The 288,358-nt window shown below is 39.3% G+C and overlaps 2 protein-coding genes and 2 pseudogenes across 3 annotated transcripts; all 4 read right to left on the bottom strand.

Annotated features, from left to right (window-relative positions):
- Positions 1–56,625: 56,625 nt before the first annotated feature.
- On the bottom strand, positions 56,626–123,496 carry DPY19L3 (dpy-19 like C-mannosyltransferase 3). Its single transcript, XM_063112454.1, has 19 exons — positions 123,373–123,496; positions 121,416–121,558; positions 118,904–119,037; positions 100,658–100,748; positions 94,119–94,240; positions 93,373–93,518; positions 91,982–92,105; positions 91,316–91,450; positions 82,537–82,668; positions 80,931–81,032; positions 78,885–78,958; positions 78,544–78,702; positions 75,409–75,525; positions 74,533–74,644; positions 73,837–73,893; positions 69,427–69,509; positions 61,379–61,511; positions 58,357–58,515; positions 56,626–57,153 (listed from the first exon to the last, which is right to left on the bottom strand). The coding sequence occupies exons 2-19, from the start codon at positions 121,516–121,518 to the stop codon at positions 56,992–56,994; spliced, it is 2,145 nt and encodes a 714-aa protein (XP_062968524.1). The 5' UTR covers positions 121,519–121,558; positions 123,373–123,496; the 3' UTR covers positions 56,626–56,991.
- Positions 123,497–125,361: 1,865 nt separating this feature from the next.
- On the bottom strand, positions 125,362–127,877 carry LOC134387465 (lethal(2) giant larvae protein homolog 1-like; annotated as a pseudogene).
- A 12,496-nt stretch (positions 127,878–140,373) lies between these two features.
- ZNF507 (zinc finger protein 507) lies at positions 140,374–179,285 on the bottom strand. 2 transcript variants are annotated; one of them, XM_063112768.1, is made up of 7 exons: positions 179,153–179,285; positions 175,476–175,614; positions 169,725–171,859; positions 167,778–167,895; positions 163,618–163,732; positions 142,554–142,688; positions 140,374–142,438 (listed from the first exon to the last, which is right to left on the bottom strand). In XM_063112768.1, exons 3-7 carry the CDS (start codon positions 171,855–171,857, stop codon positions 142,072–142,074), a joined length of 2,868 nt encoding a protein of 955 aa, XP_062968838.1. In that variant the 5' UTR covers positions 171,858–171,859; positions 175,476–175,614; positions 179,153–179,285; the 3' UTR covers positions 140,374–142,071. The 2 variants fall into 2 exon arrangements, with proteins under 2 accessions (XP_062968838.1, XP_062968839.1); XM_063112769.1 differs by lacking the exon at positions 175,476–175,614.
- Positions 179,286–288,024: 108,739 nt separating this feature from the next.
- Positions 288,025–288,358, bottom strand: part of LOC134386865 (ATP synthase F(0) complex subunit B1, mitochondrial-like) — a 767-nt pseudogene continuing 433 nt past the window's right edge.

The raw sequence follows: 288,358 nt of genomic DNA, 5'->3' as shown, positions 1-288,358 counted from the left end.
GTCAATTGTACCCCCACAGTTATCACAGCTCTGTGTACAATAGCCAAGATAAGGAACCAACCTAAATGTCCATCAATGGATGACTAGATAAGGAAACTGTGGTTTATATACATAATGGAATACTATTCAGCCATAAAAAAGAATGAAATTCTGCCATTCATGACAGCATGGATGGGCTTGGAGAAAATTATGTTAAATGAAATAAGCCAGGCACTGAAAGAGAAATACCACATGTCCTTATTCATAAGCGGGAGCTAAAAAATAAACAGAAAGCAAAAAAGCAAAAAAGAAAGAGAAAGAAAGGAAGAAAGAAAGAAACAACCAACAATCACAACAATATGCTGAACTTTCAGAAAGAGAGAACAGAACTGTGGTTACGAGAGGTGGGAAAAGGGGAGCGGGATGGGGTTAGCAAGAAATTGTTTAATGGACATAAAAGAGTTAATTAGAAAAAATAAGTCCTATTGCTTTACAATTGAGCTAGGTAGGTTTAATTAACATTAACTTACTGCATGTTACCAAATGGCTAGAAGAAAGGAGATCGAAAATCCTCAATACAATGAAATGATTGTTTTGTAATGATGAATATGCTAATTATCCTGATTTGATCATTATGCATTGTACACAAGTATTGATATTCAACTCTGTACTCTACAAATATGTACAATCAATTACATTTCAATTAAAAAAAACTAAAAAGAAAGAATACCTCAAACCAGGTAATTTATAAAGAAACAAAATTTATCTCTTACTGTTTGGAGGTGGGAAGTCCAAGGTCCAAGGAACACATCTGGTGAGGATCTTCTGGTGGTGGCTCTCTAAAGCAACGCAGGGCCCCACATAGTGAGAATGGCGAGAACGTGCAAGCTAACCTTCTCACTTGTTCTCCTACAAAGCCCTCAGAGCCATGCCCATGATAACCCATGACTCCATGAATGGATTGATCCATTCACAAGGGCACAGTCTTCACAATCCAATTACATCTCAAAGTCCCCACCTGTCAAACACCATGATAGGATTTCCCACCCTCTCAACACTGTTACAATGGTGGTCAAGTTTCTAATACATGAATTTTTGCAGAACACATTTGACCCATAGCAGTCTCTAAACTTGTCATCATGGGCAGGGAAGATATTGACCCCTCTTCCTTGTCTCCCCTCTTCTTCTATCTACATTTCTCAACTTCTGTGATAGTACCTTTTGCTTTTTCACACATCTGTCTAGAGGCTAATTCAAAAAGTAGAATCCAATATAGTGTTTATGTCATCTATAAAAAAATGTTTTTGATCATGCAAATACCATTCACTGGAGTGCCTCTTTACTGGCTGTGTGCACCTACAAGTAACTTCCTGGGAATGAGTGGTTGGCGGGAAATTTTAAGGTGCTAATGTTTGAGGATCTATTATTTGAGCAATGCCAAGCACTATTCCAAGTGTTCTTATGAGTATAAAATTTAATTCTTAGTCATATGACATTGGTAATAGTATTATCCACACTTTATAGATGAGGAAACCAAAGTATGTAACTTGTCCAGGCAGAATTTAAACTACAGAACCTGCATTCTGCACCTGGCAGCTTTCTTCTATCTAAGGCCCCAGTTCCTTCGAGAAGCCCCTCTTTCACAACCTAGTTCTCAAAGGATTCCAGAAAGGCCCTTCCCTGACCCCTTCAGGTCCCAGGGGTGATAACTGCTTCTCAGTGCCACTGACCCCCAAATGTTTTACCAGCCTCTGCTGGCTCTCATAACCCAGTCCACACCTCTATGAATACAATTAACCTTTGCAAAGCTGCTTCCCTTTTGTGCACCCAGTAGAGACTGTGCCTGATGTAGTCACATGTCTGGGAGGTGCCAGGGCTCAGATTCAGCCTGGCTTTGTCAGGCTTCAGGTGCCTGTTACCCAGAAACAAGTTCAAGACATGAGAAGACGATACTTGAAAAGCCACAGATAATGAGAATGAAGAAAGTTTTTAGGTTCACGTATTTTTTTTTTTTTTTTGGCAACTGGCTGGTATGGGGATCCAAACCCCTGATTTTGGTGTTATAAGGCTGTGCTCTCACCAAATGAGCTAACTAGTCAGCCCAGGTTGGTGTATTTTAATTTAGTATTGAATATCCCCCATTTTTAAAAAAGCAAACTTGTTATAATGTTGTTATAATTAATGCACTATTTATTTTGTGTTTTTATCTGTTACTACTTCATATCTATGTAGTAAAACAGTTGATCTAAGCAACAATTGATTTAAGCTCCTTGTTTTACCGTTTTTGAATATGTTGAAAACCAGGGAAGGTCTCCCTGTGGTTCATACTGGTGCTGCCAGGGTCAGACTCCCTGTTGGATTTTAATTGTCATCACAGAGGAAAAGATTGTTCTCCAGAGTTTAAAGAACTGGTCTGCGGGCAAAGACATTGTCTCTGAAAGCGTTACCATGACAACCTCTCTCTTCAAGGTAAGCATTTGAGATTTATCAAAACAAAGGACTTGGCTCTGTATTAAATTGGTCACCATGGAAGTGTTCACAGCGTGCATGCTGTATTAGCTGCCTTTGCTCCTGGGGTATTTTTCAGAGATCTGGGGATGCTGCTCATGCCCGGCCACCTCCCTGCATCTTGGACTCAGACCAGAAGGCTGGTCTCCTCCGTGAAGCAAGATCCATCTTCCCTAAATAAAGCAAGCTCTTTGTTGGCTGGATAAAGATCCTCACAAGGTAGTTACTGTTTCCTCTCATAATATAGGCTGCAAGATTCGGAAAGCAAATTTTATGTGCTTCTTTCTTTCTCTGCCCAGCATCCCTCTTCTGTACCCCTTTCTCTGGTAATAGTATTTCACTTTTGGTGGACTGATTCACTGATTAGTCAGTAAATGTTGCCAGGACAACTGGCTATCCATTACCTCTCTGCTTTTGTGTCATTTACAAAAGTCTGGATGGATTAAAAATCTAAACACAAAAGAATTGCTAAACTAGCAAGAGAAAATATAGGAGCATATTTTCATAATCTGCGAGAAGGAAAGAAAATAAATCTAGAAGAAATAGAAGAAAAAAAATAGGGGATCCCAAATTGTAAAACTCATATACACACCACACCATCAATAAAGTTAAATAACAAATAATAAAATTGAAAACATATTTGTGATTTAGGGTAAAGTGTTAATAACCAGAATGTGTAAAGGACTTCTAAAAACTGGTGAGACAAATATGTGGTTAAAAAAAAAAAGGTGCTCAGATTTATGAATCAAAGAAATATAAATAAGCTAGCAAAAATATCACTTACTGGACTAGCTTAAATGTAAAAATCTAGAAAAAAAAGCCTGTGTTTGTAAGGGTGTGGGGAAGCATTCTAGCTCTGTTGGTGGGAGTATAAATTATACTTTCTTTGGAGAAGGTAAATGTAGTGGTTTTTGTCAATTTAAAATGCCCATGACTTTCAGCCCCAAATGCCCTTTCTCATGATCCATCCTACAGGAATAGTTCTACAGGTTAAAGATGAGTGTGTTTGAAAATGTGTGTGTGCATGAGTGTAGCACGTGTGAAAGTGTGTGCACATACATGTGAGTGTGTGTGAGAGAGTGATAGTGTGTCTGAGTGTGTGTGTGTGCATGAGTGTGTGCGTGTGAGAGTGTGTGCATGTGTGAGAGAGTGTGTGCATGAGAATATGATTCTAACATTCTTGCTAAATTTGATCATGTTCTCTCTCCAGTAGAAACTCTGTGAGGGCAGAGACCTTTTGGTTCCATTCACCACTTTGTCCTCAGCACCACGCACAACGCCTGGCACATGGCAGATGCTCAAATATTTGAGTGAGTGAATGAATATCAGCCAAATGCAATAAAAAACTGGGGTTATGTTATTAATGTGTAATATGGATTTGGGTCAAAATATTAACGGTACAGAAGGTATGATTCATAATGAAGATGTTCGTATCACTAACACAGATGTAGCAAATTACTGAAGTTGAAGTATATAAAGCAAAACTGGAAGAAATTCAAGGATAGATTGTCATAAGGAAAATCATAGTGAGACACTTTAACACATTATTCTCAATCTTTAACAGGGCAAACAGGAAAAACAAAATTATTAGAGGCTTTGTATTAAGGTGGACTTATAGATCCACGGAACTTAGTGGCCTGTTCATAATCCTCTTAATCGCAGAACCTACGAAACAGTCACAAGAAGAAAATCTCCAGGTCCACACAGGAGGGTGTGCCACAGGGCATGTTTTCTGACAACACTGTAATAAAACTAGAAATCAATTATAAAAGGTTAATTTTAAAAATTAAAATCCTGTTAGTTAAACAAGGCCTTTTAGTAACATCTGTCAAGGAGAATACCCAAAAAACAATTATGGGCTCCTTAGAAGTTAAGAACGTGAAGAACACGGAGACCCAAAGCTTACAAGAGGTGCAGCCAAAGCTTTGCTCACAGTAGGGAGCAAGAGAGGATGGAAATAAACGAACTTAGTATTCAGTAAAAAGCTAGAAAACCAACAAAATAAAGCTAAAAAAATAAAAATGGAACTAATGGAGACAAAATCAGAGGACAACAAATTAGAGGAAAGAACTAGAGTAGAATTTGTAATGCAAGGAATGGTTCTCTTGAAAAAATTTAAAGTGACAAAGTTTGGCAGTGCTAATCAAGAAAAAGAAAGAGAAAGCATGGCGAATGGTGAAGGGCATGTCACCACAGAGATACGAGGGGGAAATTAGCACCATCACAACACAGCTGTCGTCCTTCCTATCCTCCCATTTCCTCCACAGGCTCAGTTCCCTTCCAGGCATCAAGAAGTAGTGAGCTCTCAAGGCAGCCCCCTTGGGTCCCTGGGGGGCTACCATGATGTTTTCAGTCACACAAATGCAGAAACTTCACAGCCTTGTCTTTATCTTCCAGTGGCAAGGGTCAGATGCTGCAATCAAACTGGAGTGGTCTCAGTCTCTCTCCCAGAAATGGATTTAAGATTCCGTGACTCTGGTCAATCTGGGAAGTTCCTCTAAATCAAGAATATGCAAACTTGAGAGCTATGGGGTGGCCATATTCCCCAAAGGTGTGGAACGAGAGCCAGTTTGCCCAGAGAAGAGGGCAGAAGGAGTAGGCATGGAAAGAGAGAGAGAGAGAGAGAGAGTGAGAGAGAGAGAGAGAGAGAGAGAGAGAGAACACGAACCTATGTCACAAAGAGCGACCCCAAGGCTGCTTTGGAGGCTGAGTAGTTACTCCAGTTCTTGGGTTCTCTGAGACCCTTTTTAGGCCTTATGTAAGGTATAATTTACAAAAGGTTAAATAACTTGACTCAACAATAAAAACAATTAATGTCACAGATTTTCTTTGACTCATTAATTAATGTGGGGACCAGGAAAATGTTAAAACTGGCTCAAGTGCACTTGAGAGACTGGGTACTTTAGGCAACTTAATAAAGAAATGTTAGGGTAGAGTTGCTGGCTTAGATAATAAACTGGTTAATCTCCTACAGGGCCATAAACATATCATCTGGGGTGATCTTTTCCACTGGCTGGAGGTTTTTGCATATCTACTAATAAAATCTCTAAGTTTGCCTCTGCCCCTACAGAGCTATGAAATAGTCCAGTCAATAGAAGGTCAATCAAAGGCACAAAGGCAGTATTGCCCTGAAGGAACACCCAACAAATCTCTTTTATCTATTTTTCAAGTTTTGGATAACTTTTCTGACACTTAAATCCCCCCTTTAACCCAATCAGAGAGGGGTTTTGGTAGTCAGAGCCTCTAGAGACGTGAGCAAGTCTGGTGGGAAGGAAGGGGATGAAGCAGTCTGGAGCAGCCAGGAATGCATGGAAGACTTCACGAAGGGAGGGGAGTCCTCATCGGGTTGTGGGGCCAGACCCAGAACACACAGACTCCTGTACAAGCTTCGCTCCCTGAACTCCTAAACCCAGCTCTGTAAAAGAACAACATTCAGACAAATATCAGTGGATTTTAGTTCACTATAAATTAACCAAATAAACTATCAACCAACTTGTGTACTTGAGAGTGATTACAACTGGTTGGGAGTATGCATATGTGGAAGCACTTTAAGACCACTCTGTGAGACTGCCCTGGTGTAAGGCACAGACTGAAGTCAGTTCTGCATGTATCACCATACATATGTCATTTTTTCCTAGAGATCTTTTTATAATCTGACATGTTATTGTAACTAATGGAGAGAATAGGAATAGTGCATTTGAACTAGCAGCAATAATTACTAGTGAAAAAGTGAAAAGAAAAAAGACATATCTGTGTTTTCAGGGATTGTTCTCTATAGTCAAACCCCTTGTTGTGGTTTCTAGTGCCATAGAGACTCTCTCCTGGGAAACTGGGGATTTGGAGAGGGTGTCAGTTACCTAGGGCTGCTTAACAAACCACCCCAAAACTCGGTGCCTAAAACCAGCAATGATTTATTATTTCTTACAATTCATGGGTTGGCTGGGCTCAGCTGGGGGATTCTTCTGTTGGGCTCATCTGGCATTACTCACATGTCTGTAGCCATCTGGCAGCTTGAGGGTCCAAGCTGGCCTCCTCATGTGTCTGGAGTTTTGGGGCTGGCTGCCAGCTGGGCCACTCCCTCTACTTGGTGTCTCGTCACAAGGCTTCTCAAGGCCTAGCTTCATATCTGCTGCATTCCGCTGGCCAAAGCACATAATAAGGCCAGCCTAGATTCAGGTGGTGGGGAAAGAGACCCCACCACTTGGTGGGAGGGGCTGCAAGGTCACATTGAAAAGTGACATGGACCCAGAGAGGTGTGATTCATTGGGGATCTTGTCTCAATCTACCACAGAACCATAAGGCAGTTGCTGTTTACAAGTTTCAGCATGAAACAGGCATTTAGCAGTTATGCTACCTGCTTGTTTCAGACGGGGCCACACATATGGGAAGATTTTAATAAACAATTACTGTATTAAACTTGACAACATGAACATAAACCCAAAGTGAATGTTTCCTCTCCTTGTTTTGTAACCTTCATAACCTTATCTTGCACAGAGTCAATGGACCAAAAGCCCTGAAAAAGGTTGTTAAAGGACTGAGTAAAACATTCTTCAGAATTTTTCATTCTACTTAATTTTAACAAATAGTCTATGTATCAGCTAATGAATATTTCAGTCTTTCATGTATGAACCAAAAATGTAATTATGGATTTGATTTTACCAACGTTTGCTGCCTGCAGTAGTCAGTGATCACAAATCGCATTAACTGAAAGGTGAACCCCATTACAGTATCTGGAAAATGGAGCTTAATAAGTTTTGTAATTATGGGGCAAATCTATGCAAATTGCAATTTTTATTAGGTAATTTTCCATCTTCATCTAGGCTCTAATAGTCTATTAGACTTGTGGCAGTTCAGTGCTTTTATTAAGGAAGTTCCTTAACTTCTTTTCTGTTTTGTTCCTTGTAATGAAGAAATTGTATTTTTGGGTAAAATGGTCACAGGCCTGATTTACTTATCTTTTTCAATCTTATTACAAATAGGAAGTTGAATTCTATGTTAATTCTTCAGTTAAAACTCTATAGATCCAACTAACGTCCATCTTACATAAGATTGAGCATTTTATATATATAAAAAATGTGAAAACAAAGGTCTTTTCCATTTGATGTATCTTGTTGGAATGTTGGCCAGAAGGAAAGAATTTAATTTTAAAATCTTACCACATCAGTTTTTTATCCTAAAAGTGTTGTTTCACCTGTTTGGTGATTAATGAAACTATAAATCATTTTATAAATTGGGAAATCAAAACTGACACATAAAATTAACCATCACACTACCTTTTCCTATGCTGTTTTATGGTTGTGGTAAGGTTTTATGATATATCAGATCCAATAATACTGTGTAGCAAATTATTAGGTTTTATCTTAAAATTTTTATCACGTTTTTAAATCATGATTCGATAGGGAGAAAATGGCCATGTGTCACTATTAGGAAAGAGTCTTGTGAAAGGTTTTTTCAAGTTGCAGAACATCACTGGCCTTTGCTCCATGCACAGTAAGAGATTTATAGCATGAACTGGCCTAGAAAACACAGAGGGCATGACAAATAGTGCTCACCATGAATGACTCTCACGCAATGGAACCCACCTCACTGGGCACAGGGATGTGGATACCTTAGGCTTAATATTCAAAAGAAAGTCTTGTGCCGGGTACTGATGTCTCCATCACACTTTGGGTTTTCAGTGGTGTGAAAAGCACACCTGTCTCTTCAGCATACTGCTTTACCTCTTCTACATCTTACCCTTGCAGATGGTGCAAACAACCTCTTACTGGGAGCAGGGGAGTATCCTCAGTAAATGACGATGATCTCGGTTTCCATGGGATCGATGATTCAGCTGAATTGAGTTAATGCCACAGAATGATTACGTTCTATTACAATTTAGAGCTCCCTTGTAGCCATGTTGCTCCCTCCCACAAACTAACACAGTTTAGCAGCTTTTCCTTCCTCCCATCTCCCTGTTAGGTCATTGGGAAAATAATCTGTTGATTGAGACTTAACTACATATGTGTTAGTGTCTTTCTTCACTTGTGTGGCATATTTGCTGACTCCTCAAAGTCTGTGTTTGTCACCTGGCCCTTACTTTTGAAAGATAATCAGGCTGGGAATAGTATTCTAGGTGCAAGATAGTTTTGCCTCAAAACTTCAAAGAAGTTGCTCTGTTGTCTTCTGTTCAGGGTTGTCAATGAGAAGTTTACTGATTCTTGTTCCTTATAGAAAATTTCCTTCTGGAGGTTTCCTTGGAATCTGCTAAGAGTTCCTTCTCTCTCCCTCTCTTTCTCCTTCCTCTCTGTCTCTCTCTTTGATGTTCTAAATTTGTGTCTCTGGCAGGTCTGTTTTTCATTCTTCCTGTTAGATGCTCTGTGGGCTCTTTGACCTGTGGACTCAGGTCTTGCCTCAGCTCTGGTGACTTTTCCTTCACTTTTTTTTCATCCCTCCCCTATGCCTTCTCCTCTTGTATCTTGAGCTGAAGATGCTATTGAACCTCCTGGATCTCTCAGGCTGTCCAGCCTTTGGGCTTCCTGTTCCCAGACTCTGCTTGCATCCATTCTGTCTCTTGGTCCATCCATTCATTTCTAAGACTTTTATGTGTTCATTTGCATACAGCTCATTCTTGCATCATGGATTCCCAGGAATGCACACTCTTTGCTCCCGCCCACTGCTTAGCATGGCCTGGAGAGCCAAGTGCGTGGACCTGCCTGGGGGTTACTGCTGCAGTGCTGACCAGAACCCGGATGGACACCCCAGGGCCACCCCCTGAAGCATGGAGCCTCCTCCTGCCCCAGTGTCTCAGCTGCTCCCACATTCCACAGAAGTCCACTCCTGGGCATGTTTTAGGCTAGCATGTCCTCCAATTCATTCCTGTCCGCCTTCCGAATTTCAGGGATTCCCTCATAACTGCTGGTTCATTGAAGGCACCCCTTTCTCTTCCAGTGCCGTTCATAGATGTAAAAATACAGACACATATGTGTGAGGATGTGTGCTAGCCATTTTTAGGCATTTGTAGTCAGAGGAGGCTGGATACACCATCTTTACGTAGTCTGTGCGATTCTGAAATGTTTGTGTGTGTTGCAAATATTTTCTCCTGTTTGTGGCTTGTCTCTTCACTTTACAGTTTGTATTAAAATTTTTATTTTGAGATCATTTGAGACATGGAAAAGTTGCAACATAATACAGAAAGTTCCTGTATTCCCTTCTTTTACAATTGGTGCTTTCTGTATCCCTTTTAAGAAATCCATCTCTACTCAAAGTCCTATGTTATCCTGTGTTTTCTTCTAGGTATTTTTAAAGTTTTACCTTGCTGATTTAAACCTTTAAAACTCACGAGGGATTTTACCCATCAGGTAAAAGGTAGGGATCCAATGTCATCTTTTTAAATATAAATTATCTCAACACTGTTATTGAATGTTCTGTCTTGTAATGCCACCTCTGTTCACGTAGGATTTCCATATTTGCTAATGTGAAAGGTGAGAAGGCATATCTTGGTGTAGGTTTAATGTATATTTCTCTTACACATTTGGGAATATGTTTTAAATAATATTTTCAAAAGACGGGGTGAGAGATGGTAGGTGGGGGAAGAAATTAGCAATTGCTGAGAACCTGTGATGAGCTTAGCCTTTGTGACGTCCACATGCGTCGCTCCATTTAATTCTCACAATGGCTTCCTGAGAGTAGGTATCATTCCCTTCTCCATTCACAGTTGAGGACACTGAGCTCATGGAGCAAGCAAGCTGCTGAGGAATGGCTTTGACCAAGCCTGTCTGGCTCCAAAGCTCTGTCTCCTGCAACACATTTAGAAACCATGGTTCAGAGTCAGAGGTGGGGTGGTGGCCTTTGTGTCTCATGTTGCTGAGATGCCATCAGTGAAAGGCTAGTTAGCCACATGGGAAATCAGTCTCTGTTGAACGTCTGCTTCCTCTTTGGCTGACTCCTTTTATATCTGCTCCCCATCAGAAAAATCCAGCTTTATTAACAGAAATAATCTTGCTTTAAACATACAAAAGTTTATGATCTTTCTTAAGATGTACTCTATTAATCACTGACTATAGGAAGAAGTTGAACAGAAAATCTCTTGAGCTAAGCCAAAGACTTTTTTCAATTGATAGTTATTTGTCCAGAGTAAAACTTGAACTTTTGTGACTTTTGGATTAAAAACTGATTCTAAACTGTCCAATGACAAATTTGGCAACAATTATTTACACGTTATATCTGTTTAAACAAATTGAATGTGACACCCTTTTGATACCTAGTGTTTTTGAGAATGTGCTTTTGGTATACAAATGGTCTAGAGCCCTAAGGTTTTATTTCTGTAGAGCCTTCAGATTTGTCTTCATTTAATGTGCGGGGAGACAGTATAAGGAATTGCTGCTGATAGAAGAGGCTTAAAGGGTGCTTTAATCTCTTGTTTCTTGCGTCTCTGGATAATACCCATATGCACATTTTTATCAATGATGTGAATGATAAAAACAAAGTCTTAGGACTTTCAGTTTCAGCTCCAACATCTAAGGAGCTTAGAAAAATAGGTGAATCTACTATTGGAGACTTCAACGCCCTTCTATCAGTAATTGATAGATCAAGCAGACAGAAAGTCAGTGAGGATATATATATAGACCTGAAGGGCACTATCCATGAACTTGATCTAATTGACATTTATAGATTGCTCCACACAACAACAGCAGAGCATTCACCAAGGTTGACCACATTCTGGGCCATAAAACACACCTTAACAAATTTAAAAGACTAGAAATCATACAAAGTGTGCTCTCACAAGATGGAATAAAACTAGAAATCAGTAAAGGAAAGAAAGCTGAACATTTCTCAAATACTTGAAAATGAAACAATAGACTTTGAAGTAAGCCATGGGTTAAGAAAAACTCTCAAGAGAAATATTTAAAAAAATATTTTTAAATAAATGAAAATAAACATACAACTTATTAAGATTTGTGGAATGTAGTGAAAACAGTGCTCAGAGGGAAATTTATAACATTAAATGCATATTAGAAATTTATCTAAAATCAATAACCTAAGCTTTTATTTTAGAAAGCTAAACAGAAGAGTAATTTAAGCCTAAAGCAAGCAGAGAAAAAAAAAAAAAATCAAAATCGAAGCAGAAATGAAGGAAAGTGAAAATGAGAAAGTAATAGAGAAAATCAATGAAACCCAAAGCTGATTCTTTGAAAAGATCAATAAAATTGATAAACCTCTAGCCAAGCTAAACTGGAAAAAAAGACAGGTGACACAAATTATCAATATAAAAAGTGAAAGAGAGATCAACATTACTGATCCCATAGACAATTAAAGGATAGTGAAGGAATATTATAAACAACTCTATGCCCACAAATTAGATAACTTAGATGAAACGCACCACTTCTTTGAAAGACACAATATACCCAAACTCATACAAGGACAAATAGATAACCTGAGTAGCCCTGTATCTTTTAAAGAAATTGAATCAACTATTATAACCTTCAAAAAAAGAAAAGAGGGGAAAGAAAAAAGAAAGGACTACACCTAGATAAAATTTCACTTATGAATTCTACCAAACATTTAAAGAAAAAATAATAGTAATATAATACCAATTCTCTATGATATGTTCCAGAAAATAGAAGCAGAGGAAACACTTCATAATTCATTCTATGAATATTCATGCACAAAAATGTACCTAGATATAGACCTTCCACCTTTCAAAAAATTAACTCAAATGGATCATAGACCTAGATGTAAAATGTAAAACTATAAAATTTCTAGAACATATAGAAAAATATCTCCTTGATCTAGAATTTGATGATGAGTTTTTTGTTGCAACACCAAAGGCACAATCCATGAAGGGAATAATTTATAAGTTGGACTGCATTAAAATTTAAAAAGATAAAATAAAATATTAAATTAAAAAACTTCTTTTCTATGCAAGACACTGAAAAAAGAATGAAAGATGAGCCATAGCATTAGAGAAAACTTTATTGAAACACATATCTGATAAAGGACTTATATCCAAAGTATATGAATAACTCTTAAAACTCAATAATAAGAAAGCAAATAAACCAATTTAAAAATGGGTGAAAGGTCCGAAAAGACACTTTACCAAAGAGTACCTAGAAATGAAAAAATACCCAACATCATTTGTCACTAGAGAAATGGAAATTAAAACAACAATAAAATACCATTATTAGAATGGCTGAAATCCAAAAACTTGACAATATCAATTGTTGGCAAGGACACAGAGCAACAGAAGCTCTTACTTATTGCTGGTGGGAGTGCAAAATGGTACAACCACTTTGGAAGATTGTTTGATGATTTCTTATGAAGCTAACCATAGTCCTATAATATGATCCAGTAATCATGCACCTAGGTATTTACCCAATTGATTGAAAAGCTTATGTTCATACAAAAGCCTGCACACAAATATTTATAATAGTTGTATTCATATTCACCAAAAACTGGGAGCAACCAAGATGTCCTTTGATAGGTGAATAGATAAACAATATGTGGTGCACCCATGCAATGAAATACTTTCTATTCATCAAGAAAAAGGAATGTAATATTAAGCCAAACAATGATATGGATGAAAAATGTATATTGCTAAGTGAAAGAAGCCCGTCTGAAAAGGCTATGTACTGTATGATTCCAATTAGATGATGTTCTAGAAAGGGAAAAACTATAGAAATTGTAAACAGATCAATAATTGCCAGGGGTTTGAGTAGAGGTTTGAATAGGTGAAGCACAGGGGATTTTGTGGGGTTGGGGCAGTAAAATTATCCTGTATGCTACTGTAATGGTAATGGTGGATATACATCTCTATGCATTTATCAAAAACTACCAGGTGGTTTTTGTGCACTTTAAATTTTGAGAGGCACAGGTCTACTATGACCCCTACACTCAGAATGCCCCACCCTTTTTTTTGCAGCCCTAAAAGAGAGGGAGAGTGGTTCTGTCCCAGCAGTCAACTGTTGCATCCTTCCAAGCTCTGCCACACAGATTTGGTTCACAGGCACACCAACACAGGAGCTCTGCTGTCACTCTGCCTAAAGGTTGGCCTAAACTTTTTAGAACTCTTGCACAGGGGGTAGTTGCTTATCATGTAAGAAGTCCAACTACAGAAGTCTATACTATGTATAGAGACCACCATATTATGAGAAAGCCCAAACTAGCCATGTGGAGAGACCACTGGAGAGAAAGATGTTCTACCAGCCCTTAGCTGTTCTAGCCATCCTGGTCCAAGTGCCAGATATATGGGTGAAGAAGCTCTCAGATGGCTCCAGCCCCAGATGCCATCTGAATGCAACAGCATGAGATATTGAGTGAGAACCACCCAGGTAAGCCCAATCAACCTACAGAGCTATAAGAGATAATAATAAATTGTTGTTCTAAGCTGTTAAGTATTGGGTGGTTTGTAAGACCATAATAGATCACCAGTCCAGAGCTGTAAGGCATTGACCTGGGGACTCCTGCCATGTTGTCTTGCTCACCCCAAAGAAAGAAATGCCTGAAATATCAGGAGAGCACAGTGGAACAGATTTGCAGACAACATTTCCAAGTCAAGGCAGCTAGTCGTTCCATCTCACTTCTCCGTCTCTCCCAATTCCCCAGCAGCTGAAGGAGTGAACAGATAATTACATTATAAATAGTTAATATCTAATTCTTCATCTCTCTTTCTAAGGGAAGAACTAAAGCAGCGCTCAGGTTATCAGGAAAGAGAGGGTGATAGCATTATGCAATTCTCAGGCAGGTTTGGATAGAGCCACTCACATTCACTGAGGACCAAAAGGAACCAAGGTAGGGCTTAGGCATAGATATTACCAATGGTTGGGGTAGGAAGTGCAGGTTAAGAATATATAATTGATTGAGAATTGTATCATACAATTGAAGAAACGTTTAGATATAACTTCTCCAAACCATCAAAAGAAATTAAAGAAGCCATGTCTAGGAAGCAAAGGTTCAAACAAAAGACACAAGAGGTAAAGGATAAGAACATTAAAGAACAGAAAGAGAAAAAATGGATCTTGGAGAATGAGTTGAGGAGAAAAGATTTACAAAATGAAAACCACTTTAGAAGTGCCTCAGAATCAAATCTGTACTGCTGCCATGGAGATGAGATCTGGGGGAAAACACATCCAGTGCAAGGGGCAAAGGTGGAGGTCAAATGTGATTAGATGATGGATATGGGAACTGACAGTAACAATACACAGTGGGCTTTCCTGAGAACAGAACAAATGTAACAAAACCAAATTTATAGATAAAACAGAAGGATGACCGGAAATTGTACACTAAAAGTGTTCTCTTACTATAACAAGACAAGTCTGTATAAATCCTTCAGGACCAATACAAATATTATAAGCATCAGAGCAGGGTAAGGTCAGCTTATCCCAGGAAATTTCAGGTTGGATTCCAACTTTCCTCCAAAACTCAAGATGCCAAAAGATAATGGAACAATTATTTGTAGATTATGGTGGGGGGAAACCTTCAAGTTAGTAACTCACAAATGCTTCTTAAAATGTATGCTTCAGTTGATGCAATACATATTAGTAGAATCAAAATAAAGAACTTATGAGTATAAGGAATGAAGTTAGTGAGAGCCTTGAATCTAAATAAACACAATTATTAGGTCTAAATGGCTGGAAATTATGGCCATAAAACCTGAATTCCATTATTGTAATATTATTATTTTTACATTACGCAGCTTATTCAAGAAATGGAATGGATCACAAAAATCCCAGCTAGTGCCAATGGGAGTAATGGAAGGGGAGAAGAATGGTCAAATATATATAAAGTAAAAGGGAATCAACAGATAATGTTTTATTTTTAAAGTTAATAAATATACTTTACCTCTTCATACCAACTCCTATATTTAGATAATCACAGACTTTAAGAAAATTCTTTTATGTATATATAAGTGATATAACTAAATCATTTATGTACTTGGTGTTTAAGACTATTTTCTGCTGCTTATAACAGAACACTTGAAACTGGGTAATTTATAAAGAAATAACATTTATTTCTCACAGTTTTGGAGGCTGGGATATCCAAGGTCCAGGGAACATACCTGGTGGGGGCCTTCTTCTTGGTGGAAACTCTACAGGGCCCTGCAGTGACCAGAGTGTCACATGGCAAGAATGGGCTGAGCAAGAGAGAGTTAACCTTCTTACTTATGCCCTCCTTATAAAGCCATCAGAACCACACCCATTACTCCATGAATGGATTGATCATTCACAAGGGCACAGTCCTCACAACCTAAACACCTTTTAAAGGCCCACCTTTCAAATATCATAATTGGATTTCCCACCCTCTTAGCACTGTTACAATGGGGGTCAAGCTTCAATGAGTTTTGGGGGGACATTCAATCTACAGCACCTGGCTTGAGTGGTTTTGAGAAGAGTATGTTGTCTCCCTCTCCTGCTGTACTCATGCCTGTCTCCCCATGAATTCTCTACAGTTTTTGTTTATACATTTCAAAGCTATGTTATTTGGTGCATAAAGCCCCAATAATTTTTTGAAAGTATAAAGGATTTCTGCTTTTAGGATCATCCTCTATTGACATACTCAATTAGGCTCAAAGAACAAGGAAGTTTTTCATGCATTATTTACACTAGCAGAAATTAGAAAAATTCAAAAGCATCAGTAGGAGATTGGTTAAATAAATCATGGAATATCTACCACTTTGATGGCAAGGGTCAGAATTCCAAAACTGAACAAGCTTTTTTTTTTTTTTAAAAAAAATAAGAATACTATATACACATTTTTAATATCTGAGATAATTCACATACCATAAAATTCACCATTTTAAAGTGTATAATTAAGTAGTTTTTAGTACATTCACAAGGCTGTGTGACCATCACCACTATCTAATTTGAGAGCATTTTCATAGCCCCCCAAAGAAACCTTGTATCTATTAGCAGTCATCCCCTATTCCCTGCTTTCTCCAGCCTTCAGCAATCACCAATCTATTTTGTCTCCATGGATTTGCCTATTTTGGACATTTTATATAAATGGATTCATAAAATATGTGGCTTTCAGTGCTTGGCTTCGTTCACTTAGTATAATGTTTTCAAGGTTCATCCATGTTGTAGCACGTATAAGAACTTAGTTTCCTTTTATGGCTGAATATGATTCCATTGTATGGATATACCACATTTTGTTTCAAAACTGAACAAGCTTTAGAAGGAAAGGGTCTACCACCCTGTGGGCATCCTTAGGGAGGATCAAAACTGGGACTTACAAGCCACTAGGATTCTTTCACAACACCTCTGCCTCGCTCTGCCTCTATCTGTGAGCTGGCTCTCTCTTCTCCTGGAGCAACAGGGCTTCCTTCTCCTGGAAGAGAACATGGGCCAGGCACCCCTGGGCTCATGCCTTCACAGCCAGCGCCCAGGGGCTACCTAGGAGGCAAACTTAAACATATATCCTGCTTTGGATCCAGAAGCCTATTTCCATTTCCACTCACACCAGTGTGCAAATATTCACAGGTATTTTCCTTTGCTGAAATAGAGCCTTTCTGAGTAATAAGCAGGAAGTGTTCCATCTTCTAGCAGGACCTCACCTATGAGAGGTGGGAGCGTCTGACCAACTCATCCTGGGTGAAAATGACAACAGCACCAGGAAATCTAAACATGCACATGGAGAAGTGAGAACTGGTAACTCCAGTGACGAACCTGTTGCCTTCAAGACTAGAATGTACTTCTCATAGTAACATTATTCCACTTTTAAGTTGCAGGTATCATTTAGAATTTTACTTGTAAATGAATCCTTAAAGACGAAGACAGTCTGCAAAGGCGGTGTAGTGTAAAGATTAGGAGCAGACTCCGGAGCTAGGTACCAGCTGGGGGCCTTCCACAAGTGAATCCTTTGAGTTTTCTCATCTGCAAATGGGGTATTTTATAATAGTAAAAGTACCTTTCTCATAGGGTTGTAGAGTAAGGATTGAATCAATTAATATACGTACAAGGTTTAGGAGGATTCCTGGCAGATAACTGACACTATGTAAATTTTAAATGCAGTGAATAGAGTGGAGAAGGGGACACAGGGCTAGTGTCTGAGTGCTTCCTATCTTTGCGCTTTCTGAAGGGTGTGTTGGTGGTTAGCTTACAACTACTGTCTTTGTATTTTGGGAGTGGGGCACTAACTTGGGAGGTGGAGCAGATAACATGGCTTCTAGTTCCTAGGTCTCTGGGTGGAGAAAGTGCCTCCTTTTGGCTTGCCATAGAGACTCCTGTGCACCATCCAGAGGTCCTGGACTTTAAGTCCAATGCCCTAATTGGATGGAACTTTTGGATTATTTCCCTTGGAAGGGTAGTGAGTGTATTTTGCTTGCTGGGAAGAAGGGTGGTCCAAATATTTACTGACCTTAGAGCAGACTGTGATAATCTTTAGTGCTGTTTGCCAATATTTCTACTGCTCCTTCTGTCCAGGCACACTGTAGGGTATACTTTCTGGGCCCCTTGTGATTGAGTGGGGCCATAGGACTATTCTGGCCAATGAGTTGTGAGCAGAAGAGACATATATCATTTCTGGGCCAGAGCATTTGATTACTGCAAGACCCTTAAAAGCCATCTCTCTCTCTCCCATAGTGACCAGGCACTTTCCTGACAGTGGCTGCTTCATTAGCTGGTCTAGGAGGGAGGATAGCATGGGGAGTCCTAGCCAACCTGCCGGATGTATAGCAAGAGTGGAACATAATCTTTCATTGTTTTAAACCACCAAGATTTTAGGGCTGTTTGTTATGGGCACAGAATTGAGCCTATCCTGCAATTATGAAGGGAACATTTTACCAGTACTGTATAAAATCACCTTGCATTCCATCTCATTGTTTTGGGGCCAAAACCCTTGCTAAAGGCCAGAGTGGAATTAGCACAGTGCTGAATAAATACATCATGGGTTCTCAGAAGGAGGTTTATGATTGATGGGCGAATGTTATATTTTTATGCTAGAGATTTGCTTCCCTTGGACCTATAAGGTCTCCACTTAGCCATTATTAGAATATAAATTGGAGTGGGCTGCTTTGTAGTGACAGGAATATAAAAGTTGGTAACTTGGAGGCACTTCATTTTGGAACCATTTGGGCAGCTCACATTCAGGTATTACAGCAGAAGAGTTGTAAGATGAGATGAGGATGGGGAAAGCAGGCATGACAAGTTTAAAACGCTGCTGGCAGAAATGCTCTGAGGGATCCCAGCCACCTCAGCATTCACTGCATGATGAGTGTTAAAGAGAGACAGATGCTTTTTAGTATCAGTTCCCAGAGAGTTTGTTTTCTAACAGACCAGAGAAAGGGTTTAGGAAGGTTACCGTATTAAATTGTTGGGCGTAGAGCAGGACAAGTTCAAAGTCATCAATTTTTGTACCTTTCGTAGTTATTTCACCAAATGTCCTTCACCTGCTATGTACCACCATCTTAAAGGCTTCACAATTTCAAGTTCATCCTCTTATTTCATTTTGATTTTTAATGTAGACTATGTGATGGTTATTAGTCCATTTCCCAAAAGCAGTGAACAGGTGGGGATAAGGAAGGTAGTGCAGTAGGATCAAGTTTGCGTTTGAAAGAACTCTACAGTGTGGAGAATGGAGGGCAAGACACAGAAGTAACTGTGGATAGACAGAAGGCTGCTTGCTATAGAACTCGAGGTGACAGGTGATGATAGCTTGGATTAAGTTGTGGTAAAGAGGGAGAAGTGGACAGATACCAGAGATGCTGAGAAAGTGAAACAACTCATGATGCTTTGGATACTGGGAACAAGTGAAAAGAGAGCACAGAGTTAAGAGGTTTCTGGCTTGGACAACAGAATGAATGAAGGTGCCATTCACTGAGCTAGACATAGTGGGTTGAATGCTGGCTTCCCAAAGGACAGGTCCACCCTGAACCTGTGAGTGTGACCTTGTTTGGAAAAAGCATCTTTGCAGATGTAATTAAGTTAAGGATCCTGGATTTTTCTGGGTCTCTCCAAGAGAAAGGCAGAGGGAGACTTTAGACACATGAGGAAAGGAGAAGGCCACTTGAAGGTGAAGGAGGAGGTTAAGCTGCCACAAGCCAAGAACCAGTGGAGCCACCAGAAGCTGGAAGAGCCAAGCAAGGGTACTCCTTAGATCGAGCCTTCAGAGAGAGGCTTGATTTCCGACCTTTGGTCTCTAGAACTGTGAGAGGATAGATTTCTATTGTTTTAAGCCACCAAGTTTGTGGCAATCTGTTACAGTGGCCCCAGGAAATGAACACACTAGAGAACATAGAAAAAAAGAATAAGACTCGTGGTGGAAATAATTTCAGTTTTGGACATGTTGAGCTTGATGTGTCTTTGAGACATCAAGAAGAGGTGTTGAAGGGGTCAGTGTGTTGACAAATGTGCGCTGGAGAAATCAGTTTGTGAGTCATATGCGTTGAGGTGGTACTTGAAGCTGAGACATGGATAAAGCCACCAAGGGAGAGAGTTCAGAGTGAGGGAAATCCTAGGACCAAGCCCCGAGGAGCCCCAACGTTACGGAGACGAGTAGCAGAAGATGACCCCACACGAGCACTAGAGAAGGGGTGGCTAGGGAAACAGGAATTGCACCAGGAGAGCATGATCTTAGAAAGTAGGGGAAGAGGGGGTTTCAGAAAGGATAGAGTGGTCAGCAGGGCTTAAAATTAAGAGAGAACAAAGACTAAAAATGTTCGCTGGATTTCATGAAGCAAGAGCTCTGTCAGTCAAGTAATCCTGCCAAAAGCTATCTTGGAGTGGATTGACGAGTGACTATAAACAGTTTTTTACTTTTATTTTTGAGGGGGAGGGTATTTGGGCTATTACATCAAGAAGAGAAATAAAGTAATATATGTTGGAAAGAGAAGATACATGAGAATTAAGATTTGTTTGGTTTGTGTTTTTGTTTGCTTCTGTGAGAAGCGTCTTGAGTACACTGAAAAGCTGATGGGAAAGATCCAGTTGAGTCGAGAGGTTGATTGTGTGACAAAGAAGGAAGATTTAATTATGTAAGCATCCTGAGAAAAAGGATCAAACTGGGATCCAATGCACAGGTGGAAGGAAGCTTCTGTACTGCTACAGGAGGAAAGGATGACAGGATGATGCAGATGGATGAGTAGAATATAGGAAAGATCTCACACCAGGGCTTCTATTTATGTAAAATCAGAAGTAGAGTGTGGTAGGTAGCCTCCAAGATGGCCCCCAAGGATCCCTGTCTCCTGGTGTTCATGCCCCTGTGTAATCCTCTCTCTTGAGTGTGGTCTGGACCTAGTGGCTCACTTCTAACAAATACAATATGGCAGAGTAATGGGATGCCACTTCTTTTATTAGATAACCTAAAAGACAGTGGCTTCTGATGTGGACTCTTGTATGCATGTGCACTTTGAGAAAAGCCATCTGCCATGTTGTAAGCTGCCCTATGGAGAGGCTAACAGGTGATGAACTAAGAGAAGCCTCTAGCCAAACAGCCTACAAGGAACCAAATACTCCCAACAACCATATGAGTGAGCTTGAAAGAGGGTCCTACCCCAGTTGAGCCTTCAGATGAAACCGCAGACCCCATAGATAGCCTGACTGAAACCTATCGAGAGACTTTGAGCCAGAGGCATCCAGCTAACCCAGACCTGGATTCCTGAACAACGGAAACCATGAGATAATAAATGCTTTTTGTGTTTAAAGTTTTGGAGTGATTTGTTACATGGCAATAGATAACTAATACATGGGTGTATTTACTAAGAGTGTAGGAAGGGGAGCAACCAGACATTAAGAGGGGGAAATATTTGGAATAGTTGCAGAAAGTGAGAAAAATGACCAGCAACACAATAGGATTTCTGGGCTATTTTTTTGTTGGAGATCTATATGAGCTTAGATATCATGGCTTTTATAGTAGAACCTGCTTGCCTTATATAAGATCTATTGTGGTTATTAAGTTTTTTCTATTATGTTTTTATTGTAGAAATGCTTTTATTATGTTTTGATTGCCCATGGGGAATATAACCTTCCTTTATTCTTTCCATGACAGCTTCAGGGAAATTTATTCATTCAGCACATTTGCTGAGGGCCTTATTATATGCCAGATACTCTTTATTTATTAACAAATATTTACCAATTGTCTAATTGGTGCCAAGTATTCTAGGCACCGAGGACATGAGGCTTGTGTTCTAGTGGGATACATAGAAAATAAATAAGTAAACAAGATAGTAATGCATACTCTAAAGAAAGTAAAACAGAATAGGGGACAAAGGGAAGGGGTGCTTTTTATATAGGGAGGCCAGGGAAGCCTAATTACAGTAGGTCCGGAAGCAGAGGATAGAGCACTGAACAAGACAAAGTCCTTGTCCTGTGGAAACTTATATTCTACTGAAGAAAATAGAACAAGCAAAAATATAATTATAGGTGCTGATAGACAGTATGAAGTAGAATTAAGGTGACTGGGGCAGGTCTCTCTTGGAAGGTAAAATTAGAGCAGAAAGTTGAATGGATGGAAGGAGGGAGGAAAGAGAATCACAGGCTGAGGGGATGGCATTTGCAAATTCTGTCCGCTAGGACACTGCTTGGAATGTTTAAGTAGTGGCCAATGCTCTGTGAAGTTAGATTTGCTTTTTCGCTGATAGCATGAAGTGTTTCAAAATAGGCATACAGCAGAAAACAGGGGTGGAGGAGATATCTATCGATATATGGTTTAGTCATACCAGGGGTAAACATTTTATACCAGTGGGTAAAAAGAATAATTACACAAGCCAAACCCCCTTTTAAGAAGTGTCAAAATTGTGTTGACAATGCCAATCAATATTTTTTGAAGTACCCTCGTATCTTCAAGTTTGTTGATTCTTTCTTGTGCCAATTCAAATCCACTGCTGAGCCCCCATGGTTAATTTTTTATTTTAGTTTTCGTACTTTTTGGCTCCAGTTAAAAACAGTTGGTTCTTTTAAGTAATTTCTATCTCTCCATTGGTATTTTAATTTATCATCATACTTCTTTAAGCATGGTTTTCTTTACTTCTCTGAACATATTTAAAATGGCTGTTTTGGAATCTCTGTGTATTAAATTTGACATCTCGGCTATCTCACAGACAGTTTCTGCTGCCTGTGTTTTTTCCTGCCAATAGGCCACATTTTACTGTTTCTTTTCATGTCTTGTAAACTTTTCTGTTGAAAACTGGACATTTTAGATAACACAGACACTGACCCTTCCTTCCCCAGGACTTGTAATGTGCTTGTTTGTTTAGTGACCAGCTGGACTGTTTTAGTGGAATTATTACCCCTCAAAAGGTGCAGCCTTGTGCATGTGCACAGTCACCCTATCATGACAGGGGTTCTGTCAGGGCTTTCTTTGATGGTCTCTTTCCCTGGTCACATCCATCTTTAAGATCCACTAACTGCTGGCTGATTGTTCTATTGTTTTCAACAATGCCCTGGGACAGAAATTGCTCCATAGTCTGATCCTATTAAATTATGGCCTCTTTTCAGGGGCAATTATGAGACCACATTTGAGGTTAGTTTTGACCCCAGGAAGGCTCTTTTTAATTATCTCTTTCCCTGGTTCTCTCTGGGTAAACTAGCTGGCCTATAGTTTAGCTTGTGGTTCTCATGAGGCTACCGACCTTCTTAATTGCTTACCACCAAACCTCCATTGTTTTGGAGAGCACCTTCAGGCTTGTACTTTCCTACACTCTGTTTAAAACAACATCAGTTTCTTTGGGGAGAGCTCCAGAGATTTCTGTTCTTAGGGTCTGCCTCTTACCCTTGGCAAAATCTCTGAGCCTTTACTCCAGACTTAGGGTCAGAGACAGTGGCCCATTTCTGAGTGACACCTCTACTTTAGGAGGACACTGGGTGAAGATGGTAGCCTCTGGTCTCCCCAGCTTTCCTCTCCTAGCATTGAACCTCTGCCCTGTGAACAGACTGGGTGAGAGTAATCAGGGTCTAGTATGCTCAGTGTGCCATGTCTGAGGTAGAGCCTCCACCCTATATGGGGGCCTGGTGGGAGAATGGAGCCCCAAACCTCTTGGCCACACGTGCCTGGAATTTAGCTTCTGCACCATGTAGATGGAATTGGGGGGTGAGAAATGCTGGTGTAGGGGATTGTAGAAAAATATAAACTTTAGAATTGTAGGGGGTTGTAGAAAAATATAAACTTCAGTATACACAGTTTTGTGACAAATGCTTGCTAATGACATTCTAAGTAAAGCAGCTTCTAAGGGGCTATTAAGCAGCTTCTAAAGAGGCCATACAAAGGGCAGGCGGGCCCAGGTACACTAAACATTCCAAGAAGGGAATGGCCCCCACCCGGTTCCAGGAACCGACTAGTTCCTTATCTAAGAGCCTCCTGGCCAGGCCCCAGGGAAGATATACGATTGAGAGAAGCACCATTCCTTATCGGGGGTACCAGCCTGCTAAAGCCTACCTGTAAATCTAAAGGCGCCACAGATCTAGATCTATCGGGGTGCCAGCCTGCTAAAGTCTGCCCATAAATCCAAGGGCACCACAGATAACCAACAACTCATCCTGTCATAAAGATCTGTTCAGGAAAAACTGTATAAAGGTGTTTGTATTTTAAACTGGGGGGCCGCTTTTGTCCTGAAGACAAAGCGACCCCAGCATGCTGGAATAATAAAACCTCATGTTTATTGCAATGGTCTCTATCTTGTGGTCTTTGTGAGGTGAGCCATCCCGACGTGTGGGATTTTTGCATGGTGCATGGGTCTTACATTTTTGGGGGCTCGTCCGGGATCTGGCTCACTCTCTCCGGAACCAGAGACTAGAGAATGGAGGATTGCTCGAGCAAGGTACCGCGGTTGTCTCTGTCTGTCTGCTGTGTCTGTCTTAGAGTCTTCTTTGTTGTTTACTATAATCTGGTTTCTGAAGCTCCGAGGCAGAGCCATCAGCCTGTAGTGGTCATAGCAGCAGGTAGACGTACCAATACATCACGACCACAGGAATTCTGGAGGACGCTCCAGATTCCTCTGTGGGAGTCGAACAAGTTCAGCTCCACGGGAGATCTGTAGGAAAGAGACCCGTCCCGAGTTCTCTGATAATCTGGTTGTGGCGCCCGTGGCAGGGGCGCATCAGTGTTTTATTTTTTGTTTGTCTGGTTGCGTGTGTGTGGGGACTGACGATTTTCTGGGGCGACACGGGGCAGACTGTCTCAACCCCTTTAAGTCTGACTCTAAAATACTGGACTGATGTAAAGGACAGAGCTAATAATTTGTCTGTGCAGGTTAGAAGGAATAAATGGACCGCACTGTGTTCTTCGGAGTGGCCGACTTTCCAACTCGGCTGCCCGCTGAAGGTTCCTTCTCTCTGCCATTGATTACAGCAGTAAAAAAAAAAAATTTTCAGTTCTGAAAGCCACCCAGACCAGATACCTTATATCGTGGTCTGGGAAGATCTAGTCATGGATCCTCCTCCGTGGGTCCATCCCTCTGTTCCCTTAACAGGTCCATCGGCTGTATTTGCCCTCCGAGAAATAAAAAAGAAACCGGAGGTCCTGCCATCCACCGACCCGGACTGGCTTCTCTCTGATCCTCCTCCCCCTCCCTATCCTCCTTCTCTCCAATCACAGGCAGCCAGCCTGTCAGCGCCACCAGAGGACCATCAAGAACCCGAGAGAGGGCCTGCTCAAGGGACACATGGCAAACGAGTGGCCTCTCCAGAGGCAATCCATATCTTCCCCCTGCGGGCTTATGGCCCTCCTGATGAAGAGGGAAACCAGCCCTTACAGTACTGGCCTTTCTCCTCTTCCAATCTTTACAACTGGAAATCTCAAAATCCTCCTTTCTCTGAAAACCCCCAGGGTCTCACTGACCTTGTCGAATCCCTTCTCTTTACTCATCAGCCCACCTGGGATGACTGCCAGCAGCTCCTCCAGGTCCTGTTCACCACCGAGGAGAAACAACGGATCCTCCTGGAGGCTCAAAAGAACATTCCAGGAGATGATGGCTGACCTACCCTCCTCCCTGATGTTATAGATGCAGGATTCCTGTTGATTAGACCTAACTGGGATTTCAACTCGGCAGAAGGTAGGGAGCACCTGAAGGTCTATCGCCAGGCTCTAATGGCAGGTCTCTGGGGGGCAGCAAAACGCCCTACCAATTTGACTAGGGTAAGAGAGGTGAACCAGGGGCCCAATGAGTCTCCATCAGCATTTCTGGAAAGACTCATGGAGGCATTCCGTCAGTTTACCCCATATGATTCTAGTAGTGAAGAGCACAAAGCTACTGTGACAGTTGCTTTTATTGACCAGTCTAGTAGAGACATCAGAAAGAAACTGCAGAAGCTTGAAGGGTTACAAGATAAGTCATTGAGGGAATTAGTGCAGGAGGCTGAGAAGGTTTATCATAATAGAGAGTCAGAAGAAGAAAAAGAAATAAAGAGAGAAAAGCACCGAGAAAGAAATTTCCATAAAATTCTGGCCACTGTAGTCAGGGAAACTAGGGAGCCTAATGAGACAGTACTGGGCAACAAGAAGGGACCCCCTGGCAAAAGATCAATGTGCATATTGTAAAGAGAAGGGACACTGGGTTCAAATCTGCCCCAGGAAAAAGAAAAAGCCTCAAGCCCCCAAAGTCTTAGCCCTACAAGAAGTCAGTGATTAGAGAGGATGGGTTTCGGATCCCCTCCCTGAACCCAGGGTAACTCTAAAAGTGGAGGGGACGCCTACTCAGTTTGTGATAGATACTGGAGCCGAAAATTCAGTATTGCCACGAGCAAAAGGACCTTTTCTCAAGGGGAAATCGTGGGTGCAAGGGGCTACAGGGTACAGACAGTACCCACGGACTACCTGAAGGACGGTGGACCTAGGCGTGGGCTGGGTATCCCACTCGTTCATTGTCATCCCTGAGTGCCCCTACCCACTACTAGGAAGAGACCTCCTCACCAAAATGGGTGCTCTAATCCATTTTGAACCCGAGGGACCTCAGGTGCTAAATCGACAAGGAAAGCCTCTCCAGATACTAACTCTCAGGTTAGAAGATGAATACCAATTATTTGAAAAACAAGGGTGGGAGTCTGGACAGATGGACTGGTGGTTAGAGAACTACCCCCAAGCGTGGGCAGAAACTGCAGGGATAGGGAAGGCTAAAAACCGGCCCCCCGTCCATGTAGAACTAAAGGCTCAAGCCAGTCCTATAGCTGTCCGACAACACCCAATGTCCCGAGAAGCACGCGAAGGCATCTGACCACACATTGCCCATTTGCTTCAACTGGGGTTCCTAAGGAAGTGCCAATCAGCCTGGAACACACCCTTGCTGCCAGTCCAAAAACCTGGGACTAATGACTACCGACCGGTCCAAGATCTCCGAGAGGTAAACAAACATGTGGCTGACATCTATGCCACCGTCCCTAATCCCTATAATCTTCTAAGTTCTTTACCTCCAGACAGGACCTGGTATTCGGTACTGGATCTCAAAGATGCATTCTTCTGTTTGCCACTGACTGTAAAGAGTCAAGACTACTTTGCCTTTGAGTGGAAAGATTCAGAGACTGGCCTAACAGGGCAACTCACATGGACCCGCCTGCCTTAAGGATTTAAGAACTCGCCCAAAATCTTTGATGAGGCCCTCCACCAGGACTTGGCCATGTTCCGGGCCTCTAACCCCCAGGTAACTCTGTTGCAGTATGCAGATGACCTCCTCCTGGTGGCAGCCGATGAGGAACTGTGTCTGGAAGGAACAAAGCATCTCCTTACAGAATTGGGAGAACTGGGCTATCGAGCCTCCACCAAAAAGGCCCAGATCTGCAAGCGACAGGTCAGTTACCTGGGGTACCTTCTTAAAGACGGGAAAAGATGGTTGTCTGAGGCCAGAAAGGAGACAGTGTTTCACATTCCGCCATCCTCTAACCCAAGACAAGTCAGAGAATTTTTAGGTACTGCCAGGTTCTGCCACCTGTGGATACCTGGTTTTGCTGAGATGGCAGCCCCATTATATCCCCTCACTAGGAACAGTCAGCCCTTCAAATGGGGAAGAGAAGAACAACAGGCTTTTGACAACATTAAGACGGCCTTAATGTCCACGCTGGCTCTGGGGCTCCCCGACGTAACTAAACCCTTCCACCTGTATCTGGCAGAGAATAAAGGGGTTACAAAGGGGGTCCTAACTCAAAGATTGGGGCCCTGGAAAAGGCCAGTAGCATATCTGTCTAAAAAACTAGACCCAGTAGCCTTGGGGTGGCCAGCTTGTCTAAGGATTGTAGCGGCAGTAGCAGTTCTGGTAAAAGATGCTGACACGTTGACTATGGGACAGAGTTCAGTAATCTCGGCACCTCATGCCTTAGAGAGTATTGTCCGCCAGCCCCCCGACCACTGGCTCACAAATGCTCGCATGACTCATTATCACACTCTGTTACTGAATTCAGACTGGGTTACTTTTGCTCTGCCGGTGAGCTTAAATCCAGCCCCGTTGCTCCCAGACCCGGACCTTGACCCTCCTATCCATGACTGCCAACAAGTGCTTGCTGAGGCACATGGGCGGCCAAAAGACTTGTCAGATCAGCCTCTGATGGATGCCGAAGCCACCTGGTTTACTGATGGCAGCAGATCCTGGAGGAAGGAGTACGAAAAGCAGGAGCTGCTATAGTAGATGGCCAGAACCTGATATGGGCACAGACTTTACCTGCCGGAATGTCCACCCAGAAAGCAGAACTCATCGCCCTCACAAAAGCCCTTGAACTAGGAGAGGGCAAAAGAATGAACATCTATACGGACAGCAGGTATGCCTTTGCCACTGCCCATGTGCACGGTGCTATATATCAACAGCGGGGTCTGCTAACTTCTGAAGGAAAAGAAATAAAAAACAAGGCAGAGATCATAGCCCTGCTAGAGGCCCTTCACAGACCACTAAAAGTGAGAATTACACACTGCCCGGGCCACCAAAAAGGGGATTCCCCCATCTCCAGGGGAAACAATTTGGCCAATTCAGAGGCAAGGGCGGCAGCCCACGGGTCCTCGTCTATTTTGTTGGTTAACGTCCCTGAGCCAGAAAAGCCCGAATTTAAATATTCAGATGAGGATGTAGCAGTGATCTCAAGGGACTCTAATAACCATTTTGATCAGGAAAAAGGGCGTTGGCGTGCAGAATCAGGTAAGCCTATCTTGCCACAAGAACAAGCCCACGCCATGATCAAATAAATGCACCAGTGGACTCATCTGGGAGTAGACAAAATGACCCAGACTGCCCTGAAGACAGAACATTATATCATAGGGCTAAGACAATTAGCAGAGCAGATAGTTAAAAGCTGTGTACCTTGTCAAAAAGTAAATGTCTGCAAAAATACAGCGGGACCTGGCAAGAGATTCAGGGGAGACAGACCAGGGGTGAATTGGGAAGTAGATTTTACAGAGGTCAAGCCAGGCAGATACGGTTACAAGTATCTCCTAGTTTTTATAGACACCTTCTCCGGATGGGTGGAAGCATTCCCAACAAAACAAGAAACAGCCACCGTTGTGGTCAAGAAAATCCTGGAAGAAATCTTCCCGTGCTTCCGGGTGCCCAAGGTAATTGGGTCCAACAAGGGACCCGCCTTCATTGCCAAGGTAAGCCAGTGACTGGCCAGATACCTAGGGGTCAATTGGAAATTACATTGTATCTATAGACCCCAGAGTTCAGGACAGGTAGAAAGGATGAACAGGACTCTAAAAGAGACCCTGACTAAATTAACCATGGAGACTGGCGTGGACTGGGTGATGCTCCTTCCCTCGGCCCTGTTTAGAGCTAGGAACACTCCCTCCTGGTTCAACCTGACTCCCTTTGAAATTCTCTGTGGTACCCCTGACCCCTGGACTTTACTGGGGGATGCTTTTGAACCCACTTGCCACAATAACAGTGACTTATATGCCAGGTTGAAAGGACTGCAAGCGGTGCAGAAGGAAGTCTGGACGCAGCTGGCGGCCGCCTATTAACCTGGGACCCCCGAAGTTTCTCACCATTTCCAGGTTGGAGACACAGTCTATGTGAGACGACATCGTTCCCAGACCCTGGAGCCTCGCTGGAAAGGACCTTACCTAGTGCTTTTAACAACCCCAACAGCTGTAAAAGTAGATGGAATCTCCACTTGGAGCCACACCTCGCACATAAAACCTGCACCACCAGAGGACCAAGGACTGAGAGACGCCGCCTGGAGAGTGCAGAGCTCCAAGGAGCACGCCTTAAGACTGAAAATTGTTCGGACACCCTAAATATTATAAGATGAAAACTCTCTCGCTCCTCTTATGCCTAACAATTCTCTTCCAAGGTGCAAAAACTGGCAGCCCACACATCCCCAGAAATTTCACTTGGTATGTTGTAAATGGGGTGGGAGATACAATCTGAAGTCAATCCAAGGTGACTACAGGAGGGTGGTGGCCTGACTTATTTCCAGATGTGTGTAAGCTAGCTTTAGGAGCCCCAGGCAACTGGGATTTAGAAGGATACTTTGATGCTCACAAACCCCCTTCTACCCTCTCCCCACAGGGGCGCCTCGGGCTCGATCCATGAGGGGGCTGCTCTACTAGAGATGGGAGAAGTGTGCTGAGCGCCCTCACCTTCTATGTGTGCCCTGGGTTCCACCGTGACAGGGCACTTAACCACAGATGTGGAGGGAAAGGAAATTATTTCTGTAAGAACTGGGGCTGCGAGACCTCGGGGGACACGTATTGGGGGTCCCTCATCATCCTGGGACTATATAAAGGTGACTGCTAATTATACCCACCAAAAGACAGGGAGCCAAGGAAATCCAAATTGGAAAAATGTCCCTGCCTGCAGTGGGTGGTGCCACCCCCTCAGAGTGTCCTTCACAGAAGCAGGGAAAAAGGCTAGCGGATGGGACAAAGGATATATGTGGGGATTAAGGTTTTTTAAAGAGAGGTATGATGATGGGCTGTTGTTTGCCATCAAACTAAAAATAGAAACCCAGTATACTGCCATAGGCCCAAATAAATACCTAGTTTCAGGGATCAAACCAAAGACTACCTCAGCACCCCCAGGTACCCAACCAGAGTCCTCAGTCCCCACTGCAGGGACAGAGGTGGCAGCACCAAAGAAAATAACTCAGCCTCCTGAACCCAGGCCTCAAGAACAACCTGGGTTATTCCGCTTAATTTCTGAAGCCTTCAAGGTCTTAAATAGTACCAACCCCAATGCTACCCGCTCCTGCTGGCTTTGTTATAATGTTGCTCCCCCATGTTATGAAGGAATAGCCTTCAGAAATGAAATTAATACTACAACTGATGTCTCCAACTGTCGTTGGCAGCAACGACAAGTCAAACTCACTCTGTCAGCTGTCGCAGGGCAAGGAACATGTGTGGGAAAGATCCCCTCCTCACACAGCCAGCTGTGCAACCAGACTCTTAACGTGACCCAGTGGTCTAGTGGCACATATCTGTGGCCCGCTCCAGAAGGATGGTGGGCCTGCGCTACTGGGGTCACGCCCTGTGTTAGCTTACAGGTCCTAAGAGGGACCCAGGATTTCTGTGTCTTGGTTCGGTTGTTGCCTCAGCTCATTTATCATCCCTATGAAGAACTATTATCATATTGGGATGAAAATAACGGGAACTACCGAACCAAAAGGGAGCCCCTAAGTATCACGCTCTCTGTCCTCTTAGGCTTAGGATTGGGAGCAGCTGGGGCAGCTACAGGAGCTTCAGCTCTGGTTATGCAACATCAGAATTACCAAAGTTTGCAGGCAGCCATAGATGCTGATATTAAAGAAATAGAAAATTCAATTACTAAGTTACAAGAGTCCCTCACCTCTCTTTCTGAGGTGGTCCTGCAAAATAGAAGGGGATTAGACCTCTTGTTTCTTCAGCGGGGGGGGCGGGGGCTCTGCGCTGCACTAAAAGAAGAATGTTGATTTTACATTGATCATTCAGGAGTAGTTAAAGACTCCATGGCTAAAATCAGGGAAGGCTTGGCAAAAAGAAAAGGAGAAAGAGATCAAAACCAGGGATGGTTTGAATCATGGTTCAACTCCTCCCCATGGCTCACGACCCTCGTATCTACTCTGTTAGGACCATTAATAATTTTAATGTTACTTCTGACCTTCGGTCCCTGCATTTTAAATCGCTTAGTAGCTTTTGTTAGGGAACGTGTTAGTACTGTCCAGATTATGATGTTAAGACAACAATATCAGGAAGTAAACCAACAAGAAACAAGTATTTCATAATTAAAATATGCACAAGAAAAAAGGGGAGGGAATTGTAGGGGATTGTAGAAAAATATAAACTTTAGAATTGTAGGGGGGTTGTAGAAAAATATAAACTTTAGTATACACAGTTTTGTGACAAATGCTTGCTAATGACATTCTAAGTAAAGCAGCTTCTAAGGGGCTATTAAGCAGCTTCTAAGGGGCTATTAAGCAGCTTCTAAAGAGGCCATACAAGGGGCAGGTGGGCCCAAGTACACTAAACATTCCAAGAAGGGAATGGCCCCCACCCGGTTCCAGGAACTGACTAGTTCCTTATCTAAGAGCCTCCTGGCCAGGCCCCAGGGAAGATATACGATTGAGAGAAGCACTGTTCCTTATCGGGGGTACCAGCCTGCTAAAGCCTACCTGTAAATCTAAAGGTGCCACAGATCTAGATCTATCGGGGTGCCAGCCTGCTGAAGTCTGCCCATAAATCCAAGGGCGCCACAGATAACCAACAACTCATCCTGTCATAAAGATCTGTTCAGGAAAAACTGTATAAAAGGTGCTTGTATTGTAAACTGGGGGGCCGCTTTTGTCCTGAAGATGAAGCTACCCCAGCATGCTGGAATAATAAAACCTCATGTTTATTGCAACGGTCTCTATCTTGTGGTCTTTGTGAGGTGAGCCATCCCGACGTGTGGGATTTGTGCATGGTGCACGGATCTTACACTGGTGGCCTACTTTCCCTGGAAAGATACCACAGCTATCAACTGTTAGCTGAAGGAGAGGGAGCCTTGTATTCTTGCCTGCACATGCCTGGAGTTGAATTTCTGCCATGCTGAGCTGGGAGGGGCAAGAGCGGAAAGAGGCTGTGGTTCGCATGCTACAGAGTCATTGTTTTTAACCATGTCATAATTGATTTGCTTGGTTAAATGTTTCTTCATTTGCTGTATGCCCTTAAGACAATTTCCAAGACTTTAAATGATTGGTTCTTAGACATAATTTTTCCATTTATGCTCATTTCCCTGGAGAGCAGGTCCACATAATTTGCATGCTGCTGTTGTAGAAGTGTAACTGTCTCTCTGGAAAAACTTTTAATAACAAATTTAATTTTACTAGGACAATATTTCTCAAAAACAAATAACTTGACCAAAAAATGGGCAAAAGGCATGAATAAACTTTTCATAGAAGAAGACACACAAATGGCCAACAGTTATATAAAAAGGTGTTTGACATCACTGATCATTAGGAAAATGCAAATCAAAACCAAAATGAAATATCACCTTACACCTGTTCAGAGGTATGGTTATCACAAAGTCAAAAAATAACAAGTGTTGGAGAGGATGTGGAGAAAAGGGGACCCTTGTACACTGTTAATGGGAATGTGACTTGGTACAGCTATTGTAGAAAACAGTATAGAGATTCCTCAAAAAATTAAAAATAGAATGACCATATGCTCTGGCGATCCCACTTCTCAGTGTATATGCAAAGGAAATGAAATCGGTCATATCAGAGATATGTGAACTCCCATGTTCACTGTAGCATTAGTGACAATAGCCAAGATATGGAATCAATCTAAGTGTTCATCAACAGATAAAGAAATTGTGGTATGTATATACAATGGAATATTATTCGGCCTTAAAAAAAAAGAGAGAAATCCTGTCATTATGCTAAGTAAAATAAGACAGGCACAGAAATACAAATACCGAATGATCTCATTTATATGTACAATCTAAATATTTGAAGTCATAGAAGCATAGAGTAGAATGGTGATTGCCAGGGATGTTGGCCAAAGGATAAAAAGTTTTAGTTATGCAGGATGAAGAAGTTCTGGAGATCTAATGTCAGATCAGCATGGCAACTAAAGTTAATAATACTGTACTGTATACTTGAAATTTGCTACGATTAAAAGAGCAGATCTTAAGCGTTCTCACCACAAATACACAGATACACACACACACACACACACACACACAGTGTAACTGTGAGGTGATAGATATGGTAATTAGCTTGATTGTGGTAATCATTTTGCAGTGTACATATATATCAAAACATCACATTGTACACCTTAAATATATACAATTTTTATCTGTCATCTATACCTCAATAAAGCTGGGAAAAAAGAACAGAGAAAAAATAAAAACAAACAAACAAAAAAAAACACTGGATGAGTGGGAAAAAAAGTGATTCTCAAAATGTGGTAAACAGGAGTTTCAAGATGGCGGCGGCTGCGGCGGCTGCGGCGGCTGGCGCGGAGTAGCTGAGGTGGAAAAGGTGGCCACTGGGCCTCAGGCAGCCGGGAAACTTGTGGACCTTCCTCTGGCCATCTCTTAAGGGAGGACTGCTGCTGCTGGCCGGTCGTGGGGGCTCAACGCCACTTTGCCCCCGGCAGGAGAGGCTGCCTCATTTACAGGCAACAGCTTTGAAGTGTGGAGCAGGAAAAGAACTGATTCTTAGCTGCAAAAGTGAGTCTTGAAACAGGGAACACGGCGCCAGGGCTGCTGTGGATGCAGCCAGGATCCCGGAGGCCGGGGCCGCGCTGAAGGCGGCCAGCTGCCCTATTCAGGATTCGAGGTTTCAGGCCGGCATTAAAGAAGACTCCTGGGAGCGCCCGAGCGGCGCCGCGACTGAACAGCCCGAGGCGGCAGCGCCGAGAACACGGAAGGCAACAAACCAGAGACAGAGCGAGCGCCCGACCTGGCACAGCACTGTGAGTGATCCCTGGCACAGCTCTGTTCGGGGGGTGGATGCCCACGAGGCTCCCCGCCTGCACCACCAGGCCACTCACTGCCCCGGTGCTGCCTCCATTTTCCCAGGTGCGGGCAGCTCCGCCCTGCTCGGCCATCACTGAGCCCATTTGCTTGGCCTGGCGCGGGGCTTTCCGGACCCTGCGGGCCGACCTCTTCTCCCACTCCCTCCACGGTTCTCTGGCAGGGCTGGGGGTGTGGGGCGTCCCGACCAGTTTTGGGAGGGCTAGGAAGTACGGGCGGGCCGACTGTCACTCCACCACACCCTGGACTCCGGCCCCGGTAAACTTCCTGTTACTGGGAGGCAGATACCATCTCTGCGACCACCAGTTTGGAAAAAAGCCTAACGAATTTCTGGTTGGGAATAGTGTGGTAGGAGAGTTCCCAGGTCCGCTTGAACCTGCCGGAGAGCAGGCTGCAGGCGGGCACTAGACTCGGTTTATACCGGGGGGATACAAAGGTGAACAAGACCCGAGAAAGATCTACACAGTGCTACAAAGGCACCCAGAGAGACCGGTCGTCTGTGCCTAGCAGAAACCTGGTAGACTTCCTGGGCGAGGCGGTGCTGAGCAGGGTCTTGAAGGCCCAGCTGATAGACAAGGGGTGCAGAAGACACGCCCCAGCCCAGCACAGTGTGCACAGAGGGGGGAGACGTGCGGCCAGGGAGGCGGAGACTCGACAGAAACCACACACCCGGTGGGGTCGCCACTGCACGATCTAACAGCCTGGGCCAGAGCACACGGAACGGGGAGAAGTCCTGTACAGAAAGTGAAAGCTCAACAGAGATCACACACCCTGTGGTACGTGATCCACCAGCCCAGCAGAGTACAAGCTGACCAGAAAGGTGGATCCCCGGAGAAGCCCAAGACCCGAGGCAACCACACACACAAGACACTAGAGGCCAACTGAGCAGTCACGGCGGGAGCCATACCAAATTGGCAACCACAGCAACATCCTAGTTAGTCATTAGTCTTAAACCGGTGGACTGTGAAACCCCCTGCCACAATGAATAAACACCAAAAAAAAGACACCAGAAATACAAAAAATCAAGAAAGTACACCACCAAAAGTTAATAAATCTCATACTCTAGATCCTATAGAACAAGAAGCCCTTGAAATAACTGACAAGGAATTTCGAGTGATAATTCTAAGAAAACTGAATGAGATACAAGAAAACTCAGCTAGACATCATGATGAAATGAGGAAAAGTATACAGGATCTGAAAGAGGAAATATACAAGGAAATCAATGTCCTGAAAAAAAATGTAGCAGAACTTGCTGAACTGAAGAAGTTATTCAGCGAAATAAAAAACACAACGGAGAGTTTAACCAACAGGCTTGTCGAAGTTGAAGAGAGAACCTCTGAACTTGAAGATGGGCTGTTTGAAATAACACAAGCAGACAAAAAGAAAGAAAAAAGAATCAAGGACATGGAAGAAAATCTGAGAGAGATATCAGACAACCTCAAGCGCTCAAATATCCGAGTCATGGGTATTCCAGAAGGGGAGGAAAATGGAGATTCCATTGAAAACATATTCAACAAAATAGTGGCAGAAAACTTCCCAGGTATAGGAAAAATCACAGATCTTCAGATCCAGGAAGCTCAACGATCTCCAAACGTATTCAACCCAAAAAGGCCTTCTCCAAGACATGTCATAGTCAAATTGGCAAAACTCAGAGACAAAGAGAGAATCTTAAAAGCTGCAAGAGAGAAGCGTCAAATCACCTATAAGGGAGCCCCAATCAGGTTAACATCAGACTTTTCATCACAAACCCTAAAAGCTAGAAAGGAATGGGATGATATTTTCAAAATACTAAAAGACAAAGATTGCCAGCCAAGAATACTCTACCCTGCAAGGCTATCCTTCCGAAATGAGGGGCAAATAGTATATTTCTCAGACAAACAAAAACTGCGGGAGTTCACTACCACAAGACCACCCTTACAAGAAATCCTCAAGGGAGTACTGGGTTTGGTTCCTGAAAAATAACTACCACTGCCATAAAAACCTAAGAAAAATCTAAACCCGCTAGTACAATAAAAATGGCATTCATGAAGAGAAAACAAGCTAACAAAAACACTATCTACAACCTAAGGAACCAACAAACAAAGAAACCAAACAGTAAATCAGAAAGCAAGGAACAAAAGACACCTAAGACAACCAAACAACCAATAAAATGCTAGGAATAAATCAACACCTTTCAATAACAACTCTTAATGTTAAAGGCTTAAACTCCCCAATTAAAAGACACAGACTGGCTGACTGGATCAAAAAGCAGGACCCAACTATATGCTGCCTACAAGAGACCCACCTCACCCATAAAGATTCACACAGACTAAGAGTGAAAGGATGGAAAAAGATTTACCATGCAAACAGAAAAGAAAAACGAGCTGGAGTGGCTATTCTTATATCTGACAAAATAGACTTTAAACTAAAAACCATAAAAAGAGACAATGAGGGACACTACTTAATGATAAAAGGACTGATCCATCAAGAAGACATAACAATCATAAATATGTACGCACCCAATGTTGGAGCAGCCAGATTTATAAAACAAACTCTATTAGACCTAAAGAAGGAAATAGACACTAATACCATAATAGCAGGGGACCTGAACACTCCACTGTCAATATTAGACAGATCATCTAGGCAAAGAATCAGTAGAGAAACACAAGATCTAAACAAGACTCTAGACCAATTGGAATTGGCAGATATCTACAGAACATTCCACCCAACAACCTCAGAATATTCATTCTTCTCATCAGCACATGGATCATTCTCCAAGATAGATCACATATTAGGTCACAAATCAAGTCTCAATAAATTCAAAAAAATTGGAATTATCCCATGTATCTTCTCAGACCACAATGGATTAAAACTAGAAATTAATAACAAACAAAACTCTGGAAACTATACAAACACATGGAAATTAAACAGCATTCTACTTAATGACATATGGGTCCAAGAAGAAATCAAGCAGGAAATCAAAAAATTTATTGAAACTAATGAAAACAATGATACATCATACCAAAACTTGTGGGATACTGCAAAAGCAGTATTGAGGGGAAAATTTATTGCATTAAACGCTCACTTCAGAAGAATGGAAAGATGGCAAGTGAACAACCTAACACTTCACCTTAAAGAACTAGAAAAACAAGAACAATCCAATCCTAAAGTTAGCAGACGGAAAGAAATCATTAAGATCAGAGCAGAACTGAATGAAATTGAAAACCAAAAAACAATTCAAAAGATCAACGAATCAAAAAGTTGGTTTTTTGAAAAGATAAATAAAATTGACAAACCATTAGCATGGCTAACAAAAAAAAGAAGAGAGAAGACTCAAATAACAAAAATTAGAAATGAAAAAGGCGATATTACAACTGATTCATCTGAAATACAAGGAATCATTCGAGACTACTATAAACAACTATACGCCAACAAATTTGAAAATCTGGAGGAAATGGATAAATTTCTGGACACACACAAGCTCCCAAAACTGAACCGTGAAGACGTAGAAAATTTGAACAGACCAATAACAATAAAGGAGATTGAAGCTGTTATCAGAAGGCTCCCAACAAAGAAAAGCCCAGGACCAGATGGATTCACAGCAGAATTTTACCAAACATTCAAAGAGGAATTGACACCGATTCTTTACAAACTATTCCAAAAGATTGAAACGGACGCAAATCTCCCAAACTCATTCTATGAAGCAAACATCATCCTGATACCAAAACCAGGTAAAGATATAACCAAAAAAGAAAACTACAGGCCGATATCCTTGATGAATATAGATGCAAAAATCCTCACTAAAATACTAGCAAACAGAATACAGCAACACATACGAAAAATTATTCATCACGATCAAGTGGGATTCATCCCAGGGATGCAAGGTTGGTTCAACATACGCAAATCAATAAATGTGATACACCATATTAATAAACTCAAACACAAGGACCATATGATCATCTCTATAGACGCTGAAAAAGCATTTGATAAAGTTCAGCACTCATTCATGACAAAGACCCTCTATAAGTTAGGTATAGAGGGAAAGTATCTCAACATAATTAAAGCCATATATGCCAAACCCACTGCCAATATCATCCTGAATGGGGAAAAGCTGAAAGCTTTTCCTTTAAGAACAGGCACTAGACAAGGATGCCCACTCTCACCACTCCTATTCAACATAGTGTTGGAAGTACTAGCCAGAGCAATCAGAGAAGAGAAGGAAATAAAGGGCATCCAGATTGGAAAAGATGAAGTCAAACTGTCCCTGTTTGCAGATGACATGATCCTATACATCGAACAGCCTAAAACCTCTACAAAAAAACTGTTGGAATTGATAAATGATTTCAGCACAGTAGCAGGATACAAAATCAACACACAAAAATCAGTAGCATTTCTTTTCTCCAATAGTGAACATGCAGAAGGAGAAATCAAGAAAGCCTGCCCATTTACAATAGCCACCAAAAAAATAAAATACTTAGGAATTGAGTTAACCAAGGAGGTGAAAAATCTCTATAATGAGAACTACAAACCACTGCTGAGAGAAATTAGAGAGGATACAAGAAGATGGAAAGATATTCCATGCTCTTGGATTGGAAGAATCAACATAGTGAAAATGTCCATACTACCCAAAGTGATATACAAATTCAATGCAATCCCCATCAAAATTCCAAAGACATTTTTCTCAGAAATGGAAAAAACTATTCAGACATTTATATGGAACAATAAAAGACCACGAATAGCCAAAGCAATGCTCAGCAAAAAAAATAAAGCTGGAGGCATAACACTACCTGACTTTAAGCTATACTACAAAGCTATAGTAACCAAAACAGTATGGTACTGGCATAAAAACAGACACACTGACCAATGGAATAGAATAGAGAATCCAGTAATCAACCCTCACACTTACTGCCATCTGATCTTTGACAAAGGCACCAAGCCTATTCACTGGGGAAGGGACTGCCTCTTCAGCAAGTGGTGCTGGGATAACTGGATATCGATATGCAGGAGAATGAAACTAGATCCATACCTCTCACCGTATACTAAAATCAACTCAAAATGGATTAAGGATTTAAATATACATCCTGAGACAATAAAACTTCTTAAAGAAAATATAGGGGAAACACTTCAGGAAATAGGACTGGGCACAGACTTCATGAATACGACCCCAAAAGCACGGGCAACCAAAGGAAAAATAAACAAATGGGATTATATCAAACTAAAAAGCTTCTGCACAGCAAAAGAAACAATTAAAAGAGTTAAAAGACATCCAACAGAGTGGGAGAAAATATTTGCAAAATATACATCTGACAAAGGATTAATATCCAGAATATATAAGGAACTCAAACAACTTTACAAGAAGAAAACAAGCAACCCAATTAAAAAATGGGCAAAAGAGCTAAGTAGGCATTTCTCTAAGGAAGATATCCAAATGGCCAACAGACATATGAAAAAATGCTCAACATCACTCAGCATCCGGGAAATGCAAATCAAAACCACATTGAGATACCATCTAACCCCAGTTAGGATGGCTAAAATCCAAAAGACTATGAACGATAAATGCTGGCGAGGCTGCGGAGAAAAAGGAACTCTCATACATTGTTGGTGGGACTGCAAAATGGTGCAGCCTCTATGGAAAATGGTATGGAGGTTCCTTAAACAATTGCAAATAGATCTACCATACGACCCAGCCATCCCACTGTTGGGAATATACCCAGAGGAATGGAAATCATCAAGTCGAAGGTATACCTGTTCCCCAATGTTCATCGCAGCACTCTTTACAATAGCCAAGAGTTGGAACCAGCCCAAATGCCCATCATCAGATGAGTGGATACGGAAAATGTGGTACATCTACACAATGGAATACTACTCAGCTATAAAAACGAATGAAATACTGCCATTTGCAACAACATGGATGGACCTCGAGAGAATTATATTAAGTGAAACAAGTCAGGCACAGAAAGAGAAATACCACATGTTCTCACTTATTGGTGGGAGCTAAAAATTAATATATAAATTCACACACACACATACACACATACACACACAAACCAGGGGGGGGGGGGGGAGAAGATATAACAACCACAATTATTTGAAGTTGATACAACAAACAAACAGAATGGACATGGTTCGGGGGGAGGGGGGGAGGGAGAAGGGAGGGAGGTTTTGGTGATGGGGAGCATTAATCAGCTACAATGTATATCGACAAAATAAAATTTAAAAAAAAAAAAAAAAAAAAAAAAAAAAAAAAGAGTGCTTAAGAGAGACCCTTCAAAAAAAAAAAAAAAAAAAAAAAATGTGGTAAACAGGTCACACTTTGTGGTTCACACTGCACAGTATTTGTATTTCTGTGCCTTTCTTATGAACCTGTGTCCTCCAGGGTCATCCATGTTTTCACAAGTGACAGAATTTCTCTCTCTTTTTAAGGCTGAATAATAATCCATTGTATAGACGTACCACATTATCAAAATCAAATTAATCTGGGAACTTATTAAAAACCTTTATGTCCTACCCTAGACTAACGGAAACAAACTCTGGAGATATGATGCAGCAATTTATGTTTTAACAAGCTCCAAACAGTTCTGATGTCTATTAAGGTGTGAAAACTATTGCTTAAAGACACATAAGTCTACTTAGATTTTATATTTTTTTCCGTAAGTCAGTTTTAGTAATTTGTATTTTTCAAAGGATTTTTCTATTTTATCTATGCTGTGACATCATTTGGACATATAGTTGTTCATAATATTCTCACATTTTCATTTTAGTGTCTATAGAATTAGTAACGATGTCCTTCTTTTATACCTGATATTAATAATTTGTCTTCTCTTTTTTATTAGTCTAATTAGAATTTTGCCAATATTGTTGATTTTTCTCATAATACCGGTTTTGATTTTATTGATTTTTCTCCATGGCTTGTCTGTTTTCTATTTTATTGATTTCTTCTCTAATCTTTATTATTACCTGATGTTACTTTAGCTAAATTTGCTCTTTTTATCTAGTTCCTTAGGGTGAAAGCTTAGGTTATTGATTTCTAACTTTTCTTCTTTTCTACACTTTATTTTAGTCAAAAGCCTGAGAAATGATAACTTTTCCTCTTTTCTAAATAAACATTTAAAACTATAAATTTTCCCCTATGCAATGCTTTAGCTACATCTCGCATATCTTAATATGTACTGTGTTCTTTTTTATTCAGTTCAAAATATTTTCTAATTTTCCTTGTACTTTCTTTGTTCTCTTGCTCGTGGATTATTTGAAAATTTGTTGTTTGATTCCAAATATTGGTGGGTTTTCCAGATATCACTGTTATTGACTTCCAGTGTAATTCCATTGTTGCCATAGTACGTACCTCACATTCCTTCAGTCTCTGTAAATCTATTGAGATTTGTTTAATGAACCAGTCTATGGCGTATGTTGTTAAACGTTTTCTGTGCATTTAAAAAGGTCGTGTATTCTTCTCTCATTGGGTAGAATGGTCTCTAATGTCAGTTAGATCCAGTGGTTTGTACTCAAGTATTCTTTGTACTTGTTCAATCAATTAATGAGAGGGCTGTTGAAATCTTTAACTACATTTGTGGATTAATCTACTTATCCTTCCAATTATGTTTTTGCTTCATTTATGTTGCAGCTTTGTTACTGGGTTCAAACACATTTAGGATTGTTATGTATTTTAGATAGACTGACTGAATTATTATTGTGAAATGTCCCTCTTTATCTCTGGTAATAATTATTATTCCTAAGTCCACTTTGCTGATATTTATGCAGCCACTGCACCTTTTTGAGGTTAGTGTTAGTGGGGAAGATTGTCAGTGTTGGATAGGTGACTGAGGAATATCTTTTTCCACCCATTTAAATTTTTCTCCAATTTTAAAAATCGTATTCTTCAGATATATCAATTTCATGAAAGACAAGGAAAGTTTGAGAAACTGTTCCAGATTAAAGGAGACTAAAAAGACTTGACAACTAAATGCAATGTGTGATTCTGAACTGGATTCTCTACTAAAAAAATAATTGCTATTAAGAACATTTTGGGTACAACGAAGTTCATTGGAATTTGGACTGTAGAGTAGATGTATATCATTAGGTTATGTAATTAGATCTATAGATTATTGATACCAGTGTTAAATTTCCTGAGTTTAGTAACAGAATTGTGGTTATATAAAAGAATAGCCTTATCTTAGGAAATAATCACTAAAAAATTAAGGGGTATAGTGGTATGATGTATACAGTCTACTCTTGAATAACTCAGAAGAATAACATGTGTTTTTATATAACTATCAATCTGCTGAGAGAAGATAAAACAAATGTGGCCAAATGTTAAAAATTGGTGAATCTGGGTAAAGAGACTATAGGAGTTCTTCAAATAATTCTTGTAACTTTCCTATGGCTTCAAAATAAAATTAAAAGAAAAAATAGTAAGGAATATATAAGCTTATAGAGGGTAAATAGAATATAAAAGAGATGATCAAATAGAAAACAAATAGTGAGATGGACATAAACCTCAATGTATCTATCAGTAATTACATCAAATTCTTAACACTCTAAGGATGTCTTTTAAAGAGAAAAAAAAATGCAGAATGGAGACCCCCCACCCAACTATATGCTTGTAAGAACACATCATAAATACAGGAATACAGAAAGGTTCAAAGGAGAAAAGTGTAAATGGATATACCATGCTAAGAGAACTGGTGTGACTCTACTAATATTGGACAAAGTAAACTAAGACACTAGGCACTTCCAGGTGGACTGATTTCATAATGTTAATGAGATCAGCCCACCTGGAGTTTTAGCAATTCTAAATCTTGATGCACCCAATAGCATAGTTTTAAAACATGTAAAGCATATTAACAGGATTACACTGAGAAACAGGCAAATCCACAGTCACAGTGGGAGATTCTAATAACTCTGTCAACAACTGACAGAAGAAACAAAGAAATACTTAATCATATATGTATCTTTTTTTAAGTGGACATATATTCATTATATTCTGTCACCAACACGTTTTTTTTTTTTTGGCGGTTGACTCGAATGCCTGGATGTTATTAGTAAAGTTTTCATATGCATACACTCCTTGTGGAATGCACAGGTAAGTCAGTCTCTTTGACAGGCAGGAGAAAGAAAAAGTTAGTTTGCCAGGTTCGCGTTCTGTTTCTCTCCTTGGTAAGAACCTACTGTTTGTTGCTCAGTGAATATCATTGAGCTGTCTAAACCCGCGGGGTCTACTGCAACAAACCCTTACTACACACTCACTCCGAGCATCCACTGGGGATTTGAAGATGAAAAAGAAATAATCTCTGCTCTCAGGAATTTCAAAGCACAGCGAGAAGGGAAGAAACGTATATAATTAACCAGAATTCAAGGTGACAAGTACCATGTTAACTGCTGGAAATGGTGTTATGAGAATAAAAAACGTTACTCAAAAAATGACTGCCTCAAGAAAACCAGACTTTTGAGAACTCTCTGCCTTCACTAGTGTCTTCATTAGGGATCATTTGGTGACAAGGAACAGGCATTTACTCCCACTACTTCAAGTTAAAGAAGTAATTTATCGGAAAGGTAACAGGGGTGCTTCATGGCACACAAGAACAATGTGCAAGGCCGAGCCTCAGGAGGGACTACAAGTGGGTGCTTGGGCCGTGTGGCCTCTTATCACGACGATGTCCTGTTTGCCTCGGGGAAAACTGCAGGCTGGCTTTGCCTGCTTTGGTGTGCACACAGCTCCTCTAGACCCATGATTTCATAATTTAATTTGACAGTGGAGAACTATTAAGGTCACATTTCCAAGTATCCAGAGAAAAATCTGATGGCCCACTTTGGGTAAGACAGCTGTGGGCAGCCAGACGTGGCCAAGGATCATGAATGTGGTCTCCTGCCCATTCAGCAGAGGGTGAGGGAGAAAACTCTTTAAAAAGGGGATGTGGACAATGTAGGTAACACAGCCACAGCAAATGGGCTGACTGTAGGGGTTTCAGCCATCTCTCTACATGGCTAATTATCGTAGTCGTGGCACTGACAAAAAATGTTACTCACTGTTTTCATAGCCCCTGTGGGAAAAAGGTTTGCCTCAATAAATCCAAGAGTGGATAAAGGTTACATGCAAGACACAGTTGTCAATTCTAGCTGAAATTATCAGTGTTCATAATGGGTTCCACAAGGACGGAAATACCAATAAAAGGATACAGGCAAAGTACCAAAGACAGTGGCAGAACTACAATAGCAACTTGAAAATGTGTTTTCTCTTGCGGTGGACATTCGTTCCCAGCATCTATTCCTGCCTTCTCCCTTCCCAACAGTACTCTGGTTTTCTTAGCTATGTGATTCACAGGGGATTGGTCACCCATTTAACTCCAGAGATAAAAACTGACTGGCCTAAGTCTTCAACATAACCTATTACCCTAGTCACGGTGATTGGTTCTAAGACGGGCACATGAACCAAACCATGTCTAAAAGTCCCCATTTAGGGGACTTTGAGCTCTCTGGGAAGTACACTCTCTCCCTCTGAACTTGGACCAGGGAGCATACAGATCTTGAGAACAGCTGGCAGCTATTCTAGAAACACAAACAGATCTGTGAGAATGGACTTAATATGTTAAAACTAATTGAAGTAGAGCAGTAACGTGGGCAGAGAGGCACAGGTGATGAGCACATCATTGATTAAACATCTTGAATTTAACATGGCCAATTCATAGCCCTTTTCCCCTGTTCTTGCAAAAGGTCTGCTCCTCCCCCAGTATGTCAGGCCAGGATAGGCAAGATTGTGGTGCAGTGACATCCCCCAAATCTCAGTGACTTAAAACAACACAGGTTTATTTCTCATAGCGCATGCTGAATGGCAGTTGGCAGAAATCTCTGTTGCACACCATCCTTATTCTAGGACCCAGGTTGATGGAGCAGCAACAACCACCCAGGAGAGAGTTCTAGATTTTGCACCGATGGTTAAATGCTCTGACCCAGAAGTGACACATCTCATTGTCCAGAACAAAAGCCCCACCTACCCAAAACGGAGCCAGGAAGAAGGGAAAACCAGAAATATTTATTGAACATCAATGACTACCATGCCGATCTTCTCCATCTCCAGAAAAGGCACCATCATCATACAACCAATTACTCAAGGAAGAAAAACAAAACAACAACAACAAAAAAACTCAAACAACCCAAAAAACAAAAAAGTAGATGTTACCCTTGATCCCTTTTTCCTTTATTCTTAATGTCAAATACACCAGCAAGTCCTATCAAGCCTACTTCTCCTCCTTCTCTACCACTCTCATTCTGTTCCCACACACCATAACCTTACGTGAACTCCTCCTGAACTGAATCTGTAACTGGTCTCCCTGCTTCTAATCTTATTCCCCGTCCACCAGAGTCTAATTTCCACACATCATCTGTGGAAGGCTGATTAATGCTCCCCTTCCCCAAAGATATCCACTTCCTAATCTCTACAACCTCTAAATGTCATATTACTTGGCCAAAATGTCATGTCACGTTTGCAGAGGTGATGGCTATGAACCTTAAGATGGGGGAGATAACCCCCTTTATCCAGTGGATCCAATCTAATCTCAGGAGTCCTTTAAAGTGGAGACCCTTTCCCAGCTGAAGTCAGAAAGATGCAGCAGAGCAGAGACAAGAAATACGGCAGTATGAAGACATGACACCCTGTTGCTGGCCCTGAGATGTAGGGGGCTATGACCAAGAACCAGTGAGAGGTTGAGGAGCTAAAAATGGTCCCCAGATGAAAGCCAGTGAAGAAATGAGAAACTTAGTTCTTCTACCTGAAGAAGTCTGGAGATGGACTCGTCCCTAGAGCCTTCAGAAAGGAGCCTAGTTCATCCTTGTGAGACTCTAAGCAGAGGAAGCAGCCAAGCCACACTGCACCTGGACTGACTACAAAACTGTGAAGCAATGTGTTTGTGGTATTTTAATCCTCCAGGTTTTCGATAACTTGATGTGGCAGCAATAGAAAACTAACACAGCATTCATAGACATCCTTTTTGAAACATAAATTAGATAATGTTACTACCCTGCTCAAAATCCTCCAGTATTTTTCTATACCATTTGGAAAAAAATTCACCCTCTTTATGGTGGCATGTGTGACCTGACTTCTGCATAGTTCTGTTCTCTCCCTTCCCATGTACCTATCTCTTGACAGTTCCATCAAGCTCCTTCCTACCTCAGGAGTTTTGAAATAACTGGCCCATCTGCCTGGAACCTTCTTCCCACCAATCTTAGCATGGTGAGTTTCTTCTTGTAATGTGAACATTAGCCTAAATGTCATCTCCTCAGAGAAGGCTTTCTGAGCACTTATAACCAAGTACCTACACAATCACAGCACCTTATTCCCATTATCTTCAAACATTTGTCATTCTTTGTATTTTTGTTGTTGTATCTTCTACTAAAATGTAGACTCTACAAGGATATGGGTCTTCTCTGTTTTGTACACTAATGTGTTCCTAGTGCCTATAGGTCTCAATAAATATCACTGGGACATTAGATAAAGTCTTTGCTAAAGGCCTAGAAAAACCCAGCTAACAGTGCTAAAAAATGCCCTTCATAAAGGGCGTAAGCTAACTTGGGTTAGGTTTTCTCTAACACACAATATAAAACTTACTAACTGGTACCTCGCCCTCTGTTTTCCTTTAGAGGTTATCATAACCATTTTTATTTAGTGCAATTACAGAATTTTAAAAATTCATGTGTGTATCATAAGCCTACCCTCATACCTTATCCTTAGCTTTCCCCTGGCATAGAGTAGGAACTTAGTAAGTTCTCATTGAAAGAATCATTGAGCTCCATGATGGCATAGGGAAGGCTGTGTTCATAATTTTCATAATCCACCAGGCTCTTTCAGATACTCAAAGATTCTGAAAGATTTTCTTCTAATAAATAGTCTGTCCAGAAAGACAGCAAATTACAGTAAAGTCCCCTAACAATGGTTTTGTCTATTTGTACTACACTATTATCAATAATACCCAAAGTACTTTTCTAGCCACAGAGTGAATCTAGCGTGAGATCAGGTGTTAGAAAAAAATCATTAACAGCAGTGAGTGCTAAATGAGCACAACTTATGTAAATAATCTTAATAGCAATAAGAGAGATAATTGTTCACAGGTGTCATTTCCTAGGGAAAAACATCCACCTTTTCTTACTAGAGAAATGCTAATAGTTTCATTAAATTTATGAGCCTTAATTAGCACACTGCTGTTCTAATTATTGTGCTAGTCTTGAAATCAGGTCCTTCACTCCTTTTCCTCTCTTAAGCAGATTCAAACACAATCAATCACTCTACCTCTTTCTGAATATGTGCATCTTGGCAAGGATTTGACATTTACCTTCAACAATGACGAGGTCTCTTCTAAAAACATTTACTCAGTCAGTGTCTCTTAGCCTTTGTCCATGGCGTTCTCTCTCTTCCACTCATACACACATACACACAGACACAAACATACCTTTCCTTGTGTTGCAAATACATATCTCAGGAATTACTAAATTAATTTCTTTATAAACTGTTAGCCTCCTCAGTCCCTAAAGTTTTTTTTTTTTTAAAGTTTTTTTTTTTACAGCAAGAATTGTTAACATAAAATTACTAAGGGATCTTTAGTGTCTAACTAAAGTGTAACTTTGTTCTTTATATGTTTCTCTTTCATATTCTAATTTTGACAATGATAATAATATTTTGCAGCTTTCCATCTATTGTACTCATCATGTGCTTGGTATTTGGCCTAGTGCTTTAAATGCTGTCTCATTTAACCCACCCAAGAATCCTATAGGTAAATTATTATTACACCTCCATTTACAAAAGAAAAAACTGAAGCTAAGAGTATAAGAGGCATTCCCAAAGTAATTTAGGCCCATTCTCTTTCCCTGTGGGACTTCAGTTACACTTCTAGGATAAACTGAAATGTTCTAAAATACTTTTCATGCTCTTTCCTTTGCTTTTCATCTTTTCCCCTGTGATTTATTCTGAATATTTCCTTCTAACCTACTGTCCAGTTGGTTAATTCTCTGTTTAGCTGTATCTAATTTGCTATTTAACCCAACACTGAGTACTTAATTTACTGCATTTTTTAGTTCCAGTATTTCCATTTTGTTTTTTTAATGGTTTTCAGTTCTTCATCTAAATTCTCTGTCATTTAATTTCTTGAATAAGCATAGTTAAAGTCTATGCTTTAGATTCCAATATCTGCCCATGACTGTTTCTATTTCAATTGTTTTAGTCTTGTTTTTTAGTAATTATTCCCAGTGACTTGTGATTAATTGCTAGACAGTGTGTATAAAAATTGTAGAGATAATTTGAGGCCATGGATAAGGTTATCATCCTTCACAGCAGATTTACATTTGCTTCTGGCAGGCAATTTTGATAGTAGCCTCTTCTCCCAGGATAAAGTATAGCCTCTTTAGAGACTCAACTGATTGGCTGGGAGATTCACTATGGTCACTCAGCCCTAATCCCAATATCCCCTCAGAATTGTATAACCCCTGAAATCTCTGTTCAGCTCTCTGCCACCTACCAGATGTTCTCTGCTAAGCCATAAGTATTAGTCTGTTTTGGTTGCTTATAACAAAATACCTGAAATGGAAATGTATAAAGAAATAAAATTTATTTACTACAGTTTCAGAGGCTGGGAAGTCCAAAGTCCCAGAAACACATCTGGTGTGGGCCTTGTTCTTGATGGTGGCTCTACAGCAACACAGGGTATCACATGGCAAGAATAGCTGAGCCAAGAGAGAATGAGCTAACCTTCTCACGCTTTCCTTATAAAGATATCAGAACCATGCCATGACAACCCATTAAACCATCAACCCATTACTCAATGAATGGATCAATCTATTCACGGGTAGGGTCATTGCACTCTAATCACCTCTTAAAGGCCCCACCTTTCAATTACCATAATAGGATCCCACCCCGAACACTGCTATAGTGGGGACTAATATATGAACCTTTGAGGGACATAATTCAATCCATAGCACCACATCTGGTTAGGAATTGGCCAAGGATCCAATGGGAAATTCTCAGGTTTTCTTTGTTGCAAGTTCTTTCTCCCTTGTGCTCTGTCCCTCCAACCACCGCCAAATCCCAGCCACCTTAGCAGCCATAAACTCCAATCTGTTCCATCCAGTAATCCTGCAATACTGTGTTTGGGCTCCATTTTCCTGTGCCACAGTTTGGAAAAGACTCTAAGAATAAAAGCAGGGTGAAAATAGGATTCACTTTATGCTTCTCTTCTATCGAAGTTTATAGCCCTGTGTTAGCTGCTGTCAAAAACTCAATTATATCCAGACTCTGTTCTTTTAAACTATCTATGATAGGAAGAATTTGAAGAAGCCTCCCAAGATTCCCATTCCCTGATGAACATGCCCTATATAATTTCTTTGCCTTGAGTGTGGGTGAGACCTGTGAATGTGTAGATTTCACTCCTGAAATTAGGTTATGCTATACGGCAAAGGTGAAAAAATTCTGCTGATGTAATTCAGGTCACAAATAAGTTGATTTTGAGTTAATAAAAATGGGGGTCATATTTGGTGGGTCTGACCTAATCAGGTGAAATGTCTTAAAAGAGGAACTGGACTTTTCCTGAAGAGAGAGATGCTTCCTGCTGAACTTGAAGAGGCAAACTTCCATCTTGTGAGTTGCCTATGAAGGGGTGGCCTTTAGGAGCAAATGGTCTCGGTTCTACAAGCATAAGTAATTGAATTCTGCTACCAACTTGTATGAACTTGGAAAAAGTCTACAAGCTCCAGATGAGAAAGCAGCCTAGCTGACATCTTAACTGCAGCCTTGTGAGACACAAAAGAGGAGCTTTTTAAAAAGTTGCCTGTGTACGCTTCTTATTCAAATGTCCTTTGCAACCTTTGAACTTCTTTCTAGATCTCCTATGGTTCTTGTCTATTCAAGCTTTCAACTTCTTTTGGGGGTCATTTTGATAATTTCTATTTTGTTAGGAAATCACCCATTTCCTGTACATTTTCAATTTGTTTTTGCCACAAAATTGCATACATTATTCTCATACAATTTTTTTTTTTTTTTTTTTTTACCATTCCTGATTCTGGGATTACATCTTCTTTCATATTCCTAATAGTGTACATTTTTGCTCTTTTTTTCTTAATCAGGTTTAACAGGTATTCATTAGTATTTTAAAAAGAACTGGAATTTGGGTTTATTTATCCTATTATTTCTATAAATGATTAATTTCATCTTTTATCTTCTAAATTTTACCTTCCTAGTTTCCTGGTTTATGTTTTGGTTCAAATTTCTCTCTTTTCATTATGGAAAATTCCAAACTAGTTTAAACTATATCATTCTGGCCAATCTTATTTCATCTAGATTACCCACAAAATTAGTTTGACATAAATTGTAGACATATAATTTTGTCTGTAAATAGATGAGCATATATTTTTTAAAAAAGGACTTTCAAAAAACCAAAATGTCCAAATCACACTTAAAAAAAACATACATATATATATATATATATATATATGTATGTAGTTCTTTAACATTACCAGCGTTCTGGTGGTTATACTACAGTAGAATTGGGGGACAAGGACAGAGGAAAATTTAAACTGCCATCCTCCCAGAATCTCCCGTTGCAAGGGCATTGTTTTCAAACTCTGACCATAATTCACAGTAAGAAATACATGTACAAATGGACTTCAAAAAGTTCATAAAAAATAAAATTATAACAATAAAAAACAAACTTTATTTCTGAACATAAACTTCATCAAGTTCAAGACACTTTTGTAAACAATGATACCATGTAATCCATCCCTAAAGAGCTGAGGTTCCTGGGAATTTAACCAGTGCAATGCAGTCCTTTTTACATTATTAAATGAAGAACAACGAGTGCTGTTTAATATTTTTTTAAGAAAACAAAAATAAGTCAGAAGTAGCCAAGTCAGGACTGGAAGGTAGATGCCTAATGATTTCCTATTGAAACTCTCACAAAATTGACCTTGTTTGATGAGAGGAATGAGCAGGAGCATTGTCATGGTGAAGGACTCTCTGGTGAAACTTTCTTTGGTGCTTTTCTGCCAAAGCTTTGGCTAATTTTCTCCAAACACTCTAATAATAAACAGATGTTATTGTTCTTTGGCCTTCCAAAAAGTCAAAAAGCAAAATGACTTGAGCATTCCAAAAAACAGCTGCCAAGACCTTTGTTCTTGACCAGTCCACTTTTGCTTTGACTGGACACTTCCACCTCTTGGTGGAAGTGATATGGACACTGATATGGATACTCATGATATTGACACGGACACTCATGGCTTTGACTGTGCCCTGTCTTCAGAATCATAGTGGTAAAGCCATGTGTCATCTCCTGTTATAATTTTTCAAAGAAATGCTTCAGGATCTTGATCCCACTTGTTTAAAATTTCCATTGAAAGCTCTGTTCTTGTCTGCAGTTGATCTGGGAAAAAAAGTTTTGGTATCCATCAAGCAGAAAGTTTGCTCAACTGTAATCTTTCAGAATTGTGTAAGCTGAACCAATTAAGATGTCTACGGTGTTGGCTATTGTTTCTTCTGATAATCGTTGGTCCTTTTAAATTAGGGCACGAACAAGATGAATTTTTTCTTTGCCAACTGATGTGTATGGTCTGCTGCTGCAGGCTTCATCTTCAACACCATCTCATCCCTTCTTAAAATGAGTTATTTACTTGTAAACTGCTGAATTCTCTGGAGGCCTTGTCCCCATAAACATTTTGTAAAGCATCACTGATTTCACCATTCTTCCATCCAAGCTTCACTGTCAATTTGATGTTTACTTCAATTTTAGCAGAATTTATCAGTTGCTCTGATAGGAGCTCTTTTCAAACTGTTGTCTTATCCTTCTTAGTGCCTCAAACTAGATCCTGTTCAGACATGTTATAACAAGTTAGTACGAGTTTACTTTAGTGCAAAAAAAAATTTGAAATCCATGCAGTTTTTTCATAGCAAAAAAAATTTTGAAATCCATGCATAGTTTTCCCATAAAAAGCATTTTCCACAACTTTCTGAAGAACCCTCACATAACTAAAACAAATATTCCACAAAAAATACTCACACTTACCATATGGATTATCTTGCTTCCTTCCATACTTATATTCACTGTACATGCTGCCCTTCCTCTGTTCCTTTCTTCCCTCCCTCCCTTCTTTTCAAGTGTTTGTTGCAACTCACTAGATTGACTATGTAAGTATTACTATTACACTATAGTTCTATTATTTGCATTCTGAAAAACAATCCTATAAAGCAAGCTTCTAAATATTGAATTAACTGAAAAGGTTTATTAAATGAGTTTCAGATACCTTTTCTGAAAGGAGGAGCAGAGAAAAAGCATTTCATCTGCCCACTGCCTGGTGTTTCATGTCAAACCATTACATCTTCAGTTCATTGACATCCTGAATCTCTCACTTATTTATATTGTTTGTAACTAAGGTCTTATTTTGCTAGAGACCACTTGTCAGTACAGAATATTTGCAATCCCTACTGCCAGTTTCTTCTCTTTGTCTTTCTGACTGTTTCTACTTGGAATTTCAATTTCTGCTTTGACATAATAGTCAAGCACATTTGTTATTTATACGATTTACCAAAACTGTGGATTACCATAATCCTAAATTACTAAAGATTGAGAATTTAAATCAAGATGTATAAACTGTTAAGGTAAAAATAAATAGCATTTATCTATTTGAGGATAAATTCTGCTGATAGCAGCTTTCTCTTTGTAATCTAAAATATAACCTTGAAATTCAAGTGAAACAAATAAGCAGCTATCAAATCAAAATCCATGTGAAAAAATAAACTTCTTCAATATTTACAAGTACAATTAAAAACTTTCCACACACATCTTTTAGTGATTTACTCTATTTAGCAAATATTTAATGCATTTCAATAAGCAGTTTCCTTGGATTTTGACCTTCAAAGAAATGAAAGGCACTCATCTTGTGTAATTTAAAAGAGCTTTATTTAGTATATAATCTCCATACAATTCAGTATGACAAATTATAAAAGCTCTTTGTAAGATTTTTACCCATAGGATGTTAAAAACAGAAAATCAGTTGCCACAAGAAAGTAAGCCACTCTCTCATCGTAAAAACTTTTTTCCATGAATAGACAAACACTCTCTCTTAGGCCAAAATGTTGTCATGTATAAAGCATTTGGGAGTATATTAACCAAGATATATGATCTGAGAACATTTAAAAATCTTCCTATTAATTCAAAGCTTTGAATTAAATTTTAAAAATCAAATATTTCTATGTTAATCCATATAGATTTTGGCCAAAGATGAGTTAAAATTTTTACATCTTAGACAAAGTTAATGTGCAATCAGAATGAACATCTTTATTTTTAGTTAACTGTGAAATAGAGATGCAGACCAGATGAAATATGTACATATGCCCTTGCCACCTGGTAGCACCCACCCGACACACACATGTGCACACACACATATCGAGTTGGTCTCACAAAGGTCAGGAAAATCATCTTTAAGAGGACAACGGATGGCCTAGATAACACCTAATTATGCTCCTGGCTAATATACCTGAAATATATCCCTGTTCTTTGAAAGCCTGTAATAAAAGTGATTGGAACTTTTCAACTATAGTAGAATCTCTGTTAGCCATTGTGATCAGTATCAGTAGTTGGTCATTTAATCAAGTAAGTAGGTTAAAGTAGGGAATCATAAGTTAAAATGTGTAACTGTACATTTATTTGCTAAACTTCAGATGTAAAGCCAAGGTCTTTCCTTTGCAAAAGGGTCCAATGACTGTAGTTCTATTTCTTACATAAATCATACCAATAACATGGTTTGGGTACATTTTCATACCTTTCTATTGGTTTAGATTTTTTAAAGGTGGAATGAATACTTAGATACATCTATGAAGCAATCTAAACTCAGAAATTTTCTTGATATTTGTTTTCCCCACTATTTTATAATTTTCTAACCACATCTATTTTATTTTATTTATTTATTTTAAAAGATGACCAGCAAGGGGATCTTAACCCTTGATTGATGTTGTCAGCAGCACGCTCTCCAAAGTGAGCTAACCGGCCATCCCTATATAGGGATCCAAACGTGTGGCCTTAGTGTTATCAGCACCCCACTCTCCCAAGTGAGCCACAGGCCAGCCCTCACGTCTGTTTTAAAAGCAACTTTTATTAGCGATTGAACTTTTATCTTAACAAAGCACTCCACTTAATTTTTGCAGAAATAACTCTTCCTTTTTATACCCATATTTCTTAGGTTTATGTAAATAGTTAATTGAGTTGTGTACTTAAAACAAGTAGAACTAGCATGGAGAAGTCTCATATGGGCATACAACTCAAGGGATGAAACAAGTGTTGAGAACACCAGAGAGTAGCCTCCCAGCTGTGCTGGCTGGGGCAGGCAGCTTACAGGAGAGATGCAGACTTTGGGTGTCTGGGGAGTCATATAAGTACAGTCAGTTAAGAGCACTTCTATTGTACTTAGAGGTTCTTCTGACTGCTAACTCAGAAGCTAAATCAAGTAGTTTTTCTACTGATAAAAAACAGCCATAACTGGAGGCAATTATCAAATATTAACACAGCCACACAAGTCTGTGTGGTGGGGCACTTAAGCCACAGGTCTCTTGCTTCTGCTTAGCAGAGAGCTGGAAACCAGAGCCAGAAGTCAGATGCTTTCCTTCCTTTTCTCCTGTGTACTCCAATGAGAAGACCATACAAGAGAATACATGAGTGCCAAAAATATTTAACATGATTTGTTGAGAGATTTGGTCATCAGGAAATAAAAACTTCCTACTGTACATGGTCACAGTGTCTTGGAAAGAGTGTATGTATATATTCTGTCTTGCAAGATTTTTTTTGGCACTTCATATTTTTCACTAAACACTGAACACTAAGTGTTTCAGCAACAATGGCACCCAAACTATGAAAAACAAAATCACTGCATGCCATTGATGCAGTAATGATAAGCATAAAAATTTAAGTACATGTTTCCTGTATACTGAAACTCCAAATACCCAAAGACTCAGATTAATACATACAGAAATACTGAAAATAAATTTAAACACATCCAAAAAGGTAACAAAGGATTTAAAAAACAAAACCACATAGTCTAACATTGTACCTTACATGTGCTTGGTTTCAATTAGAGTAAGGCACTCGCTGAAGGATGTACTGACCTGACCCATGCTGTCAGCTACAACAGGCATGCATCATTACTGGTTTAATTAAAGTTTTAGTACTGATTAAAATGTTTATTATTATATTATCCTAAACTGCAGTGGTCTCCAATCTTATTAAGGGATACAGGAAAGATATAATTCAAGTTTCAGTTTTATAATTTAGTAACCCAGCTACTGTCAATTTTTTATTTAAATAAGATGTGATAATACCTCAGAGTCCCTGTGTCCAATGTAACAGTGTAAAAATTTTTTTGAATGCTATGTGATAAATAGTAACTGAATATAAATTCATTTGAACATGTGATGTGTCCATCTTGATGCCTATGGTAATTTACTTCAATACAACTCCAAGGAGAAACATTTAAATCATTTCCAACTGGCAACAACAGGGGAGAAAGTTAATTTCATTAGCCATCTTGATTTAATTAAAATGCACAATATGCTTTTATCAGCAACTGTTACATGTCCCTATTACTAGAAATTAATTATAAAAGCAATTATCAAAAAATTTTGAGCAGGTACATATAATCCTCTTTGTTGTTTACAAATAATCATGATTTAGAGGCACTTGGTTACCTTTTAGTAAGGAAAAGAATAACACTACCAGAGCCCCTACAGTAAGATTGGAGACCACAAGTCAAACTTGGTATGAAAATGCTGTCTGCCAAAAATATTGTATTAATGAACTAGTTAAGATACAACATTTAAAAAATATTCAGACTTTGCAAGGTTCTAGGCTGTAAAAAATACAAAGGATAAAAACACAAAAAGTTTACAAAATTTTGCAAACACAGTAAATTGAAATGAGTAATAAAGCAGAACTATTTTACTTGCAGCAGAGGATAAACAGTGTCAGTAGGTTTTAAAATAACAACACTGAACAGTAACAAATTCTACTTGGCTACATACATTTCTGCTACTTTAAGGATTTACAATATGGAACTTGTAACACTTTTCTGTGCCCAACAATAAAACACACACACACTTTTTCTCTCAATATATGATGCATACTACTGAAGTGCTACACATTATATTTCAGACAGAATGCAACAAAATGTTGAATATATATACAAGAACCTGACATGATTTTTTGGTTAATGTTAAAAGCATGACAATTGGAAAACATAAGTTTAAGGTGAAACAGGACATAAAAAGCTTTTTAAAAAGCCATCAATTGGTCTTCATTATTGAAATAATATTAAATAATCTAATTATGCATCCTCTCAATTCGATTCAACCATAGCTGTCTTAAGCCTGAAAATTAACAGGTTCTTATTTTCTGACATGATATGTGCTGTCCAAGCTATCAATAGAACACACATTGTTCTTTCCAATAACAAAACTAGGTCACTCTTAGGAAGCTATGAACGTTTAGGCTAAAGAACATTAGTGGAGAAGATAGAGACAAGACAAAAAGACAAACTTGTAGAAGATACTTTCAAAGATGGTAACACTTGTGTAAACATCTGTAGAGCTTACTCTTATCACAGCTTTAAGGTACCGGCTACCTACTTACATAAGAAATGTGATCTATCGTTTTGTTAGGAAACACTTTCACTGTATCAAAAATAGAGATTGGACGGAAATTTTGTTACTTGTTTCTGGTTAGCTTGTAAACATGGAATGTTTTGTTCTGAAATACTCTAGTGAAGTGTGCCATAAAGCCAGGCAGGTTTCTTTTTATCTCTTCACAGAAGCGAGGGTGGTTGGCAGGTTTCAAATCAGGATCATTCTCTCCTGGGCCATCCATCATCTAAAACCAAAACAAATCCAAATACAATTCTGGTGGGAAAAATATTTAGAAAGGACAACAGAAACAGGGATAGGTATTAGGTTTAAGAATGGTATGTTAGTAAAATAATATTGTATTATTTCAATGTCAGTGGCTACTTTGAGATCATCTGGTCCATCCCTCTCCACCTTCAGATGTATTAAGTGAGGCTGAAAAGTATAGTGACACACCAGGATCACCATTAACAGCAAAGCCAGAAATAGAACTCGATCTCCTTGTTCTTAGGAACATACTATTCTGTCTCTCTCACAAAAACAAAATACAGAAAACTACTATGACCAGAGAAAGTTCTTGAACTCATCAGATGGACTAGTTAAAAAAATTACACACAAAGCAAAATTTAAATGCTTGTCTTTGGTCTGTTCCACCTCTGAATTCAAGATAGTTTGTGACTACTATTTTCCCTGGGCAAAAATCTTAACCTCAAATTCTGTACAGTCAAGTTTTTTTTCTAGATTTAGGCTAGGTTTGTCATTCTGTTCCACTCATTTACAAATATTTTTCAGCTTTGATACCAATAATTACAGCACATACCACACCATTAAAGGATGAAAATCTTTGTTTGCTCTATTTGAGACCTGGCATAGCTTCAAGAACATTTTCTCAAAAGGAGAAAGGAGAAATAGTTTGTCGTTTTTCTGCTTTGGAGTGTAATGTTAGCCATAGGTCATTTTTGTGGACATATGCCAGTGGACAAAAGGACACCCAGGGAGAGAGAGCAGATAGAGCAGTGAGAATCTACCACCATGGCTAGGAGAGGGGGATGGGACCGCTCTCACAGCCACTCATGAACAAGCCAATATGATGCTCTAGAGCAGTGGTTTTAAAGACCGAGGTTTTGTTTTTAGCAGCAAAATCCTTAAAAAATAAATTTTATGAAGAACCCCATCCTACAAACCAACCAGAGGCAGAGTTGCTCTGGTTGATGTGAAATTGGGGACCTACAGCTCCCCTTTTATCCCTCCCTTTACCCAGCTGCTATGGCAGTCACTGAAGTGCCAAGGTAGGGCGTTCTGCAGAATGCAAAAGAAAAATGAACACTTGATTCATAATATAACTCAATTAGATATAAAGTATAAAAAGATTTATGTTACTCAAGATTCAAATTGGAATCCCACCCCCTCCAGGAGATTCCCCGTACGTGGCGAGACAGGACATGCTCACGTGTCCATTGGCGATGTCCAGCAGGTCCCGAAGCCGGCAGCCCCGGTGGTGCCTTCGCTCATAGCAGATGCTGTCTTCCACGATTACATAGTCGGTGCCAAAGGACCTTAGGAGGGCATGCACTTCCTCTGGAGACCTCTTTGCATATATCTGATAAACCTTCAAAATGAGATTAAAATGGAATCTAGAAAAATACCACTCAACCACCAGTGAGTTAATCAAGGAATATGATGTAACCTCCCATAATGGCTGAATCTAAGACCTAAACACCCAGGTCTTCCCCGCCTGGCCCAGGCCACTGCTGTACTTACTCATCTGTAGTCTTGGGATGTGTGTGGGAGATTTCCAAAAGAATATTGTAATTACTTACGCTTGGGAAGAGGGAATGTGAGCCATGCTGAAAACATTTGGATTTAGAATGTATTAAATTATGAATATATTCATCAGTAGATGCCAGTTCTAAGAATGCTTCACCAAGGTACATACACAGCTGAGTAGATAAGACACAGTCTCTATAAAAAGGGATGCTGTAGACTGGATGCCCTCCACCCTGAACCACACCGAGACTGAATCCCCACTGTAACAGTTGAGGGTGGGAAATTCTATTATGATAATTGAAAGGTGGGGGCCTTGAAGAGGTGATTAGATTGTAGGACCATGCCATACGAATGGCTTAATAATGGTGGTCAGGGGCATGGTTCTGAGGGTTTTCAAAATGAGAATGCATGAGAAACTATCCTCTCTCTGCTCTGCCATTTTCTGCTATGTGAGACCCCTGAATTGCTATAAAGCCACGACTAAGAACAACTCTCACTGATGTATACACCCTGGACTTTGGATTTCTCAGCCTCTGAAACTGTAAGCAATCAATTTTGTTTTCTTTATAAATCGCCCAGTTCCTTGTATTTTGTTATAAGCAACAGAAATGGACTAATACAAGGGGACCTTCAGATTAAAATGGTTGTGATGTACCATCAGGGGTGATAGTACAGTTGGGGTGTACATGTACCAGTAAGGAGGAGATCCAGCTTCTGTTAATGGCAGGTGGGGAAAGACCGTACTCTGATCCTAGGCTGGTGTGGCACTTGTTGCTTTCCTGCCGCTACACTGCATCTCACTTGATCAGGAGACCTTGACACTTATCTCTCCCTCTCATGCTTTCCTGGAACAAGAGCAACTTGCAGCACCCAGTGGCAGTTCAACAGAAAGCGCCCCCTTCACATTCATCACCAGCATCATACACCTTAAGTGAATATACACAGACTGTGAGTGTCCTATATTCTGGCACTTGGCAATGGGGGGGGGGGGGGAGAGAGAGAGAGAGAGAGAGAGAGAGAGAGAGAGAGGTAGTGGAGGGGGTCATGAAGAGAGTTACTGCCTTCTCTGCTTCTAATGATAGGTTCTTTACTTAAGGGACTGGAAGTGAGGATGTAACTCAGTGTGTCCATACAGACAAATGAAATGACAGGGAGGTGAGCTGCTTCTACCACGAAAACTGTGAGGTCATCCTACAGTCCAGCACAAGCTCTCAGACTGAAGGCATTCCAAGGATTTGAAGATCATCACTGAAGAAGAGTACTAGGACTTTGATTAGGACATAATACTTGGTACCTAGACAGGGGCTGGATCTTGGAGAGGGCAGGGCACAGAAGGACTCCCTGTGTAGCTGCGCAGTTGACATGTCTTTCCTGCTGCTCTCTAGTCTAAGCAGTATAGGCCACCTCCTGACCACACCTTGTGTCTGGTGAGTCAGGGACAACCCCCCCCCATCCTTTTAGATAATTTAGAACTATCTGGAACACTTGGACTAACTGAAAAATTCCCATTTGAGCAGGAATCTACCTTCAGATCATTCTCATTAAAAAACAGGGGACTCAGTAACATTCATTTGCTTTTTAGGATGGTTAAATCTCACCTTAAAACAAGACTCTTTTAACAACTTTTCAACTATCAACACTAAGGAATGACCAATATGAAACATTAAAAAGTTTGAAACCTTTTTGGTAAAGATTAAGGGAAACAGGTACTTGACTGCATTGCTGACTGGAATGTAAACTGATATAACCTGTACAGAGGATGACTTGACAGTATCTATCTGTCTAAATTATAAATGCCCTTTGACATACCCTTTGACCCAGCAATTCCACATACATAAAATCTGATGTGCCAATATACATTGTACCTGTAAAGAGTGATGCATATATAAGGTTATTATTTACAGCACTGTTTATATAATTGTAACAGACAGGGAAACAGCTTAAGCAGTTAAATAAAATATGCTAAATCCACATAAAATATTATACAGCTTTAAAAATAACAAGCTGTTAATACACTAATATAGAATGATCTCCCAAATACATTAAGTGCCAAACAAAGCAAGATGTAGTACACTACTTCTTTTGTAAAAAAGGGGGAAAAGAATTTAATATATCTGTATATACTATACATATTTGTATCTGCATAAAATACCTGTGGAAGGATACACAAGAAACTGGTAACATTATTTGCCTCCTGGGAGGAGAACCAGTAGCTGGAATACAGGGGTGGGAGGGAGACTATTCACTATATTCCCTTTTGAATGTTTTAAACATTGAACTATGTGGCTGTGTTATCTATTAAAGACAAACAAGCCCAGCATCAAAAACACCATCCATTAGAAATGGTCCATAAAACGGTCCACAAAAACATGACCAGTACGTTTTTACTCCTTCTCCTTCCCTTCTCAACTCAAAAACTCTGAGGGGTTTGCTCCCAAATGCTCTCTTCTGTATATCTCCAGGCGTTTACCTTCTCAGTTACTCCTCTGAGAGGAATGCGTGGACTGAAGAGCATGGCTAAACGGATGGAGTCAGGCTGAAGCACAGAACCAGAGATGCAAACCTTGTGCACTTAAGTTCTGACTTCCCCTCATAACCTACAAGCTGGAGGTGTGTGGCAATAAGCCTCACCTGTACCAAATATAGGGAAGCCCTGCCCACGGCTGTTCTACAAGAAGCGAGAAAAGGTACAGGTGGGTCCTCACCGCTTTGGTTCGCTCTCTTAGGCTGCTGTCTTCATAGTGCGGGTGGTTGGTTAAGGTCCTTCCTGTGCATAGCTTGACTCCGGCCAGCAATTGCATGCTTCCAGCAAACACAGCCTTTATCGGAGTGTTAGAGCTAAAAGAGTTTAGAGTGTGAATTAACCCCACTGCTTAGATTTCCTCAAAGACAACAAAGAACACAAAATCACACTCTCTCAGAATTATCCAGCTATGTCAGAAAGTAAGAGTCTGGAAAAAAACAGGACGTTGCTTGGGTTTTGACTACACTCAAACTATTTTATGTCAACTGTTCGCATCTGTTTTTGGCTGTTCACTAGAACAGCTGGGAAACTTTTAACTTACTGTTTTGATGAGTTTACTTATAATGAATTGTCTTAGGAGACAGGTAGCTCCTCGGTCTAAGGCCTGTAGGTTAAAACTCATAATCCTCTCTTGCTACTGTTCCAGAGGGGCAGATTCTAACAAAAAGAACTCAAAAGATTGCAACTGTTTTTTGTATTAAATTTAACGAAAGGGCTGCTTAGAGTAAAACATAACAATTATAAAACTAGAAACTACAAGTGATCATGGGTAAATTCCAAGGGCTTTAGTTTAAAACAAGCAAAGAAGATCACAGATATTACTATAAATTAACTAATAAAAACAAAAAACATGGAAAGAAGACGCTGAAATAGCAAATATCTTATTACTCAATATGGGGATGTAAAAATTTTCTGATGTGAAAATACAAGTATTTTATACATTCCTTTTCTTTAGTTCTCATTATGAAAAACTATATGCAGATTAAAGAATACAGGGTACCTTAATGTTAAATCACGATCTCACTTTCCTATTACTACAAAGCTATAATTCTCTGCCTCCTAGTGGGATGTAAGGGACAATGACGGATAACCAAGAAGACTCCCAGAATACAATGAAAGCATTCTCTACCCCCAGAAAAAAGAATCTTAGTAGCTGATTTAATTCCCTTCCATTTTTCTGAAAACTGGGAGTCACTTGCAAACCAATGAGGTATTATTCTATTGTGAACCTAGCAGTTCTTCCAGGGATTCTCCCCAACACAGAATTTCCTGTAGATGCCCACTAGGAATACTGCAATATGCACTGATCCTTTTCTGTTAAGAAAGAGGAGTCTATGCCTGCTGAACTGAGCTAAAATGATGGAGACAGTTTTGAGGAATCTATTTGAAATCATTAAAACTCAACATCCTCTGCAGAAAAAGTTATAGTAGGCTGTTCTCAATGTTTTTGGAAAGCAGGGCATGAAACTTGCTCTGGGGCTGAGGTTTCTAAGAGAAGCCTCATCACATCATATTCATATATCCCATCAGAATGTTCTATTTATTCCAACTGAATGCTAAGACTACAGCATGAATGCCATCCAACAAAGGCCTCTGGATGTCTATGAGCAAGACGTCCTACAAGTCAAGTTGTGACATTTACGAATAATTTACTTTTGAAGATTCAAGATTTTCTTTCTAACAATGACACTCGTATTCACTTGCATTCCAATAAGCTTTCATAAGTGAGGAAAAAAAGTAGATGAAATTACAATGAGAATACAAGGAACTGACATATAATCTGCATTCTCCCTTACCCATGCCAGGGTCTAGAATGAATTCCAACAGAAAAAAAGTTTTATGTGAGCTTGGCTATGCTTGATAGTCATCATTCTGACAACCAGACCCAGGAACACAGAAACAAACAGATGTTTGCTTTGTCCCCTTATACTAACAATTTATAGGGAATCTTTGACATATGCCCACATGGTCAGAGGAATAGGAGGGTTTAAATGAAAACATGTAAAGGTGCAGAGTTCCCCAGTAAAAGTTTTTACAGAAATTCAGTTTAATTCAATTAACACTTACTAAGCACTTATTCTGGGCCTTGTATACTGTGCTACCCTCATTTACGAGTATAGTGTACCAATAACTGCTAGAGAGACTATGAACAAATATTAAAGAGCCATCATTCTTCAGAACCAGTCTTCTTTCCTTTTATACCCTCTCAACCAGTTTAAGTCATTTCACTGCATTAAATGATGCAATAACATCACATATGAATGCCCCAAAGCGGCTATCTTTGGGTCCTCTGAACTAGATAGATTTAGAATGCAGAAAGAAGATGAATCTGGCTTCCTCATCTGGCAGAGCATGAGGTAGAGGCGAGAGTTAATGGAGGCATACAATCTTGGTTTGTAGTCTTGCTGCCTAAAGAATGCCAAGCTGGTCTTTCTACACAAAAGATAAATCCAGCAGCTGAGCTTACAACATCCTTTCAAATCACAAGGCTGTCTAAGCATCACTCTTTTGAATTGAATAGGAATCAGCAGCAAAAAGATGCACAGAGCTGTTTATAGTGTGCATTTTATAATTACAGCAGAGATAAGACAGACCTTGTTATCTACTCACAGCTAATGATCAAGGTTTCAGCCTGCTTTCTGGACTATAATCATAATGCCTTGATGAATTACAGAGTTCATAAAGGCTTAAATGTCAAAAGTCCTGAACTGCTTGCTGGGGAGTTATAAAGTTATTTATTTATTCAGAAAATATTACTGAGGGCTTACTATGTGCTGGGCTGGCAAACATGATATGATAACTAGTAAGCTTCTTGAAGACAGGTTAACAGAGTCAGACTCAGCTCCCATTACAGGTAAACATTTAAGAATAAACCAGTAATTAGTTTATCACATATTTACAAATGCTTAGTGTGGGCCTGTAGCTATGCTGGAACTAAACACACCAGACTTTAAAGATAATCTTTCCTCAGAAAGCTCTAAGAGCCCTGAGTGACTCTTGCCCCCTAACCCCCAGCAGGCACAGCCCCAAGGCAGCAGCAGAGCCATCACCAAGCAGAGTAAGGTGATATGTCATATGACTGCTTAGAGGAACTGGGGAAAAACTAGAATAAAGCCCGTTAAATTGTTAACATGTCTTAATGTCTGACCTTATTAGCAAAAAGTCAGAAAGTTTAAAAGAAATGTAATCTGTTTATACTGTTAGTGCAGCAATCCTCTGGATTGTTGAATACTATTTTACTGAGGCCTCTGGTTTATTTTAAAATAGTAAACTACAAATACTCTAATACCTATAAAATGAATCAGAAATAATATTGCTTTGAAAACTATTGACTTCCGAGGATAGCAGAGATGATGTTTATTCACTTTATTCTGTTTTGACCTGGTTTTGTATGCTAGCCCCATGGTAAATCTGGGGTATCTCACTGCTACTTTAAATATTTAACTTTACTGGTAAAGTAAATGCAGAAGTAAAAGCAACAAGCAAAGTGGAACAAAATGAAAAAAATCACATTTTCTAAACTTCAAAAAACTGTATTTTATATTCACTGTATTTTATATTTTCTGTGATAAACTTAGCAGGCAAAGGGAGAAGGGATTCTTCATCCTTAACTTAAAATATGCACAATGACAGATATAATGCTGGGCATTCTTCCTTCACGGACACTTTTGCCTGATAGTCTGTGGTCTGTATCTAAAATAGCTAATGTGTTTTTAACCACTGACTGACACTTCTCTATTATAGAAAAACAAAGCAAGTTTTACAAATGTTTGAACAAATGATGTATAAAATGAAAGGATAATTTGTTTTTATAGCTCTCTGCCAAGCTCCATAGCAGGCTGCCCAACCTGCCAACAATTTATTCTGTAAGAAATGTCACTAAATAATGACAAGGACTCACAGGTCAAACGGATTTACATTATATAATTTAAATGTCATTCCAGGGAGACCTGATGGCATTTTGAACAAATAATCTCATTTATTTTTGAAGCTCTAAGCTTCAACAAGTTAATTACTGTTGAACTAATGGGTAAACTGAGCATTATAAGATAATGTGTGAACATTTGCTTTATCTACACTTGAAAAATTTATAGAATTATGCAAATACTACAAAATGATTCATTAAATATAAAAGAGGTTTATAGGCATTTAAAGTCTGAACTTAGCCTACATCATATTTAAAACATACAGTAATTCTTACTGCTTTGATTAAATGTGAAAGAAATCTGGTACACTTTTTCAGACCCATTGAGAAAATACTGCACATGCAGTTTTCATTACTGGAGACTATTTCCAGTGAACATCTCCTAAAGCCAAGGAGCTCAAATGTCATACTTCAAAATATTCAAATCTACGGGTCTGTCCATCTTAATTACACAATGTCAAAGAAAAATTTCAGGAACCAAAAATCAAACACTCAATGACACAAAGGAATGAGGTATGACCACAGACTGCTACTGCATTCGGCCTTGCTGAAGAAAATGTGCTTCCTAATCACACAAAATCTGTAATAGTACCACCTGGTTTTTGCTGTAAGAGATACCAAAAGGCAAAAGAAAAAAAAAAAAAAAAAAAAAAGAAAACCAAAAAGGTTTTTAACCTTTGTGTCTAGGAAACATTATCAGAGAAACGGGGTAAACATGAACATATGCATTTAAATTTGCTTGAAAACAAGGTATGTGGCAGCCCACATATAACGTGGAAAGCAGGCAGCCAGGTGAACACACATAGGCCAGGAGTGTGAAAGGCACAGGGTAAGCTGACTGCTTAGTTCTCATAAGGAAGGCAGCTGAAGCTACCATATCCTGGGGGCCTGACTTCAACAAAATGCCCTTGTAGATTAAAATGTCTTTAATTAAAATGTCAAAATGTCCTGATAAAAAAGAGAAATTTAATCCCTAAATGTTCTTTGTTTTACACTTAAACCTCCATTCCTTTAAGAAACTAAAGACAGAAATGTATAAAACAATTTCCTATTACTAAAAATTTTCCAAGTAATTTTCTATTACAAAAAATTAGAACTCTAAAACAAATTTTTCCACTAAACCTATTAAGCCTCCGAAAATCTTAAAATGGAGTTAAAAGTAAGAATATAGGAGAAAAAGAATCAAGAGAATCGTGCTGGGCTGGCCCCGTGGCACACTCGGGAGAGTGCAGCACTTGGGAGCGCAGTGGCGCTCCCGCGGTGGGTTCGGATCCTATATAGGGATGGCTGGTGCGCTCACTGGTTGAGCGCGCGGGCACACCAAGCCAAGGGTTGTGATCCCCTTACCAGTCACAAAAAGGACAAAAAAAAAGAATCGTGCTGAGTTTCAACGTTTACTCTAAGAGGCAGTTGTAATGGATTGCTACCCAATGTTTACATGTTTAACAGTGTCCTACACATACATAGTTGGTGCTCAATAAATAACTGTTGAATTGCTTTAATAAGTACACAGTTTCAGATGTGAAATAACTTCATATATTCAGGAGTTAAATGTTTTCACCGAAATCCAATCCCTTTGGTATGACCTCTCTCATATTAATAAGTGTTACCCTAAAGCAATATCCTTCATTCTTTCTTGAGGATATGTCTTTAGCCTATAAAAGGTCATAGCCAGTCCCCTCAAAAAGAAAGGAAAGTAACTAACTCCTGCTGAGGTGATGGCACCTTTCAATTTACTTTCAAAGCAGAGAACCCCGCAATGAATATTTGGGAAGTCCGAACTCCAAAAGGAAGCTCAGATTCCATAGAGCACAACAGAGATACCTAATGCAGGTGTGTGGTTTACCCCAGTATCAAGTACATGAAGCAGAGACTGAGAGATGGTGGATACGCTTCTTCTCAACACTTCACAGAAGAGTTGCCCTGTGCCAAAATTGAGTGTCACTTGAGATGTACCCTAGGGTTTCCACATGTCATTATTTCTCTAGTTCTGACTCATCCCGAGGGCAGTCATCCTGGAATTGAGGCTGTGCCCCATGTCCCAGTAGATGCTGTTGTGACTGCAATGATAAAGGACAGACATCTAAGTGTGTCCACTTTATCTGAGGCCAGCAGACAGGATAGAGAGAACTGAGGCATCCCTCACTGACAGTGATGAGTCCCTTTCAGAGGTCTGGTGCTTGCTTTCAGATGAATTCCATATATCCTCAGGCTACAAACTTTTCTCCAGCACAGCTCATACTTAATAATATCATGGACACTGTGGGACTAACACAAGTAGTAACATGGAAGGTGAGGTCATATTTTATGTTTTGAGACCAGAAGAAATCAGGACAGGTAAAAAGAATATTAAAGCACATTCACTTGTGTTTGGAATTGAAGCCTACACACCAGAGCTCATGTAAATGCTGATTTAAACAAACATACTTTTATGTCTAAATAGATCCTATTTTGGCGTACATTCATCATTACTTAAAGCTTATTTTACAAACATGCCTAGCAGCTATTTTTACAAAAATGATATTTTAGATTTGAATTTTAGGGGATAACAGACAAGATTAGATCACAGTAGAACCAATTTTTTGGAACAATACAAATCCTTCAGTTGCTGAGAATTATAAAAAAAAAAGTCAATAGCATGTCTACAAAGGGAGAGGAGCTGTTAGTAAAAGGAGAATCTAAGGAACAAAGACTATTTTGCCCAAATGAGAGGAATAATAGACTAACATACTGTTTTCTTTACACCTGGAATAATCTCTCACCCATGATTTTTTTTTTCCAGAGCCAGAAATGTTACTTTAAATAATTTTCTGTGAAGGCATGAAAATAAAGACACTATAAATAAGTATATCCAGTCTGAGACAGCCAGGGCTCTGCTAGAATAAATTTTTAATGACTCTATAATTAATTCCTGAAAGACTGGGGAGTGGAAGTGGGGATGTTTACAATGCTACTCCAGGCAGATCTGAAAGTTCTACCATTTTCAGGATGTTACCAGAAAGTGAGTGTCCTACAGCATTAATTTCAATAGTATAATCTTAAAAATGGAAAGTATCAGCCTCACCTTCAGATGCACATGTCATACATTTTCAGTTGACTATATTAATGCAAAAATAATTAGCTTTCCTTTATATGAATAACCCTCCTTTCTTATATACAATAAATACTGAAAGATTATTCTGTAATTGTCTGCCTTGATTTTAAAATTAAATAAAGACAAAGTACTGCTTAGCACTCTCAGCACTAGAAATATGTGAAAAATTATACTCATTGCATTTAGTCAAACCCAGTCTGACATTGGGACCAAAGCCACATGTATATTTTAGACATAAATCTCTATAAAATCCATGTATTGTACTCAAGAGACCTAAGCTATCAAACATTTACTATCTCTTTTTACACAAGCAGTGCTAAACTGTACTGGTTAGTAAACATTAGTCATGATCAAGTGCCAATATGGCTACTAAAATTCTAAGTGATGGAGACAATACAGCCAATGCTTTCAGAATACGCCACACAAGATTTGCAACATCTATTCACCTGTGAATAATCACCCAGCTGCTTTTTGGTTACAAAGTAGGGAAATACACTATTAAAGGGCATGGGAATGCTGCTCTGGGTAGAAAAGTTTATTTCTGCTGATGGAAGGTGTTACATTAACAAAGCTTTGAAACACACGAATTTCATTCTGATTCTGAAAGCTGAGGCAAAACAACAAAGTGCAGGCAAAATAAGAACCAATACAGTGCTAAAGCATCACGATGTTCAAAAAAAAAATCTCCAGTGTTTGTATTTTAAATTTTCTCTAGACCTAGACTTGGGCAATATGATTAGTTAAAATGAAATCTGAACCAAGGTATTATGACTCAAATTAACTGTAGTTTACACTGTATTTAAAAATAATTAACAAGAAATGAATATTTTCAAATGTCAGCATTAATAGAAAATTTGAATGGTATTCAAATGAAAATAAAGATAAAATTGGCAGAGAGTATAAAACTGTAAGTTTTAACACAGACGATAAATAAAATTTTATTTCCATTTCTGTCAGTGGTTTGAAGTTTATAGCCCGATTCTGTTTCCCTCTCCAAAAAGTTATTTTACTTTCTTCATGGGATATAGTTGGAGAGAATATTTCTTGAATGGAAAGAAGTTTTCCAAATAGAGTTTTTAAGAAAAATTTAATAAGAATGAATGTTTTTTCAGAATTAGATTCAGAAAAAAACAAATTAAAAAAACCTCAAAAAACAGAGGAGGTCTATAAGTGACTCTTAAAATGTTAAAGGTTAAAAAAATCCTCTTACTTAATCCAGTTCATCAGCTCCACTGTATCTGGATCATAGAATTCTCTCAACTCGGAGAGTTCATCCATCATTCCTGGCCAGAACTGAAATTAAAAACAAAACAAAACAAAAACAAAATCCGCCCCCATACTCTCAACTATCACTAAGATTAAATGAAAAAAAGGAGAAACTGCCTATAACTTGTAAACTAAATAAACATGGCAACTGGAATATAGAACCACTTCACCTCTGCAGTCAACCCTCCTCGCACAAGGGAACTTAAATCTGAGAAAAGTTTCCAAACCTATCTTGAGCTGAAGCTAATTAGGACTAGAGGTGTTGTCAAGTTTTAAAAACGAGCTTTTATCTTACTCTAATAAAAATGCTATTTTAGGTGGTGTTAATATCTAGTAAAACATTATTTTGATATGACCAGAATACCAACCACAAGAAAGCTCACTGAATATTCGAAAAATGTAATTAACTAACATTATGCAATCCCCTTAAAAAGTAGACTGTACCCTGTAGGAGACAGTGCCATTTTACATCTGCAAAAATGTTTTCGAATATAGAATCTCATTTCATCCTCATGATAACCATGAGAAAGGTGATGCAGCAGGCAGTGTCACCACTGAGATTTATTTTTCATTTTACAAGTATGGAAACTGTGGCTCAGGAGGTACCTGACTTGACCAGGTCACAAGTGTCAGAGCTATGACTCGGAACCTGGCTCCAAATCCAGCCCCCTTTTCATTGAATAATATTGAGATTCTATTCTTTGTATCAGAAATCTGGCCAAATGGTTAGACATATATTAATATATAATTACTGGTACAATGGGAGAAAAGAATATGTGAAAGTAGGACTCTGCACGAAAATCTGGTCCATTTGATTTTTGTATTTATACCACAGGTATACATTTCTGTATTTATACTCTTGATTAACTTGAGTTACTAAAGGTTATGTAGATATAATGTAAAAATTACACTCTGAATCCACCTCTTATCTAATATAACTTAAGTCTGTTTAATTCGATGATTAATTAAATCTTGTTTTATCAAATAATGATTGACTATAAAGACTTGATCATCTACAGACATCCTAAGGTTAACTGCAGGATTCATTTTATATATTGGCATAGAAGACCAATGATAATGTATCTATGCTTCGTTGATGTTGAGAATAATAACAATTTCATTTAAGAACCACTAAGTAGAACCAAAGTAGCACCTGATTGGTCTATTGCTATGTTTTAGCCCTGCCACTTTCTTATCCTGTCATCTCATCTTTGGCCATTTTTATAGCTCATTCACATCTTGTTTCCTGGGTGGGTATATCAGGAAAATTGCTGGTGATGGAAAATCAGTTGTCAGCACTTCTGGTTCTAGTTTTTGGAAGAGATGTAGTAAAAATTATAGATTAAATGATACCTTTATAATATTTCAACGATCCATTTTCTCTATTAATTTGATAGTCAATATAATATCAATTTTTTAATGAAATGCTCTAATTTTTTTAGTACAAAACATATTTGAAGTATGTGAACTCAATGGATCTGAGATATTTTTCTAGTTTGAAAGGTGCTGTTATTAATTCTGAAAATGGTAAAATCTAGTAACAGTCTTCTGGCAAACTCCTTAATGTGAAAGTAAGTGCTGAACTAACTTAATGCTGTTTTTATCAATCAGCAGATTATACGGAATTTTAGCAACCCAAACAAGTTAATCAAGACCAGAGTAATAATTTTATTTAAATTCTTGAATTCAGAGTGGAGACTAGTACATGCCTCTTCTTTTTAGAAGGATTATCTTAAAGATATAGCAAGATTGGTATTATGAACGAGAAATTTTGACGCACTCATTACAATTGCTATGTAAAATTCAAATCAGGCTTTGAAATATATAAATTCACATTATTTACAGATAAATCTGTAACAGCTGGAGTAGTTCGAAAACAGATTCAGTTTCAGGCAACCCCTAATATACATAGCATGTTTATTTTATCTGTGATTTTATATTTTACAAGTTTTGAGAAGATAAAATATCTATTTTATACAATGACAAATGGATGCATTAGAATTTCTCCTGAAGTCTTATAACAAGACAGACTAGCCCAATAATCTTTCAAAGAATTATTTAGAATAATTCTCTTACATAAGGAAAATCTACAAGGATATTCTGGAAATGATGGCTTTTTCAGTGCTATCACTGGCTCTTCTATAGCAGTGGTTCTCAAGAGGAGTGAGGGGAAGAATTTTACCTCTCCCACTCCATGGGATGTTTGGCAATGTCTGGAGATACTTTTGGTTGTCACAACTAGCGGTGAGGTGCCATTGATATCTAGTGGGTAGGGATGCTGCTAAACATACTACAATGTACAGAACAGTCCTCTATGACAAAGAATTATCTGGCCAAAACATCATAGTACCACTGTTGAGAAACCCTGTTAATACTACAGCAGGGATTTATTAAAGTCGATGATACGTTGGCATCACCTGGAGGGATGGTTAAATTAAAACAAATTTCTGGACACTATTCACAGACTTTCTGATTCAGTAGGTCTGGAATGGGACCCAAACATCTGTATTTCTAACAAGTTCCCAGGTGATGCTGACACTGCTTGTATGAGGACCATCCTTTAGGAGTTAGTGCTCTACAGTACAGTTTATTTCTTATAGAATGTCCTGCTTCGATTTTTTCAAGAACAAGAGACCTAAGTCCTCAAATAGCTTTTTAAAAGAATGAATAAAATTTCAATAAATAGCTGAGACATAAAAGAACTCAGCCTACACACACGGACAGTGGAAAACATTGTTTACAGTTTGCATCTTTAGTAGTGGTACAAGAACGATGAGCTATATCTTCTCTGTGAGGAGGGTGTGTTAACCCCCAAAACCAACAAGTAAAGGTAAAGTTACCTGATTCCTCATTAAACATATACAATGTTTAATCCTTAATTGTTGCTTTCCAGGTGTTTTTAGGAAGTTTCACTTATTTAGATTTTATTTAGGGCAATAAAATTCCCAGAGGCAGGGACATAGAAGTCTATTTGTGTTTTCTAACATCTAGGAATTAGCACAGAGCTCTGCCCATAATAGTAAATGTTTTGATGGACTGGAACATGATATAACATAAGTTTTTGAAATATTTACAATATAGTGATTATCAAACTCTTTCTTTAGCCTAAAACCTGTGGATCACAAAATCTTACATGAAAATGTAATAAGATTAAAACCAAAAGCTGAGCTGCTATAGCTGATCCTCTGAGTGGGTGAAGCTCCCCATCCCCACCTTTAACCACCCTCCCAAATCAGGGGCTCTGCCCAGTAGTTTAAAATCCAATGTTCTAATGTAAAACAAAATTTGAAGAAAAAAAAATCTAAACTTAAAAAATATGTAAAGTTTTTTTTTTTTTTTTGTCTTTTTCGTGACCGGCACTCAGCCAGTGAGTGCACCGGCCATTCCTATATAGGATCCGAACCCGCAGCGGGAGCGTCGCTGCGCTCCCAGCGCCGCACTCTCCCGAGTGCGCCACGGGCTCGGCCCTATGTAAGGTTTTTTAAAAACAGAGGGCAAGAGCTCAGTTGGATAAGACAATCTGTGCTACCTGACCAGGCGATAATTCAAGCCTCTAAATCTCAAAGATGTGACAAAAGAGTCACTAAGTAGTCAACCTGATCAGTGATCACTGTCTCTGGTAGGGGATTCTCAGAATTGAAGCACATTTAATGCTATTTAAAAAATTACTCAACTGGGCCGGCCCCCTGGCTCACTTGGGAGAGCGTGGTGCTGATAACACCAAGGCCACGGGTTCAGATCTCTATGTAGGGATGGCCATTAGCTCACTTGGAGAGCATGGTGCTGACAACACCAAGTCAAGGGTTAAGATCCCGTTACTGGTCATGTTAAAATTACTCAACTGGAAATATGAAAAAGTTCATTATTTCCTATTGAAATTAAATAACAGGTAAAAAAAAAAAGCCTAATCTTAGACTGTATTTATTTATGCATGTCCAATTCCTTTACAATAACTAAGCATCTAATAAAACATGCATATTACAGTAAAATACATTTTTAAATCTCATATAAATCAGGTAACAGAGAAAAATAATTTTTCTACTTTATTCATTTCAAAATAGGTCTGAAAACATCTTATTTTCAGAATTTGCACCAGCTGAATAGTAAGAGTCAAAACCAAAATGAATCAGAATGACTAAATGCTAGTAGTTTTTGCTATAATGTTTTTATTTGTTAAAACCTATTTGGGAAACTGATTAGTGTTCCTATCTATGGCAATTGGAATAAGGAGCTAAGAAGATATTTACAACATCCACAAATCACTGTATTTGCTAAATAATACACAAAACACATTGAGTCAAAGTAATTATTCTGTAAATAGATTAATGACAAGAATGAGGAAAATCAGTCTTACCTTATAGCATAGATACAGCAGTATTAATATCGGTACTGAATATCGCATTATACATATCTATATAAGAAAGACACTATTTAGATTACAAGTATTTTGAACACTTTTTACCTTATGGTTTTGCTTTGTAAATAAATGACATTTCTTTTTTTTTAAATAACAGAAACATAATGGAGCATGAGTCTCCAATATGTAAAACAACTGAGTTAATGTAAGGGTTCTAATCATTCATAAGGTATTTGGAGCTTCTATCATAATGCCACCTAGTGAATTTATAGGGTAGGACAATTCAAAACTGCATTTACAGGTTATTAAACATTATCATACACTTATTAGTAATTATTTTTAGGAAAATGCGTTATGATAATAACATAATTCTGGATAAGAGGATTATTGGTGATTTTTAATTTCCCTTTTTTGTGCTTTTTTAAAAATCTCCAAATTCTGTACAGTAAATATATCTAACTTATAGTCTGGGGAAAAATAAAGATTTTTAAAAATAAAATAAAATTAAAAATAAAATTATTTAAAAATAATTCCTTAAAAATCTTAATGTATCAATAATCTATTTTTAGCTTTAAATTTTAGTATTCATTCTGTCTGACTGATGTATGAGCAACCACTGAAAAAGAAAAAGAACTGGTATAAAGGAAAAACTATAAGTCATAAAAATTAAATGGGAAAAGGGACAGCACTGACCCTCTTTGGGTTATAAAGATGGACCAACTTCAGAAGTAACTCCCATATTTCTGGGCTACATAAGCCAAATGATGCAAACACACACATGTGTGATGTCCAGAGGTATTTCATTCTATAAGAACAGAAATAGACAAAAGTCAACAAGTACTAGTGTATAAAACTGGAGTGTGAGATAGGTGTAAAGGCAGCTTCACAGTCTGTGACAGTAAAATCTTACTTAAAACTATGCAGAAACCATCTGCCAAAGGGTTAGTTATTACAGTTTGAGCATCCCTAATCTGAAACGCTGCAAAATCTGAAACTTTTTTTTTTTTTTTTTTTTTGTCTTTTTCGTGACCGGCACTCAGCCAGTGAGTGCACCGGCCATTCCTATATAGGATCCAAACCCACGGCGGGAGCGTCGCTGCGCTCCCAGCGCCGCACTCTCCTGAGTGCGCCACGGGCGTGGCCCCAAAATCTGAAACTTTTTGAGTGCCAGTATGACACTCAAAGTAAATACCCATTTGAGCATTCTGGATTTCAGATTTTTGGATTAGAGATGCTCAACTGGTTAAAATATCTGCGATTATTTCAAAATCTGAAAAAATCCAAAATCTGAAACACTTCTGGTCCCAAGCATTTCAGATAAGGGATACTCAACATGTAATTCTATCACCTTTTGAGAACCATCACATAAGTAAGACATAGAGGAATGTTCATAATTCAGAAAAAAACTGATTATAAATGATATTTTGTACTGAGAGAAGACAGTACATAAGGACGATTTTCTGGGAACCACAATTACTAATGAAGATGACTATCAATTTCCAAATTATATTGCTAAATAACAAGTAAAGAGCGGTCAAATTAAAAAATAAACAGACAAGACAAAAATACCTCATTGTACTCAATGCCAAGAATCCAAACAGAATGGTATGTATTAAGTTGTAGGCAGTTTCTGGTTTCAGGTCAACTGTGCACTTTCCCATTTTACTCCTGGGATTTGTAGAATCACTAAATAAAATAGCAAATATACAAAAGTAAAGTGGGATACAAAATTTTAATTTAGTTAAATCTTTTTTAAAGAAGATATAAGAAATTTACGCCTTTATATATTTAGAAATGTATTATTTTCCTGAGATGAAATAAATTAGCAATGATCAACTTTGAATTTGTTTATGAAGCTAAAAGTAATGCAATATAAATGCATTAGTAATTAGAATAACTAAAATTTCACAGATTTTAATTTAAGTAAAAATTTAAAGTGCTTCAATTGTTTAAATTAAAATAGTAATCAATCAATAAAATAGCAAAAAAAATCCTTTTGGAATTAATGAAACTGGCCTTTTAGAAGAGATCTTTAAAGATGTTTTATGGGTTAGTAATGGTATTTTTCAAATTTTTACAAACAAAAAAAGTAAAGATGTATCTATAAACTTGGAATTCAGTTCCTTTATGAAACAGTGATCTCATTTTAAACCTCATTATATATGTCCAACAGATGACTTCTATCAAATACAGCTACATTAAAATTATTAAACCCAACAAAATTAACATTAATTCCTTAACATCATCTAACACCCAGGTCATATTCCTTTCCCTCTTTGAAGAAATTGTTTTTTCCAGGTGGTTTCTTTGAATCAGAATCCAAAACTTGCATACTGCATTTCATTGATATATCTTTTAAAATATCTTTTGATCTATAAAAGTATCCCTTTTTCTTCCAACCTTTTGGGTTTAGCTTATTATCTCCTTGTGGTAGTGTTTAACACATTTCTCCATTCCCATGTTTCCTGTAAATTTGTAATTAGATCTAGAGAAGTCAAGTTCATTTTTATTGGCAAGAACACTTCATGGGGATATGATGTACTATATATTGCATTACAGTGGGAAGCACATACTGTTAGGCTGTCCCCACTTCAGTGATATTAAGATTGATGAGTGAGTTCAGATGTTGCACCATTTGTTGTGGAGGGGAAAAGAAAACAACAAGGGCTGCCAGATTAAGATAAAAATAATACTTTCACAAAGGCCCTACTGATCCTTCGTACAAATCCAACAGAACTGGATATATATACAATGCTTCTCTATGTATCTAGATAACTTTTATTTCTTTTCACCACCGTAGATTCATAGGAAAATTAAAATGATACTCTAAGGCAGTTTTCACCACTGGTAGTAATCTTGACTTAAATGTTAAATATTACAACCCAAACACTGGCTCCTATATTGATACTAAAAGATTACTCCAGACAAGTAGAACATATGCTCTTATCTTCCCTTGATACCTGGCAGAATTCTGCAATACCTCCCCTTACCCCAGCCAAGCTGGAAGGCTCTTATTAATCCCATGAATAAAGAATACAGTGCCCTTTTCAGTTGTATCCTTCATACTAATGCAGATGTGTTATATAAATGTAACAGTATCATACTTCCTAGTACTAAAAAGGTAGAAATACTTTAAATACTTGGCATTGATAAAACACCCTTCAAATTACTTATAAGTTAATTCATATTAAGATACTATAATTCCTTAATTACTTTAATATAGTACTTTTCCTCTAAAAAGGCCCTAATATCCCTACCTGGTAGATGAGGATGCTCTAAAATCGTTATCTATAATCATATACCAAATCAGCTTTCAGAGATGACTCACAGATTCACACTGAGCATGGAAGACATTTTCACAAAGATACTACAGGCCAATGGAACTTCCTGCTTTGTATGCAGTCTGCAGCCCTGCCGACACTTGGTGTGTCTAGAATAATATTTAATTACACAGTCTAGAATAATTTCCATCTATTTTCACAGGGCTAAATTTTATCTTGGGTTAGGTATAAAAAAGAACACTTCTGAAAGATACTAAAATAGTTTATAGTCAGTGAAATATTTTCATGGTTCAATGTTGCCTCATTCTTAATAATCATAAAACACCTCAACTGATCTGTACTCATTTTAATGACAGCTCTCTTGTGGCTGTGAATCACAGTTCACCAGCACCTTAATTGGCAAGGTAACTATATAGAAAAAGGGCTTCCTTGTGAGCTTCATTAAGTTTTCACAAATGACAGTAGCTTCAACTTCTTATACTTAATTTTCTTTCAATTTGACATGGATAGTAACTGCAAAACTCCCCATCAGCTTGATGGGTAGGTATTATACAAGTTTTTTAAAAGCCTTTGTACTCCTTGATTTTTCCTTTCAGCAGACTGGTAGACATGCTAAGTTTTTTAAAACTGACAATTATTACTTAAGACTTTCAGTAGGTACTAATAATTATGGTCCACTCCAACTTTATGAGCCCTCAAACAAGATGCAAGAAACAAGTGAACAATAATTAACTCTTGATATTTTGTGAGAAATAAAAAAATTGTAGCTAGAGGAAGAAGGTAGAAAAATACAGGAAACTAATAAGGGAAACAAAATACAGACTTATGAGTCAGCAAAAGTAATACAAGCTAATAACAGCAAACATCTACAAACCATTCTAGGCATGAGAAACTATTTTAAGTACTTTACGTTGTTTTAACTTAGTTATTCCTCACAAACCCCTATAGAGTAATATACTCAGTATTCCCATTGTGCAGAGAAGGAAATGGAAATACAGTAAGATTATATAACTGGTTCAAAGATCTTATCATTCCCAAGTGTGCAAGACAAAACTTAGACCCAGACCAGTTCGTACTGTGACCACTACTCTTTGCTGTCTTTTTTTTTTTTTTTTTGTCTTTTTCGTGCCCGGTACTCAGCCAGTGAGCGCACCGGCCATTCCTATATAGGATCCCAACCCGCGGCGGGAGCGTCGCTGCGCTCCCAGTGCCGCACTCTCCCGAGTACGCCACGGGGTCGGCCCTTTGCTGTCTTTTAACTACTGAGAATGGAGTGCACTGTAAACTAGGTATGCTCCCCCTTTAAGACAAACAATACTACTCTGTTCTGTGTCTGATATTTTGATTTTCAACTTAGCAATTTTTCTGCAACATAGAACAAGTCTGTTAAACTAGACTGTTAGATTTCTGAAATACACCATACCTGAGATTATGAAAGGCAACAACTAATGCCGCAATCACTGTGATGGACAGAACAAATATGTAAGCATAAAAAAGCAGAGTATCTGAAAGCCTTTCAAATGTATTAAAAGGCAGGAGGCCAAAAGCTTCTTCACACAGATACAGATTTGCATCAAAATCCCTAGGGAATTGGAAAGAAAAAAATGGAAAGCAGTATTAAATTCAATACAAGTCAAAGAAACTACATATTTTCCTCAAAACAAGTCTGCAGTTAATAGTTGAAGGCACAATGGTGACTTAAGTTTTAAAGTCCCTGATGATTTAATATAAAATAGCAAACACAGATTTTCGGTTCAGTCATACCTTGTTGCTCCAAACCCAAACTTTGCCTTCAGAAATTTAAATATGTGTTCATCTGACTTCAGGTTAAGAATTTTCTATCAGAAAGAGGGAGAAAACAAAAATCGCTATTAATGCCTTAGGCACATTTTCCTGAAAATTTCCCACTGAATATGTATATTCAGTGTCCACCTTCATAGGAGGGTGTGTGTGTGTATAAAATTAGTAAATGTTCACAATAGTTCTTAGAAATGAGGAATTCTAAAGCAGGGGATTTCAAACTCCTTCCTTTTTCTTTCTCCCCCACCCCCTCCCTTTTTTTGAGCGCAATACTTTATTCAAACAACATCTTACGCATAAGTTCAATATACGAAATAGATAAAGATGAGCTTTTTTTGGTTTCAGAGAGAGGGAGAAGGCTGAAGCACAGTGAGAACAAATTTTCAGACCAGAAAACCAACAATACCATGATCTGAACCCACAAATAGGTATATAGTCTACAGGCCTGTTTGGCTTTGATACAACTGACGTAAGACTCACTCACTCAAAGACAATTCAAGACAGGAATAATTCTCAAGGAGTGAAAAGACAAATGTCAGTGTTCCTCATTAGTGATCACAATTCTTAAATTTTATCAAATCCATGTAATATAAATGGTGAAGAAGTTATACCAGAAGAAAAATGTAGGGGGAAAAAAAAAAGATGGAGCCAGAATTGAGGTTAGTACACAAAATATATTCATTAGAGATGAGCCACAAATCTGGTGTTACATATTCTAGCAGCGAATGCAAAGAGGGAGATACAAAGCAGTTATGTTACTTATAGGGTCACAAGATTAAAACAAACCAGTTGTTCAGAAGAGATTCTAAAGTCCTAGAACTGAGACTTGAGAGAAATTTTTCCCATGGGTACACTAAAAATAGCAGTGAGTTTTTTGGACTATTTTTTCTAATTCCTCTCATTGTAGGTAGCTGGCAAAACATCAAGTGCAATTCAATAGATGTTATTCTTTGTGGAGTCAAAAACCAGTGGTCCAGGCATATAGCTCTCCACTGGTTTAATCTAAGAACAGATCACTGAATATGTAGAGTGGGCCAGTGAATGAACTGCATATCTTTAGCCAATCTCCCAGAAATGCTCGATTGTTCCATTCAAATAAGCTCTCGATAAGTACTGAGCTATATGGAGTTTAAGAACACGGTGACAAGGACCTGAAGTGAGGTGTTTAATGTGGCTGGCTGAGAGAAGAGTCATTTTCTTTGACATTCGACAGACAGGAAAGGACTGCCATTATTTTATGGAGAAGGAGGATCCTGTTTCACAGATATTTCCTATCCCAAGATTGGCCTTGTAGTAGGGGCAAAATCATCTGAAGAAATCATTGTAGTTTTGCTCTAGCATAAAAAAAGGAACATCAAGGTCCAAGAACAATACTCTTAAGTAAAGCCTGCCCTTAAAAAGAAAAAAAAAGCCAGTGAAAATTTTAAAAAGCTTGTTCAACTAAGCAGCGCCCGAGGGCACTTAAATCTTAGCAAAGCATCTACTGGACATATAACAAATGGATGCCTGTGTTACTAAATGAGTTATTCTGCTGTATACGGTTGTTAATTTTAAGTCAGTTAAATGTTGGGGAATATCTATCAAAAACGAGTTCAACCCTTCTCTCTAGCAGAAATTAGATAGTAAGTCCAGTTTATCCATTAACTGAACACAATAAAAATTATGTCATTTTTTTTTTTTTAGTAACCACAGTGTAGAAGACTATCTCTAAAGAGTAGAATTTTTTTAATTTAGAAAAATATTTGTTTAATGTTTTTAAAGTTGAGCTTTTAAAAAATGTAATAAAAGGTGAATTCAAGTTAGAACATGTAAAAGAATGAAAAAAAATCAATGACTAAAATCACCAAAATAAGCCTTATTAAAAATTAAAACTAAGCCAGTTTAAAGTAAAACTGGTTATTCTTCAGTAATAAAACAAGAATTTAATTATTTGAAATTGAAAGTTTTAATTATCTCCAGTGCCATAAGTAAATTCAAAAATATATTGCATATGTCATTTTATTAACTTACCTTAATAATGTTGTTGAAAAAAAGTGTCAAACATAAAACCATAAATAAATGTAACAAAAGTTTCCCAAGTCTATTAAGGAAGCTTCCAGTTTTCAGATTTTTCTAGAAATTAAAAAAGCTGTGTTTTAATTCTTAAATTTTAATAAAACTTTGTAATCACTTTAGATGAGATTATCCAAAGATTTAAAATATTAGATCACACAACACATAGGGAAAAATCTATGTGGAAAACATAAACTATTAATCTTCATAAGGTTACACTGTCCTAATATTTGTAATTTTCCAATAGTAAATAAATTCCTTAAATAATAAGCTCCATTAAGATGAAGAAACATGCCCTGGTCTTTTTCTTCCTTCTTCTTCTTCTTCTTCTTTTTTTTGGCAGCTGGCCGGTACAGGGATCAAACCCTGGACCTTGGTGTTATCAGCACCACGCTCTAACCAATTGTGAACCGGCCATTCCTCTTCTTCTCTTAGACCTTAGCAACCAGCTTCTTTTTTTAAGAAACTGTTTGGATCAGACTGTTAGGATCTGCTACTTGGAATCTACTCAGGATATGATGAGTGAACAAATCATTACATCATTTATCCATCAATTCATAAATCACTGAATAGCTATAACCCAGTTAGATAAAAAAACCTATCAGTATAAAAAAAAGTAAACTGTGCTCTTTGATGTATAATAGCGTTCTTATAATCTTCAGATAACTTTATACATTGTCAAATATAATATCTAAACAGTTCAAATATGAATAATATTTATTTATAATTAAGGTTAAGAGGATAAATGAGATCTACTCTTTTTGATAGTCAAGTAAAAGTCTGTTTAAAAAAAAATCTTTTTATAGAACTGGGGTTGCCAGAGGTGGGAAAGGGAAAGGTGGGGAAAGGGAGGAATTGGTAGAGGGCCATGAAAAATGATTACATTCAGGCTTCATTACAATTTTAAGGAAAAACAAATGACTCTTAAATCTCATGTAAATTTAAGAAAGTTAATTATATAATAAAGCCCAAAGATCAGGTCAGTGTTTTCAAACATGATTTTACAATACCGTAGGAAATGTCCCATTATTTCTAAAGGTATTTATTTGGAATCTCAAAATTCTCAAAAGAGAGTTTAATTCACTGAAAAATCAATAATATGGTACAGAAGAATGGGGAAAAGAGTTGAGTTACTACATCAAACGACAACAAGGTCAACTTGAAAGGCTTTGATGAACACATTCTCAACAAGCAAGAAGTTCTTCTCATTCTTGAGTTCACATACATAAAGAAGTTAAAAATTCTTCTCTTTTATTTCAACTTTAAGTCAATGTCATTCAACTAAGAACCTCTGGCTAATTCCTGAATTGAATGAAAGTTCCAATTATCTAAGAAATAATAATTATCAAAAACAAAACAAAACAAAACAGGGATGGCATAATACTTCAGAAAGCTTGAAACAGAAATGTTACCACATGCACTTAAAAAGCAAATAATTCCACTTGTGCTTTATAGAGGGAATCAGATCATCAATTTTCCTTCGTATGCTGTATAAAAATAAGGTCCAACAAACCACACGATTTAAAAAAAAGTTTACTTTGATTAGGGACAAAAAAAGACCTACCTGAAGTTTTCTTGCAATTAACACTGAAAGGTTAAAACTGATAAGCAATGATCCAAGAATCATGGAATTAAAAAACTGAAGAATACAGACCAGGAGTAAACCTGTTATCTGTATACCATATAGCCATGTCACCTGCAACAACCAAAGATTAGATGGTTAAACAGATTTTATCAAGAAACCATCAGATGCTAACATCTTGGCCACTAGTTGGATGCATCTCAGGTTACAAACTATGCAGAAAACATACCTAGCTTCAAGAAATACAATCTAAAAAAGGAAACTAAATAATATACACACCAACTGTTTATTTACCTTTTACTAACAAAACTTTTAAAATTTTATAGCATTAACTAATGGGGAAATGAACAGGGATAATATAAAGTGGAGGAAGCCACAGTGTAAATGTATTCTGGGAACTGGCAAGTACCATTAGTAATCTTCATTTTTCTTCTAAGTTCTTTTATAGTTACTGTCTACAGCCAATAGTCAGTACTTTACTGCATTCCATTATTTCCTAATTTTCCATACTATACAGTTTAGGATTGTATCATATATTGCTACATTTTGTCTGTCTGTGTGTGTGCCTAAATCTCCTGATTACACTGAAAACTCCTCCTGCATCAAGGCTTGAACCCTTTCACCTCCTACGTTCATAGCAGGCAACAGAGTACAGTGGTCAAGAACATGAGCCCTGACATCAACACCACCTGTACTGTAGTCCTAACTCTGGTCTAAACCAGCTGTGTGACCTTAAAATGCCAGAGATGGTTCATCTTTACAAGAGAGATGATTATACTTTCTTCACAGAGTTGGTGTAAGGGTCTGATAGAAGGACTGTATGTGGTAATATATTAATGCCTGGCACGTAATAAGCACTCACTAAGGATAACTCGATGTAATAAAAAATGTTGACAGGTTGATACCAAAAGAAGCAAAATGCAACCAACTTGAACACAAAAAACATGCCACAAAGAAAAAAGACAGCCCCTAAGAAAGAGCTAATATTTTTTGTTAATTTTCCTCTTCTCTTTAAAATCAGACAATTCAAAATTCATATTGGCATATGAGAAGCACCAGTTTTATTCAGCAGCAAATCTGATTTTCCCTATGGTTTTGTTCTCACTTCAAAGGAAACAAACCTACAACAAGCAATGAAAAGTGAGAGCAAGGCCTGCAACAGTTCAGAGCTTTTGCTTGGTGTTAATAGAAATCCAGGAAAATGGATGCAAACAGTTTTTAGGATTATAAAAATAATGTACCTTACTATAGGAGATTTGGAAAATTCAGAAAAACAACAAAAAAATAGCAACTGATAGGTGGGCTCTAGAGTCAAAAGTCAACACTACTACCTATAGAAATGACATTGATTCCACAGCAATGTACAGATAGCATTTTGTATACTTCACATTATATGGTATAATTTTCTCAAATCAATGACTATTCTGTGAAAATTTAAATTTTAAATGGCTACATAACATTCCACCATATGCCATAATTTGTCTGCTACTTGGATCATTTGGGTGTTTTCAGCTTTTTATTATTATTAAATTAATGTTATGAACATCTCTTTTAAAAAAATCTTCAGATCATTATATCTGATTAGTTATTTATTTTGTTCATTGCTGTATCCCAGCACCTAAAAGAATGCCCAGTAGAACCATGTCACTCAATAAATATCACAGGAATGAATGAAAGCATTTCCTTAGGACAGATTCCTAAAAGTAGAATTACTGGTTCAGAGAATTTTAACAGCTTTATTAAGATATAATTCATACACCTTCAAATTCACCTATTTAAAGTATACAATTCATAGCCTGACAGCCAGCCCTGCAACTGCAGGCAGCAGCACTCCCTACCACTGCCATGGACACCTGTGCTGAACAAGTGGTCTGCGACAGCTCCCCTTCACAGCAACTGCCAATGCCAGGGTGGCTCGCTGCCACACCAGCAGCCACCGCTGCCTCATAGGCAGTCTGATGACCATTTGTCAGCATAGACAGAAGAGTTGCCAGTGGAAATCAGGGAAAGAGGTGAATACATGCAGACCTGTGACCTAGTGGTCCAACTCACAGGAAGATTTATGCTGTCATAAGTGGCAGCACATATGGGGGCGAGAAGTACATGCACAGTCCACGGGACTGCCTTCATCTGGGGAGAGAAACACGCAGAACTCCCCAAAGGAAAAGAAAGCTAGGATACCCAAATAGAATAAGGAAGAAAATTCCCAATCACCAACAACATCCCCCAACTGGGGGAAGCATGGTCCCAGAAGGAACTTCTGGCCTGTAGGAAAGATGAAATAGAAAAACTTCCCAGGGTCATTCATTCAAACTGAGGAGCACCAGTATACCTGAGTGTACCCACCAGGGTCAGGGGGAGTTAGCTGGGGTGCCAACAGGCCTGCCCAAGGTCACCCACCATAGCCAAAGAGTGACAGGGAACCAAGGCACTTCCCCCAAGAATTCAAGAGCTCACCCACTTCCTGGCACACCAACATAGTATCACCAGTCTCAGCAAGGAATTACTAAGTGCCCCAGGGACTAGGCCACGGAGACACTCCCATGTAGTTCTAACACTGAATTTGGCTGAAGTACCCATGCAGAGACTACACTACTGTGTCTACCTGGAACCAATACTAAAACACCCCACACAATGGTCATTATAAAACACATTTACAAGAGGAACTCCTTCTCTTCAAAGCCAACTCCAGAGAATTAGAACAAGCTACTGCTCTACCAGGTGACTAGACACCAACATAGAGATATTAGAAATATGAAAAAAAAAAAAAAGGAAATATGACACCACCAAAGGAATATGATAATTCTCAAGTACCAAACCCTATAGAGCAGGAAGTCCTCAAAATGACTGAAAAGTAATACTGAGCAACAATCTTAGGGTAACTCAATGATATGTAAGAAGGCTCACTTAGATGACACAACGAAATGTGAAAAAGTATCCAGGATCTGAAGGAGGAAATGTACAAAAAGATTAATGCATTAAAAAAGAACATAGCAGAGTTCCTGGAGCTGAAGGATTCATTCAATGAGATAAAAACCACAACTGAGAGCTTAGGTAGCAGACTAGAGCAAGCAGAAGACAGAATTTCTGATCTTGAAGGTAGTCTATGAAATAACCCAGGTGGACAAAAAAAAAAAAAGAATAAAAAGAAATTAAGAAAATCTAAGAGAGCTAGCAGATAACCTGAAGCACACAAATATCTGAATCATGGATGATCCAGAAGGGGAGGAGAAAGGAAAAGGCACTGAAAACATATTCAATGAAATAACAGCAGAAAACTTCCCAGGTAGACAGGGAGAAATACAGACCTTCAGATTCAGGAGGCTCAAAGATCCCCAAACACATACAATCCAAAAAGGTCCTCTCTGAGACGTACTATAGTCAAATTAGCAAAGCTCAAAGATGAAGAGAGAATCCTAAAAGCAGCAAGAGAAAAGCATCAAGTCACCTATAAGGGAGCCCCCATCAGACTAACAGCAGACTTCTCATCAGAAACCCTAAAGGCCAGAAGATAATGGGATGATATATTCAAAATACTAAAAGAAAAAAATTGCCAGCCAAGAATACTATACCCAGCAAGGCTATCCTTTAGAAATGAGAGAGAAATAGTATATTTCCCAGACAGACAAAAACTATAGGAGTTCACCACCTCACGACCAGCCCTACAAGAAATCCTCAAGGGAGTACTGAATCTGGAATCCAAAAAACAATAATCATTAGCATGAATACACAAGAAAGAAAAAAACTAGTAGAACAAAAATGCAAACAATAAAGAAAGAAACTTTATCTAACCACCTAAAAAAACCAACAAACATGGAACACAAAAAATAAAACGGGAAGAAAGGAACAAAAGATACTTAAAAAGATACTTAAAACATCCAAATGAAAATTGACAAAATGCTAGGAGTAAGTCAACACCTTTCAATAATAATCCTTAATATAAATGGATTAAATCCCCCATTCAAAAGACACAGACTGACTGACTGGATTAAAAAGCTAGACCCAAGTATATGCTGTCTTCAAGAGATTCACCTCACCTGTAAAGACACATACAGACTGAGTGAAAGGATAGAAAAAGATATACCATGCAAATGGAAACCAAAAATGAGCAGGAGTAGCTATTCTTACATCATATAAAATAGACTTTAAACCAAAAACCACAGAAAGACCCAAAGGAGGCCACTATATAATGATAAAGGGATCTATCCAGCAAGAAGACATAACAATCATAAATATATATGCACCCAACATTGGAGAACCCTTATATATAAAGCAAACATTATTAGACCTTTAGAAAGAGATAAATCCAAATACGATGATAGTTGTGGACCTAACACCCTATCATCGAGGCAAAAAAACAACACAGAAACACAGGATTTAAACCACAATAGACTGATTGGACTTGGCAAGCATCTACAGAACATTTCATCCAACAACCACAGAATATACATTTTTCTCATCAGCACATGAAACATTCTCCAGGACAGATCACATGTTAGGTCACAAATAAAGCCTCAATAAATTTTTAAAAACTGAAATTATTTCAAGTATCTTTTCAGATCACTACAGATTAAAACTAGAAATCAGTACAAGTGAATCACTGGAAACTATACAAACACATGGAAATTAACATGTTCCTGAATGACATATAGGTTCAAGAAGAAATTAAACAGGAAATTAAAAAGTTTCTTGAAACTAATGAAAATAAAGACACATACCAAAACCTGTGGGATACTGCAAAAACAGTACTAAGAGGGTTTATTGCAATAAACACATCAAAAGAAGAGAAAGATTGCAAATAAACAACCTAATGCTACACCTCAAAGAACTAGAAAGAAAGAACAATCCAATCCCAAAGTTAGTAGACAGAAAGAAATAATTAAGATCAGATCAGAAGTAAATGAAATAGAAACCCCCCCAAAATACAAAAGATCAATGAAACAAAAAGTTTTTTCAAGATAAACAAAAAAGACCACCATTAGCTAGGCTAACCAAAAAAAGAGAAGACTCAAATAACAAAAATTAGAAATGAAAAAGGAGACATTACAACTGATACCACAAGAATACAAAGAATCATTAGAGACTATTAAAAAAAAAAAAGGTATAATGCATGATATTCACAGAGTTGTACACCTATCACCACAGTCTAATTTTAAGATATTCTCATCACTTCAGAAGAAACCCCATACCTATTAGCCGTCACTCTCTATTATCTCACCCCCTCCTCCCCCAGCCCCTGGCAACCACTAATGTACTGTCTCTAGGGGTTTGCATATTCTGGACATTTCATATAAATGGAATAATACAATATGTAGTTTTTTGTGACTGGCTTCTTTTATTCAACACTACATTATCGAGTTTCATCCATGTTATAGCATTTATCAGTACTTCATTCTTTTTTATTGTTGAATACTATTTGTTATATGGACTACATTTTGTATTTGTTATTCATCAGTTAATGGGCATTTGAGTGTTTTCCTCTTCCTGGCTATGAATCACACTGTTATGAACATTCACATACAAATTTTTGTGTTGGCTATATGGTTTCATTTCTCTTGGGTATATATGTGGGAGTGAAATTGTGGATCATATGATAACCCTATGTTTAAAATCTGAGGAAATGTTAACTGTTTTCCAAAGTGACTACACCATTTTATAATCCCAGCAGCAATGTATGAGAGTTCCAATTTCTACAACTCCTTGTCAACATCTGTCATTATCTTTTTTTTTTTTTATTTTAGATATCCAAGTGGGTAATAAAGTGGTATCTCACTGTGGTTTTAATTTCATTTCTTTGATAGCTAATGATGTTGAGCATATTTTCATGTGTTGGAATATTTATATATCATATTTAGAAAAACATCTATCCAAATCCTTTGCCCATATTTCATTGTTGAAAGAGTTGTAAGAGTTCTTTATATATTCTCGAATTCCCTTATCAAATATATGATTTGCAAATATTCTCTCCCATTCTATGTGCTGTTTTTTTCACTTTCTTGATGGTATACTTTGAGGAACAAAGTTTTAAATTTTGATGAAGTCCAATTAATCTATTTTTTTTTTAGTCACTTGTGCTTTTGGTATTGTACCTAAGACGACAAGTACTACTCCAAGGTCATGAAAGTTATTCCTATGTTTTCTTAAAAAGTTCTGTAGTTTTAGTTTTTACGCTAAATGGGTCTGAAATACTTTGAGTTAATTAATGTATACAGTGAGAGGAAGGTAGTCCAACTTAATTCTTTTTTGCATGTGGATATTCAGTTATTCCGGCACCATTTCTTGAAAAAACTATTCTTTCTTCATTTAATTATTTTGGCACCCTCCTTGAAAATCAATTGACTTTCTGGTGAGGGTTTATTTCTGGTCTTTCAATTTTATTCCGTTAACTTATGTCTATTTTTCTGCCAGTATCATGCTGCCTTAATTGCTGTAGCTTTTTGGTAAATTTTTAAATCAGAAAATGTGTCTTCCAACTTTGTTCTTTTTCAAGATTGTTTTGACTATCGTGGGTCCCTTGAGTTTCCACAGGAATTTCAGGATCAGCTTGTCAATTTCTGCAAAAAATCCATCTGGTATTCTGAAAGCAACTGTGTTGAATCTGTAGATCAATTTGGGGAGTAGTGCCATCTTAACAATAGTAAGTCTTCCAATTCATTAACATGGGATTTCTTCCCAATTTATTTAGGTCTTTAAAACTTTCAACAATGTTTTGTAGTTTTCAGAGTACAAGTTTGCACTTTGTTAAACTTATAACTAAGTATTTTATTCTTTTTGATGCTATTTCAAGAAGTGTTTGTGTCCTTTGTTCCCTCTTTTCATTAATTTGCAGATGTTTTTCTCACTGATTTGTAGAAACTCTTTAAGGACATAATTAGAGATAAGTGATTCTAATTTATAAAGAATCTAAGGCTCAGAGAAGTTAAATGACTTGCCAAAGTTTAAAGAGCTACTTTCAGAGCAGATAGTAGCAACTTGGTTTTATAACTCAGGGTCCTTCCATTACAATAATGTTTCTCCTTAAAATCTGATACTTTACTTCTAACATCAACATAGTTACAAATACAAAAGTTTTACAAAGTTTAGAACTATATATAAAATATACTTGCTGTATTATTTTAAAATTTTGTGTGTATATGCCAAAATGATACCTTTTATTCTGTTTTCTAATTTTAAAAGAAGAAATCCATGTTCATTACAGGAAAAATTCAAAAGATCTAAAGAACAAAAAGAATATACAGAACAATCACACAGCTGACTACTAATATTTTAATGTATATTTTTCCCAAACCTTTTCTCATTTTCTCTCTATATATTTCACTTTATAAAAAAGGGGGCAGGGAGAACTCATGGTTATAAAATACTCTGTTACAAAGACACACCATAATTTATTTAATTGTACCCTATTACTATTGACTTAAGTCTAATTCCAGCTTTTCCTTACAACTTAAAATGAATATAGTTGATTATTTACTTAGAATAAATGTACAGAGGTAGAAGTATTGGTGAAAGGGCAAACACATTTTTACACTTTTGATACCTACTGTGAAACTACACTATAGAAAGACTATAAGGAATTTATATTTTACTGGCAGTGTGTGAGTAACCACTGCTTCACACCTGCAGAAACACTAAATATTACATTTATACTTATATACATAATACACAAACTTTATCTACTTGCTTTCCTTACTGTATTTTACCTTCCTATTCTGCCCCTTCACACTCCACCTAAATACTACCTACTCAATACTACCTACTCACTTCATTATTTGTGGCCCAGCTCTAGCCTCTCACTTCTGTGAAACCTTTTATGTCTAAAAAACCCTTTTCTTCTTCTAATCTTTTAGCACTTATTATTACTACAAATCGACATCTATCATTTCTCTAGTTGTTCTAGTTGTCTACATCTTTATTTCCCAAGCTGGATAGTGAATTCCCTGTGGACAAGCTAATGTCTTATGCATGTTGGTATTTTCTGTAGTGCCCACCTTATTATAGTGGCTCAACAGATAGGAAATGTATATTTGTTGGTTGACTTTAATGTTTCTTTATTCAGACTCAGTCAGTTTCCAAAGCTTACTGCATCTCTTTTGATATGGAATAAATGAGTGCAGCTCTTCCATACTGGGATACATTGCTGCCTTAGGTCTGAAGATAATATTTCATTATACTTGGAAAATAATTAAGTTACTGATACTTTAGAATAGTAACTGTGAGCAATTTAAAAAATGTACATAATACATATTTCTGCCCATGAAAGAAAACACACGATTAAATGACAGAAGCACACACTGGGAGACAGATATGAGGTTTCTTATAATTATCTTACGTGACCTTTGGCCAGTCAACAGCGATTCTCATCCCATATTGGCTAAATGCTACTATAAAAATTTTATAAAGTGCTACAGAAAAGTTGTTACTTACGCACTGAGTGCCTTGAAAAAAAGGCAACACATAGCAAGAAATTTTGAAAGAACTATCTTATATTTAAAATTTTAAGTCATCTCTATAAATGATAATTCACCCAGGCATTTATGCCCCAAATAAATCCATTTTTTTAACTTAAGATAAGCAGTATAAAAGTTAAGATGTTGAAACTGGGTGCATAAATTACTCAGCTTCAATTGACCACAGCATATTTACATTCAATCTAAGAAGGAGCTTCAGCTTTATCATTAAGTACTTGCATATTATCACCTTACTGTATGGTATAAAACATTAAACAAGAAAATCTCAAATGAGAAAAGAAAGCAAAGCTTACCTTCACTGCCGGCAGCATGTCCAAGGAGTCCAGTATGAACAGCACTAATGCTTGCATCAGCATCATAAATTGATTAAATTGCCATGTCAGACTAAAGAGAAAAGTTGATATGAAAATGGCAAGAAGTGTCAGCCTCTGTAAAAAAGAAAACTTTTGTATAATTTAGATGTTTCTAGTAATAATAAACCTAGCAGACAAGTTTTCTCAAGAGCAGCCAGGATTTCTATAAACAAACAGAAAAACCACAAACTGCTGCTCTAAAAACCCTTGCATTTGTTATTTAGGCTCTAAATATCATAAAGTTACACTTTGAGTATAAATATTCACATATAGTATGAGTATCCCACATTATATGGACGTGCTAATGTACTCCATATCAAGAGCAATGGCTTAAAATTCTGACAGTTTCACAAAAATTGTGAGTGGGTTTGCTGCTACAACTATCTAAGGGTAGATTATGTAGAGCACATTTTTAACATCAAAAATGAAAACATTTTCTTTACAAAGTAGAAAGAAGCCCAGAAAAAGAAAACTTAATTTAACTCGAGTTAAAAAATTGCTCATGGAATAACAACTATTCACATACATTAAGCACATCACATTTCTTGAAGCATCTTATATAAAACTGGGGAATTAAGAAATATATGAAGTTTTATAAAAACTTACTTCACAAAGAGGCTGTAAGTTTGGTCTCAGAAAATATGTAATTGCTGCTATCTGAATTGCAAAGAATGGCAGCGCCCAGTTCTCCCTCAGTGGGATGGTAAACTCAACTCTTGTGGTATCTATTCTGTATAGAAGAAAACATAAATGGTTATAGTGATAATGTTTATAATAATTTCTTCAAAGACTTCCTAAAGTGATAGATATATTAAGCACAAGTATACTTAGCTTCTGGTCACTGGTTCTCAATAATAATAACTGTCCTTATCATCATCATCCCCATAACATAAAATTGGCATTGAGAAAATTTAAGTGATCTGTCCACGGGTATGCATTTAGCTAAGTGGTACAACTATGGTGAAGCCCATGTTAGCCTGACTCTTAAACCCATGAATGTACCATGCAAACTCCTCTCACTTTTACTCTGTTTCTTTAGTACTTTATACTTAAGTCTAGCTTCTTGCCTCTGTAGAATGTGGACCCCTGGAGGGCAAGTACAGCTAAGTTTTCATCACTCAATAAATGATATATACATATATGTGTGTGTGTGTACACACATATGTATGAGGGTATTTCAAAAAGTTCATGGAAAAATGAAATTAAAAAGATAATACTAACATTTCCATCAACTTTTTGAAGACCCCTTGTATACATACATAAAACTTAACCTTTTAAGCCTCAATTTCTTCATCTCTAAAATGGGGATAACAATAGTACCTTCCCTATAGGATTGTTAAATAAATACATATAAAGCATTTTGCAAAGTGCTTGGCATACGGTAAGCACCCAACAGATTTATAAGAAAAAGTAATTCACTTAGGATTACAAAATAATATCTGTTTTAGAACTCATGTTCAAGTTTCAAGATTCCTACTGAATATTGGTGTTGCTACTGTAGATCAGGCAATAATTCAGTAAGTCTTGTTATTTAAAAATGTTAGTTTACAGGGCTCCAGTGTTTATAAATTAATAGATATTAATTAAATGATGTAAGAACTTCTTGCATTTGTACAATGCTTTATGCATTGCTAATTGAGAGCTACACACAACCCCATGAAGACTGCTAGTGAGGATATTACTAAAACTCTTTAAGAGATGAGATATGTGGCTGAAGAAATACTGATCACACAGCAAATGGGTAACAGAACTGGGATTATTATGAATGATTTTCTTGATCTGCAATTCAATGTTTTGTTCCTCAGCCAAAAATATATGTAACTAGGACTTTCTAACTCACTAAATAAGAAACATTTAGAAAACCACTAGGCAAATCAAAGAGAAAATCTCCCACCCAAACAAATGTGGCAGAAGAAATTTCTCTGAACTGGAAATGAAGTAACTTCATTTTTACTTACATTTTGGAAAGGGAGAGAGGCATACTAATTCCAACTCACCTATTTGTGACATACCAGAAAGCTGCTAATAGTCCTGATAGCCATGTACCACTAAGGAGCCAGCTGGTTATATAAAGAGCTGTGACATAGACTGCTTGAAGCCCAAATAAGGTGTAAATATAAAAATAAACTGGCTCTAAATATTTCTGCAAAAGGAAATAATAAAAAATATTTGTCAGAAAAGCCCTAACCCTCCTCGTTGCTATTTAAAAAATATGACAATAGAAATATAATATTCAGAAGATTGCTGCTAATTCCCACAGTAAGCCTTTCTTCTCTCTACTAAGAGGAGAAGAGGGAAGTCCCTGAAGGTTCTGGTTTCATTCTTTAATCTAGATAAGTTTTACACCTAACTTTGTCCAATTTTACCTCATTCAAATGAGGGTGATTTGCTAATTATATAAATTTTTTATCTCAAAAATAAATGAGTAATTACATGTTTCCAAATGAAAATATTTATCAGCATCTAGACTGTACACGTACACTAAAATATAAGCCAGGAAGCATCTCTATATAAAAATCTTACATCTTATAAAATTTAAATTAAAAAAGCAATATCTTATAAAGTATAAATAAAAATCAAAGTTCACAATATACATGGAGAAAATTAAGATATCACTGATTTTCTACCAAATCAGTTGAAGATCAGAAACCTTCAACCTTCAGTATGTGAAACCTTCAACCCAAATGGCAGATTTTGACTTTCATCTGATATTAACAATTCACGATCACAGAACACAACGTACCTGTATAGGTAGAACTCTATATAAAATACTGAGAAAGACCTCTTGGTAAATATTCATTCGTTGAAGGAGGTTAATTGTCCGCATAGACTCAGTTTTATTATCATATATTAAGCCATGAAAACCTAAGATTAATATTTGAAAAACCAGGAAAAAAATAATTACACTTAAAATCATTCATTCATTCAAAACTATTCATAAAGTCTTTGGTATGTGTCAGGGACTGTGGTAGCCATTGGAGATATAATGATAAGCAAAAAAAACAGTCCTACCCTCAAAGAGCTTACCATATATTAGATGGACATTATTTAAACATTTACACAACTTTTGTAAATGGAACAACAAAAACCCCACAAGGTTCTTCCATAGAAATTTGGGCAAGAGGATTTTACATTTTACTCCCAACCTGTTCTCCTTCCACTTGACCTGCGGTACATCTCCTTCGGGAGAGTATACATGAGTATACATGGCCTTTCCTACTCCGTGGGATTGGTTTGGCCATTTGACTTGCTCTGACCAGTGGCATGTGACTGAATGTGACATGCCAAATCTGAGCAGAGTCTCTAAGAGACAATGCATGTTTCCACCAGCTCTTGCTCTTTCCCTCTGTCATGACACTGATGTGTTCCAAATAGGGGCTGGAATGAGAGGACATGTGGGGCAGAGCTGCTGCTGCTTTACAGCAGACATGTAATGACATTGAGAAATAAATCTGTTGTTATAGAAATCCATTGCTATATTGAGGCCACTTGCTACTGTAGCCAAGCTAATTAACACAAGGTATGAATGGATAGTTAAAAGAAGAAAACATGCACACAGTCCTTATACATATGAAAAGATGCTCCACCTTGCTCCTACTAAAAGAAGTACAAATAAAAACCAGCCTGAGATATTATTTCTCACCTATCAGCTTGATAAAAATCAAGAAGTTTGACAATATGCTCTGTTTGCAAGGTTATTAGGAAGTAGATTCTCATACACTGCAGCTGGAAATGCAAAAATGGTACCATGTCTGGAGAAGAATTTTGTAATACCCAGCAAAATTACATATGCATTTACCCTTTGACCTGGAAAGCTCATATCTAGGAATTGATCCCAAAGGCAGACTGGCAAAATACAAAATGATATAGGCATAAAGTCATTCCTGAAGCACCATTTTTAATAGTAGAAGATCAGTTACAACCCAAATGTCCATCAATACGAGGTGTTGTGGACGAAACTGTATCCTCTTCAAATTCGTATTTTGAAGCCCTAAACCCCAGTGGGACTGTATTTTGGAGACAGGGCCTATAAAGAGGTAATAAAGGTTAACTGAGGTCATAAGACTGGGGTCTTAATTTGATAGGACTGGTATCCTTATTAGAGGAATGGACAAGAGCCTGTGCTCCTGCTCTCTCTTTCTGTCTTTGCAACTACACAGAGGAAAGGCCATGTGAGAACACAGCAAGAAAGGTAACATCTACAAGCCAGAAAGAGAGGCCTCACTAGAAACCAACTCTAATGAGGTCAATCTTGGACTCTTCTAGCCTCCAGAACAGAGAGAAAATAGGTTGTTTAAGCCATTCAGTTTGGGTATTTTGTTAGGGCAGACCTAGGAGACTAATACAGGAGTGTTATGGACTCAATGTTTACATCCCCTAAAATTCACATGTTGAATGGTGGGGCCCTCCTGATGGAATTGGTGCCCTTTTAAAAAGAGACACTGTAGAGCTTGCTCTTTTGTCTCTTTCTTCCATGTGAGAACCAGCAAGAAGGTGGCTGTCTGCAAGCCAAGAAGAGAGCCTTGCCTAGAACCTGACCATGCTGGTACCCTAATCTCACACTTCCAGCCTCCAGAACACTGAAAAAATAATTTCTGTTGTTTAAGCCACCTAGTGTATGGTATTTCATTATGGCAGCCTGAGCAGACTAATAAAGGAGATTATTTGTATAAACTGTGGTTATCTATACAAAGAAGCACTATGCAGTTGCAAAAAGGAATAAGAAATATTTTTATATTCTGCTATAGAGTAATCCCCAAGGTTTTTGTTAAGTGAAAAAAGCAAAACAGAGAATAGTGTATACAGTAAGCAATTTTTCTGTAACAAACAGGTAAAAACAAACACATTAAAGTATTTGCTTATATTAAAAAATTAACAGTGGAAGAATAAACCAAAAACTAATAAAAATTGTTACCTAAAGAGTAAAGGAGAAAACGGGGTGAAGGGAACAGGGATGGAAGTAGACTTCTCTGAATACTCCCTGACTTATAGTTTTTTAAAAAAATACTATTTATTGTAAGCATATTATTATTACAAATCATGATTTTTCTTTGTGCCCTTTTCCCACCCTATCCCTCTGCAAACCACCCCCACCGCCTCATCACCATTTCTAGTATTCTGAAAGTTCAAGGAATTGTTAACTTTTTTCTTTTTTTTAGCGCCCAGTCATAAGTGAGAACATGCGGTATTTCTCTTTCCTTGTCTGGCTTATTTCACTTAACATAATTTTCTCCAGACTAAACCAAGCTGCTGCAAATGGCAGAATTTCATTCTTTTTTATAGCTGAGTAGTATTCCATTGTATATATATACCACATTTTCCTTATCCAGTCATCCGTCCATGGACATTTAGGTTGGTTCCATATTTTGGCTCTTGTAAATAGAGCTGCAATGAACATGTGAATGTAGGTATGATGATTTCCATTCCTTTGGATATATGCCCAGTAGTGGGATTGCTGTATCATATGGCAGTTCTATCTGTACTTGTTTGAGGAACCTCCATACTGATTTTCCGTAATGGCTGTACTAATTTATAGTCCCACCAACAGTGTAGAAGAGTTCCCCTGATTTATAGTTTTGACTCTGGCACCATGTAAACTTTATCATTATAAGTGTTAAAAAAAAAAAAACCAAATATTTTACAACACAATCTCTGAAAACCAAAAGCAAAATAAAACAAATAAACCTATGGTGTTGGTGGCTTGGTCACAAAGAGAGAACTCTTTCAAGTGACTTAAGACAGAGGAATGTGACTATATATCCCAAGTGGGTTATATACTAAGGAGACAAAAGAACTGTAAAGACAGCTTGAACTGTTTTCAGGTAATCATATTGTTAGTAACAATATTATTATTGTTACACTGAAAGTAATATATATGTGCATAAAACAAATAAGTGATAATGTTAATGTCATAAGGAACCAAAGGTTTCATCTTAAGAAAAAAAAGAGATACAAATATAAAATCAAAAAAGTAAAAACTCTGTCATCCTAACTTGGAACTGGAAATAATTATATGACTTGCATTCATATTCTCTCTTAAGAAAAAAATTCACATTTCCTAGGTCTGCTCATTAAAAAGGAAAGAAAATAATAACCAATCTAGTAACAATAAGCATCCCTAGTACACAAATTGTGGTCTGTAAATAGCCATTAAAATGAATTAGAGCTCCTTGAAGAAATGGATGATTCTAGCTCAGGGACAGGAAATACAGGAAATGGGCCTGAAACATCGTGCCATGCCAAAAGGCAAGGGAGTTTACAAAGACCACTAAGGTCAGGTCAAAAAGACAGCAGCCAAGCTGATGGACATCCCACTAGACAAAGATCAGACAATTTGAATGTAAGCAGAATAATGAAAAAGATTGAACACATCAAACATGCTAAACACAAATTTATGATGGTAGTAAAAAAGCAAAATCTTAAGGGGATGCTAGAAAGGAACTAATTCCAAAAACAATAAAGAGAAAGGACAGTATTTATCCTGCCTTTCCTTTGTGAGCCACACTGGGTTACCAAATAGGTGATGAGAAAATGTTTTCCTTTAGAGATGAATTCTATCTAATAATGAAGGAAGGAATGAATGATAAAATTAGAATATCACCATTTCATCATCCTTGTGAAATTAACGGATTTACATAATGGTCACCAATGGTGCTAAATCATTAGGTGAAGGGCTAATTGGAAACTTAATAATGGATGGATCAGCCTTAGCCCAAAGAGAGATAGCCAGACATTATGTACCCTCTGATGTGGAATTACAGAATAGCATCCAGGAAGTATTCTTACCAAAGAAACAGAACTTAAATCTGAGCAAGCCTCTAGATCTAACTACCAATTAACAGGAAATTCAGGAAACAGAGGAACATTAAATGATACCATGGGGCTCTAGCAAAATTCAGAAAGTGAAAAACTCTATCTGACAAATAAATCAGTGTTTTCAACAAAAAACTACAAAAAAAAAAAGATGGAAAGATAACAATAAATTTAAAGAAACAGTTAAAGAAACATATCAAAAGACTGCAATGTATAAGCTTTATTTGGATCTCGAAAACTATATTAAAAATCTGTAAGACAAATGGAAGTGAAAATGCTAACTATTGAAACAAAGTGATTATTTACAGATGAATCAATATGATGTCTTGGATTTACTCCAAAATAATCCAAGTTGAGGGCAGGGGTATAGAGGAAACAAGATTGTTCATGAGTTGCTAACTGTTTTAGCTGGATGATGAGTACATGGAAACTCATTAAAGGATGCTCTCTACCTTTTTATATGTTTTAAATTTTCTAAAGGATAATCCTAATTAACAAATGAATTGAAACAAATCAACCAGTGAGTTCATAGTGATACTAAAAAAAAAACCAAAACACTCATCATGCACCTTTAGAGCAGAGTTTCTCAACTTAAGCACTACTGATATTTTGAGCTGTATAATTCTGTGTTGTAGGGACTGTCCTGTGCATTATAAGATGTTTACCAGCATCCCTGGCCTTTACCCACTAGATTCCAGTAGCACCCCAGCCCCCTAGATGTGACAACCAAACATGTCTCTAGACACTCCAGATGTCCTGCAGGGGTACAATTGTTCTCCAACCCCCCAATAAAAACCACTGCTTTAGAGGATGCTAGAGAAGGAATTCACAATTTTGAGAACTGGTAAACACAGTTAATTCTCATACTTCACAGTAGTTATGTTCTATGAAGTTTCAGTAAAAACTGAATTAGTGAATATTAAACTAGTTAGGAAATAAAGGGTTAGGTTCCTATAAGCCTATGGTTACTAGTATATATTTTCATTAACTGATCAACACATAACCTTGCTTTATGTGTGTTTTTATTAAAAGACACTTTCTTTAATGTATATGTTAATTCATTAACATTTAGCTCACCACCAAGAACACTATAAGTCATGCCTGCATGAAGCTTATCTAACACCTGTGTTTTCTCTGTAAGGCACATCACAGTCTTCTTGCCCTTAGAAACACTAGACAGAACTTTAGCACTATGTTTGGGGCCATTTAAAATGGCAAAATCAATAACAGCATAAAAATGCAAAAAACATGGCACTACACAGACTGCGAAAAGGATGCTGTATTATGAGTGCTGAAACAAGAAGGCAGAGCATCACCTTGTTCAGTCTCTGCTGGGAACATGCATGTCACCAACTAAAATTTTTCACTACTCTGGACATGTCCATGAATGACTGTGGAAGGACCACAAATATTGATTTTGGGGTTATAGATTTTAGCAAGTAGATGATTTTGCAAATATAGAATCCATGAATAATGAGGATCAACCACATGGAGGAAAAATCAATACTTAGCCTGCCTTTCTTGTATAAACTGTACCTCAGGGTAACCAAACAATTGATGAGAAAAAGGTTTTCTATATAACAAAGTTCCAACTAAAAATATAGGAGGAATAACAGAATTAGAATGTCACTATTTTGTAGCCCCACTAAAATAATAAACATAGGCAATAATCATCAACGGCTACTAAACCCATTAAGTGAATGGGCGACAAGGTAATTAGCCTTTTTATGGATAAGTTTGGCTACCAACACAGTAACCAACTGATTAATTTTTATGGCACAAAAGATAACCAAAATTTCATGTCTCCTAGTATGATAAAATCAGAAGTTCAAAACATCACCTATGAAGAATTTGCACCAAAAATATCACAGCTAAATCCAAGTAAAGTTCTCTTTCATAAGAACCCAAGTTAAGCTTATCAAAGATATAGTAAGTAGAAGAAAGCCTTTTTGGGGTTTCCATCAGGAGTAAAATTAAAGAGTGTGGGCTCTAAACCTCTAAGGAAAAGTGAAAATGCAGGAAAATGGCAATTGGAAAATAAAGTAATAAATAAGATCAGTGAGGACAAATGAAGGAATAAATGAGGGCATCGAGGACAACTATGTTTCATCTGTATTACCAAAGGGCCTCCTGTTTTTAGACAATACTCTTTTTACCTGCAAAGACCATTTCCAAAAACGATCATGAGAAAAATCAGCAACAAAACCAAGAAATCACAAAGAGATTACTTTTGTGATAGAGAAGAGCTGGAAGGCAAGGAGAAGAAAGTTATATAAATTATTATAGAACTTTTTCCAGAGCAAAACATTTTCATAAAATGATTAGATATTAACAAGAAAAAACTACACAAGTTCAAAGAAAAACTACCCATTTTATAAAGAACTTAAAATCCTTTCGTGCAAAGTATTTTTGTCTAAAATATTGAAAAGAATGCAGTAGATCTCACATGAAACTATTAGTTGTAATTACCTTGCATGAGGGTTGGAGCCTGCAGCATTTGCTTGTAGTAGGAGTAATACAGTCCACATTCTGTTCTAAATGAGATTTCTCGCTCCACTTCCTGAAACAAAGTTAGATCTACTGGGTTTACATGACCTAGTTTTATTTAAATATGTAATGTCACTGCAGAAACAGGATACGGAACTACAACTTAAAAGAAAAAAATCTCTGAAAACATAGTCTCAAGAAATCTTGGCAAACAAAAATAACAGAAGGCTGATAATTGTTGAAGCTGAGTGACAGATATCTGTGTTTGTCCATACCATTCTACTTTTGTCAATGTTTAAATTTTTAAAAATTAAAAAAAACCCAAAACACACCAACATTCCCATGTGATATTACTGAGACACAAAACAGGGAAAGTATTAAAAAATCTCCCCAATGAAAAGAACTATAATTGCATTAGACAACTGCCTAAAAGCTAACAATAATATATATAATCAATAATTTTCTTTTTATTCTAAGACTAAAAGGTACTCTTAGTCCAATGGGGCAGACCTTCTACATATAAATTTTACTTTGATAAGTGTAACCTTGGTGGAAAGCTGTTCACGTATGTAAATGGACATGTGAAATTTATAAACTGCTTTTAGATAAGTATTCAATCTTAGATGAATTGAAAATCTAAAATAACAGCTAGTAGTCAATTTGGTCATAAGATGCTTTTATTACATTTAAAATTTAAATCATTAACATAACATATGGAGGCAATGGGCAATGAAGATAGGGAAGGCTTTCTGAAATAATCCTATTAATACTCTTAGATCATACAGTTCATATATATGTAAAAGTATAAATGAACAAAAAGTTATAATCTATGTCATTATACCTTCTTTTATCCCAGTATTCAAAAACACCAGATCCCTGAATCTGCAACACACTGTCTAAAACGTAATTCCTTCTACGCTTTTTCATACTGCAGCAGATCCATATTCCACAAACCCAACTTTAATGGGGGAAAATAATAAACATTGAACATCTCACTTTCTAGCTGATGACCTTTTCTTTTTTTTTTTTTAGCACATCTTTGTTTTTTCCTACCTCCCACTATTTTTCAAATGGTAATAAACATTTCACTAAAAGAACCACTCATGCTATTTATCTTCAGACTTGGAAACTATTTAATGTATTTCTCTTGCCCTTTAAATATTTCTTTAACTATTTCTCCTATCCTTTAAAAAATGCATTATAAACCAATTCATAAATAAAGTATTGAAGAAACACTCTCTTAATTAACTAAGAATGTAAATATACAATTACTGACTCCAAAAAACAAACTATTATGTTTCATTATAGTTAAATAACTCCTTTAGAAAAACAGGAGGTGGGGTAACAAACCATCTTATGAACTTCCTTTCACAGAAAATAAATTTACCCTGAGGAAATCAAGCATTAAAAAAAGGCCCATAAGGTTGTGAAATTTAATTTCATTTGTACACTTGCTTTATAAAAAGGACAATACTGAATGATATAGCTTTTAAAACTTTCACAATTGCTGCTGATTTGTGTTGCTCCTTTCAGAGCAACACTTCTTAGTAGCTATGTTAACACATTCATCTTTAGTCTTTGAGAAAAACTGCTCTATTGCTTTTGATGACATAAAGCCAAACTGGTATCACCCATTTCTAGCATGTTCAAACTCCTACTTGGTAAAATAACCACAGAGGCTATGAATTGATATTAACTGAGCAAATACTAGCTTTTGTCCATGCAAGTATTTAAAAAAAAAAGTTTAATTACATTCCTTTTCTTTTCTATAGCTGCCTTAAAGTGTTCAAAGTACTAACTGTTGCCTTCAATGGAATATCCTAACATCAAACCTACATCCCCAGATCAGGCTGGAGAGCCAGGTCGATTATCCACATGTACGGGCTTCATTTCTATATGGTTCTATGAATAAAAGACCGGGATTATAAAAATTGGGAAAAAGAAAAAAACATTGCTCAAAGAACTAAAAGTAGAAAGCGTTTGTGCCTCACCCCTCTTTAATATACCCAGAATATATAAAGAACAGAGGGGGACTAATTAGTAAAAATGCATTCAAATATGATTAATTGGTAATCTTGGCACCAGCTGTATAGAACCAAATGCTATACTTTATTAGACAGACACTTGCAAGTTTTACATCTGCTTCATGCTAAGAGAACATCTGCTTTACTCATTCAAACACTTTTCCAGTTTTACAGCAATTTATACTTTGTCTGGTGTATCTTGCCAATGAAAATGTACACGAATAAAGTTACCCTCTAAAGAATGGAAAACGAACAAATACTTCATATTTTAATTTGCATAGGTTCCTCAGGGAAAGCAATGTTTGCTGAGAGAATAAAAACATTGTCTCTGAAGATAATGACAAAAAGAACTGGAAAGCCAAAAGATTGTATTTTTAAAGAACTGTATAGTTAAAACCATTTAAGTAGTAGTTTATATAGTAATTTAACACAAGTACTAAAAGGAAAAAGCATTAGGAAAAAAAGACTGTTCATAATTAATGATTTGCATCCTCCCCTCTTGGAATTAAGGCAAATGCTAACAATGCACAAAAGGCTAACAAGCCCTTTTAGACAAATGACACCAAATTTGGAAAGGAAACATATCAAATTAGTTTTTAAAAATTTCATGTAAGTAATTTTTGTTTATACAAATTGTCTCCCAAATTGTCCGTTGGTAGTGGAGAAACCACTGAAAGATTAACTTTCTGAATGTAATGTTTCAGAATTAGGTTAACAAATCATCTCACCAAGAAACAGTAGCTCATGATAAGACAGCTGTTCTTAAAGTTCTGTACTGGGAATCATGCCCTCAGCAAACATATTTATGGCACATACATGGTTTATTGTCTGGTTAAATTCATGTCCATCTGTTAGAATGGAATGATTCTTGCCCTAGAGTTATTAAAGCTGTGACACGTGAGAGCTGCCAAGCAGTGTTTGTGAGTAGGCTAGACTACTGCTAAAGTGACAGTACTTCCAATGGGCCTGCAATGAACTGATCAGCAGCAGTCTAAGAATTACTGTAATTACTACTGTGTGAATTAATAATATTCATTCTAAAGACTCTTTGCTTTGCAGGAGTATTCAATGAAAGGACATGCAAATTCTGTGGTATCAAATAAATATGAGAGTAACAAGTGTAAAATGTTAGCACAGAAAGACTAAAAATGAGTGAACTGAGTGATTTTAGCCAAATGAGAATTATCCCTCCTTATCATTGAACATGTATTTGCTCGGGAAACAAAAAGGTGTAAGAATTTAGTTCTTGACCCCAAGTAGTTTATGATTCAATGAAAAAGAACAATGCTTTGTAAACAAAAGATGACTATTCAAGGAAACAGAAGTATCTAATAGAAGGAACAAATATAGCCTTTTGCCTAAACTATTAAATTAGCTTCTCCACTAGATTCTGTGCTTCTACGTGGTATCTTCTTCCTCCAATTTATCTTCCTCATTCATTCATTCAACAGATAACTAACAAGTGACAAGCATTCCTCTGCTGGGAAATTCAGCAGGGAACAAAACAGGCAAAAATCTCTGCCTTCATGAAATTTACCATCTAGAGTAGAGGGAGAAGAGAACAAACAAGCAAAACACGTACAATGTTAAGATAGTTGAAAGTGCTATGGAAAGTCAAGCAGAGAAGGGGGCAGAGAGGGTAGAGTGTGTTGGGGGGGGGTGTTGTGATTTTAAAGGTGGGCAGGGAAGGCTTCATTCAAGTGGCTACTGAACAAAAAATTGATCCCATGAGCTATGTGGTTACCTGAGGGAAGAGCCTGCCAGACAGAGCAACCCACATGCACACTGAACGGTGAGGAAAGCAGTGTAGCCTGAGTGGTGGAAAAAAGGGCAGTTAATAAGGTCTGAGAGTGGCAGAAGAGTCAGAGAGGTAACATGGGGTCAGATCTAGTCTTGTACTCTAGAACTAGAAGCTGTGTTTGTGTGTGTGTATAGAGGAAGTTGGGAGTTTGGTTTTGCCATGCTAAATTTGAATTTCTGTTTTGAACAGAAATATAAGCTGATCTACATTTTAAAAGATCATACTGGCTGCTGTGTTCAGAACACAGCAAGGGCAAAGCAGGGAAACCAGTAAGGGGGCTACTTGCAGTAAGCCAGGTGGAGATAAAGGTGGAGGTTGTGAGAGATGATCAGATTCTAGATACTGTAAAAATAAAGCTGATAGGATTTGCGGAGGGATTCAATGCGGGGTTTGAGAGAACTATGATTCTTCAACGTTTGTGATCTGAGCCACTGAAGGAAAAAGTTGCAATTTACAAAGACAGTGAAGATTTAAGAAGCACCTGTGGGCTGGGAAGGTCAAGCATTTGATTTTGGACTTAAGTCTGAAATGCCTATAGGACATCCAAATGAAGATGGCCAAGTAGGTGTTGGATATAAAAATCTGGAGTTCACGGGAGAGGTCTGAGCAGGGTATATACATTTGGGAGTCATCAGCATATAGATGGTATTTAAAGCTACAGAAAAGATTGTTCCTAGAAATAAGGGTGGACAGAAAAATACAAGGTCTGAGTTCTGGGGTTCTCTGTCAGTAAGAGTTTGTGAGGCTGAGAAGCACCCTGTAAAGGAGCCAAAGGATCAGCTGGAGAGGCAGGGGTAAATCCAGGAGAATGTATACTCCAAGCCAAAAAGAAAAAAAAATGCTAATAGACCAAGTAAAATGCGGACCGAGAAATGACCACTAAATTTAGCATCTTGGAGATCGTCTGTGACTTTAACAAGAACATTTGTAGAGCAGTGTCATGGGTAAAGGCCTGATTGGAGTGGGTCTGAGAGAGAGAAAAATCGTAAGGGAGGAATAAGGACTACAAGGTTGACCAATTTTGGGGGGAGTTTTGGTATTAAGCTGAGAGAAAAAACGAACCAGCAAATGAGAAAGTGGGGTCACAATAGGCTTTGCCCCCTAGGATGGGAGAAAGAGCAAAATACAGAATCAACTGCTAGAGCAATGTGCTTCAGTGGAAGACAGGGGATAGGATATCATACACAAGGGAGAAAAAGAAAAGTCAGTGTATATGGGCATAGATCCAGGCAGATACAAGGTAAAAGCAGGCAGAAGGTCTCTTCAGTTGCTTCTACTTTCTCAGTGAAACAGGAAGCAACATCATCAGCTGAGGGTGAGGACTGGGGAAGTCCTGGTGAAGATTTGAGGGAAGAAAAGGTTACAATAATAGTTCAGGAAAGCTGTGGAGTACATGGATAAAGGAAGTGTAATAGAACTACCAGGCAGCACTGAGAGGGGACATTTGAGTTCTTCCTCCTCTATTAATTTCAACTTGACAAATTTTAAAATAAAAATTTCAGTTTCTGTATATTTAATTTTGTATCCTGCTACTATCTGAATTTTCTTATTGCTTGTAATATTTTTTCAGATTATCCCCTTGGAGTTTCCAGGTGGAGAATCACGTCATCTGAAAATAATAATTTTACCTCCTCCTTTCCAGATTTTTATACTTTTTACTTATTTTTATTATTGTATTGCTGGTGCCTCCAAAGCAATGCTAAATAGATAATACTAGTATTAATGAAAAGTTCTGGCTTAGGGATATGCTTCTAGTGTTGTGCTGTCTAATTCATTAACCTCTAGCTACATGTGCCTATATAAATCCACTTAAAATAAAAAATTCAGTTCCTCAGTTCCTGAGCACATTTGGCTAGTGACTATAGTTCTAGACAGCACAGCACAGACAAAGAACTTTTTGTCATCACAGAAAGTTCCACTGAATAGCTGTGATTCCCTACTGGGTAAGATGCATGCGGTCTGAGATGCAAGCTATATTTAAAAATAAATGCATCTATTATTTTTTTTTTTTTTAACAGTTTGAGACAGAATTTGCATTCCATACAATTCACCCATTTAAAGTGTAGCATTCAATGGCTTTTACTATATTCACAGTCATGCATGTATCAATACAATCAATTTTTGAACATTTTTATTACCCCCCCCCCAAAAAAAACCATGCACCACTGAACCGTCACTCTGCAAATCCTCATTCCCTCCAGCCCTAGGCAGCCACTAATCTATTGTATGTCTCTTCAGATTGGCCTATTCTGGACATTTAATGTAAATGGAATCATACAATACGTAGTCCTTTGTGCCTGGCTTTTTTTCTTTAGCATAAAGTTTTTGAAGTTAATTTATGTTGTAGCAAATATTGGTAAATAATTTCAAAAATGCAGAATCATATATCATTGCACAGCTATATCACATTCTATTCATTTATCAACTGATAGACATTTGGGTTGTTTCTACTTTTTGGCTATTATGAAAAATGCTATGAACATTTGTGTACAAGCTTTTCTGTGGACATTTTCATTTTTCTCCAGTATATGAGGGTACTTCAAAAATGTCATGGAAAAATAGAATTAAAAAATAATATGAATCTTTCATGAACTTTTCTGGAGTACCCTCATATATTGAGTAGGAAAACAGCTAAGATTATATGGTAACTCTATGTTTAACTGCTAAAAACTGTTATGCTGTTTTCCAAAACAGTTGCATCATTTTAAATTCTTACAAGTAGTGTACAAGGGTTCCAATTTCTCCATATCGTTGTCAACACCTGTTATTATCTGACTTTTTAAAATTATAGCTCTACTAGAGGGTGTGAAGTAGTTATCTCATGTAATTTTGATTTGCATTTCCCTGATAGCTAATGATGGTGAGCATCTTTTCCTGTGCTTTTGGCCATTTGTGTAATGTCTCTGGAGAAATGTCTATTCAAGTCCTTTGCCCAATTAAAAAATTAAGTTGCCTTTTTATTATTGAGTTGTACTATTAGTTATTTATATATTCTAGGTACAAGTCCCTTATCAGATAGATGAGTTGTAAAATATTTTTCCCATTCTAAGTGTTGTCTTTTCACTTTCTTGATGGTGTACTTTTAAAGCATAAAATTTCTAATTTTGAGAAGACCAATTTATCTAATTTTTTCTTTAGTCACTTGTCCTTTTTGTGTTGTACCTAAGAAGTCTCGGACTACTCCTAGGCCATGAAGATTTATTCATGTTTGTTTCCAAAAGTTTTACAGTTTTAGACATTTAGGTCTACGATCCATTCTGAGTTAATTTTTGTGTATACTGTGAGGAAGAGGTCCAACTTCATTCTTTTGCATGTGAATATCTAGTTGTTCCCAGGCCATTTGTTGAAAAGACTATGCTTTCTCCATTTAATTGTCTTGGCACACTGTTGAAAATCAATTGACTATAAATGTAAGGGTTTATTTCCAGACTCTCAATTCTATTTCCATTGATTTACATGTTTATCCTCATGCCAATACCGCTCTGTCTTAAGTACTGTAGCTTTGTGATAAGTTTTGAAATCAGGAAGTTCGTGTCTTGCAAATTCGTTCTTCTTTTTCAAAGTTGTTTTAGCTATTCTGGGTCCCCCAAGTTTCCATATAAATTTTATGATTGGCTCCTCAATTTCTGTGAAAATCCACCTGAGATTCTGAGAGGAACCACATTGGATCTGCAGATCAACTTGAGGAGTAATGCAATCTTAACAATATTGTCTTACATTTCATGAACATGGTGTAAGTTTACATTTCTTTTGTTAAATTTATTCCTAAGTAATTTATCTTTTTGTTGCTATTGTTAATGGAATTGTTCTCTTAATTTCATTTTGTTTGCTCGTTACTAAACAGAAATAAAACTGTCTACTAATCTTGTATCCTGCAATCTTGATGAATTAATCTATTAGTTCTGATTTTTTGTTAGTGGATTATCTGCACAAGATCACATCATCTACAAATAAAGACAGTTTTACTTCCTTTCCAATTCGGATGACTTTTCTTTTCTTGCCTAAGTTCCCTGACTAGAATCTCTAGCAAAATGTTGAATACAGGCAGACTTTTTTGTCTTGTTCCTGATCTTAGGGAGAAAGCTTTGTCTTTCACCATTAAGTAGGATGTTAGCAGTGAGTTTTGGCAGATGCCCTTTATGAGGTTGAAATTCCTTTCTATTCCTAAGTGGCTAAGTGTTTTTATGTTTTTACACATCCACATGAAAGGATGTTGAATTTTGTCAAATGCTTTTTCTGTGTCATTTGAGATGACCATATATTTTTTGTGTGTGCCTTATTTTATTTATGTTGTAGACTCATCTGGTCTATTCATATTTTGAGTTATATATGTTATACAAAAAATGATATTGAATTTTTTCAAATATGTTTTTTGCATCTTTTGCAGTACCAATATGGTGGAGAACCATATTAATAGATTTCCCAACAATTTCCTTTATATTCCTAGTATAAAAATGACTTGTTCATGGTGTGCCATACTTTTAATATGCTACTGTATTCTTTCCTAGTATTAGGATTTTTGCTTCAATATACATAAGTACGATTAGTTTCTGAGTTTCACTGTTTAATACTATCTGGATCACATACAGTGCATCATCATTATTCATGGATTCCTTATCTGTAATTTCACCTACTCACTAAAATTTATTTGTAATTACAAAATCAGTACTTGTAGTGCTTTTGCAGTCATTTGCAAGATATGAGTGGAGAAAATTCAAGTTGTGCAATGTGTGGTTCCCTCTTGTCTCAGCTCTCACACAGAGATGACCAGAGGATGAAGACAGTAGCAGTCAGTGCAGCACAGAGCAAGCAGTTCCAGCTCTGGGGCCAGCAGGATTAGGTTTGAATTCCAATTCTGACAGACTAATGGGGCAGCCTTAAGCAAGTCACTTAACACTTCAGAACCTCATTTTCTCTTTTGTAAAATAAAGAAAATGGAATCTATCAGAATGAGTTTTTAGGATTTAAGATTATAATCTATGTGTGATCTATGTGTATATATGTACATGTACGTATTTCCCCTAGGAGCAATGGTTCAATATTCACTGTTTTCAACCACGGTATAGAAGATAATCACTGTAAATAAGGAGAATCAACTGTAGGTTGGGTACCAGTACTATGCTTGCTTTATTAAAATATTTTGGAAATTTTCTTCCTCTCCTAAGTTCTAGAATGACCCAAATAATACTGCAGTATTTTGATTCTTAAAGGGTTTGATAAAATTCCTCCATAAAACCAATAGGGTCTAGTATTTTTGAGGGCAGGAGACAGGTGGCTCTTGATCAAGTTTTCCTTATCACATCTACAGAAATTATGTTTCCTGGGGCCAGTTTTGGTAACTTATATTCTAGAAAATCATCCATTTCATCTAAGATCTCTAATTTGCACAGAGTCAAACAAAAGCCTCTTGTGGCTCTTTCCTATTTCATGGTCTTTGCAGTTATTCATTTATTTATATTATATTCAGTTATTACATTATACTTGCTACCATTATATCACGATCTCTGTATTTCTTATTTTAGGTATTTGAACTTCCTACCCCTCCACCTTTGTCTTTCTGTGTATGAGGTTAACTAGTGGTTTACTTTAGTTTTCACCCCCCAAATAACCATTTATTTATAAACTTTCCTACTTTCTAGTTTATTAGTTTTTCCTTTTACCTTTATCCTCCCTGTGTTACTAGATTTTGTTTACTTTCCAATTTCAAAAGTGGAATGTTTATTTTTATTCTTATAATTTGTATTCATTTGCATTTATTCTTACTTCATAGTATTTAAAGCCACATATATTTTCTTCTGAGCACTGCTTTAGCTGTATCACATAATTCTGAAATATGGTTTCCATCACTTTGTAGATTTCACTTATAATTTCTACAAATTCAGTGTTAATTTCCTCTGTGACCCAAGAGTTATTTTAAAAATACTTTTAACTTTCTAGGTATTGAGGGTTTTTGTTTTCAGTTATTTCCAATTTTTATTTAAATAAATGAGTAAATTAACACAAGATACTGTAAGTATATGACTGTTATCCTAAGTCAAAAACAAGCCAAGACCGTCTACTATCACACTGTGACCAGGGAATACTGTCCATGTAATTCCTGTACTTTTGGATCTGAGATTTTCTTTATGGCTTAACGTATCAATGTTTTTATGAATTGTTCTATGGATATCTGAGAAGAGGGTAAGATCTGTCTTTAGATATTTATACATTAGATCTATTGTATTCATTATTTTCCCTAGGTTTCCATCTCCTTATTTATTTTTGCCCACTTTTTCATGAACCGAGAAAGGAAAATTAAATGTTTCTATATTTCTTCTTATATTTCCTGTAGTTTTTGCTTTATGGATATTGATGCTAAGTTATCCGATGCAAGAATAGTTATATGTGTAGTCTTTATCATTTAAAAACTGACCTTCTTTGTCTCAGGTAACACTTTCTGACACTTCCTTTTCCATTTTGGCATTTGCTCAGTAAGTCCATACCCACCCCTTTGCTCTCAATCCTTCTGAGTCATTTTGTTCTGAGAAGATCTTGTGCACAGCATGCGGTTTGGGTTTTGCTTTTGCTTTGTGATTCAGAGTTTTTACTTTATTAAGTAAAGCCCATTTATATTTATTTCTATAAAAATGTTTGGGTATATTTGCATTCAAACATTTTGTGTCACACTTTTTACTGCTTTTTAGAATAAACCCTTCACTATCTGATGTCTTTTTGTGTGTGTATGTGCATGTGTTCCTTCCAATTTGGGAGGTGTACATTTTTTGTTCATTGAGTTACCTTTATAACTTCATTGATAACTTAACTCTTTATTCCTATGCACAGTATCTATTGACTTCATATGAGTAATGACTATCTTAAAAAGTTTATACTTCTCCCCTGTCCAATTTTACTTGGTATTATTTTTCTTGGAGTTTTAAAAATGTACTTGTTTCTCGACTTAGTTTTATTTTTTTATTGAATCAAAATGGATTATACATATTTTGGGGGTTCAACATTGAGATGTGTTGATCAAATCAATATTACTAGCATATATATTGTTACAAATCATAATTATTCTTTATGCCCCTTTTCTCCCCTCCCCCCTCTAACTACCCTAGATTTCTCCTCTCCTTCTGAAAGAATAATGGTTACTCTGTTGATTTGTTGCCTAGATGATCTGTCCAATGGTGAGAGGTGTGATCAGGTCCCCCAATATTATCACAGAGCAGATGCTTCTTCTGTCACTCTGCAATGGGCTTTGTGGAGAGAGATATCCTCTTCTTTATCTCTGCTGGTGACTCTCCTTGTGTCAGTGCACTCCAGTGGTTGGCAGATCATCTACGTGATGGTTGTGGCATCTAGCCGCTTTCACAGCAGCCATGGTTATGGTGGTGGCTGTGGTGGGCCACCCACATGGAGGTGATGTTTTTGGCATGCTCCTTGGTGCTGGCAGTGTGCCTGGTTGTGGGGTGTGTCTGGTCCCCTTCTTCATGCCTCTGGTCCCTGGGCGGGCCCTAAGGTGCTGGCACGGTGTGCCTGATTGTGGGATGGGGGGGGGGTCTGGACCCCTTCTCCATGTCTCTGGTCCCCGGGCGGGCCCTGAGGCACAGGTGCAGTGTGCCTGGTTGTGTGTGTGGGGGTCTGGACCCCAGCTCCATATCCTGGTCCATGGAGCCACTGGCGGTGTGCCTGGATGTGGGAGTGGGGTCTGGTCACCCTCTCAATGCCTCGGGTCTCTGGGTGGGCCCCGAGGTGCTGGTGCAGTGTGCCTGGTTGTGGGGGGGCCGGTTTGGTCCCCTTCTCCATACCTCAGGTCCCCAGGCGGGTCTGGAGGCACTGGTGCAGTGTGCCTGGTTGTGGGAGGGGGGGGTCTGGTCCCTGGCTCCAAGCCTCTGGTTCCCAAGCAGGCCCCAAGGTGCTGGTGGTCTCAGGCAGAACTAATCTTCTGTCCTTTGCTCACTTCTAAAACAGGGGAACTTCCTGTGGGAACCAGTACTTGGGCTGTGTTGTTCAGGTAAATTGCTGCTTTACTGCTGTTTCCATGGGGAAAGCTTTTTGTGCAGCTCAGGGTTTAATGGTTGACCTTATAGGTACTTCCGGCTCTCTGGAGACCTGGTGGATCTGTGTTGTGTAGAAACTCTGATCTGGGCCTGAGTTTTTTCATAAAACTGCACCCCATGCAATTCTGCATTCCCAACCAGTCTCCTCTGAGTGGACCTGTGCTGATTGGGGGGTGGATTGACTGTCCTTGCTGTGTCCCAGTGTTCTCCTTGTGGGCCCATCTCCCCCACCTCCCGTGCTCCAAATACCTCCCATGGGACGGGCCTTGGGCCAATCCTTGCGATGACTCACCGGCCTCTGAATGGCTCCCTTTTTTCAGTTGTTCTGGCGCCTCGCTCCTGCATAGGTCCACGGGAACCCTATTAGTGGTCTTGTTGTCCTGGGGGCTGCCAAGACCCTCTTCTCCCCTGCTGCCTCCAAGCAACTCCATCCAAACGGCACAGCTGTGGCTTCTACAGGCTCCTGCTCCATGCACTCAGCAGTTATAGCCTGGAAGTGGCGGTGGCATGAAACACTCAGAGCAGTTTTCTCTTTCTCATTGTGGTTTCTCCCACCTTCATAAACTCCATAGGTCTCTCCTCCTCTTCCCCTGAGCTCCAGTGGCTCCAGCTTGGCTGATGCTACATTTTTATAGTTGTAAATTGGTTGATTTGTGGGAGAGAGTGATGCTAGGAACCGTCTATTCTGCCATCTTGACCAGAACCTCTTGACTTAGTTTTAAATGAAACTTTCTGACTTCTAGCTATAAAACAAATCAGGACAATTTCACCATCTTTTACTATTTCCTTTCTTCTTCTAACTTGTGTTATCATTGCATTGTTGTTATTACATGTGTTAACATTATTATATGTTATTATTACATTGTTTATATCATATACATTTTGTTCTGTAACTAGTCTTATTCCTACAGTAAATAAATTTGAGCCCCACTGACAGTCTTTCTGCCATTTTTTTTCCATTTCTTGGCTGAATGAAGTTTCCCTCTCCTAATTACTTCAGGTGTTCTTAAAAATATATATTTCCCAGAACCAAAAGAGTTTGGATGGTGCCTTTATACATTATGGAATGACTGGGTTAAAATGTGTAAATCACTTTCTTTTACTTGAGTATTTTGTAGCATCATTGTCTTTGAACATTAAATTTTACTATGGAATAGTTGAAAGTCAGATTGACCCTTGGTCTCCCCTTATAGCTAATTTAATTTTTTTGTCTGTAATATCCAAAAGTTTCTTAATATATTTAAGTCCAGCAATTTCATAGAGCTATATCCTGCTAATGATTTTTCTAGACCGATTTTCGTTTGGACCCACTGTGCCCTTTTAACTTGTAGACTCAAATTTTCTTTTATTTTTGGAAAGTTTCCTTGAATTACAGCTTTAAACATATATGTTTTTTTCTGTTTCACTGTTTTGATTCTCTTTCTTTGGGACACAAATTATACGTTTGCTGTTCTTTGTCTTCCTTGGCTGTCACTTTCTAATACTTTAACTTTACTAACTTCGTTTCATATTGTTTACTTTTATCAGTCCTGTCCAACATTTCACTTTCTGTGCTTTCTGCATGCAGATTCTGGTCTCCTGTGTTTTGCATATAATGTTTGTTAATTTCTATTATGTCTTTTAATTCTATTTCGTGTCTCAGTTCTGCAAGCTCATGTTTTATTTCCTTTTGTTATCTTTCTATACCTCCTTGAAGAATGTATATACCTTCTTACATCTCTGATTTGAATTCATCTTCCACAGGGGCAAATTCTTTATATGTTTATTTATTTAATGTGACATGTTTGGTCACAATCTTCATGGCTCTGTTGTAAAATTTTTCTGGTGACTATTCCTTACTCACCATTTGTTCTTGTTTTTCTCTACCCTTTTTTCTATTGTACAGATCTTGTGCTAGTTCCTTCTTGATTATTAGTCATTTCTGAACTGCAAGTTCTTACTATACCAGCTACTTTCAAGAAGTTCACATGGGGAGAGGCCAGGGACATAATTCAGGCTGGCAAGAATTTTCCTTAGAGGGCTGGCTGGTTAGCTCACTTGGTTAAGAGGATGGTGTTGTAACACCAAGGTCAAAGGTTCAGATCTCCATACAGGCCAGCCGCCAAAAAAACAAAAAAAGAATTTTCCTTATGACACAGGGTGGTTTACAAGAATGAGCTCTTTAGTTTTTCCCTCATTTTAGTTAACAGAGATTGACAGCTTCAGGGTTGCTCAAAATGCAAGTTGTCTCTCTTTATTGCTGTCCTCTTAAATTTTACTTTCTACAAATATGGCTCGTTTGTCTGATTACTCCTTTTAGCCTGCCTAGCTTGCTTTTCCTTCATACCAGAATGTAGTATCTGGGAAAGCTTCTGCTTCTACTCCTCATACCCATTCCCTAATCAAAGGATTGTTGGTTTTGTCCCTCAGAATATGGTAGCAACTTAGGAGAACTATGCCTTTCCAGTGTTATCTGAAATCTGCAGCTCTGAGAGTCCTCTCTCATCGTCTTTCTGTACTCCCTTGAGTCTCACTGGATTTGGCAGCTCTTCAGATTACAGACATCTCTTAGTTTCTTCAAAGATGTAATTTGAGTATTTTTCATCCTCCTTAACTGCTCTGAGGTAATTCCAAGAAAAGAAAGAACTGACATCTTTATACTGCCACTTTAAAGTGAGAATTTAAGTAAGCAAACTTAAACTACACAATTAGAAACAATCTAACTATCCAAAATTGGGGAGCATGAAAATAGTGAAATAACTAAGAGTATAAAAACTTCAAAAATATTAAAGCATATAACCATAATTATTTACATAATAGTTATGAAAGTTTTTTGAAAATATATAACTATATGATGGAAAAAGCATACGATGTAACATCAGATAAAGCAGACTGTTAAAACTATACTGGCATCATAAATAAACTGTACATGTATTAGGATGAAGAATGGAAGGGAAAAATGTTTTTTGTTAAAGGTAAGGAGTATTGAGTAATGTTTTTCATTTAAAAATTTTGTTACTGTGACAGTATAGTTTGTGCAATAACAAAAACAGAATATTGTTCAAAAAATAAAAACAATCCAGACCATATAGATTTTCACTACAGCATCTACTAAATGCAAATCATTAAAAATGCACTGACTGTCTCTCCTACTTGCCAGTACTAACTATATCCCATCCATGAAGGCAAGCTCCAGAAGTTGCATTCTTCTGTTCTAGTTCCAATGCAGATCTTTCACAGCAGCCAGCCACCTCTCCTTCTCCTCTGCTTACTCCATTTCACTCAACTCCAGAGGGAGACTCTACTCCAAAGAGACCATTATTTACTTAGCACTGATGAGTCAGGCACCATCAGGGCAGCAAGTAGGCTTTCTTCTTTTGGTTTGTCTTGTTTATAATAAAGGGCCAACAAATTTAAAGGACAATTTAAAATGTTTGGGCTCTGGAGACAGCCAGATAAATAAAATATGTATAAAATAAACTTAAAACCGTGCCAAGCAAACAGCAGACATTCAATAAAGTGTATTTTTAAAAAATCTCGAATACTTTCAATTTCCTAGCAAGGGAAATATAACACAATGGTTCAGACAGTAGGAGAATAACTTTTTACTTTTAAAAAAATGCTGGGAAAGGATAGTACATACAGATTTTCTATGACTATTTAAAACTAGTATCTTTTCCTTCAACTTTCAAGTTGCTGTTTCAGGGTTCCCAACTTTTCAAATACTAACATATCAATGAAGATTGAAAAAATCATTTTGAATGCCTAAACTCAATATATGACTTGTCTATTTTGTAAGCAATGTTTTTACTATCTGAATAATTACAATTCAAAGTACACAAAATAGAAATCAAAGTATTTTCATTAAAAACTAGCCTAACATTTTGATGGGAATAAGTTAAAACCCACAAATAAAATACGAAAATGGATTTACTTTTCTCAAATATTCCTTAATCCCCCAATATAAAAATGGTGTAAGGCTGGCTGGTTATCTCAGTCGGTAAGAGTGCAACTTTATAACACTAAGGTCATGGGTTCAAGTCCCCGTTGCAGCCAGTCACAAGGAAAAACAAAACAAAACAAAAATGGTGTAAATCACAGGAATAAATTTATAAAAGCATATATACTCTGAAAATAGTTTTTTCCATTGGCTAAGTAAAGTCTTTGATCACTAATGGTTATAATTTTCAACTGTTTGATAGAAAATGTATACACATTTTAAAATTAAAGTTCAAACTGATTAAAACTAGATAAAAAGAAAAATTTGGTTCCTGAGTTGCACTAGCTACATTTCAAGTATTGAATAGCTACATGTGGCTAGTGGCTACTGAACTCGACAGTGCAGATATAGAACATTTCCTTCATTCCAGAGAGTTCTACTGAACAGTGCTGATCTAGATAATCTAAGCAGAAAAATAAACCAAATGCCTGTGCAGAGGTGTCATTAGGTTTGAGAAATGGTTACAACATCAGAGGATTCCTCTTCTGATACAGAAAAAAAAAAGTCCATGGTATGAGATACTGCTTGAATAAAGAGGAAAAAATGCAGTAGATTCTAACATCAGTCGTAAGTTTCAGGAGATAGAGGTGGTAGGTGGGGAGAAACCTGTTAGAGGTTGTGCCAGTTTTATAGCTTCCCAGATAGTAGCTGAGGTACAGACAGAAACCGGCCTAGGTTCTCTCTCTTTTCTCATTCTACACCTCTCCTGTAACAATCTAGCCCACACACCTACGAGACAGTAATGTGAAAATGCTCATTTCTAACACAGATGGAACTCCTGCCTTCAGATCCATAAATCCAGCTTCCTTTACTCCACATCTCTACTTGAACTGCTTTGAAAATGCCTTATGACACAGCCAAGCCTAACTCACCATTTCCTCCTGTATAGTAAAGAATTTGGCTGGCCTCTGTCCCTGGTTCCTAGGAAGTAATCTCTATGCCTTAGGGTTAACGAATTTGGCTTTGCTTTGTCCGCAGTTCTTGGCAGGTAGTTTCTAAATCTCTTGGAATTTCTAAGTGGTAACAGTGCTTTTTGTTATCTATGGTGGGTTCCTCAGGCCACATCTTACAGTTAGTGCTAACAGTTGACTCAGTGAGGGCCCTAGTTTCTCCTAATGAGCTGACTCGGGATTGGGGCTGGTCATGCCACAAAGCCCAATCATGTGACTAGAGGGTTGGAGCTCTGAGCCATGTGGTATAAGCCCAACCTCTGGGGAGTGAAGGAGGGCTGCAGATTAAGTTCAACTTTGTGACCAATGATTTAATCAGTCATGCCTATATCACAAAACCCCAGTAAAAATTCTGAACACCTCTGGTGCTTCCTCGGTTGGCAATACTCCTCATATTGTCACACATTGATGTGCCAGGAAGGTAACGTGGCCTGACTCCATGGGAAAAAGAAAACAATGAAAGCTTCGCATCTGGGACCTTCCCAGACTTTGGCTGATGCATCTCTCCCTCAGGCTGGTTCTGATTTGTATCCTTTTGCGATTATAAAACTGAAACCATAAGTATAGCATTTTCCTGAGTTCTGAGTTGTTCTAGTGAATTATTAAACCAAAGCAGGTAGTGGGGAACCTCAGAATTTGTAGCCAGCTGGTCAAAAGTGAGGGTCACCTGGGGACCCCCAACTTTGTAACTGGTATCTGAAGTTAGCACAGTTTTATGGAGGACCGTGCCCTCAAGGTGTAAAATTTGGCCTAACTCTGGGTAGTTGGTGTCAGAAGTCACTGAACCCTCCATTATCTACTCCTCCCACAGTACTTATTGTCATAGTGAAAGGCAGGATTGTCCATTTATCCAGATGCCTGTGGGACAAAGCAGATCGTTACTGATGATTCCTTCCTCTCAACTGCCTTCCAAAAACAATAAATCAAGACATTTTCCCAAGTCTACTTCCTAAAAAGCTCTGACTGCTCACTTCTCTTCAAATCCTGTCCAGTCTACAAAGCCCAACATGATCTGACCTTTTCTTCTCTTGTACCATTCTTCTCATTGCCTTCTCTCTGACACTCAACTTGCCAAGTTTATTCCTACCTGAGAGCCATTTCACTTGCTGTTGCCTCTGCTCAGCACGTACTTACAGACCTCAGCCTGCTGCATGACCTACTGCACCAATTTCCCAATCCACAGTTTGAAAAATAGTATTTTAGAGTAACTGCTGCATAATTCAAGTTAATGAAACAGAGAAAACTCACTTGATTATGAAAATTCTGATATGTTACTTTAAAACAATAAATACAAAGTCTTTTTACTCCATAGACAAACCTTTCAAGAGACTGGACTATTTATGGCTAAACTGGATTGTCTTGGTCATTCATCTACATGGCTAACCAGTAGAAACAACGATGAATAAATCATACAATGGTCATAGAAACCTCATACCTTAATATTAGAAAACCATAAATCATTTTCATGTAAAGTGGCGAAGTAGACAGATGTAAGAAGTCCAATGCAAAGGGCAATAGCTCCACCAATAGTGAAAGACAGAATCTTCCATAATCTTCTACTGGTATAACCTTTTAGAAAAATGAAACAGATAAATATCTAAATCAGTAAAGAATTTAGATTTTAATAGTTCTACTTCAGACTATCAAGTTAGCTAAGTTCCAGCTGCCTGTCATCAGTGAAGTTTCACCTGTCCCCGGCAGACAGTTAGGGGCTCCTTTCTGTGATTCCACAGACCTATTTTCATTCTTTTACTATAGTTTTTACCCTACTGTAACTAACTGTTCATTTGTCCATTTTGCCAACCAGATTGTGAGTTTCTGAAGGACAGGTACATTATCTTACTTATTTTTAATACATACGGCCCATGTCTAGCATAGTTTAACAACTATAACTAAACTATGAACTTTTTTAAAAAAGGGGAGTAAATAGGTTATATATCTAGGATGTAAAAATCTTTTAAATGATCTACTTAGAATTTGTAGTTTATTCATTGAAAGCTACCAAAAAACCTGAACACCAAGGAACAGGGAGTACAGGTCAGTCACCAAAAAAAAAAAAAAAAATCTTTGGGCTGGTTAGGTCAGTTGGTTAGAATGCCGCCTTGTAACACCAATGTAAAGGGTCTGGATTCCTGTACTGACCAGCCGCCAAAATATAAAAAAATAAATAAATAAAATTTAAAAATTTTAAAAACTACAGGAAAAACAATCCATCATAACTCAAGTTAAAGGACATATAAACTAGGAAAAGTATTTGTAACACATATAACATAAATATCCTTAATATAAGATATATACTCTCAGGATAATAAAAAGAAAAAGATAAATATTCCAGTAGGAAACAGATTGGGGACATGAATGGGCAATGCATAAAAGAAAAAATGGCCAAACACATGACAGAACAAAAAATGTTCAAATTCATTATGTTAAAGAAATGCAAATCTAAACAATGAGCTATACTTTAAAAAATCTTGGCCAATTTGATAGCTTAAAAATGCTAATACTCTGTTTTGGTAAGGGTATAAAAATAGCCATCTTCAAACACTATTGTTAGAAGAAAAACTGATACCTCTCTAGAATGCAACACTGCAATAGGCAGTAAAAGCTACCAAAATGAACATAACATTTGACAAGTAATTCCAAACCTAAGCAAGGAAATAACTGAAGTTTTAAACAAACATTTGGCCACAGGGACATTTATCACAGTTGTTTGTATCAGTAAAAGGTTAGAAAACTATCTTCATATTCAACAAGGAATTAGCTAAATTACACTACAGATGCACAATGGAATCTATAAACTGAAAATATTTTCAAAATATATTGACTGACGTGATATGTTTACAACATAATAAGAGAAAAATGGCAAGTTACAAAACAGCATGTAGATCCCAATTTTGTAATACCACATATGAATGCTTGAGGGTATATACTGTGCAGATCTAGGCAGCAGGACAAGGTGTCATCTGTGATAGTCTCAGGATAGTGGGTTTGTGGGAGTATTTCTTCCTTTTTTACTTTTCTTCAGTTTTCAGGGTTTTTTTCTAACATGAATAAATACTGCTTTGGTAAAATGAACAATCCCAAAGATTATTTATTTTTTTTCTAAAGTTACGTTTTAACTTAAACAAACAAACTTAAATTTGCATTGTATCGGGTCTTCAGAAACTGCTCCGTTTCTAATAGCTAATAGCTGAGCTGGGTGGCATGATCTCTCAATACAGACTATTTTTATTTTATTAAACTATTTCCCTGAATTACTTTACTACCTCTGGCTAGTAAGAATTACCATGCCTGCAAATAATGTAAATTCTGTCAGGTAACCAACATGTCTGATAGGCAAGAAATTTTTCATGCTTACTTTTAAAATCCTGACCATGTTTAGTAATGAAAGCAACTCAGGAGGCAAGAAGTTGGTAACGAAGGACACCTGATGTATTGCTTAGCAAGTCTTCAGCATTATATAAACAATTTACCAAGTTCTGATCACTTCTTTCCTACCCCTCCGAAAAGCAAAAGAGAACATTTTGGGAATTTGATTGAAAATAAAGAATAAAAAAATTTTGATTCATCTTTCAATACTTTAGCAACATTAGAAACATATCTAAGGTAAGGTTACCTAGTGTGAATAAAATACATAAACTAGAAAAACTAGAAATAGACAAAAGCTGAACAGCATTACTTTGGAGAGCCGAAAGGATCAGATTGGCATAACCATAAGCTAATCAACAGGCAACTGACACACAAGGCGTTCTGACCAAAGCTCTTTCATCTTTTATCTAATTTTAACTGTAAAACCAATAAAATCAAGTTGTAATCAGAGTATCAGGGTAGAAGACAAGTTTCCTCAACTGTTAGCTCTTTCCAAATTTTTACCCCACTGGATAGTAATATTTTAATATGCAGAACTAAAAGCAATCCAAAATGCTGCTTTAGTTTAAATCACCTACCAGATGGCAATTTATCTCCCAACTTCACATTTTCTCCTTGTGCTGGAAAATCCTCAGAAACTTCTGTGGTTTTTATTTCTTTTCTTTGCCGGATGGACATCATGATGTCAAAGACTTACATTCATTGTTCTTCCAAACCACTCCTACAAACACAGAAATAAACAGCCTACTTATTTGCCAGCACCCTCTCTCCTCAACACACCCTGTGTTCATCTGTGCCTAAGTGACTTGTGTCATTTTCACTTGTTTTGCATGCCCCTGCCCTCCATTTTCCCCTCCAAATCGTAATGGGCCTTCAAAGTTACACTCAAGACACAACACAAATATTTATTTAACTCAATCATATCTATGAAGCACCTGTTCTCTAGCAGCACTGCCAGGAGTTGGGAATACAGGTGAGCAACAGACCAGCCCCTGCTCTTCTAACAGAGGAAGTCTTCTTTCCTTAGATGCTCTAGTCTCCGCTGATCTTGTCCCTCCCAGAGCCATAGAAGTTACCATGCAATTTGTGATGTAACCATACAGTTTTATATTACTTTCTACAGTTCCAAAGGCAGTAGTAGGTCTTCTGAACCTCCCACAGAACTGACCACGTGGGCGGTAGTCAACAGTACATTTGTGGGCAGCCAGATTTTGAAGAACTGAAATACTGTTTTGTCTCAGGTATCTGAATTTTAATACCGGTATTCTTCAAAACAACTCCTACTGTAAGCTTTAGGAATATGCCTCAGTGGTGATGACAACGGGGGAGTGCCAATCAGAGCAGCTGCTATCCCAGGGAGCGACAGTGGGAGTAACCGCAAGGAGCAGGAGCCTGGTTTGGAAGCAGCAAGTGGGAGGCGGAGGAGTGGCGGCAGTGAGTAAGCTGGATCCAGTTCCCTAGAACATCTTGCTTCTCTCCACTGGATAATGAACAGCATTTCACTAATTATTTATTAAATATGACCAAGTAGCCTGACATGATTGTTTCGACAGTTTATTAATTTCTAAAGGTAAACAACTTGCTCTATAGAACAGAACAAATCAACCAATATTATACAACTCATTTATTCATTCGCACAAAAAAATATGAGAAGGAAAACAGACTTTTAAGTGCTGAGCCTTCAAACGCTGGAAACGGAGAAAAAGCTGGAGCAGTGATGGAGAAAAGGAGTGTCAGCAAAGCCGTACAGACAGAAGCGGGCCTATCTCCCAAAGGACCTAACATTAGAGTTATGCCCTCTCTAAGGGGCAGAGAAGTTTTTAAAAGCCCACAATTCATACATTCTAACGTGTGAAGACAAAGTCAATCCGTATTTAAGTGCCAATTAGGTATCCGGCACTGCCATAGTCCCACGAACCACGAAACAAAAGTTTCTTCATCAAATGAAAAGGAACGCTACCTTCAATGATTAAAAAGTCCCCAAAGCAATTCTGTACCACTAAGAACGAGTGTAGCACTGCGCATCCCCGGGGCGCGGCAGGGCACCGGGTTCGCTGACCAGTGCACCACACCCCACACAGCACCTGGCGTCGCCGTCGCACAGTTACCCGAGGAGACGGCTGCAGCCGCACAAGTTCAGGTTCTTGCGCCAGCTTACCCGGGGCAGCGAGCGGCCGCGGAGAACCGAGCCAAGCCCTCCCTCCGCCCGCTCAACCAACTGCGGGGAAATCGCTCCGCAAACTTCCTCCTTCCTGAGCTCCAGCCCCTGACCCCGCATTTTCGGCGGACATTCGCGCACTCCGACCCCTCCGGGACACCTCGAGTACTGCGGTCGCGTCTCCCAGACGGCGCCACGCGGCGCGGCGAGACGGGCGTCCCGAGGAGCTTCCGACCGCAGTGGCGGATTCCGCGAGACGCCCCTGAGCACGGAGTAGCAGGCGCCTACCCGCCCCTTGAGACCCTCGGGGCTCGCTGCTCAAGCGTGGCGCCCGCGTGTCCCCTGCGCCGCCCGCGGCCCGACGCGGAGCCACAGACCTGCGGCCTCAGCCGTCCTCACGCGCGGTTCCGGGAGGGGAAGAAAGCCGGCCCGGCGAGGCGGCACGGAGGACCGCGGGGGGTGGGGCCGCACGACAGTCCACAGCGCGCCGCGGGCAAGGGGAGGGCCACGCAACGGCGGAACTTTGTGCGACACCCTGGAAATGAGGGGCTAGGGATTGTCCGCGGCCCTGGCGAAGGGGCGCGCCGGGAGGCCGGGACGCCGCGACGCCGCGGCAGCACTCATAGGTCCCAGGAGCCGTCCGTCAACCCTGGTCCCGCCCCGTCTCGTGCGGCGCCGGCCGGAAGGAAGCAGTACGCTTCCGCTCGCGGGGCCGGTCCAGCCTCTCAGCTGCTCCCGGGACCCCGGACAGAATTACTGAACGGCTACAGAATTGGGCGAGGTGCGGAGCCTGCTTAGCCTACGCACGGGTCACCCCGGGACAGAGCGAGAGGTGCGGCTCGGGGCAGGAGGGGCCCGGTTGCCCCGAAGAAGGGTCGCCCCAGGTCATGTCGGACGGTCGGGAGGAGCGGCCCTAGGGCGGCCCTGGGGCCATGGAGTGGGCTGTTCTTTTGAAAACTCTTCCTTCCTGCGGGTCCTTTCTATGCCCCTGTGCTGTGCTGGTGGATGCGAAGGGTTCGGTAAGGGAGGATATACGCACAGAAGCAGTCAGGACACTCGGACGTGTCCCAGCTTCCCGCGTTTCACGGCCTGGCACGCCCCTTTCCCGGGTTTTGGCACCCGCCTCCATCCCCCAATTGCCACTGATCTATGCTTGGAAGTCATCTACTGACTGCCAGTGAGAGTACCCACAGAGATACCTTCGCGTCCCCAAAGACTCCCCTTTGGTGTTGGTGCCCCGGGAGCTGTTAGTTTTTTCTTCGAGAATCTGCTCCTCTGTGTTCTCACTCTCATATGTTATTCCGTCTCAAAACTAGATTGTAAGCCTTTTTTGAGGGCAGGTACTGTGCTGTACACCCGGATGTCTGTCTTAATTACACTGCGAAGAACAGCAGATAAAATCTTTGAGTTGTCAGCATATATTCAAACTGCATGTTAATTGATTTTTTTTTTTTTTTTTTGGGCAAGGAATGACCCTCTGTGCTTGTGAAAAGGCGGCTCATCGTTCTAATTCCAACACGAAATTACTTCATCCAGGAAACCTTTTCTAATCACCCCCTACTGGATGTTTTTCTTCTCCTTTGTGTGTCTGTTGCTATTAATAACAAGCACACATTCTGTGCAGTGGATTGAGGTATCTGGTAGGTGGCTTTAATAAAAATTTTAGCTGTTTTTTCAAATGGTATTTGTCATGTTTTATTGTGGCTATGGTGTCTTCTTTCATGTGGACTTGAGGGCAGGGACTGTATATAATCTTTCTCTTTCGCGTTAAGATGCCTTACATAAGATGCATTTGCATGCTTAATGAATATATATGTAAATTGATTCCTCCTTAAGTATAATTTCCCAATTATCGAGTAGCGTTTTTTCTTTAAATTGTCTCACTCGGGGCAAAAATGTGACCTTTGTGCAGCTGCTTGTTTTAATATTATGAAGTGGCTTTACTAAGCAAGGTGAAGCTTTGAGATTTTTTTAAAAAGAGATATTAAATGCTTTTATTTTCAATATTAAAAATATTGTTTCTTAATATCTTTAATGTTAAAACAGTGCTAATTTTAACAGAATGACAGAAAAAGAAACCAAGGTACAATCTACAGGGAAACCCATCCTGACCCTTCCCCCAACACCTGACTGGGCTCCAGTTGTGGGTGCCCAGCAGAGCTCCCAGTCACACACACTCACACGTATGTGCGGGGAAAGGGGTTAGCTGGCTCAGGAGCAAGTACCAAAATAGATTTAGAAGTAACTGTCCAGCCCAGGTATTAGAAAAGTACTTTTTGCAAAGGAAAGGGGAAGGACAAAGGGAGTGGAAGGTGGTACGGGCCAACCAGCCCCACCTGTCATCTTCAGACTCCTTGGTCCAAATGCTATGCCCACACCCCTGGGGCCGGCATTACTCCAGGGCCCAGGGTTGGCTTGGACAGGATGGCAGGTCCTACTGCAGCCCACAGGTTAGCTAGCAGATGTGGGTCTATGTTAAGGTGCCAGACAGGAGCCAGGGATCTAGGACCCCAGCTGTGAGCAGGACAAGCAGTGGTTCTGGCCTTCCTCATATGATCAGGATAGCAGGCCTCATCTGCCAGGTTCCTCAGATTCTCAGATTCATTGGAAGAGCCCAGAAAATCCTTCACATCCTCCACCATGATTCCTGGTGTCCAGAGTGGCATCAGCATTGGTGGCCAAGTCGATAGACATGGGCAAGAGTGTGGCCTCAGGCAGCTCTGGGGTGTCAGTTCCCTTGCTGTGGGCAGGATCCGGGCTTCTGTAGTGGCTCTATGGGGCCAGAATGATGCTTTGGTCCCATTAGCCTGGCTCGGCTTGGGCGACTCTCAGACCCTGTAGCTGGCCCAGTGGCATCACAGGGCCAGCTGATGTCCAGAGAAAAGAGCGGCTCTGTGGTGTTCTGGGCACTTAGGAGGAGTGTTCAAATTTTGACAGGGAACTGAGATACAATCCCTGGATGTGGTGTGTGATGTCATGAGGTGATGCTGTTGATGTCCTCGTGGATACAGGAGTAGTCACCTGGGATGACTGCAGGCTAGGCACTGAGAAGATGCGGACCTTGCCCAGGTTAGTGAGGTGGGTCAGGCAGGTCTCAGTATAGTCCTCACAGGCCACACTGCCAAACGTGGCCAGTGCCACCTTGCACACGCGACAGCCCTTGTGGGTTAGCTCGAACTTGGTCTTGGCACTCACCTTGGGCAGCATGAACACCTTGAACTGCTCAGATGCAATAAGCACAGCATGACTGCCCTGCATGTCAGGTGCCTGTGCCAGATCCCATGAGGCCTCCTAGGGCTCAGGCAGTGGCTGGCTGTGCCTGTCCGGCATGGCAATGGTCACCACAGGCACCTGGTACATCAGCTGCACCTCTTCTCCCAGCACAGCCTCTACCTGCCGCTGGGGCTGCTTCTCGCTACCTGCTGCTGCTATTTGCACCTCCAGCGCATAGGCATAAACAGAGACCTAGTTGGTGCCTATGCACATTGTGGGCCTGTGGTGGGCCGCATCTCAAAGGAACATGTCAGGGAAGTAGAGGCAGCACACGATGCCTGAATCGTTGGCAGAGCAGGGCTCGATGCAGTGCTGCATGGGCATCATCTCCATGTTATGGGGATGGGTCTGCTCCGCTAGCTGTGCATTGGCCTACTGTAACATGCTGTTGGCCTTAGCAGCCCGCATCTTGCCAGAGATGTGGCTCTTGTGGATGCTCCGGAAAGACTGGTACAGTAACTTTTTGAGTGACTTCAATTGGGAGAGTGGCCCCACCATGGTCAGGGAGTCATTGGGGTGAAGGGTGCACCTGACCAGCACAGGTCTCTTGAGCTGGTAGTCAAAGAGGCCAAAGCCATGACTGGTGCCAAAGGCCACAGGGCTCCACTTGGTGTGGAGTGTGAAGGCAGTGATGGTGGCTGGCGGCAGGCACTGCACCATCACACAGGTCTGGAAGCCAGCAGGCCAAGGCAGTGGCCCCATGCCTGGGATCAGCCGCTCGTGGCCCTTCTACATTAAGCCTTCATGGTCCTGGAGGAAGTCCATGCCGGTCATGCTGATCACCTGCTCTGCTGATACGTCACTAAGCTCCAGCACCAGACTAGGCCTGCAGTGCTGTGTATTTGCAGAGGGCAACCTTCTGCATGCTGAGCCAGGGATCTTCGCTGTAGGGGTCGAAGCAGCCCACCTTGTGGAAGGGTGGTCAGTCATCCTTGGCAGCCTGGGCTAGGCTGTCGGTGTGCTCACAGTCCGTCTGGAAGAGGCCAGCCATGCTTAGCGTATAGAGTGGCCGCAGTGCACACGCGAGGCATTCCAGAACTACATGGTGCTGTCCTCATGGCCCAAGCAGCAGCAGCCCTTGCTGTGATGGCTCCTGTGCCAGGTTCTGGCCTCTGGTGATGGGCCAGCTTGAGGTTCTGGAGACAGGCTGGGATTCTGCTGCTCACTGGCACTCACAATGTGGGCCCACAGTTTGGCAGGGAGGTTGGCAACGTGGACCGAGCAGGTGATAGCAGATGAGTGTGGCAGGGCCAGGTATGCACCTGGCCAGCCAGAAGTCTGCAGGTCAAGCACCACCAGCTCCTCTTCTAGCAGCATAGCCAGGGCCTGAGGGTCATTAAAGTCATCCATGGGCTGCATGCTGTGCACTGTGAAGAAGATGACGCGGGAGGTGAAGACCAGCAGCATCACCAGTGTCTTGGCCCACAGTATACACACAGTGGCAGTCGCCATAGCTGGTTTGGGGCATGCCACAGCCGAAGATGATAAAGTGGTCCCTGGATTCACAGTTCCGCCACAGAATCTTGGTGATGGCCTTGCAGTTTGTGAAGAAGGCCATGTAGGCAGCAACTGGCCTCTGGCCAACAACCAGCACCACCTTGCCAGCCATGGGAATGAGCCAGCTTGGAAGTAGATCTACCAGCTGCAGGTCAGTCTTCAGGTGATGTCCTAAGATATACTTCCAGAATTGCCTGTCTATGCCACTCCCTTATATCTGACACACAGACACTATGAGGATAATAAATATTTATTGTTTTAAGCCACTAAATTTTGGAGTCATTTTGTTGTCCAGTGATAGATAACCAATACAAAATAATAATTCCCTATGTAGATGGCATTATTTAATCCCATCTAATTGGATGTTTAGGCTGTTTCGGATTTTATGCTATTACAAGCAATGCTATGTGAATGTACTTATATTTATGTAATTCTTTAGGATATATTTCTAGAAATAGAATTGCTAGAACTCATATTCTAAATTGCAATAAATGTTAGCATATGACATCCCAAAAAGGTTAAAAATTCTATTATTTTACACTTCCAACAATGTATATTATAGTGCTTATTTCTCCAGGCCCTTGCCGACAATGGATATTTTTAATTTTTGCCAATCTTATGTGACAAATAATATATCATTATTTTATATGTATTTATTAGTGAGATGGAGACAAATATATCAGGGGTTTATTGGCCGTTTGTATTTCTTTTTCTATGATTTGTCCTTCTGTGTTGTTTGGCCAGTTTATCTATTTAATCTTAATATGAAGGGATTATTTATAGATTATGAGTATTAATTAACATTTTGTCATATATGTTGCAGACACTCTCATGGTGATCCGGTATGGTGTCTTTTGTTATACAGAGATTTTCCATTTTTATATTGTCAAATCTATGTTTCCTTTATGGCATCTGGGTTTTTTAAATTATGCTTAGAAAAACCTTCCTGGTCTCAAGATTGTAAATTTTTTTATACTTTCTTCTAGTATTTTAAAATGTTCTATCTTTTTAATATGGGGTGAGAGAGATCTGACAGTTTTTTTTTTTTTCAAATTAGAGAGTCAATTATTTCACTATCATCCTTTCCATACTAATTTGCATTACATGCACCACATACTCAGTTCCTATATGTATATGGCCTATTTATAAACTAACTTATTATATTTAAATGATTAAAAAAAGAAATGGTCTTGCAACAGTTCTACATGTTTAAAATTACTGTTTCTTTATAGAATGCTTTGCTACTTGGGAGAGCAATTGGTCCTTCATTATACTTCTGTTAAACACATATCTTAGCAATTTTTGAATATTTATTTGCTCAGATAAACTTTATAATCATTTACCAAGTTCCAAAAAAAGGATCCATGGAGATTTTTAATAGAATTGTATAAGATATATAGAAATGTTTGGGAGAAATGAGATCTTTACCATACTGAGTATTCCCTTACAGGAACGTGTATTCAGTTAAAGACAGTTTGGCCCACTACATATATTTTTCCAACAGTACTTTCATCCAATTTATATTTCTCCATGTTGTCCACAAGGGTTGACTTTTCAAGTGTCTTGATAAAAGTCAGAACAGTAGTCTCCAAACTTTTATCAGACAAAAGCTTTTGTCTTTTCTCTCTCTCTCGGTGTATGTATAAACATATATGTAACTAAAGTAACTACAAATGGAAATCTTAATTATTTTATGCCTGCACCCCATTGGATTGTTTTATACACTCCATGTGTATGACTCCTGTCTGACCACAGAGACAGGGTGTGTCTATGGCACTCTTCTGAGACTGGCAGGGCTCACTTGGTTCTTAGGTGACCTACACTGAGTCCTAGGGATCAGCTTTCTCAGTGCTCATGGATCATTCTAGAGTTGCATAAGAATTGACATTACACTGGATACCTCCTTACCTCCTTTAAAATATTTGTCAATAAATGGCTCCTTCCCTGTGATGGTCTTCAAAAAGGCATTATGAAATATTCTTAGTACTTTTTCTCTTCCTTTGATCAACTTTGTATTAACTAGATTTGTAGTGGTTTAAAATAGTGAAATTTATAGGCACACAATTATCCAAGGATTCTATTAAATAAAGTTAAAGTTAGCAAAGTAAACATGATTTATTTTGTTTCATTTTCTTCCTTAACACCTGCTACTCCTTCAATTCCATGGTTACCACCTACACCTTTTTCATTTTCATGGTTAGAATAACTTTTGCAGTTGATTATTTTTGAATGAGAACATGAACAGTCAAGCTATTCTATTAAAGCAGATGATGTTTTATCACATGAGCTTTTTGCCAAATGTGATGATTCCTAGATGTTAGCTGTTCTAGTCCAAGAATCAGTAGCCTTGGCTGGTCCTTCCAATTTGTTTCCTTGGACTGCTCCAGTGTCATTCCCTGCAAATCAGGCACATATGCAGGTGTCTAAAAACCCCAGAAGCAGATTTTCCCTATTAACAGATGCCAAGGTGCATTATCAGGCTTGTATTTTTTGGTTTTTCTGTAGAAGTAGAGCTTTCAGTGAGAAATGGATGTTTCTAACACTCTCTAATTCAGACATTTTATCATGCCTTGAATTATGGCTAATCTAGCGCTGGGCTGGATTTTCAATAACACTTATCAAATGTTCTCCCCTCAAACCTTCCTGAATTCACCCATGGATAGTGATGAGCTACTGGTTTGTGTTAAGGACTCCTTACGCATAAGAACAATTCACAGGTTTGACTGCAACTGTAGGCCTGAATGCTGCTAGGACACAGACTGTCCCCACAGCTGTGTGGGAGCTGTACTGGGTGGCTTCTGAATTTTAAATAAGGGCTCACCACATGATGGAGGTAACAAATTCACCTCCTCTTAAGGTTTTTAATCACAACCTCTTGATGACCTTTTTGAATTTTCAGTCAAGATAGCAGGAAATGAAGTTTGAAGTATCTTTCTCTTCTCACAACTATTCGTCAACCAGTTCATTTATTTGAGAGCATGTATTCTCAATGGTGATATCCCCTGCTTGTGGGAAGAAAATTGTTCTTGGAGATTGAAAAAAAATTACTCTTTTTATGTATAAAGCACAGATTTACATGCTGTGCCTAAACAGACATACAGTACATCAATCTATGGTATTATGATTTCATGGGGGGGGGATGTTGATTAGGAAAAAATGTCTAAAAAGGATCCTTAGGGGGTGATAATGAAAAAAAGGTTGAAACACTGATATAGACTAGGTTTTAGTGGTTGGGCCCTGGCAGAATCCTGGCAGTGTACTTTTCCCTTTAATGGATTTCTCCATACACAGATGTGGGGAGGGAGGGGCAAGCAAAATGATAGCCGAGGATTCAGTATAGAGTAAGATACAGATTGGGCTGCTGAAACAGTACCTCAGAAAACAGTGGCTTAAACAAGACATTTCTTTTTTTTTTTTTTTTCCTTTTTTTCTTTTTTTAGTGGCTGGCTGGTACAGGGATTGAACACTGGACTTTGGTGTTATCAGTACCATGCTGTAACCAACTGGGTTAACCAGCCAGCCAAGACATTTATTCCTTTGTCATGTAAACAGTCCAGTTCTATGGGACCCATGGTCCTTCTAACCAGGATGTCACACTTTAAAGAAAAAAAAGTTTTTTTTGTGGTAAAATACACACATATTTTATCATCTTAATTGTTTTTAAGTGTATAATTCAGTGGTACTAAATATATTCATAATGTTGCACGACCATCACTACTATCCATCTCCATAACACTTTTCATCTTGTAAGAACTGAAACTCTGTACCCAGTAAACAATAACTCCCCACTCCCTTCAGCCCCTGGCAACCAATATTCTACTTTCTGTCTCTCTGAATTTTACTGAAGTACCTCATATAAATGGAATCATGTCTTTTTGTGATTGGTTTATTTTACTTGGCATAATGTCCTCAAGGTTCATCCATGTTGTAGCATACTGCAGAATTTCTTAACTTTTTAAGGCTGAATGATATCCCATTATATGTACATACCGCATTTTGCTTATCCATTCATCTGTTGATAGACACATGGGTTGCTTCCCCATTTTAGCTATTGTGAATAATGCTTCTATGAACACGGGTGTACAAATATTTCTTTGAGACCCTGCTGTATTAATCCATTTCTATTGCTCATAATAAAATACCTGGAATAGGTAATTTATAAGAAAACAAAATTTATTGCTTACAGTTTTGGAGGCTGGGAAGTCCAAAGTCCAGGTAAAACTTATGGTAAGGGCCTTCTTTGGTGGTGACTTTGGCAAAGCAGGGTCTCACATGGTGAGAATGGTGGAGCAGAGACAGAGACTAACCTCTTCATTCACTCTCTTTAAAGCCACCAGAAACACTCCCATTATTCCAAGAATGGATCAATCCATTCATGAGGGTACAGTCCTCACAATCCAATCACCTCTCCAAGGCCCCACCTTTCAACTACCACAATAGGATCTCCCACCCTCTTAACACTGTCACAGTGGCGACCAAGCCTCCAACATTATTAATACATTACACGTTGGGGAGATGCAATTCAATGTATAATACCTGCTTTCACTTCTTTTGGGTATATACCTAGAAGTGGAATTGCTGGATTACATGGTAATTTTATTTTTTACTTTTTAAGGAGCTGCCATACTGTTCTCTATAGTGGCTGTACAATTTTATATTCCCACAGTGTACAAGTGTTCCAGTTTCTCCACATCCTTGCCAACATTTATTTTTATTTATTAATTTTTTTGATAGTAGCCATCCTCATGGGTGTGAGGTGGTATCAGACTGTAGCTCTAGATTCCCCTAATGATTGGTGATTTTAGCCTCTTTTAATGGGCTTACTGGCCACTTGTATATCTTCTTTGGAGAAACGTCTATTCAAACCATTTGCCCATTTTTGAATTCTTTTGTTGTTGAGTTTTAGGAGTTCTGTATCACACTTGTTCTTGCAGTCAGTGTCAGCTTATCACCACATTCACCTAAGAGCCAGCAGAAAAGATAAAGAAGGGAAGGGAATGGAGTTGCCCTTAATTTTAGGAGCACAGCCCAGAAATTCATATATCACTATTCATATCCCATTAGCCATAATTTTGTCACGTGGCCTCACATAGCTACAAGAAAGGCTGGGAAATACAGTCTAGCTGGGCATCTATGTGCCCAGCTAAAAATTCTACCCCCATGGAAAGGAAGAATGGATGTTGGGGAACAGCTGGCAGTGTCTGCCACAACTCATCTGAAGAGTACCTTGTTTTGAAGGTTAAGGTTGAATGTATATTTTTCATGCACACTATTAGTCTTGTTTCTTTGATGATCATAAACTCTGTAAGCACAAGCAGCATAAGAATTATTTTATAAATAAGCTAATGTGTGGGAATGGCTTAGGACCAAGAAGCAGAACCAGAATAAGTTAGTTATTAGTATCAGTAAAGGATACAAAATCGAGCTGAAAGGTATCTGATTATCTCATTGGCTAGTAAATGCATATTCCCTAATTGCAGACGCCCCCTATTTCATGGGAAAACCTAGATTTCTTTTTTTTAACTAGAAGTCGAATTTTATTGGATAAATTTTACCCGAAGAGCTCTCTCAGGGACATTTAGAAACTCAATTACAAGATGTTTAAGTGTTTGAGTAAATCAACTGAAAGGTGTTATGTAAATACAAATTACTGTGTAGGCAAGATTTGGTGTATTCTTGAATTTCAAAAACCCTTAGGGTATTTAATACAAAGTATAGGCATAGCTAGAATTCAATTCTGGCACTTCTGTTCACACAGAGATGAGTGTTAGTTTAGGGTTTTGTTTTGTTTTACTTAGATATCATGCCCTTTGTTTCTCACTTCTGTGAAAATCCTTTGTGTTTTATAATTCTAGCATAACTGGAAATATGGCTACCAAGCTCTTGTTCCATTTAATCTTTTGAGAGTAAGTTATTTCAGTGGATTATGGTTAAACACAAGTGCTGACTTGATTTTTGCCACTTTTGCTATTTTCCTATCTGATCACAAGTCCACTTGGTGGAACTGGGAAAGCTACTTCCTGTGCCTGCAGGACAGAACTCTACATGAAGAGGCTGGCATCTGGACTGGCCTGCAGGTACACTTCAGAATTAGAACTGCTTTGCACCAGAGTCCTGCAGATGAAATGTCCTTGTGAGACAGGTAGAAGACTGACTCGTGTGAGAACCTGCACAGTCTGGGACAGGTCATTTTGCACATTGTCCAAGAACTTCTGCTTTTCCCAGTCTGATGCATAGTACTCACTCCCATATAGTAAGCAGCTGATATTGAGTGCAGACAGTCCTAAGTACGATTCTCTCTCCTAGGGCCTAAGTTTTGCCAATGCAGCCAGCTCTTAAGTTTATTTAAGGTAAGGGCCATTTTTACATTTTTCTTGTATCCAACACAGTGGGTGAAAATAAGCCATTAATGTCAGTTTATGGGATTGAAAAAATTATACAGCAATGATTATAAGAATTTAATATGATGGTAACAGGGTAATGTTCTAACACTTTCTCCTGGATTGTTTTCTTTTTAGATGTAATGTGAAAATTACATGTAGTATTCTAGGCATTGATAAACCAGGTTTGTCTTTTCTGATATTACATTTTGAGTGTCCTTCTTTGTAACACAAACCATGGTTCTAAGATTCTTTTCCAAGGTTGTGACTAATAGCTTTGATACCATGACTGGTAAGGGCAGTTTAATTTTTTTTCCTCATCCTCAGTTAACGCTCAAACTATGATAGCAACCACTGTTTGAGGTCCTATATAGCAAGGCCCATTATATATAGAGGCACTTTATATATATGTTGCTAATCTTTACAACCCTACAAGGTTAAGTATTACCATCTGTTTTACTGATGGAGAAACTGAGGTTCAAAAAAGGTTGAATGCCTTACTGAAGGTCATATGGCTTGCTGAGCTAGGACTGAAACCAAGAACTGTTGGGCCGGCCCGTGGCTCACTCGGTAGAGTGCGGTGCTGATAACACCAAGGCCCCGGGTTCGGATCCCATATACGGATGGCCGGTTCGCTCACTGGCTGAGTGTGGTGCTGACAACACCAAGTCAAGGGTTAAGATCCCCTTACCGGTCATCTTTTAAAAAAAAAAACAAAACAAAAAACAGTAGAGTGCGGTGCTGATGAAACCAAGAACTGTTCAGAACTGTGTCAGAACTTGACTAGGTATTTTATAGACTATCTTGTTTAACCCACATAACCGTACGAGGTAGGTATAATATGTCAATTTTACTTTTAAGAAAATGGAGGAAATAACTGAACTCCTAGGAGGTTAAAAAAAGAAAAAGCCAAACTATATTCCAAACCAGCTGAGGCAACTGTACACACACTGTGTGCAGCCGTTGGTGGGCTGGACACCAGGCATGTCCTCCCCTTTGCTTCAAATGGGATGTGATGACTGCTTTCTGATTAGGAATAGCTGCAGTCCCCCCCACCCCCGGCCCCATTACAAAGTAAGTTTTTAAAACTGTCAGACAGTACACTGGAGCCTAGATATCAGCTTTTCAGACTGAGCACAGGGTTGCTCCAGGTGGGCACAGAAGCTGAAGAACCTCATTTTAAGTTTTTAAACTTTAATGTGGTGGTACTCTGTATGGACTCCAAGATCATTATAGGGAGGCTGTTTGTGACCAACTGTGTTCTCATGCTTCAGACAGAGAAGGGCTTGGAAAATGAAGACAGCTTTGAAACTACTGGTTTCCTACAATTATTTAATTATTTCAACATAACTATTTTTTTTGCAGAATGACAGCCACAGAGGAGGAGAAATAAATACAGCTTAAGATGTGAACCACATCCTGCTATACTTTTTCTCATAAGCTCGAAATAGAATTTTCTAACACCTTTTGTGGTTGGAAATACTGAATTTAAATAGAACTGCAGATATAAACAAAAAGAGCAAGATGTAGATTGATGTGTCTATTTCAGTAAAATGCAGCCACGGTATTTCTGAAATATGGATACTAAAATTAATAAGTAGAAAAAAATTTGGACACGTGCACTGTCATGACAATAAGCCCTTAAATAACACTAGTAGGTGCTAAAAAAAAAAAGACTTGAATAATGAATAGCATGTTTTATTTTGTTGAGGGTCTCTTTAGGTCACAGTTTTCCATTGTGTGTACATTTAAGATAACATACTTTATTATTAATTTTTAAAACCATATTTGATTATCACTGATACCAGTGGCAATAACATGGATAATTATACTCTTTTTATTTTTCCTTTTAACAAAGGATAAGGCTGAGAAATTAGAAAGATCAAATAGTTGGGTCTGAGCTCATGGCCAAGGATTCATTATTTTCTGGTTTCTGTAAATAACACTCCATTTATCTAATATGTAGAGTCCTTTTAAAACAAAGGCCCCATGTACCTCAGTATTATCATAGAAGTACCTGTCTTTTTGTGTGTTGTGTGTGTGTGTGTTTGGTGGGTACAGGGATTGAACCCTGGACCTTGTTGTTATCAGCACCACACGCTAACCAAATAGAAGTACCTGTCTTATATTCAATTTTGCAAACTGTTACAGAACAGCACCTTTACTGTCTGGATTAAATAACATAACTGTAGTAAATCTGGTTAGTTTAGGAAACAAAAAGACACCAACGTTAAACGATTTTGACATGTGGCAGTAAGAATTTATATTATTAGATGCCTAAAATTAAACTTTTTAATTCAAAGGAAGATCTACTGTAATCTACTTTTGTAAAGCAAATGATTTGAGCAATGATTACCCATAATTGAGGGAAAAAAGTCAGCAGAGGAAAAAAAACCAAAGCTGTCATAATCATACAAACACTTCATTGTTCAAATGATAAACTAGATACTGTATATTTATTAATGTACCACCAGAAAAATAAGGTCTACAGTACCCTAACACAGTATGCAAACTGGGTTTTGCTGCACATGTAGGACTCTGGAAATGGTTTAAGCATCTTACACTCACTTGGATTCTGAGATATACACCAAAACACACTACCTAAGTAAGCCTATCATATGGTGCCAATTAAAAACAGAAACTTCTCTAAGAATTTAGAGCCCAAAATGTTCTCATTTTACATCTTTTCTGATTGATTTGGAAGTAATCTATGTAGGAGAGTACTGTGACTTTCTTAGCTGTGCCAGTTTAATCAACAGCTTTACGCCAATGCCAACTACACAACCTCCTCCCTGGCCCATGGATTTGGCTTTAGTCACACATACTATTCATTATGAAGAGGTCATAAGACTCTTCTCAGTATATCCTGGATTATTCAAGTCAATTGTCACCCCAGTTGAGTGGATTACTGTGGTTACCTTGCACCATGGTTACATATGCAGGTGGTGTGACATCATCAGTTGTACTGCCCACAGCAGTGAAAGGGTGAAGCAGTGAGGGCTAACATCGACACTGTAAAGTTGTCAGAAGGAAAATGATACTTTTTATAGCAGCATTATGTATTATTTATGTGTTATTTTAAACAAATTGTGTTTGACTTTAATAACAGATCATGAAGTAGTGAATTGGGTTAAAGTCATAACATAAGGATAAGAGCTGTAGAAGAGCAGGTAGACTGCAAAAATCACTAAGAAACAATATAACTTAGTTATAAAACACTGCTATAAAAAGTTTTCTTTATAAAAAGCTTTTTCTTTCTGGTAGATTTTTAAGTACAGGTTAAACCACTGTTCTAGTACAGAGGTCAGCAAACTTTTTCTACCAGACAGTAAATAATTTGGGCTTTGTGGGCCCTACAGTCTCTGTCACAATTATTCAGTGCTGCTGCTGTACCTTGAAAATAGCCATATATGATATGTAAACAAATGGGTGTGGCTGTGTTCCAATAAAACATTATTTACAAAAACAGGTGGCAGGCTGGATTTGAAGTGAGGGTCATGGTTTGCCAATCTCTTTTCTATACCAGGGCTGTCCAAAAGAAATATAATGTGAGCAACATATACAATTTAAAATTTTTTAGTAGCTATGTTAAAAAAAAAAAAAGAGGTTAACTAATTTTAATAATATATTTTATTTAACTTAATATATCCAAAATATCATTTCAACATGTAAACAATATAAAAACTATTAATGAGATACTTTACATTCTTTTCTGTACTAAGCCTTTGCAACTGTTGTGTATTTTACACATAGAGCATATTAGCCATATTTCAAGTGCTCAATAGCCACATGTGTCTAGTGATTACCAAAATGGACCATGTGTTCCACACATTCCTTGTGAGGACTTCTACAGTGAATTTGGAGTTTAGTGACACAGTGTTGGGATTTGGTTCTTGAAAGCTAGGGGATATGATGTTGCCTCTGGGGAAGATAGGACAAAGGATTACAGATATTGGGAAGAAATATTTGGCCTCAGTCACTTTAAGCTGAGTGGGCCCAGGACTTTAGGGCACAAATTGATAACCAGACAAATGATACAATCAGATGATGTAGTGTCACTTGCCAATGAAACAAATCTGATATCAAAAGATATTTGATATAGACTCAAGGTGTGAACAAATTATTATAATGTTTGGCCTTCAATAAAGAATGCTAATAATTGTCATTAGCAGAACTAGTCTTTAGCACTTTGACTACAACAGAATTGAAAGCGTATCACATAAACATGATTTGGAAGATAAAATGAACTGTATAGCATAAAGGAAAAAAAAACTTCAAAATGAGATAGAATTTAAAAAATGATTTAAAAAGGTAAATGCTTTTTCAATTATCTTTGTGTAACAGAGTTTAATGCTAGTTAGCAATAATTTAATAAGTTACCAAAGTTTAATCATATGCCTTAGTTTAACCCTTGGGAAGCTTTTAAGTACTTAAATACAACTTTCTAAGTAATCAAATCAACATTTCCAAGATAAGAAGGTTCATATCCTACTGTTAATAAAACTTAGAGGCAAGTGTTTTTAACAAAAAATTTATTACCAAAATACAATATTAAAGTCAATACATGACAAACTCCTGTAAAGCAAAATAAATTATTCTAACATTGTACAGATTTTCCCAAAGGTAGTTAAAGAAGCGATATAGATCTTGCTCCACTGTTCTGAACAGATAAACTGTTCTACCATGAACACAATCCTAGAGTTTTGCTTTAAGGCATGCAGCTCAATGTGCAGGATAATTTTACAAAACGCAAATCATCCTATTTATATTATAAGATACAGTGTCAGAATTAACTGTAGTCTTTACATGTCAGTGTTCCAGAAATTTTTATACTTTGGCTATAGAAGCAATGCCATAGTGTTACACAATACTTATTTCTTAAAAAAATACATGTATTCATGTCCATGAATATCAAACTCAAATTTCTATTAAATATATTTTATAGAATATTACTTAGAGCACCTTGCTGTACAATAAAAAAAAGATTAAATAAGTGTCTATGAAAACTAAAAATATAATGTCTCAATAGAGAAGACTGCTTATCTTTGTCAAGCCAAGTACACTGTGGGAAGATACATGTAAACATGGATGCCCACCATTTGTTTTGTGAGAAAAAACAGAGAAAATAATTATGAAACCACCAACAGCTACCTTGAATAGAATGAAAGACCTGGAACAGAGGCTTCAGACTGTGTACATTGCACTGTCTAGTTGCAGAACTTAGTCTACAGATCAAATGGAATATAAGCATGGTATTGTTGGAACACTGGGGACATCAACCATATTCTAGATTATTAGAGAAAGGAAGAAAATGATAGAGCTCTGAAAAGTATTTATAATGATCAGAATGCATCTTCTTCCTCCCCATCTTTGCTGTATCCAGTAAGTTTCTTTTAAAAACTATTTTCACTATCATATCTTAGATTGTAAGTGTTCAGAGAGAAAACAAATACTATGAGCTACGTATGACAAAAAATCTAGTACAAATAAAAGTTTCTCCTATAAAGGGAATTCCTACTGATTATTTTAATAGCTATCTCTTTAACAATTACAATTGCATATTTAATCTTCATTATTACTCTTAGAAAACTCAACATTGTTCTTGGTAGAGACACTTAACTTAAGGCTTGCCACAATACAATAATGGGAAGGTACAGAACATCCTTGGTATACAGTTCCTCCTACAGGCTAGGAGAAAGATTTTAAGGACATTCTAAGGCCAGAATCAGATGAAAGATTAAATGCTTTGAACTTCTGGGTTAGTTTTTCCCCATGAACAAGGGGAATTTTTAAGCCCATAATTCCAAAAGGAAAATTTAAGTAACAACCAACAGAAGTGGTTTAAAGAAATGAAGAAAAGTAATTTGAAAATTCACACTATTGAACTTTTTTGGTTATTAATATTTTCCAAATGATTACATACAATTAAAGCTAAGGAAAATTGATAAAAGAAAATTCTTCTAAGGTTGCTAATTTTCAGAATAACAGATTTTTATAAAGAAATACCAAGTCAGAGTAACCAGCAATGAAAAAATTGACCTACAATATAAATGGCAACAATATGAGTGATAATAATGGAGCCATTTAAAATATTTGATTTGATTTTGAAATTAAATATAAATGTATAATTTAGTATATATAAATTCACTTTATCTTTCTAAAAACCACATATCAGAAATGGATTAACTTTCATAAATAAATTAAAGCTATCTAAATCAAAGAGCTGCAGTTACAATAAATTCTGTTTATTTAAATATCATTATAAATGAGATTAAAAAAACAACAACAAATCATACAATGTTTCAAGATGCCTGGCCCCACTAAGTAGTTCCTAATACTATCTTAAAAATATTAATTCTTCAATTCATACCTGGACTTTGGGAACAGAATTCTTTCCTAAAGCCTGTCTACACAGTATCCCATTCAAGGTTCTAAGTTTATCAGAGTCACAGATGTTAGAAATCAATTCTAGATGTTAGAAATCAATATTCAGAATATTCAGATATTCAGAAATAGCACCGTGAAGATGGTGCACTGAACTGTGCACCAGCATTTTGACTTGTAGACAGAATTTAACAAAACAATATAAAGCAAAACCCCTGTTTTCTTCACTCTTAGAAATAATTATGACACAAAATGTGTAATTAACAAGGAGAAGATGATATCTCTTTGATGGCGTTTTAATGCAAAAGCATTTCTTAGTTGATTTTCCATATGTCCTATCACACTCTTAAGGAAATAGAATTTCCTAGATAGGAGAAATCCTATAGACTAGCCAAATGCTGTGAGTTATTAAAATTTTTACAATAACCTAAATTTTTACTATATCTTAGTCACATTTGGTTATTCCTCTTCTGCTAAATATAACTAAATTAATAAACCCTGAGAATGAAGATCTCAGTAGCAGTACTCATTTTAAGGGACTGATGAATTTCACTCCTCATCTCCCAACTGATTTTTATCTCAAGGCTCAAATTATTTCCAAGGCCTGATGATCAAATGCAAATTATCACTTTGTTGCTTTAAGAGACTCTTTTAGATAGCAGGTGTGATCTCATTTAGCAGAGAGGATTAGAAAGTGTAAGTAACTAGGGAGAAAGTGTGCCGTGTTCTGTGAAACACTCGGAAGAGAACCTTTGAGAAGTGCACTGGGCTCAACGAGTTACCATTTCTATGAACTTGATATTTGGTTTCAGTCTAGTGGGAATTCACCTATTTCCTCCTTTGCCCACAAGAAACCCACTGTAAGTTTAAGACAATAATTTACTTCTTAAATGCCTATTTATAATCCAGATTTGGATTTAGAGGTCTCTTCTTTTTTAACGAGTAAAGGGACATATCTTAGATTGAGTATATGATTAATTCCTATCACTTTAGGGAAAGATTTTAAAGACCTCCAATTAACTGTTTCCTTGTTGACTGTTGGTGACACCAAAAAGAACCCTCTGAGAGCTGCCTCCCATTTCTCACAAGAGGCATGTTATTCTACAGTTGGCATGTTGAAAGTGAGAATGAAGAAAACTAACCTCTGAAGAATGTGACACTTTTATAACAGTAAGTTTCAGAATAGTTCCTGAAAAGTCATTTCTTAGCTCTTTTCCTTGCATTTCTACACTATAATAAGCTTTTAATAATAAATACACTCAACACTAAGAAGGGATGACAGAAGGTTAATACAGGATTATATCTCTGCTTCCTCCTTAAGCAATTTCTCTTCACTCAAAATATTTAAATATCATTACTACTTATCCATGTGGAATTCCTTTTATTGCATTAAAAGTCTGGCTCCAAAGTCACATCTGTCATTTCCTCAAAAATCACCCCAACTATTTCTTCTGTGTCTGGTAAGTTATTTGACAGCTCAAAGGTAAGACTGGTTTAAAGGAATCCTCTTCTACCATTTTCCTCTTCAAGTAATTATTCCATCTAATTTGTGTTTACAGTTGCACTGTGGTCCTTATTTAGGATAATGTTTACAATTTCACCCTCATGCTCTTTCATATGATCCAAGAGATTTTCTTTGCTGGTTGATTCAAAACCACAAATACAACAACAGAATAGTAAAACACAATATTCCATACCAGGAGGGGCAAGACTGGAGTTTTTTTCTAAATTATATGAGGTATTATTTGTAGGGCTCATTTTCTCATTTTCGTTGGGACCTATAACTTCATTGGAAGTCTGGGAAATCAGCTCTGAAGATGACACCAAATTCTCTGAACTTCCAGTGATAGGATCAGTTCTGTCTTCACTGCTGTTTAATAGAGTCTTTCCAGAGGATTTCCCCAGAACTCTTAAAAACAAAACAAGACGCATCAAACCTTGAGTTGTCTATAATGTAGGACTAGTAGATTTAATCCTAGCTTTAATTTACGTATAGCAATAAAGGGAGGGGGTAGGATCAATACCTGCCACTTTGTGAAATTGCATCATTAATAGCCTTGTTTACTTGTTCATAGTTATAATTTTGGTCACTTGCGTGCTTCCACATATGCGACTTCAAAGAGGGAGGATGGCTGCATACATACCCACACAAAGAGCATCTGAAAGACAGGTATGAGAAGAATCAGAAAGATCCCATAACATCATTTAAAATATTGTAATGATTCTGTAACAATTATTAAATTCGTTCTTCTGAAGCCTTATTCCACATATCACATTTCACTGAATCTATGATGTCACTGGTTCTAAGAGGCAGATCAGTTTCAGAGAGGCCCTAGAATTAATGTCCTAGAATCAAGCAATGAAAGAAGGTATTTTATATTATAAAGAATTTATAAGCATCAAGAAGAACATCCCAGATTACTTTAGCTATTCCAATATTTGGAAAGATTTCCAATACAGTAATATACAAAGTCTTTGCTCTAAATTATTTAACCACACACACAAAGAAAAACATACAAAATAAATACTCTATACCACTGAATTCCTTAAGAAAGCAATAAGGAATTAAATGATTTTCAACATGAACTTTGCACTTATTTACAGATCTACAGGAAATGGAAGTAGTAGTCCTGAAAAAGCTTCAACAATTTAGATTTCATAAATAAAAGATAATTAATAATCTTAAAAAAGTTTCTATTTAAAAAATTATTGTTCCACATACTGTATTTGGGTATACTTGGTAAAAATCTGAATTTAAGAATGAAGTGCTTTTTAAAAAAAATTAATAGACTTTACTTTTTAGAGGACTTTTAGGTTTATAGAACGAACTAGTGAGATAGTAGAGAGTTCCCATATACTCCCTCTCCCCTGCACCCAGGTCCTTCTATTATTAACATCTTGCATGCTCTTGTGATACAGTTGTTACAACTGATGAACCAGTATTGATATACCATGTTAGTAGTAACTAAAGTCTACAGCATACATTAGGGTTCACTGTGTTGTACAATTCTATGTGTTTTGACAAATGTATAATGGCATGAACCTACTATTCCAGTGTCATACTGAATAGTTTTACTGCCCTAAAAATCCCGTCCTCCACCTATTTATCCTTCCCTCCCAAATCCCTGGCAACCACTGATCTTTTTACTGTCTCCATAGTTTTGCCTGTTCCAGAACATCATATAATTGGAATCACAGCAATATGCATTTAAGGGTTCCTCCATGTCTTTTCATGTCTTGACAGCTCTTTTCTTATCAATGAATAGTATTCCACTGTATGGACATATCACAGTTTATTCATTTACCTACTGAAAGACATCTTGGTTGCTTCCAGTTTTTTGTAATTATGAATGTGGCTGCTATAAAACTTTATGGGCAGGTTTTTGTGTAGAAAATTTTTGTCATCTGGGTAAACATCTAGGAGCACAATTGCTGGATTGTATTGTAAAACTATGTTTATCACAGAGAAAATCAAATGGCTTAAAAGTAAATAAAACAAATATTAAATACAGACAAGGACTAAACTCTTTCTAACCTACATCCAATTTAACTTTATGACAGCATGCAGCAGTATTCTTTTGTTATATATCCTGAGGAATCAGGTCTAAGACCAAGGGTCTTTGACCTCAAGAAACACCAGCTCACTTAAAGGTAACAAACAGGCAATTCTTGATAAAACTTCCAAGAAACTCAAACATAAGAAAAGATGTTCAATCTCACTAATTATCAGGGAAATGTATTATACCCATAAAATTGGCAAAGATGAACAAGTCTGATAAGATGTGGGGTCTGATAAGATTCTTCAGAGATGTGGAGAAATGGAAATGCACAAACTGCATGTATGTATGTATAAGCAATACCTATTACGACAGAAGAGGCACACACATGTAACCCCACAAATTCAGTTCTAAAGACATTCTTGTATGTCATAAGGACACATAAAAGAATGATCACTGTGAACACAAATAGCAAAAAGAAGCATACAACCCACAACCACTTGTTCTTCCACAAGGACATGGAAACAAATTGTTTTTTTTTTATATAAAGGAACATTATAAGGTGGTTAAAATGAAAGAACTAGATCCACATTTATCACCACAAATGTCAGTAATGATCAACAAGAAGAAAAAGTTACATATATGTGAGGAAAGCGGAGTCAGTATAGACAGGCGCCCTCGCTTCATATCCTGCTGGGTATGATTCAGCACATCCTTTGTAAACAAGTTATGCAGCAGTAGAGTTAGTGTGCATGTGCTCCTCCCTGTGTACCCCTTGGCTCGGGGCTGCTATTTTGTGTACTTTCAGTGTTGAAGGCAGTGGCTTTGAACCGCTGCTGGGAGGAGCTCGCGTCTAAGTGTCTAAAAATAAAGCATGTTTACTTTGCCGGTGGTTGCTCCGTATATCTTTCGATTACCTGGCTCAGGACCTGCACAGGACTGGGAAGAAGAATCTGAGATTTCAGCCCGACAAGATATTTGTTTGGTATACAATTTTAACAAACTATTATAACATCAAAAATAACAATATATATTGTTTAATACATATGTATATACACAAATACATGTTACAATATATATTTATATACACTTGTATATGATGCATGTATACATATACACACACATATACATTATATATACAGTGAAGTTATTTAAAAATTCCTGGAAATAACAGACATCTATATCAGAACAACAGGTTACTTCTGTGAAGGAAGGCGTAGAGAAGTTAAGAAAGTGAGGTTTTAGTTGTACCTACAACATTTTCTTTCTTTAACATGTGGTATGTATGAAATATTTCATTATTTAAATATTTAAAAAATTGTTAGCCTATTCTTTTTAAGACTTTATAGCTAACATAATAAAACAAAATTGTCACGTTATTGACCACACACAAAAAATTAACCTTGATTCATTTTATTTTAACTATTTACACCTGAAATGCATTAATTTTTTGACAAACCTCAATAAGTGTTTTCAGTAACATCTTTAGAAAAGGGCCAGTAGTTGGCAATCACTCCTACCCCTAATCCATTCGACTCAATGTCTGTATCTATTACTGTGCTGGTCACGTACATTGTGGTGTGTTGTATGGTGTGGTTACAGTCCCCTGATCAAGTGTCTTTGGATCAGTCACCTGAAAGGAGCAATTGCTCTGGGCCACTGTGGCTGGGCACCCAGCTCGACAGTGGGTGAGAGATACTCACTTGTTTCCATCTACTACTTCCACCAAGTACAAAGTACCTTTATACATGTCGAACACTTACATGGTAATTTATAATATAAATACCTTTGTATTTATGTTAAAGGGAAACATACATGAAATTTGGTTCTTCAGATTACTTGTCTCCTCATCTATATTCAGACTGTTGCCTTGAAGCCTCACCAGAAAATTCTTTCTCCATAATGAGCCGCAGAATGCTGCAGACAGCAAGGGGTCTCCCAAATGAAAAGTCAGTATTATGCAACAAGAACTTCATATTTTGAGAAAACTGGGTCAGAAAATGAACACCAGAAATTGCAAATTTATCCTACAGAACGTCTTCAATGTTATTCAAACCTTTTAAAAAGACTGATGAAATATTCAGTTAGATAACTGCTTTCCTTTTTTAAAAAATAAACTTCTAGGTTTAGAATAGTTAGTTGAGTTTCCCCTCTTGGTAATATGTTACAATGTTGTGGTACATCTGTCATAAATAAGGAGCCAATGTTGATACATTATTATTAACTAAAGTCCATACTTTATTCAGATTTCCTTGGTTTTCATCTAATGTCCTTTTTCTGTTCTAGTATCCCATCCAGGCACCACATTACATTTAGTCGTCAGTCTGCTTAGAATCTTCTATACTGTAATAGTTTTTTCAACTTGCCTTGTTTTTAATGACCTTGACAGACTTGAGGAATACTGGTCAGGTATTTTGTAGAACATCCCTCAGTGTGGGGTTGTCTGATGTATTCCTCATACTTAGACTGGGTTTATGGGTTTTGGGGAGAAAGACCACAGAGGTAAAGTATCATTTTCATCATATCATACTATCAGGATGACTTATCTCTGTTGATGCTGACCTTGATCACTTGGCTGAGGTCAGGTTTCTCCACAGTAAAGCTACTCTTTCTTATCCCCTTCCCATTGTACACTTTCAAGGGAAGTCTCTACGTGCAGTCCACACGTAAGGAGTGGGAATTATAATCCACCTCTTTGTGGGCAGAGCATCTACATAAATTATTTGGAATACTTCTGCACAGGAGATTTGTCTATTCTCACCCACTTAACTATTTATTCAATCATTTATTTATATCAGCATAAGCACATGAATAATTATTTTCTACTTTAGGATATAGTTCAATACTACATTATTTATTTTTTTTGCTCAAATCATTCCAGCTTTGACTACTGGGGACTCTTTCAGTTGGCTGCTATGTCCCGTTGACATAACACTATAGGTTTGTTTTTTTGAGCACTTACTTGCCGGTACTACAAGATGCTTCAGGATCATCTTGTATATTCCCTACCCTAGTCCTAGATTAGATCAATCATTTCTGTAGTTTCTATTATTGAAGAGTGGTATCGGAAACCAAGATTTGGATGCTGGGAGAATTGTTTTAATTTTGTAAATAACTTTTTCCTGATTTCAAAAACCCATGTAAAAACTTAGACATACACAGGAAAAAACAAAGAAAATAAAAATCACTGATAACATTACTGGTAGATACAACCAATATTATCAATTTTGTGCATATTCCGCAGTCTTAAAAAAAATTATTTTTATAAAATTAGGATTATGCATGTCTACTGTTTTGTTAATATTCCCAAATATAACTTAAATTCCCTACAATAAAATATTTAATGGCTGTCTAGTATTCCATTACTCAATGAAATTGGTGGAATTCCCTCCACAAATTCCCTATTGTTTCACACAAAAAATATAATTCTAAAAACTGAAAATAATCTTTGAATAAGAATTTTACGCACTTAAGACTTTTGATAAGGTGTAAATTGTACACCAGCATATGCTCATTCTTTTAGAGGAGGCTTATTCTAGGAATATGGACAGTTCAATATTAGGAAATTTATTACTATGATTCACCATTTGAAAGGATCAGAAAAGTGATATTTTCATCGTTGCTGAAACTTAATCTAAAAATAATTCAATAACCATTAAAAAACCTTTTATTATGGAAATTTTTAAACAAAGACAAAATTATAAAGAAAAGTACAATGAATCACCATCACACGGCTTCAATAATTAATTACTGGCATTTTGCTAATCTTGTTTAATGTATACTCCCAACTTAAATTTCCTTGATTTTTGTATAAATATTTTATTCAAATTAGGATCAAAACAAGGTCTGTGTATTGCATTGGGTTGTTACATATCTTAAGGCTCTTTTTATCTATAATTGTTCTTTCTTTCCTCCGCCCCGTCATGCAATTCATATGTTGAAGAAACCAGTCGTCTGCCTTATAGAATTTCTCATATTATGAACTGCACTGATGACTTTCTGATGATGTAGTTTATCATGTTCCTAATCTCTCTTACATTTATTGTAAACTGGTAGTGAGATCTAGAAAAGGATCTCAACCTCAGCACTCTTGACATTATGGGCTAGATAATTCTTTATTGTGGGGGCTGTTATGGGTATTGTAAGTTGTCTAGCAGCATTCTTGGCTTCTACTTACTAGATGTTAGTAGCAGTTACCCAGTTATGGCAAACAATAATGTCTCCAGGCATTGCTAAATGTCCTCTGGGAGGCACTGCTAAATCATCCCTGGTTAAGAGCCACTGATCTAGAGGTTTCATTAGATTCAATGTCAGATTTTTAAAAAATTTCTATTTTTTTGCAAATATACCTCATGGGTACACCTGTCTTCCCTAACACCTCACATCAGGAGGCACTTAGATCAGACACACAACACTTAAACCCAATACACACTCTTAATAAAACTCCTCTACAAAATAGTATGGACAATTCCTCAACATGATAAACTATACCTATCTCAACCCCAAAACTAGTATAAAGCTTAACGAGGAAACACTAGAAGCATTTCCATTCAGCCCATGAACAAAACAAGGATGTTTAATATCTCCAGTATTTTTTAGTGTTGTGGAGGTTGTAGCCAGTTCAATCAGATAAGAAAAAGAAATTAGAGGTATAAAGGGTGAGAAAATTATTTGCAGATATTATAATTATATAGCTGGACAAACGAACAGAAAATTAAAAACTGTTACAAATAGTAAGATACTTAGTAACGACATAAAGCAAACATTCTGTACAGATGAACAACTTTCCTATACAAGAACAACAATATTAAGATGCTAGGAGGAGGAAAAGACACAATTTATAGTAGCAACAGAAAAAAAACCAAAAAAAAGAATAAGCCTATCAATAATTATGTGTGTGGGGGGGCAGTCCTTGCTTTGCACAGTTGATATGCATGTATTTCAGTTACCATGGCTTAAACATCATCAGTCCCCCAACAGCATGATACAAATTTCAGTTACTTACTGGTATAGGGATAGTATCTGTGAGTAATTGTAGAGTACAAACTTCACTAGCAGCTCTTCAGTCTACTATGTAAACAGAGGTGCATCATGATCAGAGACCAATCATGTCACTCCTTTCAAAGTCTGTCAGTGATTGGTCACTGTGCATCTATTCAGTTCACTCACAGATGCAAAGCATGTAGTTGTATTGCCTCCTTGCCTCCCAGTGATAAGGCCATATGACATTTTACAAAATGCATAATCGAAAGTGGGGAATTGGCCAACAAAATGGAAGTGCAGCAAAAAACCAAAAAGTGATAACACTGGAAGCGAAATTAGACATAAACATACATGGCGTTATAGAACAAATAGCTGACTAGAGGAATGTCGACACTGCCAGCATCAAAGAAACTGGATCTGTAGCCAGTGAATCTTAGTGAAGGTGAACTTAATGACATACATGAGGTATGTGGTTTCCAGAGGGAGTTAAGCTGGCAAAAAATTTCAAATTAAAGGAACTCTTAGAGATATTTCATAATAAAGAGCTAAAAATAAAACATTGATAACTGATCCACACTTAAAAAGGACAAGTGACAATTTGTTAAGGCATAGAAAAGATGTTCACTCCATATTGTAAGGGATACAATGAGAAGGCAAACACTGTTCAAACTACTCTTGATTAGTTTCTTAGAAAGCGATAAAACACTTTAATTCTCAAAGTTTCTAAGTTTTAAATTACAGTGTGCTATATCGTCTGGAATGTTTGTGGCCTCATGGAATTCTTATGTTGAAACCTAACGTCCAAGGTGACAGTATTAAGAGATGGGGTTTTTAGGAGGTGACTAGTTCATGAAGGCAGAGCCCTTGTGAATGGGATTAGTGCCTTAATAAAGGAGGCCTGAGGGAGCTTTTTGCCCCTTACACAATGTGAAGACATGGTAAGAAGGTGCCATATTTGAAGCAGAGACTGAGCTCTCCCCAGACACCAAATCTGCTGGTGCCTTTATTTTGCCTTTCCAGCCTTCAGAACTATGAGCAACAAATTTTTGTTTTTTATAAATTACCCAGTCTAAGGCATTTTGTTACAGTGGCCTAAACAGACTAAGACACAGTGTACTAAATAAATATTAGTTTTACTATTTTTTATTTCCCTATACATTTATAAATGATAGTAAGGATGCTTTTAATGTTTCAGAATAAAATTTAAATGTCATGAAATGGTTGTAATTTTCCTCATTAATTATTAAACTTGCTTTGCATGGTTTCAACTTGCACAGTTATTTTTATGGTCTTGCACTATTGAACAAACCAAGGATTACCTGTGTACATATAAACATACATATATATCTGTATGTATATACACACATACAAAATAAGATATGTACACAATAATATACTGAAAACAACTTTAAAATACTACTGAGGTACAGAACAGATGACTTCAAGAAATAGGAAACCCCATACTTGTATAAAGTTGTTAATTCTTTCCAAATTAATCTAGAAGTTTAACATGATCCCAATACAAATAAAAACAATTATTTAAAGAGGAAATTAGACAAGCTGATTCTTAAGTTCATATGTGTGCTTGCCTGTGTCACCCATTCAAAACAACAAATAAGAAGTTGAAATCTACAAAATCTACATACTTAACTCCATTTCCTTACCACCATTTCTCACACAGAATTTGGTTTAATTTGGATATATAATTTAAAAATGTTATACTGGGAAACTCATCATATGAGAGTGGTTTAAAGTGTATATGTAATTAAAAAAATAACAAAGACTGTATACACAGCATCTACTAAAGAAGAACATAACCACTACCTTAAGAGCTCTTGCTGTGTTCCTCAAAGAGGCATCACTTTTCTGAATTTTGTATTGTATGATTTGCTTGCTTTTTCTTAGTTTTACCTCTATGCATCCCTAAACAATTGTTTATTTGCATGTTTTCAAGTATATAAATAGAACCCTACTTTATGTATTCTTCTGTGACTTGCTTCTTTATCTTCAGTTCAATGTTTCTGAGATTCATCCATACTAACAGTTACAGCTCATTTACTTTACAGGGTACCTGCTTTTACTTCGATTTTTACCTCTGCAATTTCCTGATTTCCCTGCCAAAATCTGCAGAGGTAAAGTGAGCTAACAGGCCATCCTATGTAGGGATCTGAAGCTGTGGCCTTGGTGTTATCAGCACCACACTTTCCCAAGTGAGCCACGGAAAGCCCTAGAGGAAAAAACATTTAAAAATTGTTTTTAAGGACTGGCCCATGGCTCACTTGGTAGAGCATGGTGCTGACAACACCAAGTCAAGGGTTAAGATCCCCTAACTGGTCATCTTTAAAAAAAAAAAAAAATTGTTTTTAATACTTATACAGCATTTTAATTATCAAGCAACAGAGAGTCTTTCAGGTTATCTAGTCTGCATTGTCTAAAATGGGAGCCCTGCTTACAGATGTTTAGTTTATTTTGCTGAGCTAATTTTTGTCCTACTCAGCTGGTCAGCAAATGCTGTCTTTACTTAAAGCTTTTTCTGATTATATACTTATATTCCTTGTACAAAAATGGAATATACAGGCAAGTACAAAGACAAAATCTAAAAATTTACTTGCATAAATTCCCAGTCTTTTTTAATGTACCTATGTAGATCTGAAGCAAAAGTGGAATCATAGTATAGATTTTTAATCCTATTTTTGATAATACTCCATGCTTATTTTTTCAACTTAAAAATTATGCTTTTTCAATGGGGTATAGTACTCCATCCCATGAAAGTATAACGTAACAATTCTACTAGTATTATAGAGCTAGAATATTTTTGATCTTTTTGACATTATAAACAAGGCTGTAACAGACATTTTATCAGTCTAAATGCATGCTGATTATTTTTTACCCCAAGAATCTTTAAGAATAACGAAGAAAAAAATGAACTAATAGGATATAGAACATTACTAGTATTCCTTTGAAACATCCTGTGTGCCCCACTTTGATTCTTCCTTTTCCTTTCCCAGAGGGAAGAACATTCCTGGGCTGTGAGACACAGCCAGTTTTAAGGCTTTGATGTATCAGCATTTACTATGTCAGGGAGAAACCAGATATGATAAAATAAGCATATTTAAATTAATAATGGCTATTTATATAAGTAGTGAATCGCATATTCCAGAAATAATTACTGAAATTACTTTTAGAATAGTTTGTGAAGGAGACATATACACCTTAAACAGTGACAACAGCTAAAATTTACAGTGAAATATTCACTATCGGACATGTTCTTTTGTTAATAATTCAAACTGAGTAATTTACAAGCTAACTTAGAATCTTTCATTTTCAATAGCTTTCCTACATAAAAAATGCATACAGATGAAGCCTTTTACTTTCTTGCTCTGATCTTTTCAAATTTTTCTCTCCCATTCTATTAGGCAAACACTTATTTCTGTAAATTTTGCTGATTTGGTTAATCAATATCCTTTAATATGAAGAAGTCCTAAAAATCTTTTTTAAAGAGAGGAAGGGAGAGATAAAACAAGAGCAGTCTCTTAACAACTAAGCCCTAATTCCATGAGTACTTTCCTTGGACTGGTGCAAAGTCTGTTCCTTAAGGACCCTTACAATGGTGAATATTCATGGAAAGATCTAAGTATGAAAAAAAGGTGAAGAGTCTAAAGATGGTGGCCTTAACAGTGAAGGGTGCCATGGCACTGTGTATGAGTATTAGTCGGCCTGTTGCTTTTGTCAGAAAAATTTCTTGGACTGTGGCGGCCAGTGATCTGACAGCACACTTTGCACAGTTTGGCCATATATGAAAGTGCATTGTACCATAAGTGCATTGGCCATATATGAAAGTACATTTGACAGAGACTGACTTTCACAGAGGTATGGGTTGGATTTACATTTCTTAAGAAGAAGTTCAGAATGTATTATAACAGGAAACTCATATTATTGATGGAGTAAAACTCCATGTTCAAGCTCAAAGACCAAAAATTTTGCAAGGGGATCAAACATCTGATGAAGAGAAAGATTTTTGAGACTATTACTGCCTATTAAATAAAGTAAACATAACCGAGAACAAAAAGGAAGAAAAAAAGGATGGAATAAATCAATAAGGTTAAGCACCTACTAAAACGATTTCAACTGATTAGATAGGAAAGTATATGATGGGAGAACCGCAACTTCAAAGTTATGCAAAGGTGGCCTAAATTCATTTTTACTCTCTTTTTTGGAATATGTTTCCTATACCTATAGTATTCATTTTCCATTCCTTCTCCACTTCCCCTATAAAATTCCATTGAGCAAACCAAATTCTCTTAGTTTAAAAAAAAAGAGTGAATCACTATTATACCGTCATTCTTTCTTATTTACTTCACTGCCCTTATTTTCTGAAATTATCTTTACTTATTTATCATCTATCTTTTATGAAGATGTAAATCCCATGACCAAGTGTTCTGCTGAGTTAGAAAATGAACAGCTGACCCTATTCCAATCTGACCAAAATACATGTAGAATCCAGAGAAAGGAAAAATGATAGAAAATATGTTTTGACAGCACGGTACTGACATAAAAACAGAAACACAGACCAATGGAACAGAACAGAGAGCCCAGAAATAAATCCAAACACATACAGTCAACTAAATTTTCAACAAAGGCATGAACAGGACACAACAGGGAAAAGACAGTCTCTCAATTAATGGTGCTAGGAAAACTGGATTTCCACATGAAAAAGAATGAAATTGGATCCTTACCTTACACCATACACAAAAATCAACTAAAAATAGACTAAAAACCCAAAACCATAAAATTCATAAAAGAGAATATAGGGGACAAGCTCCTTAACACTGGCCTTGGCAATAATTTTTTAAATATGACACCAAAGAGTCAGGCTACTAAAGCAAAAATAAATAAATGGGATGACATCAAACTTAAAATCTTCTGCACTGCAAACAACCAAAAAAATGAAAAGGTAACTTATGAACAGGGAAAAAATATTTCCAAACCACATATCTGATAAGGAGTTAATACTCGAAATTTATAAAGAACTCTTACAATTAATAGCAGAAAAACATCTCAATTAAAAAATGAGCAAAGGACCTGAACAAACATTTCTCCAAGGAAGACATAAAAATAGCCAACAGGTATGCGTTGAAAAAGATGTTCTACATAACTAATCATTGGGGAAATGCAAATTAAAACCATTATGAGACATACCTGTTAGAATGGCTATTATCGAAATGACAAAGGAAAACAAATGTTGGTGAGGGTGTGGAGAAAAGGGAACCCTCATACACTGTTGATGGGACTGTGAGTGGTATAGCCATTATTGAAAACAGTATGGAGGTTCTGAAAGAAACTAAAAATAGAACTGCCATGTTACCCAGCAATCTCTTCTGGGTATTTACCCAAAGGAGATGAAATCACCACCTTGTAAAGATATCTGTACTCCGGTGTTCACTGTAGCATTATTCACAATAGCCAAGATATGGAAACCTAAGTGTCCATCAAGAGAAAATGGTATGTGTGTGTACACACACACACACACACACACACACAATATATAGTGTATATATCTACAATGGAATATTACTCAGCCTTAAAAAAGGAGATCCTGCCACTTGCCACAACACAGATGGAGGACATTATGCTAACTGAAATAAGCCAGACATAGAAAGACACAATATTATATAATCTCACTTATCTGTGTAATCTAAAACTAAAATTTTAAAAGGTCAATATAAAGAGAGAATAAAACAGTGATTATCAGGGGTGGTGGCAAGGGGAAGAAATCGGGAAATGTAGGTCATATGATACAAAGTAGCAGATATATATGATGAAGTCCAGAGAACTAATGTACAACATGAGGTCTATAGTTAATAAAGCTGTATTCCGTTAGGGATTTTTGTTAAATAAGTAGATTTTAGCTGCTCTTGCCACAAAAAAGTAACTATGTGAGATGACAGATATGTTAACTTGCTTCATTAGAGTAACCATTTGGATCCTATCATGTTGTAAACTTCAAGTATACACGATAAAAATTATTTAAAAACAAACAGAAAAATATTTTGAAACAGAGACTATGTCCAACAGACCAGCAACATCCATATTTCTATTTAGGATACTTTGTTTCTTCCTACCCCCACCCTGTCCACTAGGCGAAAAAAATCCAAACAAAAACAAAACTGTACTGACAAAATAATAGCAGCGGCATAGGCACATTTACTATGACATAACCTGTCACAATTTGGTTTTGCTCCTTTAGTGGAACTGCCTGATGCTCCTAACATTAGAGCCATTTGGTGCTTCAATTATTCAGGTCTATCAAGGCAAAGTCACACACGTGACATGAGGAAACAAGTGCATGCCCTAACAAGCTCAATTGCTGGTAGGTCCTGGTGGAGTCTGTAAGTACAACCATCCTGGACCAAGCTCTGGAATGCCCAATGAACACAATTTCTTTGTCAATTAATAAAACCCCACCAGGGTTTTATTGCATCAGGAATGAAAAATGATTTCTTCCTGATGCAAAAATGCTATTTTGGCAACCAAAAAAAAAAGCCAATGTAGAAACCGAAGTTACTCACAACTTGGCTAAAAGCCTTGGGACTGAATTTTTCTACAGGCTTTCTCCATGGCTAATAAGTCAGTTACTTTGGTCCCAGAAACCTAGGAAGATAACGATTCTGGTTAAAAACACCCCTCTTTCCTTGGTGTTGGATCTTATTTAGTTAGTCTCCAGGTCTGATTCAATTAGAAATAATTGTTAATCAATTAGGAATAACCCCTTGAGGGGTTAGATGGAAGAAAGCAGAAGCTGGGTGTCCTACAAGATTTGGGATGACTTGAGTATGATTTGAACATTCATACAAAGATTTCAATAGAAATTTTGCATTAGGGTTTGTCTTACCACGTTCAATTTATTTTCTATGCTTTTGAAAGAATAAATAATTAAAGCCCAGAAAAACAGCCACTTCAAATTTGGTGATGAACTTGAAAAGTGCTTATGCTACTGTGAAAAATAAACCCCTTCAGTTCACCCCTGCAAAACATTTTTTCCCCTCCAAATTAAACAGTTACACTGTTTTCTTTACAACAAATTCAGACTTTTCAAAGACCTGAGTTCCCCCCTCCCCCGCAAACACCACTGACTAAAGATTAAACATGCCTGCAGATTAAAACTGACTTAAGTTTGTAACTGTGCAAGTGATGGTATGTGACTTCCAAGAGCCGGTCATAAAAGAGAATAAAGCTTTTGCCTACTTCTTATCTAAGAAGTCTGCTTTTGGAACTAGCACTCCTAGCAAATCCTTGAGAACACATGTGTATGTGTGTTAGCTAAGGCCCAGTTAACAGTTAATATCAGCCACCAACTAGATTGGTGAGGATGCCTTCACATGACTGCAACCCCCAGCTATCTGAGTCACTTGCAGCCTTCAAGTCTTCCTTGCTGAGGCCCCGGACTGTATGGGACAGAGACACGCCATCCCTACTGTGCCCTTTCCAAATTCATGACTCACAGAATCTCCAAGTGTAATGAAATAGCTGTTGTTCCACACCACTGAGCTGTGGTGGTCGGGCATGCAGCGGCAGTACACTTCATGAAGAGATCTCTCTGGCACAGCACAGACAGACTGGATGGCATGGTAATCGGGAATAAGGGTTCAAGCCCTGGCTCCGCCACTGCTGAGACCTGGGGAAAGTTATTTAATCTATACCAGCCTGTTTCCATGTCTACAAAATTGGAATAATAATATTCCTATGTTCTGGGCTGCTGTGAGGATTAAGTGAGCTAACACATACTGAGTTCTTAGTACAGTGCCTGGCCCATAAAAAGTGTTCTCAAAAATGTTAGCTATTATTATCATTTCTAACATATTTACATTTACATAAAGATCATACAATGACTGTCCAGCCTGAGAGGCAACACTGTCATTCCAAAATGTTACTGCCATTGCTTAAGACTTTTCTGGAATTTTTGAAATTTTTCTTTTAATTTTTGTGCTGTGTTAGAAAATCAGGTTCATGAATACCTAAGCATACGGTGTCTTTGACCTAGTTGAGTGCCATCCTTGAAAACTAGCACATATTTTTACTTCTGTATCATCATCTACCTTACTTAACAGACTATTTAAAAACATCAAAACAGTTTCAGAGTATAAAGACCTAAAAGCCCTAAACATAAAGAAAAAAAAAAAGTTTAATACACATGACTACATTAAAACTAGGAATTTCTGTTCATCAAAAGACATCATTGAGAGAGTGGAAGGGCAAGCCACAGTTTAGGAGAAGATATCTGCAATATATATAACAGACAAAGAACTTATATTCCAACTACATAAAAAACTTCTGCAAATCAGTTATAAAAAGGCAAATGATCTAATAAAGAAATGGGCAATAGCCCATAAACAAATGAAAAGATGCTCAACCTCAGAAATCATCAGGGAAATTCAATTTAAAAACCACAATTAGATACTACTACACATCCACCAAATGATCAAAATTAACGACGGACAATACAAAATGTTGATGAGGAAATGAACTGGTATAACCATTTTAGAAAACTGTTGACAATATTTACCAAAGCTGCATGTCTAATTACCCAGAAATCCCACTAAGTATAAACCCAATGGAAATGGACTCATTTCATATATGCACTAAAAAACATGTAAAAGAATGTTCAAAATGGCATTACTCATGAGGAGGAAAACCTGGCAATAACCCAAATAAATTGTTGTACAGTCTTATAGTGGAATACTACATAGCAATGCAATGCCGCAGTGCTATGCTGAATCAATCTCTCTCTCACACATGCAGGCAGACACACAGACACACACAGACACAGACACACACAGACACAGACACAGACACAGACACAGACACACACAGACACAGACACACACAGACACAGACACAGACACAGACACACACAGACACACAGACACACAGACACACACAGACACACACAGACAGACACACACACACACACACACACACACACACACACACACACACACACACACAGAGTAATGTTGAGTAAGTAAAGCCAGACATAAAAAAGAATATTGTGTGAGTCCATTTCTATTAAGTTCAAAACCAGGCAAAACTAACTTATGATGTTGTAAGTCTAGATACTTATCAGAAAGGGGTGAGGAGTAGTTAATGACTGTAATGCCTAAGAAGGGTGTGCTGCTGAGGAACTGGTAATGGTTTATGTTACAAACATAAGTTTAATTGATGATCATTCATCAAGCTGTACCTTTATGATTTATGCAATTTTCAGGATGTATGCTAAATTCAATTACAAAGTCTTCTTTAAAAACTTAGAGAGCGAGAGAGAGAGACTTAAGAGACTTATCAATCAAATGCAGTGTTTGGATCTTGTTTGGTTCCTGATTTGAAGAAACTAACTCTAAAAGTACATTTTGAAACATTTAGGGAAAAACTGGGTGTTTTTGGACTGGGTATTAAAATTGGACTAATATTAAAAAAATTCACCATACATATTTGGGCACCTCTTCTATTTAAGGAAGAAAAGGCATAGTAATACCACTACACATTTATTTTCAATAATAAATTAAACTTATACAATAAACATATAGAATCAGAGTCATGTTATAAATGAGAAAAACTGAGGTATACAGATAACTATAAGTCAATATTTACTAAGCACCTACTAGTGCTGGGCAGTGTGCCAAGTACTTTAGTCCAAAGCCCATGTACTTCCCTCTACATCATGGTGTCCCCCTGCCGCAGTGAAGTTTTAGAACCTAAGTACCAACACAATTGTGTTTCTAAGGGAAAATGGGCTCAATGGCATAGGGTTAGAAGGAAACTTGGTGATCTCAGGAAAACATTTTGTTCTCCCATCTTGTTCTTCCATCTTTGTTCTCCATAAAAGTAATATTGGGGGATGTAAATCAGGGGAATTTTAGTACTGCAATATTAAACTAAACTGAGGACAATCTAATACTTGAAAATTTTGAATGGAATCTTCCAGTAAAACTTTGGGGTCAGTGTTATAAATATCAGGTGTAACTGTAATTGGTGTACGGTTTACATAGAATAACATTTTTGTTCTACGCACTTGGTAGGGATTGGGATGAGATGATGCCATTTTAATCTCTCCCTGTCTTTACAGAGGAATGGAAATCAGCTCTCTTCCTTCTGTGGTAAGGATAGTTTATGAGATGACCTTATGACTTCATGAGCAGAAGGGAATTACACCAGGTAACATACTGGGTGCTTCATAAATATAATCTCATTCAATCCCCTCACAAAGCCTTATGAGCTAAATAGTATTTGCCCCAGTTTCACATGGAAATGGAGGCTTATCTTGGAATACATGCCCAAGGTCACCAGTTGGACACAGGAGGTGATATGGGTTAAATGTGTCTCCTCAAAATTCATGTATTGGAAACTTGATCCCCACTGTAACAGTGTTAAGAGGGTGGGAAATTCAATCATGGTACTTGAAAGGTAGAGCCTTTCAGAGGTGATTGGACTGTAAGGACTATGCTCTCATGAATAGATTAGCCCATTCATAAGGTAATGAGTTATCATGGGTATAGACTGGTGGCTTTATAAGGAGAGCACATGAGAATTCTGGCCATCTTCCCCTTGTGATACCTTGTAGTGCCACAGGACCCTGTAGAAAGTTCCCACCCAGAGGCCCTCACCAGATGCACTCCCTGGACTGTGGACTTCCTAGCCTCTGAAACTCTAAGAAATAAATTTTGTTTTCTTATAAATTACCCAGTTTCAGGTATTCTGTCATAAGCAACAGAAAAAAGAGGTGTGTAGTTCAGGCCTGGGACTCTAAAGCATGGGTGTTCCCCAAGACTGTCTCCAAAGAAGCCAGCTATGGCATGGGGACCTCAGCAGTGATGATTTTCTACCTGGGCACAGCACCTCTCTTATAAAATAACCTATGCCTGCCTACCGAAGAACAGAATTATTCTTTTTTGTTTCCCAATGATGAGAGGTTAACAGCCTTTTCTTTTTTGTTTAGACAAGGAATCATCAAGAGGGGATGAGGATAAAAGCTGGGCCCAATAACTGTTAGACAGCTATCGTTTACTGGTTGCTTATTTGTACTTCATATATGGTTTCATTTAATCCTTACAAACTTAATTATCCTCATTTTATAAACGAAAAAACCAAGCATAGAGAGGTGAAACAGTTTGCCAAATGTCACAAGTCCCATAAATCAGAGAGCTCAGATTCAATCCCAGGACTATCTGCCCCAAGAGCCAGAGCTCTTATACATGAAGCTGTACTGTCCAGCACAAATGGGTTCAGTGAAGGACTGGAATGACAGGATATAAAGTAAAGGCACGAAAAAGGAACAGCTATCACCACTGCAGAAAATCTATTACATAACAGGCACATTAAACCTTTGAACCTTTTGTGCCCTTGTGCAAAGACTAGAAGTTGTGCAACGAGACATTCTTGCTCTATAAGAAAGTCTATTAGTGAGCACATTTCTTAACAAAATATAGGAAATCAGAAATGCGTAGGGTATGGATTCTTCAGAAAACAAGCCCAAACTCTGACCATAAATGTACAAGGCAATAAAACTGAATGAGCCAGATATGAAATAAGCCAGAAAAACTACTGCGATCCTTAGATTAAATCAGACTCAGGAAGGCAATGCTCACTAGCTCAGCTAAAGGCAAACAGTAAATAACAATGGAGAGAAAGTCCTAGAAACACACCAGAATAGAACATATTAATCCATAATGCTCTGCAGACTGCAAACCCCATGAAGACAAAGGAGGATGTGTACTTAAAGTATTTAAAGAAGGTTAAAAGGAAAGTCTTAAGATTAGAAAATCAGACTTACGAGAAATAATTTGTAATAATTACATGGAGGGAGGTATGACAACATTTTTTTTAAGACATAAGCACTCAGGCCAAATCCAGTGACAAAGGGGAGTGTGAATAAATCTGGAAAATAACTGAGACTTCTCAGATGTTACATAAAAAAGATTCTCACAGAATGTTCACCGTTGGTAGGAACACCCTAGGACAATTGCAACCAATCCTATGAGTCTCTGTGGATATTTTAAGAACATAAGAAAACATCCTTAGGACATCAAAAGCTATTAAAATGAATCTTTAAACTGCAAGCCTAATCTACTCAGGTAGCTGTAAAACCCTCCTCCCTATAAACCAGAATTAATCATTAACCTCTTCTATAAATTTATCATAATTATGTATTTGAAAGTTCACTTCCTTACTATTTGTCTATTTTGGGGCTCAGAGGCTGTTACCTCAAAATATGATGCTTTGACATACTGGAATAAAGAAGCAACCTTAAGGTCTCTCTGGTTCCCCCTGCCATCTGTCCCTCAATTCTCTGTCACTCTCCAAAGCATAGGATGAAGCTGTTCTCTTTTCTGCCTAAAGTCTGGACCCACCAAGGAAGAAGACAATTACCTCTGGCTCTTTCCCTAAGTTTTCATTAATTTAACTCATATCACAGGAAGAAAAACTGAAGTCTGTCCACACACCTGAAGTTTGTCACCAGTGTCTTCTATTTTGGTTCCATTCAGTATTTAGAAGAAATTCATTTACCAGTCATTGCTCTGCAGGCCAAACAGACCTTGTCCCAGGCCACTCAGTGTTCTCCAGGCTCACTGAGTCCGCCTAAAAATCATTTACTCCTACAACACCCATCTCTCTTTTCCCTGTAAGAGAGGTATGTAAACTTTGTACCCCATGGGAAACTGGGAAAGTATTCTCTTGCAATTCCCCTATGCATTGCCCCCTCCCAGCATGTTGAAACAGTAAAATTTGTTACGCCTTTTCTTTATATTAATCTGCTTATCAGTTGATTTTTCAGAGAACCTTTAGGGAGTTGAAGAGGAAGTCTTCCCTTAGCTCCTATATCTACAAGCTCCACGATAGCAAAGATGATGCTTTTTTTGTTATAACTACAGTCCAAGAACCTAGAACAGTTACTAGAATGTAATATTTGCTCAATAAATATTTCTCAAGGAATGAATGAACAGTCTAATTCTAGACCCAGATAATGTTACTTTATTCTTGCCCAAATCATATGAATTTGCCATGGTATGTCATTAAGTTCAGGAACAAAGATACCCAAAATATACAGATAAAGGTTTCTCCTCATATCAGATAACCAGTATTCCCTGTTTCCATTATGTTCTCCTAAGCATTTCTCAGTGTAAATCATGAATGTTCAATTCCATCAATCCTTATCCAGAATATATGGCACTGAGTTACGTTAATAATGGCCTTCATTATGCTTTGGGGAAACAATCTTTTTTTAGGGGTCCCAGTTTTGAAAATATTTGAAATAAAAATAGAAACACTGAGGCAAGGTCACACACCTTCCACAGAGCTACAAGACTTTGCAAGCAGATGCACTGTCTGAAGAATGATTAAAAATAAGTGTACTGGTTAGCAAATTAGGCACATATTAAATATTTAAAATCATATATATAAAGAGTGCCACACTATAGAATCAAATAATGAGCTTTTATGGCATAGTCCATCACATTTTCATCTAGATTAATAGTGTTACTTTTCCACACTCACTTGTCTTCTCTGTAAAATCAAAGAAGAGAGTTAAAATGTGAAGACAAGGAGTAAAGAGTTCATGCTCATGGCCTAGCACGATCAGTCATGGTGAATGGCTTAGTTCTGATGTGAGAACCCGACGTTCCATCATGGCTTCAAGTAGAACAATCTGCCCTGTGACAGCTGGTCAATCTCTTTGCAAAATGAGAAGCTTGAACTGTGTCCCCCAACTTTTATGTATTAGAAACTTGGCTCCCCACTGTGACTGTTAAGAGGGTGGGAAATCCTATTATGGTCATTGAAAGGCAGAGCCTTGAAGAGATGATTGGATTGTAGGACAGTGCAGTAGTGAATGGACTAAAAATCGTGGTCAGGGGCATGGTTCTGAGGGTTTTAAAAGAAAGAGAGAGTCTGTCTTTCTCTCTCTGCTCTGCTTCCATCATCTTGCAATGCGAGACCCCTGGGTCACTGTCACTACCACCAGATGGACTTTGGACTTCCCAGCCTCAGAAAATGCAAGCAATAAATTTCGTTTTCTTTATAAATTATCTGGTTCCAAGTATTTTGTTATAAAGCGACGGAAACAGACTAATACACCCTCGTACATATTAAAATTAGCTTTTGTGAAAAATCAAGTAACAAAATCAAATTAAATGACCTTATTGTATACACGACAGCTTAATTTTCAAAAACAGAATCTTTCATAGGGAATTTTATTGCCTTTAAGTTTTCAGGATCTTTTGCTGGAATACTGAGTACCTAATTGCCAAATTACTGAAATGTACTTTAAGGCACAAGAAATTGATATGATAATTTATACCCAAATGAAATAAAAACATAAAACTGACAGATACAGACATCTTCCTCTATTTCAGTGAGACAAAGTACCTATTATCCTAGGACTCAAGCTTAAAGTTCACATTCCTTAACAAACTAAGCAAGACTTATGAAACTAGTACATGAAAATTTCTCAGCTTTTAACTTGTTTCAACAAGTGCTATGAATTTTTAATTATTTCTTTCCTGTAAAATAAAATATTTTAATACAAGCATTAAAATTCTATGATCATCACACTTACCTGTATGGCTTATCAGAGTTATGGATTCGTCTGTGGTTTCTGACACCAACATATGTTGTACTTGTATAATCACACACATCACATCTATACTGCTTCTGGACTGAAGACTTATTCCCTAGACAAGGTATTTCAGAGTTTTAGTGGCAAGCTTTGATAAGACTCAAATGACAGCATTTACATTCCATTATAAATGAATATTTATACCACACAGTATTAACATTTTGGTCATGGCTTTCTCACTTTTTAAATTTAATAAGTTTGAAGTGGCTTTACAGGTTCTCCTGCATCTAGACTATCAGTGGTTATAAACTGAACATTACCTGACTGGTAAACATAGATAAGGGGGTTGGCTTCTGTACAACCTTGTACAAAATTCTAAAGTATGAGCTTGCTTCCAGCTGCCCTGCTGACTATGTAGCAGCTAAATTAACCAGAGATATATTGTTGAAAGCTATTTAAAAGGTGTTAGACTAATCAATATTGGATATATTGTCTTAAGGAAACATTGATTTGTCAACAAGCTGTAATCTAATACTATAACCTGATTTTATAAAGTGTGGCTATGAAGCATATAAAACAAACTTAATATAAAAAGCCTAATGTTTTCACCCTGTGGGTTTCCATTCTTTACAACTAAATGTGAGCTATCAATGCAACATGGAAGGAAAAGCAACTGCAAATTAGTTAAGTGCTATATAATGTAGTATAATTATATCCAGTAAACTGACAGGTTATAGGGACAAAGGTTATGATTAACAAGAATATGAAGCTCTCTGAAATGCAGGAAACATGGATCCAATGGAAATAGGCCATATTACTAAACTCTGCAACAACAGGGCTGGGTAATTCAAGTTGGAGTAAGCTCGCGGCAATACAAGTTGGACAACTTGATCACATGAAACAGTTTCCTGAAGATATTCAGGAAAGATATATGCTTTATTTACTCTTCTGTGAGCATGAAGTCCACAAGGTACTCACACCCTGACTGCTTTCAGAAACAAAGCTAACATGGAGGCTAAAGAAAAGCAGAGCAGAAAGAGCTGTGTGTCCCTTGGCAGGAAGAAAGCTTAGATAGAACACTAGTACACGGTGCATACAAGTAAAATTAGTGGTACAAAAGAAAACTCACACTGAAATTTCAGCAAAGAAATCCATAAATTAAATTTAAGCTTTCTAAAATTGAATTTTTTTTTGCTAATAACTACTGCCAGGCAGAACAAAATGTCCTAATTTCCTGGTATAAATCTATAACATTAATACACATACTAATCATAATTATAATCTAAGTATTGCTCTTAATTGGTAGGTTACAAACTTGGACTTGAGTATAAATGGCACTGTTCCAAATATGGTTAAAAAAAACCCTGAAAAAATGAAGTGTGAAATATTGGATAATGGTTTTATGTGAGAAATATTACAGATCAATGACAACTAATAAAACTGACAGATGGAAAGACTTAATATAGCACAAAATGAGAGCCTGTGCTACTTCAAGCAACTGTTTCCAATGGAAGGAATACCGGATTTAAAGTTCAAAAACTTGGGCTTAGTCCTTGCTCTGCCACTTACTAACACTATGATCACGGATAAATTATATTACCTCTTGAGGTCTCACTTTTCTCATCTACAAAACAGAAATACTAGAACCTCATTGTATGGTTTAGTAAGTCCTGTATTTTTCCTTCACCAAATCTGTGCATATTACCTGCATGTCTGGATAAAGTATCTGCCATATCAATAAGCTGTTGATTCCCTGAGGGTAAGAATCTGCCTGTTTGGTTTACACTTATTCCCTAGGACTTGGCAAATTGTAGGTTTCCGATAAGGAACAATTTAATTAAATTTCACAAAGAAACACCATATGCAAGTGCTTTGCCCATGGCTCTGTTAGAGCACTTGTGGCATTTGTTGACATACACATCAGTCCAGTTCTGTCTTCTTCACTGGAGTGGGTTCCTCAAGTGCAGCAATGTCCTTCATTGTACTCCTAGCACCTAGCACCGTATCTAGCTCAAGACAGGCATGCCATGTCTTTTGACCTAACGAATATCAAGTACAATACACCAGACCTCTGAGTTGAAAACATGCCCTAATGTATCTATGCCCTCATAATGGACATAATTGGGGACCACAGACGCACACCTCTCCCCTCTTGTTTAATAAGTTTACTAAATGGTTAAAGAAGTTTTAACAAAACAAATTATTTTTACCTTCTTTGTGAGCTAAAAATTTGTTCTTTGGCTTGATATCAAGATTTCAAAATATCTAGTATTGAATTAATAAATTACCCATCCAGGTATAAGTATGCAGTAGGATACCAGCCATGTGAATTGCTATATAGGTACTATTACGAAAGAGGAAAGCAAATGGAGCCAAGTGGGGGAAAAAAGAAATGGCAAGCAATTAAAAATGAAAACATTTAGGGTTGGCCCATGGCTCTCTTGGGAGAGTGCGGTGCTGATAACACCAAGGCCACGGGTTCAGATCCCTACATAGGGATGGCCGGTTAGCTCACGTGGAAGAGCATGGTGCTGACAACACCAAGTCAAGGGTCTTGATCCCTTTACCAGTCATCTTTTTAAAATAAATAAATAAATAAATGAAATGCAAACATTTAACCCTAGAAAAAGAGTATGATCCACAGAGAAGAGATGCTACAAAAGGGAATATAGTGGACAGAAGCTAATACTGTAAAGTTTGAAAAGGTTATTTTAATTTTGAGCTGACATTTACGTCTTTTCATTAAAATTGTGAGTTTTAAGCTGTTAATCCATTTGTGCAGCTTTAAATTTTTGCTTTTTAAACAAACAGCCTTTAAAAAAAAAATTGTGTTTTTTATTTTTTTAAGTTTTTTATTATTTTTGGTGGCTGGCTGATACAGGGAACCGAATCCCTGACCTTGGTATTACAAGGTCACACTCTAAGCAGCTGAATTAACAGGCCAGCCCCCTAAATTTTTGCTTTTTAAGATGGTACTAGGAAAGACATATTCCAACACTGGTATTAACTGCAGGTGGCGCTACTGAGTGGTACTTTATTCCTTCATTAAGGATTTATGGTCCAATCATATCAAATGTTTAAAGTCTCCTTTAAAGAGGATATGGAAACATAATGAATTAAAATAAAAGGAGGCATTTCGGGCTAATTTGTAAAAAGGAAACAAAACTGTTTTAGCTTAGCCATCTATCGCAGAAACAGATGCTATGTCATAAACTCCTTTTGTTTTGGATAGTTTTATAGGGATGACATCTGTTTGACAAGGGAATTTTGGTGCTATGGTGGTGTCAAAATCAGTTCTTTCAGAAACATTCTAGAATCAGTTATGTTTTCTGGGGTATAATTTAATGAAACATTATGGTAAAACATCTTACTCTGCTGTCGTTTCTAACTTTAATTCTTAGGAAATTCAAAAAGGAAAGTCACCCCAATATGTTTTATTTCCCATAAACACCATGTACCACACTTGAGACATTTAAAGTATATCAATTTAAGTGAGCCGATGCAAGGAAGCACAGCTTATTACACTTTATCCCTAATTCTCCGGATGTGGCATCCGCCTTTTCATGGAACTCTAATTAAATCTTTTGATTCTAATATTCCTATTACCAGAAACTCGGCTGACTCGTACCTAACTAGTACATAAAAAGATCTTCTGTGGTTTTTTTAAAAAAAATAATGCAGATGAAATCTGGCAGTCATACTTGAATAAGAATAAGATCACAGCAGGAAGCCTCAGTTAAATTTTGAGGTGCGGGCCTACCATCTGCAAAAGCTATGTTCTCAGTAGGTCAACTGGTACTGAGACAAGGGGAGGAGGCTTTCTTACTATGCTGCATATTCTCTGGCTTGCTAGTATGTCACCTTCTAAGGGTCTTTGCTATAGTCTGGCTCCTACAATATAGCATAAATTTCAACTGTAGTATCTACCTACACAGATGAAGCTGAGTCCTTACTAATCTAGTATTTCTTACCTAGAACCTACTAATAATTTACTTCATTTAGTACTCAGAATTTCCTCAGGAACAGAGTTAAGATTCACTCACACCATTGCATAAAAATAGAGCATATATGCGTTAGTCCTGAAATAACCCACATGACAAGGGTATTTTTTACTTCGAATGCTAGTCACTGTAGCCTGTATAAAAAAAATAAACAGCTACCTTCCTGAACACATTTTCCATCAGCTGTATCACTGGAAATTCTTGGCTCATTAGAAGTTGCTATTGACAAGGTATCTGGAAGACTGTGTTGCTCTCTCTCATGATTCCTCAGTTGACTCTAAAAAATTGAGAGAAATTAACAAGCAATTTTCAATAAATATACATGTCCAGTTACTAGGAGATTGTGGAAGAAGGGGTTAATTGTTTTCATGGCCTAATACTTATAATATATTACCAATATAGTTATTCCTCAGCATCCATGGGGGATTGGTTCCAGCACCCAAATTCAAGGATATTCAAGCCCCTGATATAATATTGTGTAACATTTGCATATAACTTGCACACTTCTGCGTATATACTTTAAATCAGTTCTATATTGCTTATAATACCTAATACAATGTAAATGCTATGTAAATAGTTGTTATACTGTATTGTTTAAGGAATAATGACAAGAAAAAAAGTCTGTACATGTTCAGTACAGATGCAATTTTTTTCCCCCAAATATTTTCCACCCACAGTTGGTTGAATCCGTGTATGTGGAACCTACAAATACGAAGAGCTGACTGTATTTTAAAATCAAATCTGCTAAAAGATTATTTAACACATCTGACAGTTTATAAAAAGAAATACACTAGGGAAATCATAATCTCATCGAAGGCAGCTCCTGTTTTCATATTCTCCAAAGGAAGTCACTGCTATCTTAGGAGGTGTTTATGCATGGCGTGAGCATGCTTACTGAATCACTGCCAATCCTAAAGGAGGAAAGAGCGGAGTGTTCAGAATAACGGAACACTTTCACAAAAATAAATCCAATCAGTAACCACTGGACTCCTGCTAACTTTTACCTTTAAATAGTGTATCAACTAAACTGGAAGACAGACCTAATAGAAACTGCTCCTCCAAGGATATCCTCCCCCTCCCCTTCCATTCCAATGAATCAAGAGTATAGCAGCAAAAGAAACTCCCAGGAACTTCTGGAATTTGCCTCTGCAGCCTGTTTGGATGTGTTACTTGGAATTTCACGAGGGTAATCCAAGCAGCAGTGAATCTCAGACTCAGAGGCTTTTTATTCCTGATTTTATTTTACCACCAGCTAGACCCCAACTGTGGATAATCTGAGAGAAAAAGTCTACCTCCCAGTTAGCCCTATAGAATACATTTTTAAAAATTTAAAAAGTTTAAAAAATTTCTTGCCTTTGTCCAGTATCTCGATCTAAAAGGTTTATATCCCCATAGTGCACTTGGCACATTGAAGAAAAGTTCTAAACCAATGATTCGATGAATGTAAATTTCCTTTACAAAAGATAGCATTTCATACTGGCTGTTGACTTTAAGGTCAGCACATAAGATGAAAATCAGAAAGTAAAAATAACCCTTGAAAGTCTGTTAAAGTGCCTGTACAACATAGCATACATAGCTCTATTTCCACTGTACTGCCTTTCAGTAAGGCCAATATAGCCCATTTTACCTTATGCAATGATACAAATCAGTGTTTGTTGGTTATGTAACAGCTGAAGTGAGTAACTTACATTCTGGGGCCATGTAAGATAAAAAAATACATACTTTTTGCCTTGGTGATGTTCAATTAAATATGTGTAAAGCAAATGTGTGTATGATGTCAATCTACTGTACAGTCTCTTGTAAATTCCCTTGAGATTGAAAATCAACACTTTTTTGAAAATCAAGACATACACACTAAAACACTAATAAACACAGAGGTTGGTAACAGGAGACAGGGGACAGAATCCTATAGCAGAATTTCTGAAGACCTAGATTTCAGTCTCAACTTTAACACTAATTAGTTGGGATCCCCTGGCAAATTATCAAACTTTTCTGAGACTCAGTTTCCTTACCTATAAAATGAGGTGGTTGGATTACATCTACAAAGTTCCCTCCTCGCTCTAAAATTCTAAGGTCTTCTGAAAGATTTCATGAACCAATGCTTACCTTATAATGAAAAGATTCTTCACATTGCTTGCATTGGTATATTCTTGCTTTACAGTGGTTGATCATGTGGGTCTCCAAGTCCTTGCTGTTGTCAGCTATGTGCTCACAGATGGGACACTGATATGGCTGTCTCTGTCGATGGACTCGCAAGTGCTGCTTGATATAGCCCTTGTTACCACTTGCATAGTGACACAAGCGGCAACGGTAGGGTCGTTCAGCATTGGGGATGTATTCCACCACATTGTTTCCTGACAAACTTGTATCACTGTTGGGCTGGCACTGGGCATTGTCCTGCAACTCTTTCAAAATGTCATCATCTGAAGCATTTTGGTCTGTCCTTTCTCTCAATTTTTCAATTACGGTGAGTAAGGACATGCTGATGCCTGTCTTAACTTGCCCATCTGACAATTCTTGCTTATCCTCAGGGAGTGCTACAAAGGTAGAGTTGCTTTGGTTAAAACTAGTTAATCCATCTGAAGAGTTTTTAAGTGGTGACATCATTTTTGTATATGCTACCAATGTACTATCTACTTGCCTTTGTCCAGTATCTGGACCTAAAAGATTTATATCCCCATAGTGCCCAAGGTTGGCCCTTGTTAGTTCTGCAGCTCTTATAGGCATTGTGACAAGGGCTTCTGCAGCTAATGAATGTAGTCGAAGAGACTCAGAATTTGTCCTTCTTCGGCCTGGTGGGGCATTCTCATCAGTAGCCAGGCCTTTACTTATTAACTCATTGTCTTTCTTCTCTGAATTGCTCCAACCTATGATCAAGCCCCCAATATCAACAGTACATTTCTCAGCGTGATAAACATCATCTGTTCTTTTGCACCCAATCTGGGCTTCTGTCGGGCTCGGGTTTTTCCCCTCTTCAGTTTCAGCATTCATGAAGAATTGTTTCTGTGATAGAGTTTCCTCAACACTCGGCAAACGCTCCACTATCACGTTAACATGACCTTTTTTATTTGGGCTACTGCTAATGATTTTCTGTGCTGATGAAAGTAGGCTATCAGCAATCAGATTCTCCTCTGTATCAGAAATCACCTCTAACATTTCTTCCTCCTCTTTAGGGTTGAGGGTAACTGGCTGACTTAGGTGTGCCCCTGCTTCTGCACTCTGTTTAAAAGGAGATGAACATGATAACGGTTCTGAGCTACAAATCTGCACTTGTATGGATGGCCCATTGTGGATACTCAATTCACTGTCTCCAATAGCAATGACTACTGCATCGACCCCACCAGGTGCAGCAGCCACGGAAGAATCCAGCAAGCCTAGAGGCTCATTTTCATTTTCAAAGATTGGATAGGTGCAATCAACCTCCCCAGCATGCTTCCAAGCATGTGTTTTCAACATTCTCTGCTGGCCACAAGTATAACTACAAAACAAGCATCGATACATGCCATATTGTTCATATGCATACCATTTCCTCCTACCCATTTCTGCTGTGGATGCAGTTTGGACAGTATGAGTTTGTGGATGGTCCACATTTACTGGGATGTCAGGAAAGTTTTCATTATTTCTTTCTATGGTTCTCTGACATAAGGAGTTGGAGGGGCTCATGCACTGTTGGGCTTTGGATTGGGTGTAACTGTTGGTGTTGTTTTCGTGGTCACTTACTACATGAGCTTCAAGTTCCTCTTGGCTTTTAGATGTAATATGGCACTCTGAGCACATTAATATCACTTCATTCTGCTGACCATGCTGTTTGATATGCTCTTTCAACACAGAAAATGATGATGACAGAAATTTACAAAGGCTGCACTGGTAAGACATAGCTTTCCCATCATTCTGGGCAAGAGAGTCAGGGGTAAAATTTGTTTGTGACAGCTCAACCCTTCTAATGTCAGCAGCAGGTGACTGGGTTACTTTAGCTGGAATCTCACAAAGTTCTTGGGTTTCAAGAGAGCGTGTTGTAGCACTGGAACGTGAGCGTTTTTTCCCAATTAAAAGACATTTTTGTGACTTCTCGTGTTCCACTATCTTGCTTAACTTCTGGATAACATGGATTAATGGGTCTGTTTTAGCTTTTCTTTGTTCATCAACTTCCAATGAAGGACTGACACTTTCAGTAGTTAATACAGCTTCTTGTTTCCCAATATCTGGCACCAACATGGTAACACTGCTGTTTTCTTCCATATCTAAAAAGGATAATATACAACAGACAGGAATATCAGGTTACAGGATAATTACATGTATGTAATTCAGGAAGAATATGCCAATTTTAGTGTCTAAACTAGTCCAAATATTCCCTAGGCTGGGAGCTCCTTATCAATGTACCTAGCTATCGCCAAAATAGACTTAAATTGTACAGAATTTCTTTTTGGAATGCAATCTCCTATCAAGACTGATGGAGATCTCTCCATCCTTCACTTATTTCTTTGGAAATGACTTTTAACAATTTTTATCTCCTTTTTTCTTCACTTCCTTTGCCCTTGACATTTAGTTGGACACAATCAGTATTCCCTCCCTTTTGCACAATGCCAAGGGAAAAAAAACCCTCCTAGTCCTTGATTAAAGGAGCACAGTCATTCTCAAGGCATGTAGAACCACCTCATGTTACTGTGAAACATCATTCTGCAAAGCCAAGATGATTGATACAATTCTTGAGAAACTTTTTTTTTTTTTTTTTTTGCACACTGGCAGGTACAGGGATCCGAGAGAAACTATTTCTTATACCAAATATAACTGTATTTTTATTACCAAAACACAAATTTCTATTTTATTCTCCCCAAATCTTTGGAATTGTGAAAATATAGTCATGGGCTGGCCCGTGGCTCACTTGGGAGAGTGTGGTGCTGATAACACCAAGGCCACGGGTTCAGATCCCTATATAGGGATGGCCAGTTAGCTCACTTAGGAGAGTGTGGTGCTGACAACACCAAATCAAGGGTTAAGAACCCCTTACCAGTCATCTTTAAAAAAAAAAAAAAAAAAAAAGTCACGTAACTATTGTAAAGGGCATAGTGAATTTTGAGAAGTACTATGCAAATGAAACTAAGTAAAAGCAATAATCCAGTTCCTTCTTTTACTTCCTTTGATTTATCTTCCCGAAGATAAACCACAAATTATGCTGTGGTTTTTTCCTAGAGGTTATATTAGTGGTCAGCTATTACTCATGCCCACATATATGTGGGTTTTTTTTTTTTTTTTCCTGAAAGGGAAAGGGACACCAGAGGAGGAAAAAGTTGATATCCCAGTTGTTTCAGGTCCAGATATGAACAGAATCCACAGAAGGGGCTATCTGGAGGTTCTAATAATGCATTATGGCCAAGGAAGTCACTAAACATAAAATACTTATAAATCTTTCCACCGAAGTCTTGAATACTCTTTATGTTTCCTGGCAATACTTTCATTTCAAACATTTCCTTTGGCTTAAAGGGAGATTAATTTGTTGACTTGGATCACATTTTTAAGTTTAGGCTTTTTTCCAGCAACAAGTTTTGTTTTTCCACATTTTAGGTGCATTCTGGAATCTTATTTACAACATTCAATAAGCGCCAGCAAAATTTTTAGTGGCACTAGCTATAGACCAAAGACCATATTATTCTTAAACTTCAGTCACAGGCCCTGAATTCTCATTTCGGTGCTGAATCATGGCTCCTCTGCCCCACATGGCTGAAACAATACATAAGGGTCCGTCTGTCCCTGCCAGGATCATACCTAAACGGTCCTGCCAGACCCCACCAGTGCTCTGACCAACTTTAGTGCCAGTTCGCCCATATCAACACTTGGCAGCAGTTATGGCATTTCCTCTCTCATTTTCTATTCCTCTGACACACCAGCTTTCTATATCTACATCCACATCAGGCAAAAATGTAAACGTTTTACTCCTGGCTTCTTTAGTACTACTTCTTTCCTCCTTCCTAATACTCTGCCCAATGGAATCAGCTTTTTTCTCTTTTCCACAGACTTCTTCTAATTGCCCTCATGGCAGGGAATGCATTCCACAGCCATTACAACCATGAGAGCTGTCCCACCTTCCAAAGGCCAGTGGTCCTTCAGCTACTCTCTCCCCTAAACAACCTCTCTCAAAAAACTAGTTCCTTTTCACCTTTCTCAGGTAGAAAGAACAAAAATCTTTTTAGATCTCTATATTCAACCTTAAGTCACTAAAGAGGACACCAATGGGGGAACAATTTGTTTCTTTAGAAAAACACTTTTGTTAACTTCCTATGTCATTTTATTGCCTTGGAATTCCACATGTTTAGGCCAAGGGAAGCTGTGGCTCTTCTTGTGACTACTGATAACCCTTTAAGGGTCATTAATCTAAGGCTTTATTTCTTTCAGTTCAATTGTTAAATGCAAATTAGTTAAATAACAAATTTAGTAATAGGAATCCCTGAACAGTCAATTTCTTGGACAAGACATGGCTCTCTACTGTAGGTCTAAGGTCTCCTTCCTTTCTCATGAATCTGGAGGTTAATAAGTGAATGTTTGTGCAACAGATTTTGCACACACAGGGTTACAAAGGTAACTCATGTTATTGCCCTTCCACTTAATGATATAATAGGAAGGAGACAGAGTAGTGCACATTGCTCCTTGTGGATATTTCAGAGTGTACCTTAAAAAGAAAGTGAAATGAAGAGGAGGAGAAGGAGGAGTTCATCTTATCTCAAGAGAAAGTCTAATACAAAAGAATCTGACAAAAAACTCAGATTTTTAAAGCTGTGTCTGCTCAGGCATCAAGAGCTAATGGAAATTTGCAGCAGATGCTCCAATTTTCCCTGAACATTTATGTAAGTATCTCATTTTAGAGGCTGCATACATTTGGGGATAAGTACAATAATGGCAGCTATAAAACAGATATGATAACATAAAATACATCAAGAAACACCTGAAAGACCAGTTTAGGTCCATGTGCAAGATCAATGCACAAGTTAAATCTCATTAAAACAAAAATCTCTGTTAAAACAAAAGTTAAATAGCTCATAGTAAAGTATGCACAGAGCGGGAAGCTACCTTAAGGCTAACTCTTCAAATTTGCTCAAAAATTTTACATAGACCACTAATGCATATGTATGTATATGTATGAGTGCATGTATAAATAAATATATATATATATACACACACACACATAAATCAACGTAAACACAACTTTAAACAATTACCATGGGGGTGGAGAGGGTGGGGAGAAAGTAAGAATGACAAATTCTGCGATGGGAGTTGAGTGATGAGTAACTAGAATTCCTTATACTATTCTTTCTACTTGTGCAAATGTTTAAAATTTTTTATAATAAAATGTTACAAAAAATTGTTACATGCAAGGCACAAAGCAAAGTATCAAGAAGAATGGAAAAAAAATCTTAATTCATAGTACTCATAGTTTAAAATCGAGTTGAGTGGATAAGACAAACATATTTACAAGTTAAAAAGAAAAGAAAAAAAAAAGAATTATGTAACAGCTTTTAAAAATGCAATATTACAGAAGGTAGAACAGTCAGAAGGCAGCAGTCAATGACCAAGTCCTAACAGAGACTGAAGAGCTCTTTTGGGCTAGGAAGGTTAAGCAAAGGCTTCTTGAAAAAGTAGGATGTACACTGGATCCGGGAGGATGGGCAGCATGCCACACATCATCCATTTGCCCTCTGGGCTCACTGTATCCTCCTCTCCATCCTGTTCTCTGTCCCAGGAGGGATTACCTCATTAGGCTCCCCTGCCCTCTGGTTTCTGGTTGAGTTCTGCCAATGCAGAGCCATAAAAGATCAGAGGGAGGCAGGAGGGTGAGATCAGGATGTTCACTGTTTGGTTCCCTACCTCTAGGTCACGTTGGACTGGCTGTGCTCCTCAACAGAAGGCACTTCTCTTCAGGCAGGCTGCTCTACAAGACCCTCCTTCTGGTTCTGGTATCTCTCCCTTCTTCTGATGTTGATAACTCCAGAAAAATGCATCATCCCTGTCAGCCCAATACCGTTATTATTAGTATCTTTGTCAATATACCCTCCTTGAATTATCCTAATTTGAGAATGTCATTTGTTTCCTTGGAATACTGTTGATATAAATTGAGGGTACCTTATTAAATTTTTAGAAGTGAGAATAAGAATGCTACCTAGGGATTAGTGAAAAGATCAATATGGCTGAATAGGAAATTCACTAGGAAGAGAAAAAACAAGAAAAACAGGAGATTTCTCATTTGCAATCTTTAGACATAACATTAGACCAAATACCATCATACCCCACATAACATTTGGGTCAGTGATAGACTGCATATACTATGGTGGCTATCCCATACTGCCTAGGTGTGTAGTACGCTGTACCATCTAGGTTTGTGTAAGTACACTTTGTGATGTTTGCACAATGATGAAATAGCCTAACAATGCATTTCTCAGAACGTATCCCCATTGTTAAGTGACACATGACTATATATCAAATTGTTACCAATAAATAAAATTCTATCCCAAACCAGAAAAGTTCTACAACCTTTTCCACTGAGTCTCCCAAAACTTTCCTTTTGATGACAGTATTCCACAGGCAAACACTTATAATTAGTGTCTTCCCCAAGAAAAGTTAAGAGCCAAATTATTTCAGTTGTCTTTATTTCTTTATAATTTGCTATTTGGTTTATTTGTGTATGCAATTACTTCCTTTTAGTTTAGCAGTATGGTTATAAGTAAAATCAAGGTGAACAATTCGTGTGGGCCTAGAGAAAAAGGTTGCAATTTTCTGTGTATACATGAAGGCAGTACAATATGATGCAAAGAACTTTCTCTTTTGGATTAAGAATTTGTTCTTTTCCAACTAGAAAAAAAAGTGCTATAAAAGAGAAAGCCAATCAATTCCCATTCTTCCAGATTATCATCATTTTAAAATAGAAACATTTATTTTGACCCAGCCAAAAGAAGGCAGGGGACATAAGCTCATAGGTCATTCCTCAAAATTGCCCTGTTAGTTGTGTGACCTTAGGCAAGTCACTATCTCTGTAGGTTTTAGATTAGATTCCTGAGATGTAAAATGAGAGGGTGGAGCTGAATGAACTTTCAGGTCCCTGAATTATAAATTGTCTATAAAAATTACCTGGAAACTGCTTACACATTATACATTTATCCTACTAATGTTACTAATTACTTTCAACTTATTTGATTTAAAATCTCTTTAGCTCAATGTAATTATTAATTGCCAGTAAGATAAAAACAGAGTATAAGTATCACAAGTTTAGAATTTCTTAGCTGGCACTTAGCCTGGGAGAATATTCTAATTTGGCAGCTGCAATTAAGACATAAGGTCTAACATTAACCAATATTCAGATTTACTCTATCATTTATCGAGCACTTACAACGTGCCAGGCAGGCACAGTGCTGGAGACTACAAAAATGAGTAAGAGGGAATCCTTGCCCTTGAGATGCGAGTCCATGGAGTAGTGCCTATGTACATTTTGTACAATACTCACGTAATTCTTGGTAATGCCAGCCTCTTTTTTGCAGATGAGGAGCCTGAGGCTCACAGATGTAAAGTCGTAACTGGTTTAAGAACTGGTGTCAAAGGCCTATCTGATTCTAAATCATGTTTTCTCTAATATACCAATTTTCCTCTTAATCCTCAGTGAGAACAAAAATATATAATGTATCCACACTGGACAGAACAACAGCCCCTTAGAGCTAGGCTGTATCAAAAATATTTGATCCCGATCCTTGTAAACTATTTGGGGCAGGGTAGGTTTATGTTACACAATCTTACAAATAAGGAAACACTCAGTGTGGTTTAAGTGACTTACCCAAGGTCACACGGCTGTTAAGGGGCAGAGACAGTGTCTTTCGAATCAATTCCTGAAATTAATATAGTCCCTTGGATCAATCTTCAAAATCCAGCTGTGGCCAAGAATGGAAGTATATAGTATCAAATATTTCTCTTTCCTGGTGAAACAGTGATTTTTTTTGGTAGTGAAAAATTTCCCAATATTCCACGTCAAAAAAAAATTCAGAGGAATGTTCATGCGGCCCAATTATGTGATGCAGATTTACAAAATTTAACAAATAGACTTGAGGATGTGACAGAAGCTAAAAAAAAATTAGCTCTGGCGACATCTTCCAATAGTTGTATGTTTTGTTTTACTTCAGAATTTAGGGAATTGACTCAAAACACGATTGGTTTTACTGACATCACTTTCTAATCAGTATGGAGCAATAAAATGCATACTGCTATCTTAATTTTAACCAAAAATACAATCTAAAGTGTGATTCTGCAATTTTTACAAGCACAGTGGGCAGAATGGTACCTTGAAAAAATATGACACAGTCGTGTGACCTAATATGAGGATACTTCAAAAAAGTTCACGGAAATGCAGGGTTGGCCAATTAGCTCCATTGGTTAGAGCCCAGTGCTGGTAACACCAAGGTCAAGGGTTCTGATCCCAGCACTGGCCAGCTGCTCCCCCTCCCTCCAAAAAAAGCCCAATGAAACAAAAGGTAATGCAGATCTTTCCATGAACTTTTTGAAGACCTCGCGTATCTTCTAAAGCAGTTTACTGCCCGGGTTCTACATTTCATTGCTACTGTCTCTTATACTAGCTGTAATGAACCTAAAGGTCAAAGAATTAGTTTCACCTAGAATGCAACTGCCTTATCTATTACGCTTAAGTAAAACAGTTCACTGCCAGGGCAGAAAGCAAATCTTCGGGCCTACACTGGTTAATTTTCAACGAGTTAGTGAGGTAAAAGAACGAAGGGCCAGGCTTTCTCTCCTTATCAGTAGCGCAACCCCATCCACTGAATCTGAGGCAGTGCTGGAGAAAGGGCAAACTCAAGGAGGTGATAAATGCAGTAATTGCCTGATCAGAGCTATGCAAACTGATAGCAAATTACAGCCCACCGCAGGAACTAAAAAAAGACAGCCTTCGGGTAGGGAGGGTGGCCTCCGCCTAATTAATCATCCAGGCCTTCCACACAAACCATTCCCCTCCGGGTGTCCCCAGGTCTTAAAAGGTGGGAGTTTTTCCCAACGGTCTCAGTGATCTCTGGGGAAATTATTCCATCCTGAAAAGGATGGTATAAGTGCAGAAAGCCAGGATTGCTTTTCTGTACTAGCTTTTTCTACAACACGCAGTGGCTAAAACACTGGGGCCATGGGGTGTTGAGAAAAGTAAGAAAGAAACGCGGCGAGAACACTGTTGTTCGCTCAGTCCCGGAGGGCCTTAGCGATTTCACGTCCTCGGAGAGGAAGGAAGCAACGCCTCGGGCAGGCCTGCCTGGGGTGACAGTATGCGGGGAGCGGCGGGTTCCCCACCCCCGGCCGCAGAGCAAGCTCGGGGTCTCCGCCAGCCGTGATGTGGACGGAACAGAGGACAGAAAGGGAACACAGAACTTGGGGCGTGTGGCGAGCACCAGGCGGTGTCGGCCGGCAGAGGAGGAAGCGGGCGCCGGTGGAGGCCTGAGGGGAGGATGCACATGGCCGGCGGCGGCGCTAACAGCCGGCGGAGGGGCGGCCCCGGGGCGCAGTACCTGCGGTCGGGCGGCGGCTGCTGCTTCCGCGAGCCTCCTTTGGCCGTCCAGGACCCGGCCGTGCCCTCGCCCTCGTCCTGGTCCTCGCCTACTTCTCTCCCGGATCTTTTCCCTCTTTTCCCTCGCTTTCCCCTCTCCTCAACAGGAGCTCCAAAATGGCGGCGCTGGGGACGGATCACGTGAGCTCGGGGCAGGTCAGGTGACCCGAGTGGCGGGCGGCAGGGGCGGGGCGTTGTCCAGGCCCGGCCCACCGGCGTCCCCGGCTGCTGGGGCTCGGCTGGCGGGAGGCAGGTACCGGTCGGCTCAGTGCAGTCCGTCGCACCCGGGCGGGGTGGAGGCCCGGGTTGTCCGTCTGTCACGGCCCCTGCTTTGCCTTGTCAGGGGTCGGCTAGGTCTGGAAGTGGATACACACGCATCCACTTTGGTGTGTTCCCATGTCGCCTAAACGTGCTGCGGGCCAGCTTTATCACCCCCCACACCCCGTAATTGGCTTTCAACAGCGGACATGGACATCCTTTTCAGCCCTATGCTTCTGAATTTGTGTTATTTCTTTCGGCTGGGCTTTACTTTTTGAGGTGTTCTTGGCTAAAGTGTAAAGGTCATGGCTAGGTTCATGGCTTTACTTCAGGTGCCTGGTGAGGGGCACAGCGGGCCCTGGGAAATCCGTTTGCTTGAGAGATTGCGGAGTTTTCAGGGTTGTAGGGCCGTACTTGGTAGCTTGATCCCGTACACTTCAGTCGCCTGAGAGCACCATGGCGTTTGTCATTTGGATGTGTTTCACGAAGTACACAGCACGGTGTAAGCAGCCCTGTTTTGGTTCCCCTGCTAACGGAGTGAAATACAGAGTGAGTGATGCATTCCACCCAACTTCACCAAAAATACTAGACAATTTTGGTATATTAGGAGCTACACATCGGGGTAGCAAGGTAGGCGGACTCAGCAGGTGGGCCGCGGACAGGAGGGAGGGAGTAACACTGAAGATTCTGATTATAATAATGGACTGGACTCATTTGGTGAGGTTCCTCTTGGGGGCTTCCAGATATACAAGTATTTAGACACCTTTACAGCAGGCTAGGTTGTCAATGATCAACTGGGAGGAAGATCCAACAAAATTTATCATCTCTGTTCAGACAGGTTGGTAATTCTTCGTACTTATATCAAGATACAAATTCACCTGAATTTGGGGGGTGGGAAACTAGCAATTTTGAATTTCTGCTATTCCACAGAATCCTTTGCCAATTGGACCAAATAGCTAAGAAGAAGTAAAAACAAAGGGTTGAGTAATTTTTTATCCATTAAAAGGGAAGAGATTGAGCAGGGGACTAGCAAAGGAAGGTGGAAGGAAAAAGAAGGAAAACCAGAAATACATGAAAGGATGGAAGTAAGAATAAACTAATGTGGACTTCTTTCCTTGAGCTACTGGCACAAACAATCTTAGTTTATAACTATGTGGAAAGAGGCTTTTCTTTAGTGATGTTTTAACCGTGATGTCCATGAATCAGTGCAGAAATCAGATAATTATTTCATCAGGGGAGAGTGCAAAAATAAAATAGAAAAAAAAAATAGGGAAAATAAGGGACTTCTAAAATAAGTGAAAGAAGGTAAGTATCTTTGTCTGGAGTTCCTGCAGTAGTCATTATTGGTTTAGTCATTACCAACTACTTCCCATTGTACCTCTTCCAGCACAAGGTTAGATAGAACTGCCTGGCCCTCTTGTGGCTCAGGGGAACGGCCTGTGCCTGGTGTTGGCTAATGAATCATGTGTGAAAGTGAGGGGCATCACCTCCATACTGGATCATTTATTTGCCAGTGCAGTTCCCTCCAGAATACTATTTTCCCTCTGGCATGATGACTGGCAATGTTTGAAATGGTGGCCACGCTGTCAGCCTACATCTTTGAGCAACAGTAATGAGCTGAGCCCCCAGCTGACCCACAGTGATATGTATAAGCTGAGCAAGGAACTGCGGTCTTGGAGCTGTTTATTACTGCAGCATGACATAGCCACTGCTGACATTCCTACCTACACTGAAGTAGCTGGAAGACACAGAGCCAAAAGGAAGAAACCATTACAGGCAGAAAGGAATATTAATGAAAGAATTAGAACCTTCCTTCCTGAAGACTGAGAAGGTATAAGATGCAAAATCTGATAGAAAAACCTAGACAACTTCAAAAAGTCAGTGGCACAAAACCTTAGTACTTCTCTTCCCTATAAAAGAGCTCCCTAGAAAACTGCAGTAAACATTTTTAAGTCAGAGGAATATAAAGACATTTAGATGTAGTTCCACTGAACTTGTGGACATCTCATCTAAACTCTTCTCAGCACTTTCCACCTGCCACAGAATGTTATTTATCATGATTTAATTAACCAGCCATAGTAAGATTTAGTGTTATAGATAGGAAACTTGCTTACTCAGTTATCTAGCACCTGTTCAGTGGAATCTGATTCTGCTGCAGATGAGAGATGACCCAAATAACTGAACCCCTATCTCTACACACCTTATTATTCTACTTTGGGGTCATTAATTAGTTGATGAGGTTAAAGGTTTCACTTCTTCTACAAGTATCATGCGTCTGTATCTCCTAAAGTGACCAGAGAGTCTGATAATACATAGTGCTTTACAACTTAAACCAGAGCACTGTTTAAATTTTGGAAACCATAAGGACAGTGCAGTGAGTTAGTTGCCAAGGTGATGCTGACTGGTTGCACACCGAATGAGGCACCAAACCAGTTGAAACTTGAGAAAGACCTACTTGTTTCTAGCTGTGGTGCTTATGAAGGACACCTTGTCTTTGGTGTAATAAGATTAGATCAGATTTCTTTTGAAGGGATTAATCATGTAAGTCTTTGGTACAGCACAGAAAATTGGATAAGACATGTGGCCTGTATTTCCTTTAGCTGTAAGTTTAATCATGACCTTTAAAAAATATACCTCCTCAAAAAAAGAAAGATTGTGGAAGGGTGAGAGGATGCAGGAGGGCTAAAAGGGAAAAAGATGTGGTGGTGTGAGCTGAGAAGATAAACTCGAAAATTGTTTCTGACTTTGCTGTTCGGTTCCTATGGGACTGTGAGCAGGTGGGCTCCATCTTTCTGACATTTTCACCTTGCATGTAAAACAAGAATTTATCCCTTTTTTGAGCTTCAGATGTCTGGTGTATGGAAATATGGAGTTTAATTATAGGAGTCCTCTGGGTTCAAAATGGGACTTCATCATTAAGAATAATGGCAAGGCTTGATTTTATTAATGAATGAAAAGATTGCTTGATGTAACTCAGAAGGAATGTAAGATTAAAAGACGTGATATATTATTATATATACAGCTGTCAGTAATAAATTAACATTAGCTCTGGGTTCCTTACACTTTGCATCCTGAATGTACACCTAGAAATACTTTATAATTATAGTTCAAGTCTCAAGAATCATCATAAATTATCCGTCTGTCATTCATTCTCTGCTAAAAGCCACAGACCTACATTATTTCAGCAGCACATCGACATCTAAAATCCCTAGTGCTACAAGGCACACATATTGATTTATTTCTTATTGAAGTTTCAAATAAACCAGAAGCAACCAACTAGGAATAGAAAGAAGAGGAGAAAGAACAGGGAACCTGATTGTGAGAGTCGGAGCTTGCATTAACTTTCTAAGCTTAACTTTCAGCTTAGCTGTTTTGGATCTGAGGTGCTAATTGGTTTAGAAAAGGCCTCCCAAGGAGCTCAGACATTTATAGCTCATATAGCAGCCTTGCAGTCAAGGTGATGATGGAAGTCTGTCTAGATTTCTAGCCCCAGGACTCTAATACTCAGGACCTGGGTATAAGGACAAGAATCAATGGTGGTGACATCTAGTGGCCTACCTGGAATGTGCAGTCAAGCCACAAAGCACTCCAGTGGGAAGTGGGACATTTGCCTTGTCCAGCTAACCCAGGCCTGACCCCAAACCCCTGAATCAGTTTAAGAGTTTGGTTTCTGGCAGAGATTCCCTGAATTCATGTTGATTTATGGTTGGGATCCAGGAAACGCAGCAGCTGGCTGAGAGTGGAGGTGGAGAGGGGCTGCTTTTGAGGACGACAGGAGGCTCCTTCCAGTCTAGTCTGCATATGCCACAGACTTGTGCTGCGGCAAAGCATGGCTCGGTGGAGCTACGCGATGGAGCAGGGAGCTTGCCTCCGCCAGACTGTCTCTCTGCTTCAACGCAGACTGGTTATTGGAACGCTCAAGCAATTTTCAGTCGTCTTTGTCAATAAAGTCAGTCTCTTCTCTGCAAGGGGAATTAAAATGAGATTTTGAGACCTCCAAAGGGCTCTCTCCTTTTGCCACTTTATCTACCCAGGAGCCAGATAGTTGCTCAGCTGAGTTGGGTGGTAGCTATTTGCTATGCCCCAAACCCTGTTGACAGGTAATACCACCTGCTTCTGAACGAGACAATGTGATTGTAATAGGATGCTGTTAAATTCTTCCCAGAGAAGCAGTTTCCTTAAAGCATTGACCTTTATTGATGAGAGGGACAGAGGAAGAAAATGAAAAGAAAAAGATGAAGAAAGACACTAAGAGGAAAAGTAACTGCTAATCAGACCAAGAAAGCCCAGCTAAGGGGTAATCCTGTGACCTAAAAATATGTCTTTTGTTATTTTGACAGCTCCTCTTGAGGTGATAGACTAGGAGGAGCCGCTAGCATCATCATCTGGCTGGGAGTTCTACTTCTTGCTTCTTTAAGACATTGGTAAATGGATAATCATAGATAGCAAGTAGTCTACCTTCTGCGGTTCTCCAGCTGTGAGCTCCTCATGTGCTGGGGAAGACCAAGCATAGGGAACATGGTATAGTGTTCGACCTTCTGGGATGTTTCTTTCATTGAGAAAGATAAGAGAGAGAAGGAGAAGAGAAAATGCATACAATTCCCAGAGAAAGTCCACACCACAATTTTTATGCCCTTTCTGACCTCATCATAAGCTCTGTTAAACCATAAGGTGGAAGGCCCAGCTGAAATCTGTTGTGAACTGGAAGTGGCATATCCAGAGTAAGGCGTGAGCAGGGCTGCAGGGACAGGTAAGCTTCATGAGGAGGTGGCCAGGCTCCCACATTACCCACCTCTCTTGCACCAGCACTGCTTCAGCTCACACCTCTGGACCCTATGCGGGGAGATCCCTCCACCAGCTAATGGGAGGGAAATGCCTGAACTGAGCTCAAGAATGGGTCAGCTTGGTATGTGGGAAAAAATGGGACAACATGAATAGAGGTATGAGCTGAGAGTGGACACGGTGCATCTGTCTGGATGGTGGAGACCCCTCTGCCTGGCGTGGGAAGCAGGGAGAGCTATGTCCAGAAAGGCACATTGGTGCTGGGGCTAGATCAGGCAGAGTCAGGCCCAAGCATCTGTTGAGGACCTTCCTGATGGAGAACCTTGTGTTAGGGGCTCTACTGTGCTGTTTCACACATCTTTGTGTATTTAGCTCTATTGTCATTAATTACATGTGTAATCACTGTCTCAACATCTGTCTACCCTGGTGGAGAATGAGCTCCAGGAACCCAGGGAACTTGTCAGTCTTGTTCATTGATATTCCTCCCTGGCCTAGAACAGGGCTTCATTCTGTAAATACTCAGCGATCGAATGAAAAAGTGATTTCATTTAGCAGACATCCTCCCAGGCATGGACTTCATTGAAGGAGCTACTCAAAAGCAGTCTTTTGGGAATATAGGGCATCTGGTGGAGGGCTGGAACCTTAGGAGAGAGAATAAAGATGGCATCCAGCTAGGGACGTGGGAGTTGGCCTTGAGAGGCCCTAAGAATCCAGGCTGTGGATTGGGTTTTACACAGAGCCTCAAAACCTATTAGCACTCACTAGCTGTGTGACCAGGGGAAGTTATTATATGTCTCTGTGCCTCCGTTACTTCTGTAAAATGGGGATAGTGATACCTATCTTATAGGGCTGTTGAAAAGTTTAAAGGACATAATGTATATGAAGCACTGATGTGCCTGACTTCTAGTAAATGATTGATAAATAGTAAATATTATTTCAAAGATTCAGACTCGAATTACATGAAATGGTAGGAAGATATGGAGATGAGGGACATTGTGAGCAAAGACTATGTAGCACTTACAGCTAATTATAAACAGGGTGTGAAGTTGAGGGCTGGAGAGCCCCTCTGCTCCTTCAGTGTGCCCTGGATTGGAAGCTGCTGTTCGCAAGGCACAGACAGCTCTGGGCTCCAGACACTGATGACATAGGAAAGCATGGAAGTCAGACAACACACAGAAAAGGAGAAAAGGGGCAGAATCATCCAGCTCCTCTATAATCAGCTTATGAGTCGTAGAATTTGATGAGAGCGTGTTAGTAATGTCACATATGACTACGTGGGTTTTCAGCCTGTTTTTCCTCAATGTGGATTTTGTTGGCATCTGAATGCGTGCTAACACCCTAAGATCTAGTTACAGTTTGGTTAAGAGGTCCAGAAGACTTTGGACTTGGCTTTGAAAAATTGAAAGTGAATTGAATTTGCATAATTTAAGTGGCTTATTCAGATTAACACTGCTATCTCTTCAGATTTAAAAATTCAGACACAAGATTTGGTATTTCAGCAGCAACAATGACATCTAGGGGTTGGTTTCCACAGGTTTAATCTTGGATATATATCCTCTACATTTTGAAAATAAGAGTGCTAACACGTTGACACAATCCAAAATGTCTGCTTGGACCATGTGAACTTGGTTGGTGGCCAGGGCAACGCTGATGGATCAAAGGAAGAAAAAAGCTGAAAGTGGCTTCTGCTGTCATCTCAGAAAATTACTTTGCTTCTAAAATTGCGACACCTCTCAGTTTGCATAATATACTCATTTTCCCTGACCTTTTAACTAGCGATGTGGTGTGCTTCTCAGCTTTCCTGTTTGATACTAGTCCACTCTTTCCATGGGTGGCAGAGCCTCATTTCCTGCATGGGGAGGGACTGGGCTCTAGCTCCTTCTGTTGTTTTCCATTCTTTGAGGAGCCAGTGGAGCAAGTCTGTGGCAGTTCACCTCATTTCCACCCTATTTTTAAAATCAGATTCTTTTAAATGGAGACTAGATAAATCTCTTGATTTTGTGGTTTTGACTCTCAGACTCAGAAGCAGCCTTTGGTCTGTTCTCAGTAAGTCAGTCAATTAACAGTGTTGATTGAGCACCTTCTGGGTACAGTCGTGTGTGTGTGTGTGTGTGTGTGTGTCTGTCCCACTGGGGTTTAGGTGGGAATGAGGGGACCCAAAAGGCAATACACATGGGTTCAGCCCATGAAAAACATACAGTTTATTTAGAGGACACTGAACATATGAGAGTACTTCAAAAGTTCATGGGGAAATAGAATTAAAAGATAATGCGAATCTTTCCATGAACTTTTTGAAGTACCCTCGTACATGTTAACAGGAAATAAACTGTACATGAACACACCTATGAACATACTGTAAAAGTGCACGAATATTCACTTGATGTTTAAGGTTCCTCTCAGCATGAAACCTCTGTAATTTTTGTGCAGATTAAAATTAGTTCTTTGCTATACTGATGCATAATAATGTTGGTGTCAGCACAAGAAAAATGGCTACATTATAGATTTTTTTTTATGTTTTAGTGAGAGCAGTGCAAAATAGAACCCATCTCCATGGGGTAATATGAGTTGACCCTCAGTGTTATCAAGCTACAAGGTTCATTTCTGGGCTGTTTGCAGAACTGTACAGAGTTAGCTGAGGGTAGTGAAACTGGCCTAAATGTACCACTCAGGGGATACATGCCCTGATTATTTAATTTTCTAATTATCTTAAGCTGGGCCGGGGTGTCCTTTGTTTGTCCTTGCTGTTGCCCTTTCTTTTTCTCTTTTTAGTGTGTTTGTCCAGTTTCCTGCCTTAGCAAGTAGAGCATACAGAACTGACACATTACCAGACCGTCAAATTTACCTTCCAAATAGTCCTTGAACGTTTCCCTTTCTGAAGGGGCCTAAACATCTCCAGTGACTTCTAATAGAGATCCAAACCTTTATCAGTCTTCAAGGTCCAGCCTGATGTCCCTGGCTGCTGCCCCAGCCTCAGCCCCATCCCACCCATCCTCACCCATCTGCATTTTGGTTTCCCAGCTGCACCGAGGTCCATGTCCTCTCTACCTCTTTCCCCTTCCCTTCACGTGGCTGTCTCTTACCCTTTCTTCAGGTCTCAACAAAAGAGCCATTTTCTTAGGGAAGCCTTTCCTGACCTCTGTGGCCAGGTTAAACCCCTTTACCCTCTCTTAACGACTGTGCCCTTTGTCCAGAGCTCTTACCACAGCTTCAGTTCATCTATTTAGTTACTGGATCAGTGTCAACCCCCTCCATAAACTGTGGATTCTGTGAGGTCATCCACTATGTTGTGTCAGGCAGTAGTAGACGCTATTGAATAAACAATAATGAATGAATGAATGGATGAATGAATAAATGATGAATATAATGGAGTTTGTCTTAGGGGACTGAGATTCTTGTAGTGTTTCAGGTTATTCAACCCAATATCAAATCATTCTGTTTAAATGTGTAAAATAGAGAACAGGATGGTAGGCTACATGGGTTAGATTTATGTGGGTTGAAAGTCCCATCGAGTTCATTTTGATTTAAATGAATACTTAATTAACATCAATGGGCATCAGTGTTGAGTACAGAAAATTCCAGTTACTTGAGTAGTCTCATTAATCCAAAGTCCTCCTGCATATTAACAGTGAAATGATGTAGAATAAAGGGGCACCTGGTATGGGCAATTTTGCATTGATGGAGAAGTTCATCTGTGTTAGCTCAGATTCTCATAATCCTATCTTTTGGCAGAGGGTCCAAGAAGTGGGGGTTGTAGTATCACAGCTTTGGGGAAGAACTGTATTCAACTCTCTTGGAAAGACTTTTCTAAAAATCATTTGCCTTACTCTCCTCAGGTTAAGGATAGTCTTGATATTTTATCTGTAAGGGAGAGATTATGAAGTGATGTCTTAATATGGAGCAGAGATTTTTAACTTGTAATCTCCTTTGGGGGAAAAAAAATCAAGGGAACATAGTGTTAGTGCCCAAAGTCCCCTCTCTTGTGGGTGTTTTCCTAATTGTTTCTATGTTTATCCTAGTTTTCAAAGTCAGGAGAAATAGCATAGCATAGAAGTTAGGGGCACAGATTCTGGGTCTGGACTGCCTGGGTCTGTTTCCTGGCTCCATCACTGCTACTAACTAGCTGTGTAACCCCAATTCTTCTCTCTATCATGCAGAGAATAATATTCCCCACCTCACATGTTAATTACATAAATGAATACACTGGAGAGTGTGCTAAAAACAGTTTTAACAGTTTTTCTACAGTTACAGCCCCTGTAGAAATCACTATGCAAGTGTTAGCTATTTTTATTCCTTGAAAAGCAGTGGCATGATTGCTTTTACCTGTTCTGATGCACAAGTAGGGTTTGCAGTCCACAACCTCTCTCATTCACTTAAGTTTTAAAGCACCTAAAGTGTGCTCAGTGCTGAAAAAGATGCTATGACTATGGGCAGAATCTCTGCTTTCAGCAAAGTTATGATCTAGTTGGATAGAGGAAGTTCCCTCTAAGCACAACTGCAGAATGTACCAAATTCATGCATTCATTCAATAAATATTTCTTTTTTTGTTTTCTGGTCTTACTGTTTTCCTTTGTGATTAAGTGCTTTTCTCTAGTAGTATATTTTGATTTCTCACTATTTATTTTTAGTATGTCTATTATAGGTTTTTGTGTTTTGGTTACTACGAAGCTTATAAAACACATGTTATAGTTATAACAGATTATTTTAAACTAATACCAACTTAACTTGAACACATCTTTCTTGAGTGCTGACTACATGCCAGGTGCTATACTAGACACTAAGAATATAGTGGTGGAAAGGACAGACCAAATCTCTCCTTTTGTGGACCTTAGACTCTAGTGAGTGAGACAGAAATTAACAGATAAATAGGCAGGCCAATGCATAGCATAAATTTCCATGCTGTGAAGAAACTAGAGCAAAGTGAGGGGAAAGAAGGTATAGGGGTGGGGCTGGCCAGTTAGCTCACTTGGTTAGAGTGTGGTGTTGATAACACCAAGATCAAGGGTTTGGATCCCCACACCAGCCAGCTTCCAAAAAATACCAACAGACAACCACAAGAAAAGAAGGCACAGGGGAGAAGTGGGAGTCCCTGTTTTAGAGAAATGGGGTGTTCAGGGAAAGCAGCCCCGAGGAATACCAGAAGGATGAAATCCAGGGATTGATTGTTCCAGCCATGGGGGACCACAGAGTGAATAGATCTTGGGCTGAGCAACATCATGAACAGGAAGCCTAAGTGGGGACCCAGAGAGTCTTGAAGAAAATGACTGGCATGGATTGGCAGAGTGAAGATGGAAGGCATTTGTTTCACTGCTCTGTTGGTGGGACCCAGAGATGGGGCATCAGGAGGACCGATGCTCACGACTCCCTCACCTTTGTGCAGAGACTTGTGGGGGCTGTGGGAGGGTCCTACAGCTAGTCCCCAGTGCCCACACTTGACTTTTCTCCAGCTGGTGCCATGTCAAGTTAAGCCTTTCTCCTCTCCCTTTTGGGTTGGGAAACTGAAGCAGGTGCAGTGACGCCAGCAGAGAGCCCAAGAGCAAATGGGATTTTAAAGTTGTTAGGGCATTTTGGCATTCAGTTCCCTGAGATGAACAAAGTGTCTTGTCTGGTAATTGCAATTAATGGCTCTGCTATTCAAGCATATCCGTCAATAAATCTCCTCTAATAACCGATTGGGCACAGTTGTTGCCATAGTTATGTCTCTAAATTGAGCCCAGGGTAGTTGGCCACGACACTGACCTTACTGGGGTCAGGGCTGCTTCCTGACTGTATGACTCCATATCCCAGGAATTAAAGCTACCCTCCGAAGGATTGGCTTTGAGCCAGCTGAAAGACAAGCTCAAACCCTCAGCTTAACTGCCTGCAGATTTCCTGTAAATCTCTTAAATGCGGAATAAAAAACTTCGAAACCCCATAACATCAATGGTTGCAGTAATTCTGTCCAATCCACTTTTGTGCAATGCTGGTATATAGTCAACAGGGAGACCCCATGTCAGAATGGTGATCACCGAGGTTATTCACGCAGGCCTCATGTCAGATTCCTTGGCTGATGAGGTCAGTGCCTCACCATGGAGTTGTTTTCTTCAATTCTTCCCTTCTAGAGAATTCCTTCCCCCACCCCCAAGTACTGTCTTTAGGAGCCCATCTCTTTCTTAATGCCACCCTTCTGCTCTCCAATGGGCCATTATTCTGCAGCCACTATGCCTGCTTGTTGGATTCAGGAGTCAGTTTCCTGAAGCTCCAGCCGTTACTTAGAGACCAGATTTCCCGCTTTACCTCCTCCTCTTATGATACACCTTGTTTCCTCAGGAGATTGTGGGATTCTAGAATGCCATCTCAAAACCAAGTTTGGAACACCCAGTGAGGTGGGGGTATTTTTATTTATTTATTTATTTATTTTAAAAAGATGACCGGTAAGGGGATCTTAACCCTTGACTTGGTGTTGTCAGCACCACGCTCAGCCAGTGAGCAAACCGGCCATCCCTATATGGGATCCGAACCCGGGGCCTTGGTGTTATCAGCACCACACTCTCCCGAGTGAGCCACGGGCCGGCCCAAGGTGGGGGTATTTTTAAGTGTGTCTATTTATACATTTGAGATGATCGTAGGTAATTACATAGAGTGGAGAAGAAAGGACCTGAGGGAACAATACTCAGTGAAATAGTCGCTCTGAATTCATATCTGTGTACCCCCCCCCCCAAAAAAAAGACAATGGCAGCTTATTTCTTGTCTGTGACTGGATTTAAACTTTACAAACTTTTCATTGCTCTTGTTTTGCTTTCCTGTTCTCTCACTGTTTTTTGTTTTTTTAAAAAAGATCACCGGTAAGGGGATCTTAACCCTTGACTTGGTGTTGTCAGCACCACGCTCAGCCAGTGAGCAAACTGGCCATCCCTATATGGGATCCGAACCCATGGCCTTGGTGTTATCAGCACCGCACTCTCCAGAGTGAGCCATGGGCCAGCCCGTCTCACTGTTTATCTCAGAATTAGTGTTGGGTTTTAGGGCTGGAAGATTCTCAGGGATGGGCCGAGCAGTGGGGTGTGAGTGTGGCAGGGAGCCCACAGAGCAGAGCCTGGATGCTGCAATTCTGCCGCAAGCCCAGGGTCTGCATCCCCTTCCTTTCTGGGGAATCTCTCCAACAGGGTGTGGCAGAGCTTAGCATGTTTGCTTTCTCTTGGAGGGTTCTCTGTGAGAAAATGGGGAAAGGTTTCCATATACCAGAAATCTGCCGAGGCATCCCTTTAAGATGAAATAAACTGTTTATTGGTTTGCTTCTAATTTTTTCAATAACCTCCAAATATGATAAAAATGACATGTCTGTTTTCAAAGTAGGTAAAGTTTGAAAAACTCTGGGTCAGTGCAAGAATGCTCCTAATCTTTTGAGCTGTAGCGTTTCAAATTAATACCAAAAGGAAACCAACCAGTCCATGTGTGGGTTCAGATAGGAGAAATTCACATGCTTTTAAAATGCTATATTTTGGTGGCTTTTAAAAGTACTTTGATGGGTGTTTGATGGAATTTGAATTATTAAGCGATGTCAAATAGAATTTTGGCTTCACTGTTAAAGATGTTTTATGGAAAGGAGTTATAAAAACGGCAAGAGATTTGTTTCAATAAAAGAGGAACAAGGGAAAGACAAATTAAATCCACTGAACACATGAAGCTGAAGAGTTGGAGGTACCACTTCCTCTCTTCAACACCCTTTTCTCCTCTGTGCTTGGTGCTCCTTACCACCTCTACTGAGGTCTTCAACACAGACATCCAATTACTACCCTGGTGACCCTGGGTCCATATCTGAGAGACTGTGGGGGTGATTCCCCACTCTACTGCCTTCTTCCAAACTCATGGAATATGTCCAGATTTCTAGACCCCATTCCAAATGCATTTCTTCTGCATGCTGGCCAGTGCTGTTCAATGGGTGGATGTATTGTTCACCACTGTAGTATCTGGGCTTGGAGAAAAAACTAAACACAGACAACTCTCTGCCGAATACTTCGAGTTCCAGTAGGGGGCAGATGGCAGATGAGACTATTAACTGCAATGCCTCTTCTTAACGCTATACAGGGCATTCACAGCACCTACCTGGCAAGCCTAGCTACATGCTGGCATCAGAACAGGAGGGCTGGTTCTGTTCTTCCTCTTGGAGGGGACTATAGAGGATCCTCAGAGACAGACAGAACACAAGGAATCAGAGAAATCAAAATGAGAATTGATGACTAGAAAGAGAATGAATGCAAAGTCAGAGGTGAATGAGGAGACCAGGGAAGAAATGCAGGTTCATTCTGCATTAGAGCAGAGGAAATATCAAGGGCTAGGATGTGGGAAGGGTCTACAGGGAAGCAAGTCCTGGCCCCCCGTGGTAGACTCCCCTTTACTCTCCTCTCCTCCACCCTGGGCCTCCTTTGTCTTTTCTTCATAATTATTGACTTTCTCTTTTAATTACAATCTAAAGCAATTTTTAAAATGTTTTACTTATGCATATCAAGTAGTTAATGCATATATAAGTATAAAATTCAAGACAAAAGTAGGTGAATAGTGAAAATTAAGTCTTTCCACCCCTGTTACCAGTTCCCCAGTTCCTCTACAAAGGAACCATTGTTAATGGTTTATTGTATTTTTTTCTGGAGAGATACTATGCAAATACATACACACTGTTTGGCAGTTGGTTTTTTTTTTCGCTTAACCATATGATATTGGAAATTGTGCCATATTGGTATGTATAGAGCTGCCTTGTTGATTTCTAAGGCTGCACAGTACTCCGTTTTACAGATTCATCATAATTTACTTTACAAGTCTTCTGTTGATGGACATTTAGTTTATTTTCCATCTTTTGCTGTAATGATTTCCTTGTACATACATCTTTGTGCACATGTATATATATCTCTGAAGAATAAATTTTTAGAAATGGGATAGCTGGTCAGAGGATCTATGCATTTTAAAACTTGAAAAATATCATCACATTTCCCTCTTTTCTAATTTACAGTACCACCTTGCCAAACCAGTGTTATCAAAAGTTGATCTTTGACAATCTGTTAGGCAAAACATGTATCTTCTTGAGTGAGTCGGCTCCTTGGCATTTCCTTTTCTGTGAACTGTTTGTTCATGTTAAGGGTAGTTTTGATAAATCCAGACGGAAGAGTGTCAGGTTCATAGAGGTCACCAACTGGGGAAGATTGAAGAGGGATGGGAAAAGAGCCAAGTCAGCTTTATGAAAGAAAAATAAACTCAAGCACTATTTCATTTTTAAAGAAACCACTGTATCTGGATTATGCCATGTCAATATGCCAGTTATGCACAGATGGTTCTTCAGTTTGATGAATTGACATTTCTTCTCCTGGACTGTGATATTAGAGCCTTTCTTCTTGCAGACCTGGTACTCACAATGCTGTGCTAGCATTACTGGAGTATGTTTTCATTGAAAATTGCATATAAAACTCATTGTTTCATTGCAAATAAAAGTTTAGATTTACTGCAACGTGACCTCAAAGTGGTATTTACGTCCATAAAGCCCTCAGTTACTTACTTGCTTTAGTGCATTAGACTGAAGTGAGCCATCTCATTTTCAGTGAGTGACCTTGAGGTGGCAGCATCATTACATTCAATTCTGTGATGCACCAAGTCCATTACAAAGTGAAAGTAAAAATTGCAATAAATCAGAATAATACTGATTGTTATAATTTTATTGTCAGAGCATTAAGTCAATAAAACTTATCTGAAATGTCATTTGAATTGTATACAATTTTTACTAGTTATCCAGTATGTCTTAAAAGCATGTTTAAAACAACAAAATGGATAAATCAGTGCAAAAGCTGGGACTTGTCTCATCCTGTAGTAAAACTAAATTCTCTTTTGGTTCTTTGCATTGTAAAATATTCTTTTTTGCAGACTTAACTATACCATAAAGCCTTATGTCTGCTTAACTGTATTTAGTGCCCCATATTCTGATTACTTATTTTCTTACTGGTTGTCTGGCCCTTTTCATTTATGATTTTATATAGGGAGGTCATATAATATATGACATCCTTTCAGGAAAGGAGAATGTGGTTGGTTTTTTTTAATAATGAAGAATAATGAAACTTATTTATGAAGGAAGTCAGAAAAATTTATTGAAGAATTGCTATAAGAGAAACATGCAAATTAAAAAAATCTGCTTGATAGCATATTCATTACCAGGGAGCTTCCAAGTAATGAAATAGTTGTGTAGAAGGCAGGATATTAGGTGATATAATATTGCTTATATCAGGTACAATACATGATTACTATGCATTTTTATCTTGTCAATTGCTATTAGATTATCATAGTATTACTGTGTAATTACTTAAGATGTAAGACACTAAAAATGTTTAGGCCCATATTTGTGAAACTTTTTTTTGCATTTTATGTGATGGATTGCTGACATATGAGTTATGAGAAGTTGGAAAAATAGATTCTGAATGTGTCCTAGTTTGATAATATTAATGATGTTCTGGTTATCTTGATCTTTGATAAAATCTTTTTTTGAGAAAATGCAAAATTGGGGCACTCTGCTGTGGTGTGCTGACTTGGACTGGAATTCCAGCTCTGCCACCATCCAGTTCCATGGCCTCAATTAGAGGTTTGGCCTCTCTGAAGTTCCATTATCTTGATTGTACAGTGAGCTGGGGTTGGAGTATGTGCATAAACGCAGTCACTCACTCAATCAGCATACATTCACGAATGCCAACTTTGGGTTGGAAACTATCGGGAGCAAGAGATTCTGGGGTGAATGAGGCAAAATCCAGGCCTGGGAGCTACTCACAGTACTGGAGAAGAAAGGTGTATAAACAGAGCCTCATGGTAGGCATCATGCAGGGTGTGGTGGTGGTGGGAGGCTTCCAACAGGAGATCATGGCTCATATAACTGACAACCGTGTACTTAATCTGTACCAGGTTCTTGGTGAGTGCTTTATATGTTTTGTTTCTTATGGTCCTCTCCTTAACCCCATGCTGCAGAAGAATTATGATCATCTCCGTAATATAGATGAAGAAACTGAGGTACACAGAATTTACCCTTCCCCTGGAACACATGAGTTAGGATTTTTCCACAGGTACTCTTTGTCCACATGCCATACCACAGCCACACGTTTTTCTCCTTCCCTTTTATTCTTACTCAGAAACTATCCTTTGTCTGAAGAATGTTAACAGACAGCTGCTCCGTCTCTTGTATAGCACTCCTAGAGCAGGGGCAAACATCTTAAGCAGAAGGAAACCAAAGAGGAGAACAGTAAACAGAAGTGACTTTGACCTTATTCAGGGACTGGGTCATCTGTTGGGTCCATTTTAGCACTAATGTCCATTGTCCTCTGATTATTTGCTGACTCAGAGTGGGAAGAAATCATATGGACATCTCCCCTTGGAATTAGTCATGCCATTGAGAAGTATAGCTTTGCAGTGGTTAAACACCTGAATCAAATTCCTCAACTCCAATTCATCATCCATAAAATAGGCATACCAATGCATGGCCTACTCATAGATTTGCCTGAAGATTAAAGTATACAAACCCAGTGATGGCCTGAGTCCAGAATGTGGCATGTTAAAAGTGCTTGATAAGTGTTTTCCATAACTATCATTATTACTGATGGCCTTTCCCTCCTGGGCAACTGGCATAAATAGATATGTCATAGGAAATTCAAAACAAAATCAAATTAGAAGCTCACATTTTATCCAAATGCAGTTGAGACAAAAATCAAAGTAATGTATAGTTAAATGTAAATAATTGGGAAGTGCCTTTTGGTAATAGCAACCAGCATTGCAAATCTCAAATAAGTTGGTTATTAGATAAGGTACTTATTCCTCTCTCACAGGAAGTATTGATTTAATTTTGGTGACAGTGTCAATTTGAGGGGGCTGATTCAATATGTTGGGAAATATTTGCGTAAAATGGTCTAACAAGACAAGTTCTTTGAATTGCACTAACAACAGCATGTATTTATGTATTTCAGAATTGACCTGCCTTCTGGCTGCTCCTTTGTGTGCTGACATGTGTCACACTCTTGGAGCTGGGAGTCTGGCCATAACCCAGTCCTCTGACTACATTGGACTCTATGGCAGCTCTTAATTTTTAATTTTCACAAAGCCACATATTGTCTTGATAAAGCTTATTTTACATTTTATGGATCTATCTCACAAACACATCACCAAATAAAGGATAAGTCCCATGGCTTGTTAATATTGGGTTCTTTGAGAAAGGCATAGGGGAAATGTCCTCCTTTGGAAAGTAATTGTATTTGCCTAAAATCTTAAGATATTAGATCATAAAATCTGTAACAACAATTTCTGGCGCTCTAGGGTACAACTTCTCAATCAGCACATGTTGGTGTAAAACCAATGAACTGTGTAACTTTTGGGCTTGGCCTAAGGTGCCACAGTGCCTGGAGGACTGTCTTGATTATGCTGGGAGCAGAAACTCCACTGTGATCAATTGCCAGTGTGAGTTGAGTCAAGCACTTTGGGCTTCCTGGTGTGCACTTTCTGAGCTTCCTGACAATATTCATCTGCTCATGGTCATCTTTTTGTTTTTGGTAGTTGAAGAGGACCATGCAGCTTGTCAGAAAATCAATGGACAGTTTGGCTTCTGTTACTTTGAAAGTGACACACACACACACACACACACACACACACACACACACACACACACACACACACACACACAATCTCTCATGTATACTTATGCACATGACATCTTACAAACACATGCATATGTGCACTCCCACACATTCTTTCCTGACTTCTCTAAGCTAAGAAGCCCTTCCTTTTTCATTGTAAGTGAAAAACATTTGTTATCATTGCCACTCAAACCTCCTATTATTGTCATTTAAGTTTCACATGCTGATGGAGCATAGATTTCATCATCTCATTTTAGCAGCACAGTGGTTCTGATTAGCTCTGTGCCATTCTCACTGAAGTGGAAGTTGCAGCTGAAACTCAGAAAACCAAGGTTTGCCTTCCGCAGAGACTCATCCCCATAGCTGCCTTGTCCTGACCTTGTGGGGAGAAGGTTAGAAAGTGAGCTGTTTTACCCAGCAAGAGTCCCATTGTGGAGAGACCAGTGACACACATTATTGAATGCTTCCTGGTGTCAAAGCTAACATGCCCTTTTCCCTTCTGTTCTAGAAAGAGGTAGGTGGAATGTGTGTGATGGGGGTGATCACAGTTTTTTCAAGGTAAATGGTGGGCTCTCATAGAGCTTCAGTGAGCATGTTGAGGGATCAGTTCAAAGTGTTAAGTCCATTTGGACCAACAAGAGAGAGACTATATATACACTGCTTCTGTTGGGGGTAGTTCTTTTTCTGTCCTGTAAAGAAGAAAAATCCTACTTTCCTGGTAGTGTCATAAGCAAGAGGACTTTTACTCTTGCAATTGAGATTAATGAAGTATGATGCCTTTGTTCCTACATTCTTACTTCCCACCACTGGCCTTCTGTCCTTCCCCCCACTCCCTGCTCAGTCTTCCCCAGACCAAACTCTCGAAGTATCTTGCTCCCTCCAGGACTCTAAATTATCCTGAGTCTGGAAGGAAAGACATGGAGAGGCATTGTCATTCGAAGAAGAGCAGAAGGCAGAGAAAGGCTGAATAATGGATTGAGCTTTTCCCTGGAATGATCCAGAAAAGATTTTAAAAGGCCCATTATGTGGATCATTTTAGCTCAATGAGTTCAAGTTTTCAAGATGGTAACCTGATTGAACTCATTTTCTTTATCATTATCACCACCATCATCATCACTGCCACCATCTTTTTATTTTAAGAAAATAGTGAAGTGCCATGAAGGATTTTGGCTGCCCACTTAGAATAGCTATTCGCCAGGTTAACAGGCTGCAGTGTTTAATGTAAAACAAATCACTCAGCTGGCACTGAGCAATGTGAAATCCAATTGGCTAGAAACTGTGTCTCATTAGAGGCTGTCCACACAGCAAGCAAACGCACTTGGACAGAGTCATGTGACTCCTTCACGGGAACCACAGAAATGATGTTTGCTGCTAGGCAGCCAATTGATTCCCATGAATATGTTTGCAGTTTCTTTTTCTTGATATTCTGCCTCTTTTAAAATCTTATTCATCCCCTGCACTCTCAGTTTGCTTTTACCTACTTGCCTCCACCAAACACACTAGAATCCGCAACAAAGTCACTCCATTCTCCATTAAGTTGACTTCAAGACCCACTGGGTTAAGTTTGAAGTCTGGATCCCCAACCAAACAGGTCGGTTAAGCCATCTTCTCCCCTCTCCAAATACAAAACACATTTCTGGCAGAGAGAGGGCTTGCCTTTGGTTGTCTCTACAAGATCTACATTTACATTTATGCCAACATTGTTTCTAACCTCTGCTTGGCATTTGTTTTTCTGAAGAAGTAGGTTAAAAAATCATCATATGCAGACAAAGTCTAAAATATTTCTCGTGTTGCAGAGTTGAATGTTATCACCACGTATATTTCTTATGAGTTGACTCCTAAATTCCTTATAAACAAAATGAAACAAAACAATACCTTGTATCCCTCCCAAGAATGTTAGAAAGGGTTTATCATTATTCCTAACACACTGATAATTCATTTCCATCAAAGAGTTGTTCAAGCCAGAAAACTCCAGTAGTTACTCTGAGTAATTTTTCTTTGTTGTTGCTGTTTTTTCTTCACACCCCATTTAAATGTTACCTACTCAGAGAAGCTTTCCGTGATCACCCAGGCTATAGTAGTGACCTCCCTTACCCTGCCAATGTCTCTCAATCACTCCATCTTGTTTTGTTTTCTTTATAACATTTACAACTTTCTAAAATCATCTTGTCTGTGATATGTTTACACCTTAATTGTTGGTTTCGCCTTACTAGTATGTAAGTGTCAGAGGAGCAGGAACCTTGTTGGCTGTTCTCAGCTGTGTGGGATTCAGCACCTAGGACAGCACCCAGGCCTTTGTACTAGTGAGTGAATGATGAATGAGTTCATTCCAAGTCCCCAAGGCCAACACATTATGCCATTGAGTTTCCTGTCTTTGTGGTCTTTTTCTCTATGATAGTCTCTTCACTTATTTCCTGTTTTCCTGAAAGTTTTGGGTTCAGCAGCCCTTCCAATTTTACTTTTTATCCTGCTTTGTTTTTAATAGCCTTGGAGTTGTACCTCTTGTTGCTCTGTCATAAAAGTCATTCTATGCAAAGCCATCTGTGACTGTTCTCCAGTATCAGTGGCAGAGCAGTGTCCAATTTTAATATCTTGGTGTTTGTATGCTGACCTAATCTGCTCTGGGATGACAATGAATCAGAGGAGTGGTACTGCAAAAGTCACTGGAGGTATCTCAGCCACCTGTATAGCCCTTGCAAAGTCAGGAGGAAAATTGCCTTGCTTTCCCTTTTAGGAAATGGGTGCTGCTTAGAAAATGTACAGCCCAGTCAGTGCAAAGAAACATGGTGAAAAGGGCAAAATGAGTGGAAAGTGAGCACTGGAAGAGCCCCCATGAAGAAAGAGTACTCAGTGCTCCTCAGTGGACAGCCATAGTAGGGACATAAAGCATTTGTGCATTAGCAAGATTTTTATTTTTTTTATTTTTATTTTTTTAACAGAAGTTACTTTCTTTATTGTATCAGAAGAGTGTGTATGCATGCATGACTGATGATTCACATTGCCACTGAAGGATACTACTGCTCTAGCCAGAGAACTCCTAGCCAGCTCCAGGAAGTCAGAAACCATCATCCCTTTGGAAGGATAAACATTCTATCAAAACCAGCCTAGTTTTCTGCTTCCCAAGTTCTGAGGTTTTATGAACTGATTACTAGAAAGAGCAGGCAGAGATTGTTCTGTTGGGTAAAATCAAATCGGGGGATGGTTGCAGGGAACTCAGGGATGGAGAAAACTAAAATAATGAAAATCAATAGTGCATCTGAAGTGATCTCATAGTTCAATCTGAACAGTTCTTTGCACATGTAATTTGTGAGAAAATTCATTATATCGTGGTGCAGCAAACATATTCCATATAAACGCACAAACGCTCTGCTAATAATCACCACCACCCCACAAAGCATTGTGGAAAGTGCTGAACTAAAATTAGAGTCCTAGAATGTTTGGGTTGAAAGGGCATAAGCCCATTTTAGGGTTGAGTAAATAAGACCAGAGAGGGGAAGGAGCTTTTCCAGAGTCTCAAAAATCATTATCCATGGAGCTGGGTCTTCCCCCGAGACTCTGACTCCTATCCTGTTCTTTTTCCAGCACAAGTGTCAGCTCTGCCTTCATCCCCTGGTTTCTGCGTCTAAGCATGCCATATGTGTTTTGCTCACATGTCAACCCAGACATTGCTCTCACACCCTCCAAAAGTTTTTACCCACAAAAGCATTAAATGATCACTGGAATGGGAGAGAAGGTCTGTGGTATAATAAGAAATATATTTGGTCTTTGTCCCCACTTCCTGGCACAAACCTCCTAAAACCCTTGGAATTTCCTGAGTGATAGGAGTGTCTTATGTTATTCCTAATCAGCCCCTTTGATCCCACCTTAGTTTATGCTAATGAGGTGACTTAGAGTGGGTCCCCTAGATAGCCTTAGGCTGGGGCCGGTCATCAGAAAGTCCAAGTGATTAGAGGGTTGGAACTTTCAGTCCCATATACTGACTCTGGGAAGGGGACTGGAGATTAAGCTCTAAAAACTCTTGAACAATGAGATTCAATGAGCTTCTGGGTTCGTGAACACATCCATGTGCCTGGAAGGTGGTGCACCACAGCTCCACAGGAACAGAAGCTCCTGCAGATCTGCCACTTCTGGACCTCGCCTATGTACTTCTTCATCTGGCTGTTCATTTGTGCCCTTTATCATTAACTGATAATAGTAAGTTAAAGTAAAGCATTTCCCTGAGTTCTATGAGCTGTTGTAGTAAGTTATCACAACTGAATAGTGGGTTGTGGGAACCCCTGATTTGTAGCCAAACTCACCTTGAGATGGGTGTCTAAAGTGGGGGAGGGGGCAATCTTTGGCATCTGACATTATCTCTGGTTAGTAGTTAGTGTCAGAATTGAATTGAGTCATTGGGCACCCAGTTGGTGTCTGCAGATTACCGGAAAATTGTTTGGTGTGGAAAACCCAAACATTTGGTGTCAGAATTGTTGTAAGTAGAGAAAAAGTTTTCCTTTAAGGGTCACAGAACAAAGACCTCATAGTATCCTCATAGAAATTTCTGGTTACCAATGATCACTGTTTGTCATTCCCAACTGTCTTCTAGGCAGTGCCCAGCCATCTGGCCCTTCATCATGTCAGGATACACATATCTTCTCCTTTCTATGCTGAACTTTTTGGCTCTTCACTCAGCCTTACCCTCAAACTCACAAACCCAAACCCAATGAAACAAAACACTCTCCAATTAACAGCACACTCTTTAGAAGGCAGTTTGCTCACCATCTCTACTACTTGAACATGCTCCTGGAGTATTATGTCCATATCACAGGCAGCTTATCAAAGTATTTTCTCTAAACAGATATAGTTTTTTTCTTTTCCAGAAGGAAGTTTGAGATGAAATTTTTTCCTCTTGTCCCTTTCCTATCACATCATGTAGAACTCTAAATTGGCTTCCCAGGGGCCTCTTTCAGTCTCTGCTTTTCTGCTCTGTGAACCTGCCTGGCAACTTCCTCATTGTGTATTCAAGTCTGGCCTTCTGGACCAGAACAATGAGAACACAGGCAATGTTCTCAACTACCTACATGGCTGATTGTGCACATCCCACCTAGGGGTGCCAGAGTCCTCTCTGTTCATCCCATGCAGGGGTAGAGCTCCTCCCTGTGACTCTACTAGGTCTCCAGGAGTCCCCACTGGTTTTACAGTAGTTTTAGAAGATACTGCAGGGAGTTGTTCTGTAGGGGGAGCTGACTGCTGACCTACATGGATGGGGCCAGTCCTCACTCTCCTAGTGACTGGGTGTTTGTATGGGGTCTGCTGATTAAGGTCCACAAAGTGGACATGAAAATCAGGGGGGTAGAGACCTGCTGGTGAGGACACTGTCCTGTGAGGCTCCTAGGTGCCTGAATAATGTCCCTCGAAGTGGCCACCCATTTATTCCTCTCTTCTAGCTGGGAGTGTGCGAGGGGCACACTTAGCACAGATTTTCCTCTTGTTCCTCTCAACCCAGGCCTCCTCTGCTTCCTGCCCACGTACCCCCATATCCCCTACTCTCACTCCACATGCCTCTGACTCCCTCTCCTTTTCCATGGTTGATTTCAGAGCTATTATGATCCTTCACAGAAGCACATTGATCTGACTTCTGCTTCCCGGACGGTCCTGAGGAAGGTTGCCCTGTAGGAGAAAAGACCACAAAGAGACTGAGTTTTCTTGCTCAGTGGGTTGACTGTTGCCGCTCACCCCCACCCCCCTCACTGTCCCTGTGCCACACTCCTACTGGGGGCTAAGTATTTTATACACATTATCTTTAATTCACCAACAAACTCAGGGGAATGGATGCTATCATCACCATTTTGAAGATTAAGAAATCAAAGGTCTAAGAGGTTCTGAAACCTGTTCAAGGTCACCCAGCTATTTCTGGCAGAGCCTGAGGTTAAAGCCAAGCATACCTGTGGCTAAAGTTGTGTTCTTTCCACAGTGCTTTTGATTAGAACCCCCAGGAAAGACAGCTCTGCCTTTCCTTTTTAAAACAGACAGACAGAGGCAATTTGGAACTGAGTTGTTCCAGACAGAACCACCATCTGTGAAGAGGTAGTATCATGGCACCTGATGGAAGATGCGTTGGGGGTAATCTGTTTTGGCATCCATGCCCCATGGTGCTGCCCCTCTGAACACCACTTTGCACTTTCAGATACATGGTCTATTGTTCAGACCCTGGAGGCATGTTCCCTCACAGGAAGTCCAGGCTTGAAGAAGGCACAAATTTTCCTGCACGGTTGCAAGGTCCCCAGATCAAAGTCCCCAAAGCCTTGGTGGACCTTGATTAGGCTTTGGTCCCTTGAGAACCAGTGGGTGTCAATCCTTAGCCAGGCCTGAGTTTGCCACTCCTTTGAGCTGTATTGCACCATTTAAGAGTGTTGAGTTGACTATGATGATCAACATGTGATGAATGTGTGTGTTGGCATGTGTATCCGGTCTTATATATACATTATGTGTGGCTTAACGTGTGCCGACAATGTTGGAAAGAGGGAAATTCTGAAGCAACAGCTATTGATCTTTCTGGGTGTTTGCATTGCTGCGGGTGGAGGAGGAAGTGGCTACTGCAGGGCTGCCAGCCAGCTCTGCTGTCCCCGGTTCACACTCCCCGACAGCCTGTGAAGGCAGCACTTATGGTTGGGATCACGCGTCTCTGTGCTTGGGCTCAGACTGCGAGGAATCGGAGGCCTCGACGAGCCGCTGGAGTCCTCCTGGCAGTCTCTGAGGCATGGTCTGCTGCCAGATCACCGCCTCCCAGACGAATGTGTGAGTGAGTGCTCTAACTCAACCCAAAAGAGCTTTTGAGAAATCAAAGGCAAATCTTTAGAAAGTGAGGGGAAAATGCTTTTGTGAATTACTTTTTTCAGCTTCTGGAAGTTACTTGAAACTTCCAGTTGGGATTCCAGTATTGAACCTGCTAGGGTTTCCTGCTCCTCCTACTGCACCTTGCTGAGCTCCTGGCACTCTTGGGACTGAGCTGTTGCCTGCAACAGCGAAGTGGAAGGTTCTGGATGTATCTGGGTGCCCGGTTGTGTATTGTGCAGAGAAGACCCTTGGGATAGTATTGCTTTATTCTCCCCCAAATCCACCAAGAACACAGTTATGACCAGATTAATATCCAGAAAGGCCTATTCTAATATTTAAAGCTAAGAATAAATAGCACAAAAGTCTCAGCATCTTGTGATCTGTAAATGAAACTAAGGCAGATGATTTACGACTCTTAAATGAATATATGAAGACACTTACGGAACACAACATGGAGCTCTATGAGGCTATTGTATGGGGTTTCCTAGAAATCTCTACTATCCATGGGAAGTTTATTAAGCGCAGGAACCACATAACATTTCTCCTCACTGTGGTTATTTGATTATGAGGTTTTAACTTTCCTGCATTTTACCCAACATAGTATTTTCTTACAGAGTTACAACATGCTGAGATTCCGAGGTAATCCCACAGGGAGAGATACAATTAGGAATCAGATGGTGTAACACATTCTTTGTCCTTATGATTGGCATATGTGTGGACATCCACAGTGGGAAAATAGTGCTGATGTAGGTTCTCTGAGTTTGGTTTTTTACTTTTGCAGAATCATATTTGCAGATTTTAGTTATCCCATCATAAGCCACAATATTTTATGCCTCAGCATTATGGTAACATTAAGGCATTGGCTTCTAGGATAATGACTATTGCTTCTGTAGCAATCTGCTCTTGACACCCTGATAATATTTCATACTTATCAGGTTTTTGACCTCTGAGGCTATATCTACATAATTCCAAAACATATTATCATTTCAGTATAAAACTTAAAAAAAAGAGAAAAAGCGATTAATGAGTTGCCTAGTGCTATATAGATAAAAATATCTAGATAATCAACCTAACATTTGATTTGGCTTGATTGATTAATTAATTAAACATTTATTGAGCCAGCCTGCACTAGATGCTGCCATGCTGAGTCTGATAGTCAGGGGCCTGGAAGGTAATTTGCAAATGTTGATCCTGCCTGCAAGTGGGACTGGGAGAACACAGGATACACCAGCCACCCTTGTCAGCCTCTCCCTCACCTCACCCAGCACCAAAATGTGTGCCCCTGGGAAGTCAGAAGTTTCAACACTCAGTCCTGGAAATGCTGTGGCAACTGGTCTCTGTGTGTGCCTGTGTGTGTGGCACATTGAGTATGAATGTATGTACACACATGTATATTTGTGTGCACATGCACACAGGTGGGCTGTGCAGATCAAGGGAGGCAGAAGTCCCAGTCTTAGTGAGAGTGTTAATTAGTACATACTCCATGGAGTACAATACAGTCATATCTATCAAATTATAAGATGCACATACCTTTTGACACAGCCATTCAACTTCTAGGAATTTATCCTGAAGATATTCTGATACATATGCCAATGATGATACTCAGAGATATTCATTGTACATTCATTCATCAAATATTTAATGAGTTTCTGCTGCATTTCAGGTACTGTTCAGGACACTGGAGTGAACAAAACAGACTAGTTTTGACCCCCAGGAGCTTATATTCCCACTGGGGGAGGCAGATGATAAACAAATCCTGGTTGCCTGGGATAGCCACATTTATGTCCTAGTATAACTGTTAATTCCCTCTTCTGCTCTCAGAAGCATCCCAGTCTTTAGGATAAATGATGCGGTCACCCTGAGATGGTGTTGATAAGTGCTAGGAAAAAAACCAAACCAAACCAAAACAGTAAGAACAAGGGAAAGAGTGACTGAAGCATCTGCTATTTTATGTATTATTCATTGCAGTGTTTGTAGTAGCAAAAAAATTGGAAACAACCTGAACGTCCATCAATTAGAGACTGGTTAATAAGTTATGTTGCATTCATACAATAGAATAGTATGTAGCTGTCAAAAGGAATGAGACAGAATTATGTTTACTGCTGTGGAACAATTTCAAAGATATACTGTTAAGTGAAAATAGCAAGATACAGAACAGCATGTATAGTACAATACCACTGCATATATAAAGAAATAGGGTGTTTATTCATGGATGTGTTTGGCCATGCATAAAAAACTGTGGAAGGACATAAAAAATGGGTAACAGTGGGTGCCTTCAGAAAGGAAAATGGGGCACTGAAGGTTAGGTATGGAGGGAGACTTGCTTTTCACTGTACACTAGTTTATATTCTTTGACTTTTAAAAAGTTGTGTGCACATATTACCTATGAAAAATAACAATAGGAAAGAAGGAAAATTTCTCAAGTCTAGCTATGTATGAAGTGTAGGACTCTTCAAGTAAAGTTCTCACTCATGCCGTGTTAGAATCCCTTTGGGAACATTTAAAGTACTGATGTCTGTGCTTCACTCACAGATATTCTGATTCTCTTGGTTGTGGATGGGGCCTGGGTGTTGGCATTTAAAAGACTAAAGTTGCCCAAGTGATTCTAATGTGCAGTTGGAGTTGGGAACCAACAACACATCTCAAACCTTAATGCGTGCATGAATCATCTGGGGATCTTGATAAAGTACAGATTCTAATTCAGTAGATCTGGAAGGAGCATTTCTAACAAAATTCTGCATTTTTTTAGGTTCCAGGTAATGCTGATGCAGTTGGTCCACAGAACATATTGGTAGTAGCACATGGCTAGAATATATTTGGTTCAGAACAGACAGTCCCTGTGCCTTTGCTTACATATATCTGGAGATAAGGTGCTCACTCCTTTTTGAATGTTGCTGTTTAAGGAAAGAGTGTGTGTGGATGAATAGCTTTTCTTAACTGGAAGATCTGAATGCTATTAAAGTGGATCCTGGGCTTAAATCTTATATTTTTATTATTCATCTAGGACTTCTGTTGTAAGAGTACAAAGCATGTTCTAGTGTGATGGTTCATTCACTCATTTATGCAGGAAGCTGGGTTACAATATCATTCCATGGGTGATCTTGGGGAAACCCATAAACCATGGGTAGTTCAGAGAAGGCTTTGAAGACTTGGGTAGGTGGCCTTGAGAGCCACCCATGGAGAACATAAAAGACTTTAGACAGAAAAGGAAGTGGAGAATGATGTCAATAAGATGGCAGAATGGGAATTTTCTACCTCATTTCCCTCTGGTGCACCAATTTTGACAACCACCCATGGATGAGAGTATCTCTGTGTGAGTCCAAGAGTCCAGTGGAGAAGTTCCAGCACACAGTTGGATCATAAAATCTGAGAACAGATGTACTGGAGAGGGTAAGAACAGTTTCACTTTACCCACATCTTCCATCCCCCAAGGTGCCACAGATCAATGCCAAGAGAGACTCCCTCAGCCTGCAGTTCCTCCCACAGGGGAAAGTGAGAGCATAGTGAGTGAGTGCCCAGCTTCCCCAGCTGTGTAGTATGCTGCCCAGGTGGCCCACATCTTTCTCATCCTATCTAGAATACTGAGGAGACCAGCATGGCTTAGTGGTTGGGAGAGGCTTGAAGCAGGGAAGAGAGGCAGAGACTCACAGCAACTGGGGATCAGAACTCAACAAGGACCCACAGTTCTACTAAATGCTTCACAGACTCCACCAGACCTGCCCACAGCTGCTTGAATTGCTTCATCTGCAGGTGCCCCTGCCCCCAACTGGCCTATGAGCACCCTAACTCTCCATGCACCTCATCTTTCCTCATGTCATAACTAGCTCCCTGTGTTTGGCCCTTGACAGCAAGTGTGAACCTTTGTAGATGGCTAGCAAGCAAGTGTAGTCAGCCAGTTCGACTCTGTGGGATTGGTAGGAGGCACACAAACTTGAGCATTTCAGGACACTGCCCTAGGGAAAACAAAAGGGAGGTTCTCAGCACCTGACCTAGCTTTGCAGGATTAAGAGAAGACATACAATCTTAAGAATTCTCCCAAAGAGGGAACAAGAGGAGTGGAATGAGTGCGTCCATAGTAAAGGTCTGAGAGTGCCTCAAAATCCCTAGGCAAGATGACTGGTGAAGGTGTTTGTCTTCTGAAGCTGGTTGGTAAAGATTAGAGGAGGTGACTGCTTCTTAAATACAAAGATAGCAATACAAGACTTCAAGAAACATGAAAATCAAGGAAACATGACACCACCAATGGAGCACAATTTCCCAGTAATTGATCCCAAAGAAATGGAGACCTATGAAAATTGCCTGACAAAAAATTCAAAATAATTGTTTTAAGGAAGCTCAGATAGCTAGAAGAGAATACAGATAGAAATTAGAAAAACAATAAATGAACAAAACTAGAATTTTGGCAAAGAGATAGACATCATAAAAGAGAACCAAACAGAAATTTTGGAGCTGAAGAAAATAAAGAATGAAGTGAAAAATGCAATACAGAGCTTCAACAGTAGGCTTGATAAGGCAGAAGAATGACTCTGTGAACTTGAGAACTTGAAGACAGAGTATTTGAAATTATCCTGTCAGAGAGGAAAAGAGGAAAAAAAAAAAAAAGAAAAGGCATAAAGAAAGCTTATAGGATTTATAAGACACCACCATCAAGAGAAATAATTACACATTATAGGGATTTTGGAGGAAGAAGAGAAAGGGGCAAAAGCTATTTAAAGAAATAGTGGTTGGAGGAGAGGGAGAAGGGAGGGAGGTTTCGGTAATGGGCCACAATAATCAACCACATTGTATATCAACAAAATAAAATTAAAAAAAAAAGAAATAGTGGCCGAAAACTTCCCAAATATTGGTAAATATATGGACATCTAGGTATGTAAAGATCAAAAGTTCCCAAACACGTTTAATCTTAAGAGGATTTCAATGGGGGCACATTATAAAAAAATAGTCAAAAAATGGGTCACATACAAGGGAGCCCCCATTTTTCAGCACAAATCTTGCAAGCTGTGAAAGAGTGGGATGATATATTCAAAGTGCTACAGAAAAAAACTGCCAACCAAGAATACTTTACCTGGAAAAGCTCTCATTCAGAAATGAAGAAAAGATAAAGACTTTCCCAGACAAACCAAAAGTTGAAGAAGTTCATCAAAACTAGACCTGCCTTATAAATGTTAAAGGGAGTTCCTCAAGCTGAAACAATAATTAGTAACATTAGAACATATAAAAGTATAAAACTCAATGGTAAAGTTAAGTATATAGTCAAATTCAGAATACTGTAATACTGTAATGGTGTATAAATCAATTTTAACTCAAGCATAAACATTAAAAGACAAAAATATTAAAAACAACTATAGCTACAATAATTTGTTAATGTATATACAGTATAAAAAGAAGTAAACTATTACATCAAAAGCATAAAATGTGGGGAGAGGAGTAAGAGAGTAGTGCTATTATGTGTGATCAGAGTTAAGTTGTTATCAGCTTAAAATAGACCGTTATAACTATAAGATGTTTTATGTAAGGCCTGTGGTAACCACAAAGCAAAAAACCTCTAGTAGATATGTAAAATGTAAAGAGAAGGAATCAAATCATATCACTATACAGAGTCATCAGGTCACAAAGGAAGATAGAAAGAGAGGAAGAATAGAACAAAGGAACTCAAAACAGCCAGGAAACAATTAACAAAATGGCAATAGTAAGTCCCTATCTATCAATAATTGCTTTAAACATAGTGGATTAAATTCTCCAATCAAAAGATATAGAGTGGCTGAATGGATATTAAAAAAAAAATGACTGAGCTGTATGCTACCTACAAGTGACTCACTTTAACTTTAAAGACACACATAGACTAAAAGTGAAGATATGGAAAAAGATATTCCATGTAAACAGTAAACAAAATAGAGCAGGGGTGGCTATACTTATATCAGACAAAATAGATGTGAAGTCAAAAACTGTCACAAGAAACCAAGAAGGTCATTGTATAATAATAAAAAAGTCAATTGATCAGGGGGATATAACAATTATAAATATATATGCACCCAACATTGGAACTAATTTGCTAAAAATATAAAGCAAATATTAACAGACTTGAAGGGAGAAATAGACAGCAATACAGTATTGGAAGGGGACTTCAATACCCCACTTTCAACAATGGACAGATCATGCAGACAATCAATAAGGAAACATTGGACTTGAACTATCTCTTAGATCAAATGGACCTAACAGATATATTAGAACATTCCATCCAATAGCAACCAAGTACACACTCTTCTCAAGCACACGTGGAACACTATCCAGGATAGATTATATATTAGGCCATAAAGCAGGTTCTAACAAATTTCAAGTATCTTTTCTGACTACAATGGTATTAAACTAGAAATCAGTAACAGGAGGAAAACTGGAAAATTCACAAATATATGGGAATTAAACAACGTACTCCTGAACAACTGTATTAATTCACTCATGGTTTTATAGCAAAATACCATAAACTGGGTGGCTTATAAACAATAAACATTTATTTCTCATTGTTCTGGAGGCTGAGAAGTTCAAGATCAAGGCATTGACAGTTTCGGTGTCTGGTGAGGACCTGTCCCCCCCCCCCATAGGCTGAAACCTCACATGGAGGAATGGAGGAAGGGGCTAGCTAGCTCTCTGAGGTCTCTTTTCTATGGAACAAATCTAATCATGAGGGCTCTACCCTCATGATCTAATCACCTTCCAAAGGCCCAACCTCTTATTACTATCACCTTAGGAGTTAGAATTTCAAAAAGGACACAAACATTTAGACCATAGAAACAACCAGTAGGTCAAAGAAGAAATCAAAAAGGAAATCAAAAAAAATCTTGAGACAAACAAAAATGGAAATTAAACAAACTGAAACTTATGGGATGTAGCAAAAGCAGTATACAAGGGAAATTTATATAGATAAATGCATACATTAGGAAAAAAAGGAAGATCTTAAATAAACAATCAAACTTTATATCTTAAGGAAATGTGAAAGAAGAACAAACTAGGCCCAAAGTAAGCAGACAGAAGGAAATAAATGAAACTGTGACTAGAAAAACAACAGAAAAGGTCAATGAAATGAAGAGTTTGTTTTTTGAAAAGATGAATAAAATTGACAACCTTTAGCTAGACTAAGAAAAAAAGAGACAGAGAACTCAAAATCAGAATTGAAAGAGGAGGCATTACAACTGATAACACAGAAATACAAAGAATCAAAGGAGTACTATAAACAATTATATGCTGCTGTTGATTGATTGAATTGTTATCCTAGAGTCCATATATTAGAAGCTTAATTCCCACTGTAACTGTTGAGGGTGGGAAATCCTATTATGGTAATTGAAAGGTGGGGCCTTAAAGAGGTGATTAAGTTGATGGTTTAGTGGTGGTCATTGGGATGGTTCTGAGGGCTTTAAAAGGACAGCTCATGAGGAGCTATCTCTCTCTCTGCTTCACCATTTTCTACCATGTGAGACCCCAGCATTGCTGTAAAGCCACCACCAATGAAGACCCTCCACAGATGTGTTCCCTGGACTTTGGACTTCCTAGCTTCTGAAACTGTATGTAGTAAATTTCTTTTTCTTTATAAAACACCCAGTTCCCTGTATTTTGTTATAAGCAACAGAAATGGACTAATACATATTTAAACAAAATTGATAGCCTGGAAGAAACGGACAAATTCCTAGAAACTTACAACATGGCTGAATCATGAAGACGTACAACATATTGAGACTGAGTCATGAAGAAATAGAAAATTTGAACAGGCCAGTGACAAGCAAGGAAATTGAATCAGTAATCAAAAAATCTCCCAGCAAAGAAAATCCCAGGACCAAATGGTTCTACTGGTGAATTCTACCAAGCACTCAAAGAAGAATTAATGCTAATTCTTCTCAAACTCTTCAACAAAATTGAAGAGAAGAAAATACTTCTTGACATTTTGTGAGGCCAATATTACCCTGATACCAAAGCCAGACAAAGATACAATAAAAAAAGAAAATTACTGGCCAATATCCCTGATGAACATAGATGTCAAAATCCTCAACAAAATACTAGAAAATTAAATTCAACTACACATTAAAAGGATCATATACCATGATCAAATGATATTTATCCCTGGGATGGAAGGATGGTTCAATACATGCAAATCAATAAATGTGATACATCATATTAATAGAATGAAGGCTAAAAACCATATGATCATCTCAATAGATGCAGAAAAAGCATTTGACAAAATTCAACGTTATTTTGTGATTAAAAACTCTCAACAAATTAGGTATAGAAGGAATGTACCCGAACACAATAAAGACCAGATATGACTAGCCCGCAGCTAACATCATACTCAACAGTGAAAAGATGAAGTTTTTCCTCTAAGATTCTACAAGAAAAGGATGGCCACTCTAGCCACTTCTGTTCAACACAGTACTAGAAGTCCTAGCCGGAGCAATTAGGCAAGGAAAAGAAATAAAAGGCATCCAAATCAGAAGGAGAGAAATAAAGTGGTCTCTGTTTGAAGATGACTTGATTTTATATATAGAAAACCTTACAGACTCTACTAAAAACCCATTAGAACCAGCAAATGAATTCAGTAAAGTTGCAGGATACAAAATCAGTGTACAAAAATCAGTTGTGTTTCTATACACTAACACCAAACTACCCCAAAAAGAAGTTAAGAAAACAATCCTGTTTATAATAGCATCAAAAAGAATAAAATACTTAGGAATAAATTTAACTAAGGAGTTGAAAGATCCATGCACTGAAAACTATAAAATGTTGATTAAAGAAACTGAACATGACACAAATAAATGGAAAGATATTCCATGTTCATGGGTTGGAAGAATTAATATTGTTAAAATTTTCATAGTACTCAAAGCAATCTACAGTTCAGTGTAATCCCTATCAAAATTCCAATGACATTTTTCATAGAAATAGAAAAAAATAGTCCTAATATTCACAGGAATCACAAAAGACTCTGGATAGCTAGAGCAACCTTGAGAAAGAAGAACAAAGTTGGAGGCATTACACTTCCTGACTTCAAATTATATTACAAAGCTATAGTAATCAAAACAGTATGATACTGGTACAAAAACAGACATATAGACTAATGGAACAGAACAGATAGCCTAGAAATAAACCCACACATATAAGACTGATTTATCTTCAACAAAGGTGACAAGAATACATAATGGGAAAGGATAGTCTCTTTAGTAAATGGTGTTGAGAGAGCTGTGTATCCACATGCAAAAGGATAATAATGGACCCTTAGACATATACAAAAATCAACTCAAAATGAATTAAAGACTTAAACATAAGACTCTAAGCCATAAAACTCCTAGAAGAAAACATAGGGGAAAAGCCCCTAACATGGGTCTTGGCACTCATTTTTTAAATATGACACCAAAAGCTCAGACTACAAAAGCAAAAAGAAATAAATGGGACTTCATCAAACTAAAAAGTTTCTGCACAGCAAAGGAAACAATCAATAGGGTGAAAAAGTACTCTGTGAACTGGGAAAACCATATGTCTAATAAGGGGTTAATATCCAAAATATGTAAAGAATTCACATAACTCAAGAGCAGAAAAATGAATAACCGATTAAAAAATGAGAAAAAAACCTGATTGGACATTTCTTCAAAGAAGACATAAAAATGGCCAACAGGTATATGAAAAGGTGTTCAACATCACTAATCATCAGGGAAATGCAAACCAAAACCACTGTTAGATATTTCCTCAATCTGTGAGGAGTCAAAAGATAAGAAGTCAAGATACCAAGAAGTCAAGAGATAACAAGTGTAGGCGAGAGTGTGGAGCAAAGGGAATCCTTGTACGCTGTTGGTGAGAGTGTGAATTGGTGCAACCATGTGGGAAACAATATGGAGATTCCTAAAGAAATTAAAAATAGAACTACCGTATGACTCAGTAATTCCTCTTCTGGGTATATACCCAACAGAGATGAAATCACCACCTCAGAAAGATATCTGCACTCCCATGTTCATTGCTGCATTCTTCATAATAGGCAAGATCTGAAAAAAACTGAAGTGTCTGTCAATAGGCGAATGGACAAAGAAACTAAGATATATGTAAGGGTACTTCAGAAAGTTGGTGGAGAATGGAATTAAAAGATAAATGAATCCTTCTGTGAACTTTTTGAAGTACCTTTGTGTGAGTGTGCGCATGCACATGCGCACGTGTGAGTAATGGAATATTATTCAGCCTTAGAAAAGAAGATTCTGCCGTTTGCTACAACATGGATGAACCTGAAGGACATGCTAAGTGAAATAAGCCAGACATAAAAAGAAAACTACTGTATGATCTCACTTATATGTGGAATCTAAGAAAGGTCATAGCAACAGAGACTGGAATAGTGTTCACCAGGAGCTAGCGGGTGGGAGTAATAGGGGAGATGTCGGTCAAAGGGTACAAAATTTCAGTTCTGCAGGGTGAATAAGTTCTGGGGATCTAATGTATAGCATGGTGACTATAGTTAATAATAATGTATCAGACACTTGAAATTTTGCTAAGAAAGTAGATCTTAAGTGTTCTCCCTATATGCACACACAAACGTACACACAAAAAGGTAACTGTGAGATGATGGATATGTTAATTAGCTTTATCGTGGTAATCATTTCACAATGTATATGCCTATCAAATGATCATGTTGTATACTTTAAATGTATACAATTTTTATTTGTCAATCTGTGCTTGGTACCGGGCAGCTGCTTGGTGCTCCTGAAGATCCCTGACAGACAGAGTCATCTTCCTGAAAGCAGAGATGGCCTTGGCTGGGCACTAACAAAACCATGTCTCTTCTAGGCAGGTGCAATTTGAGCAAGTGTCCACCATCAGGTTGTGGCAGCTGTCCTTGGTCAGCCTCAGTAGGAGTCTCTCACGAGCTACAGATGTGTCCAGGGCCCCCTCCAGCCTGAGAGTTTGTTGTTATGGTTGAATGAAAAACCTTAAGAAAATGGGAATTGGTACTTTCCTTTGTCAGTTTCACAGTCTTCAATCTGTAGCTGCTCAGAGTGACTTTGCCAAGTCACAGGACTTTTCCCTTTCTATGTGGGTGGGTGAAACATCTATCTTTGGACCTTTTGGACTTCCATGAGGAGTGGAAGCAAAATATCTAGGGGTGGTTTGTTGCACCGAGGAAGCAAGAAGAAAACACACCTCTTTCTACCTGCAGGGGCTGCCTCAGAATAGAGCTGGACCATGAGGTTGCGGAAAGGGTGGGAAGGCATGGGAGACACAAAGAGATTCTTTCCTTCCAGGCTGGCTACGAGGGGAACCTGTCCCTGATTTTGCTGCTATCAGAAGATACCTAATCAGGTGAGGAATGAGGGTTTGAGACACTGTAGGAGAAAATGAAATCTACAAAGTGTGGAAGTTCAAGAGAGTTTTCAGGATAGGTGTTGAAAGTGGACTCCCAGACATTACTCTTCAGCATGCCTTGCACATTCCTGCCCTTTCCCTGCAATGCTTTCCTCCGCCCTCACTGCTTAGCCCTCCCTGATGGAAGGGGCCTCCTTCCATAATGCCTCTTGACCTCCTGCCCACCTCCTCCATTCTCCACCCTGAGCAGGCAGAGTCCAGCTCTCCTACTCTGTATATTCAGGGCTCCTGTGAACTTAACACTGTTGTTTATCCACATATCCTGCATAAGGCCTGAGCTCCTAGCCAGAGTCCCAAACAGCCTTTTCTGTTTGTTAGAGTGATATCTAAGACTTTTGCATTCCCTAATCCCCCAGTGCCTAGCCTAGAGTAACAGCATTGCTGGATTTAATTAGCAAGGTGGGCAAAAGACAAAAGCAAATTGGAGGTGACCAAAGCAATTCTTCCACTTACAGACACAAATACCTGCCTGCAGCTCCTGTCTCATGGAAAGACTCTGGTGGGATGAGCTCTTTACTTTTCAGTTAACAAGAAATTAAGAAAACTGAGCTGGAGAAATGCCAATCCTACGTCAGCCTTAGGGAATCATTGTGTGCCTTCCCCATTTCACCCCAGTTAGCCCTATTTGCCTGTAACCCAGAAGGAGGCCAGACCCAGGGCACAGGCCTGCAGGCCAGGCCAAGGCCCAGTGTCGAGGGGGATTTATTAGTGCCAAACCCAGAATGAGAAGCAAATTTGAGCCCGGAAAGTCAGAGTTAAGGTCCAAACTAAACAGAAGTAGCTCTGGATCAGCACTAAGAACAGTTCTTGAGGCCTGTGGTTGAATGTACAGAACTTCCCTTTTTCAAACTTCTTTTCATTCAGGCGAATGACCTGGTGAATTGGGCAGTTTAGAAAATCCTTTTGTTGGGCTTTGGATTCTAAGCATCAAGGATTCCTGGGTATATTTCTTGTGGTTTTCATGTCTGTCTTCCTCAGTGGCTGTAAGCCCTTTCAGAGTGGAGACCAAGTCTTATTCCTAGTATCTCTGGCATGTAACACTTGTAGATATTCAATAAATATTGAATGACACAGTGAATGTTTAATATTTTACATCAACCGAATTCCCTTCATTTCCTTTGCTTGATCTTTGGGATTGACTTTTCTGACCCTGGACTGCACTCTGGCTCTGTTTAACTCCACTGTAATAATTTAGTGGGAAAGGCCTAAGACTGTCTCCCGACACTTAACTTACAGCCCAGGATGAAGTATAGAAGAGGCCCTCAGTAAATGCTAGGACACTGAACCAGCTAAAAAACATAGTCCATGTTTTACCTGTAATAGGTCAGAATCACCTTAGCCGGGGTTGCTGGCCTGCTGTCAAGGAAATTGCTTTTCTACCCTGTTGGAGCCTAAATCAGCCAGTCCCTGCTGACCCCTAGGACAGAATTGACTAAGTTACCTCGTATAGGCTCAACTTTTGAAAGATTCGATTTTCCTAGTTTCCCTCCAGGTCTTGAACTGAGTCAGTGACTGATTAGCTCTAGAATAGTCATGTGCTGGTTGTATTTATAGCACTAATTAATTAATACAGGTAAAGAGCTAGGAAGATAAAGTGCTATGAGAGTGTGGTGTCTTAAAATGACTATTAGCTCATGGGCTGGGGACCTTTGAATGTGAACTTATGGGCAAAAATGTGCCACCACAGGTGGAGCCTTTTAAAAAGCATCAACTTGATTACGGAAGACATAAATTAACTGGAGGAAGTAGCGCTCCAGTCGGTGACAGACTGTCGTCAGAATCCTTCCCCGTTTGGTTTCCATTTAAATCGACACATATGGCGAGGGGTTGTTTAAGGGTTTCAAGCATACGTGCACTCTCCTGCAGAAATATGGATGCCTCCGTTGAAGTGAACTCAGTAGGTGGTGTGGCTTCTCTTCCACAACAGGACATGAGCCCCGCAAGGGTTAAGGAGCCCAAAGAGAGTGACTTGTTTCTTGGTATTACATTTCGTCGAAAGTCCCTGAAACCCATCAAAATTGTAGTTTTGACATGGATGCCTGGAAAGAATTGGTAGCACCAAGGCCCGGCCTGAGGAGCTAGTGATCTGGTGATGGCTTGGAGCAGCCTTCCGGATTTTTCATGTAGTAAGAGGAGCCATGTAGAAAAGATTTGCTGCTGTTGGGGTCCCAATGTCCAGGAACTCTGTGAGGGCAGGAAGCCACACAAAATGGGATGGAGTCTTGGGGATATTTTGAGCAATGTAAGGCCAGGTTTGGGGTGGCTTCAGAAGCTCTGCTGGGTCCTGAATCTGTTCTGGTCTTGCCTGGTCTCCCCGAGTGGAAATGCCCATCAATCCTGATGGAAATACTTCTCTGAAATGTCTGAGTCAGTCAAGAAAACAGCTTGGGGGTTACTTGGGAGGAGGTGAGGGGCTTTGAGCTTTTTGGGAAAGAGCTTCACCCACCTGGAGGGGTTTCAGCAGAGTTATCACCTGCCGGGCTGACCCCGTGGCTCACTCAGGAGAGTGCGGCGCTGGGAGTGCCGAGGCCGCGGGTTCGGATCCTATATAGGGATGGTCGGTGCGCTCACTGGCTGAGCACGGTGCGGACAACACCAAGCCAAGGGTTGCGATCCTCTTACCGGTCACAAAAACAAAACAAAACAAAAAAAGAGTTATCACCTGCCTATGAAAAAGTCATCCCCCGGGTGAGTGCAGCAATCTCGGCCCAGGGCTTGGAGAGCAGGTCTTATCTGCACATATACACTTAGCAGGGCAATTTTGTGCAGTGAACAACCAGAACAACTGTAAGAAGCATCCTGCGTCTCAGGTGGGGCTTCCTCATGACAACCTTTGCTGTGCAAAGATGAAGGGGTGGCACCATATCTAGAGTGACCCTGGGAGAAGGGCCACCCTGAACCCCCAGACACTTGCTTCAAGAATAAGTTTACTGCATCAGTTGAAGTCCAATCAGTAAAGCACTCCAAGGTTTTCCAAAACAGGGAATTTAATACAGGGAATTGGTTACAAAGGTGTTAGAAAAGTGGGTGGAGAGAAAGAGTATGGCAAGGTTACCCAGTGATTAACAGCTATTGTGAGCTGCTACCACCCCAGGGGCTAGAGAAACAATGGGGAAAGTAGAGTTAGCCAGCACTCATGGTTTGGTGCACTGAGACTGATGCTAAGAACAAGCTGCCTGAGCAGAAACCAGGCCTGCTTTCTGGTCTGCTGCTACTCTCACTGTTACTGCCTTGGCTGCTGTCCCCTTCCCTGCTGGCCCTTCTCCACTGCTACTACTGCTAGTTCTGCTAGAGGAGCCTCAGAAGCTGGGAAAAATGGCTTCTCTCTTCCTTGTGACTTCCATGCCAGGGTTTCCTATTACTGGCACCTAGCCTGAAGTCAGCCAGCTAGTAAAGGAATGTGGAAAATGTAATTTCCCGATGCTAGAGAGGCTTGCATAGAGGGTGAGTTTTCGCTGAGAATAGCACACACTCTCCTGCACATTACCTACATCCATCTTGTTTTTCTTTGTGGCTTAATATCTGAAAATTAGAGAATTTGACAGATAGTGACTATATACCTACTGCATGTCAGGCACTGTGATAGGACCTGGAGATACATTGGTGAACAAAGCAGAATTCCTGATGAGATACAGCTAATAGGCAAGGGAGAAATAGTTTGTGCTGTATGAGTACATTCCTAAGGCCGGGTACTGGGCTAAATATTGACATTCATGCTTCCATTCAGTTCTCACAACAGCTCTATGAGTTTTCACATGAGGTGATAGAGGCTCAGGTCATTAATCCTGAGATAGCTAGCTTACCCAAGATCATATCCACCGGGAAGTGTGCCAACCTTTGAGAATTCATGCAAAGTCCTTGCCAATGTGGGTGCAAGACAAGGCTCTCATTTGCCATCCCAGGTAAAGAGACTTTGAAAGGCCTATCTTGGACCTTGTCTAATGGGACAATAAGATGTTACCACAAAGTGGTGGTCCCAGCAAGTGTGGTCGCTGATGCTGCTCCACATCCTGGCACCCTTTATGGCTAATCCCCAGTGCCCCACCAATCAGTGCAGGGCTCTCCCTCCTCAGAGCTCCTAGAGGAGTTATTGGCACTCCTGTCTGGGATCTTGTGGGAGCAAGGTGGGTATCATTCCTAACATTTCTGTGCTGGAGCCTCTTCTCTTTCTGGTGGGTGCTGGGGAAGAGCTCCATTGTACCTATCTTTGTGTCCCTTGAGCCTAGCATAGTGTCCTGCACATAGCAAGGGCCCAGGAGGACATTATTCAAGTACATATACCTACATATATTTAAATACTTGTATACCTATATAAAAAGGCAAATCTGTGCAAGCCATATTTGATTGTCTTCAAAAGTAGATTCAGCCAAAAGAACTGCAAACAGGGACTTGAGTAGATGTCGGTATGCCCATGTTCAGAGCAGCATTGTTCATAATAGCGAAAAGGTGGAAGCAACCCAAGCAACCCATTGACAGATGAATGGGTAAACAAAAGGTGGTATGCCCATACACTGGAATATTACTCAGCCTGAAAAAGGAAGGATATTCTGACCCATGCTACAACGTGGATGAATCTTGAAGATGCATGCTAAGTGAAATAAGCCAGACACAAAAGGACAAATACTGTGAGATCCCACTTACGTGAAATACTCAGAGCGGTCAAATTCATAGAGACAGACAATAGAATGGCGGTTGCCAAGGGCTGGGGAGAGAGAAGAATGGGGAGTTATTGTTCAATAGTTCAATCTTTGCAGAGTTTCAGCTTTTCAAGATGAAAGGAGTTGTGGAGCTGAATGGTGGGGATGGTTGCACACGATGTGAATGTGCTTAATGCCACAGAACTGAGGGAGGTTGGGAATAATTGGGTGGGGACATGGGGTACAAGTACAATCTGTGGTAATGGGTATACAGCCAGTATGAATCCGGCCCCCACATCATGGGCACGAGGGGTGACAATCAGCTTTGTTATCTCATGAATATTCATAACCAATAAAAAAAGCTGGTTAAAATGGTTGATGGAGTTTGGATGTGTTGTCCCCTCCAAAACTCACGTGGAAATTTGATCTCCAATGTGGCAGTGTTGGAAACTGATTGAGTCAGGGGGGAAGATCCCTCATGAATGGATTAATACTCTCCCTGGGGGAGGGGGGATTAATGAGTGAGTTCTCGCTCTATTAGTTCCCACGAGAGCTCGTTGCTTAAAAAGACCCTGGCACCTTCTCTCTTGCTCTTGCTTCCTCTCTCTTGCTTGCTCTCGCCATGTGATCTGCTTGTACCCGCCGGCAGCCTGCCACTTTCTGCCATGAGTGGAAGCAGCCTGAGGCCCGTGCCAGATGCAACCATCCCAGAATCGTAAGCCAAATAAACCTCTTTCCTTTATAAATTACTCAGTCTCAGGTATTTCTGTTATAGCAACACAAAACGGACTAAAACAATGGTAAATTTTATGTCATATATATTTTACCACAATTAAAATAGAAGTAAATTTAGGATTCTCTGCATAGTGGCAACCTGGTCTGTGATGTCTCCTGACACTTCTGACCTGAGAATCCTGCTTGGGAAAGGTCCTTGAGAAAGCAGGGAGGTCTATCCCCTGCCTCTGTGAAGGCCAGGAATTCCCCAGCTTACTTCTGGTTGTTGAAATAATGGGTTTGTAGCTGCTTGGGCCTTTATTTGAACCCTGAGAGAGGCATACTGTCCCTGCTAAGGTAGAGCTTCTGGAGGCACAGTGAGGGGTGGAGTGCAAGCCCTTTTGATGCTTGTCTTAGTAGCATGCCCTGGGGCTATGCCCATCGGTACCCATCAGGATTCTTTGCTGACAGGTGAATGAAACTCCTGCAAATATCAGCCCACTAGGTATATCCCTGAAGGCTCCCAGACAGCTCAGGAGAGGCTGGGAAGGCTGGAGACCCAGGTTTGGGGACAGGAAAGGAAGCAGGTGGCTCGAGGTTTTTGGGTAGTGTGGTGGACAATGGTAGATAGCTGGTGGCCTCTGCAAATCCAGGCACCAGGGCTGGAATGGAAAGTCTCCCTCCCTGCATCATTTCCTCAAGACACCAGGCCTTGGGTAGCCTGATCAGCCAAGTGTGGACAAGGCTGCCTCTTGGCTAGGAGAGGGCAGAACACTCAAGGGAAAGAGAAGTCCTTTGAAGAAAATCAGACCTGAGAGGAAGGGGTAATGGATGTTAAGCAGCCAAAATGGCAAATGTCCACGTGAACAAGGGCTCCCTCCCTGCTGAGACCACATGGGCACACAAAGTATCCCATTCTCCCCCTGCTCCAGACAGGCCTGGAGATCAGGAGAAGGATGAAGGGGCCTCCCTATGACCTTCCCTTAGACCCAGGCCAGACATTAAGGACCAGCCTAGTCCTGGATGCATCTGCCGCAGTTCCTGGGCCCCCAGTCCTCAGGCTGTGGGAAGGTATATGGGCACTGTGTCTTGGTTTGCACAGCTACCACGCCATTTCCCAGCTGTTGCCTCCTGGACTGTCTTGGGGAGAATGCTTACTGTTGTGTTTGACCCAAATCTCACAAATCTCCAGGAGGAGCAAAGCAGCAGTGTTTGGGGCCTTCATGAATCTTCACAGGACCCCGTGGGAGGGAAAACCATCTGCAAACCAGTGTATGACCTCGTTTGCCCTAGAAAAATATGAATCTTGGTGAACTTTTTCCTTCTTCCCAAACATGCAGTAAAATGTTGACTTCCACATAGACTTTTAAATGCACCACTGATGCGCTCGCTCCCAAGTATATCAGCAGATTTAAAAGGTTCATAAAAATTCCCTTCATATGGCTACAGTAAACTTTGTGCAGTTGTTCTGTGAGATTAGTGGTTCACAGACCATCTATTAAAGTTCGATCACTGATTTGTCTGAGACCTAATTACCACCACACTGGGGGAATGATGAAGCTTATTTATCGCCAAAGCTGGTGAATCAACATAGTCCATTAAGCCTCTGGGGCCTTATATCTCAAGGACCTTATTCCTTTGTGGAGCATGAAATGCCATTCTCTCTCTATCTTCCTGTGCTCTTGTCTCAAGCATATTGCTCATCGGTGAGCAGCTGCGGTTGCCTCAGTCTGCCAGAACTGTACTCTTGGGGTTCAGAAGGAAAATGGGAATGAGGAGCTGGCCTCTTGGGGCTTGTTGTCCATGATGTCAGCAGCAGACACCTGTGCCATCTAGATGCACTTTACAAGATGCTTATCCCTAAAACCTGACCAGCAAGAGCTTAAACAAGTAGACGGTAAATTGAAGGTTGCACATGAGGAACTAAGGTCTAAGACATTGGCAACTACAATGGCAAAGTCATGGGTGTGACATGAAGTCTGGGGGGAAGCTGGGGTTGCACTACACCAAGTACACTGTCACTCCAGGGCTTTTGCGTTTTAGCTACCCTCTTCCTAGCCTGCTCTTCCCCCGATGTCTACTTTACTAACTTCCTCACCTCTCAAACCTCACTCTCTTATGGTTTTTTTTGTGGCTGGCCGTTTTGAGGGTCTGAACCCTTGACCTTGGTGTTATAACACCATTCTCTAACCAACTGAGCTAACTGGTCAGCCCTAAACTTCACCTTCTTTATTATTATTATTAATCATGATCAAATACACGTGACATAAAATTTACCATCTTAACCATTTTTCAGTGTATAGTTCATCAGTATTAGGTACATTCACATTGTTATGCAATATGCAACCATCACCACCATCTTCTCCAGAACACTTGTCTTCTTGGAAAACTGAAACTCTGTACCCTTTAAGCACTAATTCCCTGTTCCTTTCTCCCTTCAGCCCCTGCCAACCACTATTCTACTTTCTGTCTCTATGAATTTGGTTACTCGAGGAATCTCATACAAGTGGAATCACACAAGTATTTATCTTTTTGTGACTAGCCTTTTTCACTTAGCATAATGCCCTTAAGGTTCATCTGTGTTGTAGCATGTGTCAGCATTTCATTCCTTTTTCAGGCTGAGTAATATTCCATTGTATGGATATACCACATTTTGTTCATCCATTCATCTGTCAATGGACACGTGTTGTTTTCATGTTTTGGCTGAGAATAATGCTTCTATGAACATGGATGTAGATATCTTTTTGAGACCCTGTTTTCAATTCTTTTAGGTATATACCCAGGGGTGAAACTACTGCATCATATGGTAATTCTATTTTTAATTTTTTGAGGAAACTTCATACTGTTTTCTATAGTGACTCCATCATTGCACATTCCCACGAACAGTGCACAAAGGTTTAATTTCTCCATATCCTCATCAACGCTTGTTATTTTCTTTTTCTTTCTTTTTCTTTTTTCTTTTTTTTGTTGCTTTGTAGTAGCCATCATAATGGGTGGTATTTCATCCTAATAGGATGGTATCTCATTGTGCTTTTGATTTGCTTTTCCCTAACGTTAGTGATGTTGAATAGCTTTTCATATGCTTATTGGCCATTTGTATATCTTCTCTGGAAAAATGTCTATTTAAATCCTTTGCCCATTTTTTAATCAGTTTTTTTTTTTTTTTTAGTTGAAGTTTGTTATATATTCTGGTTATTAACACCTTATCGGATTTATGATTTGCCAATATTTTCTCCCACTCCATGGTCTTCTTTCATTCTGTTGATTGTGTCTTTTGAAGTGCAGAAGTTTTACATTTTGATGTAGTCCAATTTATCTATTTTTTCTTTTGTTGCCTGTGGTTTTGGTGTCATATCCAAGAAATCATTGCCAAATCCAGTGTCATGAAATTTTTCATTATGTTTTCTTCTAAGAGTTTTATAGTTTTAGGTCTTATGTTCAGGTCTTTGATCCATTTTGAGTTATTTTTTGTATATGGTATTAAAGTAAGGGTCCAGCCTCATTCTTTTGCATGTGGATATCCAGTTTTCCCAGCAGCACTTATTGAAAAGACAGTCCTTTCCCTTTTGAAAACCATTTGACCAGGTACAGGAGGGTTTACTTCTGTGCTTTCTATTCTATTACATTGGTCTATATGTCTGTCTTTGTGCCAGCATCACATTGTTTTGATTACTGTAACTTTGCAGTAAGCTTTAAAATCAGGAAGTGGGAGGTCTCCAACTTTGTTCTTTTTCAAGGTTGCTTTGGCTAAAACCTCACCTTCTCAAAGAGTTCTCTACTCATGGCCTGAACTAGGTGAGGCAGGTCAGGAGGTGCCCAGGGTGTGAAATTTAAGGAGGCATTTAAATTTGTCAGGGTCTCAGGTGCTGACCGTGAACTTGAATGACCCTGAGAGTGAGCATCTCCTTAAATTTGGGTTCATGGTCCTCTCCTTCCTTTCTTCACCCTAGGCCCTGCCCTGTCCTATTGTCACCCTTTTAAATTTTGCAGCCCATTCTATCCTGCACCCAACAATCCCACTCCCTTCCTCTGCTCTATGTTTACCAAAGCACTTTGCACCTTTTAATATTCTGTATAATATACTTATTTATTATGTTAAATGCTATTGTCTGGCTCCCTTCACTGGAAGGTCAGCACTGCTATGGCTGAGATCTTTCTTTGATTCTCTGATGTTTCCAGTGCCTAGGGCAGGGCCTGGCACATGGTAGGCACTCAATAAATGTTTATTGGATGAATGCATGAGTGAATGAATAATATTGCTTTCTCCTGGACCTTGTGGCCTTGCCAGGCAGGGCAGAGAACCTGACCTTAGGAGGTCCTTCCTGCTAGTAACTGAGCTGAAGGACTGCTCTGGACCTCCTGGTGAAGACCATCAGGTTGGAGGGGGACTGGGGGAAGTGGAGAGAGAGAGATGGTGAGTTGTCTGGCAGTGGAGTGTACCTGCTTCGCTGCTGGCTTTACGACTTCATGCTGCTTAAGCATTATGATTCTGTGATGGATAGTCTGGTCCCCTCTGCCTCATAAGAGGACATTGAGGAAGGTACTTCACCCGCCCTACCATGCCCAGATGCAGAGCAGCGGCCCAGAAGCCAGCTTTGGCAGTCTCTCTGCTCTGGCCTCTCAGGCAGCTTCTGGGCCCATGTCCTTGTGTGCATTCTTCCAACTGTATTTCTTACAGTGAGGGGAAGTAGAGCCAAGATAGTGCCCTCAATTTAAGACTGCGTGACCCCAATTTTAGCCTTCACCTTTCTTTCAATGTTGTCTTTGATGTTATTTTATGTTGCCATGTTGAAGATTCTGCTGATGTTGACTAAGCTAAAAGCAACTTTGTGTATATGCCATGGTACTTCAAAAAATTTGTGGAAAAATGAAATTAAAAGATAATACAAAATTTTCTACACACTATTTGAAGACCCCCTGTATGTATGTAATTTCTCCCTTAGCTGAATTAAACATGTTCACACGAATAGTGTATTTAAAGAGTTTTGGCTTTTTCAACTAATTTTCTCCCCCTAGGTAATGTCCTCCTTTTGAAGTCCATGGAGACAATTTTATAATTTATTTAATAAACATTTAAGTAGCACTTACTGTGTTCTAGGCACTCTTCTAAACCCTTCCCATGTATTAACTCATTTAATCCTCACATAACTCCATGAGGTAGGTCTTGTCATCATCCCCACTTTACAGATGAAGAAAATGAGGTACAGAGAGGTAACTTGCCCAAGTAACTTCAAGGTTACTTGAAATGTCATGCCCAAGGTCACCCAGCCAGTAGGTGAAAACTATTGATCACAGCTCCAGAACCGACCAAGTCTTTGAACTTCAAGCCTAATGCAAATTGTTTGTTTTGGTTCTGCAATCATCTTAAATGGATTGTGAGGTGAAATGAAAACAGCAGTAGCAAATGATTTCATTGGAATAGTTAGCTATTGAAATAGGGGTATTGGCTGTTTAAGGTTAAGCCTAAGCAGAGTGTGTCCTGCGGACACTCCTGGCACCGCAGAATGAGGGGCCTCCTGGGAGAAGACTCACTGCAAGGGGAGAGGGGGGCACAGCCCTGGCTGCCTGACTCAGGAAACTCAGTGCAGGCAGGGGGAGGGAGGGATCTGAGAGGACCATGGTTTCCCAACCTACTGATGGCTGAAAGCGAGGAGTTAGGGAGGTGGGGAGGAGACTCCACGTGTCCACTCAGAACTTCCAGAAGCTTGTATCTGCAACTCTGAGCTACAGCTCTGTCCTGGAGATGGTCCTAAGCATTGGGTATAACAGAGATGTACAGGCTTTAGACTGGGCCTTCACTGGACCTTCTCTCACTGAGGTTACTGCAACATTAACTGAGTTTTTTTGTTTGTTTTGATTACTTTTGGATTCCTCTAACAGGACCTGGGGACAGGAGAGAGAAGATTGCAGAAATCCTAGCAGTGTGTCATCAGTATGGGAGCCAAGGGATGCCTGGGAAAGGATTTTGGTGATGGAATCAAGAGATCTGGTATCCAGTGTTAAATTTTTCCCCTTCTGTCTTATATTCCCTCCCGTTACCTCCAGGTTTTAGTCAAGTTTGTTAAACTCTCATTTCATGTTAGAAGGGCTTTAGAAAATGAGGGGAGGGCTGAAGCCCACACATAGGGCAAAGTGGACTGGAAACCAAGGGACGCCAGGCTTCCCCTCATTTTCCCAGAGCCCCACTAACACGACTTTAACAAACTTGACTAAAAACTGGGGAATGATTGGAGGGAGAATAAAATTTTCATAGGAAAGAACGGTGGCACTTATGGCAGTGGTCCAGTGGGAAGGGCGACAGCTTCAGAGAGGAATAATCAGTTCTGCCTGGATAGCCATGGCCAAACAGGGGAGGAGAGGATCCAGGATTGCCTGTCTTCTCAGGAGAAGGAGCAGAGAAGCCTCAGGAGCCTGCAGAAGCCACATGACATTTAGCAGGGGCTGTATGGAAGCCAAAGGGACCAGTTCAGGAGCACACACAGTATGCTGTGTGGAAACCAGAAAATGTTGGCGAGACTTGATAAGGTTCTGAAGTCCTACATTAGCAAGATTCGGTGAAAGTGCAATGTGTATTTACATTTTTAAAATTGAGGTAAAGTTTGGGCCGAGCCCGTGGCGCACTTGGTAGAGTGCTGCGCTGGGAGCGTGGCGACGCTCCCGCCGCGGGTTCGGATCCTATATAGGACTGACCGGTGCACTCACTGGCTGAGTGCCGGTAACGAAAAAAAAAAAAAAAAAAAAAAAATTGAGGTAAAGTTTGTATACAGTGAAGTACCCATACCCGAAGTGTACAATTCATGAGTTTTGACAAAAGTATGCACCTGGAACCACCATCACAATCAAAAAATCAAACATTTTCATCATCCCAGGAAGTTGCCTTGTGCCCCACTATAGTGAATGCCCACCACCTGTAGCCACCTACTGATCTAATTTCTATCATGATAGATGAGTTTCGTGTGTCTTGAACTTCAAATAAATGAAATCACGTAGCATGTACTTTTTTGTGTCTATCTTTCATTCAACGTAATATTTTTGAGATTCATCCATGTAATTCTGTTGGATGAATACATCAAAATGCATTTATCCCTTCATCTGTTGATGAATGTTTGGGGTTGTGTTTAATTGTACGGCTATTATGAATAAAGCTGCTATGAACATTTGTGGACAAGTTTTGTGTGGACATGAATTTTCATTTCTCTTGGGTAAATATCTAAAAGTGGAATTGCTGGGTCATGTAGTAAGTGTACGTTTAAGTTTCTAAGAAACGGCTTGTTTTCCAAATTGGTTGTACTGTTTTAACCTCCATTAGCAATGTATGAGAGTTCCAGTTTCACGTTATGGCCAACATTTGTTGTTCTCAGTCTTTTAAATTTTAGCTGTTCTAGTGTTTGTAAAGTAGTGTCTCATGATTTTTATTTGTATTTCTCAGATGATTTATGATGTACAGCACCTTCCGTGTGTTTATTAGCCATTCATACATCTTTTTTGAAAAGTCTGTTTAACTCGGTTCATTTTTTTATTGGATTGTTTAACCTATTAATGATATATATGAGTTCTTTATGTATTTTGGATACAAGTACTTCATCATATATGGGTTGTGAGTTTTTTCTCCCAATTTGTGGCTTGTCTTTTAATTTTCTTAACAGTGACTTTTGATGAGTAGAAATTTTGAATTTTGATGAAATCCAATTTGTCAGTCATTTTCTTTTAACGTGAGTGCCTTTTATATCTTCTCTAAGAGACCTTTACCTACCATAGAGCATGTAGGTATTCTCTTATTTTCTTCTAGAAGCTTTATGGTTTTAGCCTTTATGTTTAGGTATGTGATCTATCTCAAGTTGATTTTTTGTGTATAGTATGAGGGAGGAGTTGAGATTCATTTTCCCCCATATTTTTATTTAGTTCTTTCAGCACTATTTGTTGAAAAGGCTTTTATTTACCTCATTGAATTTCCTTGGTGCCTTTATTGAAAATCAATATGTGTGGGTATATTTATTTCTGAACTCTCTATTCTATTCCATTGATCCATTTGTCTCTTCTAATGCTAATCCCATATTGTCTTGATTACTCTAGCTTAGTAATTAATCATATAGCATAGTTAATTGATGATTACTCTAGCATAATTAATTTGATAGTCTTCCAACATTGTTCTTTTTCAACATTGTTTTGGCAATTACGGGTTCTTTTCATTTCCATAAAAACTTTAGAACTTAATTATAAATTTCTGTAAAGAAGTCTGTGGATTTTGATTGGGATTGCATTGAAGCTATAGATTATTATTGAGTCTTCAATATTGAGTCTTTCGATATTACAAGTAAATCAATATTGAGTTTTCCAATCCATGAACATGGTACAGGTTTTCATTTACTTAGGACTTTTAAAATTTCTCTTGTCAATGTCTTCAGAGAAAAGATCTTGCACGTACTTTCTTAATGTATTTCTAAGTATTTTATATTTTTGATGCTATGGTAAATCACATTGTTTTAAAATTTCATTTCTAACTGTTTGCTGCTGCTAGTATATAGAAATACCATTTATTTTGGTATGCTGACTTATCTTCCAACCTTACTAAATTTACTGATGTTCTAGCAATGTCTCTGTAGATTCCTTAGGGTTTTCTAAATAAACCATCATACTATTTATAAATAAATACAGTTTTACTTCTTTTTTGATCTTTTTTCTTTTTTTTATTGCACTGGCTAGAATCTCCAGGACAATGTTGAATAAACATGGTGAGAAAGAACTTTCTTGCCTTGTTTTCAATTTTAAGGGGAAAGCATTTAATATTTTACCCTTAAGTATAGTATTAGCTATAGATATATCATAGGGACCTTTTATCAGATTGATGAAGTTCATTTTTATTCCTAGTTAAATTTTTTTGTTCTACAAATAGATATCAAATCTTGATAATTTTTTTTTTTTGGTATCTAGTTGGATCAGTTTTTCCTTTCCTTTTTTCTGTTAATGTAGTGCATTATACTGATTTATTTACAATTGTTGAACCAACTTGCATTCTGTGAAAAGCCCTACTTGGTCACAATGTATTTTTTTTTTAATATATATATATTACTGGATTTTATTTGCTAATATTTTGTGAGCAATTTTTTAATAATTTAATTTAATTTAATTTTACTTCTCAAAATACATTGTACTTGATTTTCATGCCCCTTTACCCGTTCCTCTCCACCCCATCCCATCCCCCCACATCATATCTGTGCACTTCACTTAAATAGTTCAAGGAATTTTTGTGGTTATTCTGTCTTCTTCCCCCCACCCCCACCCTTTATTTGTTTATGTGTTTATTTATTTATTAATTTTTAGCTCCCACAAATAAGTGAGAATATGTGGTATTTCTCTTTCTGTGCCTGACTTGTTTCACTTAATATAATTTTCTCTAAGTCCATCCATGTTGTTGCAAATGGTAGTATTTTATTCTTTTTTATAGCAGAGTAGTATTCCATTGTGTATATATACCACAGTTTCCTTATTCACTCATCTGATGATGGACATTTGGGATGGTTCCAGCTCTTGGCTATTGTATATAGAGCTGTAATAAACATTGGAGTACAGGTATCCCTTCGGCATGATGATTTCCATTCCTCTGGGTAAATTCCCAGCAGCGGAATCGCTGGGTCATATGGTAGCTCTATCTGCAATTGTTTGAGGAAACTCCATATCATTTTCCATAGAGGCTGCACCATTTTGCAGTCCCACCAATGGTGGATGAGAGTTGTGAGCAATTTTTTATGTCTATGTTTATAAGGGACATTGGTTGGTAATTTTCCTTCCTTGTAATTTCTTTGTCAGGATTGGAATCAGTGTTCTCCTGGCCTTATAAAACTTGTTGAAGAATGTTCACCTATCTATTTTTTAAGATAGTTTATGTAAGGTTGGGATTGTCATTTTTAAAAATATCTAATAGAATTCACCAGTAAAACCATTTGAGCCTCAAGTTTGTTCTTGATTATAAATTCAACTTCTCTAATGGAATTAAGACTTTTCCAGATTTTCTAGTTATTCCAATATTAGTTTTGTTAAGTCAAAATCTTCAAGAGATTTGTCTGGTTCATAAAAGTTGTCAAATATACTGGCAATAAAATTGTTCATAATATTGTTTTGTTATCTCTTTAGTGTGTAGAATCTGTAGTGATGTCTCCCTTTTCATTTCTGATATCAATTTGTATTTAGTCATTTTTATCATGCTTAGTTTTTCTAGGGGTTCATCAACTTCGTTAATATTTTAAAAAAACAATTTTGGTTTTGTTAATTTTCTAAATTATTTGTTTCTTATTTCACTGATATCTCCTCTTATCTTTATTACTGCCTTCCTTATACTTACATTGTGTTAAACTTGATTTACTTTTTCTAGTTTTTTAAGATGGAAATGTTGATCATTGATTTTAAAACTTGTTTTCTAATATACCCATTAAAAGCTACAAATTCTCTCTAATTACTGCTTTAACAGCATCCCACAAATTTTGATATTTTGTGTTTTTATTATCATTCAGTTTAAGTATTTTGTAATTTCCTTTGTAATTTCTTCTTTGACTCATGGGTTATTTAGAAGTGTGTTGTGAATGTCTACATAACTGCAGCTTTTTGATTGTGGTCAAAGAACATACTCTTTAAAATTTCAATATTTTGAAATTTATTGAGACTTGAATTTGACCCAAAATATAAATTATCTTCGTGAACATTCCAAGTGCACTTGAAAAAAATGTGCTACAGTTTTTGGGTATAGTGTTCTAAAAATGTTAATTAGGTCAAGTTCATTGATAATGTTCTTCAAATATTGTATATATTTATTGATTTTTTTTGTCTAGTTATTCTATCAATTACCAAGAGATAGATGTTAAAATCTTCAATAGCAATGTGGATTTTCCTCTTCTCCCTTTAATCTTGTTAGGTCTTGCTTCATGTATTTTGAAGCTTTGTTATTTACTATATACATATTTTGGTTAATATGTTTTACTGATAAATTCTCTATTTTTCACTGTAAAGTCACTCACTATGAAATTTCGTTCTTTATTTGTAGTTATATTCTTTGTTTTAAAGATATTAATATAGTTAAATTAGCTTTCTTGTTTATTGTTTCCCCCCATCCTTTCAGATTTAACCTATCTATTTTCTTCTTTCTTTCTTTCTTTATTTTTTAAATTTTATTTTGTCTATATACAATGTGGTTGATTATTGTGGCCCATTACCGAAACCTCCCTTCCTCCTACCTCTCCCCCCTCCCTCCAACAATGTCCTGTCTGTTTGCTTGTCGTATCAACTTCAAGGAATTGTAGTTGTTATGTCTTCTTCCCCCGCCCCCGGGGTTTGTGTGTGTGTGTGTGTGTGTGTGTGTGTGTGTGTGTGAATTTATTTATTTATTTTTAGCTCCAACCAATAAGTGAGAACATGTGATATTTCTCTTTCTGTGCCTGACTTGTTTCACTTAATATAATTCTCTCAAGGTCCATCCATGTTGTTGCAAATGGCAGTATTTCATTCGTTTTTATAGCTGAGTAGTATTCCATTGTGTAGATGTACCACATTTTCCTTATCCACTCATCCGATGATGGACATTTGGGCTGGTTCCAACTCTTGGCTATTGTAAAGAGTGCTGCGATGAACATTGGGGAACAGGTATACCTTCGACTTGATGATTTCCATTCCTCTGGGTATATTTCCAGCAGTGGGATAGCTGGGTCATATGGCAGTTCTATCTGCAATTGTTTGAGGAGCCTCCATACCATTTCCATAGAGGCTGCACCATTTTGCAGTCCCACCAACAATGTATGAGAGTTCCTTTTTCTCTGCAACCTCACCAGCATTTATTGTTCAGAGTCTTTTGGATTTTAGCCATCCTAACTGGGGTGAGATGGTATCTCAGTGTAGTTTTGATTTGCATTTCCCGGATGCTGAGTGATGTTGAGCATTTTTTCATATGTCTGTTGGCCATTTGTATATCTTCCTTAGAGAAATGCCTACTTAGCTCTTTTGCCCATTTTTTAATTGGGTAGCTTGTTTATTTCTTGTAAAGTTGTTTGAGTTCCTTGTATATTCTGGATATTAATCCTTTGTCAGATGTATATTTTACAAATATTTTCTCCCACTCTGTTGGTTGTCTTTTAACTCTGTTAATTATTTCTTTTGCTGTGCAGAAGCTCTTTAGTTTGATATAATCCCATTTGTTTATTTTTCCTTTAGTTGCCTGTGCTTTTGGGGTCATATTAATGAAGTCTGTGTCCAGTCCTATTTCCTGAAGTGTCTCTCCTATGTTTTCTTTAAGAAGTTTTATTGTTTCAGGGTGTATATTTAATTCTTTAATCCATTTTGAGTCGACTTTAGTGTATGGTGAAAGGTATGGGTCTAGTTTCATTCTCCTGCATATTGATATCCAGTTCTCCCAGCACCATTTGCTAAAGAGGCAGTCTCTTCCCCAGTGTATAGGCTTGGTGCCTTTATCAAAGATCAGATGGCTGTAGGTGTGTGGGTTGATTTCTGGATTCTCTATTCTATTCCGTTGATCAGTGTGACTGTTTTTATGCCAGTACCATACTGTTTTGGTTATAATAGCTTTGTAGTATAGTTTAAAGTCAGGTAGTGTTATGCCTCCAGCTTTATTTTTTTTGCTCAGCGTTGCTTTGGCTATGCGTGATCTTTTGTTATTCCATATAAATGTCTGGATAGTTCTTTCCATTTCTGAGAAAAATGTCAGTAGAATTTTGATGGGGATTGCATTAAATTTGTTTTTTTAAAATTTATTTATTATTATTTTATTTTTTATTTTATTTTGTCGATATACATTGTGGCTGATTATTCCTCCCCATCACCAAAGCCTCCCTCCCTCCCTTCTCCCTCCTCCCCTCCCCCAACAATGTCCTTTCTGTTTGTTGTCATATCAACTTCAAGTAGTTGTGGTTGTTATATCTTCTTCCCCCCCCGTTTTTTTTTTTTTTTTTGTGTGTGTGAATTTATATATTAATTTTTAGCTCCCACCAATAAGTGAGATCATATGGTATTTCTCTTTCTGTGCCTGACTTGTTTCACTTAATATAATTCTCTCAAGGTCCATCCATGTTGTTGCAAATGGCAGTATTTCATTCGTTTTTATAGCTGAGTAGTATTCCATTGTGTAGATGTACCACATTTTCCGTATCCACTCATCTGATGATGGGCATTTGGGCTGCTTCCAACTCTTGGCTATTGTAAAGAGTGCTGCGATGAACATTGGGGAACAGGTATACCTTCGACTTGATGATTTCCATTCCTCTGGGTATATTCCCAACAGTGGGATAGCTGGGTCGTATGGTAGATCTATCTGCAATTGTTTGAGGAGCCTCCATACCATTTTCCATAGAGGCTGCACCATTTTGCAGTCCCACCAACAATGTATGAGAGTTCCTTTTTCTCCGCAACCTCGCCAGCATTTATCGTTCATAGTCTTTTGGATTTTAGCTATCCTAACTGGGGTGAGATGGTATCTCAGTGTGGTTTTGATTTGCATTTCCCAGATGCTGAGTGATGTTGAGCATTTTTTCATATGTCTGTTGGCCATTTGTATATCTTCCTTAGAGAAATGCCTACTTAGCTCTTTTGCCCATTTTTTAATTGGGTTGCTTGTTTTTTTCTTGTAAAGTTGTTTGAGTTCCTTATATATTCTGGATATTAATCCTTTGTCAGATGTATGTTTTGCAAATATTTTCTCCAACTCTGTTGGTTGTCTTTTAACTCTGTTAATTGATTCTTTTGCTGTGCAGAAGCTTTTTAGTTTGATATAATCCCATTTGTTTATTTTTCCTTTGGTTGCCCGTGCTTTTGGGGTCGTATTCATGAAGTCTGTGTCCAGTCCTATTTCCCGAAGTGTTTCTCCTATGTTTTCTTTAAGAAGTTTTATTGTTTCAGGGTGTATATTTAAATCCTGAATCCATTTTGAGTTGATTTTAGTATACGGTGAGAGGTATGGATCTAGTTTCATTCTCCTGCATATGGATATCCAGTTATCCCAGCACCATTTGCTGAAGAGGCAGTCCCTTCACCAGTGAATAGGCTTGGTGCGTTTGTCAAAGATCAGATGGCAGTAAGTGTGTGGGTTGATTTCTGGATTCTGTATTCTATTCCATTGGTCAGTGTGTCTGTTTTTATGCCAGTACCATACTGTTTTGGTTATTATAGCTTTGTAGTATAGCTTAAAGTCAGGTAGTGTTATGCCTCCAGCTTTATTTTTTTTGCTCAGCATTGCTTTCGCTATGCGTGGTCTTTTATTGTTCCATATAAACGTCTGGATAGTTTTTTCCATTTCTGAGAAAAATGTCTTTGGAATTTTGATGGCGATTGCATTGAATTTGTATATCACTTTGGGTAGTATGGACATTTTCACTATGTTGATTCTTCCAATCCAAGAGCATGGGATATCTTTCCATCTTCTTGTATCCTCTCTAATTTCTCTCAGCAGTGGTTTGTAGTTCTCATTATAGAGATTTTTCACCTCCTTGGTTAACTCAATTCCTAAGTATTTTATTTTTTTGGTAGCTATTGTAAACGGGCAGGCTTTCTTCATTTCTCATTCTGCATGTTCACTATTGGAGAAAAGAAATGCTACTGATTTTTGTGTGTTGATTTTGTATCCTGCTACTGTGCTGAAATCATTTATCAATTCCAAGAGTTTTTTTGTAGAGGTTTTAGGCTGTTTGATATATAGGATCATGTCATCTGCAAACAGGGACAGTTTGACTTCATCTTTTCCAATCTGGATGCCCTTTATTTCCTTCTCTTCTCTGATTGCTCTGGCTAGTACTTCCAACACTATGTTGAATAGGAGTGGTGAGAGTGGGCATCCTTGTCTAGTTCCTGTTCTTAAAGGAAAAGCTTTCAGCTTTTCCCCATTCAGGATGATATTGGCAGTGGGTTTGGCATATATGGCTTTAATTATGTTGAGATATTTTCCCTGTATACCTATCTTATAGAGGGTCTTTGTCATGAATGAGTGCTGAACTTTATCAAATGCTTTTTCAGCATCTATAGAGATGATCATATGGTCCTTGTGTTTGAGTTTATTAATATGGTGTATCACATTTATTGATTTGCGTATGTTGAACCAACCTTGCATCCCTGGAATGAATCCCACTTGGTCGTGATGAATAATTTTACATATGTGTTGCTGTATTCTGTTTGCTAGTATTTTAGTGAGGATTTTTGCATCTATGTTCATCAAGGATATCAGCCTGTAGTTTTCTTTTTTGGTTATATCTTTACCTTGTTTTGGTATCAGGATGATGTTTGCTTCATAGAAAGAGTTTGGGAGATTTGGGTCTGTTTCAATCTTTTGGAATAGTTTGTAAACTATCGGTGTCAATTCCTCTTTGAATGTTTGGTAAAATTCTGCTGTGACTCCATCTGGTCCTGGGCTTTTCTTTATTGGGAGCTTTCTGATAACAGCTTCAATCTCCTTTATTGTTATTGGTCTGTTCAGATTTTCTACATCTTCATGGCTCAGTTTTGGGAACTTGTGTGTGTCCAGAAATTTATCCATTTCCTCCAGATTTTCAAACTTGTTGGTGTATAGTTGTTTATAGTAGTCTCGAATGATTCTTTGTATTTCAGATGAATCAGTTGTAATATCACCTTTTTCATTTCTAATTTTTGTTATTTGAATCTTCTCTCTTCTTTTTTTTGTTAGCCATGCTAATGGTTTGTCAATTTTATTTATCTTTTCAAAAAACCAACTTTTTGATTCATTGATCTTTTGAATTGTTTTTTGGGTTTCAACTTCATTCAGTTCTGCTCTGATCTTAATGATTTCTTTCCATCTGCTAACTTTAGGTTTGGATTGTTCTTGTTTTTCTAGATCTTTAAGGTGAAGTGTTAGGTTGTTCACTTGCCATCTTTCCATTCTTATGAGGTGAGCATTTAATGCAATAAATTTTCCCCTTAATACTGCTTTTGCAGTATCCCACAGGTTTTGGTATGATGTATCATTGTTTTCATTAGTTTCAATAAACTTTTTGATTTCCTGCTTGATTTCTTCTTGGACCCATATGTCATTAAGTAGAATGCTGTTTAATTTCCATGTGTTTGTATAGTGTCCAGAATTTCGTTTGTTGTTGATTTCTAGTTTTAATCCATTATGGTCTGAGAAAATACATGGGATAATTCCAATTTTTTTGTATTTGTGGAGACTTGATTTGTGACCTAATATGTGATCTATCCTGGAGAATGATCCATGTACTGATGAGAAGAATGAATATTCTGAGGTTGTTGGATGGAATGTTCTGTAGATATCTGCCAAGTCCAATTCGTCTAGAGTATTGTTTAGATCTTGTGTTTCTCTACTGATTCTTTGCCTAGATGATCTGTCCAATATTGAGAGTGGGGTGTTCAGGTCCCCTGCTATTATGGTATTAGTGTCTATTTCCTTCTTTAGGTCTAATAGAGTTTGTTTTATAAATCTGGCTGCTCCAACATTGGGTGCGTAAATATTTATGATTGTTATGTCTTCTTGATGGATCAGTCCTTTTATCATTATGTAGTGTCCCTCATTGTCTCTTTTTATGGTTTTTAGTTTAAAGTCTGCTTTGTCAGATATAAGAATAGCTACTCCAGCTCGTTTTTCTTTTCTGTTTGCATGGTAAATCTTTTTCCATCCTTTCACTCTTAGTCTATGTGAGTCTTTATGGGTGAGGTAGGCCTCTTGAAGGCAGCATATAGTTGGGTCCTCCTTTTTAATCCAGTCAGCCAGTCTGTGTCTTTTGATTGGGGAATTTAAGCCTTTTACATTAAGAGTTGTTATTGAAAGGTGTTGATTTATTCCTAGCATTTTGTTGATTGTTGTTTGGTTGTCTTAGGTGTCTTTTGTTCCTTGCTTTCTGATTTACTGTTTGTTTTCTGTGTTTGTTGGTTCCTTAGGTTGTAGATAGCCTTTTTGTTTGTTTGTTTTCTCTTCATGAATGCCATTTTTATTATACTAGTGGGTTTTGATTTTTCTTTGGTTTTTATGGCAGTGGTAGTTATTTTTCAGGAATCAAACCCAGAACTGCCTTGAGAATTTCTTGTAAGGGTGGTCGTGTGGTAGTGAACTCCTGCAGTTTTTGTTTGTCTGAGAAATATACTATTTGCCCTTCATTTTGGAAGTATAGCCTTGCAGGGTAGAGTATCCTTGGCTGACAATCTCTGTCTTTTAGTATTTTGAATATATCATCCCATTCCTTTCTGGCTTTTAGGGTTTGTGATGAAAAGTCTGATGTTAGCCTGATTGTGGCTCCCTTATAGGTGATTTGATGCTTCTCTCTTGCAGCTTTTAAGATTCTCTCTTTGTCTTTGAGTTTTGCCAATTTGACTATAACATGTCTTGGAGAAGACCTTTTTGGATTGAATACATTTGGAGATCGTTGAGCTTCCTGGATCTGAAGATCTGTGATTTTTCCTATACCTGGGAAGTTTTCTGCCACTGTTTTGTTGAATATGTTTTCAATGCAATCTCCTTTTTCCTCCCCTTCTGGAATACCCATGACTCGGATATTTGAGCGCTCAAGGTTGTCTGATATCTCTCTCAGATTTTCTTCAATGCCTTTGATTCTTTTTTCTTTTTTTTATCTGCTTGTGTTATTTCGAACAGCCCATCTTCAAGTTCAGAGGTTCTCTCTTCAACTTCCACAAGCCTATTGGTTAAACTCTCCATTGTGGTTTTTATATCACCGAATAACTTCTTCAGTTCGGCAAGTTCTGCTACATTTTTTTTACGGGCATTGATTTCCTTGTACATTTCCTCTTTCAGGTTCTGTATACCTTTCCTCATTTCATCATGATGTCTAGCTGGGTTTTCTTGTATCTCATTCAGTTTCCTTAGAATTATCACTCGAAATTCCTTGTCAGTCATTTCAAGGGCTTCTTGTTCTATAGGATCTAGAGCTTGAGATTTATTATCTTTTGGTGGTGTACTTTCTTGATTTTTCGTATTTCTGGTATCTTTTCTTTGATGTTTATTCATTGTGGTAGGGGGTTTCACAGTCCACAGGTTTGACCCTATTGACTGACTAAGATGTTGCTGTGGTTACCAATTTTGTATGGGTACCTCCGTGACTCCCTGTTCCCTGCGCTTTGGCCCGGGCTGCTGGGATGCGCCCAGGCACCGCAGAGCATGTGGTCTCTGCAGAGCTTCCCTTTCTCCTGCAGGATGTCTCCCTGCTCTGTGTGCACTAGGCCGGGCTTGGGATGGAGCCGGGTGGGTTGTAAAGCCTACCCGCTGCTGGATTGTGCGGCAGCAGCATGGCCCCTGTGGAGTTCCCGCCTCCCCTGCATGACGACTCCCCGCTCTGTATGCACTGGGCTGGGTTGGGAATGAATCTGGGTGGCAGCGGTGAAGCCTACCTGTTGGATCATGCAGTGGTGGCCCCGCAGGGCGTGTGGTCTCCGTGGAGCTTCTGCCTCTCCCGCTGGATGTCTTCCTGTCTCCGCTGTGGGTTGATTCGCTTCCAGCTCCAGGGACGGGCGGGTGGGGGTGGGGGGTCAGAAGCCACGGTCACCGCTGCAGCCCGGGTTGACACACGCTGGCTCAGGCCTCCACTTTCCAGTGTGCAGCTGCGGCAGCGATGCTGGCCATGGTGCACTAGTGGGTCGCGCGCGGGTTGGGGGATGATTCCCGGTTCTCGGCAGGGTAAAGACATTCTTTTGAAGCCGTTCCTTTGCATCGATTCTGCTACAGCTGCTTCTGGCGAGGGCCTCAGGCTGCTGCTATTCGTGGCAGAAAAGCGGCAGGCAGCTCTCCTCTTCCGCCATTTTGACCTCCACTGTAGTGTTGAGCAAAGGGAAGGCTCTGGTTTCAGTGCACAAAATGAATGTCACAGAGAAATCCTGCGGCTCCAGGGGCTACCCCATGGTCTGAGCCGGAGCAGCTCTGCACTTTCGCCGTGGAGAAAGAGAATAGACGGCCACTCCTCTGGTGGCGGCGGCAGTGGCTCCTCTGCAAACTTCTCCAGGACCCAGCTCCGATCTGCGGGCTAGAACATTTTCAACACTGTGCCTGTACACAGTGCAGAAGATCTATAAATCTGCAGCCAAATCCAAGAGAAGTCAGCTCGGGTCGGTCATGCCGTCAGGTGCTGGCTGCCCTCGGCGCTGACCTTTGCTGCCGAAGCTGTAGCAGAGGCTGCGGCCTCCATGTTCCCAGCCTCTCTCTTTATCCTAACCTATCTATTTTCATTTAAAGTGTCTTTTGTAGATAGCATGTAGTTGGACATGGGTTTTTTGCATCCTACTTGACAGTCTGTACTTTTTGATTGGAGAGTTTAGCTCATTATGTTTAATTTAATGATTGATAGTCTACATGTTTACCATCTTGTAATTTGTTTTTTAGTTATTCCTTCTGATTTGTCTTTATCTGTTCCTTCTTTCCTAAATACTTTTCAAAAAGTCCCTTCTTTTATACATTTTAATACAAACAGCTGTATCTCTTTGTATTTTTTTTTAGTTGATTGCTCTAGGTATTATAATATACATTCTTAACTTCTCACAGTCTATTTTGAGTTAATATTGTACCACTTCATGTAAAGTAAGACCCTCAGAACAGTCTAATCCATTTACTCAGCCATCCTCTGTGCTATTAACATCACATTTTTAATAATTTTAATAAACTACACAACATTGTGTTCTATTTTTGATTAGACAGATTTATTATTTATCCATAGATTTAGCATTCTGTTGTTGTTCATTCCTTCTTGTAGGTCCCGATTCCAATCTGATGAGAAGTCAGCTGTAATTAATATCATTTTTCCTCTTTTAGATATGAGCTTTTTAAAATTGTCTACTTTTAAGATTATTCCTTTATTTTTAGCTTTCAGCAGTTTGACTTTCATGTGGTCTAGGTGTATTTCTCTTTGTATTTATGCCACTTGGGGTTCACTGAGTTTCTTGGCTTTATAAGCTCATGCTTTACACAAAATTTGTGAAAAATTTAGTTGTTATCACTTCAAAATTTTTTCCCTATCTTCTCTCTCTTTTTTTTCTTCTGGGACAACAATTACAGATCTGTTAGACTGCTTGAAATTTTCCCAGAAGTCCCTGAAACTCTGTTAATTTCTGCCCCAATATCTTTCTCCCTGTTTTTCAGATTGATCTGTCTTTAAGTTCACTAACTTTTATCTACCATCTCCAATTTTCTATTAAGCCCCAAAGAACTTTTAGTTCAGGCATTGTGTTTTCCAGCTCCAGAATTTCCATTTGATTCTTAAAAAAAATTTTTTTTGATAGTTCTGTTGTTCACTCATTATGATTATCTTTTCATTTAAGTTCTTGAACACATATTTATAAAGATGTTTGAAAGACCTTTTCCTGCTAATTTTAACATGTGGGTCATCAGTTTCTACTGAATGCTTTTTAAAAAATTATAGATCACATTTTGATGCTTCTTTTTATGTCTAGTAATTTCTGAGTGTGTGGTGGACATCATGATGATACAATGACATAATTCCAAATTATATCATCTTTATTTAAAGAGTTTTAATGTTTGTTCTGTCAGGCAGTAATATTATTGGTGGGTCCCTTCTGTACTGTTAGGGTTGGCTTAATCTGTTATTAGGATCTATTTTAATTTTGAATGTCGCTTTGTAGTGTTGCCTTCATTTAGGACAATAGTCCTTAATTCAAAGGCATGGCCTTTTTGAGATCTCAACTGGAGACTTGGGGCATGTAGTAAAATTTCTCTACTTCAACCTGGCCAAAATTCCAAGCCTTATAACCTCTGATACCACCGTACCATTCACAACTTCATAACAGGAGACATCTGCTTGGCTTCCTGGAATCTCACTCTTTGCATGCACATCCTGTAACTCAGCCAAGATGTTATGTCCAGGGCCTCTCTTTGTGATGATCCCTATTCTCTGTTATTCTGCTCCACAAAATTCAGCCAATTCTATGGCCTAGGACTCTAATCTCTACCTTCTCAACTTAGTGCAACTACTGCTCTATTTGGATTTCCCATCTTTGTGCCTTGGCAAAAAGGTACTTCCAGACAGAAAGCTAGGGAAATAATGGGGTTTATTTCATGTGCATGCCTTTTCTCAAAATTATAGTCCTGCACTGTCTGTTGTTAAATGTTTGAAAAGAGTTGCCTCATATATTTGTCTAGTTTTATAGTTATTTTTGGCAGGAGGGCAAGTCTCATATCAGTTATTCCATCATAGCTGAAAGCAGAAGTTCTCCAATTTTTTAAAAAGAAAAGATGTTGTTTAAAATATAAATGCTGATGGTTTTTGTCTGTGTCTGGGCTTAACATTTTAGCATGGCTTGTCTAATTTATGGATAGATTGAATGTGATTTATTCTTTCTCTGATTCTTGAAAGGCTTTTAATAAAGAGCCAAGTCTTTTATTTACAACTGGAGATATGTATTAACATTTATACTAAGCTACTAAAGAATGAGCCCTGGGCTTTTGTCAGGAGAGCTGGGTCCTAGCCCTGGCTCTGCCACTAACTAGCAGTGTTACCTTAGATTTCTGACCTCAGCTTCACTATCTGTAAAATGAATTGAATGGGTTTTATGTCCTCAGGTCCCTTCTAGCTCTGACATTCTGGGACTGTCATATTGAATGCTGACATTTCATGCTTTCCTGATAGCAAGATTTTCTAAAGAGGTAGATGGTAGAGATCCTGGGTATGCTGAATCAATGAATGGTTAGAACAGGCAGAAAACTGGAAAGGAGAATCTTGAGGTAGAAAAGCCAAATTTCATCAATTGACCTGTAACAAACTTTATGATGAAAAATAAGAGTATTAATAAAAAGGATTAATGGAACCAGGTGTCTACTGTATTTTCTACACCTTTACTAATGATAGCCCTTATTGTTTGAGTATTTGTTGTGTTCCAAATACTGGAATCAACACTTAGATTTTTTCTCTCTCTTTTTTGCCATCTTGCTCTCACTCTCTCTCTTTTTAAATACATTATCCCTTTTTGTCTTCACAGTTCTCTCAGGGGAGTCTTACTATTCTCATTTCACAGATGAGAAAGTTGAGGATCAGACAGATTAAGTGACTACTCAAAGGTCGTATAGTAACCCAGGTCTTTCTACTGTGCTATTATCTATACTTCTAATGCTGCTGGGAGAATTCTATCTTAACACTAGGTGTCTGTAATATTGGTGGAAGGAACCCACTGTTTCTTTCTAATCCCTACCATGGGTTCACCTGCTGTGTGTGTATGTGACTACTCCATGGCTGGGTCTCTGTGTGTTGTGTGTCTTCCACTGAAGTGGGTCTTCTGGGTGTGCCTCTCCTCATGTTTGTGTCTCTACCACTATGCATGGTATACATTTTTAGTTTGAAAAGCACTTTTATGTATGAAATCTAGTTTGGTTCTTACACGAACATTATGATTATGGGCCCTTCACAGATCAGGAATCTGAGGCTAAATGAAATTCTTCAAAGAAATACTCACAGTTAGTTAGTGGCAAGGCCAAGATTTAAACTGAGCTCTGGCTGCCTCCCAAGCTCTACACATGGCCTTCTTTAGTTGGGTCATGGATAGGAACAGAGCTGAACTGATAACTAGTGATCAGTGGTGTTTAGGAAGGTGTTATTGCTGCTGGGAGGATAAATTGATGTATCCACTTTGGAAGACTCTTTGCCTTTTTCTACTAAATGTGAACATGTGACCTAACAGTTCCCCTCCTAGATATAAACCCAGCTACAATGCCTACATATGTACAAGAATATTCACAACAATAACCCAAATGATCATCACAGATAGATTGGAGATACACACACACGCACACATACACACAGAGCAAAATATTCATATAAAGGATTATTAAATAGCAAAGAAAATGAATGAACTATACTATATGTAACTTCTCTTTTGAAAGAAGGAATCCAGGCACAAGAGTACATACCATATGACTTCATTAATATAAAATTCCCCAAATAGGAAAAATTTATGTATGCTATTAGAAGTCAGAACAATAGTTACCTTTTGGAGGAAGTGTAGGGGTACTGATTAGTAGGGGATCTAAAGGGGTTTCTGGGGCACTAGAGATGTTCTATTTCTTGACCTCAAAAGTAGTAACCTATATGTTTTTACTTTGGGATAATGAATTGAGGTGTACACTTATGACTTGTGCATTTGCCCATATGTATGTTCTTTTTTAACAAATAGAGTTTACTGAATGCATTTCAGATAGATGAGGGGGAAAATGAAAAAATAAAAATGTTTAATGAATGCAAAAAAGAATATATCAAAGTTGAAACCAAGTGGCTTTTAAAAATAAATCTGGGTGTAGCTGTCTTTGTGTTTATCTGTCTTTTATAGAAAGCAATTATTTAAACTGACTTGTAATTTTATTTTTTTAAAAAAAAATATAAAGTACAAGTTCAACTCATTGCTTTAGTTCTTGACTAGGGACTGTTTAATCTTCTGGCCTGAGCTTTATAACTCAAGAGTGGCAGTTATTAAAATTCTGGACACTAGTGGATGAAAAGCTCATCTTCAGGAATCATTTTTGTGAATCCTTCAGATTCTGGCAATGCAGGGGCCATATGCAGTCTGGATGTGGAAAGTACAAGACATCCAGCACTAGTAAGTGGCTATATTCTCTACTTAAACTATGAATGAACTCTGGGCGTGGTGTCTTGGTCAATAGAATTAGAGATTTTTTGGTCCAATCAAAGACTGGGTCTGTGATTTTTTGAAGTAGCATTTGTTGTATCTTCTCTTCCAACATCTGCTGCTGCTGGTTTTGATGCGTAGGGCTCACACATCACTTTTCTTTGCCCACATGCCTTGGTGAAGCTTTATCCTCAATCTCCAGGGAGACGCATGTGACCCATTCTAAGCCAATCAATGTATTCCATTCCTCTGCCTGTGGTGATTGATTCAGGCCTGTGCATATGACCCAAGTCAGTACAGTCTGGACTTTGGTTTGATTTCATCTTCTGCTAGTCCAAGTGTTGTGTTGGGAAAGCAGGTTACCCCAGGAAGCACAGTGGGAGGGGTGAGAGTGAAAGTTTTCTGATTCATTCCTGCCAAAAGCCAGCCCACTCTTTGGCCCTTTCACTCATGTGAGCTAATGCATTATCTTTTGCCTCAAGCCCTTTTAGGTTGGATTTTCTGTTGCATGCAACCCAAAGTGTCCTAATTGCTATACTTCACCTGTTTCTCCAGATCTATTTCATTTAAATTCTAAGCTCAAGTGCTTGGAAAATTTCTTTGGCCTGATGACAACGATAGCGACGATGATAACAATACTGGCAACCCCCCAGGCTTTTCCAAATTTCTCAGCAGTCGCATGGCAAGTTCACACCATCTCCTGTTGGCAAGATGTGGCAAATATTGCAGCTCAGTGGTAAGAGTGAGAAACCCATGTCCTAAGCAGTTGGGTGGCTCTTCTTCTTAGCAGCTTTAACTCTATTTAATCCTCCCCAACTTTGCTTTGTGTGTGTGTGTGTGTGTGTGTGTGTGTGTGTGTGTGTGTGTGTGTGTAGGAGGGTTTGGACTCTCCTCCTCTTTTGTTATGGGGGAGAACAGGGAGCAGATTGGAACAGGTTGTAACACTTCCGCACGCCTGTGTCCCGGTGCTTATTTCATAGTGCTGTCTGCCAATTGGCGTCTGGATCCCATGCCTTTGATTTATGTATTTATTGTAAAGCAGCCAAGTTTCAGAGAAGAGGATAGGATATTCTAATTTAATAGTAAGAGCAAGGTGTAATTTCTTATAAAGGGAGGGAAATGTACCCACGTTCTTATTTGATGTCGGAAAATAAGAATCTGTTCAGGGCTTTCCTCTAGTCATTTAAAAATTAAGACATAGGATGTCATTTCACCAAATAATTATCTCAGTGCTTTTACAAGATATGATCATTTTATCTTTTTGTGTGTGATTTTAAATTAGGTAAGTATTGCATTAAGAAATAAAGATAAGCAGAATGAAAAAAAAAACCCTAATCTTTTAAATAGATAAGCAAACAAATCCCTTATATTTGATCACCGTTCATTATTTTCCTTATAAATTGGTTAAAAATATTACTGATTTGGAGGGCATAAGTTTACATGCCAGACAGAGGTGGAGGCCATTGCAAAATTCTAGGGCTGAGATGATGAGTGCCTTTGTTGGAAATGCCAGGAAGGCCTGAATGGGATGGGTCTGTGGATGTAGTTGGAAGGAGAAAACTGGAAATGACTACAGTGGTAAACAACCTGCAGAACTCCCTAAGGCACTAGGCTGGGAGGTCCTTGTTTACCTGACTCGCATCAAGGGCTCCTGGGGACCCCATCCCTATTGCCTTTGTAGGAATGTTTTCCACCTTGGATACCACTCACCTGGCCTCTTGATACAAAGTAAATTTATTCTATCAGGCTAGATGCTGCTGCTCAGCAGAATGTCCGCGTGTGGTGGGGAAGGATGGGTATGTGGAAGCCAGGACCACAAGCGGGGCCTGGATCTAGGCTGACATTGTCACCTTCCCCAGTGCCTGGCACACAGTAGGGCTCAGTCAATATGTGCTGTAGATTTGAAATTCTTTTTCTGGTTTTGAAATGTGAAATTCTGTTTCTTCCTGTTCCAACTCCATGGCTCCTCCTGCCGCCTGCACCTATGCCCTTTGTGTGCTGAAGTTCTGGCACCCTTCTGAACACTTCTGCACAGCCTCTGTTTTGTCCCTTGGGTGTGCCATGACTTTGGAGGGGCAGGCTGGGAGTCTGGACCCAGGTTCCAGCCCTGGCTCTGCCAGTGCCTGACTAATGTGGAGGGTATCTCCATCACAGCTTACCTCAGTTACCCCATCTTTTAGAATGGGTATGATAAAATTTATCTTCTTCCCTCTTGCAGATATTATGAAATTAAAATGATAGACGTGAAAGTAATTAGGAAAAAGGCCCTATGCAAATTGATCACTATGATTAGGATTATCATTATTACTTTTATTAGCACCGTAAATGATCATGCACTTTTGTTACAGACATGGTCTGGGAACAGGAAAAGAAATAAGAGCTGCATCTGCTTGCAACCTTGGGGTAGAAAAATCCCCTTATTCTGTTTCCTCTTTCAGAAGAGAACTTGATGTGATCGGGTCATTGCATGTAAAATGCTTTAAGAATGTGATCTGTACTTCATCATTTTAAAATTCAAACATTCCTGAGCCTTTTTTCCCCTCACCCTGTTCATATTTATCTTCTTGGTCTTGCCTTCATTGGGCACCACATTTGTATTGATAAATTGTAGGTAGTAGGAGATGTATTGATGGGATGGAGACAGTTCAAGATGTAGAGGGCTGTGGCTTTGCATATCATTACACCTAGCTAGCTTTTTGCCTCCTGAAAGCTGTCGATTTGTGCATTATTGCTATTCAGGCTGATAAATGACAGTAATTGTTCTTAAGTTGAAGAGCTGGTTTAATATGCTGTCTGGCCTGGGAATTTCCTGAGCACCAGGGTTAAACTAGTGCTCCACTAGAGCTAGCAAAATGGCTCTTTTTTTCATCACAGACTATAGAGTTAATTGAATTACTCGCTATTCATGCAGTTTGTAGCCTTGATTCTAAAGATATCATGAATCTAGGGGGAGGGAGAAGTGTTCTAGGGGGCTCAGGGTAACCGTGGACCCTGCTTCAAGGACATGACCCCCGTTCCCCGAGGGGAGGGCAGTCCACATTCTGCAGCTCAATTTGCTTTCTGGTTCCTCGACTTGCTGTTGGTTATTTTTGGGCAGTGTCTCTGAGGCTACCCAAGCCACACAGTCCTAGAGAGCAGCAGGATTCCTGATGGCACAGAGATGATTTCTCAGAGGCTATTTTTGCATGTTTTCTGAAATTAGGAAATCAGAGCACTTGAGTTTCTTGCATTTTTATTTTGTTTACTTTTTAAACTTTTGGGTTGGGACCTTGTGCTATGATTTGGGTAGAGCCTAAAGTTACTCTCTCTGTGGGGAAGCCTCAGGCACAGCTCATTCTGTGTTCTCCTTCCCGGGTGACTCAGCTCTAACTCAGTCATTCAATCCCAAGGGCTCATTCAAGCCATCATTCTCAGAGACCCCTTCTTTTGACCCAAGGTGGAGAAGGAAGTAGCTGGAGGAAACTGGAGAAGAGAATTTGCCTCTCAAGGAATATCTCATCTGATTCTGGCGTGTGAATTGAGGTTTCCAGAAAAGTATCCTCTTAGCAGTTCATCCAACAACCAACTTCATGGTATTTCTGGACTGGTTGTCTAGGTGCCCCTGGGAAGAATGATCCAAAGGCAAACACAAAGAAAGCAAGAGACCTGGCTTGCCTCATCTACCCCTACCTTTGAGATGACTCAGAACACCAATGAAATATGAAATTCCAGGTTTGCTTCTGTCTGGGTACCCTTGTTCCCTGCATCCTGGAAGGTTAAAGCCAGATTGTTTTTCTTACACATTTTAAGCTTTTGTAACAGTCTTTGGCATTATTAGTGGACAATCTCTCTTTCTCTCTCTCTCTTCCTCTCCCTGGATGGAAGAGAATGTTAGGTACCAAATGGTGTTCAATGACCTAACTGGAAACATTTACTCTATTTAGGTCCAACTTAAGGAAGGATTGGAATGTTCTTTCTGCATGCCCTTTCTTTGATCTCGATTCTCAGATGTGCCCACTGAAGCAGGACTGAGGGATGGGACCCCATGCTAGAATGACTGGAGTAGGGAAAGACTCCCATTTGGAGGCATTAATCATTTATCATGATAGAAGCCCGTAAAAATCCATCTTTTGCTAACCAACAAGGTATGAGATAATGAAAGATTGCTTAAAATGTAAATCATTTGGGTCTGTTGGTAACACTGTTTAGAATTAAATTCATGTGTAATAGAACTTCTGATCAGAAATGAACAGTTTCCCAGACAAAGCCATCATAAGTTCCATAATTTCATATGGATGCTTCCAACACTAATGGAGCTGGTGCATTCACTTGATAATGCTCTAGGCAGAAAAGGATCATTTTTCCCAGTTCTGTAACTAGCAAACATGACTGCGAATCATTCATCCCAGTTCTTCCTGTCCAGCATCCCAGAAGAGTACATCTCATACCTTTCCTGGGCTAGAGAGAGGTGAGAACTCACCTACTTCCACTGCAAACAGCCCCTTCTTGGGGTGGGGAAGGCACTCTCTAAGGTCTAAGAATGACCTGTGAAGTCCCTCAGGGCTTGGTAAAGGTCAGCGTCTGTCCTCAGTCTCTTGGCTTCCCACTGCCTCCCTCTGCACTGTCCCATACCTGGGGAGGGCAAGCTTGGAGCCCAAAGGGGTGCCAGAGGCTGGTCTACTCCAGGGCTTTGTTTAAGCTTATCTGCAAAGCTCAGAGAGCTCCAGGCATGGGATGTGTATTGCTGGCGGTCCAAGAAATGCTGGTGGGACATGGCCGTAAATGACATTGAATCAAATGTTTTTCTTCCTTAGATACACTTTCAAGCCTTCTGATTATGTAAGAAGAAAGGTTTATTGGTGCAAATATGTCTTTAACAGCTGACTCTCTTTTTAAAATTTATTCATTAATATTACATTTTTTTACATTCTAAGATGTTGCGGAGCAGTTGGGGGCTAAGGGGAGAAGGAAAAGGGGAGGGAAATAGGGTGGGAGAAAGAGAAAGGAGTGTGGTTGAGGCCTGTGGCACTCCCCTCATTCTGGCAGGGGAGACCAGGGGGATTCCAGCAGTGGGATGGTTGTGGATGTCAGGGAAGCATGGCTGAGGCCCTCAGCCAGCCCCCAACTGCCCCGGCTTGGGAGCCTGGGCACTTCCGGCAGCTGCGTGGTGGTTGTCGAACAGCTGACTCTTACATTTGCTAACATCCCTTTATTAAAGAAGGGAGAAGCCCTCCCTGTCAGAACCTGCAGGCAAGAGTATTCAGCTAGAGCTACATAACACCATTTTAGTGAAATTTATTATATAGTTTTGTTTTATTTATGACAAGTGATACTGATTTCCCTTTATGGTCGTGATAAAGATTTATTCTAAATAAATTTCTTTAAATAAAATGTCAATTTAAAGAAAAATATTAAGTGAACAAGAATACAGGTGGTGCTCATTTATGGGAAAGATACTGAGAGTGCCATGTGAATGGCTGTAGTCTGAGAAAATGCCCAGTTGCTGTGAGGTACTGGTGGACATCTCCCCCTGGAACTCCATGGTTGCTTCAGAAATCACTGTAACTCAGCATGGATTCCAAACTACTTTAAAAATACCACTGTCTTATTTTCTGTTCAAAAAAGGAATAAATATTCTTTGTAGAAATTTGGAATATATAGAATACACACACGTACATACACACACAAATGCTAAGAAAATGAAAGTAGGCAAAGAAAGGAAAAGAAAAATCCCCTAGGATCCCATTTGCCAAAGATAACCATTGCTAATATCTTGGTTTATTTTGCTTTAGTATTTTAATATGCAAAGATACATACACTTCTTCTACTTTAGGCAAAACTGGTTACAATGTATGTATAGTCTTACAATCTGTTCCTTTTTTTAAAAAAATTACCATATCGTGAACAATTTCCAATGTCATGATTTTGTGTGGTGCTGAGAGTTTCATCATTCAGTTTAAATCAGTCTGGTAATGTTTATTGAAGCTCATTCTAGGCATTTTTGGATACACTGATGCTCACACAAAAATCCCTGCCCTGGAGGAGTTAAAATTCTAGGTACTTTTGGATGGAACACAATTTATTCAACTAATGCCTTGTAGTTGGAGATTCAGAAGGTTCAATGTTGTTAAGTAAATAATGCTGCAATTGACATTCTGGATTCTGAAAATTTTTTGCATATTTCTATTTCTTTCAGAGAAATCTGTATAAGTAGAATCTCCAGACATAACGATGTGGACTTTTCAAAGTCTATTGCCACATTTACTTTATCGTTCATGTGATTGTTTGCCATCTCTATATCCTTGTCAATGAAGTATCTGTGTTTTTTTTTGTGTGTGTGTGTTCATTTTCTAATTGGTTGTTTTCTTTTAACTGTTAAGTTTTGAGGGTTCTTTATGTATCCTAGATACTAGTTTTTTGTCAGATATGTGGTTTGCAACTGTATTCTACTGTATTCTACTTTTTATATTCTTCATAGACTTTTGCAGAACAAAAGATTTTAATTTTGATAGGGCCCAATTTGTCAATTTCTTCCACTTTACTCTTAAATCTCACCGTGTGCATGACTTAATGATGTCATTGGAACCAGTGTTCCATTAAAAATATGTATTTCCTCAATCAACAGAGGAAAAAGACAACCTACAGAATGGGAGAAAATGTTTGCAAACTACGCATCTGATAAGAGACTAATTTCCAGAATATACAAGGAACTCAAACAATTTAACTGTAATAAAACAATCTGAGAAGGAGCTAAATAGACATTTTTCAAAGGAAGACATACAAACAGCCAACAGGTATGTGCAAAAATGCTCAACATCACTAAGCATCAGGGAAATGCAAATCAAAACCACATTGAGATATGATTTCACCCCAGTTAGACTGGCCATTATCAAAAATACAGAGAATAGCAAATGCTGGTGAGGATGCAGAGAAAGGGGAACTCTTCTACACTCCTGGTGGGACTGTAAATTAGTGCAGCCATTATGGAAAACAGTATACAGGTTCCTCTACAACTACAGTTAGAATTGCCATATGATCTAGCAATCCCATGATGGGTGTATATATATATATATATACTCAAATGAATGGAAATCATCATGTCGAAGGGATACCTGCACTCCCATGTTTATCACAGCTTTATTCATGATAGCCAAGATATGGATAAGGAAAATGTGTTATATATACACAATGGAATACTACTCAGCCACAAAAAAATGAAATTCTGCCATTTGCAGCAGCATAGATGAATTTATAGAAAATTATGTTAAGTGAAATAAGCCAGGCACAGAGAGAGAAATACCACATGTCCTCAGTCATAAGTGGGAGCTAAAAAATAAACAAATAAATAAGAAAGGAAGGAAGGAAGGAAGAAACAACAATCACTATAATACATTGAATTTTCAGAAGGAGAGAACAGAACTGTGGCTACTAGAGGCAGGAAAGGGGGAGGGAAAGGAACTTAGTGAGAAATTGTTTAATGCATGCAAAGAATGATTACATTTCGTAATGATGAATATGCTAATTATCCTGATTTGATCATCACACATTGTACACACATATTGATATTCAACTCTGTACTTGACAAATATGTGTAATCAATTATGTTTCAATAAAAAAATGCAGAAAAATAGTATATATATTTCCTGAGGACATACTAAGCACCAAGAACTTATTTGGAGTGGAAGATACCATGCTGAGAAAAATGTGCAGTTCTTGTCCATATGGAGTTGGACAGATCGTAAAACTACAATCTTACAAGTAATCGTATAATTGCAGTAATGAAAGCTGCCGTAAAGGAAAAGAGCCGGGCTTCTCAGAGGGTGTAACAGAGGCTGAAAAGCCTGCTTCCCTGAAGGAGCATCGTTTAGGTAAAATGAGAAGAGTGGAGAAGAGTTGGCTAAGTAGAGAAAGAGGAGTGGGCAGGAGCTTGGCATGTTGGAAGAGTGGGAGGGCCGGGCAAGGGGAGCATGGGCAGACATGGCTGCGGGAGGCACAGGCCAAAAAGGCAGGCTCTATAGGCTTTGGTGGGAGTCGGGGCATTATCCTGAGAGCAACCAAAGCCAACAAAAAGTTTCACTGGATCAAGGGCCTTGTGAACAACTTGTTGAACCTTGCAAAAAATAATGTCATATTCATTGTTATACAGAAATCCCAACTCTGCGTTCATGTGAATAAGAAGCTAGATACCTGGATAGTTGTTTACTTAAAAAATCATTTTCAAAACTTCCACTTTATGTCTAGGATATGTGAAATATGCTTAGTTTAAAAAATGATCTATATTAGGAGGGAGGTACAAATGCTTCGAGGAAAAGAAAAAATAATGCTGGCACCATGAGATATGATAAGTTAGACAACATCAAGGGTCGCCAGAGGCCCGAGGCCTGGTGGGCATACCCGTTGGGAACTGGACCACTTTGTTGGTTCCTTTCTAAAGCTAGCAAGCTTTGCACATGGGGAACTTAATGATGGGATGGAACAGGAGTAGGGGAGTAGAAGAGGGTGACTGGCTGTTGCTGGCCAATTGACATGGGTGTAGCTTGGACGTACACATGGTATTTGCCTACGCCATAAAGCCAGGTCTTTGTGGGGTTTCCTTCCCAAATTTGCTTCTGTGTTTAGGGACCATCTCTGAGCACCCTGGACAGAGCAAAATTCTGGAAATGCTCACTCCCTGAGAAATTGCTCCCCCTGACCCATCTAGGGTTGTTGGGCTAAGAGCAGTCATAGGGTTGTGGCAAGCAAAAGGACTAGAGAAAAGAATAAGAGAAACAGGGTTTCCAAAACATGCCATGTACTCCGAATTCTCATTTGTAACACCCATGGGAGACACATGCACTGCAGTGGTGCTGGCGCTTAGCTGGGCCCTGTGGCCTGATCTGTGAGGTGCAGGAAGGCCTCCGCATGGCAGATTTTAGACCTGGGCTGTGTCCCAGAGAGGAGTGTTGGAAAGTGGAGGATAATGTTTCACAGGTGCTTCCTGTCCTGCCCAGGATGTCCCCAGGGCTGCTCTCCTCTTAGCTCCACAGCACCCTCCCCACACTTTGGCAGCACCCCCACTACCCCACCCCCCTCTTGGAGGAGAGGGGTATCTGGAACGTGCGTGAGCTCCTCCAAGGCTGTGCACCCACCCAGTTGGCTCTTTGTGGGGGTGGAAGGGAATAGGCCAGTTGTAACACCAGCTGTCAGCACACCAACTGCTTAATTTCAAAATCATGCCACAGACAGAATTAAACACACCACACTTGAGTTAAAGTGAGCTAAAGGAACAAAGAGAAGAATTTCTGACACAGAGCAGAGTGACAATGTGTCAGATGCTCTGGGGGGCCCTAGAAGAGGGTCTCTCTCAGTGATACCTGGGAGGCCTATGGGGCTTTTGATGATTAAACGAACAGATAACCCTTAACCACCTGCCTGCCCCCATCTGAGAATAACTGATATCTGTGGGTATATTAGACCCGTCTTCTTCCTTGCTGGTCTGTCATGTGAAATTTGGCAAATTGTTGACTCGAGGATGCAGCAAATCTGCCTTTATTGTAACTGTGTGGGAGATCTAGAAGCAGGAGGAAGGATGCTAAGGCCCTCTCTGCCTACCTCCCTTGAGGTGGGAGCTGCTCTGTTTCCTCTCTGTCTCCAAGACTCAGCCCCTCCTGCGGTTAGGGTGTTCAGCACGCAGCACCACGTGGCCTCGAAAGCATTTAGATATTCCACTTTACTATTGTATACATTTTTAAAAGTAGACAAAGCTGCAAGTGAAATGCAAAACAGCAGCTCCGGGTCTTGGCAGCCCCTTTCCCTGTGGTGGAATTTGGAACATGTCTGAAATACCTAATGTGAGGGAGCCTTTAGAGGTCGGGTGGACTTGGAGAGCTTCCTTTCATCACCTGGGCGGGAGTATAGGCCACAGCCCGAGGGACGATGCCTCTGTGTCTGGAATGAACACCTGCATGCCGTGCTCCTTTTGACACTGCCCACTTCTCTTTGGGCAGGTCCCTGCCACTCTGCCATCTCGATGTTCATCCCATGGGCATTTGTGAGTGCCTATTCCGGACCTACCTTGGTTCCTGGGAAGACCAGAAGTAAGACACGGTCTTCGGTTATTTGTTTTCATGAATCTCCTTCCTCGTCCCCTAGGTGGACTGTGAGCATCTTAAGGGCAGAGGAAACGTCATATTTATCTGTGTATCCCCTGGTACCTATAGCACCTGGTACATAGTGGGCACCTGCGAAGGTCGACTTGGAAGATGATGTTAAGAATGCTGATCTTTCTTCTTTCCTCTTTCCCTTGTTGCTTTGCTGCCAGCTTGGGCTCCACATCCACTCCTTCAGCCAATCCGTTCTGAGCCACCCCCATGGGCCTGGCACATTGCCACATGCTAAGGCTGCCAAGAGGAGCCAGCACAGCTGCCTGAGTGACGTGGTCAAACTGGGTGGAGTGTGGGTCTTGGGGTGTTGTGGGATAGCCTTTGCCCTGGGTAGAATGTCTGGTGGTGCTGTGACCACCTCAGCACTGTGGCCTGCTAAGATCCCCAGGTGTGGTAGGAAGGGTAGTGGGGAGGAAGATTTAGGACCCCTGCCTCTCCCAAAAGGGAACAGTAGGCTTATGCATTTCAGAGCACTTGGGGTATTCAATGCACATCCAGATTTACTAATGAGAAAAACCTCTAATGGGTGAGACAAATGCCCAGGTTTTTAACAAATAGAGCTTGGTTTCAGTGGGGGATTCACAGGTGGACACAAAGTTGCTGCTCATTTAGATATACTGTGGTTGAAGCAAACTTCTAACACATATCCTGCTCCAGTCCTTCAGCCAGAGATGGGTCCCCACAGGGGGCGTTTCCAGGAAAAAATGTGGACCATTACGCTCACTCCTGATTTCCCCTCTGCCTTTACCTTATCCCTGAGAAGGACAGAAGGTCGGAGAAATGACAAAGGGGCATGAGGTTCGGGAGTGAGCGCACTGTCTTCTAGCATTTATGAGGCTTTTACCCAGTCCTCAGGGGAGGATCGCCCCAAGGCAATGCTCCGATTTTGGCACTGGAGCCTTGCTCCTGGCCAGGCCAGGGTTTGGCCCCTGTGGTCTCTTTCCCAGTCCTCTTAGCCACATGGGCGACCGACTAGGGCTCTGAGCTTCCATCTGTCTTCTTTCCCCAGTGAGCTGTTTCCAGGAATTCTCACCTTCCCCAAGCCCCTCGGGGGAGCCCCTCCTTGCCTCATTGACTCGATTACACTGTTTCTTCCTCTTTGAAGCTCAAAACAGAGAAGTACACTGAGGAGGAAAACTTATTTTTTCTCTCTTCACTCTGGAAGCCAGCCTTGATCCGAATGTTCCTATAGCAACATTAATTCTCCCAAGTTGCACCTACTGTATAATAAGTTATATATATAGAAGACCTACTGGGATCCAAATACCCCATATGTGCAAGCGAATGAGTTAATGCTGCCGTGAGAATTAGCAATGTTCCGTTTCCTGATTTTCATGCTTTTAAAGTTACAACCTGTGTTTGCTGGGTGCTCTAGATGCGGGGTTTGGGGAGAGTGGATGTGGGTGCTGTTCTGGCAGGGACCTGCCTTCATGGTAGGGTGAAAGGTATCTCTGGAGAATGTTTGAGTTCCAAGATGGAAATAGACTTGGGGACGCCAGTGTCCTTGCTAGTCGCCACGGAACTATTCCTCGAGCTCAGCTCTGGCTGTCTTGGCCTCCATGATGATCCAACAGCAGGGGCCTCAGAATGAAAGAACCGGGTAAGACACACAGACAGATGGGGGCCAGCCAGGCCCAGGATCTGATGCTGCTTGTGTCCTGCGGGTGAGGGATTCATAAGGTGATCCTAGGCCAGTGCCTTTGCCCCTCTCCCCATAGGTTGGTGGGAAAATGTTTGGCTTTGGGGAAAATTTGGGCCCTCTGTGGGTCACTGGGCTGTTGTTTATATTGGGTGGGATATGCAGTGTTAGTGAGAAAGTAACAGCCAGAATGATTAGTAAAGACAACCGTGGTTTACAATTAGAGTCACATTGTGGGGCAGACATGGTGCTCAGCACTTTCTATGCACAGTCTGTTGTCCACTTTTACAACAGGACTGTGGAGCAAGGTCTATGATTGTCTCCCCTTGTACGGATGAGGAAGCCGAGGGTTAGATTTGGTAAGCCAGGAATGCAGGAGCTGGAGTCAGAGCTCTCAAGTTCTTGGGAACCTGCTGCTCTACCTTGCTCTGACAGGTGCCAGCCGGGTAGCCTGCTGACCTCGCATGACTCCTTGGCCTGCCTCTGCCTTGGTAAGCCTTGCCTGGCTTCTGTGCCTGGGCCTTGGAGCTTAGTTTGGCTTTAACACACATATGGCAACAGGGAAGGTGTTCTGAGGCAGGTGAGGGTTTCCTGAGCCCACCGTGTAGCTGGTGGCATCCCCCCTCCAGAGCCAGGTGGGGTGCCTGCGCCGAGTGGTGAGGTGTGGCGGGAAGGAGTGTGAGCTGGGTTCTGAAGTGCCCCCCTCTCTCAGGCTCTCCACAACTCCCCTGCCCCCCAGCATCAGGCCCAGCCTCCTGGAGAACCAGCAGCCTGTGTTTCAGGAGGGCTGGTCCACACTGTCTTTGGATGTGCCCAGTGGGGTGGGGCCCAGAGGTGTCAGGAGCGACCACGCCTCTCCTTGAGCGTCTTTTCTGGAAGTGGCACCTTGTCAATATGAGGATGGGAAGAGAGCAGAGGTGAAGAGTGAAGAGAGGGCCTGCTGGTGCAGCGGGCCACCAGGCCTGAGACTGGGGAGGAGACGGCCCAGGGAAGGGAGGATGTTGTGCTTCCTGGACCCCTATGGGTGACCCTGATCCTCAGAGGCTGTCAGCAAGTGTGTGCGTGAGTGTGAGTGTGTGTGAGTGTGTGAGTGTGCGTGTGAGTGTGTGTGTGTGTGAGTGTGTGTGAGTGCGTGTGAGTGTGTGAGTGTGTGTGTGTGTGTGGCTTGCATGCTCACACACACGAGTGTGTACCCAGGCACTCCCCGTCCAGTGCCCCTCTTGTTCCTGTCCCTTGTGGCCCTCAGGAGGCCTTGGCCGGGGTGGGGGGCTTCAGGCCTTTGCTGGACCTCTGGCTAGGACTGGGGACACCACCAACCGCCAGAGGGCACCACCCGTCGTTCTGCTGCCTGCTCTCTGTAGGAGTGGAGGAGTTTTAAAACTCCTAGGAATCACCTTAAAACTAGAGGGCGAAGAGAGCAACTCATTTCTGACTGATCCTTTCCTCCCGCTTTAATGAAAGGCCTTCCTTTCCCACTCTGCCCACAGACAACGGACACCCCGAAGGGGTATAAAACTCAATGGACACTTCACGGAGACAAAAACCCCTCTAAAAGTTCTTGGTTTTAAACCTTCTTTTATGGCCTCGTATGGGAGTGTTCCTGGAAGGCTATTTTGGGAAATGAAATGGTCCATTTGTCCCCTTGTAAAGTGGAGCTGAGCCCCAGGGGCCCCCGTGCTTCTGCCACTGCCTCTGGTGCTCCCGCCCTGCAAAGGGCTGGGCACAGCAGGAGGCAGCTGGCAGGGAGGCACATGACCCTGGGAGTCACAGTGGGCTGCTCTGGGATCCCTGGAGCAGGGGCTAGCCACCCTGCCTGAATTCACACCCACTCGGGGCCAGCCCTAGTAGTGCTCTGTGCCAGCCCAGGAGGCACAACCATGGTGAGATGTGTCCCATGAAGCGCCCTCCCTGGTGCAGATGCAGGGTGTTGTCCCAGGTCCTTCCTGCTGACATTGGCACTGAGGAGTGGGCCCAGGTGGACAAGACATGGCTGGCTCAGGGGTCTCATGGCTGGGACGGGGTGCGGTGGAAGCCTGAGGGGGTGGAATGGTGGCTGCGATATGGGGTGAAGCTCTAACATTTGTGATTGCTGTCTTGCTGCTGTGGATCGAATTGTGGCCCACAATGTCCATGTGTGGGAAGCTTGACCCCCCTGTAACTGTTGAGGGTGGAAAATCTTATTATGGTAATTGAAAGGTAGGGCCTTGAGGAGGTGATTAGATTGTGAAGACCGTGCCCTGGTAAATGGATTAATCCATTGATGGTTTAATGGTGGTTATGGGCATGGTTCTATTGGCTTTAAAAGGAGAGCATGTGAGAGTCTCTCTCTCTCTCTCTCTGCTCCGCCATTCGGCCATGTGAGACCCTTGCGTCACCGTCACCACCACCAAGGCTCTCACCAGATGTGTTCCCTGGACTTTGGACTTCCCAGCCTCCAGAACCATAAGTAATGAATATTGTTTCTTTATAAATTACCCGGTTTCAGGTATTTCTGTTCTAAGCAACAGAAATGGACTAGTACACTTCCTCACACCAGCTGGGCAGGATTCGCCTGGTAGAAGGGGTGGCACAGCTGAGCACGGGGAAAGGCAAGGTAGTTCTTGACTTTTGGGGCCCCAAGGTGTATTAGTCTGCTGGGACAGCCATGACAAAGTGCCACAGATAGGGCAGCTTAAACAACAGAAATTTACTTTCTCACAGTTCTGGAGGCTGAGCATTTGAGATCAACGTGTCAGCAGGATTGGCTTCTTTTGAAGTTTCTCTTCCTGGCTTGTAGATGGCCACCTTGTCCCAGTGTCTTCACATGGTCTTCCCTCTGTGTGTGTCTGTGTCCTAACCTCTCCTTTTAAGGACATCAGTCATATTAGATTAGGGTCCACCTTCATGACCTTATTTTAACTTAATTACCTCTTTAAAGACTTTATCTCCACATAAAGTCACATTCTGAGGTAGTGGGAGTTAGGATTTCCACATTTTGTGGGGGGTGGGGTGGGGTGTGTGTGCACAATTCAGCTCAGAACAGAAGGCATAAAATGAAAGATTTAGAAGAAATCGAAAGTAAGAGAAGAGACTGCCAACGCTCAGTCCCGCCATCCCCCAAACCAGAGATTCTTCTGGCAGGAAGCGATGGAAGAGGGAGAGTCAAGGGAAAGTTAAGAGAGCTTAGACACCCCTAGGGGCCTGCCACTTTTCTTTCCTCTGCCCTCCTTTCCTCCTTACCTTCATTCCTCCCTCCTTTTCCCTTTCAATCAAAGCAGTTGTGGAGCACGTCCATGATTGAACATGTTGAGCAGATTCCACCCTCCAGGGAGCTGGCCCTCCACCCTGCAGTCAGTTCTTTAACCAGGAAGGGGGGGGGGCGGTGAGAAATGGTAATATTAATCCATTAATGCCTCTGTCTTGGGGAGGTTTTCACACCAGATCCAAGTTCACCTAACTTCTCTCTGCTTGTGATGGGGGTCTGGGAGGGTGGGCAGAATTTCATTAGGTATGCGCGAGTAGGGAGGTGAGGCAGAATTTCTGGCGGGTGGAAAGACCTGGAGATGAGAACACTCACCCTACCCAGATGCCGTCTAGGAGAAGTGCTCTTCAAACAATATTGCAGATGCAAGTCTGGTTTTGAGTAAGGAGATTCAACCAGTTCCCAGAAATGGGGTTTCAGCCGTGCCTGAACATTGGGAGAGAGTGAGAAATTTCTTTCCCTGCTCTGAATGCCCTTCGCTTGCCCTAACCTGCTTCTCTCTTCTCTTTCCACCCTCTTGCACATTCCACCTCCTTTCTTTACCTATGTAAAGAAAATGTGTGGTGGGCACTGATTAGTGAATGGCTACTTCTTCTCCAGGACATAGACTGTTCCCTTTCTGGGGCATCTTGGAGACCCAGTGACTCAACCCAGTATTCTTCAAGCTTGATTACTGTAGCTTATTAAGAAAAAAGTATTGCAGACCCTCAATAATAACTTGAATTCTTTTTGTAATATGTATTATTAGAAAATGATATCAAAGTTTAATAATATTTACTGACTTTTCCCATGTGCCTGGCACCGTGCTAGGCACTTTCGCTGTTTCATTTCATCTCACCCTTGTAACCACTCACCAGAGAAGATAGTAATAGTCCTGACGACAGATCTTACCAAAGTAGATTTAAACTCCTTATGTTTATAGCTTTTATACAACTATAAAACCAAGCCACACTTACAAATTAAATACAAACAAAAATTATAAAGCCAATGCAATTTAAAATAGCAACATTCATTTAATGGAAAGGAGATGTTGTTTTGCTGAAACTAAACCACAACTTAGAATATGAAGCTGGAACTGACAAACAGGACTCAGGTTCTCTCCAGTCTGTTAAGATGACATATCTTGGGGGTGGTTGGGGGCAGGGATGACTCAGTTCTTCCACCGCTTGTCTTCTCTTTGAGCCATCATGGGTGACAGAACAAGGATTTCTTCTTTCCTTGCTCCATTCTTTCTTACCTCCCTTGTTCCTTGCTGAAGAACCAATAAAGAGAAGATAATTTATTGGCATACCCACACATGAAGGTTACAATTTAAGAGCAGTCCAGGTTAGCAAGAAAAAGTCACTGATACAGTCTGGAGAATCTGAGGTATCTAAAGATCTCAAAGTAATACCAAGAGTTGAGAGATCTGACCCTGTCTCTCCAGCATTGGTTCATGGATCCGGGGGGAGGGCATAGGGATGAAAAAGATCAGGGGAACTATAGAAGGGATGAGAGAGGGAGACCAAAGAGCAGATCTTCAGGAAGTCCACCTGGATGGACTTCACGTGGACTGAGAAGTGATGGAGAAAATGGAGAAAAGCTTAGCCACGTGATACATCCCAGGTCCGTCTTTTAGGATACGTGCCCTCCTCTCCCCGCTCCAAGGTTGGAGTAACTCACGGCTTACACTTCTGTGAACAGAATTCTATAATTCCATTGCCCTACCCTCAGCCCCAGTGCATGTGTTGCTCCATCTCTTAGTCCCTGATGATTAGAGGAGTATTGTCACCCCCATGGTGGAAAACACAAACTTGGCATGGAAATCATGTGGTAGGCCACCCAGGTGATCCAGAATATGTTCATATTCATCATATCTTTTAAAAGGATTTTCACAACATGAAAACACTCAAAAAATTATAAACTACCAAAAGGAGTTGTGGCCCCCTGAGAATTTATCTATGGGCCTCAGTTTGAGAAACTCAAGTCTTCCCAAAGGAAGGATTGCCCAAAGGAGGGCCATGAAGGAGCCCTAGCCCCAAATGCAGAGGGAGTGAGTTTTAATTTTGTGGTGCCAGTCACTAGCTGGGTGACTTCAGGATGGGGACTTTATTCCTCAGGGACCCCTGGAGCCCACCCTTTATGCAGGGCCCTTCCCCTGCTAGGATGCCTGGGGCAGAGTTCCCCAACCAAACAAGGGCTAGGGCAGGTGTTTAAGTCCAGAATCTGCGGGGTAGAGGACCAGCTCCCTGGAGGATGGAATCTGTAGGAAAAAGACTCTGAGAGCACAGCCTGGCAGCCCTTCCTAGAGGCCACCTTCAGAGACCCCACAGGCAGGGATGAGTATCATTTGTCCTGTCCAGGGCTTGGGTACAGGTGAGAGCTGTAAGTCCAGTGCTGTATGGGCTGGGACGGGCTGTTGGAGGAAAGCAGGGTTCCTGGAGAGGGGAGAGGGCAGGCATGATGGGGCTACAGAGATGGGTAAAGGTCAGAGCCAAGTAGGCCAAGGTGGAAGTCTTGCCTTGTCAGTGGGAGGTGGTCCACCTGGGGTTCCACTCTTCCCAATGCAGGCAGAATGGACCTGGGTCCTGGACTGAGAGCCTGCATGGCTTCCTGTGGCTGGCTGTGCTTCCCTTGCCTTTGTTTTTCTGGAGCCCTGGTGCACTCCACCTGCAACTTGGTCAAGGACCTGCAGAGGGGTCCAGCTCACTGTCACCCTCCAAATCCATGGCCTCAGAGGCTTTGCTGTGCATAGCTCTGTATGTGTCCTTGTGCTGCATGCATGTGTTTGTTGTATGAATGTGGAGCTGGTTCGGGTGGTGATGGAGTGTTGGAAAGACAGGGAAGTGGAGGTGGGGTAAGGCCTAGAGGAAAGGCTTGGGGACATATGCTCACATCAGGTGTGATGGGGCCAGCCTGCTTCAGGCATCATGAGTTTAGTCTCTATACCCTCAAAGGAGTCCAGACAGTCCCTCCCCTTCTAGCAGGAAGTCTCTGCTCCAGTGACAGCTGGAGCCATTTTCTTCTGGAGCCCAGTTGCCAGCTGTCTGTTCAACCATCCAGTGGGAGGCTGCAGAATGGGCCCACCCAGCCACCCCACTGCTCTATGTCCAAGAGGTGCATGTGAGACCCAGTTCAGGATAGTTTCTGCCCTCGGAGCTGGCAGGGCCTGATGTTAGCTTGGTGACTCCAGGCCTGTGCAACAAATTTACTGTCATTACTGCTTGGTAATTAACACCGTTACTGTCTGCTTCAGGAGCAGATGTGAGAGATTTAGGGAATATTTTAATCTGAAATCTAGCAGTGCAGAGCTAAGAGTGGCATGGTGAGGCTGGGCTGCAATTGACATATTTATCTTCCAAGGCTGACCATCCAACGAGTGATCTCTGTTCATCACTTCAGATGGATAGTGAATCACTCTCTGTTTTTATTATTTCAAATCTTGTCCTTCATGGGGTTGTGGTGAATTAGCTTGGTGCCATTTTCTAAAATATCAAGCATTTTTATACATTAGGTATAGTGAATGGCAAATACTTGATGTAAAGTCTGCAGTTTTACTCCATAACCAGATTGTAAAATATGAACTGAATTAATCATAACTGCAAAGACTAATGGTACATTTTCTCTTATTTTATCTTTAGTGCCTTTCAGATCATGTTTTAAAACCTTGCACGTCTGGCGTTGGGAACGCAGCCGCAGCTTGGTGGTGGATAGCAAGAGGCAAAGGTCAGACCGGAGGCTGCGCAAATATTGTGTGCTGGATTTATTGTTTTAATTAAGAGCGTGGCAGTTCATCATAAACTGTTTATGGCGTTTCTGCACAGTGCAGCATTTTGAAATCAGCTGTTTTAATGAAAACATAATGTCATATCTGTCAAAGTTCTAAATATTTTGAAAGTGAAATATGGAAACAAGAACTTTAATTCTAGGTTTACTGAGATTAGCTCATTGAATTGCTTTTAAATCCCTTAAGAGGGTCACATCATGGGTACCACATGGTTTCCTGTAGGTGACTGGGGAAAAAACATTCTAGGAGGTTCTCAGGCTGGTTATTTAATAGTGAAAATACAAGTTGAAGGTTAATGTATCGAAAAACAAAACCATTATGGTTGACATTGGGGTTTTAGATTAAAGAGGCAATAATGGGTGTGCAGGGGCCTGGATGCCGAGTTGTTTGGGGAGACCTGATTGTGCTGAGAGGGAGCCGAGAGCCTCTCAGGGCAGGAGAGAAATGGATCCGCCCTTGTCCTTTTCCAGTTGTGAAGCTTCCACGTCACCATGTTTGCAACTAATTATTTATAATGACTTCAAAGATGATGGGGTTTCATGGACTTTTCAGGCTGAGCAGTTTGCAATCCTGGTAATTCCCTCTCATGGTCGCTGGGCATCTGTGTAGACATGTCAGCCATTCTTGGTTACATTTGTTAGGGAGTCGGATAAAATATTTGTCTAATCTGGAAATTGTATTTTTAGCTGTACTCTCATTGGAAACAGAAATTAAGCTTGTCATTAGATGCCGGGCCACAGGAGTTGACTGAACAGGGTAATGTATGTTATAGTCTGTGCTATACTTGGTCAAGTTTCATATATATCGTATTCCACATTATTTTATTAACTTTAATATCTGAACTTCCTATTACCAGACATGCCCCTCATTCAAAGCACAGAGGCACAGTTCTCTAATCAGAAGTGACAGGCTATATACTTTCTCTCAGCCATTACTTGGTAGCCTAGAGCAAAGAACTCTGTTTCCTTGAAAATGTTTTGAATTGGGTTATTTTTATTGAAGTATTAAAGTAATTCTTCAGATTTTAGGCTATTATTTAAGTACTTTTGGGAGAATACAATAACCTCCGGAGTCTATAGGCTTTGTTATTTTAACAATCTAAGCTGCTAAATGCGTCTTTTTAATGCTGGTTATATAAGTGTCTCAGATCTCATCTGACCAGCAAAAGCTAAGAGCATTCAGGTAATTATAGAAAATTAGTAGGCTAAATTAGTCCAGGAAAGCACAAAAGTATAATATTAAAACTTCTTGCAAAATATAGGTCCTCTTTGCCAGGATTTCAGTGACAAATTAGCATTTCTAATTATTTTATCTTTGTGTTTTTGTAATTTGGTTGAAATAACCACTAGACTGTTAAGAAAGCTGAACTGGGCATTGGTTGGTGTAGTCTGAGAATGAAGCAATGATTTCAATAATAATTCCAATTACCTACCATAGTGTTGGAGGAGGTGGCAGTGGCCAAACGTGGACTCGTATGTGTTAGGCAGGAAAACCCACAGTTGAAAAGCTCTGTTGTAGGATGCGGATGGAGGTTACAGAACAAGCCATGAGGAGGGTCTCATGGGGTCCTTTCAGGAGACGGTTCCATTTTATCAACAGAGAATTATAAAGAGACTATTCACATACAAACCCTGCACCAACCTACCCATACCACCTACGTGGGCACAGTCTTACTGTGCTTTGGGTGCCCAGTGATGAGTGTGTCCCCAGAAGCTTGAGTAAGAGAACTAGACTTCAGTGAGCGTTCAGCACCCACCTAGCTACACTCCTGGGCATGTTGTCATAAGGAATTCTCCTCACGTTGAACTTCTCTCCTGCCAGGAGAGGTCCAAAGAGAGGATGCCATCTGTTCAAGGCCAAGTGTGCAAATGGCATAGTTCAGGTTGGAACCCAAGTTCAAAGCCAAGATTTTTCCACTCTGCCATGCCATGACATCTCCATGTGACCTCAGTGAGAAAGATTCCATCTTCTTCTTCTTTTTTTGGTCAAATCTCAAGATGGTTTTGTTTGCAATTGGTCATTTATAATGTGATTCAGAGATATTAAGGTGTCAAGAAGCTTTTAGGAAGAATAGTTTGTAATACTTGGCTAACCAAAAAACAAGAAATCAATTACACTATTGTGAAAATAGCTGCACCCTGTGGCCCTCTCATGTATCCATTAGAATTAATTTTTGAGTGTGGAAAAATGAACAGGATTAACCAGGTGCTAAGAGCAAATCTAAGTACCTATCAGGGAATTCCAGCTGTAAGGTATCCTGGAATAGAGTTAGAATTTATTAAAAAAAAATCTAGCCAATAGTCTAGGGTAAGAATTGGTAGACATAAAATAGGGAAGTGCATATCACCAGCAGAGATGTTAAAGCAAATGTGAATTTGCAATGCACTAAAAGCAGAAGTGATTTCCAAAGCAACCAGCTAGATATCAGAGAGAACCAGATGGATATCTCCATTTGGTGACCACTCTGTATGCTACAGTTGTAGTCATTGAACCAGTACATCCCTGTCCCAACATGTGGAAATGCTGGCCAAAATCTCTGGTTGTTATTTCCACCAACTTGTGAGTGTGCACCAACAATGTGCAGTTTACGAATGCATAAAGTATTAGATATTCACGGTAACCCATTAGACTGGCATTATTATCCCTATTTTACAGATAAGAAAATTAAGTTTCCTTGATTACTTAGCCCAAGGAATCCAGTTAAAGCACAGTTTAGTTGTAGACAAAGGGAGCAAACATGTAACATAAGGCAGTTTAGGAAAAGTGCTTAAAGATTCTTATGTATTCTGCTAAGGGATTGTCTTCCTTTTCAGTTTGGCTGTGCAATTATTGACTCTCTATGAAATGGTCTATCACCTGTGGCAGAGATAGTGATGTCCACCAAACACTCCCTTACATTCTCCCGAATTTCCCAGCAAATAGGAGGGTTTGCCTTATTCTGGTCAAAGGTCTGCTTCCAGTTGAAAGCATGAAATCATGGGAGAGCCTATGTATGGTTAACCGTGGTGCTCTCTTGCTTCCTCTGCCCTGCAATCTTAGAGACCTGGTGTTGAGATGCAAGAGCCACATGATCAATGTAGCCTGATCACTGAGGCATGTGGAATGTAGGATGGCTGCCCTGTGAGTCTTCCAGACTTTCAGCAAGTTTAATGAGAGCAAGAAATTAACATTTGTTGAGTTAAACTATTGAGATCTTGAGGTCGTTTGTTACAGCAGCCTAAGGCTACCCTATCCTGACTTACACTCCTCTCTAGGCACTTGCTTTGGTGACTCCTCCATTCTTCCCAGGGACCAGAAGTGGCAGCTCCTCTTCCTCCTACTTCTACCTTTTTGGCTTCCCATCCTCTTCTGTTTAGCTCAGTAATGACAGACTTCCCATGAAGCCATTTGTGATCTTTGTATTAGGAACTCAGTATAAAAATAAATTGTATTGTTTGTGTGGATGTCACTATGGGCTCCTCCTTGCTGAAATTGACTGTAGCAAGTGGTCAGAGTTTCCACTAGAGGGTAATTTATATTTATTTGAGCTGCCACCAACTCCTTATTTAGTTTGCATAAACTACCTAGGACAGAAGAGGAATCTCCCAGGACCCTGTTTATCTTGTAAAATTGGAGCTTGTTCTGGAGGGTGGATCACTCCTCACGTGGACCTCCCTCTATCCCTTTTAGCGATGAATAATCAGTCATCAGGAGAGGGGATAAAAAAATAGACTTATTGCTATTTCTAAAAGTCAGAACTAGAGGATGAGTAAACACAACAACAGATGTATAAGAATGTAAGTAGAAACACTATTTTACAATAACATGTACTGAAACTCATTTATGTACTGGAAACTATGAAAAATAGCTCTCTTTAAATGATTTAACACTGGCTCTCTCCTATATACAGCTGAGTTTCCTATGGGAGAACAAAGATGCTCATAGCTCTCTTGGCCTTTGTGAAAATCCTTCCTCAAAACCTGGAATGCTCCATGAAACAGTTTGTGGTTTAGGAAGAAATGGGGGCTATCTTCATGCACAGGTGTACTATCCTATCTTCCCACCTGTCCCCACACATGGGATCATTACTGAGGTTCAGGGAATCCGATAGCCAAAGTCAAGCAAGGAGGTCATCTGGAGCAATGTCTGGTAATGACATTCCCTTTTAGAGAAAAGGAGACCTAGCCTTCTCATGAGGACACCTACAATCTGTGTGTACGACTGCTCTCCTGGGAGAACTCTGTTCAGAAAGGCTCTGGATAACTCATTTCTGCTGGTGATGTGGATGCATGCAAAGCATCACTTACAGAAAAACTGATTTCACAGCTTTGGCCCTTTTAAAAGCCCTCATCAGGTGGGCTGTGTGCTTGGCTGGACTGATAATATGGAAAATGATTTCTAATAAACGGCACCAGTTCCATAGCCACATCTAGACATACTTCATAGTCCTTGAAAGTGGGTGATTTTTGCAGTGTCTTAAAAAATGGACTGGTTGGAAGCGTTTTGTCTTGGGATTTTTGAGGACCCTAAAGATCAGGGTGGTCTGAAACCGCCAGAGTTAATCTTTGGAATGACGTCATGGCCTAGAGTTTGGAACAACTACACAATATCACAGCAGCATAGAAATGAAAAGCCTGCTAACCAGTCTGGTTCAGTCCACACACCAGGGATGAGTACCTTTCCCTGGAATTGGCCTCTTTTTAATGGCATCAGCTGCTTGTTTTGGTATCTGGGTGACTATATAGTCTTCTTTAATTTGATCCAACCCAGTGACTGGAGAATGATGAGGGAATAGCATGATTTGAAATGGGAGATGGAATTGAGAACTCAGATTTCAGATGCCTTTGGTACAAACAAATCTCTTTTACTTTCTCTTCTGGGCATGGTTTGAATACTGGAGATCTGGTTTTTACAACCCTTTCCCCAACCCTGTGCAATTAGCCAAGGTTTTTCCTTATAAAAATGATCTGAATGGAACTTACACGTGATCACAAAATCCCTCTCCGAAAAATAAGGACAAAATATTCAATATTTGGAATGGAGAAGTAGAATATGTGCCTTGCACTTGATTTTGTGTATACCAAATCACAAGCACGTGTGTATGTGTGTGTGTGTGCATGCGTGTATGTGTGCACATGCACACATGTGATGCCTCAGTGTAATTGCCTGATTTGAAAATCTATGATAGAAAAATAAGATCACAAAGGTGTACTCTCATTTTTGCATGTGTTGAATCTCTGATTCCAGTATTATTGAACTGGCTTCTTTTTCTCTTCTGCGGTGGCATTGAGCACACACCATATAATGCAATATTAAGGACCGCATAATTAGCTACCTTAATAAATTTTTCCAAGATGGATAGGCAATGTTTGGCTTTCTTCAGAAGAAAACATTCCTCTAGTAGTATTTTGTGGGAAGCTATGGAGAGAACAATGAGCAGAAATATCTGGAAATATATTAAGATATATGTGCATATATTGGACATTAACACCATACACTAAGCATATTGGGAATATGCTTCAAAATATTTCAAACATTGTTGACCTTTGTTATATAATCCCAGGCTTGGGGAAACATATTTGCATAGACTTAGCAATATATTGTAAATAACTACATAGGACAGTGTGTATTTTTCCTTAAGATGCAGTATTATAAGCAAGACATTAAATTATGCCTATCAGACAAAGCAGCCGGATCTCTACATTTTTTTATAGCACATTCTATTGGGAAGACATCCCTGCTTCTAAAAAGCACATGCATTAACTGCCTGATTCATGTGGTGACATGTGGCATATCCAAATGTGTTATGGATCTCTCAGGAATAAAACAACATAGCAAAACCATCACCTTGGGATGTTCATTGAGTGAATATTTTACAGACACACTCCTTTTATATTTATATAATAATTTAGTGTTATGACAATTTTTTTAGCAGAGTTGGCAGTTTTTCTTTTTTATAATGGTATTATATTTGTGAGCCTATTAAGTGCATATGGGATAAACTACAGAAAAAAGTATTTTTCATAATTCCTCAGGGTGCTTGTAGCAAAAAAAAAAAAAAAAAAAAGCCACACCACACCAAACATATTGGTTTAGAAAAATGTTAATAAAAGGTCAACCAGAACTTTCCAATGCTTAGCATGACAGCAACGGCAATTTGGAGGTCTTTTTTGAATTGTATATGGAGGAGACATGGGGATTTATGGGGCTTCCAGCAGGAAAATGGCACCTAATGTCCTTCCTGAGAGGGAGACTGACTCTTCAGCAGGGCTTATGAGTTTTTAACAAAGAATCAAAACAGTGTGTTGCTTCTCCCTCCTCATCTGTCTCCCCTCAACAATGAACCCATGCGGGTCTCTGGCTTGGCTGGGTCCCCAGGAGTCAGCAGCGCTGAGCTTATAGGCACTGGAAGCTGTGCATGGGTACTTCTCTACCTGGGCATCTTTCCAGGGGCTGGGGGAGCGAATGGTGAAAACTTGGGGTACTTCTCCCCTTTTTCATTCTCTGAGGCAGAAAAGTATAACTACCTCTCCAAACTCGAGGGGAAAAGACAGGCTCATATGGAGGACTAGGGCAATGCCCACCCACAGCAGGGAGTGCTGGGCGGAGGCTGCTGGTGGGACCGACTGTCCACGTGGGATTTCCCCTGCTCTTGCTCTCCCTTCTGTTTCTCTTGCCACTAGGAGGTCAGGTAAGAAAAGGAAGAAATTCTGTATTTCTGAATATGTCTTTTTCCCTTTTTCCTTTGAAAGAACTTATAAAAATGCAAAAATAGAGCACGGCTATTTGGGGATTTTTATTTAGCAGTTGCCTGCATTTTAGCATGTTTCAGGCAAACCCGTGCACTGGTTCCTACTGGCCTGAAATTAAACTTCCTCAAAATAGAAACATCTTCTGTGAAGAAGTGGACAAAGAGCGACTGTACTGGAAGGGATCCAACACGGCTCCCTAGGGGCGGAAGCCCAGGCACACAAGTGACTGAAATGGCAGGACACACCCTCCTATGGCTAATGAGTGGTGGCCCTTGTGAGAAGGTAGAGAAAATTCAGAGGAGCCACAGGAAATTGGTCACACAATGTCTCAGGACCTGTCTGGTTGTTTTCTGAGTCTCCACTGCACCCATCAACTCTGCACTTAGTATATCTTTTCACAAATGACAATGAAGGGGTTATTGGAGCCCAGGTCTGGCTCCTGCCTGCGGGGAGTTAGGGGCTTGTAGGTTGGCAGTGACTGGGTCCAGTGGGGAGTCCCCTGGGGCTAGGAACAAAAGCCTGTCATGGCATCTAAGCAGAGAACACTCCCAGCACGGTTTTCAGGGCTAGTTTCCGTCTACAATGTTCATTCCAGTGTTTCCTGGGCATGTCTTTACCATGTGCCGAGCTCTAAGCTGGGTGCCAGGCACACAAATGCGAGTGAAGCCCTTGTTGGGTCAGAGATTAATCCAGCCATCACCCTATGAATATTTCATGACGACGGTGGTGAGTGTGTTGAGGACAAAGTGCTCAGTGCTGGGAGAGTATGAACAGCTGGGTTGTACTGTGCAAGGTCAGAGCCTGTCTTGATTTAAAATTTTGATAATTTTTCTCATCATGGATTTTTTATGCATTAATTTTGATTTTTAAAAAGATCACACTTTGTTGAGATTTTTGGTGCTCAATGTGAGGTGGGGGCAGTGTGGAATTGGGACTGGGTGAACCCCCAGAATTTCAGGGTAGTTAATGTATCTAATTACCTCCTAGCAAAATGCTTTCACCTCCTGTCTAAGCTTCTGGTGAGCAGCATAATGCCCCTCCTCCCACAACTCTGGCCTGGTTTTCAGAGACGAGAGTAGAATGTGCCAGGCAGCCAGTGTGGTATTGTGGGAAGGACTCTGGTTCAATCCCAGGGCCTGTGGTCCCCACAGTGTCCCCTGGGGTAGAACAAGGTCCAGTGCTGTCGTTCTTATGCTCTTCTCCAAGGAGCAATGTGGAGAAGTTAAGGCAGCTCCTCCAGCCCATCAGGCATAGGCCAGGCGGGGGCTGCTAACTGAACATTCTTCCAGGGCCATCCTTGAATCCGAAGAGCTGCTTGGTAAAGGGTGTGTTCTACAGACTGGAAGTTCAAGACCTGTTCCTTCCAGGATGTGTCCCCTGCCTGCCCAGATGAGTAGATCATCTCTGAGTTTATTAAATGTGCTTATCTCTTTTCTAGTGTGTATCACCTCTCATCTCTTCCCTGTTTTGAGAAAGTTGGGGAGCTCTCCTGGGAGAATCTATTTCCATGCCCGGTGGTGGTGGAGACATCTGCTCTCTGATGAAGTGTGGCGTGGAGAGGCCCCCCACCCCCCAGGTCCCCTCCAGGAGTCTGGGTAGGCCAAAGTTGAGCTTTTGGGAGATGCCTTTTGAACTAGGGACAGCCTCACTGCCCACTTCCCCCCACCATTTCCTTGGACAGGGAGCACAGACCTTTGAACATGGGGCCATCTTTTCCTGCCACCAAACATGAGCCCTTCCCTTCCTCCAGGAGCAATGCCATTGCCGAGTGTCTGCAGCTGCTCCTTTGCTCTGCAGACAGATCTGCTAATGCCAGAGCACTCAGAAGGGTCTCGTCCACCAGGCAGCTCTCTTGCCCATGGGGAGGGACAGGATCCAGCCTCAGATGTGACGCTGATAGATTTTGGGCCAAGAGCATTAGGCTTCTGGCACCTTCCCTCTCCCCCTCCCCTACTGTAGCCAGTAGCAAACACTTCTTCCCTTAAACATGGCATAATGATGCCTTTAGCCCCCTGGCTAATGAGGGCCTTTCATGCTCATTATGTCATTAGAGTCTTGGGACAAGCCTGGGTAATTAGCACCATCTTACAGATGGGGCAACAGAGACCTGGTTTTGTCCAACTCTACCCGCCTGCCAAGTGGGTAGCGAGGGCTCCACTTCAAGCCTGCTGGCACCTGAAGGCAGGCGGTTCAGACTGCTGTGTCCTCAGCAGCTCTTGGGGAGTCTGTCTTGGAAGGTGATTTGTTATGGAGGCAAAAGCCACCCAGACCCTGGGCATATTCTTCTTCTCCCATGCAGCCAGTGTGTAGTATGATATTGGTGATGGGGTCTGAGCTGTACCCAGAAATGCCACGCTGACTTCTGGATATGAAACTGATAGGAAAACAAGCCATTGGACGTGTACACATCTCTTTCGTTCTTCCCTATATTTTCCTATATTTAGCAAACTGTCTACCATGTGGCAGGAATCATACTGAGTGCCAGGGAGGAGCAGAAGAGTTCAGGTCCAGAGGCAATATGCTCACAGATGTGCGTGTACACACATGTGACTATGTGTTTGCTCTGCTTCTTTTAGCCAATCTCCTGTGTTGAAGTAGTCAGAGTGGAAGGACCTTCTTAGTTTATGCTGTGGCTGCCGTGGCGTGGTAATACTGTCTCTGGGCTGGGCAGTGATAACTTAGGGGTCTGGGGAATGTCAGAGACTACCAGTGCTAAGATGTCCTTGGTTAGCTCTGGGTGTCACTTCCTAAGACTTTTCTATGCCAATATGGTGGGTCTGGGGTCAGCTTTTGCAGTAACACTGTCCCCAGAGTACTCTTTTGGGGATTCTCTTCTCTAATCACAGACCTTACTTGGGACAGATGGATTTTCAGTGTAGTGACTGAGAAGACTCTAACCTAGAGTCCCAGATACCTGTATCTACACAGGGACCTCTTTCTCTGGTACCTTCACATTTATCTAAGCAGGTGGTACCCATGGGCATTAGGACACCAGCTGAACTCCCAAATTACCTTCATAAAAGAGCTCTGTCCTGAGCATATGGTCCTCCAGGTACATACAGAGCAGCCAGATCCAGATTTGGGCAAGGTTGATGGAAGTCACAAATTCATCTCTAGTATATTTGCACAGAGGTGGTGGACCCCAGCGTTTGAGCCCCTGGAAGACACAGAACTCACCTCAGACTGTGTCTCCAGGGCCCAGTCCACAGTTCCCCCATTTCCCACCACCCAAGGGGTCTTTCTGGCTACAAAGGAACAGCTTTCTGAAGAGTGGTGATGGGGCTGGGGAAGACAATCTCTTCTAAAACTGGGGACCCAGTACACAGAGAAACGGGAATATGGAACCAGGAGAGGTGGGCACTGAATGATCTTAAAGTGATTTAGTAGGGAAAACATCTAACATTATTCTCATATAAATAGAGTGGACTTACATTGGAACCCAGTAGAAATAAGCCCTAGATATCCATTACTAATCTCCAAATGCTGAAAAAAATGTGTAAGATCACGTGTATTTTGTGCTTCTTTTCATGACCTGGGGCATTATATGTGGGAAAATTTTGGATCTGTATTTTTGGGAACAGTATGGTTTCTATGCTGGCACCTGTGACGATGGACGTGAAGGCTCTTGTAAGTGTCGGGGATGACAGTGATTCAATGGAATGTCTCCTTTCTTTTTTTAGCCACAAATTATTCAACATTTTGGTTGGGCTCAAGGCCAACTTTTAAGATGATTTCTGGGCTGGGGAAGGATGGGGGATGATGTATCCTAGGGTCAGTACCCTTAGCCCAGTTCTCTTTTTTCAGAAATATCCAGATACCCTCCAGGATAAGCTGCTTGAGTGTCCTCATTGACTAGTGGCTCAGAGAAGAAAGACGTCAAGATTCCAAATCGGGGTGCCCTGATGGTTGCTTGCTAAGTTAGCGAGTGTGAACAGCCACATCCGCAGGTTTCCCTGAGCCAGGCCACTCCCAGCAGGGGCAGTGACTTCCTGACTGGTGTCCCTGCTCACTGAGCTCCATTCCCAACTGCATTTAGTGGTATCCTGAGGAAATGAGATGGGATCACGTTGCACAAAATCCTTCAATGGCTCCCATCACACCCAGAAGAAAATCCAAACTTTCTATGGTGGCCCCGAGGTTCTCCAGGATCTTGCCATCCACCCCTTCCCCGATGATGTCTGTGACTCCTTCTCCTGCCACCTCACTCCCTTCAGGCCACACAGGCCTCTTGCTGTTCCTCACACACAACAAACTGATCCTCTCTTCAGACTTTCACCCTTGCTGTTCCCTCTGGAAGGAATGCTTGTCCCTGATCTGCAGGTGACTTGCTCCTCATTTCACCCAGGTCTCCTCATTGTCACCTCTCAGGGTGGCCCCCCTGCACCCCTCCTTAAGATAGTTCCCTTCCCCAACCCCTCAATTTCTGATCACCCTGCTTTTCTCCACAGCAGGGGTCAGAACATCATCCCAGCACTGCTTTGCCGGTTTGTCCCTAGTCTGTCTCCCTGACCCTGGCATGTCAGTAACATGATGGCAGTGTTTTGCCAGGCTTCTAGAACATGCCTTGCTCTGAGTGTGTGTTTTGAGAGTATCTGATGAGTAAACGAATGAGTGAACAAACACTCTCACGGACTGCCGGTGGGGATGTGAATTGGTACGACATTTCTAGGAAACCACTAAAAACTATTTTTCTCACTAACAAATGATAAGAAAACATTAATTGTAGAAAGTTAGAAAATACTGGTCAGCAAAAAGAATATTAAAAATTACTTGTAGAGCCACCCACCATTATTATTGTTTAGAGACATACCTTATAGTCTTTCTTCTCTGTGTGTAGAAAGCATGCTTACACTGCCTGGAACTTGCTTTTTGTTACAGAACAGAATAATATGTTACGGTATGAAAAATTCTCAGATGCTATTAAGTATATTTATACAACATTCCTTTTAAAGACCCTACTATATTATCTGTCTACCCATCTATCTTACCATATCTTCTAATCTTCTATAGTTGGACATTTGGTTTGTTTACAATAGCAATTAACAATCTTACAGCTGAATCCTTATACATATCTGTGACTGATTCTTTTGGAAGTAGAGTCTTTGGGTCATGCGTTTTTAAGGATTCTGATAATATTGCCAAATTACCCTTCATGAAGGTTACCTAATTTACCCTATTACCAGTGGTTTTGAAAGGGTTCATTTTTCTACTCCTTTTTTTTTTTTTTTTTTTTTGTCTTTTTTGTGACCGGCACTCAGCCATTGAGTGCACCGGCCAGTCCTATATAGGATCCGAACCCGCGGCGGGAGCGTTGCCGCGCTCCCAGCGCCACACTCTCCCGAGTGCGCCACGGGCTCGGCCTCATTTTTCTACTCCTTGACAACAGTTTGTATTATCATTGTTTTTGTCTTTACCAGTATAGGGTCAAAAATGATCTCTCATTTTTGTTTTAGCTTACTTGTGTTTGATTACGGATAAGGTTGATTCTTTTTATATGTTTATTTATCATTTTTATTTATTCTTGTGAGAATTGCTATTTGTGCCCTCAATCTATTTTTTCCTATTGAAATATTCATCTGTCATTAACTCGTAAGATAGCTTTATACATTAGGGTCATTAACCTTCTTTCTATCATATATGTTAAAAATATTTTTTTCCTGTTTCTGATTTTATCTTTCAATTTGAAATTTATATTTTTCACATATGGGCATTTTAAATTTTTAAATTCAAATCTAGCTATCTTTTTACTTTTTAGTTTCTGCTTTTGGAATTGGACTTAGAAAGAGCTTCCCTATTACAATTTTTGTAAATACTATGTTCATAGTTTCACTTAAAAATTTAGATCTTTAACTATTATAGGATTTGTTTTGATATGTGGTATGAGGTAAGGCACTAATTTTATTTGTTTTCAAAACAAGTGGCAGATTGTACCTATATCTTTATCAATTAGCCATCCTTTCCCCACTGACATGAAATGCCTTTATACTAAAATATAAATGCATATCTGGGCCTGTTTCTGCACTGTCTGTTTTGTGCTTCACTGTTTTAATTATTGTAGCTTTTGGCAATATATTTTAATATCTGGTGGAGCAAGTCTCTCCTCTTTTTTACGTTTTTTACAAAGAATGTTTCTTGGAGATTTTTACCTTTGGGATTAATGTGACAAAATATCAAAAATGTTTTGATAGAATTTTAATTGGGCCTGCATTAAACTGAAAGATTAGATGGGTGGAGATTGATATGCTGACAATGCAGAGTCTTCCAGTTCAGGAGTCAGTGTGTCACCTTCCATTATTCATTTGGACACTATTTTCTCTACACCCACCAATTCCTGTAGTATTCTTTATATAGATATTACCCATCTAAAACATAATAATGTTATTAAGAGCCTTAAAAAATGTTAATTCCCTTTTGTTTAGTGCTCTATCTTAACAATATGAACAAACGTTTTTGAATAAAAGATTTTGGTTACAGCATTATCTACAATGATTAACACATGAGAATTACTTAAATAAACAATAATTAGGGGATGGTTAAATAACTTTGGGTACAGTCACAAGTTGAAATATTATGCAGCCTTTAAAAAGATATTTATGAGATATTTACGGAAATTAGCTTAAATGCTACGTAGAAAAATCAGAATTTAACAGTGTACACACAGCTCTGCATTTTGTATGTACAGCTCATCCTAGGATGCACATACCCATCATAGAATGTGTGTAGAATAATACTGGAGAAAAATGTACTAAAATGCTAATAGAGTGGTTTTCTTTGGCAGAGAGGTTATTATGAATGATGGTTATTTTTAATTTGAGGCTTTCTGTGCTTTCTAATTTTTCTGCAATTTGCACATATTGATGTCCTAAGTGGAGCAAAGTGAGCGTTTGCGGGAAATGAGCCTTCAGCCCGCCGCCCGGGCGGGCAGACGAGTCGGGCGGCGCCAGCCGGTGCAGTCCCGCACGCGGACGGAGGGTGGCAGTGTCCGCTCGCAGACCCGCCGCGCGCAGCCCGCTGACCTTTGTCAGCCTCCGCAGCCTCTCGTTTATCACTGATCACAAGAGTGGAATGAACATATTTACTTGTGTTTTGCTTTCCACTTATAATATCTAGTGGCATGGGAGGGAAATGAAAACAATTGTTCATAGGGGAAATTTATGAGCTTCATCTGGCTACGTGATTTCCGCTGTTGCCCGGACGCCGCCCAGGGACTCCGGTTGCTTTTTGCATCTTCAGGTGAGGGCGAAGGAGCTTTTCCATCTGCCAGACCGGCTCTTAAATGCTCGTCATCTTGGGTTTTTGTGGAAGTTGCCTCTGAGCAGCAGACTTTTCCAGACTCCTTTTCCTTCCTTTTGAGTTTGAGAAGAGCCCAAGATCCCCTCTTTGGGGTCCACACGTCATCTTCGGGGTGCCAGGGTGATCCCAGATCCATGCTGGGCCCTCCAGCAAGAGTCTGGATCAGCCAGCGTTTCTAGACAATCCAGGGAAGTCCCTAAAATTCCCTCCCCTTGGTGAGCTGGGGTAGGGGCAGGGCTCTGTTAACCCTCATGACTCTCAAGGAGGCCTCTCCAAGGTCATGTTTGGGCGGTGGGGGTGGGGATGGGTAAGTCCTTCCCCTGCGACCTCAGCTGCACCCTGAGACCTGTTGTCTCATATGGGGAGGGGGGTTGGAAACCTGCGAAAGGTACACCTGAGGGCTGAGGGCTCTGTTGCAGATGCATGCCTTTGAGGGAGGGCAGGAGATGGGGTAGAGTTCTATCCCTTTCCATCCTGGCTGGAAGTAGGGCGCATGGCCCGGGATGATGGGGTGGGAGGGATGGGTGCTTGCTGTGATGGAGGAGAGAACAGTGAGCTCTGTTTCATCTTCAGATGCCTTGGGCCTCAAGCCCACGGAACTTGCTCCTGGAACCAGCTCTGCCTGAAGCCCAGCCCGAGGCAGGAACTTCCTCCATGAACTGTTCCTAATGCATGGCTCCCTCCTAGGCTGTGGACTATACCTGTCTTAGGCAGAGAGAGTGCCAGGGGCTCACACTCCAGGTGAGGCTGGAGGGCTGTCCTAGGAGCTATGTGTAGAGAGCGAAAGTCAGGCCAGCTCTGTTAGGAGCACTTTACACCAGAAGCATAGAAGTGAGATGTTAAAACCACAGGAACGACCAACATGAATATATGTCTGGTGTGCTTTGATGTGGAGACTTGTATCTCTTGATGCATGTCAGCGTGTGCATATGTGTTTTTGTGGGGGGTGCTGATAGTTTTTACATTAGGAAGAATTGTTTGCAGTTATGATAAGTCCAGGATCCATCCTTCTTTCCTTCTTTCCTCCCTCCCTCCCTCTCTTTCCCTCCTTTCCTCCCTCTTCGCCCTTCTCTCCCTTTCTCCCTCTCTCTTTTTTCTTTCTCTCTTTCTCTCTATCTCTCCTTCCCTTTCTCCCTACCTTATTTCTTCTCCTTCCTTCCCTCTCTTCCTTCCTCTCCCCCTCCCCCCTTCCTTTCCTTTCTTGGCTGCGGGACATTTTCCTAAAGCGGGTCTCTGTGCCCATGGGATTCCATGAAGACAAAGCCCACAGAGTCTCTGCTCCCTGACAACGCTGTCTCCTCCGGGCTGGGACTGCTCGGGCTCTCTGTGGTTCGCTGCAGTGAGAAGTGCTGGGAGCACTTCGGAGGAAGTAGCCCCTCCCACCCTGCTTCTCCCAGGCAGACAGGTGAGCCTTTGGTGTTACGGGCCAGCAGGTGGGCCTTGTGCAGTGTCAGCCAAGACCCTCCTCTGCAGCCGCACCCCCAGCACTCTCGTGTAGGACCTGAGCTTCCCCGGGGCCATCTCAGCATCTCTGAAGGACCAAGTCTCAATTTAGCCAGAGCTGGTTTCCTCCGCGTGAGATTTTCTCTGGCAGAAACATAAGAAAGGGAAACTGGTTCATTGTCTTTGAGTGAACATTTAAGGACCCTCATGTTATCGCGGCAAGGACTCTGGCTTGACATTTGCTAGAGACCATAGTTTGGTTCTGTGGTGTTTCTGGCCCACAGGACCCTCCCCCAGCTCATTACAATCCACCAGATTTTCCCAGCAGTCTTACAATCAAATTACTCAAAATTGCACTGCTTTATTGCATACTGCTAAACTCCAAGACAAGCAAATGCCCAGATAATGAATAATTATTTATGACAAATTATTACTTTTACATATAAGATTAACAGTTTCTATTAAGCTTAGTAAAGGTGACAACCCCTCCCTGAAAAATGGGAGTGCAGTTTTGCAAGTGAAGGTGAGGTTTGGAGGGTGCTGTATTTGTGCATGCGTCTGCTGGCTGCTCCAGAGGGTGCATTTGCAGGTTAAGGGGTGTCTCTGGCCAAGAGGCCAAACAGTCCACTCTTTCTACGAAAGCAGCCATATCCCTAACTCAGTTTGGAGCCAGGCAGTTTTGATGGGGCTTCTGGCTTTCTTCATCTGCTTTGAATATATAATGATGAAAGCACTAAAGAATGTGAAATGTTTCACTAATTGCATTTGCATTTAAGTTTTAAAAATTCTGTTTTGTTTGAAACTAAACTTAACTTTTAAAATTATTTATGGACTCAATAATGTACATTTGGGTTATTGAACCCTATTCCACGGTTCTTGTGAACAGAATTCTCTTGCAGCTAATTATAACATACAGTATTTTCCCAGCAGTCTTACAATCAAATTATTCAAAATTGCATTTCTTTATTGCGTATTGCTAAAACCCAAGACAAGCAAACATCAAGATAATAAACAATTATTTATTGCAAATTATTACCTAATATATAAGATTAACAGCTTGTAACTATTAAGATTAATACATGTGGTAAACTGTATTTATTATACTTATTTTGTAGCAAATATCTTTGTATAAAACATATGTTTATGTATTGCAATTAATGAGAAAAAGTGTAAGATTAACAATTTATGTTGGGTTTTGTTTTTAGATTTATGCACACTGTAAAACTTATTTATTGCACTTATTAAAAGTATTTAATGATGGACTTTTAGATGCTATATTTTTAATGTGCAAATATAAACTAAAGGAGTATTAAATTACAAAATGGAAAATTATAACTGAAGTCAAAGAATCTAACTGTTTTCTGCTATAAATCTGCTTTAAAAATATTATCACTGGAATTACCGAATCTTTAAATAGTGGCCTTTATAGTACACGATGAGTTCCAATGAGTTATCCTTTGAAAGGCTTTTTTAATTATTAAAACTAAACTCAACATCTTGGTCTTAAAGATAAATGCCGCTAACGGCATAAACACTGGATCATTCCATTTTATGATGAGAAGCTGAAGTAACATTGGAGAGAAGAGGTAGGTCATGGCTGGACGAGTTGCATAAAGGTGAGGAAGCAGGACCTGCTGGAAGGGAAGTCAGAGCCCCAGAATTGGTGGCAATTTAGCTGAGATGTGACGTGCAGCCTGAGGGCTGCAGGGATCGCCTTAGTCTTTGCCACCCTGGCTTGCTTTCCATCATGGGGATAGGGGCAGGTGTAGCTGGAGCTGTTTCTTTGCCAAAGAATTAGAAAATGTTACCCACAAAGGTGATGATGCTCAGACTGTTAAAACAGAAATAAAGTCAATGGCGTCACTCGTCCTGAGCATTTATTTCTTGCTTTCCTGGAGTTCAAAGGCCCCAGGTGCTTTGCCAGGCTGGGAGGGGTATTCTAGAAGGCCGCTGGAGCAGAGGATCAAAAGACACCCTTTGGGAAAGACTGCCCAAGTTTTGGGCTACCCATTTTCAAGAATATTGTAGGAACAGGTAATGAAAATTAGTAATTCCTGGGTCTCCTATAGAGAAAAGTCTCCCATAGTCAAGGGCTGGTCGAGACCCGCTGAGATGAAGCTTCACTCCTGTAGAGCAGGGTGCCTGTGGCTGGTGGCCTATACCCCGACTTCCTAGAGTATATTCTCTCCACCAGCTGAGACCTGAGCCCTGAGTCTGAGGTCTTGCCCTACTCCAGTTGCCCATGGGCTCCCGAAAAAGCAGCAGATGAGGTTAGAGCACAATTTCCAAGCTGGATAGCAAAGACCCCAGAACCAAGGATCTTGAGCAGTGCCCGGGGACACAGATGTCATCCTTCTCCCAGCCTCTGGGCAACGATTGGCAAAGAAGTGCAGGGCTGGCTCTTGCAGTTTGCATGGCTAGATTAGGGCCGAGACAGAGATGGGACTGAATGGAGGGGGTAGGAGTGCAGTGAGTGTAGTCAGTGGCTTTCTTCTCTCCACCGCTACCTGGGACTTTAACCCTTCTGAGGAAAAGGGTTCCAAAATAAAGGAGAGGAAAAGAAGGAAAAGGTTGGAAGGCAAGGAAGAGGAGAGAGGCAAGGAGGCAGAAAGGAGCTTCCAGTTTTCAAGCTGCGTGCATCTCTGATCCCTGCTGGAGATTTCAAAAACACATTCTGCTTACTCAGACGGCAAGCGCTCGTTTACCCAGTGCTTGTATTATTTTATTTCAGATGCAGAAAGCTTTCCTCCCCCTACAAATAATTATTTTATTTGTAGTATAACAGACATACAAATATTCTTTGAAAAATATGGAGAAAACATCAGATTCTGTTATTTCGTGTCTGGCATCATCGTGGGTGTGTTGGCTGCTCTTGTCCTGGGTGCACCAGTCACCGTCCCAGAGAGGCTGCAGGAGGGTGGATGTGGAATGTAGATTCTGTCTCTTCCTCTGAAGGCTCAGTGCAACCCAGGTGGCAGGAGGACAGCAGGCAGCCTGGCTGGCTTCCATGACTGCTGTGTCCCCAAGTTCCCTGCATGGAACGAACACCCTTTCTCCTCATAGGCGCTCATTAATTAACCCACCCACTCTCTCATTTCTTCATTTGCTAATGAATTAACTCATTTCTTCATTCATGAATTTGTCAGTCAGTTGATTTAGCAATTCCATCCTTTCTTCCTTCCTTCCTTCCTTCCTTCATTGTTGGTTCATTCAGTAGGTGGGTGTTTATGGCCGCCTCCTGGGAAAGAGCTTCAACTGCGGCCCAGCCCAGTTTTCTTTTTTAAATTGACAAAAATTGTATATATTTATGGTGTACAACGTGATATTTTGTATATGTATACATTGTGGAATGGCTAAATCAAGCTAATTAACATATACATCACTTCACCTATTTATCATTTTTTGTGGTGAGAACACTTAAGATCTACTCTCAACAATTTTCAAGTATACAATATATTGTTATTAGCTATAGTCATCATGATGCACAATAGGTGTCTTGAATGTACTCCTCTTGTCTAACTGAAACTCGGTATCCTTTGACCAACATCTCCTCATTCCCCACACCCCCTCTTCTCCCCTCCCCCGCCAGCCACTGGTAACCTCTTCTCATTCTGCTCTCTGTATCCGAGTTAGACTTATTTAGATTCCACATGTAAGTGAGATCATACAGTATTTGTCTTCCTGTGCCTGGCTTATTTCACTTAACATAATGTCCTCCAGGTTCATGTGTGTTTTACCAAATGACAGGATTTCCTTTTTTAAAGGCTGAGTAGCACCCCATGGTGTTTATAGACCACATTTTCTTTATTCATTCATATGCTGATGGACATTTAGGTTGACTTAGTATCTTGGCTATTGTGAATAATCCAGCCCAGTTTTTAAGGATGAGGAACTGGGACAGTTCTCTCTAGATCATGAGTCTTGAAGTATGCCCAGTCTCCACTCCCAAAGACTGATTTTGCAGGTCTGGGGTGGGCCTGTGAAGTGGCATTTTCCCAGAGACCTTCTCTGCAGGTGGTTTTGATACCAGGGCCCGGGAGTCACAGACTAGGGAGAGTTTGGGCTTGGGTTGTGGAGGGGTAGGTAGCTGAAAAACCCAATATGGGGGAGGTTAAATGTCAGACCTTATTTTCCTAGGGAATCCAAGGAATTAAACTTGCTCCTGAGAGTTGACCAGATTAGAATATCTAACCTCCCAGCAATAAAAGATGCTCATGCTAACACCAAAGTGACCTTATTTTAACCCACCTAATTGGTTACTGTTTGTTTGTAAATTCAATGGTATGTAGTAAGAGGCGAGGAACCAGCACTACTGGCTGCTAGTAGAAGTAACCAGGAACAGTTTCTAGGAGGGCAAAGAACATTTTCTTTTGACTTAGGTAGACTCTTCTAGGAATGTATCCTAGGACATACTAATAAATGACCACAGCAATTTACTCCAGGCATGTTGTTACAGTATCTTGTATATAGAAAGAAACAGACAAAATGTACACGTCCAATCACCGAGATTAGATGAATAAATGATTTTACATCCAGCAGATGGGTGCAAGAACCAGAGAAATTTGAATGGTGAGAACCAGGGTTTAAGTGCTGGCTAAAATTTGGTTTCTTTTATAGAGGAAAGACACATCTGGTCAAAGAGGAGGAGAGGTAGGGTAGAGGAAGGCAAGCCTCACTTCTAAAAATGTTCCCCTGTGCCCTGCTAGGAGGGGCCCTTGGCCACTCCATATTTTTCCTGTTCCACTCACATTTCAAAAGCTTTCAAATGTTCACATCCTTGAACCCCACAATTCCACTTTTAGGAATTGTCTGTAGGGAATAATCCTAGCTGAAAACAAGGAATCATGAGCAATAATGTTTATTACAGTTTGATTTTTGATTTTTATTACAGAAAACTAAAAAAAAAAAAAAAAAAGTACAAAAGTAGCATGAGCAGAAAAATAGAGCCCCATGTACCCATTACCCACCTGTCAACTCCTGGGTCACCTCCCCTGCCCTGGATTATTTGAAGCAAATCCCAGATATCATGTTATTTCACCCATCAATAATTCAGAATGTATCTCTAAAAGATAAGAACTCCTTTGAAAAGCATAAGCACAGTACCTTCATCTCACTTTAACATGAACAAAAATTCCTTAATATTGTTACATATTCAGTCAACATTCAATTTTTCCTACTTGTCTCATAATCTTTCTCTTTTCTTTTAAACCATTTCTTTGAATCAGATAGAGTCCAGCCACTGCAGCTGGTTGACATGTCTCATCTCTTTTTAATCTCTAAGTTTTCCACCCTCATTCTCCTTTTCCAAATTTGTTGAAGGAACTGGATGAATTGTACCATTGGGTTTCCCACAGACTTCATTTTGCTGATTACATTGTTTTCATGTTACTTAACATTGCCCTCCATATCTTGTATATCCTGTGACTTTACCACGAATAGAAGTTACAGATACTTTCATATAGTATTATAGCTATTGCAGGTATCTTGAAATATACTTTGTTCTCATCTCCACTTCAAAATTATTAAACCCACCACTAGACCTTGTTATTTAATAAGTAAATGAAGATGCACATATACTATTATGTCACAAATTTGTTTTTTTTATAAAATATTTTGATGACTTTATTTCATTAATTTGTAATCTATGTTTTTCATTTCATTTCATTATTCTGAGAAGGGGTCCATACTCATCAAATGACCAGAGGGACTCATGGTTTCAAGGAGTAAAATCTTTTGATCTAGATCTATTTTTTTATTAAGGCTGCAAAATAGTTATGTTCGGATTCTATCACTCTTTCTTAATTCATTAGCTGGAGTACTTCTATAAGGAGAAGTTTCCTATCATCAACTATTTGGTTACCTTGATTTTTAGGAATTAAAAAAAAATTAACCTTTTCATTTTGAGATAATTTTAAGTTCACATGCAGTTGTAAGAAATAGTACAGAGAGATCCCATGAACTCTTTCCCAGTTTCCTCCAATGGTAATAACTTGCAAAACTATACTGCAATGTCAGAATCAGGAAACTGACATTGATATAGTCAATATACAGAGCATTTCCATCTCCATAAGAATGTCTTACGTTGTATTTTTATAACCACACCCATCTTTCTCTAATTTACACCCACTCATTAACTCTTGGCAACCTGTTCTTCTATAATTTTGTCATTTCAAGAATTATATATAAATGGAACGATGCAGTATATAACCTTTTGTAATTGCCTTTTTTCACTCAGCACAATTCTCTGGAGGCTCATCCAGGCTGTTTGTTGCTTTTTACCGCTGAGTAGTATTCTATAGTACAGATGTCCCGTGGTGTGTCTAATGATTCACCTGCTGAAGGGCATCTGGATTGTGTCCAGTTTTTGGCTTATGAATAAAGCCAAACATTTGTGTATGGGTTTTTGTGTGAACATGATTTCATTTCTCTGAGATAAATTCCCAGGCAGGCAATTTTTCGGTTGTATGATAGTTGCATATTTAGTTATTTAAGTTTTAAAGAAATTGCCAAACTGTTGTCCAGCGTGGCTTATATTTTACTTTCTCATTAACAATGTATAAGTGATCGAGTTTCTCTGCATCCACATTAGCATTTGGTATTGTCACTCAAAAGACATTCTGACGTGTGTAGCAATATCCATTGTGCTTTTTTCCATGTGATATTAATTTGCATTTCCCTAATGACTAGTGATGATGAACACTTTTTCTTATGTTTATTTACGATATGTATATCCTCTTTGGTAAAATGTCTCTTCATGTTTTTTGCCCATTTTCTAATTGGATTGCTGTTTAAAAAAATTTTTTTTATTGTTGAGTTTTGAAGTTCTATCTATAGCCTAGATATTAGTCCTTTAGCAGATATGCAATTGAAAAATTTTCTTCCAGTTTGTAGCCTGTTTATCATCCTCTGAATATGGTCTTTTGCAGAGCAGAAGTTTTAAATTTTGATGAAGTACATTTTATCAGTTTTTCCATTTATGAATCACATTTTTGGTGTCAAGTCTAAGGACTTTTTGCTTAGTCCTATATTCTGAAGGTTTTCTCCTATGTTTTCTACTAAAAGTTTTATAGTTTTACATTTAAGACTGTGATCAGATTGATTTTTTTTTTAAATAAAGTGTGAAACTTAGATCAAGGTTCATTTTTTGGCCTGTGGATGTGCGATTGCTCGAGCACCATTGACTGAAAAGACTATGTCTTTCCTTCATTATACTGCTTTTGTGCCTTTATCAAAAATCAGTTGGGCATATTTGTGTGGTTCTATTTCTGTGTTCTCTATTCTGTTCCATTGATCTATATGTCTGTCCCTCTGCCAGTACCACAGAGTCTTGATTACTGTAGTTACCTAGTAAGTCTTGATATTGGGTAGACAGATTCCTTCCACTTCATTACTCTTTTTCCAAAATCATTTTAGCTATGCTAATTCCTTTGCCTTCCTAATAAATTTAAGAATAATATTGTTTGTGTATATACACATACACACAGAACATTTTTTGGGATTTTGATAGGAATTGCATTAAACTTGTATATCAGTTTGAGGAGAAATGACTTGACTTTATTAAAGTCTTCTAATTCATGAACATGGAATGTCTCCCCATTATTTAGGTCTTTGATTTCTTTCATCAGCATTGTGTAGTTGTTTTGTACAAGTCTTGTACATGTTTTGTTAGCTTTACATCTTAATATTTCATTTTTTGAGTATATGTGTTATGTTTTTAACTTTGGTGTTCATTGCTTTTATATAGAAATAAAACTGAGTTTTGTATGTTTATATTGTATCCTGCAACCTTGCTGATATAACTTGTTGGTTCTAGGAGTTTTTTTGGAGATGTCTTGGGATCTTCTACATAGACACTCATGTTATCTCAAAAATAGGAATAGTTTTGTTTTTTCTCTTCTGATCTGTATGCCTTCTATTTATTTTCATTTTATTTTTTGTATTGTTGTGCTAGGTAAAACTTCCAGCTATGTGATGAATGAGAGTGGTGGGAGTGGAAACCTTGCCTTGTTTCCAATCTTAGGGGAAAAATATTCAGTTTTTCACCCTTAAATGTGATGTTAGCTGTAGGTTGTTTGTAGATGCTCTTTATCAAATTGAGGATATTTGCCACTATTCCTACTTTTCCGACAGCTGCTGCTGCTTCTTTTAAATCATGAATGGGTGTTGAATTTTGTCAAATACTCTTTCTGCATCAATTAATATCATAATATGATTTTTTATTTTTTAGCCTGTTAATGTGGTGGATTACATTGGTTGATTTTCTTTTTTTTAAAATTTATTTTTTAATTGAAACGTAATTGATTATACATATTTATGGGGTACAGAGTTGACTATCAGTATTTGCGTGCAATATGTGATGATCAAATCAATATTATTAGCATGCTCATCATTACAAATTGTAATTATTCTTTGTGTCCCTTACCAAATTTCTCACTAACCCCTTCCCCCGTTTCCCACTTCTAGTAATCATCAATTTATTCTCTCCTTCTGAAAAGTTCAGTGTATTATTGTGGTCTTTCTTTCTTTCCTTACTTTTTTTTGCAGTATCTGGTTTTGGTATCAGAGTAATACTAGCTTCATAATACACATTGGGAAGTGTTCCCTCCTCTTTATTTCCTGGATGAGATTTTGTAGAATGGTGCTAATTCTTCTTTAAATGTTTAAAAGAATTTACCAGTGACATCACCTGGGCCTGGAGATTCCTTTTTGGAAGTTTTAAAATTAAAAATTCAGATTTCTTAATTATTATAGATAATTCCCATTATCTTTTTCATATTTTGGGTTTTGGTAGCTTGCATCTTTTAAGAAATTGGTCCATTTTGTTTCATTTGTCAAGTTTGCATGTATAGAGTTGTCCATGGTATTCCCTTATCATGCTTTTGATGTCTTCAGGGTTTATGTTGATATCCTGATATTGGTCCTTTATGTTATTCTCTTTGTTCCCCATACAACCCACTATGTTATTCTCTTTTTAAATTTTGTCTGTTTTGCTGGAGATTTATTAATTTCATTGGTCTTTCCAAAGAGCTAACTCTTTGTTTCATTGATTTTTATCTGTTTTTCTGTTTTCACTTTAATTTAATTTATTTCTACTCTTATTATTCACTTTCTTCTGCTTGCTTTGGTTTATTCTGCTATTTTTTTCTAGGTTTTTGAAGTGGGAGGTGAGATTATTGACTTGAAACCTCTCCTCTTTTCTAATGTATGCATTTATTACTATACATTTCCCTCTCAGTACTGCTTTAGCTGTGTCTCACAACTTCTGCTATATTGTATTTTCATTTTTATTCGTTTCAATGTAGTTTTTCTTTTATTTCCCTTGAGACTTCTTTCTTAGCCCATGGGTTATTTAGAAATCTGTTGTTTAGTTACCAAGTATTTGGAGTTTTTTTGTTATCTTTCTGTTACTGATTTCTACTTGATTCCATTATACTTGGAGAGTACACCCTATGTAACTTATTTGTTTTACTTTATTTGTTTCAATTATCACTTTACTGCAAGATAGTAGAATTAATTACAAATCTAAAGTATAACTTGGTAATCTTTAGTCAGGCAGGAAATTTTAACAAAAGAAAACTGCTTATTCAAAAGTGATAATGGAACACCTCAAAATGCAGAGCAAGGAGGATGGGAAACAACTGACTGGCCAATAGATTTAATTCTCCCACTATATGAAACTGAAACTTCATTTTTAGGAAAGGTAAACTAACTCCAGTAGATAGCAATACAGAAAGATTTTGTCACAAAGATTAGCTTCCATTTAGTCATCAACTGTTTCTAGCTGTATTAATTAGGATAGACACATTTACAGAACTGGCTGTGCTTGAACCTTCTTTGCGAGCAGCTTTACATCTGCAATGCATGTGGCAGTTGTCTCCTTTTCCTGCTGTGCAGAGATGCTTTGCACTGCGTGCTTCTCCACCCAGTTTATTGTGTGCTCTTGTTCCTTCCAATGCATCATATTCTGCACAGAGATATGATGGTCCAGGTGATTCTTCACCTCCTTCTAAACTCTATGCAGCCATTCCTGGTAACTAATCTCCAAGGCCAGAGCACTGTTATTCCTCTGGACATCATAGAGGTAATGGTACTTCTGAGCCTGTGCCTGCTGCAATGTCTCCAAACTAATTGCATCCTGA

The sequence above is a fragment of the Cynocephalus volans genome, chromosome 10, assembly GCF_027409185.1.
Source record: "Cynocephalus volans isolate mCynVol1 chromosome 10, mCynVol1.pri, whole genome shotgun sequence".
In the NCBI taxonomy this organism is placed as follows: Eukaryota; Metazoa; Chordata; class Mammalia; order Dermoptera; family Cynocephalidae; genus Cynocephalus; species Cynocephalus volans.
The sequence above is the reverse complement of the archived record's forward strand: the minus strand, read 5'-3'. Positions and strand labels throughout refer to the sequence as shown.

What these genes read in the sequence shown, in the direction of transcription:
- DPY19L3 (XM_063112454.1), bottom strand. Translation starts at nt 121,518, where the DNA reads ATGATGTCCATCCGGCAAAGAAAAGAAATAAAAACCACAGAAGTTTCT. An exon ending in TATGGTTTTCTAATATTAAG is followed by an intron (nt 100,749 to 118,903) that starts GTATGAGGTTTC and finishes ACTTTGTTTCAG; the next exon opens with GAAGTGGAGCGAGAAATCTC. An exon ending in GTTGCCTTTCATAATCTCAG is followed by an intron (nt 75,526 to 78,543) that starts GTATGGTGTATT and finishes TATTTTATTTAG; the next exon opens with TGATTCTACAAATCCCAGGA.
- ZNF507 (XM_063112768.1), bottom strand. Translation starts at nt 171,857, where the DNA reads ATGGAAGAAAACAGCAGTGTTACCATGTTGGTGCCAGATATTGGGAAA. An exon ending in TGGAAAATGTGTTCAGGAAG is followed by an intron (nt 163,733 to 167,777) that starts GTAGCTGTTTAT and finishes TACCTTGTCTAG; the next exon opens with GGAATAAGTCTTCAGTCCAG. An exon ending in AACTCTGATAAGCCATACAG is followed by an intron (nt 142,689 to 163,617) that starts GTAAGTGTGATG and finishes CCTGTCTTTCAG; the next exon opens with ATGCTCTTTGTGTGGGTATG.